The sequence below is a fragment of the Mustelus asterias genome, chromosome 8, assembly GCF_964213995.1.
Source record: "Mustelus asterias chromosome 8, sMusAst1.hap1.1, whole genome shotgun sequence".
In the NCBI taxonomy this organism is placed as follows: domain Eukaryota; kingdom Metazoa; phylum Chordata; class Chondrichthyes; order Carcharhiniformes; family Triakidae; genus Mustelus; species Mustelus asterias.
In genome coordinates this window covers 122,296,045-122,584,402 of record NC_135808.1, presented here as the reverse complement: position 1 = coordinate 122,584,402, position 288,358 = coordinate 122,296,045, and the positions used below count along the sequence as shown (strand labels likewise).

Here is a 288,358-nt window from a genome sequence, read left to right as displayed (position 1 = left end):
TGATAAATCCATATATACAAAAGTAGAAAATTTAGATGCTGCTTGACTTTGAAATGTTGCTTGGTTTTGAAAAGTGCAGTGTTATGCACGTGAGCAGAGTAGATGCTAAATGTGCAAAAAAGCTTTCAGGGAAAAGGAGTAAAGCAAGCAGAGAAAGGGATCTGGTCATTCTATTACAAATCTAAGTGCATGGAGTTTAGAATTCCTACAGTGCAGAAGGAGGTCATTCGGCCCATTGAGTCTGCACTTACTCTCTGACAGAGTGTCTTACCCAGGCCCTATCTCCTGCCCTATCCCTGTAACCCCGCACATTTACCATGGCTAATCCATCTAACCTACACACCGTGGGACACTAAGGGACAATTTAGCATGGCCAATCCAGTGGGAAGAAACCCAAGCACCTGAAAGAAACCCCACACAGACATGGGAAGAAAGTGGAAATTCCACATAGACAGTTACCCGAGGCTGGAATTGAACCTGGATCCCTGGCGCTGTGAGACAGCAGTGCTAACCGCTGTGCCACCGTGGCACCTTTTCCAGAGGTTGATGACAAATGCTATATTTTATAGCTAGAGTTTAGGGGGTACGTTTACAGCACAACAGGGTATGGTGACAATAATGATTATGTTACCAGACTAGTAATCCAGAGGCCTAGACTAACGATCTGGAGACATGAGTTCAAATCACACCATGATGGCTGGGGAATCTAAATTCAGTTAATTAATTAAATTTTGGGAGAAAAAACTAGTATCAGTAATAGTGACTATGAAACTCTTGGATTGTTGTAAAAATTTCATCTGTTCTCCTATTTACTCTGGCCCATATATGACTCCAGACCCAGATGTGTTGACTCTTAATGGTCCTCTGAAACTGCTTAGCAACCTACTTAGTTGTATCTTAAAGGCAATTAGGGATGGACAATAACTGCTTGTCTTGCCAGTGATGCCAACATCTTGTGAATGAATTTTTTAAAATACAAGATTTAAAAGCTGATTATTTTGTCCATGTAAATGACCTTAGGCTTCAGCTAGAATGCTGTGATTAGTTTTCTCTTCATATGGTGGGTGATATTGAGGCTTTGGAAATGGTGTATTGTGGTTAAATAGGCCTTTTACTATCATGATAAATTGTAGTAAATACATTAAAGTACATAAAGGCAGTAAGCACTTTAAAGTAAAACAGCAGTTCCCAGATTGAAGCCAGGAATTTGACAACATCGGCTTTCTCTGGGCAGAGGTAAACTGGAAGCAAAAAGAGGACATCAACTTTTAGGTTGCAGTAGCTCTTTGGACTGTAGAAGGTTGAGAGGAGGAAGATGTTGCTGCCTATCAGAGCTAGTAACTGAAACAGATTTGGAATGGAGACACAGTGGCACAGTGGTTAGCACTGTTGCCTTACAGCGCCAAGGACCTGGGGTTCAATTCCCGGCCTGGGTCACTGCCTGTGTGGAGTTTTGCACATTCTCCCCGTGTCTGCGTGGGTTTCCTCCAGGAGTTCCGGTTTCTTCCCACAGTCCAAAGATGTGCAGGTTAGGTGGATTGGCCATGCTAAATTGCCCTTAGTGTCAGGGGGACTAGCTAGGCTAAATGCATGAGGTTATGGGATAGGGCCTGGGTGGGATTGTGGTCGGTGCAGACTCGATGGGCTGTATGGCCTCCTTCTGCACTGTATGATTCTACTACAATGAGAGTGGAAAGAGGCAGTGGGACAAATGAAAAAATAGTGGATGCTGGAGCTGTGAAATGACACAAAACGTTGGGGGGGGCGGAAATTAGCAGGTCAAACAGCATCGGTGGAGAGAGAAGCAGTTAACATTTCAGATCAATTACCTTTTGTGATGTTTTGGCTGTTATGGTGTCGTCAATAGATTTCAGGCTTTGTTAAGAACAAAAGATATTTATTGATGATAGAACTTTATGCAGCACAAAGGCTGCCCTGAAGCAGAGCCCAATTCTACATGCATATTGGCTAAGATCAAGTGTAGTATCGACATGCTGTGCTTGGTTGAAGTCATTCGGTTACATTTTACCTTCATTTGAAGCAATTTTTAAAAGCGGCATCTCGGCCTTTTGGCTAAGATGCAAATGAGATCAAGCCTTGGAGGAGGAGCTATGCCTACTCCAATCAGCTTGGATCATGTAGATCAAGCTCAAGACAGGAGGTGAGAGCTCTGTCTTGTCAGCTTGGATCAGGAATGTCTCGACTTGTTGAGACTCTGAATTGGACTTGATTTATAGTTGTGTAGAGGTTTACAGCATGGAAACAGGCCCTTCGGCCCAACTTGTCTATGCCGCCCAGTTTTTCCCACTAAGCTAATCCCAATTGCCCGCATTTGGCCCATATCCCTCCATACCCATTTTACTCATGTCACTGTCTAAATGCTTTTTTAAAGACAAAATTGTACCCACCTCTACTACTGCCTCTGGCAGCTCATTTCCAGACACTCACCACCCTCTGAGTGGAATAAATTGCTCCTCTGGACCCTTTTGTATTTTTCTCCTCGCATCTCCAACCTATGTCCTTTAGTTTTAGACTCCCCTACCTTTGGGAAAAGATGTTGACTATCTACCTTATCTATGCCCCTCATAGTTTTATAGACTTCTATAAAATCACCCCTAAGCCTCCTACCCTCCAGGGAAAAAAGTCCCAGTCTATCCAGCCTCTCCTTATAACCCAAACCATAAGTCACAGTGGCATCCTAGTAAATCTTTTCTGCACTCTTTCTAGTTTAATAATATCCTTTCTATAATAGGGTGACCAGAACTGTACACAGTATTCCAAGTATGGCCTTACTATTAACTTCGACAGGACGTCCCAACTCCTGTATTCCATGTTCTGACCAATGAAACCAAGTATGCCAAATGCTTTCATTTGATTGAATTGGAATAAAAGCAAAAAAAAACATGGTTCAGAGTAAAATGTCTGCAGGAGGGACACTTTTCGTCAGAAGTTAGAGAGGTAACAGGTTTTAGAGCCATAGAGGTATACAGCACAGAAAAGGCCTTTTGGCCCACTTGCCTGGCTTTGTTACTTAAAATTAAGTCCTGGCTGCCCCCTCTCTTGTAGGACCTTCTACATTCTATCCTGGGGCACTTCTTAAGACTTCCGCTCCCTCTAAACCTTTCACATTATGGCTACTCCAGTTAATGTGGGGATGTTGAAATCCCCCAACATCACTACCCTATTACTTTTACACTTCTCTGAAATTTGCCTACATATCTGCTCTTCTATTTCTCTCGGACTGTTAGGGGGCCTACAGGACAATCCCAGCAATGTGATTGCTCATTTTTGGTTTTTACATTCTATCCATTTGATTTCATTTGAAGAGCCTTCTAAGATGTCATCCCTCCTTACTGCTGTAAGTGATTCCCTGATTAAAACAGTGCCAATGTCCCAGAAATCTACAGCCCTGCCTCCTGTACCATCTCTCCAGCCATGCACTCATTTGAACTAACCTCATATTTCTATACTCACTAGCATGTGGCACCAGAAGTAATCCAGACTACCATCGGCACCAGAAGTAATCCAGAGATTACTACCTTCTGGGTCCTGTTTATGAATCTACTTCCTAACTTCCTACATTCTGCTGGCAGGACCTCATCCTTTTTCTACCTTTATCATTGGTACTTATATGTGCCACAATATCTTATCTGTTTGCCCTCTCCCTTTAGAATGTCCTGTAGCCATTCAGTGACATCCCTGACCCTGGCACCAGGGAGGCAAAATACCATCCTGGAGTCTCTTGTGGCCCCAGAAATGCCTGTCTTTTTCCCTAACAATTGAGTCCCCTACCACTATAGCCCTCTTGTGCAGTGGACCCACCATGGTACCATGAAGTCGTCTGCCACTGCTTACCCTTGCTCAATCATCTCCCCCAACAGTATCCAAAACAATATATTTTGAACAAGTACAGAAGCGGAAAAAGGACAGCGAAGACAAGTACACAGGGGATGCCTGTGATAGGATGGAAAGCAGAAATGACTAAGTAACAAAAGGAAGGATGGTGCAAGGCAAAAGAATATGTTTAAATCACGAATAGATGGATTCCTGATCGGTAAGGGAATTAGGGGTTATAGGGATCAGGCGGGTAAGTGGAACTGATCCACTTCAGATCAGCCATGATCTTATTGAATTGCGGGGCAGGCTCGAGGGGCGAGATGGCCTACTCCTGCTCCTATTTCTTATGTTCTTATGTTCTAATCTGCATTTGGTCTCACCAGTTTACAGGAGACATTATTGTGAACAGCAAATACAGTAAACTTAATTGAAAGAAGTCTCACAGCACCAGGGTAAAGCCCAACAGGTTTATCTGGAATCATGAGCTTTTGGAGCACTGCTCCTTCATCAGGTGAGTCACCTGACGAAGGAGCAGCGTTCCAAAAGCTCATGATTCCGAACAAGCCTGTTGGATTTTAACCTGGTGTTGTGAGACTTCTTACTGTGCCTACCCAATCCAACGTCAGCATCTACATATCTTAATTGAAAGAAGTATAATAAATCACAATTTCACCTGGAAGGAGTGTCTAGGTTCCTGAATGGTAGGAGGGGAGGGAGTGAAAGGGACCATTGGAACAGGAGTAAGCTATTCAATCCCTGGAACCTGTTCTGTTATTCAATGAAATCAAGGCTGATCAATAACAACTTCATTCACCCAATTTTGCTACATCTTCCTGAGAACATAACATAAGAACTAGGAGCAGGAGTAGGCCATCTGGCCCTTCGAGCCTGCTCCGCCATTCAATAAGATAATGGCTGATCTTTTCGTGGACTCAGCTCCACTTACCTGCCCGCTCACCAAAACCCTTAATTCTTTTACTGTTCAAAAATTTATCTATCCTTGCCTTAAAAACACTCAATGAGGAAGCCTCAACTGCTTCACTGGGCAGGAAATTCCACAGATTCACAACCCTTTGTGTGAAGAAATTCTTCTTCAACTCAGCCATAAATCTGCTCCCCCTTATTTTGAGGCCATGCCCCCTAGTTCTAGTTTCACCTGCCAGTGGAAACAACTTCCCTGCTTCTATCTTATCTATTACCTTCATAATCTTATATATTTCTATAAGATCTCTCCTCATTCTTCTGAATTCCAATGAGTATAACCCCAGTCTACTCAGTCTCTCCTCATAAGCCAACCCTCTCAACTCCGGAATCAACCTAGTGAATCTCCTCTGCACCCCCTCCAGTGCCAGTATATCCTTTCTCAAGTAAGGAGACCCAAACTACACAGTACTCCAGGTATGGCCTCACCAGCACCCTGCATACAGCTGCAACATAACCTTGCTGTTTTTAAACTCCATCCCTCTAGCAATGAAGGACAAAATTCCATTTGCCTTCTTAATTATCTGCTGCACCTGCAAACCAACTCCTTGTGATTCTTGCACAAGGACACCCAGGTCCCTCTGCACAGCAGCGTGCTGCAATTTTTTACCATTTAAATAATAATCCATTTTGCTGTTATTCCTACCAAAATGGATGACTTCTCATTTACCAACATTGTACTCCAGCTGCCAGACCCTCACCCACTCACTTAGACTATCTATATCCCTTTGCAGACTTTCAGCGTCCTCTGCACATTTTGCTCTGCCACTCATCTGCAAATTTTGGCACACTACACTAGGTCCCCAATCCTTGGCTGGCAAAAGTCAATTGATCTCAGGTTTAAAATTATTACTGGTACTAACATCAATTGTTTTTTCTGGGAGAGAGATCAAATGTTCTATCTTTTGCATGAAGGAGTGTTTCCTAACTTCTCTCCTGAGTGGACTGGTTCTAATTTCAAGTCCTTGGTACCCCTGCCAGCAGAAAGAAAAATCTTCCAATTCTTTCAGTTCCTTTCAGAATTGTAAACACCTCAGTCAAATCACCCCTTCATCTTCTTTATTTCGAGGAATACAAGTCTATGGTTTACATCAGAAAGACGTGCTGGTTAGGTGCATTGGCCATGCTAAATTCTCCCTCAGTGTACCCGAGCAGGCACCGGAGTGTGGCGACTAAGAAATTTTCACAGTAACTTCATTGCAATGTTAATGTCAGCCTACTTGTGATACTAATAAATACATTTTAAAAACATAACCTGGCTTCATAATCTAACCCTTGGAGCCCTTATAACATTCTGGTGAATTTGTAGTGCAAATGTTGCATCTTCAGTATTGGTACAGAAAGGTGCCGGGGAAAAAGAAGCAAATGTTGGTTGGAAACAGAAAGAACAGTATGCTGAAATATTTGGGGAGGAGAAGATGTGTTTGGCAGTGGCATCACGTTGGAGAAGACAGTGATGATGGAGACCAATCCAATTCAGGAGACAAATATTCAGTAAAATATTTCAATTGTGGTCAAATCAGTGTTTTATAATGGCTCATCATAACTTCCATGCTTTTGTACTCTGTGGGCTGGCTTTAACAGTTTTTGGCAGGGTGAGGTAGGCAGAATGGAATGTGAGTGGTCCGCCTGCTCCTGCTCCACTGTTTTAGCACAACAAATCAAATGGATGACCAATTAACAACATGAAGGAGGGCTTTATTGCACCCAATAGAGTGCCTCGGGCAGGGCATCATGCGGTAGCGGGGTTATGCTGTGAACAGGAAATAGGTCAGATACAAATTTAAAGGGCCCCTGCTCTCTCAATCTCTCCTCATTTCTTATGGCAGGCACAAAACAGTTAATAAATGAAGTGAAAAAGACATACAAATGTTACCACCTTCATCAGCAGACTCTGGTGCTAGATGCAGCCATGGTCCTGTTGGAAGGCCTTTTCTTCCACTGTTATGCCACCTCCTCATACCTGGCATACCTGTATGGGCAAATATCCGTCATTATCACAAGCCACTACTAAGACTGCTAAAGGAGGACAGGCTGGTGCCACCCATAGCATTGACTCAAATCCAGCGGTGGACTTTATTACTGGATGCCTACAATTATCGATCGGACCACTGTCCAGGAGGCTGAGTAGCCAACGCAGATACCTTGAGTTGGCTACCGTTAGCAGACACATCATCAGTGGTACCCCCAATGGAACAGACAGTGATGACAATGAATATTTTCAAAACTGTCCCAGTGGCAGCAAATAATATTCAGCTGTGGACCCAAAAGACCCAGTTAGTACTGACCAGGGAAACAAAAAGGCCATTACAACCCACATTCTACCCATACTAAAGTTGGAGAGAGCAGCTGGAAGATGCATACTCTGGTGTTCCAGAGTGGTCATCCTGAGGTAGGGCCACTGTCTCATCCTGGCCGAACTTCACCATGGCCACCCAGGAGTGAAAAAAATGAAAATGCTCGCAAGGAGCTATGTCTGGTGACCAGACATGGATACGGACATAGTCGGACTCGTGGATCAGTGTTGGCATTGCCAACAAGGGCAGAAGCTATTACCAGCAGCTCCTCTGCACCCCTTGGGAACGGCCGGGAAGGCCATGAACTCGGCTACACATTGGCTATGCAGGTCCATTCATGGGTTCAATGTTCCTAGTAATGATAGATGCCCACTCAAAATGGATGCACGTACACAGGGTGAATTCATCAAACACAAGAACAGCAGTGGAGAAACCTCATTCCTGTTTCGTGACACACGGGACCCAGTTGTGCTGGTTTCTGACAATGGACTGTCCTTTACCAGCCAGGAATTCGCTGATTTTATGAAATCAAATGGTATTCAGCACATTAGGACAGCGCCATATCACCCATCATCTAACAGCCTGGCAGAAAGAGCAGTCCAAACATTAAAGGCAAGTTTAAAGAAACAGCTCGCAGCCTCCTTGGACTTCAAACTGTCCAAATTCCTCTTTGATTACTTGACAACCCCCTCCATGCAACTACTAGAATAGCCCCAGCCCAGTTGCTCATGGGCAGACCGCACCAGGTTGAGCCTGATCTTCCCGAACTTGGAGGCAGGGTGCAAAGGCATCAAGAAGCACAGTGCCGAGCCCAGAACAACACCAGCCGGGAGAGACTCCTTAAGGTGGGCAATCGAGTGTTATTAAAGAATCATGAAACTGGCCCTGCCTGGTTACAAAGCACATTCGACTCGAGGATAGGACCGGTTTCCTACAATGTCCGTGTGGAAGATACCATCTTACAAAAACACCTAGACCATTTAAAAGCCGTTAAGCCCCAGGCCATGCTGGAACAATCTAAACCCAGCACATTGGAAGCCTCGGAAGAAATTCTGGGACCCGCTGGTTCCCACTCTCCATCTCCAGTCATTGGAACCTCGGAGTCAGAACTAGACACGGTGGACTTAGCCACGTCAACTCTCTTGCCACCCAATGAAGAGAGTGAACCCATGCCTCAACACTCGAGACAAAAGAGGTGAGTTCCAATCCGTTACTACCCACCTACTTCTGACGTAGAGCTGGTTGAAACGCCGCAAAAGCCTCGCAAGGCAAATGACCCACTGAGGTTCCTTGGACCTGGAAGGGGAGGGATGTAATAACTTTAACAAGGTCCACGAGGTGGACCTGTTGGAATATGAGCCCCCTGATTGAGACAGTTAATGCTGCCTAATCCCAGAGTCCTGTAATGGTATATAATAACGGGGCAGCACGGTAGCACAGTGGTTAGCACTGCTGCTTCACAGCTCTAGGGACCTAGGTTCGATTCCCGGCTTGGATCACTGTCTGTGCAGAGTTTGCACATTCTCCTCGTGTCTGCATGGGTTTCCTCCGGGTGCTCCGGTTTCCTCCCACAGTCCAAAGATGTGTGGGTCAGGTTGATTGGCCATGCTCAAAATTGCCCTTAGTGTCCTGAGATGCGTAGGTTAGAGGGATTAGTGGGTAAATATGTAGGGATATGGGGGTAGGGCCTGGGTGGGATTGTGGTCGGTGCAGACTCGATGGGCCGAATGGCCTCTTTCTGTACTGTAGGGTTGCTATGATTTCTATGATAATGTGGAGTGTCCTGGTTACCGGCACTCAGGGTGTATACTGTGTACTGGGAAGTACCTGTCTAAGAATTACTAACTATTGTAAATAAATCTAGATTTGGTGAAGGGACACCGGCCTCGTGGGAGTTATTTCACAATGCATCTTGTATACACTGCTGCTACTGTTCACTGGTGTTGGAAGGAGTGAATATTTGTGGAAGCGGTGCCAATCAAGTGAGCTGCTTTGTCCTGGTTGGTGTCAAGTTTCGTGAGGGTTGTTGGAGCTGCACTCATCCAGCTGCACTTCTCTCATTTCCTGCAAATAAAAGGTATGGCTCTGGATACCTACATTGGCCCTTGTTATTCCTGTCTTTTTGTGGGGTATGTGGAACATTCCTTGTTTCAGTTCAATTCAAACCTCCTACCACAATTCTTTTTCAGGTACATTGATGAATGTATCGGTGCCACATCATGCTCTTACCTGGACCTGGAAAAATTTATCGATTTTCCTTCCAATTTCCACCCTGTCTCACTGATAGACTGTCTACCAATATTCATTACAAATCCACTGACTCTCGGCTACCTTGACTACCGTTCCTCCCACCCCACTTTCTGTAAGGACTCCATCTTATTCTCCCAGTTTCTCCACCTCCATTGTATCTGTTCCAATGATGCTACCTCACAAAATGGCACTCCTTTTTCCAGAACCGAGCCCCCCGCTCCTCCCCACTGTGGTAGACAACTTCATGGCTCAACTGTTCCAACCCATCTCCTGCACTCCTGCCCTCACCCCTTTCCCTCTCTCCCTATGATAGAGGCCCCCTTGTGCTCACTTTTCACCCCAGCAGCTGAATAATTTGTTAATTGCTTATTTCGAAATGAAGGGCGGGCTGCTGATTTCCATGCCGTCTCACCTTTCATAATATCAGAGACTGGCATGAAGACGTTATATTGCAGACCTGATATCATCATGCCTGTGACAAGCCTGTGACAAGTAGCCTGCCCAATTTGCGGCCATAAAATACAGCACAGACCTTCATCAATCTAAAATGATTCTTAGCTCCTGAGGGTTTATTCTTCTTCTTTATCTTTCTCAGCCTGGTAACTTGCAATCTTGTTCTTTCACAGTGAGATTTTCTTTTAGGACATTAGGGAAGTTGAAATCTACCAGTATTACTGTCATTTGCGTACATATGTTCTCTTCTATCTCCCTGACTGGTAGATTGTGTGATTAGTGTGATTGCTATTTTTTGTTCCTCAATTCAATACATATGGTCTTATTAATGATCATTCAAGCATATCATCTGTCCTCACAGCTGTGATTCTTTCTATAAATGGAACTGTGACCTGCCCACCTTTTCTATCCCCTCTATTCCGTCTGAAAACCCCGTAACCAAAAACTGTTGAACTGCCATTCCTCTCCCTCTTCAAGCCATGAAGCTATCTTTCTCGTTCATCCTTTCAAATGGATTTAGGAGCAGAAGCTGTCATCACAGCCAAGTTCCCTAACCATCCAATGGCCTGACAGAGACCAAGCGTAAATCCAGGATGTTGCCCTTAAATGTGAGTCAGAAGCAAGATGTTATGCTGTGCTCCGTGGTTTAGGGTTTCTGCAGTCACAGCCGGGGGCGGAGATTTTAAGGTGTCACTGGTCCTTTAGGTGGCCACATCAGCCAAGTCCAGTCTGTATTCTATTGAGAGTTCCCATGTGCCCCAGGGGAAATTGAAGCCTGGTAGTTGAGATGTTGGGTCAGAGAAAGTGACCTCCCCACCCGCCACGGGAATCGGAGCAGGCGAGGGGCGGACAATGGGAAGATTCATTGACCTTGGATGGGATTTTAAGGTTTCGGGATGAGCGAGACCATAAAATCCTGCCCAATGCGTTTATTTGGGAGGATGTTTCCTACCCCAGCTTTCCTCAAGATTTCATCAGTGTTGTGGAGTTGGAGATGTTTACTTCATGTCCAGAGTGGGTTTCATGGAGGTGATATGGGGGAGTCTTGAATGTCTCCACAGATGAGGAAATCCAAGTTGTTGCTGATACGAGTTATTTCTCTGTGTGTAACTGTGTCCCATCAAATAGAGGGACGATATTTGAGAAGACCACTGGACTGGAGTTGATCTCAGAATTCAAGAGATTATCTCATCACTGGGTGAAGTTGTGTGTTAGTGAGTTTGGTGTGATGTCTTGAGGCCCCTATAGGTACACAGTACTTAGCAGTCAAAAAAAACCAGAGCTATGACAGAAGCACAAGGGACTGTGGTTTTTGCACCGCAGCTTCTGCTGACATGTTTGTGAATGATGTTCACTCAGATCTTGGTGTTTCTGAGGTGGTGATAGTAAGTTAGGGACTGGTTAGCAATTACTCCAAAGTAGGTGGGAGTCAGGTCATGCCCACTTATTCTCCATGTAAAGTGACATTTACAGTGTTGTGTACCTTACGATTTTCAAGATGGAATGCAGAGACAATGGACTTGGCTGGGTTTGGTTGCAGTCTCTATTTGTAGAAATATTCAACCATTGTTTTGATAGGTTAGAGTTTATTGTGGCTTCCATATCCTGGAAAGATTTCGCCTGAGTTGTCAAGGCAATATTGTCAACGTAAATAAATTTTTATGATGATACGGTGGCCATGTTTCTTATGTAGATGTTAAAAAGTGTTGGTCATGGGACATGGCCCAGTGAGAGACAATTGTTGAGTGTTCCTGGAGTGCTGACCTTTTCATTCATTCATGGGATATGGGCGCTGTTCACCACTCTGCTGGGGCACGGGTCCTTGCCCTCCATCTCCATGCTGAGCTGGTCTTCATGGACAACACCGTGCTGCTGAACCTGTGGACCCTCCAGTATCACAGTCTTGGGTTAGTACTGCACCTGGGATTAGGGAGTACAGGGGTCTCCTTCCCTCTGGTGTCACACATCAGTGTCAGTCCCTCTGGTGCCAGACACCTGGACAGGCTGAGTGAGTGGGCATATGCATGGCACATGCAGTATGATGTGGATAAATGTGGATAGCAATAGTAAGAGGCAGATTATTATTTGAATGGGAGTAAATTGTGGGAGGTGGATATTCAGCAGGAACTTGGTGTCATAGAGGTTTACAGCGTGGAAACAGGCCCTTCAGCCCAACTTGTCCATGCTGCCCTTTTTTTAACCACTAAGCTAGTCCCAATTGCCTGTGTTTGGCCCATATCCCTCTCTCCCCATCTTACTCATGTAACTGTCGAAATGAATTTTAAAAGACAAAATTGTACTCGTCTCTACTACACCTCTGGCTTGTTCCAGACATTCACCACTCTCTGTATGAAAAAATTGCCCCTCTGGACCCTTTTGTATTTCTCCCCTCTCACCTTAAACCTATGCCCTCTTGTTTTAGACTCCCCTACCTTTGGGAAAAGATATTGACTAGCTGGTCTCTGGCCCTCGTCATTTTATAGACTTCTATAAGATCACCCCTAAGTCTCCTATGCTCCAGGGAAAAGAGTCCCAGTCTACCCAGCCTCTCCTTATACCTCAAACCATCAAGTCTCAGTAGCATTCTAGTAAATCTTTTCTGCACTCTTTCTAGTTTAATAATATCCTTTCTATAGTAGGGTGACCAAAACTGTGCACAGTATTCCAAGTGTGGCCTTACCAATATCTTATATAACTTTAACAAGATGTCCCAATGTCCTGACCAATGAAACCAAGCATGCCAAATGCCTTCTTCACCACTTTATCCACCTGTGACTCCACTTTCAAGGAACTATGAACCTGTACTCCTAGATCTCTTTGTTCTATAACTCTCGCCAACACTCTACCATTAACTGAGTAAGTCCTGCCCTGGTTCAATCTACCAAAATGCATCACCTTGCATTTATCTAAATTAAACTCCATGTGCCATTTATCAGCCCAATGGCCCAATTGATCAAGATCCCATTGCAATCCTAGATAACCTTCTTCACTGTCCACTATGCCACCAATCTTGGTGTCATCTGCAAACTTACTAACCATGCCTCCTAAATTCTCATCCAAATCATTAATATAAATGACAAATAACAGTGGAACCAACATCGATCCCTGAGGCACACCACTGGTCACAGGCCTCCAGTTTGAAAAACAACCCTCTTCAACCCCCTCTGTCTTCTGTCATCAAGCTTCATCCGCTTCATCCTGGACCACAATGTCTTCAGCTTCAACAACCAGTTCTTTATCCAGACACACGGAACAGCCATGGCGACCAAATTCGCACCTCAATATGCCAACATCTTCATGCACAGGTTCGAACAAGACTTCTTCACCGCACAGGACCTTCAACCGATGCTATACACTAGATACATCGATGACATTTTCTTCCTTTGGACTCATGGTGAACAATCACTGAAACAACTCTATGATGACATCAACAAGTTCCATCCCACCATCAGACTCACCATGGACTACTCTCCGGAATTGGTTGCATTCTTGGACACACGCATCTCCATTAAGGACGGTCACCTCAGCACCTCACTGTACCGCAAGCCCACGGATAATCTCACGATGCTCCACTTCTCCAGCTTCCACCCTAAACACGTTAAAGAAGCCATCCCCTACGGACAAGCCCTCCATATACACAGGATCTGCTTGGATGAAGAGGATCGCAACAGACACCTCCAGACGCTGAAAGATGCCCTCATAAGAACAGGATATGGCGCTCGACTCATCGATCGACAGTTCCGACACGCCACAGCGAAAATCCGCACCGACCTCCTCAGAAGACAAACACGGGACACGGTGGACAGAGTACCCTTCGTCGTCCAGTACTTCCCCAGAGCAGAGAAGCTACGGCATCTCCTCTGGAGCCTTCAACATGTCATTGATGAAGACAAACATCTCGCCAAGGCCATCCCCACACCCCCACTTCTTGCCTTCAAACAACCGCACAACCTCAAACAGACCATTGTCTGCAGCAAACTACCCAGCCTTCAGGAGAACAGTGACCACGACACCACACAACCCTGCCACAGCAACTTCTGCAAGACGTGCCGGATCATCGACACGGATGCCATCATCTCACATGAGAACACCATCTACCAGGTACACGGTACCTATTCTTGCAACTCGGCCAACATTGTCTACCTGATACGCTGCAGGAAAGGATGTCCCAAGGCATGGTACATTGGGGAAACCATGCAGACACTACGACAACGGATGAATGAACACCACTCAACAATCACCAGGCAAGACTGTTCTCTTCCTGTGGGGGAGCACTTCAGCGGTCACGGGCATTCAGCCTCTGATCTTCGGGTAAGCGTTCTCCAAGGCGGCCTTCACGACACACGACAGCGCAGAGTCGCTGAGCAGAAACTGATAGCCAAGTTCCGCACACATGAGGACGGCCTAAACCGGGATCTTGGGTTTACGTCACACTATCAGTAACCCCCACAGCTTACCTCCTGGACTTGCAGAATCTCACTGGCTGTCCTGTCTGGAGACAATACACATCTCTTTAGCCTGTGCTTAATGCTCCCTCCACTCACATTGTCTGTATCTTTAAGACCTGGTTGGCTGTAGAGATTCGCATTCTAATCAATATTCTGTAACTTGATTTTGTGTCTCTGTATGCCCTGTTTGAGAGCAGATATCCACTCCATCTGACGAAGGAGCAGCGCTCTGAAAGCTAATGACATTTGCTACCAAATAAACATGTTGGACTTTAACCTGGTGTTGTTAAAACTGTTATTCTGTCATCAAGCCAATTTTGTATCCATTTGACTACCTCACCCTGGATCCCCTGAGATTTAACCTTATGCAACAACCTATCTTGCAGCACCTTGTCAAAGGCCTTGCTAAAGTCCATGTAGGCAACATCCAACTGCATGGCCCTCATCTACCTACTTGGTTACCCTTTCAAAAAACTCAAATCAAATTTGTGAGACATGATTTTCCACTCACAATGCTGACTGTCCCTTATCAGTCCTTGCTTCTCTAAATGCTTGTAGATCCTGTCTCTCAAAATACCTTCCAACAACCTACCCACTACAGATATTAGGCTCACCAGCCTGTAGTTCCTATGCCTTTCCCTGCAGCCTTTCTTAAACAAAGACACAACATTTGCCACCCTACAATCTTCAGACACCTCACCTGTGGTTGTCAATGTTTCAAATATCTCTGCTAAGGGACCCGCAATTTCCTCCCTAGCCTCCCACAAAGTCCTGGGATACACTTCATCAGCACCCGGGGATTTATTTACCTTGATGCGCTTTAAGACTTCCAGCACCTCTTTCTCTATAATATGTACATTCCTCAAGACAGCACTATTTATTTCCCCAAGTTCCCTAACATCCGTCCTTGTGCATCAGTTGCTGTAAGTAAGCGCAGGCAATAAAGAAGACAAATGGTATGTTGGCCTTCATAGCAAGAGGATATGAGTATTGGAATAAGAATATTTTACTGCAATTGTACAGAGCATTGGTGAGGCCACACCTGGAGTATTGTTTGCAGTTTTGGTGTCCTTACCTGAGGAAGGATGTCCTTGCTATAAAGGGAGTGCATTAAAGCTGATTCCTGGGATGGCAGGTCTGTCATATGAGGAGAGACTAAGTCAGTTAGGATTATATTCATTGGAGTTTAGAAGAGTGAGAGGGGATCTCATAGAAACTTACAAAAGTCTAACAGGATTAGACAGGGTAGATTCAGAAAAAATATTTCCAATGGTGGGGAGTTCAGAATTGGTCATAGTTTGAGGATAAGGAGTAAACCTTTAGGACTGAGGTGTGGAGAAATTTCTTTACCCAGTGGGTAGTGAATCTGTGGAATTTACTACCACAGAAAGTAGCTGAGGCCAAAACGTTGGGTGATTTCAAGAATAAATTAGATATAGCTCTTGGGCTAAAGGGATGGGGGGAAGGGGGATATTGAATTTGATGATCAGCCATGATCAAAATGAATGGATTTTGTGGAATCACATGCAAAGGCCATTGCAAGGATGGAGTCTGTGACAGTCTGATAGTTAACAGATTCCAGGCAAACTAAGTTGCTGAGTCATTTAGGGAGCAGTGATCATTATATCAATCCCAATTCCAATTCTCCTCCCATACCTGGTGGTGCACTAAGGCAGACTTTTGTCTGTTTCCATAGCTAGTTATTCCTGGAAAATGTTACTAATCTGTCACCAGAGGCTTATAACTTGAGGGGCACCACTTCTCATCAAGCATGACTCACCAAGAGTCTCTCCCACTCTTACCCCCTGCCATTTGGCATGTTGGAATGATTTTGCAAGTTGACACTCAACGGGGACAATTCTCCCAGCCCGCTGCACTACTCGAGCAGCACTGCGGGCCGGGAGACATAAGCGGTGGCCGTTTTACAGGATTCACGCTGGGCGCCACGGCCTCCGTGTGTCTCCCAAAGTCAGTTTTTCAGTATCATCAGCTATACATTTTTTTGAGCATCATTTCTTCAAACCTATATAGGTCTTTAGTTAGGGTTTCCCAAACATTTTGTCTGTTTCCAGCTCCTTTTTCCATTGTGTCCAAATGTGGCACCCCTCCCTTGTTGCATTTCCTGCAGCATCCCCCACCGGTCTCAGTCTCTGTCGCTGTAAAAAGGAGAAGCCCTCCTTCTGCCCTGGTCACTTGCACTTCTTTTAACCACATCCCTTTTCTTCCAAATGTTGTAGTTCCAATATTGGACTGGTATACAATGTCCTGTATACTTTCAAGGCACAACAACAGGCCTCGACTGGATTTGCCACTTGCTGGATATCTTTCCCTGTCCAGCAGTTGCATTCACTGTGGCAATGCCCAATCTATGCAGGGAATGGATGTAAAACACAGAAATGACTGAATCTTGACATAGTGCCAGATCTGCAATTAGCAACATCAACTGCCATGCACTTGCAACACTGCTACTATGACAGGGCCATACTCGAGATTATGCCAGTGACATCACAGTATTTCAAGTAACCATGATGTCAGTACCATTAAATTGGAGGATGATGTTAAAGTGTTCAAAAAGGAAGCACTGAGACAAATGATACTCAACTTAAGGTTGACCATTCTCTACTGAGGTCCATTTGTTTGTTTTACAGGTTAAATTCAGTGATCCTGCACTCCCAGTATGGAACTGCACTCACAGGGAGCCGCAATTAGGCAACACCACTGGAGAGCTGATCCTCCAATTCATACTTCAGTTCAGTTGAGGATGACTTCCCATGAGAATGCCTAAATTAATTTTAAATATAGAGCACCCATGTAAGAAAGTAAACAAAGGATTATAATGCCTTATAACACAACATGAGTTGGTCCCATTTGGAAGGATCAAAAAAATTGCATATGAGATGGCCTTTGTCAACACTCATGTCAGCTGTGACATGCAGAAATAATAGTGGAAACAACAGCTAGATTGCAGTGTGGACGCGCAACTTCTGTGAGAATGAGGGAAGTGCTGTCCATTATTCCTTTTGGGATCATTAGACATTAAATTTGAAAATAAAAATACTCATTTTAATGTAGAATGTACCAGAGCATATTTGCTAAAAACTTATAGAGATATGTGCAGGATATTCTGGAGGGTCTGAAAATAGATAAATCCCCTGGTCCGGATGGGATTTATCCAAGGATTCTCTGGGAGGCAAGAGAAGTGATTGCAGAGCCTCTGGCTCTGATCTTCAGGTCGTCGTTGGCCTCTGGTATAGTACCAGAAGATTGGAGGTTAGCGAATGTTGTCCCATTGTTTAAGAAGGGGAACAGAGACTTCCCCGGGAATTATAGACCGGTGAGTCTCACTTCTGTTGTCGGCAAGATGTTGGAAAAAATTATAAGGGATAGGATTTATAGTTATTTGGAGAGTAATGAATTGATAGGTGATAGTCAGCATGGTTTTGTGGCAGGTAGGTCGTGCCTTACTAACCTTATTGAGTTTTTTGAGAAAGTGACCAAGGAGGTGGATGGGGGCAAGGCAGTGGACGTGGTATATATGGATTTTAGTAAGGCGTTTGATAAGGTTCACCATGGTAGGCTTCTGCAGAAAATGCAGATGTATGGGATTGGGGGTGATCTAGGAAATTGGATCAGGAATTGGCTAGCGGATAGGAAACAGAGGGTGGTGGTTGATAGTAAATATTCATCATGGAGTGCGGTTACAAGTGGTGTACCTCAGGGATCTGTTTTGGGGCCACTGCTGTTTGTAATATTTATTAATGATCTGGATGAGGGTATAGTTGGGTGGATTAGCAAATTTGCTGATGACACCAAAGTCGGTGGTGTGGTAGACAGTGAGGAAGGGTGTCGTAGTTTGCAGGAAGACTTAGACAGGTTGCAAAGTTGGGCCGAGAGGTGGCGGATGGAGTTTAATGCGGAGAAGTGTGAGGTAATTCACTTTGGTAGGAATAACAGATGTGTTGAGTATAGGGCTAACGGGAGGACTTTGAATAGTGTGGAGGAGCAGAGGGATCTAGGTGTATGTGTGCATAGATCCCTGAAAGTTGGGAATCAAGTAGATAAGGTTGTTAAGAAGGCATATGGTGTCTTGGCGTTTATTGGTAGGGGGATTGAATTTAGGAGTCGTAGCGTTATGTTGCAACTGTACACAACTCTGGTGCGGCCGCACTTGGAGTACTGTGTGCAGTTCTGGTCCCCACATTACAGGAAGGATGTGGAGGCTTTGGAGAGGGTGCAGAGGAGGTTTACCAGGATGTTGCCTGGTATGGAGGGGAGATCCTATGAGGAGAGGCTGAGGGATTTGGGATTGTTTTCGCTGGAAAGGCGGCGGCTAAGAGGGGATCTTATTGAAACATATAAGATGATTAGAGGTTTAGATAGGGTGGATAGTGATAGCCTTTTTCCTCTGATGGAGAAATCCAGCACGAGGGGGCATGGCTTTAAATTGAGGGGGGGTAGTTATAGAACCGATGTCAGGGGTAGGTTCTTTACCCAGAGGGTGGTGAGGGATTGGAATGCCCTGCCAGCATCAGTAGTAAATGCGCCTAGTTTGGGGGCGTTTAAGAGATCCGTAGATAGGTTCATGGACGAAAAGAAATTGGTTTAGGTTGGAGGGTCACAGTTTTTTTTTTAACTGGTCGGTGCAACATCGTGGGCCGAAGGGCCTGTTCTGCGCTGTAATGTTCTATGTTCTATGTTCTATATCGAGAAAAACCCTTATGTTCTTTTTGCTGTCTTCCCTCCCTCAGTAGTACAATCTGTGTATTGATGCCTAGCAACCATTTCCATGAGTAGACTTGGGAGGTTAGTGTGAGACTTTCTTTTATTTGACAAAATAAAATGATGGTTGAATTGCTTTAGCTGTAGTCATAATTAGAGAGTTAGTGAATGTGTTTCTCTAGAATAAACCAACCACAGGTTAGATTGCTACAGTCTTGGCTGAGAAAGAAATATGTTGGAGTGATGATAGACACGGGCTACACTTACGCAACATGTTAGTTAAAAGATAAAATGTAAAAGTGATTCAATGGCACTTGCTCAGAAAATCTACTAACCGCATTAACCACCATTCTGGAACAAATGAAACATTATCCCAACCTGATATATTTTTGGTATAAATAAAATAATTAATTGACTTCCTTAAATGAAAATCAACAACAATTTGCATTTATTATGATATTTTTAATGAGGGTGGCACAGTGGTTAGCATTCTGCCTCACAGTGCCAGGGACCCTGGTTCGATTCCTGGCTTGGGTCACTGTCTGTGTGGAGTTTGCACATTCTCCCCATGTCTGAATGGGTTTCCTCCAGGTCTTCCGGTTTCCTCCCACAGTCCAAAGATGTGCGGGTTAGGTTGATTGGCCTTGCTAAATTGCCCCTTAGTGTCAGGCAGATTAGCAGGATAAATATGTGGAGTTACGGGCTAGGGCGAGGGTGGGATTGTTGTCAGTGGAGGCTCGATGGGCTGAATGGCCTCCTTCTGCACTGTAGGGATACTATGTATTTCTATTCTATGTGGAAAACTTCCTGAAATGTTTCACAGATACTCAACCATTAGAGGTAGATGGTTTTTGTGTTGGATATAATAGGGAGTCATAAGCTCAGCTCAGAGACAAACGAGATGCCAGGTATGCTAACAATCTGCCTATATCCCCTGCCAATGATGTACCCCCCCCCCCCCCGCAACAAACCGTAACTATCGGATTGTTCTGTGCAGAAGTTGGTTGATTTTGCCTCGTGCAAAACTGACCAGATGGCAGTGGAGCACCTATTTACCATCCACAGCTTGCAATCCAGATAAGTCTCATAGTATGCCTGAGCCTGTTTCATCCAGTTAGTATTCAACCAATGTTTTATCCTAGTAAGATGCAATGAAGCATCAAATCTACTTATGAAAGCATATTTGATGCCTGGTTTGACAAACAACAAATATACTGCCTTCAGTGCTGTTATAGTGGGTACACTAAGCATATTCCTATTTGAATATGTATACTGATGTATGTAGTAAGAATAAGAATGCATGGGTGACATCATCAGGAGTATGGGCTTACTCGGGTGATTATTTTAATTCTGAGGGATCTGCAGAGCTGCCATGAGATTCTGTGTCCATGCTGTACTGTTCATTATATTTCTGTGAGTAAAGAAGATTAAGCATCAGAAAATGTTCATTTACCTTTGTCAAGTTACCGCATCATTTTGACGACACAAAGTTTTGCATAGTGAGTAGCAAGAGTCATAGAGGTTTACAGCATGGAAACAGGCCCTTCGGCCCAACTTGTCCATGCCGCCCTTTCTTTTTTAAAACCCCTAAACTAATCCCAATTGCCTGCATTTGGCCCATATCCCTCTATACCCATCGTACCCATGTAACTATCTAAATGCTTTTTAAAAGACAAAATTGTACCTGACTCTACTGCTACCTCTGACAGCTTGTTCCAGACACTCACCACCCTCTGTATGAAAAAATTGCCCCTCTGGACACTTTTGTATCTCTCCCCTCTCATCTTAAACCTATGCCCTCTAGTTTTAGACTCCCCTAACTTTGGGAAAAGATATTGACCATCTAGCTGATCTGTGCCCCTCATTATTTTATAGACCTCTATAAGATCACCCCTCAGCCTTCTACACTCCAGAGAAAAAAAGCCCAGTCTATCCAGCTTTTCCTTATAACTCAATCCATCATTCTAGTAAATATTTTCTGCACTCTTTCTAGTTTAATAATATCCTTTCTATAATAGGATGACCAGAATTGCACACAGTATTCCAAGTGTGGCCTTACCAATGTCTTGTACAACTTCAACAAGACATTCCAGCTCCCGTATTCAATGTTCTGACCGATGAAACCAAGCATGCTGAATGCCTTCTTCACCACTCTGTCCACCTGTGACTCCACTTTCAAGGAGCTATGAACATGTATCCCTAGATCTCTTTGTTCTGTAACTCTCCCCAACACCCTACCATTGACTGAGTAAGTCCTGCCGTGGTTCAATCTACCAAAATGCATCACCTCGCATTTGTCTAAATTAAACTCCATCTGCCATTCGTCAGCCCACTGGCCCAATTGATCAAGATCCCGTTGCAATTGGAGATAACTTTCTTCACTGTCCACTATGCCACCAATCTTAGTGTCATCTGCAAACTTACTAACCATGCCCCCTATATTCTCATCCAAATCATTAATATAAATGTTTGTCTTCATTGATGACATTTGACTCCCTTATTGATGTTCGGTCAGAACATTTACCTCTTTTTAGGTCGGTCAGAACATTGAATACAGGAGTTGGAATGTCTTGTTGAAGTTGTACAAGACATTGGTAAGGCCACATAACAGTGGACCCAACACTGATCCCTGAGGCACACCGCTGGTCACAGGCCTCCAGTTTGAAAAACAACCCTCTACAACCACGAGGCTAGTTTGCCTCGAGAGCAGTGGTTGAAGGCTCTGACCAGGGAGTTCATGAGTTTACTGACGAAAAAGAAGTTAGCAGCACCATGACAATATTCGGGACTATCAGTGAGTTTGTGGGAGAGAACGGGGACTGGACTGAATATGTGGAAAATTTGGAACATTCTTTCTTTGTGAATAAAATTGCAGAGGAGGCTGAAAAGCGCTCAATTCTCCTGAGTGTGCGTGGATCAAAGATTTACAAGCTCATGAGGAATGTAGCAACATCACAGAAACCGGGGGACACTTCATTCGCGGATTTAGTTGTACTTATTCAGAATCTCCACAATCCTAAGCCCTCAGTGATTGTGCAGTGGTTCAAGTTCCATAGCCATTTTCATAAGGCAGGACAGTCTGTAGCTAATTTTGTTTCTGAATTAAGATGTGGCGATGCCGGCGTTGGACTGGAGTGGGCACAGTAAGAAGTCTCACAACACCAGGTTAAAGTCCAATATGTTTATTTGGTATAATGAGCTTTTGGAGTGCTGCTCCTTCATCAGGTGAGTGGAGAGTTGGATTCTCAAACACTATATAAGTACATAGACAGAAACCCAATTGCAAGATAATGGTTGGAATGAAAGTCTTTACAAGTAATCAAATCTTCACAGGTACAGACAGTGCGAGTGGAGAGAGGGATAATCACAGATTAAAGAGGTGTGAATTGTCTCAAGCCAGGACAGTTAATAGGATTTTGCAAGCCCAGGCCAAATGGTAGGGGTTACACATAGTGTGACATGAACCCAAGATCCCAGTTGAGGCCATCCTCATGCATGCGGAACTGAGCTATCAGTTTCTTCTCGGCGATTCTGTGTTGTCGTGTGTCTTGAAGGCCACCTTGGAGAACACTTACCCAAAGATCGGAGACTGAATGCCCTTGACTGCTGAAGTGTTCCCTGACAGGAAAGGAACACTCCTGCCTGGTGATTGTCGCGTGGTGTCCATCTGTTGTCATAGCATCTGCATGGTCTCGCCAATGTACCATGCTCAGGACATCCTTTCTTGCAGCGTATGAGGTAGACAACATTGGCCGAGTTGCATGAGTATGTACCATGTAACTGGTGGGTGGTGTTCTCAGGTGTGATGGTGGCATACATGTCGATGATCTGGCACATCTTGCAGAGGTTGCTGTGGCAGGATTGTGTGGTGTCGTGGTCACTGTTCTCCGGAAGGCTAGGTAGTTTGCTGCGTACGATGGTCTGAGGTTGCGCGATTGTTTGAAGGCAAGTAGTGGAGGTGTGAGGATGGCCTTGGTGAGATGTTTGTCTTCATTGATGACATGTTGAAGGCTCCAAAGAAGATGTCGTAGTTTCTCCACTCCAGGGAAGTACTGGGCGACGAAGGGTACTCTGTTGGTCATGTCCCGTGTTTGTCTTCTGAGGAGGTCGTTGCGGTTTTTTACTGTGGTGCGTCGGAACTGTTGATCGATGAGTCGAGCACCATATCCTGTTCTTACGTCTTTCAGCGTCCATAGGTGTCTGTTGCATTCCTCCTCATCTGAGCAGATCCTGTGTATACGGGGGGCTTGTCCATTGGGGATGACTTCTTCAGTGTGTTTTGGGTGGAAGCTGGAGAAGTGGAGCATCGTGAGGTCATCCATGGGCTTGCGGTACAGTGAGGTGCTGAGGTGACAGCCCTTGATGGAGATGCGTATGTCCAAGAATGCAACCGATTCTGGAGAACAGTCCATGATGAGTCTGATGGTGGGATGGAACTTGTTGATGTCATCATGTACTTGTTTCAGTGATTCTTCGCCGTGAGTCCAAAGGAAGAAAATGTCATCAGTGTATCTAGTGTATAGCGTTGGTTGAAGGTCCTGTGCGGTGAAGAGGTCTTGGTTGAACTTGTGCATGAAGATGCTGGCGTATTGAGATGCGAATTTGGTCCCCATGGCTGTTCCATGTGTCTGGATAAAGAACTGGTTGTTGAAGGTGAAGACATTGTGGTCCAGGATGAAGCGAATGAGTTGTAGAATTGCATCTGGAGATTGGCAGTTGTCAGTGTTGAGTACTGAGGTCGTTGCAGCAATGCCACCATCATGGGAGATGCTGGTGTAGAGTGCTGAGATGTCCATTGTGATGAGGAGTGTTCCTGATTCAACTGATCCATGGGTGCTGAGTTCCTGTAAGAAGTGCGTAATGTCACGACAGGAGCTGGGGGTTCCTTGTACGATGAGTTTCAGGAGGCCCTCAACATAGTCAGAGAGATTCTCACACAGGGTCCCATTGCCTGATACAATGGGATGGTCTGGTTTGTTGGCCTTGTGTATCTTCGGGAGGCAGTAGAGATCTCCCAACGTGGCGAGTACATGGGATAAGAGCACAGAGGGTGCTCTGAAGGTCTGGATCAAAGGTCTTGATCAGCCTGTTAAGTTGGCAGGTGTATTCTTTGGTTGGATCTGCTGATAACTGTCTGGAGTGTTCCTGGTTGTTTAGTTGTCGGTACACTTCTTTGCAGTAATCCGTTCTGTTCAGTATGAACCTTTGCTGGTTTGATGACAATGTTGCGGATGGTCTTGTGAACGTGGATGGCGTTGCATTGTGCTTGGGTGACGTTCAGGGCTGTCTTGTGAGTGCAGCTGATGAACCTGGCATTGACGCATCTCCTGACGGCTGAGTATACATGTTGCGCATACATGTCAAGACGTATGACAACGGGTGAACGGACACCGCACGACAATCACCAGGCAGGAGTGTTCCCTTCCTATCGGGGAACACTTCAGCTGTCTAGGGCATTCAGCCTCCGATCATTGGGTAAGCATTCTCTAAGGCGGCCTTCAAGACACACGACAACGCAGAATTGCCGAGCAGAAATTGATAGCCAAGTTCCACACACATGAGGACGACCTCAACCGGGATCTTGGGTTCATGTCACACTATGTGTAACCTCCACCATTTGGCCTGGGCTTGCAAAATCCTACTAACAGTCCTGGCTTAAGACAATTCACACCTCTTTAACCTGTGATTATCCCTCTCTCCACTTGCATTGTCAGTACCTGTAAAGACTTGATTACCTGTTAAGACTTGCATTCCAACCATTATCTTGTAATTGAGTTTCTGTCTATGTACGCTACGTTTCTGAATTAAGACAACTCTCTGAACATCATGACTTTGGGATAGTGTTGAAGGCATTCTCTGGGACAGATTAGTCTGTGGTATTAATGAGGACAGCATACAGTGCTGCCTATTGGGAGACACCACATTGACTTTCAAGAAAGCTCTAAAAAATTCTTAGAGATTAGGAATGGATGCCAATAGTACAGAAGATATTCAAAAGATGGTGCACAGGTGGGCGCAGTGCTTCAAATGAGAAAAGAGGCAGCAAACAAAAAGGCAAAAGCAGTGGAGTGTTTCAGGTGTGCGGGGAGACACCACACAAATAATTGCAAATTCATGGACATCGTCTGTCACTGTTGCAACAAAAAAGAGCATATGACTAAAAAGTGCAGGGGTGCTAAGAGCAAGTCGAAGGCTGGGCTGGAAGATTCAAATTCAAAAAAGCCTCAGTCAGCTGCACATCACCTGGAAAGCGCAGAGCAGGTAGAGGAGTGCTCCTACAACATGTTCAATGTGAGTAAGGTGCCTACAGAGCCTATGAATGCTCCAGTGGGGTCGATGGAAGGGAAATTAAGATGGAAGTGGACATGGGAGCCTCTACATCTGTTATCAGTGAGGAGACCTACAGAAAGACTGAACAGATACCACCATTACTCAGGCAGGGATGAAATGACCGAAGTACACCAGAGAAACTATACCATTGCCTGGGGCATTAGAGGTGGATATTGCATAAAACAGCCAAGAAGCAAGAGCATGGCTCCTGGTGGTAAAAGGGAAAGGGCCTAGTCTACTAGGGTATGACTGGCTCAGTAAAATTCCGTTGAAATGGAGCAAGATAAAGCACACACAAGACACACAGGATGTCATTCAGAAATATCCTGAGGTTTTCAAAGATGAACTGGGTACATTGCATGGCAGTACAGTTAAGTTTTCTGTAGCTTCTCAGGTTACTCTTCACTTTTTCAAACCCAGGGTAGTGTCCTATGCCATGCAAGGCAAAGTGGAAGAGGAGTTGGAGCAGCTGCATGGCTCATCTGCAATTCCATTCAACATTGAGCCCATTCAGTTCTCACACTAAGAAGCTCCAATTGCTGTTGTTCTTAAAGGTGATGGTAGGGTGCGCATTTGTGGGGATTACAAACAACATCAATCAGGCCTCCAAGCTGCAGATGGAGGATCTGTTTTCAATGTTTGCAGGAGGCAAGATGTTGTCAAAACTTGACATGAGCCATGCCTACCAGCAGCTTTTATTAGAGGAGGATATAACACTCTCAAGAGTTTGTTCAAATTCAACTGTCTGCTTTTGGGGTGTCCTCCAGTCTGGCGATTTTTCAAAGGACAATGGATAATCTGCTGTAGGGGATTCCTCATGTAGCAGTTTACTTGGATGATATCTTAATCACAGGGAAAACTGAGGAGGCGCACCTCAGCAACCTGGATCAAATGTTGAAGAGATTTCTACCTAAAGCGTAGAAGTGCATCTTCCTGGCACAGAGTCTCGAATATCTGAGTCATAAAATCACAGAGTAGGGTCTATCCCCAGCAGAGGACAAAGTCAGAACACTCAAAGAATCTTCAAACCCCAGAAGTGTGTCCGAGCTCGTTTCTAGGCATGGTAAATTACACAGAAAGTCTCTGCCCGACCTTTCAACAGTGTTGGTGCCACTCTTCACAAAGAAACTCAATGGAAGTAGGGGCATGCACAGAAGAAAGCTACAGAAGAAAGTACAGACCACAGGACACTGATGAGCCTTTTTAGTGAAGCCAGGTGCATTCCTCTCAGCCTCGGTGAGAACACAGTGCTGGGCTCTCACATTGTCAGCCTACCAGTATAACATTGTGTACAGGGCAGAGAAGGACAATGCAAACAGATGTGCTGAGTCATCACCCTTTCCCGGACTTGCCCACCAAGAAATCTTTTCCTCCAGAGACAATTTTATTGCTTGAGAGGCTTTCAATTTCTGTGATAACACGAGCCCCACAGGGAGATCAGTCACTGATTCCCCATGGACCAAGTGGGGGTTATCACAAATGCCAAACATTAAGCAGTGGATGGACCGGGATCCTGTTGTATCCCAGGTGAGGATATTATTGCAGCGACAAGGGACTTGTGCATAGCTGCTGCCAGGTTATGTGTCCATGCTGTGCTATTCATTATATATTTTTGTAAGTAAAGAAGATTAAGCATCAAAACATGTCCATCTACTTTTGTCAAGTTACCATAAATGCAGTAAAATGTCTCAAGGCATTTCAAAGGAGAAATATAAAATGAAATATGACACTGAGCCAGATAAGCAGATACAAGTTCAGATTACTCAAAGCTTGCTCAAAGAGCCAGGTTTTATAGAGTGTCTTAAAGGATAACAGTGAGGTGGAATGGTGCAGAGAAGAAATTTCAGATCATTATGAAAATAAAATATAATAAAATATAAATAAAATAAACATTTCATTGATGTGTATCCAGTTTATTAATGTGTATTGCCTTAAAGGTATTTATTGCAACAGAAATAACATTTGTTATTAAATGCAATAGAAATAACATTTGGGGCGGCACGGTAGCACAGTGGTTAACACTGCTGCTTCACAGCTCCAGGGACCTGGGTTCGATTCCCGACTTGGGTCACTGTCTGTGTGGAGTTTGCACATTCTCCTCGTGTCTGCGTGGGTTTCCTCTGGGTGCTCCGGTTTCCTCCCACAGTCCAAAGATGTGCGTGTTAAGTTGATTGACCATGCTAAAATTGCCCCTTAGTGTCCTGAGATGCGTAGGTTAGAGGGATTAGCGGGTAAAATTAGTAGGTATATGGGGGTAGGGCCTGGGTGGGATTGTGGTTGGTGCTGACTCGATGGGCCGAATGGCCTCTTTCTACACTGTAGAGTTTCTATGATGATTTCTATGATTTGTAGTTCAATGGTAGTGCTGTCACCTCTCAGTCAAAGAAAATGGCCAGAACTCTACCACCTCGCCTGCCACGGAATTGGCACGGGCGAGGGTCCGACAATGGAAATCTCCGTTGACCTCGGGTAGGAATTTCTGGTCTCGCCCGAGCGAGACCATAACATCCCACCCAATGAATCAGGTCACACTTCTGACTGATAAATAGATCCAAGCCAGATCTACAAAATGTTCCAAACAAGACACATCATTTCCTTGATTCACAGGATGCAGCATTATAGATTTCTGCCTCCTAACTATCCATGATGTGGAGATGCCGGCATTGGACTGGGGTGAACACAGTAAGAAGTCTCACAACACCAGGTTAAAGTCCAACAGGTTTATTTGGTAGCAAATACCATAAGCTTTGGGAGCGCTGCTCCTTCGTCAGATGGAGTGGAAATGTGCTCTCAAACAGTGCGCAGAGACACAAAATCAAGTTACAGAATACTGATTAGAATGCGAATCCCTACAGCCAACCAGGTCTTAAAGGTACAGACAATGTGGGTGGAGGGAACATTAAACACAGGTTAAAGAGATGTGTATTGTCTCCAGACAGAACAACCAGTGAGATTCTGCAAGTCCAGGAGGAAGCTGTGGGGGTTACTGATAATGTGACATAAATCCAACATCCCGGTTTAGGCCGTCCTCATGTGTGCGGAACTTGGCTATCAGTTTCTGCTCAGCGACTCTCAGCTGTCGTGTGTCGTGAAGGCCGCCTTGGAGAACGCTTACCTGAAGATCCAAGGCTGAATGCCCGTGACCGCTGAAGTGCTCCCCTACAGGAAGAGAACAGTCTTGCCTGATGATTGTCGAGCGGTGTTCGTTCATCCGTTGTCGTAGCGTCTGCATGGTTTCCCCAATGTACCATGCCTCGGGACATCCTTTCCTGCAGCGTATCAGGTAGACGTGAGATGATGGCATCCGTGTCGATGATCCGGCACGTCTTGCAGAGGTTGCTGTGGCAGGGTTGTGTGGTGTCGTGGTCACTGTTCTCCTGAAGGCTGGGTAGTTTGCTGCGGACAATGGTCTGTTTGAGGTTGCATGGTTGTTTGTTCCATCCCACCATCAGACTCACCATGGACTACTCTCCGGAATTGGTTGCATTCTTGGACACACGCATCTCCATTAAGGACGGTCACCTCAGCACCTCACTGTACCGCAAGCCCACGGATAACCTCATGATGCTCCACTTCTCCAGCTTCAACACTAAACACGTTAAAGAAGCCATCCCCTATGGACAAGCCCTCCATATACACAGGATCTGCTTGGATGAAGAGGATCGCAACAGACACCTCCAGAAGCTGAAAGATGCCCTCATAAGAACAGGATATGGCGCTCGACTCATCGATCAACAGTTCCGACGCGCCACAGCGAAAAACCGCACCGACCTCCTCAGAAGGCAAACACGGAACACGGTGGACAGAGTACCCTTCATCGTCCAGTACTTCCCCGGAGCGGAGAAGCTACGACATCTCCGCCGGAGCCTTCAACATGTCATTGATGAAGACGAACATCTTGCCAAGGCCATCCCCACACCCCCACTTCTTCCCTTCAAACAACCACGCAGACGCTACGGGGAAACCATGCAGACACTACGACAACGGATGAATCACCAGGCAAGACTGTTCTTTTCCCGTGGGGGAGCACTTCAGCAGTCACGGGCATTCAGCCTTGCATCTTCAGGTAAGCGTTCTCCAAGGCGGCCTTCACGACACACGATAGCGCAGAGTCGCTGAGCAGAAACGGATAGCCAAGTTCCGCACACATGAGGACAGCCTAAACCGGGATGTTGGATTTATGTCACATTATCAGTAACCCCCACAGCTTCCTCCTGGACTTGCAGAATCTCACTAGCTGTTCTGTCTAGAGACAAGACACATCTCTTTAACCTGTGTTTAATGTTCCCTCCACCCACATTGTCTGTACCTTTAAGACCTGGCTGGTTGTAGGGATTCGCATTCTAATCAGTATTCTGTAACTTGATTTTGTGTCTCTTTGCACTGTTTGAGAGCAGATTTCCACTCCATCTGACGAAGGAGCAGCGCTCCGAAAGCTTCTGGTATTTGCTACCAAATAAACCTGTTGGACTTTAACCTGGTGTTGTGAGACTTCTTACTGTCCTAACTATCCACCCAGTTTCTCAGCAGACTCTAATTATATGTGCTCTCAGTCCTTATAATGCTCATCACACGAAGCTGCATCAGGCATACCTAAAAATAAGGCAGTCAGTCTGCAAAACAAGACTACTTGCAAGCCAAAGAGCAGACACAGCATACAATAGACATAGCTAAGTAATCCCACAACCAATGGATCAGAACTAAGATCTACTGTCCTCCCACATCCAGTAGTGAATCATAAAATCCCTACAGTGCAGAAGGAGGCCATTCGGCCCATCAAATCTGCAATGACTCTCAACAGAGCATCCACCCAGGCCTAATCCCTGTAACCCCGCTAATCCCCCTAACCTACACATTTTTGGACACTAAGGGGCAATTTAGCATGGCCAATCCTCCTAACCTGCATATCTTTGGACTGTGGGTGGAAACTGGAGCACCCAGAGGAAACCCACACAGACACGGGGAGAGTGTGCAAACTCCACACGGACAGTCATCCAAGGCCGGAATTGAACCTGGGTCCCTGGCGCTGTGAGGCAGCAGTGCTAGCCACTATGCCACCCTTGGTGGACAATTAACTCACTGGAGGAAGCGGATCCACAAATATCCCCATCCTCAATGATGGGGGAGGCCAGTACATCAGTGCAAAAGATAAGGCTGAAGCATTTGCAGCCACCTTCAGCCAGAAAGTGCCTTGTAAATGATCCATCTTAGCCTCCTGAGATCCCAAGCATCACAGATGCGAGTCTTCAGCCAATTAGATTCACTCCACGTGATATCAAGAAACAGTTGAAGGCACTGGATACTACAAAGGTTATGGACCGTGACAACAATCCGGAAATAGTACGAAAGACTTGTGCCCAAGAACGTGCCATGTTCCTCGCCAAGCTGTTCCAGCAAATGCTTCAGCCTTATCTTTTGCACTGATGTACTGGCACCTACCCGGAAATGTGGAAAATGATGTACTGGCACCTACCCGGAAATGTGGAAAATTGCCCAGGAATGTCCTGTACACCAGAAACAGGACAAATCCAACCCGGCCAAGTATCAGCCCATCAGTCTACTTTCAATCATCAACAAAATGATGGAAGGCATCGTCAACAGAGTGAGCAAGCAGCACTTATTCAGCAATAACTTGGTCACTGACACTTAGTTTAGGCCCCACAAGGGCCAGCTCCTGACCTCATTACAGCCTTGGTGCAAACATGGACAAAAGAGCTGAACTCAAGAGGTGAGGTGAGAGTGATTGCCCTTGATAAATAGCAAGTAACATTCACACCACACAAATCCAGGCACTGACCAGTTCCAACAAGACAAAATTCAACCATCCCCCACTAACATACAATGGCATAACCATTGCTGAATCCCCCTTGAATAACATGCTGGGGTTACCATTGCTTAGAAATTGAACTGGACCAGTCATTAAAATACTATGGCGACAACAGCAGGTAAAAGACTAGGGATTCTGCAGAGTGTAACTCACCTCCTGACTATCTAAATGCAGTCCACCTTCAACAAGGCACGAGTCAAGAGTGTGATGGAATACTCCACTTGCCTGGATGATTGTGACTCCAACAAAACTCAAGAAGTTTGACACCGCCAGAACAAGGCAACCCATTTGATTGGCACCCTACCAAGTTAAATATTCACTCCCTCCGCCACAGGGACAGCAATGTATTTCACCCACAAGATTCACCACAGCAACTCAAGGCTCATTCGGCAGCACCTTCCAAACTCATACTCCAACCACTTCGAAGGTCAAAGGCAGCAGATGGAAAGGAATACCACCACCTACAATTTCCCCTCCAAGCAATCCACCATCCTGACTTTGATTTGATTTGATTTATTATTGTCACATGTATTAGCATACAGTAAAAAGTATTGTTTTTTGTGCGCTATACAGACAAAGCATACCGTTCATGGAGAAGGAAATGAGAGAGTGCAGAATGTAGTGTTACAGTCATTGCTAGGGTGTAGAGAAAGATCAATTTAATGCAAGGGAGGTCCATTCAAAAGTCTGACAGCAGCAGGGAAGAAGCTGTTCTTGAGTCGGTTGGTACGTGACCTCAGACTTTTGTATCTTTTTCCCGACGCAAGAAGGTGAAAGAGAGAATGTCTGGGGTGCGTGGGGTCCTTAATTATGCTGGCTGCTTTGCCAAAGCGGGAAGTGTAGACAGAGTCAATGGATGGGCTGGGAGGCTGGTTTGCGTGATGGATGCCTACATTCACAAACTTGTAGTTTCTTGCAGTCTTGAGCAGAGCAGGAGACATACCAAGCTGTGATACAACCAGAAAGAATGCTTTCTATGGTACATCTGTAAAAGTTGGTGAGAGTCGTAGCTGACATGCCAAATTTCCTTAGTCGAGGCGTTGGTGGGCTTTCTTAACTATAGTGTCGGCATGGGGGGACCAGGGCAGGTTGTTGGTGATCTGGACACCTAAACCTTGAAGCTCTCGACCCTTTTTACTTCGTCCCCATTGATGTAGACAGGCATGTTCTCTTCTACGCTTCCTGAAGTCAATGACAATCTCCTTCATTTTGTTGACATTGAGGGAGAGATTATTGTTGCCGCACCAGTTCACCAGATTCTCTATCTCATTCCTGTACTCTGTCTCGTCATTGTTTGAGATCCGACCCACTACGGTGGTGTCGTCAGCAAACTTGAAAACTGAGTTGGAGGGGAATTTGGCCATAGTCAAAGGTGTATAAGGTGTACAGTAGGAGGCTGAGAACACAGCCTTGTGGGGCACCAGTTTTGAGGATAATTGTGGAGGAGGTGTTGTTGCCTATCTTTAATGATTGTGGTCTGTGGGTTAGGAAGTTCAGGATCCAGTCGCAGAGGGAGGAGCCAAGGCCCAGATCATAGAGTTTGGAGATGAGTTTCGTAGGAATAATGGGTGTTGAAGGCTGAGCTCCAGTCAATAAATAGGAGTCTGACACTTGGAACAATACCGCTGTTCCTTCATTGTCACTGGGTCAAAATCCTGGACCTCCCATCACTGTTGGTGTGCCTTCACCACACGGACTGCAGTGATTCATGAAGTTGGCTCACCACCACCATCTCAAGGGGCATTAGGTATAGGCAATAAATGCAGTTCTAACCAGCAATGCCCTCATCCCATGAAGAAATAAAAAAAATCCCTTGAGAGAATTTTTTAAAACTTGTGTACCTTTAGCAACATAATCAACCAACCATTAACAGATTCCCTTTCTTTAAACAAAATATTTATATCATACCAAAAAGCGATCAAATAAAAAAACTGAATTTCCATATTTCTTACAATTCATCAAAACACAAGACCTCTCATGGGGCCTCCTACTGTTTCTGGGAGCATGCATTTCTCTTTGTAGAACAGTCTGGTCATTGGTGATTTGCACCAATTGCATTTTATTTAAAAAATCTATTTTCTTGCCAACATTCTCTTTTATCTAGCAAGGTCAACCTTTTCTCAATGACACTCTGTTGAATGAACATCATCCCAAGAAGTAGTCATCCATGCAGCATTCAATGGGCAAGCTTTTCTCAAAATGCCCTTTGAAAAGGATTTCCTTCAGAATGTTAATTAATTATAATACCATATCTGTTGTGTTTATGCAGCTGAGTACTTTTTTCTTCACTTTTCAGGTCAGAGGACAACACTTTCCACTTTTCCCCACTAAGAAAATAATAAACCTAGCTGCATTCGAATATCCATCTGGAAGATTGGCATGGGAAGTATCATTAAAAAGAACTAATTTCATATTTTTTGGATCACCCAAGTCTGGAAATTTGAGTGTGTCATTCTCCGAAATTGATTTCTTTAATATTTTTGCATTCAAGTGCCCAGAAAAGGTGGAACTAATTGTAGCCCCTTCCAAGGGCAAAGGATGATCACAAGTCACAGAATGTATTTTTGGATTTCTCCCATAGACCAATGGATAGGCACTATAGCTCCCAACCATATGAAGCAAATTCTTTGCATGGGTTGTTCACACCAGCAAACGTTAGCTTACAATTTGGTTCGTCAGCTGAGATCTAATGGAGCATCTCATTAATCACCGTGTGATTTATTTCACAAAGCCAATTAATTACTGAAGGGGTTTTCAGCCACATTGTTCAGCATTACAATGTTCATATTTTCACACACGTCGCGAAGTTGGTCATTGGGCCCATTTCCCCCATTGTCAGTCAGGACCCCAGTTTGGTACTATCAATTTTTCCATGATTTTATCTACAATCACTCTTTTACCTTTACTATGTATTACTGCAGTCAGACTGAATCTTGTTGCAATGTCTATGAAATGTAAAATGAAAGGGTCGGATTTTCCCAAAAAAATTCTAAGTGCCGAATTCACATAAAAACTGAAGTAATTCCTGCTGGTTTTTTCAGCGGGATTTTCAAAATAAATCTCCCACAGTGTGCATCACAGAGAGCCCTAATGTGAATCTCATTAAAAAGCTGTGGGCAGGGCCTATTCCCGCTGGAGAGGTTGGCAGCATAACGCTGAGCGGGCCACTGTGCATGCACCAATCTGTCAGTGCCGAGATCGGTGCATGTGCAGTAGCCCCGCACTGCCAGACTTCCAACCGCTGGCCAGTTCAATTGCTAGACAGCCCCGTGACCCCACATTGCTGGCTGTGCAATCCTCTCTCCCCCTGGGCTGCCTCGATCCCCACTCACACCCAATATTCAGCCCCGATTGCTGGCCTCCCTCTGTCACCAAACCTGTGCAGAGTGGCAGCGGGACCCCCCATGCCCACTGATCTCTCTCCAGAGCCCCCCCCCCCCATTAGCCACTGTCCCTTCTGACTCCGCTGCCTTAGCACAGCCAAGCTGGCAAAGCCCAGGGGCACCTCACCCTTACCCCCGACCTCCTGGGGCAGCTTCCATGGCCCCTCTTCACTCCAGCGGGGTCAGGCCACCAACTCTGCACTAGTGGGGAGCTATTGTAAACCCCGCAGGAGTGAAACACTCCTGGCGGGGGGGAGGAGGGAAGGCTAGCTGGGCTGGAGATTTCAGTGCCTGGCCGCTAATGACATGTAAATGAACATTAGCATAATTTATACAGTTCGCGCCGATTTCTGGCGCAGAGCTGAAGACGCCAGAAATCCGGGGACCGGAGGCCATGGCGCCTGGCGGGAAGCCTGCTACACTGCCTCCATTTGAGGTTCCCAGCCTGCTGAGCTATAGAGCAGCGGGCTGGGAGAATTGTCCCCAAGACATTTCCGTCCTTGTCCAATGCCTTTAAATTCATAGCTGTTGCTTCATTAAAGCCTCGTGCTAATACAAGACATACAATAAGTCATGATGGTGTCCTTTGATACCTCTTTCATATATCACATTTTTCACTAATCTCTTCAATAAGTTTTGTGTACTCATTATCAACTGCCCCTGTATCCTTTAGTAGGATTTTTAATCTGTGACAAGAGGGATGAACAAATTGTCGATGCAATTTAAAGTCAATTTGCTTTTTTCTCTCAAATTCCTGTCACCTGATGTCATTAACACTTCTTTAACATTCTGATTAGGTGTTGTTAAAAGGATGCAATAATGTCCTAATTGGGAAAATTGCAAATCTACTGATTTAACAAAGACATTTGCTTTATCATGTTCCAAGTCAAATTTCATTTGTGTCTTTTTCATGGATGGTTTGCTCAGCAGCAAGGTTTCCTCACTAGATATTCCAGCTCTGCAAATAAAGTGACTTACCCCATTAGTCAACATGGAATCACCACTCTTTTCAGTGAGTTTAACATGTTGTCATCCTGAGTCTGAAGCAAGTAGAACTTTCATATTCCTTGACCTTACTTTGACCCTTACTGCTGAGTGAATTAAATAACATTTCCAACAATCTATTCCACATACTGTGGATGTGCAACCACTGTCCAATATGGTGTAATTAAATGAATCCATGACTATGACATTCTTTGCTGGACTGAAGGTTCTTATGACCAATATAATTCCCTCAATATCTTCTTCCACTTTCGACCCTTCCATATCATGCTTTTGCTCAAAAATCCTGTTGTTCCATTTTGGATAATTTGGTGCATAATGGTATTTCGAATCATATCTGAAACACCAGTTAATAATTCACTGAGAATTCCTGGGGTTCATTCTTCTGTTATTACTGCATTCCTGTTGTTTGCCAGATCTGCCAAAAAGGTTTCCACCCTCATGTGTTCATCTGTGATTCTTCTGTTGAATTGATGCTACACTCCCTATCTGAACAGTATTGAAATGTTGTGAACATTGCACCCTCCATGTCTTGTGACACTCCTGATTGTACTATTTGTGCAGGAAGACTACTGGAAATTATGGTTTTCCCTTTTAAAACCTCAAACATCAGACCCAAAAGCATGTCACTTTCTGGAAATCTCACTCCAGTTAAGACCTGGATCAACAATTTCGCACAATCCAACAGTTCGAAAGCAGGCACTGAATTGGGAATTTCCAGATAGGATTTCTACAATCTTGCATATAGTCTGTTAAACTCCATCATATGGTCCTCTTGAGAATAGACATCCATCTTTCTAAATTTATTAAAGTCCAACCTGGGGCTGCAGACGGACTTGAACAGGTTAGGAGAGTGGGCAAAGAAGTGGCAGATGGAATACAATGTGGAAAAGTGCGAGGTTATGCACTTTGGAAAGAGGAATGGTGGCATAGACTATTTTCTAAATGAGAAAATGCTTAGGAAATCAGAAACACAAAGGGATTTTGGAGTCATTGTTCAAGATTCTCTTAAGGTTAATGTGCAGGTTCAGTCGGCAGTTAGGAAGGCAAATGCAATGTTAGCATTCATGTCGAGAGGGCTAGAATACAAGAGCAGGGATGTACTTCTGAGGCTGTATAAGGCTCTGGTCAGACCCCATTTGGAGTATTGTGAGCAGCTTTGGGCTCCATTTCTAAGGAAGGATGTGCTGGCCTTGGAAAGGGTCCAGAGGAGGTTCACAAGCATGAGCTCTGGAATGAAGAGCTTGTTGTATGAGGAACAGTTGAGGACTCTGGGTCTGTACTCGTTGGAGTTTAGAAGGATGAGGGGAGATCTTATTGAAACTTACAGGATACTGCGAGGCCTGAATAGAGTGGACGTGGAGAGAATATTTCCACTGGTCAGAAAAACTAGAACCAGAGGGCACAACCTCAGGCTAAAGGGATAATCCTTTAAAACAGTGATGAGGAGGAATTTCTTCAGCTAGAGAGTGGTGAATCTGTGGAACGCTTTGCCGCAGAAGGCTGTGGAGACCAGTTCATTGAATGGCTTTAAGACAGAGATAGATAGGTTCTTGATTAATAAGGGGATCAGGGGTTATGGGGAAAAAGCAGGAGAATGGGGATGAGAAAAAAATCAGCCATGCTTGAATGGCGGAGCAGACTCGATGGGCCGAGTGGCCTAATTCTGCTCCCATATCTTATGGTCTTATGGTCTAACCTTGCCTTGTACGCATTTAATAGATCATCCCTCTTATAAATTTTATCCATAAATTTCAATAGGATATTAAAACTTTCCTTAGTGTCTAACTGACAGTTTCTAGCTCTAAAAATACATCGAAAAAAGCAAGTTACTCTGGATGCTGTATTCATAATCAACCAACCATTAACACTGAGCACATAATTCAGGCTGACACTTCAGTAGACTAGTAAGGGAGTGCTGCACTGTTGGAGTACCATTTCTCAAATAAGACATTAAACTAAGGCCTAGTCTGCCCTCTCAGGTGGATGCAAAATAACCCACAGTGATATTCACTGAAGAGCAGAGGAATTTTCTTTGTGACCTGATCAACATTTATTTCTCAACATTACCTGAAACAGGTGATCTGGACATTTATTTCATTACTGTTTGTCATAAAATCCCATTGAATCCCAACAATACAGAAGGAGGCCATTTGGCCCACCAAGTCTGCACCGACCCTCCGACAGAATATCTTACTCAGGCCCTATCTTGGGACACTAAGGGACAACTTAGCATGGCCAATCCACTTAACCTGCACACCTCCGGAATGTGGGTGGAAACTGGACCACCTGGAGGAAACCCATGCAGACACGAGGAGAATGTGCAAACTCCACACAGTCAGCCAAGACTAGCGTGGAACCCAGGTGCCTGGCAGGGTACTGCTGCCCCACCTGTGAGGCAGCAATGCTAACCACTGTGCCACCGTGCCACCCGTTTGTGGGATCTTCCTCTGCCCAGATTGGTTGCGGTGTTTCCTACATTATAATAGTGATGGTACTTCTAAAGTACTTCAAGGCGCACAGCTCTGGAATTTCCGAAGGTCATGAAGGCATTATATAAATGCAAGTCTTCTTTCTAATATGTTTTATCTATCCTCCTTTTCTGTTTCATGTGAAAAAAATGTTGTCTGCCTCATGCTTCATTTCTAGCAGGTTCCCTCACTGTGACTGTCTGAAAAGCCTTCAGTTGAATCTTCCTTGGTTGGTATAAGATAAAACTTCATTGGTTTGTCTTGTGTGGTCTACACAGTGACTGATAGCTACCCATCCATTAGTATATAATATGTCCTTGCAGCATCCCCATCCCCCACCCACATGAGATACAAGTGCCAGCGGCTATGAACCAACTTTTGTGTCTGTTGGGAGACCAATCCTGCAAGAACTCTGATCTTCCTGAATAAACTTTCTATAATGTCTACACAATCCAATCTCAAACAGGGTATGTACCAAAGAAAAGAAAAATTGGGAGGTTTGAAGTACAGCTGGGCAATCCGAGAGAACCAGTTTTTTGGTGTTGCTCTGCCAACAATTCTGCTCTTGATTGCCCTGTATTCTCTCATATTTCTCAATACCTAAATGATGCCTTACACAAGGGTGTGTTTTGTATCTGGGTTGGTGCTTTCTGTCGTGGGGTATAGTGACATGTAATGCTGCTATCCTGCTCTTCTGCAAAGAGTTGTGCACTGAATCTTTTTGTAAACGGAAATGGGCAGAGTATGAGCGGTGCAATTTTTTGCATAAGTGAGGTAACTTGTTTCACACAGAAAAGTGCAAATTTAAATCACTTTTGCAAGCAAAGGATACAGTTTGGTATCATAATAAGACTAACCAGCATTAGAGACAAGGCCTCCAACCTCTGTTTCACCACCCCCTCAATTAACCCAGTGCCAATATGTTCATAATGGTTTCTTCCTAAGGAATGAGAACATTGTCAACACTTGTCTTCCATTAATCAGCATTATCAAGGGTTAATTTTTATGGTTTATGTTAAGTAGTAATCATATATTTGGTGAAAGCAAATTTTAACAACTGTATTTTGTACTATATACTGTGAGGTGCGCAAGCATTTCTGATGTTCTGCAACCAAAGTAGAAAAAATGCATTATATAGCAATTTTCACATCCTCTGCACATTCCAAAGTGTTTCACATTTAAAATGTCACAGGCATTACCTAATAATCTAGAGAAAGCGATCAAATCCCACTATGGCAGGTTGAGAATTTGAATTCAGCTTAAGTAAAAAGCTAGTACCAATAAAAGCGATTACGGAGCTGTCAGATTGCTATAAAAGTCCTTTAATGGAAGAGAATCTACTGGTCTTGTCGGGCGGAATTTTGCAGCCGCTTTATGCCCCTTTTGTGGAGGGAAAATGCCATAAAATCGGGCGTAAAGCAGCTGGCGCGAATGGTGCCTGTTTTCACGCCTGTTGCGATTTTACGACGCGGATTTCCGGCACGGTCAGCCTCTCGCTGGAAATGGGCGACAGGCTGATTAATTTATTTGAATTTATGTGTTTGTTCATTTCAATGTGTTTAGCAAGGCCAGCGCTCAATCGTCCGGGCTCGCTCTGGCGAGGAAAACACCTACTCCCCATGAATGGGGAACAGTCGTGTTGGCCTGGCTGGTGGAACCAGAGGCCCCCCAGGGAGGCCATGTGCAAAGCGGGGTGCCCTTGGGCAGTGCCAGACTAGCACCTGGGCAATGCCTACCGGGCAGTGCCTGGGGCAGGGCCAATGGGGGGGGGGCAGGGGGATTTGACTGTGGAGGCAGTGCCGGGGGTGGGGCCAATCAGTCTGGGTGGCGGGACCACAATTGGTCTGGGCGGCGGGACTGAGATCAGTCTGGGCTGCAGGGCCACAATCAGTCTGGGTGGCGGGGGCTGTACCTCGGGCCGTGGGCCCCCGCAATTAGGAGGGATTGTTGCATGAGGCTGCCTGCAGTATCAGGGGCCTGACAGCTCTCTCTCTGTCAGACTCCTGCTACTGTTAATGCGCATGTGCAGCATCAGACGTCTGCCCATACGTAATACCTCCATCTACAGGCTGCCCCGCCCACAGCCTCTCTGGCTAGAAACTGACTAGCCCATCTTTTTAGAGACAGAGTGCATAAGATTGGGTGTGAAAACTCGCCCAAAAAACAGATCTAGAACTCTCCCATTTTCAGACTTGCTGGACACTTAGAAAAAACCTTGTAAATCTCCACCCATCAAGTATGGACTGTCGTTGTCATCAGCTGACCCTTGATTTAAGAATGATGTCTGCTCAGGGTCACAAGTTACTTCCATGGGTCTTCATTAACTGAACAAACCGACTCGTGACCTACAGATCTTTGGCCCATGGGGCAGGATGTCTTATGAGGTAGTGGGATCCAGAAAGCAGGATTTGTTTCTTTTCCTTTCCTGCGCTGCCATCACACTGCTTCATGGTTAAGATGGTGTGACTCAAAGCATGATGCAGCACGATGGACAAATTGCCACACTCTGAATGTTTAGTAGCAAGCTCCTCCCAGTCATTAAGGTCACTTCAAAGAGGCCTTCAGAGCGTCTGTGAAGCCTTTTTTGTCCTATCCTGGAACTCTGTCCATTTGAGAGTGGAGAAAGCAGGACCTTGCGGAGGAAATGGTTTTTGGCCATCCAGACACAATGTCCAGTCCACAGGCAGTTTTCCTGAATGCATGGGGAGCTAGCTTTGAGAGAGACATTAGTTTGTTTGATGGTCCACCAGTTGAATCTCCAGGATTTGTATCATAGAAATCATAGAAACCCTACAGTGCAGAAGGAGGCCATTCGGCCCATCGAGTCTGCACCGACCACAATCCCACCCAGGCCCTACCTCCTCATATTTACCCGCTAATCCCTCTAACCTACGCATTTTAGGATTCTAAGGGGCAATTTTTAACCTGGCCAATCAACCTAACCTGCACATCTTTGGACTGTGGGAGGAAACCGGAGCACCCGGAGGAAACTCACGCAGACACGAGGAGAACGGTGGCACAGTGGTTAGCGCTGCTGCCTAACAGCGCCAGAGACCCAGGTTCAATTCCTGGCTTGGATTATTGTCTGTGTGCAGTTTGCACATTCTCCCCGTGTCTGCATAAGTTTTCTCTGGGTGCTCCGGTTTCCTCCCACACTCCAAAGATGTGTGGGTTAGGTTGATTGGCCATGGTAAATTGTCCCTTAGTGTCTGGGGGTCTAGCTAGGGTAAATGCATGGGGTTATGGGGGTAGGGCCTGGGTGGGATTGTGGTCGGTGAAGACTCAATGGGCCGAATGGCCTCCTTCTGCACTGTTAGAGATTCTATGATTCTATGTGGTGGAAGCATTGCTGATGGAATTTCTCTAGTCCTCTTATGCAAAGTTGATACACAGTCCAAGTCTCAGTGCAGTACAGGTGTGGTGATGACAACTGTCCTGTACAATGGGACTTTTGTTGACTAGTGAAGGCCTTTGTTGTTAAATACGCGCAATGTAATTAGTAGAAGGTTGGACTGGGGCAGCTGATCCAGTGTTAGATCTCCTTGTCAATGGTGGCCTTGTGAGATAGGGACTGCTAAGGTAAGAGAATTGCTCCCTTTTGATGAATGAAGCCTTGCAGCACAGTTTGTCAGCACCCCTATCATATTTCACAAGCTGTGCAAAAGTCTTGGTTTTTGAAACCAGTGTTTCAAAAGGCAGCTTGTTCCTCACTCCCAGCATCAGGTTGAATCTGGGGTTGTCCCACTTGAGTCTCTGCCATTGTTCCAGAGAGGTCAACACTTTACCCACTTTGGCATAGAAGGAGCTGTTCCAACCCTCGAGCACAAATGTGTGCATAACAGAAACAGGAAGAGCCCTGGCACTTCCACTCCACACCCTGTTTCCCTGTCAGGTTTGATGTGTTGTTTTACTCTCTACAAATTTGATACAACTTGTTAGGCCACAGCAGATGGCAGTTAAGACTCAGCCATGTAGATGTGGGAAAGGAGTCACATATAGGCCATATGCTTTCTGCATAGAAGAAACTCGGCCTGTCCTTGAATGTTGTATCAACCTGCATCTGGTCAGACAAAATATTCCATTCCCCCATTGAACGAGAGACTCTGGAATATGTTTCCTTTGATATTCAGGCTGCTATCCAAGCACCAAATCAGGGACGCAGCAAAAGTGCACTCAGCCTAATCAGCTCTGCAAAGCCCTCCTCACTAAAATTTGGAGACCGGTGCCAACGTTGTGTGAGCTGCTCTGCAGACTGGTCAAACAACAACCTGACATACTGATAATCATGGAATCGTTCCTATCATCAAACATCCTAGGCTCTCCCATTACCATCCCTGCATAAATCCCACAGGTAGACCAGACAAGGCAACGATGGCAGATTTCCTTCTCTAAATGACATTAGTGGACCAGATGGGTTTTTACAACAATCCACAGTGGTCTCATAGTCATCAAATTCCAGATTTTTTATTGAATTTAAATTTCACCATCTACCATGGTCCAGGTTCCTAGAGGATTACCCTGGGTCTCTGGATTAATAGTCCAGTGACAATACCACTATGCCACCACCTCCCATACAATGTGGCATTGCATACAACACATTCCTTGGAGAGGCAATGTCCCACTGTGCCCCTGCTATGTGTCTGTTCATGCACAGGTTTGTAAATTCCCCTTAGCAACTAAGTCTTCTTCACATGTAAACTGGTACTTATTCTGGTGTATAATGTTGTGGTTGTTCTGAAGACTAAGGGCCGAATTTTAATGGCTCGCTCCGCCCATTGATGAGCAAGAACCGAGAAATCAGGATCACGCCCGATTTCTTGGTTCTCGTGATTTTACAAGACCCGGATTTGCGGCGCAGTCAGCTTCTCGCCGGAAAAGGGCGCGAGGCTGATTAATTTATTTAAATTTATTTAAATGCTGCTTAGCGAGCCCGCGCTTAATCGTCCAGGCTTGCTTGCCTTTACGGCCTTGCCGGGAGAGGTTCTCTCCGACAAGGAAATCACCTATTCCCCATGAATGGGGAACAGTTGTGTTGGCTTCGCCGTAGGGACCGGAGGCCATTGAGGCCCCCTGGGGAGGCTGAGGGTAAGGCGGAGGTGCCCCTTGGGCATTGTCAGACTGTCAGTGCCACCCTGGCACCTTGGCACTGCCAGCCTGGCACTTGGACAATGCCGATGGTGCACCTTGGCTCCGTCCACCGGGCAGTGCCAGGGGGCAGGGTCATTGGAGCAGTGCCAGGTGGTGGGGCCACTGGGAAGGGTTGGGGACTGTGGGGTTGGGACTAAGGAGGCAGGGCCAATGGGGGTAGGCCAATGTGGGCAGGGCCAGTGAAGGGCGACGAGGCCCGCAGCCACTCTGCCTATGATCGGTGAGGGAGGAAAGGGGTGCCCGCAGCCATTCTGCGTGCGATCAATGGGGGACAGAGTCCCCCATTGATCGCACGCAGAATGGCTGCGGGCACCCCTTTCCTGTCACTCTGTCTGGGCCCACTGTCACTCTGCCTGCGATCAGTGAGGGAGGGACCGGGCGACGCGATTGGTCTGGGCAGTGGAGATGTGGCAAAGACTGCATCTCAGGCCGCAGGCCCCTGCGATTGGTGGGGGTTGCTGGTTGATGCTGCCAGCAGTAGCAAGGCTGTCTGTCAGACCCCTGCTGGTGCATTTGCGCATGTGCAGCATCAGAGGTCTGCACATGTGCAATACCTCCCTCTACAGACTGGCTCACAAAGTAAGATGTGGAGAATGGCATATGTAATGGCATTACTACTTGAATTTACCCGAACAGGCGCCGGAGTGTGGCAACTGGGGGGATTTCACAGTAACTTCACAAGCCTTACTTGTGACTAATAATTTTTTTTTTACTTTTTCCTCGAGGGCCCATAAAAATGGATTACAATGTCACCTAGAATTTTCATGTTTTACTGTAACTCCAAATTTAAGAAGATCATCCAGCAGTGAAAATTTATTGTTTCTTTTGGCTTGCTCCCTTCCCCTTTGTGGTTCACCTGAGACCAAAAAAACTCACTACATATGTCTGAAATTACCACCAATCTTTTTCATTAATTCTTCCCACCTCATTAAATTAACTAGATCGTGATATATAAATCACACTGTACCAAATACAAGTGCCAAAGTAAACCACCAGTCCACAAGAAATGTGTTACACTTAGCGTGGATCAGCTTCTATTTTCAACTGTTAGAAATTTACATTCAATAAACAGCGTTAGATTTACAAATAGTTTATTTTCTCAACTAACTCAATGCCTCTCCTACAACTGAGAACTATTTCACCGAAATCAGATTTCAGTTATGTGCAGAAACATGAGAAGTTAGAACTGTCCTCCTTAGACCAGTGAAGTTTAAAGGGAGATTTACTAGAAGTGTTCAAAATTATGAGAGATTTTGATGGAGGAAGTAAGGAGTAACTGTTTCCATTAACATCCATGGTGGGAGAATGTCAGTGTATGTTGGAGATGGAGATTGAAACTGTATAAAATGTTAGTGTGCCAGTAAATTGACAAGAACTTGTTGACTTCTGCATCTTAAGTCGAGTGTGTTCGTGTGTGTATAGGAAACCTTTTTTGACACAGGCAGGTCTGCTTTAATGTATACTCAGAACCTTTAACCATGAATTCTGGCTTTAACTGTCAGTACACAGATTTCCCAGACATCAATAAGGTGCCACATAAAAGGTTAGTAAGCAAAGTTTTAGAGCACATGGAGTAAAGGGTAATATACATGCATAAATTGGTTAAAGGAGAGAAAACAGTAGGAATAAATGGGTCATTCTCAAGTTGGCAACTTGTGTCTAATGAGGTACCACAAGGATCTGTACTTGGGCCCCAGTTATTCACAATTTATGTTAATGATTTGGATTTGGGGACCAAATACCTTTTTGAATTTGCTTAAACACACAACAAGGTGGGAACATGAGTTGTGAGGAGCATGCAAAGAGACTTCAAGAGGATTTAGGCAGGATTAGTGAGTGGGCAGCAAGAACGTGGCAGATCATAGAATCATAGAATCCTACAGTGCAGAAGGAGGCCATTCGGCCCATTGAGTCTGCACCGACCATAATCCCACCCAGGCCCTAAGCCCATAACCCCACGCATTTACTCTAACTAGTCCCTCTGACACTAAGGGGCAATTTAGCATGGCCAATCCAACTAACCTGCACATCTTTGAACAGTAGGAAGAAACTGGGGCACCCAGAGGAAACCCACGCAGACACGGGGAGAATGTGTAAACTCCACATAAACAGCGACCCAAGCTGGGAATCGAACACGGGTCCCTGGCGCTGTGAGGCAGTGCTAACCACTGTGTCACCATGCCGCCCCGATGGATTATAATGTGGAGAAACATGAAGTCATCCACTTTGGTAGGAAAAACAGAAATGCAGACTATTTGTTAAATGCTAAGAGATTGGGAAATGTTGGTGTCCAAAGGAATCTGTGTACAAAATAGCAAGGGAAAGAAGACATTGGCACGAGTGTATAGACCCCAAAACAGTAGCCACACTGTAAGAAAGGCTATAAATCAGCAAATAATCGGAGCATGTAAAAAGAATAGAGCAATAATTATGGGCAACTTTCATCTTCATGTTGATTGGGTTAATCAAGTTGGGAAGTATAGCTACAACAACAAATTCAAAGAGTGTATTAGGGATAGTTTCCTAGAGCAATATATCATGGTGTCAACCATGGAACAGGCTATCTTGGATCTGGTATTGGGTAATGAGGCAGGTTTAATAAATGACCTCAGAGTAAAAGATCCCTTAGGAAATAGTGATCATAACTTGATAGAATTTAATATTCAGTTTGAGAGGGAGAAACTTGGGTCTGAAACAACTGTGTTTAACTTAAATAAAGAGAATTACAATGAAATGAGGATAGAGTTAGCTAAAGTGGATGAGGTGGATAGATTAGCAGGAAAGCAGGCATTTAAGGAGGTAATTCATGACTCACAGCAAAAATACATTCCAATAAGGAGGGGAGATTCTAAGAGAGATAAACCAACCATGGCTAACCAAGGAAGATAAGGGGAGTATTAAATTGAAAGAAAAAGCGTATAAATTGGCAACAGTCAGTGATAGCCCCAATGACTGAGATTAATTCAGAATCCAGCAAAGGAGGACTAGAAAGGTAATAAAGAGAGAGAAAATAGGCTACGAGGGCCAACTAGCGAGGAATATAAAAACAAACAGTAAGAACTTCTATAAATATATAAAAAGGAAGAGAGAGGTCAAAGTGAGCATAGGTCCCTTAGAAAATTAATCTGGGGTGATGGTTATAGGGAACAAGGAAATGGCAGAGGACTTAAACAGATATTTTGCATCAGTCTTTACGATGGAAGATACTTTGAACATCCCATTTATACTAAAGAAAATGGGGGCGGGATTAAGTGCCATCACCATCACTAGAGAAGTAGCATTAGACAAACAAATGGGGCTAAAGGCAGATAAGTTCCCTAGCCCTGATGGCTTACATCCTCGGCTCCTAAAAGATGTAGCTAGAGATAGTGGATGTATTGATTGTAATTTTCCAAAAATTCTTGGATTCTGGCAAAGCGCCAGAGGATTGGAAAGCTGCCAATGTGACACCCCTAATTATGAATGGAGAAATAGGAGGGGAATCTGTGAGGATTGTTCCATTTGGAAAGTCAAAATCTAATCAGGCAGAGTCAGCATAGCTTCATGAAAGGAAAGCTGTGTCTGAATATTTATTGGAGTTTTTCGAGGAGGTCTCAATCATACTGGATAGAGGAGAACCAGTAGGTGTGTTGTATTTGGACTTCCAGAAGGTGCTTGACAAGGTACCTCACAAAAGATTAAGTCATAAGATAAGAGCCCGTGGTTTTGGAAGTAGTATATCGACACGAATAGATAATTGGCTAATGGGCAGGAAACAGTGAGTGGGGATAAGGGTTTTTGTTCCCCAGGTTGGTGACCTGTAACCAGTGCGGTTCCACAGGGATCAGTGCTGGGACCATAACTGTTTACAATATATATTAATAACTTGGAGGAAGGAAGCGAATGTACTTAAGCCAAATTGCAGATGACACAAAAATAGGTGGAAAAGCATGTTACAAGAGGGATACAAACAGTTTAAAAAGGGATAAAAGAATATTTCTGCAAATGCTGGAATCTGAAACAAAAACAGAAATGCTGGGAAATCTCAGCAGGTCTGACAGCATCTGTGGAGAGAGAATAGAGCCAACGTTTCGAGTCTGGATGACCCTTCGTGAGAGCTGAAGACAATAGAAAATAGAATGAGATTTATATAGTTTTGGTAAGAGGGACAAAGATGTCATAGACAAAAGGACAAAAGGAATGTAAATGGTGGTGATCATGGCTAAGGAGGGTACAGATAGTGGCCATTAAGAAATCAGAATGTGTAAATGGCAGAACAAAGGTAAGCAGAGTGTCACAGGACAATCTGAAACAGGTAACAGATGGCCCTAGTGGGGTGGGGGAAGGGGAGACTGTGGTGGGAGAAAAAGGATGGAAAGCAAGATTTTAAAAAGTGGAATAATGAAATGACAGAATAAATAAATATGATAAAATAAAATAACCTCATCTCTAACTTCATTGGGGCATCCTTTAAAGGTGACTGGCTCTATCAGGCCCCGCCCCACCAGACTGATGGCCAAAACCCCACCCACTCATGGGGTGGGACGGTGGTACAGTGGCTAGCACTGCTGCCTCACAGCGCCAGGGACCCGGGTTCAATTCCCAGCTTGGGTCAGTGTCTGTGTGGAGTCTGCACGTTCTCCCCGTGTCTGTGTGAGTTTCCTCCTGTGGAGATGCTGGCATTGGACTGGGGTAAACACAGTAAGATGTTTAACAACACCAGGTTAAAATCCAACAGGTTTATTTGGTAGCAAATGCCACTAGCTTTCGGAACAGGCTGTCCCTTCATCAGGTGGAGTGGAGAAATGCTCACAAACAGGGCATACAGAGACACAAACTCAATTTACAGAATAATGAATGGAATGCAGTCTTTACAGATAATCAAGTTTTAAAGGTACAAACAATGTGAATCCCTCCATTCACATTGTTTGTACCTTTAAGACTTGATTATCTGTAAAGACTGCATTCCAATCATTATTCTGTAAATTGAGTTTGTGTCTCTGTATGCCCTGTTTGTGAGCATTTCTCCACTCCACCTGACGAAGGGACAGCCTGTTCCGAAAGCTAGTGGCATTTGCTACCAAATAAACCTGTTGGACTTTAACCTGGTGTTGTTAAACTTCTTACTGAGTTTCCTCCCACAGTCCAAAAAATGTGCTGGTTAGGTGCCTTGGCCGTGCTAAATTCTCCCTCAGTGTACCTGAACAAGCGCCGGAATGTGGCGACTAGGAGATTTTCACAGTATCTTCATTGCAGTGTTAATGTAAGCCTACTTGTGACACTAATAAATAAACTTTAACATTAACATTTTCTTCCCTGAGTGCCTGAAAATCTGGGCTAAAAAATCAGCAGTGAAGTTGGAGAGCTACACGCCGGATTCCAGTCAGAGCCTGACACTTTGAAAAATATGGTAAGTTTCCACCCACATGTTCCAATCTTGATCCAGCAGCTATTTATTGTGGCATTGATGAACAACTTAACCAAATGCCTTGGATCACCCCCTCACCACAAATTACCTGATTGACAGTACGGGAACACATAGAACATAGAAAAGCTACAGCACAAACAGGCCCTTTGGCCCACAAGTTGCGCCGAACATGTCCCTACCTACTAGGCTTACCTATAACCCTCTATCTTACTAACTTCCATGAACTTATCCAAAAGTCTCTTAAAAGACCCTATCGAATCTGCCTCCATCACCACTACCGGCAGCCGATTCCACGCACCCACCACCCTCTGAGTGAAAAACACCCCTAACTTCTCCTCTGTACCTACTCCCCAGCACCCTAAACCTGTGACCTCTTGTGGCAACCATTTCAGCCCTGGGTAAAAGCCTCTGAGAATCCACTCTATCAATACCCCTCAACATCTTATACACCTCTATCAGGTCACCTCTCATCCTTCACCTCTCCAAGGAGAAAAGACCTAGCTCTCTCAACCTATCCTCATAAGGCATGCCACCTAATCCAGGCAACATCCTTGTAAATCTCCTCTGCACCCTTTCTATGGCTTCCACATCCTTTCTGTAATGAGGCGACCAGAACTGGGCACAGTACTCCAGGTGGGGTCTGACCAGGGTCCTACACAGCTGCAGCATTATCTCCCGATTTCTAAACTCAATTCCTCTATTGATGAAGGCCAGTATTCCTTACGCCTTCTTAACCACAGCCTCTACCTGCGACGCTGCTTTGAGCATCCTATGAACCCGAACCCCAAGATCCTTCTGATCTTCCACTCTGCCAAGCGTCTTACCCTTAATATTATATTCTTCCATCCTATTCGACCTGCCAAAATGAACCACCACACACTTATCTGGGTTGATGTCCATCTGCCACTTCTCCGCCCAGTCTTGCATCTTATCTATGTCTCGTTACAACTGCTGACATCCCTCTACACTATCCACAACACCACCAACCTTTGTGTCATCAGCAAACTTGCCAACCCATCCTTCCACTTCCTCATCCAGGTCATTTATAAAAATCACAAAGAGCAAGGGTCCCAGAACAGATCCCTGGGCACCCCACTGGTGACCGACCTCCATGTTGAAAAGACCCATCTATAACCACTATTTGCCTTCTGTGGGCAAGCCAGTTCTGAATCCACAAAGCAATGTCCCCTTGTACCCCATGCCCTTTCACCTTCTCAATGAGCCTTGCATGGAGCACCTTATCAAACGCCTTGCTGAAATCCATATAAACTACATCTACCGCTCTTCCCTCGTCTATGTGTCTAGTTACATCTTCAAAAAATTCAATTAGGCTTGTAAGGCATGATCTGCCTTGGACAAAGCCGTGCTGGCTATTTCTGATCATACTATTCCTCTCTAGATGTTCATAAATCCTGCCTCTCAGGATCTTCTCCATCAACTTAACAACCACTGAGGTTAGCCTCACTGGTCTATAATTTCCTGGGCTATCTCTTCTCCCTTTCTTGAATAACGGAACCACATCTGCAATCCTCCAATCCTCCGGAACCTCTCCCGTCTCCATTGATGACGCAAAGATCATCGCCAGAGGCTCAGCAATCACTTCCCTCGCCTCCCACAGTAACCTGGGGTACATCCCATCCGGTCTCGGCGATTTATCTAACTTTATGCTTTTCAAAAGCTCCAACACATCCTCTTTCCTAATCTCCACATGCTCAATCTTCTCAGTCCACTGCAAGTCTGCACTGCAACTACCAAGATCCTTTTCCACTGTGAATACTGAAGCAAAGTATTCATTGAGTACCTCTGCCATTTCTACCTATTTCTACCATTTCTACATATTTGATATCTACGTATGTGTCAAACCTACTATGCTCTACCAGCTACTGTATTGTACTGTGTATCTGATAATCATCAACCGATCTGAGTCTGCCTTTACCCTATTACAATGTAACATAATCTGCTGATTTGGAAGATGGGATTCCAGAGGTCACATTGTGGCTGGTGTCCTTCAAGTATCACTAAACATTCCGCTTGCTCAGGGAGAAATGACAGGAATTCCATCAGCCCATCAGTTCATAGAAACATAGAAATTAAAAGCAGGAGGAGGCCATTCGAACCTGCTCTCCCATTCATTTTGATCATGGCTGATCATTGAATTTAATATCCCGATCCCCCCTTCCTCCCATATCCCTTGATCCCTTTAGTCCCGAGAGTGATATCTAATTTCTTCTTGAAATCAGACAATATGTTTTAGCCTCAACTACATTCTGTGGTAGTGAATTCCACACATTCACCATCCTCTGGGTGAAGAAATTTCTCCTCACCGCAGTTCTAAAATGTTTACCCCTTATCCTCAACTATCACCCCTAGCTCTGGACTCCACCACAATTGGGGGAGTGTTCAGTTCAGTATATCTGTTACTATTATTCTTGTCTCCAACTTAGATAACCTTATTTTCCTGTAAATTACAGCAATTTCTACAGAACTGCAAGTAATATGATATTCAGGTCAGTTGGTATGAAAAGTGGAATAGGAGAGCTTATTAATTCCCCAAGATGGGCATTGCTGCACCTGCATGGGACAAATCAAAAGATCAAATAAAGCAGCTTTGACAAAGAGTCATCCAGACTCGAAACGTTAGCTCTATTCTCTCTCCACAGATGCTGTTTCTCCAGCATTTTCTGTTTTTGTTGTGATCATATACTGTCTTGACAGAAACACTTTTAAGAGAGGTTGAAGTGTACAGTTATATAGTTACTTGCATCATCCTGTTACTTGATTTATCTATCATTATACATCACATTTTCCACGTGAAAAAATATTTTTTCCAACATTTTTTGTTTTTGTTGAAAACATATTTATTTCAGTCTGGGCAATGAGTACTTGCAAAATATTTGACACAATGCAGAAACAATTAAACTTGATCCAGTTCTCACCTGACATCCAACTTCCAACATTTCAAGAAGGGTAAGAAAGATGAGCAAGAACTTTTCACTGCCAGACTTGGCATTCTCAGGCCACTAGGGAATAAATCTCAAATCTTGTTAGAAGGCACAGCTCAGTGTCATAATAACTGATACCATTACTCACTCAGCCATCAGAGCAGCTTTGGCAAGTCATTTCAATATAGATTTAGGAAAAGTATTCCACTTATCATTTGTCAGATAGCACAACACTCCAGTATGTCGATGCAAAGCACAAATACAGGGAGGAGTGATGAGATGCAAAGTTCAATTCCCATGCCAGCGAGTTGCTGATCATAACTGCACTGCTCTGGGAATGGCAAATGAAGGGAATTTTTGCTAAAATTATCTTGTACAACTTCTGACAACCAGCTGTAAGATGGAGCCTTAAAAACAGAATGGCCGCATCTGGTGCCCACATTAGGGAGATGCAGAAGGCCTGAGGAATAGAAAGAACTGTATCCTCAGAAATGTTAGAATTAATCAACTGATTGTGCATATTCAGAAAGAAATAAAGACCTGCATTTCCATCATGCCTTTCATGGCCTCAGGGCATTCCAAAGTGCTGTTCCCCCAATCAATTACTTCTTTAAAGCGTAATCGCTGTTGCAATGTGAGAAGCGTGGAAGCCAATTTATGCACAACAAGCTCCCACAAACTGCAATGTGATAATGACCAGATAATCTGTATTTTTAAGTGGTGTTAACTAAGGGATAAATATTCGCCAGGAGACCAAGGATAACTCCTCTGCTTTTCATTGAAATAGTACCATAAGAATCTTTTCTGTCCATCTTAAAGGGCAGACAAGACATCTCAGTTGAAAGAGGGCATCTCCAGTTACACAGACTCTAATCCCGATTACATCTTCCTTCTTTTGCCTTATTTCTCTGTCTACAATCTCATCAAAGAAATACCTGCCATTTATTTTCTGTAATCTAATGCTACAGCACATGTGTTTAGATCATCTTTACACTTATTTTCCAGGTACATGTTGACACCAGGGAACCTCATTCGCTTCTGGCACATTTTGTATCAGAAAATCACAGGCATGCTGTTCGCAATTTACTGTCCATTAATCTCCTTGAAGGAAAATTGATAGCATTTTTTCTATAAGAGCTGGAGGCTGGTAAACACAGTAAGACGTCTCACAACACCAGGTTAAAGTCCAACAGGTTTATTTGGTAGCAAAAGCCATTAGCTTTTGGAGCGCTGCTCCTTCGTCAAGTAAGTTAGAGGTAACTTACCTGACGAAGGAGCAGCACTCCAAAAGCTAATGGCTTTTGCCACCAAATAAACCTGTTGGACTTTAACCTGGTGTTGTGAGACTTCTTAGGAAATTCCCTGCTGCCAGCCTCTGCTCAAAAAATGTAAACTCCAGTCTTACGAACGCATATAACTTGTAAATTAAAATGAAAGAAAAATAATTGCACAGGTTAATGATTTAATCCAGTCATTAAATTAAAATAATAATTAATAATTATTATTAATTATTATTAATTATTAGGGCAGCGCAGTCGCACAATGGTTAGCACTGCTGCCTCACAGTGCCAGGGGCCCAGGTTCAATTCCCGGCTTGGGTCACTGTCTGTGTGGAGTTTGTACATTCTGCCCGTGTATGCGTGGGTTTCCTACGGGTGCTCTGGTTTCCTTCCACAGTCCAAAGATGTACGGGTTAGGTGGATTGGCCATTTAGTGAGGGGGACTAGCTAGGGTAAATGCATGGGGTTATGGCCTGGGTGGGATTATGGTCAGTGTATACTCGATGGGCTGAATGGCCTCCTTCTGTACTGTAGGATTGTGTGAATTCTCTATGGGATTTAACGCTGACATTCAATCATTAATTAGCAAAATGGTTAAAATGAAAACATACGATCAAAATGATGTTAACCTTCAGCCTCTGACAATATGCTTTTGAGCATTCACAATTATTTTAAGTTGATCGTTGTGGAAGTGATTAGTTCCAAGACACATCAAGTAGAAAACAACTACACAAATAAAAATCTGATCAAATTACAAAAATATGCCCCAGGAAACCCAACTTCATCCACAATTCCAAACAACTGTGAAGGACTGCAAACATTCAGACATGCTACCACTGGGTCCTACAAATGATGTGATATTCCAATAGAAGCCAATACTTAACAACAGTACAAAGGCCAGTGCAGGCATGTTCAGGCAAGCTTTGAATTCTGAATGCAATGTCTCAGGTGCTGAAGAAAAAATGTAAATAATGGGTTATAGCAATCAAAAAACTGAATCTTTGGGATTTTAATGTAAATTGAGCATTAAGATCCATTTTAAAAATTCCTTGAATGACATTGAATTCCAATGAGCTTGTTCAACCTTTCCTTATCAAACAACCCTTCATCCCAGGAATCTATGTAGTGAATCTTCTCTGAACTATCTCGAATGCAAATTTATCTTTCCTTAAATAAGGAGACTAAAATTGTATGTAGTACTCTAGATTGGTCACACCAACGCCCAGTATAATTGTAGCAAGACAATTTTATACTCTATCCCTCTGATAATAAAGGCCAACATTCCATTTGTCTTCAACTTATTTGCTTACCTACAGGTCTGATTCATGTATGAGGACCATATCCCTCTGTACTACAGCATTCGGTACCCTCTCTCCATTTAAGTAATGTTCTATTTTTGATTTTTTAAATTCATTCGTGAGACATGGGTGTCACTGGCTGGTAAACATTTATTGCCCATCCCTAGTTGCCCTTGGATAAGGCCATTTCAGAGGCAGTTGAGAGTCAACCACATTGCTGTGGATCTGGAGTCACATGTTGGCCAGACCAGATAAGGATGGCAGATTTCCTTCCCTAAAGGACATTAGTGAACCAGATGGATTTTTCCGACAATTGACAATGGTTTCATGGTCATCAGTAGATTCTTAATTCCAGATTTTTTTTTATTGAATTCAAATTCCACCATATGTCGTGGCAGGATACAAACCCAGGACCCCATAACATTAGCTGAGTTTCTGGATTAAGAGTCTAGCGATAATACCAGTCGGCCATTGCCTACCTTCCACACAGAAGTTCTTCCCACCAAAGTGGACAACCTCGCATTTTCCCACATTTACTCGGTAAATGCTGAATTCTTCCTATAATATAAGATGAGTAATCATTAAGTTACATATGTCAAAGTGATGACATTAATTGAAAACTGGGTGGACTACATGAAGGTTGTCCTCTCCCACCCCAGGTTCTGGATCAAACAGAGATGAAATGCTGTGGGGGCCTGCTGTAAACACCTGGGTCACAGTGAATAGCGATGATGTTCTATGTAACCAGAAAGGGGAGCTTCAGTTAAGGGGAAAGGACCTGCCAATTGCTATCTAATTTTCGATTAAACCGAGGATGCCAGTGGAGACAGTCAAGATGAGATTGTGTACGGGAAGAGCTTTGTTTACAAAGGAATGGCCATTCTGGAAGCGGCACTCAGGATTTTTGGAACCACACAGAAATTCTGAAGGAACAGTTGAGGGAGATCATCAGTGTTCTTCCGATAAAGGAGATTAAGCCATTGAGCTTGCTGTTTTAGGGGAATGTAGTAGAGGGAAACAGTATTCATAGAAATCATAGAAACCCTACAGTCCAGAAAGAGGCCATTCGGCCCATCGAGTCTGCACCGACCACAATCCCACCCAGGCCCTACCCCCATATCCCTACATATTTTACCTGCTAATCCCTCTAATCTACGCATCCCAAGACACTAAGGGCAATTTTAGCATGGCCAATTAACCTAACCCGCACATCTTTGGACTGTGGGAGGAAACCGGAGCACCCGGAGGAAACCCACGCAGACACAAGGAGAATGTGCAAACTCCACACAGACAGTGACCCAAGCCGGGAATCGAACCCAGGTCCCTGGAGCTGTGAAGCAGCAGTGCTAACCACTGTGCTACCGTGGTTGCTACGATGGCTATAGCAGGTGAAACTTCAGTGTGTAACTTTAAAGTTGTTGGCATGTCTGTGGATTTCAGGCATGTAATAGTAACTTGTACTTTGTGAAGAGAAGGTTGGAAGAGATTTCATAATGTTCAAAATCAGGAGGGGCCTAGACAGAGTAGATAGGGAGAAACAGTTCCTGTTGACAGAAGGGTTGAGATCCAGAGGGCATTAATTTAAGATGATTGGCAAAAGAAGCAATGCTGAAAGAAGGAAAAATATTTGTTTGGCAGCACAGAACTTGAGTATTCCTGAACAATGAAACACGTTATCAAAGCTTTTCATCTTGCACTCATCAGGACAGCATAACCATGCAAGACAACCCGACTGTAAAGGGAACGCCAATTTATACTTCATAAGGAGAGTGCTGATTGGTTAGCAAGTGGACTCTGATTGGTAGAAGAGTTGCCACGGAGAACGCACCAGTTAACTGCCAAGCATTTTGACTCTGATTGGTCAAGGCGTTGCCGTGGAAAATGAATCAAAGAATGGAGGTCCCCAAGTTTTGATCAGTTCAAACAGGTAGGATCGTAGTGAGGCTCAATTACACATGCTGAGTGAAAATACTTACATGACTAGGCCAGTTCAGTTTTTGGTCAATGGTAACCCTCAGGATGTTGATAGTGGGGGATTCAGCAATGGTAATGCCATTGAATGTCAAGGAGCGATGGTTAGATCCTCTCTTATTGGAGATGATCATTGCCCGGCACTTGTGTGGCACAAATGTTATTTGCCACTTGTCAGCCCAAGCCTGGATATTGTCCAGGTCTTGCTGCATTTGGACATGGACTTGCTTCAATATCTGAGGAGTCGCGAATGGTGCTAAAAATTGTGTAATCATCAGCAAACATCCCCATTTCTGACCTTATGGTGGGAGGAAGATCATTGATGAAACAGTTGAAGATGGTTGGGCTCAGAACTTTACCCTGAGGAACTCAGGTTAATATTTCATTCTCTCAAATGATTTTGAAGATCTTTGTAGCCATCTTGCTTCACCTCAATTGATATTATCCTTTGTTATTGTGTTACGAAGATGAACTTTTTGAAGATACAGTTTCTACTTTTAATTTTTCTGGGTGGGTTTTAAAAGCATTGGGACTCTTCAGAAACAATGAGATTAAAACAAAAACTGCCCACACAGCTGCAGTACACACAATTTTGCATTCCACCACGTGGGACAAAGACACACTCAATCCCTCATGGAGCGTAAAATATTCCATCTTCTGTATATTTACAGAACCGAGACATTTCAAATGTTTCTGAGGTGAGACATCAAAATGCAATTACCTGTTCTGAAACAATAACTGCAGCAGTCATAACTAATAATTTTTTTCTGGAATACATAATCAGCAAAGTAGTGCAAGGGCCCCTACCAAGCAGGAGATGTAGAGAAAAAGAGACAATGCTGTGCTGAGCACAGACAGTATTTTCTCTCTGTCTCTCTCTTTTGGAAGTGCTGTGCCCAGTTTAGAAAGTGACCACGCTGAGATGAAAAACCAACTGCAGTTGGTAATGCCTAAATATTGCAAAGGTAGGTACATATATGTTCATTTCAAGGAGTGCATAGAATGGGCACTGTACTGGGTCCTGTAGCAATATTAGAGATAACTTAAAACAAATATTACTGTCACTGCTTCTTCTTCATGATTGCTGCAGAAACCCCAAATCCCTCCTCCCTCATGTTGTCACAGGCACCCCAACCCCCTCCTCCTGCAGGGTATCACAGGCACCCCAACCTCCTCCTCCTGCAGGGTATCACAGGCACCTCCAACCCCCTCAGGGTATCACAGGCACCCCAACCTCCTCCTCCTGCAGGGTATCACAGGCACCTCCAACCCCCTCAGGGTATCACAGGCACCCCGACCCTCTCCTCCCTCAGGGTATCACAAGCACCCCAACCTCCCTCCTCCTGCAGCGTATCATAGGCACCCCAACTACAGCCAAACTCGTTGCACCACGGTTGGATCTGCTGCAGAGGGGAGGGGTAAAAAGTGTGCCAGTGCAATAGTTACAGGGGATTCAATTGTAAGGGGAATAGACAGGTGTTTCTGTGGCCGCAAACGAGACTCCAGGATGGTATGTTGCTTCCCTGGTGCGAGAGTCAAGGATGTCTCGGAGCGGCTGCAGGACATTCTGAAGGGGGAGGGCGAACAACCGTTGGTTGTAGTACACGTTGGTACAAGCGACATAGGTAAAAAAAGGGATGAGGTCCTAAAAACAGAATACAGGGAGCTAGGAAGAAAGTTAAGAAATCGGACCTCAAAGGTAGTGATCTCAGGATCTCATAGCCACGTGCTAGTCAGAGTAGAAATGAGAGGATATATCGGATAAATACGTGGCTGAAGAGATGGTGTCAGGGGGAGGGTTTCAGATTCCTGGGGCATTGGGACCGGTTCTGGGGGAGGTAGGACCTGTACAAATTGGACGGGTTACACCTGAGCAGGACTGGGACTGATGTCCTGGGGGGAGTGTTTGCTAGAGCGGTTGGGGAGGGTTTAAACTAATATGCCAGGGGGAACCTATGTAAGGAGTCCGAGAAGGAGGGAGCAAGGACAAAATGTGGGGAGAAGATTCCAACTACATCAAAAATCAGGAAAAAAGTTAAACGGAAGGAGAACTCAGGAGATGTTATTAATGGAAGTATTAGAATTCAAAAAGAAGGTACAAAAACTAGCATAAGGGCACTTTATCTGAATGCTCGTAGCATTCGAAACAAGGTCAATGAGTTGACAGCAAAAATCATTGCGAATGAGTATGGTTTGGTGGCCATTACAGAGACATGGTTGCAGGATGGTCACGACTGGGAGTTGAATATCCAGAGTTATCAAACTGTTCGAAGGGACCAACAGGAAGGTAAGGGAGGTGGTGTAGCTCTGATATTTAAGGATGATATCAGGGTGGTAGTGAGAGATGATATAGGTTCTATGGAAAAAAGGGTTGAATCCATTTGAGTGGAAATTAGAAATAGTAAGGAGAAAAAGTCACTGATAGGCGTAGTCTATAGGCCACCAAATAATGACATCATGGTGAGACGAGAAATAAACAAAGAAATAACTGATGCATGTAAAAATGGTACAGCAATTATCATGAGGGATTTTAATCTACATATCAATTGGTCAAACCAGGTCGGTCAAGGCAGCCTTGAGGAGTTCATAGAATGTATCCACGATAGCTTCCGTGAACAGTATGTAATGGAACCGACAAGGGAGCAAGCTATCCTAGATTTGGTCCTGTGTAATGAGACAGGAATAATTAATGATCTTGCAGTTAAGGATCCTCTTGGAAGAAGCGATCACATTATGGTTGAATTTAAAATACAGATGGAGCATGAGAAGGTAAAATCCAATACCAGTGTCTTGTGCTTAAACAAAGGAGACTATAAAGGGATGAAGGAGAAGTTGGCTAAGGTAGACTGGGAGCAAAAGCTTTATGGTGGGACAATTGAGGAACAGTGGAGGACTTTCAAAGTGATCTTTCACAGTGCTCAGCAAAAGTATATACCAGTGATAAGGAAGGACTGTAGAAAAAGAGATAATCAGCCATGGATATCTGAGGAAATAAAGGAGGGTATCAAACTGAAAGAAAATGCATACAAAGTGGCAAAGATTAGTGGGAACCGAGAGGATTGGAAAATCTTTAAAGGTCAGCAGAAAGCCATGAAAAAAGCTATAAAGAAGGTAAGATGGATTATGAGAGTAAACGAGCTCAGAATATAAAAACAGATAGCAAAAGTTTTTAGAAATATATAAAATGAAAATGAGCGGCGAAAGTAAATATTGGTCCTTTAGAGGACAAGAAGGGGATGTAATAACTGGAAATGAGAAAATGGCTGAGGCATTGAACAGGTATTTTGTGTCGGTCTTCACAGTGGAAGACACAAATAACATGCCAAAAATTGATGACAGGAAGGCTATGGCAGGTGAGAACCTAGAAACTATGATTATCACGAAAGAGGTAGTGTTGAGCAAGTTAATGGGGCTAAAGGTAGACAAGTCTCCTGGTCCTGATGGAATGCATCCCAGGGTACTAAAAGAGATGGCGGGAGAAATAGCAAATGCACTAGTGGTAATTTACCAAAATTCGCTGGACTCTGGGGTGGTTCCTGCAGATTGGAAAACAGCAAATGTGACGCCACTGTTTAAAAAAGTAGGTAGACAAAAGGCAGGTAACTATAGGCCGGTTAGCTTAACTTCTGTAGTAGGGAAAATGCTTGAATCTATCATTAAGGAAAAAGTAACGAGACATCTGGATATAAATTGTCCCATTGGTAAGTCGCAGCATGGGTTCATGAAGGGCAGGTCATGTTTGACTAATTTGGTGGAATTCTTTGAGAACATTACATGTGCAGTGGGCAATTGGAAACCTGTGGATGTGGTGTATCTGGATTTCCAGAAGGCATTTGACAAGGTGCCGCACCAAAGACTGCTACATAAGATAAAGGTGCACAGTGTTACGGGTAATGTATTAGCATGGATAGAGGATTGGTTAACTAACAGAAAGCAAAGAGTGGGGGTAAATGGGTGTTTTTCTAGTTGGCGATCAGTGACTAGTGGTGTGCCTCAGGGATCAGTGTTGGGACCGCAATTGTTTACAATTTACATAGATGATTTGGAGTTGGGGACCAAGTGTAGTGTGTCAAAATTCACGAATGACACTAAGATGGGTGGAAGAGGAAAGGGTGCAGAGGACGCTGAAAGTCTGCAAAGGGATATAGATAATCTAAGTGAGTGGGCAAGGGTCTGGCAGATGGAGTACAATGTTGGTAAATGTGAGGTCATCCATTTTGGTAGGAATAACAGCAAAATGGACTATTATTTAAATGGTAAAAAAATTGCAGCATGCTGCTGTGCAGAGGGACCTGGGTGTCCATGTGCAGGAATCTCAAGGAGTTGGTTTGCAGGTGCAGCAGGTAATTAAGAAGGCAAATGGAATTTTGTCCTTCATTGCTCGAGAGATGGAGTTTAAAATCAGCGAGATTATGTTGCAGCTGTAAAGGTGCTGGTGAGGCCACACCTGGAGTACTGTGTACAGTTTTGGTCTCCTTATTTGAGAAAGGATATACTGGCACTGGAGGGGGTGCAGAGGAGATTCATTAGGTTGATTCCGGAGTTGAGCGGGTTGGCTTATGAGGAGAGACTGGGTAGACTGGGGCTATACTCATTGGAATTCAGAAGAATGAGGCAGATCTTATAGAAACATATAAGATTATGAAGGGAATAGATAAGATAGAAGCAGGGAAGTTGTTTCCACTGGCGGTGAAACTAGAACTAGGAGGCATAGCCTCAAAATAAGGGGAAGCAGATTTAGGACTGAGTTGAGGAGGAACTTCTTCACACAAGGGGTTGTGAATCTGTGGAATTCCCTGCCCAGTGAAGCAGTTGAGGCTACCTCATTGAATGTTTTTAAGGCAAAGATAGATACATTTTTGAACAGTAAAAGAATTAAGGGTTATGGTGAGTGGGCGGGTAAGTGGAGCTGAGTCCACGAAAAGATCAGCCACAATATTATTGAATGGCGGAGCAGGCTCCAGGGGCCAGATGGCCTGCTCCTGCTCCTAGTTCTTATGTTCAGCCCCCTCCTCCCAGAGGGTATCACAAGCACCCCAACCCCCCTCCTCCCTCAGGGTATCACAGACACCCCAACCCCCTCCTCCCTCAGGGTATCACAGGCACCCCAGCCCCCCTCCTCCTGCAGGGTATCATAGACACCCCAACCCCCCTCCTCCTGCAGGGTATCACAAGCACCCCAACCCCCCTCCTCCCTCAGGGTATCATAGGCACCCCAACCCCCCTCCTCCCTCAGGGTATCACAGGCACCCCAGCCCCCCTCCTCCCGCAGGGTATCATAGGCACCCCAGCCCCCCTCCTCCCGCAGGGTATCATAGGCACCCCAGCCCCCCTCCTCCCGCAGGGTATCATAGGCACCCCAACCCCCCTCCTCCTGCAGGGTATCACAGGCACCCCAGCCCCCCTCCTCCCGCAGGGTATCATAGGCACCCCAGCCCCCCTCCTCCCTCAGGGTATCACAGGCACCCCAGCCCCCCTCCTCCCTCAGGGTATCACAGGCACCCCAGCCCCCCTCCTCCTGCAGGGTATCACAGACACCCGCCCCTCCCCCTCTAATCCAGCCTCGCGCGCGGCGGGAAGGGCGACTCACGTGGAGCTCGCGCGGCGCCGGTCACGTGGCTCGCTCGCTCGAGCCGCGCTCCCTGAGGAGACAGGATCGTTGAGAAGGGCCGAACGGCGGCATGAAGTAGGCCCGGTGGAGAAGTTGCCAAATGTGAGGAGCACACGGCGTTTACACCTTCAATTCCCAGGGAAGAATTCAGCCGAATACCCCGGGAAGCGAGATTTCTGATCAACGGCCATTTATACCCAAACTGTGTGAAGGGAGGGATTGGAAATTTAGAGCCAGACTCTGGTTATCTCCAGAAATAAGGAGGGGCGGGGGGCAGAATGTTAGCTGCAATTTTCAGCAGCATCGAAATATGATCATTTAAAATCAATGAAGGTTGGTTAGGAGTTGCCGACGCTCCAGGATTGTCCTGCAGGAATTTAAAAACATCTTCTCGACACCTCTGTAAGCAACCCAGGAATAAAATAACAGGGGAAATTAAATACTGACCCCCCCATCCTATTCAACATTTTATTCATTTCGCCCCTTTTTATCAGTTGCAAAGATATCGAATGTGGTAAGTCCTCTGTTGGACAGAATCACCTGGGTCAGGTGAGATGTTAAAATGTACTCCGACCTGAATGGAATCTTTTTTTTAATCGAGGCACTTGGTTAAGCCACTCCCTTATGCATTTTCATGAAACTTTACATGCCTCAGGTTTTATCTCTGTCAGTTTGGCCACAGACCTGTCAGGTTAAACCCAACAGCTGGGGGGAGGTGAGGGTTGGTATTTTCCAGCACAGCTTTTGAGCCAGGAGAAACAGGAGTGTCTCATCTTAGATCCCCAGGGAAGCCCGTTTCCCTCTCCAAGTAATAGCAACCCCCCTCACGAACATTGATCATTTTCCTCCCTGCCACAGCACCCCTGCAAACAATCAGTGTCCTCCCCAACACCCCTCCCCTGCCCACTCCAACCTCCTAAGTCCACTCCTTGATCCTCCAAACCAACCTGTATCTACTGCTCTCTCATCCGGCACGGTGGCACAGCGGTTAGCACTGCTACCTCACAGCCCCAGGGACTCGGGTTCAATTCCTGGCTTGGATCATTGTCTGTGCGGAGTCTGCACGTTCTCCCCGTGTCTGCATGGGTTTCCTCCGGGTGCTCCAGTTTCCTCCCACAGTCCGAAAGACGTGCTAGTTAGGTGCTTTGGCCATGCTAAATTCACCCTTGGTGTATCCGGAGTGTGGCGACTAGGGAATTTTCACAGTAACTTCATTGCAGTGTTAATGTAAGCCTATTTGTGACACTGATAAATAAACTTTAAACTGTGTGATCTGTGCAGCAGAAAATGCTTTGGCCCTGGGCTTGCAGACTCTGTTGCAGCATTCCCACCTGACAAGGAGATGAGGCTGGCTTCCAGGTGATGAATCTGTTTCCTAACTACGCTCCACAGCATTTTGGAAAAATCTGGATTTTCAGATCTTATCCCCTCCCCAGCACCCCCTGGAAGTACTGGAGCCAAAAGTTTGTTCATTTTCCAATTGATGTGGGACATGATGTGCCATGACAATGGATGTGTCAGGTGCTCAATGAGCGTTGAGGATGGGATGGTAGAAGGCGAACGGTCATGTGATGAAACCAATGTGATTACATCCAAATAAAGTTATCAAACCTTGAATTCATGGGTTCTGGAATTTGTGTTCTGGCTGTGACATGCAGCCCAGTGTTCTATTATCATGAGACTCGAAGGCTGCTGGAGCTAATTGTAAAAATGCTTTGTGGGAAGTTGTATTGTTCCTGCAGCTTGTTTTTCATACTTGGTCTCAGAATATTGACAAGGCCACTTTCCTTGTTCATCGTGAGTTGCCTGAGAAGGTGGAATGATTTTATTTTCCACTTGAAAGGGCAACTTAAAACCACCGACTGTAGGTCAGACCAAATGGGGGTAACAAAATCACTTAACTGCAGCTTTAATTATATTTTTACCTGCAGATTTCTAGATTTCTTTGGAATTTAGATTCACAATATACTATGGTTTGATTCCATGGTTTGCTGGTTCGGTATCATGGTGACAACATTGCTGTACTCACATAGTGTGTTATAAATGCAATATTTAAGAAAAAAGACGGATTTTGCTGCCACAATAATATCTTCCCCACTATATTTTCTCAATAATCATAACATAGATGGAATGTGTTCCTTTGTTGTGAGGATCATAAAGTCCTGGTTTTAGATTGTTTCATCTGAACTATGTACTGCAAATGCAGGAAATATGAAATAAATAGAAATTGGGGCTGCACAGTGGTTAGCACTACTGCCTCACAGCGCCAAGGACCCGGGTTCAATTCCGGGTCACTATCTGTGTGGAGTTTGCACATTCTCCCCGTGTCTACATGGATTTCCTCCGGGTGCTTTGGTTTCCTCCCACAGTCCAAAGATGTGCAGGTTAGGTTGATTGGCCGTGCTAAATTGACCCTAGTGTCTGGGAGATTAGAAGGGTAAATATGTGGGGTTACGGGAATCTGGCCTGGGTGGGATTGTGGTTGGTGCAGACTTGATGGGCCAAATGGCCTCCTCCTGCAATGTAGGGATTTTATGATTCTGGAAATGCAGCCCCATCAACATTTGAAAATGGAAAGGACAGATTAATCATCAAGCAATTTCTCCTCTGTTGTGGAATTGCAGTATTTCTCTTTTTTACATGATTATTTAATTGAATATTGGTAACTCTTGCTTGTGTTGTTAGTTAAAGGAAAGTGGTCGCACTTGCAAGATGCTCGAGTTTGAAGAGGATTGTTTGCTACCCTTGGATGCTTTGTTTTTTGAAAAGCCTTCATCAGAGAAAGCGTATGTTATTCCATGTTTTACTATATAAAGGTGCTTTATCTTGGCATACACTGCCTATAGATCAAACCTGTCAAAAAAAAGATTCAAATTACTTTGAACTTGGCTTGCTTCAGTTGTTATGACATGTTCAGTTAAGTTTCTGTAGAAACAGAAAATACATGATAGCCTGTAGTGAAACTGAAAAATACTCCTGAAATTGACGTTGACCAGACAACTCAGAAAGCCAGTCAAATTAGCACTGTGAATGGAGATCACAACTGATCATATCTCTTTTCTGCCGACAGTGTATTCTACTCCTGGTGTTTTCAACTGACACACATTAATTTTAATGCCTATTTTTATAACTCAGGAAAATTTGAGTTGTGTTATGATGTAATCGAATGGAAGTGGGAAGTTATTAACCAAACTAGTTTCTGTTATTGGAAGGAGGCTGCTCCACATTTCTGTATGCCTCTATCATTGGAATGTATTCCACTAACCTTTAATATCTTTGCTTCATCTCCTGAATGTGTACCTTTCCCCCCACCCCAATCCTCTAACAGCTATTTGATCATTTTGTTATGCCATATTTGCTCACATAACCAACTTCATTCCAGTTCTAAATAATTCATGGTATATGAAGTACTTTGACATATTTCTGAGAGACTTGATCAAACACTATGTAAATGTAAGTTTTTCAACTACTGCGGAAAGCATTTTATTTTTCAGATAAATCTCTGTGCACAAATAGAGAAATATTGATTGACAATATCATATTTAATAGAAAGGAGGTCAGCAGGTCTATATTGATACTTTTGAGGCTGAATTAGTGGTCAAAAATGTACATTCATTGAAAATAATCATCAAAAAACATACAGAACCTTTTCCTAGATTGATTAACCTGCTAGGTCCAAGGTCTAAAATAATAAACACATATTTGTAAACTCACTTAATTTTCTACATATTTCTTCTGAGGTAAAATATAAAGCTGCTGCAGTAGATGAGATGAGGGTTGACTAGAAGAGAATAGGAGTGTTTTTTAATGGTGTGTGACAAATAGAATTTCTTGGAGACTTGCACCATTAAAATGTTGAATTTGAGGGTGCCGCACGGAAGTCCAAAGGAAATTGTGTCATCAGTTAGTCAGTTACTTATGTCACATATAATTTCCTAGGACTTTTGCACTGTTCTGCCGTTTCACCTCACCAAATTAGTGAACAGCTAATAATAGCTGCGGGTCATTAAAATCAATAATCGGTATATGCTGAAAATGCATTTATTGATTGCTGTTGCAGTGAGGTTCATTAAAAAATGGCATGAGTAGGCTCAGTACGGTGAAAAGGCAGATTGTGACAAACGAAGCATTTGAGGCAAACAGTTCACAGATGGGCTGATTAAGAATTGCCTGAAAACCTTCATTTTTTAAGACCCATCCCTAATATTCAGAGTACTAAAATTAAATCAGGTGGGACAAGTCTGTTTTGTCACTTTTGGCGCAACTTAATTTCCAGATGATGGTGCACTTCAGGAGCCTCGTTGTACTTATTCCTATCACATTAAGTTGAAACATGATCCCAGTGTGGCGAAGGACTGGCATTCAATAATAAATCTCTCCGGCTGCTTCAGACACTGCAATTGCTGCCGAGGCAAACACTTTTATGCTGATTAATCTTTACAGGCATTTTTTGTGAAAGAGTCGGGCAGAATTCCTTCCATAATAAACGTTGGATATTGCAGTACAATTGCTACCGCAGTGCATTGAAGTTAACTTAAAGCAGATTTTCAAAATACCTGGTAAATCAGAGCAATCTAAATAGAGATGTTTAAAAATGACACTTATTCAAATAAACTTCTGATCCAAACGTTCAGTTTCAATGCAGGACAGTCATTCACATTATACAGTATACCTAATTTTCTTATAACTATTGTACATGTATTAGTGTTTCAAGACTCAGCATACTGAAAAGCATGGGCAGTTTCATACATGGATTGCTTTCAAATAATCCCAGGGTATTCATATTGTTCAGTTGGCCTACAAATACAGGTAGGGAGGGTCTCTTTAACATCTTATCCACAGAAACTTCAACAATATAGCTCTCCTTTGTTTGCATAGTAAAAGGGCCTACTGGTTGAATCAGGCAGGCACTTTGGCAGTCCAATTGTAGACGCTTCCAAAGACATCATTGGCTAATGAAGCAATTGAGCCACGAGTAAGTCATTCCACACCATTGCACATTTGGTTTTTGGAACATGTAAGGAGATGGAATCGGGTCCGCCTGGTCCACTCTGAGCATTGACTTTGTAACTTTAAAAAAATGTTAAAAATCAGTGAAGTTTTGGCCAATACAATACTATCCATTGAGCCAGGTTGCAATTTGAATACAAGAATGTGTCATATAAGCATGCGTCAGTACTGAGATTTTTTTTGGCTGAAGCTGAGAATTCCAAGGTGAGATTTGACTGATCTAGATGAAAATATGATTTTTGGGAGAAATTTATGATTAGGTTGAGAATCAATTTCATAATCAAATTTGTTTTGAAGGAATTATCAATGGTAAAGGCTTGAGTCTCACCAAATCATGATGGCATCAGTGACTGTAAAAGTGGTGAAGGTGATAAACTATTTAATTCAGGAGTATGAAAATCAAAAGGTAGATGTATTAACTGAGAAAGGACTTTGTTACTGTAGCAGACTGGTAGATGGCTTGAAAATGAGAACAAAGTGGGAGAGTCAATAAGTGCTGAATGAGCCTTGCGCATGAGCAGTGAGAGAGAGCACATCCTGAGTAAGACACAGCCAGGGTAAGTGTGTGTTCTTTTGGGAATTGTGAGCACAATAGGAATTGGGTGTTGAGGGGAAAGAGGTGCTTTCTTTTGGCTTTCTAACTTGTAAAATTTCAGATAGTGGTCTTGCCCTCCCGGAGCAGTAGAGGCTACAAGAGAGAGAGCTGATTGAGAAGTAGTGGGTAAGGTCAGTCAGGTAAGTGTTTTTGTGATTTATAGTTTGTAAGGACTACGTTGTGTAGTAATGAAGACCAGGAAAGAAGGGCCCCAGAGTAAGGTGTGCTCCTTGTGCTCTATGTGGGAAGCTGGAAACATTTCCAGTGCCCAGAGCCAGCAAGTGTGCAGGTAGTGTCTCCAGCTGCAGCTCCTGGAAGTCTGGGTTTCAGAACTGGAGCGGCAACTGGGGATACTGTGGAGAGTATGTGAGACAGAGAGTAGCGTGGGTAGCACATTTGGAGAGGTGATCATACCACAGGCAGGAAGGGACTGGGTGACCACCAGGCAGAGAAAGAGGACTAGGCAAGCAGTGCAGAAAGCTCCTGCGGCTGTTTCCCTGCAAAACAGATACACTTTGGACACTGTTGAGGGGATTGGCTGCAGATGGAAGTAGCAAAAGCCAAATTCATTGTATCACGGTTGGCTCTGCTGCACGGGGGAGGAGTAAAAATTGTGGAAATGCAATAGTTATAGGGGATTCAATTGTAAGGGGAATTGATAGGCGTTTCTGCGGTTGCAAACAAGACTCCAGGATTGTATATTGCCTCTATGGTGCTAGGGTCAAGGATGTCTTGGAGCGGTTATAGGACAGAAAGGTGTTTTGATTTGTTTCCCTCTTTATAAGTGGCGACATATTTCCCAACTCTTTGTTTTTATTGTGATCCATTTTTCTATTCATAACCTCATATCAAACTTGAGATAGGGTGAACTCAAAGAGTTAGTTTATTTGCACACACCTGTTTCGAAACACAGGAGGAGGGTTTGCAGCATTGCCCCCACACTTACAACAAAGAATGGGATAGAGAAAAGAGCAATTTACAATACAGAGACCCATTTTAAAGGATTTTGTTCCATTTTAAATATTTTAGAAATAACAATCAGCATATCTATATGCTTATCTAAAGGGACCTTCACCCCTTTCTACTTTAACTTTTTGAAGATGTGTGCAATGAATGAAATAATTTTTAAAATGTAAGTATATATAGAGAGTCTTTATTGTAAGGAAATCTGTGTAGGTTTACAATTAACATTATTTAGGTGCCGAAAAGCTCTGGTACATGATGAGGCACTGCTGCCTCACAGTGCAAGGGGTCCGGGTTCGATTCCCGGCCTTGGTCACTGTGTGGAGTCTGCACGTTCTCCCCGTGTCTGCGTGGGTTTCCTCTGGGTGCTCCGGTTTCTCCCACGGTCTGAAAGACGTGCAGGTTAGGTGCATTGGCCATGCTAAATTTTCCTTCCATGTACCCGAACAGGCGCTGGAGTGTGGCGACTAGGGCATTTTCACAATAACTTCATTGCAGTGTTAATGTAAGCCTACTTGTGACACTAATAAATAAACTTTAAACTTTAAATCAAATAGAGTTCAAGAAATATTTAAGTGGCTACTACAATCATGGAACATAGAAAGCCACAGCACAAACAGGCCCTTCGGCCCACAAGTTGCGCTGATCATATCCCTACCTCTAGGCCTATCTATAGCCCTCAATCCCATTAAATCCCATGTACTCATCCAGAAGTCTCTTAAAAGACCCCAACGAGTTTGCCTCCACCACCACCGACGTCAGCCGATTCCACTCACCCACCACCCTCTGAGTGAAAAACTTACCCCTGACATCTCCTCTGTACCTACCCCCCAGCACCTTAAACCTGTGTCCTCTCGTAGCAACCATTTCAGCCCTTGGAAATAGCCTCTGAGAGTCTACCCTATCCAGACCTCTCAACATCTTGTAAACCTCTATCAGGTCACCTCTCATCCTTCGTCTCTCCAGGGAGAAGAGACCAAGCTCCCTCAACCTATCCTCATAAGGCATGCCCCCCAATCCAGGCAACATCCTTGTAAATCTCCTCTGCACCCTTTCAATGGCTTCAACATCTTTCCTGTAATGAGGTGACCAGAACTGCGCGCAGTACTCCAAGTGGGGTCTAACCAGGGTCCTATAAAGCTGCAGCATTATCTCCCGACTCCTAAACTCAATCCCTCGATTAATGAAGGCTAGTACGCCGTACGCCTTCTTGACCGCATCCTCCACCTGCGAGGCCGATTTAAGAGTCCTATGGACCCGGACCCCAAGGTCCTTCTGATCCTCTACACTGCTAAGAATGGTACCCTTCATATTATACTGCTGCTTCATCCCATTGGATCTGCCAAAATGGATCACTACACACTTATCCGGGTTGAAGTCCATCTGCCACTTCTCCGCCCAGTCTTGCATTCTATCTATGTCTCGCTGCAACTTAATCATATATGTTAATCTAATTTCTCTTTTATTTCTGGTAAAATAGATAGAGACAATATTTTATTTTTTGGAAAGTCACATATTTGACAGAAACTAAAAAACATATGTTCTGCTAATACTGTGACAGGAAACCTATCAATCAAGAAAAGACAAGTTGGCAGATTGGTCCAGCTCCACCAATTTCTGAAATACCAGCTGCTCAGGAATTGCAAAAAGAACTAGAAAGACTAAAATCTTCAGGTAGAATGTATTATTTTAACATTTCAAACCACCTTCATGTTTTTTACTTACATAAATAGAAATACAGTTTTTGTTAAGAAATGTTATACATTTTTTTCCTATTTCACTTATTAATATTTGAACATAGCTATTAACAAAAGGTCGTGAATGTAGCCCAATCCATCACGCAAACCAGCCTCCCATCCATTGACTCTGTCTACACTTCCCTTGGCAAAGCAGCCAACATAATTAAGGACCACACGCACCCCGGACATTCTCTCTTCCACCTTCTTCATTTGGGAAAAGGATACAAAAGTCTGAGGTCAGGAACCAACCGACTCAAGAACAGCTTCTTCTCTGCTGCTGTCAGACTTTTGAATGGACTTATCTTGCATTAAGTCGATCTTTCTCTACACCCTAGCTGTGACTGTAACACTACATTCTGCACTCTCTCGTTTCCTTCTCTATGAATGGTATGCTTTCTATAGCGCGCAAGAAACAATACTTTTCACTGTACGTTAATACATGTGACAATAATAAATCAAATCAAATCAAATAATCTCACAATCTTTGACCAATTTTGAACAGAAAGTGAATAAGTCGTGCATCCCAACAATTCAAATATCAGTTTGATTCTGGAGGGAGCTAACCCAACTTCCATGCACCAGAGAGAATGTTGGACTTGTAACAGGTTTCATCGCTGTGTGAGGAGAGATTGGGTCAACTGGGCCTGTATTCACTGGAATTTAGAAGAATAAGAGAGGATCTAATTGAAACATAAAATTCTGACAGAACTGGACAAACTGGATGCAGAGTTGTTGTTTCCTCTGCCTGTGGGGGGGAAAAAGGGTATCTAGAACAAGTGGTCACAATCTCAGGATATGGGGTCGGCCATCAAGGAAAGAGATGAAGAGAAATTTCTTAACTCAGAGGGGGGGCGAACCCGTGGAATTCTCTACCAGATATGGCTTTGGAGACCAGGTCACTGAATATATTTAAGAAGGAAATAGATTTCTTGATTCTAAAGATTTCGAGGGTTATGGGGAGAGTGTGAGAGTATGGTGTTGAGATAAAGATCAGTCATGATCATATTGAATGGCGGAGCAGGCTCGAAGAGCTGAATGGCCTACTCCTATTTTCCATGTTTCTAACTTCCACCCACCAATCATTCCTGTGCTCCCGTACTTACATCAACTCCCAATTAAATCTTGCCTAGATTTTAAAAGTCTCAATCTTGCTTTCAAATCCCTCTGTGGCCTCCCGCTTTCTAACTTTGTAACCACCCCCAACCGTACAATGCTCCAGGTTACCTGCGCTTCCCCGATTCTGGCCTCTTGCCTGTCCCTGATTTTTTTATTTCTCCATCATTGATGCCTATCCTCTCAACAGTCAGAACCCTAAGCCCTCTTCCTGAACTTCTACACGTCTGTAATGCACTTTCCTCCTTTATGATGCTTCGTTGAATCCACCTCTTTGACCAAGCTTTTGCTTATCTGCCCTAATGTCACTTAATGTGCCTCAGTGTCAGATTTTGTTTGATAGCATTTCTGTGAAGTGCCTTGGGATATTTTATTATGTTAAAGGAGCAATGTAAGCAGAAGTTGGTGTTGTGGATACATTGATAGATATTGAAGATTTGAAGTACAAATACAAGTGCAACATAAAGGAATGCTTTCATCTTTAAAGTATTTTCATTGTAAATGCTGCAAGTTGTTGACCTCTTTATCTTCTTGTTTGTAAAGATGCAATCAGATTGATATAACTTCAAAATCAGAACAGAAAATGTTATAAATATACATTAGGTCTGTCAGTGCATCAAAAAAAGTATTTAATGTTTCAGGTGAAGACATCGCATCAGAACATTCTGACAGTGTCTACTGAAGTGTTAGACTATCTTTTCTAATTTCTTTTTACAGATGCTGCCAAACCTCTTGTGCATTTTCAATGTTTACAGTTCTTATTTCAGATTTATATTTACTGTATTTTCCTTATATGGATTTCTATTTCTGTCTGATTTATCATTTTATTTTGACTTTAAACAGCGTCAGGAATCTCCCATCAGTTTCTCATTGCTAATATTACATTACTTGCATACATTTTTTCACAAATATGATCCAGGTCTTCTAAGTTTTCTACATTCATTTTCCAGTTAACAGAACTAATAGCGAGCTTGTTAAAATGAACTAAACTCTGCCCCTAGTTTTTAATGGCCCCAAGTAGCTAGAAAATCAGAGTAGGACTGCCTTTAGATACTTTTGCCTCTATTCTTGAAACAACACAAACCTCATATTTTATAATATTTGCGGTCAGCATAGACTACATTTTATTTCCTGCGGCTAAACTCTTAGAAGATCAATCACATTTGTGCTTTCTGGAGGAAACACAGCACTTTTCCTAGGTACGTTTTTCTAACCTTTTATAATGTTCTGTAGTGACAGCCTGTCACTTGATAGCCAAATCATGGCCTTAACGTTGTCAATCAGCCAAGGACTTTTCAAACAGCATGCAAAATTCATAGACTATGGCTTAATTATCATTTTAATCTATGGTTTCCCTGATTCTCAGACTCAATGACATGCATTGATAATTAGTTTATTATAATTCAACTGATGTTTCTGGGATCCTGTAAAATCGAAGAAAATTACAGAATGCTGGAATTAAGATGATATCAACTACCTCCGTTTTTAATATTCAAACACTTCCCAAAAGCTCCTTGTGAATGAGTAAAACATCTACATAGCAAACTGCTACGTGGAGTTGGAGTACCGTGGTTCTCACCAGTAATATGAGGGATGTGCTCATTGCTCAGCAAAGCAATCCTGACCCTTCATTTGCTTTTATGAGTAGCCACTTGTCCATATGGTAATGTAATCCATATGTAATGATGTGCTGCCACCTCTTTGAAAAATGGGTGTTATTGTGTTAGGTTTCTGTTTTTACTATTGCACACAGTGGTAAATTCAGGGAATGTAAATTTGTCCTGTATGTTGAATTTTTCCAGGCAAACAGATTTTCTTTCCTGTTCCAATTCATGGGTTAAAGTTCCATGGGTGACAGTATCTGTATGTGAGCCTCAATTTTTGCAATCCCAGCAAAATCTGTGCTGCAAATACCTGATTGCTTCATCAATCTTGCTTATAGCACATTGAAATGGCTGCCTAATTTTGCACGATCAGCTAATTTGAAAAATTGACATAAGCTTGCAGCATAGTTTTGGCTGTGCACTGGTAGCTTGCTGCAGGCCTGCATAACATCTGGCTAGTTGATTTAAGGGATGTGTGCATTTAAAGTAAGTGGTTGCTAGTTGGGAAATAATACTGTTTCAACCTTTATAGAATTTCTAAATGAAGTGAAACAAAATCCATTTGGGAAGAACAAACTGGATTGTGTGCTAAAATGTTGAAGTGGTTCAGCATTCGACTCTCTTGTTTAATGCCTGACAATGTGTACCTGTTATTTCATGGGGTGGTGCAAAGAAGGGTACCCTTTTTGCAACATAAAGACAATCTCTTCAGGGAACAGCAGTAGGCTTTGACATTCAAAAGATGGTGGGCAAGCTCAATTCTCTGCATGATTGATGTGTTTTATCTATGATACTCTCCAATCATTTTAGCACCGCGGGCCGGGAGAATCACGCTGGGGGGCGATTTGCAGGGTTCCCACGAGCGCTCGCGTCTCCCAGCGCTGGATTTCCGACGCGGTCTGCTCCATGCCGGAAATCGGCGGGGAGGCGGCATTAGCATTTAAATGTAACTTTAACTATTATTTAAATACTATGAGTGGGCCTGGGACTGAATTCTCCGGACTCGCTAGCCTCCCCCACCCCGCCAGAGTGTTTCACTCCAGCAAAGATTACAGTAGCTTCCCACTTTCAGGGAACTAGTGGCTTGACCCCATTAGAGTGAAGGGTTGGGGCAATCGGGGCCCCTCAGGGAGTTGGGCGGCTGGGTAGTTATGCCTCCTGGGCATGGGCACTCTGGCAGTGGCAGCCTATGCCCCATGGCACTGCCCTAGGGGCAAAGTACCCATGCCCAGTTGGCACCTTGGCATTGCCTGTCAGGCATCGGGCACTGCCGGGGGGGGGGGGGGGGGGGAGCGCAAGACATATTGGGGTGGGGCCTAGGGGAGTGGCCCAGGGGGCGATCAGTCAGGATGGGGCTCCCGCTGCCACTCTGCATTGGGATTTCTGGGGGCAGGAGGGAGGCCAGCTATGGGTGGGGGCCGGGAATGGTCGCTAGGAGCTGCGATCAAACCTTGGGGGGGTTCGGGGGCAGCACTGCAGTGGTCGCGGGGCTGGCCAGCGATCGAGCTGGGCAGCAAATGGGGGTTGATAGTTCAGGGCCACTGCGCATGCGCAAAGGCCTGCTGGTTTCAGCCTCCCGGGTGGGAATAGGTCCCACCCCCTGAAATTTAATGATATTCACACTGGTGACCTCTGCATTGCACAGAGTGTGGGAGATTCTAGTGTGAACTCCCACTGATAAAACCAGCGTGAATTACTCCAATTTTCCCATGAATTCAGCACTTAGAATTTTTTGGGGAGAATTCAGTCTCTGGAGTTTGGGAAATATTGTGTTCCTTATGGACCTAATGCCTGCTTTCCACAGGAAAAGTAATGAATCTATTTTGACCTAGGTCCTCTATTTAATGTATCAGTGGACAGCTGATTTACTAGTTTGATATCTAGTAAATATGGTTGATAGGTTGGAAGGATCCAAGAAGTTTACTACATACCCATGAGTACATTTCTCTGGTCCAAGTAGTCGTCACATTGACTTCCCAAAGAACAACATACATTTGTGAAGACCTATTTTGTGAAGTGAAGGTACCAAACAGGTCTCCTCTGACCTTACCAAGTAGCAGTGTCTGGGCCAATAAATACACATCCTGAGATCAGACAAATGTGTGCATGATGCCTAAATTACTGCGCACTTGCATTTCTTGTCCCTTCAAGAACTGCTTTTCCTCCTCCAAATTTAGGAGTACCTTTGGAAGTCCCAAAATAATTTCTAGCTCGTTCATTTTGGTTGTTTCAAGTAGCAACTGGAAAGATTATGCAAATACAAAACATCAAAGCCAAACAGCAACATCAATAACATTAGAAATAAAACTTTATAACTAATAATTACACAGGGATATTAACATTTTATAAGTTTACTCCAACAGGCCAGGCAGTGCACACACTATAGAACTTGCTCAAATGGACAAGTGTTTCAGCAAGTGAGAAAGTAGCTAGAAAATCAGAATTAATGAGGGACTTATTTGACTACTTTTAGGAGCCCTAGGAACTTTAGGAAGTTTATGCTGGCCACCATTGCAGATTGAAAAATGCTGGCTTTTTTCTTGACCAGGAAATTGCATCATGCTGTGAATAAGGCAAGCTAGTCTGCATACTCAGTATTGCAATCTATACCTATAGAATCTTTCCTGTAATACATAGGTATGATGAAAATGTAGAAGAAAATTCAGGAGTATAGCCTGACACACACCAGTTTTATTTTGCCAATGTACTTGTAAATCACTGTCTTTTCCTATTATGGTTTAACTTGTCTGTTCTTTCTATCATACCTTATTGCTATTCAATTTTGGAGTTATTTTCTACATATGTTCCACCTGCTTTACAGGTAAAATGTTTAAGTTCAAAATATATCAAGTTGATAAAGAAGGAAACAGTTAGAACATAGAACAATACAGCACAGAACAGGCCCTTCGGCCCACGATGTTGTGCCGAGCTTTATCTGAAACCAAGATCAAGCTATCCCACTCCCTATCATCCTGTGTACTCCATGTGCCTATCCAATAATCGCTTAAATGTTCTTAAAGTGTCTGACTCCACTATCACTGCAGGCAGTCCATTCCACACCCCAACCACTCTCTGCGTAAAGAACCTACCTCTGATATCCTTCCTATATCTCACACCATGAACCCTATAGTTATGCCCCCTTGTAATAGCTCCATCCACCCGAGGAAATAGTCTTTGAAAGTTCACTCTATCTATCCCCTTCATCATTTTATAAACCTCTATTAAGTCTACCCTCAGCCTCCTCCGCCCCAGAGAGAACAGCCCTAGCTCCCTCAACCTTTCCTCATAAGACCTACCCTCCAAATCAGGCAGCATCCTGGTAAATCTCCTCTGCACTCTTTCCAGCGCTTCCACATTCTTCTTATAGTGAGGTGACCAGAACTGCACACAATATTCCAAATGTGGTCGCACCAAGGTCCTGTACAGTTGCAGCATAACCCCATGGCTCTTAAACTCCAACCCCCTGTTAATAAAAGCTAACACACTATAGGCCTTCTTCACAGCTCTATCCACTTGAGTGGCAACCTTTAGAGAACTGTGGATATGGATCCCAAGATCTCTCTGTTCCTCCACAGTCTTCAGAACCCTACCTTTGACCCTGTAATCCACATTTAAATTAGTCCTACCAAAATGAATCACCTCACATTTATCAGGGTTAAACTCCATTTGCCATTTTTCAGCCCAGCTTTGCATCCTATCTATGTCTCTTTGCAGCCTACAACAGCCCTCCACCTCATCCACTACTCCACCAATCTTGGTGTCATCAGCAAATTTACTGATCCACCCTTCAGCCCCCTCCTCTAAGTCATTAATAAAAATCACAAAGAGCAGAGGACCAAGCACTGATCCCTGTGGCACTCCGCTAGCAACCTGCCTCCAGTCCGAAAATTTTCCATCCACCACCACCCTCTGTCTTCGATCAGACAGCCAGTTACCTATCCAATCGGCCAACTTTCCCTCTATCCCACACCTCCTTACTTTCATCATAAGCCAACCATGGGGGACCTTATCAAACGCCTTACTAAAATCCATGTATATGACATCAACTGCCCTACCTTCATCAACACACTTAGTGACAATGTTTACTTTTGGGAAAGACATTAAGGAATAAATCTAGTGTACTGAAGATGTTTTGTTTTAGAATTGAATCATTGTTAAAGACAGGTACTTTGTATGTTTCACAAAAAAAAGAGTTGCAGATTTTTACAATGTAGGAAAGGACCATCAGGCCTATGGAGCCTGCACCAGCTTTCTGAAAAAGCATTCCACTGAATGTCAATCCCCTGCCCTCTCATAACCCTGAAAAATTTAATTTTTCACATATCTAAAAGCTATTATGAACTCGACTTGTATTGCACTGAGAGAATGATAATTTGAGTTAACAGCTAAAGCTTGGACCTGAATCATAATAGTATATAGAAAGTGTCTGAACTGCTCACGCTTGTTTGTTGTTTAATCTTTTTGTATGGATTAAAGGCAACCTCATTGCACTGGCATCAAAACTGTGTGTATTCATCAAAATTTTTTTTTATCTTACTAAGAGCATTTTCTATTGTTTATTCAATAAAAGCTTGTTGATTCAGATTTCGTATTTACCATGTCAGACTGTACATGTTACTTTGTTTTTGTTTTATTTTTGCAGGCATCCATCAGTCACAGAAGAGATTTGTTCCTCCTTTAAAGAAGAAAACTGAAAATGAATGCCAGTCACAAATGGTTTTTGATTGCCAATATATGCATACCCCGATCAAACGTAAGACATTTGAAATAGGGTTAAATAACTCCCTAAAAGATCAATCTCAGCTTGGGTTCAGAAACGACAATTCTATTCCTTCAACTATCCTGTTAAATGACAACAGTAAAGGTCACTGCAGACATCAGCATGAAGCGACATTTGATAATTTGAATTGGCTTAGTACTTCACATCATAACGCTGAGGAGAAGGATGAAAGTGCTAACCCTTTGTTCAAGAAAAGGTAATCTTCTCCATTTTGTATTATGCAGAGCTAGCTCCTTGTGTTTTTCTGCAGCAAGACTTAACAATGATTGTGCAACTCTGCAATCAAATTAGCAAAATGTACATCAGTAGAGTCCTGACTTATTACTAGCAAGCTTAGTTTTGAGGAAATGCCCAAATAAATATTTTGGTCAGTCAAGGTGATAATTAAGAGATGAGGAAGTGATGTAATTTTAATGGAACCCAGATGACGAGGTCAGAGCAGCCGAGCAGTTTGTATCTCACCCTATTTTTTTCCTTTCCATTGACTTCAACGAACGGGTGGGAAATCCAATCTCTTCAGTTTCCTACAGGTCAGGTGCATTGGCCATGCTAAATTCTACCTCGGTGTACCTGAACAGGTGCAGGAGCGGTGATTAGGAGATTTTCACAGTCGCTTCATTGCAGTGTTAATGTAAGCCTACTTGTGACACTAATAAATAAACTTTGAATCTCCTTCATGTGGATCCCAGGTGTGTAAAGTAAGCTGACCTCAATTGGGCAGTGATATGAGCACTACAATTGATGTGAATGCCTCTGGGTTAGGTAGGGGAAAGCTCATTTTATTCCTGCTGATATTGTTCCCATATGCAACTGTGTTAAGAACAGAAACACGTGTGATGTTCCTACTGTTAAAATACCATGCCTCACTATGAAATCTTACTGTCAAAGTAAAATGACTACTTGGGCAACGTCCCAGAGTGCATTTGATCGCCACAAAACTCTATCCCATCAAGGAGCTTTCAATGAGAGGGAAAGAAACCAGCAATAAAATATTTAAAACAAGACTCAGTCCTTATGTCCCTGAAATGGAGAGTCTGTGGTTCCATTTATTACCAGGGAGTGGGGTTGGGAAACTCGATTCCATTTGGATGAGCGGTATGTGTGTGCGTGCATAGACATGGTGTTGCAGGATGGCAGGGGAAACAACAACTTTATATGAGAAGGGATTGGCAAGTGGATTCGGATTGGTAGAGGCATGACTAAGATCTGAAGTACATGACACGGATGAATTTTCTCTCTTCCTATAGATTATTTAAAATGCCAATGCCTGCCAAAGCAGCAAATAATTTAACAATTGTTAGCTGCCCACCTTTTCTCGAGAACTCCCTGTTACAAGAGGAAAAGTATGATTTTGGAAATGTTGTTGAGGAACACAGTGAATATGGAGAAACAGACCATACCAAACAGAAACAGCAGAAGGACACTCAGTCTCTGAAGAAAGCATACGTACTTCCAATGATGCCACAAGCACTTAATGTAAAAGGTAAGAGATATTATTATAGCAGCTATAATTGGACGAGTTTACTATCCTTTATGAATTATTGTGAGGACATCAACAAAAATGATGTAACGTCGGAGAAACATATAACTGTATTTAGAGGCTGAAATTCTGCCAGTCCTTCTTCATTTAACTAAATAGTGCATTAGATTAACCATTTCTCTTGAATTTAATATCTTTTAAACTTCATTTTGTTCTTTTTCATATTCCATTTTCAAGTCAAATGAGTCCAAGGCTGGATTTCCCTCTTCCACCGGATGATGGCAGCAGGATTCTGCCTGCTAACCTAGAACCCCCCCCCCCCCACCCCATCCCTTAGTCACACTGACAGTGATTAGTTTAGTGTGCAGAGTGGTCTCTGGGTTAGATTCTTGATGCTGCCCAACAAAATTCAATATTGTAATGTTACACCCATTGCAGTGCTTTACAGAGGATGAGAGATAATTCAAAGGACAACCTGCTTCAACGTTTCTTTGGCATATTTGGACAAGAGGTTATTATTAGACTTTGGGTCTTCTAGAAGCAAACAATTTGAAATATGCTCATTATTAGGCTTCCTCTCTTAAAACATTAGTACTAACAAGCTTGATGTCTCTGCCGCTGAGTATGCTAATCTACCTCTCCTGGTAGCCCCCTGGGGTCACCAAATAAGAAGATGGAGAAATTGTCTGCTTCCTTGGGTCTAGGGGAGGAGGAGGTCGGCGGGGGGGGGGGGGTGGTGTTGGCTGGTGGCTGGCAGATGTCTACAATTCCTGCTGGACATGAAGGAGGAAACATTTCCATGGGGATTCAGTGATGGACTGCCCCATTTTCCTTAAATTTTTGTTTTCACACTACCTCAATAGAATGTATGCAATTTTTAAACCTCAGTTTTTCCGGCCTTTTCATGTTTTGCCCCAGCCAGTTTTGTTTAATTTTGCTTGTTGCACTAGCAAGATGTGCTGTGGGGATAATTCCTTCTCAGTGACAATGCAAGGATAATCCTGTTGAGCAGTGCTTCCTGGCATTGAAAGAGCAGGACTAAGAGGAAATTCCATTCGTACTGGTGTGAAGTAGGAACAGAAGGAAATGTGATTTTAGCTTGTCGATGGAGGTGGAGGGGGTTCAAGACAAATACCAAGTGGCAGGACAGTTTGAAGTGATACGGGAAACTGAACTGACATTTGAGAGGTCAGTGAATTGTTTGAGGTAATGTTGCATCAACAGCTAATTCATTCCAAAAATATCAACATAAATCGCACTTAAACAACACAAAATGTTGTTTTGCAAAAGTTAATAAAGTATTCCATAATAATAGAGATTTACAGCATGGAAACGGGCCCTTCGGCCCAACTTGTCCATGCCGCCCTTTTTTTTTAAACCCTTAAGTTAGTCCCAATTGCCCGCACTTGGCCCATATCCCTCCATACCCATCTTACCCATGTAACTCTAAACGCTTTTGAAAAGACAAAATTGTACGCCTCTCCTACTACCTCTGGCAGCTTGTTCCAGACACTCACGACCCTCTGCGTGAAAAATTGCCCCTCTGGACCTTTTTGTATCTTTCCCCTCTCACCTTAAACCTATGCCCTCTAGTTTTAGACTCCCCTACATTTGGGAAAAGATATTGACTATCTAGCTGATCTGTGCCCCTCATTATTTTATAGACCTTTATAAGATCGCGCCTCAGCCTTCTACACTCCAGAAAAAAAAGTCCCAGTCTATCCAGCTCTCCTTATAACTCAAACCATCAAGTCCCAGTAACATCCTAGTAAATCTCTTCTGCACTCTTTCTAGTTTAATAATATCCATTCTATAATATAATATTTGCCAATAATGATTGGCAAATATCAGTATACAGTCTTTTTTACAACTGTTATTTCTGTACTTTGATCTTCCTAGTTATGTGCAAGATTAAAAATGGAGTTGGGTATTCATTACTTGTTCCAGCACTTGATTTATAACATAGCGCTTGATAGATGCACTATAATAAATATGAGTCAAACTAATAAAACCGTGAACATGCATTTATGTAATATCTTACTTTCTTGGGGCCTAAAGCACATCACATACAATGAATACCATTGAATTACATTCATAGTCATCATGTATATGAATTGATATATGATTGTGTTACATTGTGAGTGTATGCTTGATGCAATTGAAAATTTTAAAAATTTTGCAATTCATGAGTTATATAAAAAAATGAAGATGGAGTGAAATGTTCACTAGATTGATTCAAAGTTTGAAGGGGCTGTTGTATGAGGAGCGGTTGGGTCTTTTATTCGCTGGAGTACAGAAGAATGAGGAGGGGTTTTAATTGAGGTATATAAAATACTCAACGGGATTGATAAAGTAAATGCTAACCAAATGTTTCTCCTCCTCGAACAGTCTAGGACAAGAGGTCATAGTTGTAGAGTAAGAGGGGGGAGGTTCAAGACAGAGATAAGGAGAAGCGACTTCTCACAGAACGTTGTGAATCTATGGAACTCACTGCCCCAGAGAGCAGTGGATGCAGAATCAATCAATGGATTCAAGAAAGAGATGGATGAATATTTGATCGAAAGCGGGCTAAAGGGCTATGGAGAAAAGGCAGGGAAGTGGAGTTCGGATGAGATGGAGGTCAGCCTGGTCTGGATGGAAATCTTACCTGGTCTGACCTACGTGTGACTCCAGAGCCACAGCAATGTGGTTGACTCTCATCTACCCTCTGAACAAGGGGACCTCGGGATGGGCAATAAATGCTGGCCAGCCAGTGACGCCCATGTCCCACGAATTAATTTAAAAAAGCCATAATCTTATAGAATGACGGAACGGGCTCAAAGGGCTGAATTGCCTATTCTCGCTCCTAATTCCTATGTTCCTGTGTTAGGAATCATAGGTTAAATACCTGGAACTCCTTTCCGAATTAAACTGTTAAGTGTACCTAGACCAGATGGAATGCAGTGTTCAACAAGGTAGCTTACCACCACCTTCTTGAGGCGAAGATGAATAACAAATGCTGACCTTGCTACCAAATTCCACAGAAGGATATGAAATTATAGAGGTTTAATAACTTCTGGTATTTTCAATCAAGTCTTCTCTTCTTAGCAGTCCCTTGGAGTCAAGAATGACTTGCTTCCATGCTAAAAAAGGAGTCTAACGCACAATCTACAGTCTCTGTCACAGATAGGGGCAGACAATTGTTAGAGGAGCAGGTGGGTGGTGTGCCCAGGTTGCCATGCGCTCCTTTTGCTGTTGACGCTTGGCTTCAGCTTGCTCTCAGCTACGAAACCTGAGGTATTGAGCTCCTTTCCAGATGTTTTTCCTCCACTTCAGGCAGATTTGGGCAGGGAGTCCCAGGTGGAGATGGATGCTTTGAGGGTGTCCTTGAAGCATTTTCTCTGTCCGCTGGGCTCACTTGCCATGTCGAAGCTCTGAGTAGAGTGCTTGTTTCGGGACTCTAATGTCAGGCATTCAAATGATGTGTCCCGCCCAGCGGAGCTGATCGAAAGTGGCCAATGCTTTGTTGCCTATGATGTTGACTTGAAAGAGATCACTGATGGTTTTGCAGGATTTTACGGAGGCTGCATTGGTAATACTTTTCAGGGTTTTGAGGTGCCTGCTATACATAGTCCACATTTCTGTGCCATATAGAAAGCTGGCTATCACTACTGCTCTATGGATTGTGAGCTTGGTGCTGGGTCTGATGTTCTGGTCTTCAAACACATTATTCCTTCAACAATGGAAGGCTGTGCTGGCACACTGAATGCATTGTTGAACCTTGTTGTCAATGTCTGCCCTTGCACTTCCCAAGGTATGGAAAGTGGTCCAGGTTGTCCAAGGCCTCATCATGGATTTTAATAATGAGGGGCAGTGCTTTGTGGCAGGGTGGTAGAGGATCTTTGTCTTATAGATGTTTAGTATAAGGCTAATGCTCTCACGTGCTTCGGTGAAGATGTTGATGATGGCTTGGAGCTCAGCCTCCAAGTGTGCGCAGACCAAGCATTGTCTGCATGCTATAATCAATGATATGGAGATGCCGGCGTTGGACTGGGGTAAACACAGTAAGAGTTTTAACAACACCAGGTTAAAGCCCAACAGGTTTATTTGGTAGCAAATGCCATTAGCTTTCAGAGCGCTGCCCCTTCGTCAGATGGAGTGGATATCTGCTCTGCATACAGAGACACAAAATCAAGTTACAGAATACTGATTGAAAGGATGTCCCGAGGTATGGTACATTGGGGAAACCATGCAGACGCTACGACAACGGATGAATGAACACCGCTCGACAATCACCAGGCAAGACTGTTCTCTTCCTGTGGGGGAGCACTTCAGCAGTCACGGGCATTCAGCCTCTGATCTTCGGGTAAGCGTTCTCCAAGGCGGCCTTCACGACACACGACAGCGCAGAGTCGCTGAGCAGAAACTGATAGCCACGTTCCGCACACATGAGGACGGCCTAAACCGGGATCTTGGGTTTATGGCACACTATCAGTAACCCCCACAGCTTGCCTCCTGGACTTGCAGAATCTCACTGGCTGTCCTGTCTGGAGACAATACACATCTCTTTAACCTGTGCTTAATGCTCCCTCCACTCACATTGTCTGTATCTTTAAGACCTGGTTGGCTGTAGAGATTCGCATTCTAATCAGTATTCTGTAACTTGATTTTGTGTCTCTGTATGCCCTGTTTGAGAGCAGATATCCACTCCATCTGACGAAGGGGCAGCGCTCCGAAAGCTAATGGCATTTGCTACCAAATAAACCTGTTGGACTTTAACCTGGTGTTGTTAAAACTCTTGCTATAATCAATGGCAAAGGATGGCAGACCTTGGATCTGGCCTGCAGGTGGCAGAGGTTGAACTGATTCTCATTTGTTCATAATTTATCTCCACTCTAGCAGAGAGCAAGCTGAGGGTGAGATTTTGATTTGATTTATTATTGCTACATGTATTGGTATACAGTGAAAAGTATTGTTTCTTGCATGCTATACAGACAGAGCATAGCATTCATAGAGGACATAGGAGAGAAGGAAAAGAGAGGGTGCAGAATGTTATAGTCATAGCTAGGGTGTCGAGAAAGATCAAATTAATATAAGATAGGTCCATTCAAAAGTCTGATGGCAGCAGGGAAGAAGCTGTTCTTGAGTTGGTTGGTATGTGACCTCAGACTTTTATATATTTTTCCCGAGGGACAAACATGGAAGAGACTACGTCTGGGGTGCGTGGGGTCCTTGATTATGCTGGCTGCTTTTCCGAGGCAGCAGGTAGTGTAGACAGAGTCAATTGAGGGGAGGCTGGTTTGAGTGATGGGCTGGGCTTTATTGACGACCTCTGTTGTTTCTTACGGTCTTGGTCAGAGCAAGAGCCACACCAAGCTGTGATACATCCAGAAAAGATGCTTTCTATGGTCCACCTGGAGAAGTGGGTAAGAGTCGTAGCGGTCATGCCGAATTTCCTTAGCCTCCTGAGGAAGTAGAGGCGTTGGTGAGCTTTTTTAACTATAGCACCGACGTGGAGGGACCAGAACAGTTTGTTGGTGATCTGGACACCTAGAAACTTGAAGCTCTCAACCATTTCCACTTCATCCTCATTGATGTAGACAATGGCATATCCTCCACTACACTTCCTGAAGTCAATGACTATCTCTTTCATTTTACTGACATTGAGGGAGAGATTATTGTCGTCGCACCAGATTCTCTATCTCTTTCCTGTACTCTGTCTCATCATTGTTTGAGATCCGACCCACTATGGTGGTGTTATCAGCAGATTTGAAAATCGAATTGGAGGGGAATTTGGCCACACAGTCATAGGTGTATAAGGAGTATAGTAAGGACATCACTGAGAGTCATCAGGTTGGCAGGAGGCACTGGCTGAATAGGCCTCTGTTATCAGGATATTTGAATGCCTCAGCTTTAATTCTACTGCGGCATTGTTTCTGGTGCCATCAATGCTTTGTGGCTACATTGATGTTGATTACAGAGCAGATTAGATGATTTGTCAGTTCCTGATATGGTGCAGGTGATACCAATGTTCTTGCGGTCCCTCGTTCAGACGATGATGTAGTCAATCAGGTGCCCGTGCTTGGAGCGAGGTTGTTGCCATGAGGACTTGTCCTTTCACTGATGGATCAAAGTGTTGTTATGACAAGGCTATGTTCTAGGTGTTTTGTCAGGACCAGGGTACCATTGAACATAGAACATATAGAACATAAAACAGTACAGGCCCTTCGGCCCGCGATTGGATTTGGATTTCCCTACTCCCTTGCTATTTACTTCACTTTCACTAACTTCTTACTCCTAATTCAGGATCATGGGGAGTCAGAGCCTATCCCGACAGACACTGGGGGGTGGGGGTGGGGGGACAATGTTACCAAAAAAATTCTAAGTGCCAAACGAGCATGAAAACGGGAGAAATTCACGCTTTTTTTGGGCGACTTAAAAATCAAATCTTACCTAACTCTGTCAAAAAATGAAGCCAAATGTGCTGTCTGCCAGCAGGGGAAGGTGACAGGGCCTAAACTCACTGAAAGCTGGCAGATAGCAGCAGAGGGTGCAATTGCGCATGCTCAGATCTCTGTGTTTCTTGATTGCACACCATAGTACAGCTCTGACTAATGTTACAAGTGACATTCGAGTTGAATGTGACAAAGATAAATGATCCTTTGTTGCCCTTCTTGACCCACCACTGGTTCAGCTAGTAGGTTCTGGGGTTAAGTCCCAGTCCAGGACTTGAGTACCAAAATCAAGACTGAGGGAGTGCAGCACTGCTGAAGTCCCATTTGCCCTCTCATGTGTTCATAAAAGATCCCGTGGCACTATTTCAAAGAAAAGCAGGAGATTTATCCCCAGTATCAGCATCATAAAAACACACCTTATCTCATCCTTATTACACTGCTATATCTGGGAGCTTTGTGTGTGAAAATGGGCTGCCGCATTTCCCGTATTACAATAGTGATTGCACTTCAGAAGTACGTCGTTGGCTATAAAATGCTTTGTGGGCATCCAGTAGTTGTGGAAGACATTATTTAAAGCAAGCTATTTTTATCTTCTGCTTTTGGCATAGTTGACCTCAGAAGTCACCTCCAGAGCCTCTCCACAGTCATCCTCTGGATGCGACCGCACTTGCCTTGTCAATTCTTGCCTATCTAGTCACAGCCAGAAAATCACCTGCAGTGGCCTCTATTCCTATTTCTGCAGTTATCGTTGGTGTGCCTCACAGATCTATCCTTGGCGCCCTCCTATTTCCCAGCTACATACTGCTCCTCAGTGATGATTTGAAAATAGTTTCCACATGTACGCTGATGATGTCAAGCTCCACTTCACCACCACCTCTTTTGATCCCTCCACTGTCTTTAGATTATCATAAAAGCCTGTCCAACAGTGAGTTCTGGATGAATGAAATCTCCTCCAAATAAATATTGGGAAGACAGAGCCATTGTCTTGGTCCCCATCGCAAACCTCGTTTCCTTGGTACTGACTCCATCCTCCTTACTGGCCGCTGTCTGAGACTCACCCAGATATTCACAACGTTGGTTTTATATTTGACCCCATGAACTTCCAACCACATATCCACATTATCACTAAGATCGCCTATTTCCATTGTCTGACTCTGCCTGTAATTCAGTTTCTCTGTTGCTGAAACCCTCATTCATGCCTTTGTTACGTATATACTTGACTACTCTAATGCACTTCCGTTGTTCTCCAAGTTTTACTCTTCGCAACATTGACGGCCAGAATTCTCCCAAAAAGATTCTAAGTGTTGAATTCACGGGAAAACTGGAGTAATTCACACTGGGTTTTTTTCAGTGGGAGTTCAGAGAAGAATCTCCCACACTCTGTGCACTGCAGAGGCCACCAGCATGAATATCATTATATTTTAGGGGGTGGTGCCTATTCCCGCTAGAGAGGCTGAAATCAGTGCACTGAACGGGCCATTGTGCATGCGCCGATCTGTCACTGCCGAGATCGGCGCATGCTTGGTCGCTGGCCAGTCCTGTGAGCCCCGCAACACCAGCTCTCTGCCCCCCCGACAGCCCGAACATTGGCCCCCCCAACCATTCCTGGGCCCAGCCCTAAGGGGCCCAGGCTGGCACTGCCAGGGTGCCAATGCCCAGGGGGCACCCCGTCCCCTGCGCCCAACCCTCTGGGGACCCTGATTGCCTCCCCTTCACTCCAGCGGGGTCGGGCCGCTAGTTCCCCAAAAGTGGGGAGCTACTGTAAATCCCGCTCGAGTGAAATACTCCTAGTGGAGTGGGAGAGGCTAGCGGACCCAAAAACTTCAGTCCCAGGCCCTCTAATAGGATTTTTAAAAAATGGTAATATTAATTGTCATAATTTATGCACCTCTCCACCGATTTCCGGCATGGAGTTGAAGCACCGGAAATCCAGTACTGAGAGACGCTAGCGTATCGGGATGCCCAACACGGATCCTGAGCATCGGGCGCTGCTGGAATCTCCCAGGCCGCTGCACGAGAAAATTGGCATAGGAGGATGGAAGAATCGCCCCCGAGGTTATTCAAAACTCTGCCAAAGCCAGAAAGCTCCAGAATTCCCTCTAAAATTTATCTACCTCTCTTTTCTCCTTAAAACATATTTCATTGACCAAACCTTTGTCATCTGCCCAATGTAACTCAGGGGGCGATTCTCCCAAAAGCAATGAATTGGTGGGAAAGCTGTTCTGGACCCCGACTGTTCTGACAGTTCAGCTTCTCACCTGAATCTCCGCACTCTGTGCACTGCAGAGGTCCTAGTCGTGAATCTCATTAAAAACCCAGGGAGGCCTACTTGCGCTGGAGTCTGACAGCTCCGGAACTCTGCGAATGTGCAGTGGTCCTGATCTGTCAGACTCCCCGTTTGCTGGTCAGCTCGATTGCTGGCCAGCCTGGGACTCCCGCAGTGCTGCCTCTCTAGCCTCCCCCAAGGCCCGATCGCGGCCCCCACAACAATTCCCAGGCCAGCTCTGACCCTTCCCCCAGCCCCTGTCCCGGAGCACCCCAATGCACAGCCCACCTCCCCCCAGCAGTGGCGATCCCCACAGCCCCCTCACCCGGCAGACCCCCCCCTGCGCTAGCTCTACCCCGGGAGGCAGGTCCTCCCCGCCCCGGCAGACCGCATCCCCCCACTCCCACAGCCCGCCCCAATCTCTGCCCTCCCTCCATCCAAACCAATCCTGTCTGCAGAGTGGCAGCGGGACCCCCCACCCCTACTGATCGTCCCTGGGCCCCACCCACAATGGACCCCACCCCCTTAGCACTGCCCGATGGGCAGTAGTAAAGTGCCCCTGGACGCGGGCACTTTGCCCGTTGGGCAGTGCCGGGGGCACAGGCTGGCACTGCCAGGGTGCCCATGCCCAGGGGGCACCATCCCCCTGCCGCCCAACCCCCTGGGGGGCCCCGATTGCCCCCCGCTTCATTCCGGCGGGGTCTCCCGCTAGTTCCCCGAAGGTGGGGAGCTAGTCTGAACCCTGCCGGAATGAAGCACTCCTGGTGGGTGGGAGATGCTATCGGGACCTGAAAGGTCCCAATAATGAACTAATAAACATATTTAAAACATATTTTAAAAAGATTTAAATTACTTACCTGCCTTCCCACCAGTTACCATCGTGGTCTGACCGGCAACTGTTCGCCAGCTCTGGGAGATGCGCGCGCGTTCCCGACGCATGCACAAATCCTGTTCAAGGCCGGCGACGCACATCTCCCACTGCGACCCGACAGAAAAGTTGGGGGTCGCGATGGGAGAATCGCGGCCTCAATGTCAAATGTTTTGATTGATCATCCTTTCAAAGCACCCTGAGACATTTACTACATTAAAAGCATGATCAAAATACAAGGTGTTGTTTCATACATTTTTAATTTTCTTCTTTCTTGTAGATGCAACTGGCAGGAGTTCAGGAACTTTGAGGGCAGTTACTGAAATTCGTATCCTTTCAACCTCTGTGGGCTACATTTTTTACTGTTAATAAACCAAAAGAAATAATTAATTTGTGGAAACTAGACGATTTAACTCTGGATGAAGCCGAAATACTGTAAGCTTAGAATTGATTTTGTTTAGTTTGGGAACAGTATTTTGAAGGAATACATGTTTAACATCTGTATGAAGCCAAGCATTATATAATCATTGTAATTGCATTATTGTAATAGGATGAAAGACACATGAGTTGACTATTCCAAAAATGCATTAAAAGATCATAAACTGACAGAACAATACAAGGTAAAGGACAATACAAGCTTTCCAGTTTCTTGCAGAAAGTATTACCACTAGATGGCAAGAGCTGCACATGCTATAACATTATTTTATTTGCTACTGAAAACTGACTACGTTGAGATAGAACAGAAAGTGCACAGTTAAACTCTCTATTCAATTATTCAACTTTTAATGGATTTCTAGTTGCTAAATACTGTAATTGAAATGCTTTCGAATTTATCCTTAACAAGCTTGTACAAAGCTATACAATTTAGAAATGTTTTCAAAGAATTTCCTTACTTCAACTACATACAATCCAAAGCATTAGATGATGTATGTACTGTAATTAATAGCCTAATAATACTGCCTTTCTTCAAATTAAAGGCTTGTTAGAAAAATTATGACTGTGTGGGAGAAGCAAAAAATAAAGTGTAATACTAATAGCTAATTGAGTGTTGGATGGCATACTTTTCAAAATGTAACAACTTACTAACAATGATGCAAAAACACATAACTTAGAAATATGAGATTCCCAAGAAAGCAATTTCATTAATGGGGATGAAAAAAGCCATCAATAACAACACTCTGACAGATTATTTTTTAACACTTCTCAAGCAGCTAACAAATCACTTAACTGGTATAAATGTTGCAAAGCTTGTTAATCTAGCTGTGGAGTATGCAGTGTTTGTGAAAAATGGATCACAGCAATTTCAAACAGACAATTTTTACAATCTAAGTATTGGAGGCACTGATTACCACAGATATGGATGAGTTTGAATAACTGAGATGGTGGCACAGTAGTTAGCACTGCTGTCTCACAACGCCAGGGACCCAGGTGACTGTGTGGAGTTTGAACGTTCTGCCCATGTCTGTGTGGGTTTCCTCCGGGTGCTCCGGTTTCCTCTCTCACTCCAAAGATGTGCAGGATAGGCGGATTGGCTGTGATAAATTGACTCTAGTGCCAGGGGGATTAGCAGGGTAAATATGTGGGGTTACAGGGATAGGGCCTGTGTGGGATTGTGGTCGGTGCAGACTCGATGGGCCAAATGGCCTCCTTCTGCACTGTAGGGATTCTATGATTCCCAGACAAGGAGATAATAAACATGACAGGAAATCCCAGATAGAGTCAAGGTGCAGCCACACAAGACATCCATGGGCATGAAACAAAGTAGTTTGTTATTTAAGATGCCAAAGACACTACTAATGCAAAGAAATGTTAGCAAGGATGTAGCAAGTAATGCAGTAGAAGCAAAAATAACAGGATTGTGAACATCAGATTATGCATACCGATGTAGGAAAGGGAACGTATTGTAGGAATTAAGTCCTTGGGACAGTTTGCTTATTAGTTCATTCTCTGGTCAAAAGCATCGCTGACAAGGATAGTATTTATTATCAAGGCCTTGTTGACCTTGAGAAGGTAGTGGTGAGCTGAACTCATGCAGTCCGTGTGATGAATCTTGTAGAATCCCTCGGTATTGCTACAGTGCTGTTAGGAAGGAAGTTTCAGGATTTTGACTCCGCTACGATGAAGGTTCAGCGATTCATGTCCAAGACAGGATGGTGTGTGACTTGGAGGGGAGCTTGGAAGTGATGATATTTTCGTCTAGCAGCTGTCCTTGTCCTGCTAGATGGCAGAAGTTGCAAGTTTGAGATGTGTCATCGAAGATGGCTTGGTGGCCTACCAAAATTCGGTTTTACTAAGAAAGCCCACCAAGCCACGGTACACCAATGGTGGATGTTAAAAGTGATAAATGGATAATCAATCAGACTGAATGTTTTGACCTGGATAGTGTTATGTTTGAGTTTTGTTGCAGCTGTAGCCATCCAGCGAAATGTAGAGAGTTCCATCACACTCCTGACTTGTGCCTTGTAGGCATTGAAATGGCTTTGGGGAGTCAGACCACTTGCCACAGCTCCTGTGGTAGTCACAGCAGTTATGTGACTGGTCCAATTGAGTTTCTATTCAATGGCGAACCCAAGATGTTAATACAAAAACAGAAAAGGCTGGAAATACTCAGCGGGTTCGGGGGCAACATTAGAGAGAAAAATCGCGTTAATGTTTCAGGTTTGTGACCTTTCACCAAAAATCTGATATTGTTTGATAAAACTGATGTTGACTGTTTCCAGCACTTCGCTGATAATTGAGAGTAGGTTAATGGAATGGTAATTGGCCAGGTTGCAGTTGTCTTCATTTTTGTGACCATTTTCCACGTTGTCGGTTAGGTACCAGGTTTGTAGTTGTGCTGAAGCAGCTTGGCTAGTGGCACAGCTTGTTCTGAAAAATAGGTCTTCAGCATTATAGCTGAGACATTGTTTGGCACCTGTAACCTTTCTGTAGTGCATGTTGTAGATGGAATCTTGGCGATGATCAGAGTTTCACACATCAACCCAGCTGCATATATGAAGTGGAAGGCATATCATTCCCTGAATTTTCAGATAGTTCACAAATGTAAGTTTGTATATTAATGCCCAGAGGACAATTATTACATTTTTATTATGTACCAGTCCACAATACCTCTACTATTTGAAGAAAGAGAATGAACAGGTGACTATCAGGAGATGAGTGCTATCCTGTGGGTTTATGATCCCAGTTAAAAACCCAAAGCTCCAGCTCAGAGCAACCACAATGATAAACAAGTTACTGTTGGGTACATAATAGGCATTCTAAAGGATCTATTGTTTAAATTGCTTATTGAGGCTTGGTGGGTGTTTCTTTAACAGTCCAGCCAAACTCTCCAAAACTATCACTGTCAACCTCAGGCTCTTCCTCAGGTTTTGACATGCAATAATAACAAGCTGAGTGAGGAACTTGGAAGAGAATGAGAAAGAGAAGAAAAATAAGAATTTGCAGGACTATGGGAAAAAAGCAAGGGAGTGGAATTAATTGGATAGCTCTTTCTAAGTGTTTGTGCAGGCACAGTGGGCTGATTGGTGATATTCAATGCTGTATGACCCTATGATAAGGAGAATGACGGGAATAGATTGTACCAACATTTCATCTGTTTCCAGCAATCTGAACTTTTGCTAAGAAAGCCCATTTTTAAAACATGTTTCTGAATCTTTCTATATTAGTTGTAAAGATAAGACATCACATAAAAAGGCCCTTCAGCCCATTGCATCTGCGCTGGTCAAAGACAAACCATCTAACTATTCTAATCCCATTTTCCTGCACTTGGCCCATAGCCTTGTATGCCTTGGCATTTCAAGCGCACATCTAAATACTTCTTAAATGTTATGAGGGTCGCTGCATCCACCACCCTTTCAGGCAGTGAGTTCCAGACTCCCACCACACTTTGAATTAAAGTATTTTTCCTCACATCCCCTCTATACCTCCTGACCCTTACCTTAAATCTATGCTCCCTAATCATTGATCCCTCCATCAAGGGGAAAAGTTTCTTCCTGTCGATCTATGTCCTTCATAATTTTATACATCAGAATCATGTCTCCCCTCAGTCTCCTCTGCTCCAAGGAAAACAAACTCAGTCTATCCAATCTCTATTCAGATTGAAAACTCTCCAGCCCAGGCAACATTCTGATAAATCTCCTCTGCACCCTTTCCAGTGCCATCACATCCCTCCTATAATGTGGATTCCAGAACTACACACAATATTCTAGTTGTGGTCTAACCAACATTTTATAGAGTTCCAGCATAGCCTCCCATAAACTCTAAGCCTCAGCTAATAAAGGAAAGTATATCATATGCCTTCTTAATCACTTTATCCATCGGCCCTACTACCTTAAAGGACTGGTATACATGCACATATCCTCACTGCTTCCCAGGATCCTGCTGTTCATCATGTATTCCCTTGCCTTGTTTGTCCTGCCGAAATGCACCACCGCACATTTATCCGGATTGAATTCCATTTGCCCATCTGACCAGCCCGCCCATATCCTCCTGTAATCTAAGGCTCACTATTTATCACCCTGCCAATTTTCGTAGCAGCCGTGAACTTATTGATCAATTATTCAAGTCTGAATCATTCATATAAGGGCTCTGGCACAGTGGTTAGCACTGCTGCCTCATAGCGCTAGAGACCCAGTTTCAATTCCGGCCTCGGGTGACTGTGTGGAGTTTGCACGTTCTCCCCGTATCTGCATGGGTTTCCTCCGGGTGTTCTTGTTTCCTCCCACAGTCCAAAGATGTGTGGGTTAGATTGATTAGCCATGCTAAATTGCCCCTTATTGCCCCAAGATGTGTAGGTTAAGTTGACTAGCAGGGTAAATATGTGGGGTTACAGGTATAGGGGCTGGGTGGGATTATTGTCAGTGCAGGCTCGATGGGCCAAATGGCTCCTTCTGCACTGTAGGGATTCTCTGATCCCTGTGGGACCTCACTGGCTCTGGTCAGAAAAACACCCCTCGACTATCACCCTCTGCTTCCTGCCACTGAGCCAATTCTGGATCCAATTTACTGAATTACCTTGGATCCTATGGGCTCTTACCTTCGCTATCAGTCTCCCCTGTGGGACTCTATCAAAAGCCTTGCTGAAGTCCAAATAGACTCTGCCAAATGATTGCCGTTGGCCAGAATTTTCCAGCCATTCATGTCCTGCCGCCCCTGCAAGCAAGGATGGAAAATTTAGCGCTCAGCCAAATCTCCATTGATTGCAGTGGGACCAAAAAATCCTGTTGGCGTGAACAGCTAGAATATTCTGCCCGACATCTACACACCTGGTCACCTCTTCAAAAAATTCAATCAAGTTGGTCAGATATGACCTCCCCTAACTGTTTTCGATTAATCCCTGCCTATCCAAATGCAGATTAATTCTGTTTCTCAGAATAGTTTCCAATAGTTTCCCCATCCTGAAGTTAGACTTACTGACCTGTAGTTTCCTCATTTATCCCTTCCTCCTCTCTTGAATGGTGGATATTCATTCAAGTGAACCCATTCCCTTTCTCCTCGCAAGATTTGTGGAGAGCAGTTTTCTTCATTTATTTCAATTTAAGTTATTTTATCCATTTGGGATTCTTTTTATTTCATCTGCGATCTCTTATTCATTTATCCTGTACCCTTAATGTTATTTCTCCAAAGGCATTCCAGTTTTTCCTCTTGTAATACTGTTCATTGCGTTGAAATCTGAAGACAGATAAGTTGCAAAATCGAATGAGGGAAAATAAATTGTGGGGCCCCATTGTATATCCTGTCATCCTGTGGAACAATGTATTGGAATTTGATTCCTGGGCACCAAGCCACTTGATTAGTTAGGAAAGAAATGTGCTGACAGTGGGTGTATGCTACCAGATCTGTATGTGAATACAAAATATTGAGGTTGAGCAATATATTGTGAAAGTCAAATTGATTCTCACATTAGTCATTTTATCAATTAAATCGAAATGTTTATGGATTCTTTTTAGCTACTTTATACAGAGAAGAACTTTGTGATTTGTTCCCCAACTGGTTCCGGAAAGACTGTAATGTTTGAACTAGCCATAGTCAAATTACTGATGGAAGTTCCAAAGCCATGGTCTATTGTAAAGATTGTATACAGTAAGTTTAATAAGAATACTATTGATTCTTTTTTATCAAAGAATGAACATTTTGTTTTCTTATAGGGGCAGCACTGTGGCACACAGCAGATTAGTACTGCTGATAGCGAGTTGAGGAACAGGGAGAGAGTGCAGTTAAACATGTGGTTGCAGGGATGGTGTAGGAGGGAGGGTTTCAGATACATGGATAATTGGAACACATTCTGGGGAAGGTGGGACCTGTACAAACAGGACGGGGTGCACCTGAACCAGAGGGGCACCAATATCCTGGGAGGGAAATTTGATACGGCTCTTCAGGGGGGTTTAAACTAATTTGTCAGGGGAGTGGGAAAAGGAGTTGTAATCCAGAAGTCAGTGTTGAGGGTGGTGAGTTATTGGGGAAGGTATCAAGGTCAAGGGTGGGTACCGGTAGACAGGAAGGTGAGTTGAAGTGTGTCTACTTCAATGCAAGGAGCATCCGGAACAAGGTAGATGAACTTGGGACGTGGATTGGTACTTGGGACTACGATGTTGTGGCCATTACGGAGACGTGGGTAGAACAAGGACAGGAATGGTTGTTGGACGTTCCGGGGTATAGATGTTTCAGTAAGTGTAGGGAAGCTGGTAAAAGAGGTGGAGGAGTAGCATTGTTAATCAAGGATAGTTTTAACGGCTGCGGAAAGGCACTTCGAGGGGGATCTGCACACTGAGGTAATATAGGCTAAAGTTAGAAATAGGAAAGAAGCGGTCACGTTGTTAGGAGTTTACTATAGGCCCCCAAATAGTAATAGAGATGTGGAGGAAGAAATTGCTAAGCAGATTATGGATATGTGTGGGGGTCACAGGGTAGTTGTCATGGGGGTCTTTAACTTTCCAAATATTGATTGGAACCTTTGTAGGTCAAATAGTTCGGATGGGGCAGTTTTTGTGCAGTGTGTGCAGGAGGGTTTCCTGACACAATATGTGGATAGGCCGACAAGAGGTGAGGCCACATTGGATTTGGTACTGGGAAATGAACTGGGCCAAGTGTTAGATTTGGTTGTGGGAGAGCACTTTGGAGATAGTGACCACAATTCGGTGTCTTTTGTTATTGCAATGGAGAGGGATAGGGCCATACGGCAGGGCAAGGTTTACAATTGGGGGAGAGGTAATTATGATGCGATTAGGCAAGAATTAGGGGGCATAAGATGGGAACAGAAACTGTCAGGGAAAGGCACTAATGAAAAGTGGAATTTCTTCAAGGAACAAATACTGGGTGTCCTTGATAGGTATGTCCCTGTCAGGCAGGGAGGAAATGGCCGAGTGAGGGAACCATGGTTCACGAAAGAGGTGGAATGTCTTGTGAAAAGGAAGAGGGAAGCTTATGTAGGGATGAGGAAACAAGGTTCAGATGGCTCGATTGAGGGTTACAAGTTAGCAAGGAATGAGCTGAAAAAGGGGCTGAGGAGAGCTAGGAGGGTACATGAGAAGTCCTTGGTGGGTCGGATCAAGGAAAACCCCAAGGCTTTTTACTCTTATGTGAGGAATAAAAGAATGACCAGGGTGAGGTTAGGGCCGGTCAAGGACAGTAGTGGGAACTTGTGTATGGAGTCAGTAGAGATAGGCGAGGTGATGAATGAATACTTTTCTTCAGTGTTCACCAAGGAGAGGGGCCATGTTTTTGAGGAAGAGAAGGTGTTACAGGCTAATAGGCTGGAGGAAATAGATGTTCGGAGGGAGGATGTACTGGCAGTTTTGAATAAACTGCAGGTCGATAAGTCCCCTGGGCCTGATGAAATATATCCTAGGATACTTTGGGAGGCAAGGGATGAGATTGCAGAGCCTTTGGCTTTGATCTTTGGGTCCTCACTGTCCACGGGGATGGTGCCAGAGGACTGGAGACTGGCGAATGTTGTTCCTCTGTTTAAGAAAGGGAATAGAAATGACCCTGGTAATTATAGACCGGTTAGTCTTACTTCGGTGGTTGGTAAATTGATGGAAAAGGTCCTTAGGGATGGGATTTACGACCATTTAGAAAGATGCGGATTAATCCGGGATAGTCAGCACGGATTCGTGAAGGGCAAGTCGTGCCTCACAAATTTGATTGAATTTTTTGAGGAGGTAACTAAGTGTGTTGATGAAGGTAGGGCAGTTGATGTCATATACATGGATTTTAGTAAGGCGTTTGATAAGGTCCCCCATGGTCGGCTTATGATGAAAGTAAGGAGGTGTGGGATAGAGGGAAAGTTGGCCGATTGGATAGGTAACTGGCTATCTGATCGAAGACAGAGGGTGGTGGTGGATGGAAAATTTTCGGACTGGAGGCAGGTTGCTAGCGGAGTGCCACAGGGATCGGTGCTTGGTCCTCTGCTCTTTGTGATTTTTATTAATGACTTAGAGGAGGGGGCTGAAGGGTGGATCAGTAAATTTGCTGATGATACCAAGATTGATGGAGTAGTGGATGAGGTGGAGGGCTGTTGTAGGCTGCAAAGAGACATAGATAGGATGCAAAGCTGGGCTGAAAAATGGCAAATGGAGTTTAACCCTGATAAATGTGAGGTGATTCATTTTGGTAGGACTAATTTAAATGTGGATTACAGGGCCAAAGGTAGGGTTCTGAAGACTGTGGATCTTGCGGTCCATATCCACAGATCTCTAAAGGTTGCCACTCAAGTGGATAGAGCTGTGAAGAAGGCCTATAGTGTGTTAGCTTTTATTAACAGGGGGTTGGAGTTTAAGAGCCATGGGGTTATGCTGCAACTGTACAGGACCTTGGTGAGACCACATTTGGAATATTGTGTGCAGTTCTGGTCACCTCACTATAAGAAGGATGTGGAAGCGCTGGAAAGGGTGCAGAGGAGATTTACCAGGATGCTGCCTGGTTTGGAGGGTAGGTCTTATGAGGAAAGGTTGAGGGAGCTAGGGCTGTTCTCTCTGGAGCGGAGGAGGCTGAGGGGAGACTTAATAGAGGTTTATAAAATGATGAAGGGGATAGATAGAGTGAACGTTCAAAGACTATTTCCTCGGGTGGATGGAGCTATTACAAGGGGGCATGACTATAGGGTTCATGGGAGATACAGGAAGGATATCAGAGGTAGGTTCTTTACGCAGAGAGTGGTTGGGGTGTGGAATGGACTGCCTGCAGTGATAGTGGAGTCAGACACTTTAGGAACATTTAAGCGGTTATTGGATAGGCACATGGAGCACACCAGGATGATAGGGAGTGGGATAGCTTGATCTTGGTTTCAGATAAGGCTCGGCACAACATCGTGGGCCGAAGGGCCTGTTCTGTGCTGTACTGTTCTATGCCTCACAGCGCCAGGGACACGGGTTCGAGTCCCAGATTGGGGTCACTGTCTGTGTGGCATTTGCACATTCTCTCCCTGTCTGCATGGATTTCTTCCGGCTGCTCCGCTTTCCTCCCACAGTCCAAAAGACGTGCTGGTTCGGCGCATTGGCCGTGCTAAATTCTCCGTCAGTATACCGAACAGACGCCAGAGTGTGGCAACTAGGGGATTTTCACAGTAACTTCATTGCAGTGTTAATGTAAGCCTACTTGTGTGACACTAATAAATAAACTTTATTACTATTTTAGAAATTAGATAAAGTGTGATACTGTATTTTCAATTATTGATTATAAGTTCAGTTAACTTATTTATTGCTGAAACTCATACTGAAATCATTTATGTCACATGTAATTTGTACATACAAGGGATTGTAAATAAAACAGCATAATTAAACCCAACCACTATTAAAACTCTCTTTGAGAGAAGAATCATTTGTATTAGTAAAGTACATTATTTGACGTCTAAACTAGATCTCAAAGTTCATCACACTTGTTATTCTGAGGCATAGGGATTGTTTTGTAGGTTAATACAGTATCCATTTCGCACACCAGAAGTTCCCACAAATAGCAGTAGGCTGAATGACTAGTTAATCTGTTTTCACAAGTATTCATTGATAGAGAAATGCTGGCGAGAACAGAATAACATAAAGTCCCATGGGATCTTTAAAACCCACCTGAACTGTCAGATGGGTCTCAGATTAACATCACTGAAAGATGGCACCTTGAACAATGCATATCTCCTTTGGTACTGAACCGGCAAATCACTCTCAATTACGTGCTGAGATCCTGAAATGGATTGAACCCACAATCTTGTGGACAAGGATTTAAACTAACCACTACTACTATCAAAACAATAAATGGTTCTTTCCTGGAATTCATTTAACCATGAACAGAGATCCTCACTTACATTTATTCCATCACTGCAGGTTGCAGAAGAAATCAACTGTTGATACCGTTGAACTGTCAAAGGTTGATAAGGACAACACTGTTGATGTGCATGGATATTTAAAAAGGCATTTGATACAGTGCCATACAACAGACTTGTGAACAAAATTCTAGCTCAGGGAATAAAGGGGAAAGCAAACACTTGGATAAGAAATTGGTTGAGTGACAGGAAGATGACACAAGAAGGCACAGGTTCAAAGCAATTGGCAAAAGGAGTAAAAGTAATGTGAGAAAAACAAATTCCCCAGAGGGTGGCTGGAGACTGGAAAAACTTCCTGCAAGGGTGGTGGAAGCAGGTTTGATCGAGGTATTCAAAAGGGAATTGAATTGCTATCTGAAAAGAAAGAATGTGCAAGGTTACAGGGATATGGCAGGGGAGTGGGACTATGTAGAATGCTCTTTCAGTGAGACAATGCAGACTCGATGGGCCAAATGGCCTCATTCTGCCCTGTAAAGATGATGTGATTCTGTTTCTGATTTTGGTTATTTTTTAACTGAGTCTCCTGTAAAAGTAGTTGCTTTAAATATTGTTTTATATGTGCGGCACGGTAGCACAGTGGTTAGTGCTGCTGCTTCATAGCGGTAACGATTCCCGGCTTGAGTCACTGTCTGTGTGGAGTTTACACATTCTCCCCGTGTCTGCATGGGTTTCCTCGGGTGCTCTGGTTTCCTCCCACATTCTGAAAGACATGCTGGTTAGGTGCATTGACCCGAACAGGTGCCAGAGTGTGGCGACTAGGGGAATTTCACAATAACTTCATTGCAGTGTTAATGTAAACCTTACTTGTGACTGATAAATAAACTTTACTTAGATGTATGTGATACAGTTTCTGATTTTTGGTTATTTTTTAACTGAGTCTCTTGTAAAAGTAGTTGATTTAAATATTGTTTTATGTGTGCCTGGACATCTACGTGGGTAAAACGATTCTTGTTAACATGATGAAGGGTTTTACATTATCCTGTGCAATATTAGCATGCAAATGCTGATCGCATTTTTGCTCCGGTCTTCAAGATGCTATTTATAGGTGGCATTAAACCATTTATTCCCAACCGGGTAAAGCTGCAATTAAAATACAAGTTAATGTTATTTAAACTATTACTTGCATTTGTACACTGATGAGAAACAGCAGAGTTTCAAAGCCTGAATGCAGAGTTATATATTAATATGGATGTTATCTCAACAATGTGGATGTTAACTCAAAAGTTATTATAGTTTGGTAAAGAGCTTTAATTAAAATAATATACATTAAAGACTCAGTTAAGCTTGTTGAAAAATGCAGTCTGATGACTTTCATGTTTAATCCTTTGATCAGATTACAAGTCTAAGTTGCAAGCCACACTGAAATTGACGTCAAATTTGTAAGCTAGTTTTACTTGTATATATCATCACTCTCCATTCAAATTATTTACTTTCCCTCTCTGTGAGGTTCCATTACATGCTTCAAAAAGTGACTTGGTAACTTGCTTTAAGATTTTGTCAAATACGAGCTCTTCAACCAGCTGGCAAAAGAAGATTGCAAGGAGGCTAGGTTGAATCACCTGCCATTCTTAATAAATGTCCCTCCACCCTGCAAACATAGTTTTTATAAATCATTGCCCTTAAATTATGTGGCTGAAGTTAAGAACTTGTCTCTTTGACCTGAATCTATTGTTTCCTATTATGCCGTAACATATGACAATGGTACAATACACCAGTCTGAAGTAAATTTTTATATTCTATTAAACAAATGTTGAAATAGTTTTGTCCACATTTCTTGCAGTGAATACATTACCCTGACAGCTTATAACTTAGCCATTTTTATAACAGCATAAGTAATTAAAGTTGTTCCTTTTGGCACTTGTTAAGAGCAGGGTTAAGAAGACCATTTGTAAAAGTAAAGTTTATTTATTAGTCACAAGTAGGCTTACGTTCACATAGTAATGAAGTTACTGTGAAAATCACCCAGTCGCCACGGCGTCTTTTCGGGTACAGTGAGGGAGAACTTGACATGGCCAATGCACCTAACCTGCACATCTTTGGACTGTGAGAGGAAACCAGAGCACCCAGAGGAAACCCACGCAGACATGGGGAGAATTTGGAGAATAATACTGAGCTACAAAGTGGATACAGTAATGTACAGTGAGCAATAAGCTTATTGTTCTTCATCTGTTAATTTTAGAGGAAACTTAACCAATTTGCTTCCATGACTTTCCTTTAAGATAAGTGATGCTATCTTTCATTTCCTAAGTGGCTCCAATCAAAGCTTTATGTAATCAGCGACATGATGATTGGAAGGAAAAGTTTGGACCTATTGGACTGAACTGCAAAGAGCTCACTGGAGACACAGAGATGGATGACTATTTTGAGATTCAAGATGCCCACATTATCATAACTACTCCTGTAGGTATCTGCCCTGAACAATTCAGATTAAACAGTACAAACAGTAAAAAATATAAAAGTGTTGTGTACACTAAAGGAGGAGTATCAGCAACTGTTGGAATCAGCAACTGTTTTGAGAAAGTTTATTTTAGTGGAATGTTAAAATACCAGTTTATTTCTCAGCATTCATTACTGTTAAATAAAGAAAGAACTTGCATTTATGTAGTGCTTTTCATGGGATCAGGACATCTCAAAGCACATCACAGTTAATTAAGTGCTTTTGAAATGGTAATGAAATGGGACAATATCTGATAAAGAAAACACTCTCACTATTACCATTTTCACATTAAGAGGATTCTAGTTTGTATTTTGAAATATGGTTACAGCATTTCTGGACAAGAGAGTAATGTTGTTCATAGCAAATAACACTTACAGGAATCTCTAGAAATGCAAGAATGCCATTAATGAACCATTGAAATTTGCAGCATAGAAAGGAGTTGCTCAGCCCATTTGCTGACTCTCTATAGGAACCATCCACACACACCATTCACCAGACTTGCTCTGTACCTGTTTTTTTCCTTTCAAGTATTTATTTTTTTATATTTCATGCATCTACCATGGTTTCTGGTTGGACATTCCATATCCTAATAACTGAAACAAAACAAATCTTAACCTCCTCCATTTTTTGGTAATCTTAAGTATAGTTGCTGACCGGAAATAGTTTCTTCCAGATTACTTCTCCTAATTTGAAACTTTTATTAGATCTCCTCTTAACCTTCTTTACATAATGACAAGAGGCCCAGTTTCTCCAGTCTCCATAAGACAAAGCCTCTCATCCTTGGCAACATCATAGTGAATTCCTTCTGCACCCTTCCCATGCCCCTGGCATCTTTTGCAAATAAGGAGACCTGAAATTGGACACGATGGGGGGCATTCTCTGATCTAATCCATGGTGGGGCCCATTGTGAGCGAGAACGGAAAATTTGACGTTTCAGCCAAAACTCCATTCATTTTCAGCAGCACCGGAAAATCCCAGACACGAATGAAGACAGAAGATTTTAGCCAATATTTTAGCCAAAAGCTAATCAATGAGTTGTATCGGCTCAGCATTACTTCTTTATTTTTGTACTCTGTGCTGCCATTCATAAAACCTGGCATCCCACATATTTTTTCTTTGCAATTTTATCAACTTTAAAAGAATTGTATTTCTGTAGAACCAAGTCCAGATTACTTATATACATGTTTATATTGAGCAGAGCAATGGAGCCAATGCTGATCCCTGGTGAATAACAGTGTTTAGGCCCCCCAGTTTGAAAATGTCGATGGACCACATTCTTTCTTTGGTGTCCTTCAATCAAATGCTTATCCATTACGGCACATTTCCTTTCATTTTATCAACAAGTTTCCTGAATGACACCTTTTGAAACACCTTTGAAATATCTTCAATCTTTCCATTATGAATCCAATTTATCATTTTCTCAAAGAGATCTCTTAAATTTGTCCTTGATTAGCCTGTGTTTGGCGAGTATCAATTTTACTTCATATTATGGCAGCTGGAAGCATACCCTCTATCCACGTTAGATTAACTATAGTTACGTGCTTTATCCCATTCATACTTTACAAACAGAAGTGTAATATTGACAACCTTCCAGTCCTCTGGCACAACTCCAAGGATATTTGAAAGATTGTGGTCAGAGTTTCTGCTATTTGTTTGCTGACCTCCCACAGCAATCAGTGCCATTAAGGCCCATTGACCACACTGATTTTGACATCAGTATTTCATAAATCTCTGCTGTTTTTTATTCATTCGTGAGACATGGGTGTCGCTGACTGGGGCATTTATTGCCCATCCTTAGTTGCCCTTGGAGGGCAGCTGAAGGTCAACCACATTGCTGTGACTCTGGAGTCACATGTAGGTCAGATCAGGTAAGGATGGCAGATTTCCTTCCTTAAAGGACATTAATGAACCAGATGGATTTTTCTGACAATTGACAATGGTTTCATAGTTATCAGTAGATTCTTAATTCCAGATATTTTTTATCTAATTCAAATTCCACCACCTGCTGTGACGGAATTCAAACCTGGGTCCGAAAACATTAGCTGAGTTTCTGGATTAATAGTATAGCGATAATACCACTCGGCTATCGCCTCCCCATCACCTTGGCTCAGAACAAAATAGTACAACAGAACACCTGCAAGCAAATGTTTGTAAATTTAACTAAATTAGAAGTCTCGTGTTTCTTAATACAATTTATACATACTGTCAATGTCAATATGGTGTTTACATTTCCTAGTTGTAAAGTATATTTTGTTGAGGCATGGAATAATGAGAAAATGAAATACTGTGAATGCTGGAAATCTGAAATAAAAGCAGAAACTGTCGGAAATATTCAGCAGGTGTGGAAAGAGAAACGAGAGTTAATGGCTGGGGTTTTCTGAGCACAGCCACGAATGGGATCTTCTGGTGCTACATCCGTCACGGGGGAACCTGCTGCGATGGGGTTGGAAAATCCCGGCCAATGTTTTGGGTCAATAATCTTTTGTGAGAAACTGTTTGCAAACATTTGACAAAATTAATTGTACTCCAAGATGGTTATAACTGTTCTGATCAAAAGTTATAATATACTTTATATGGAATAATATTATTTTATATGGAAGGGTGCTCTTTGAGCTCACACCCTAAATATTTTTTTCTAAGGAAAAATGGGACACCATGACCAGAAAATGGAGAGATAACTCGTTGGTGCAGCTTGTAAGGCTTTTCCTCATCGATGAGGTAAAGATCTCTATCTCATCTAGTAGATTCTGTAGTTTTTATAAGTCGGTGGATTGTGACATAATTTGCTGTTTTTTGACTGGATTAGCAATGTTTTTACTTCTGAGGAATTGTGGACGTTCAGAATGCAAAGATGTTTGAAGAAAATGCATGTTATTTTGTTCCCATTGGATTTTCAGTGCTATCTTTTACAATTTGAAGTGACAATTACTTATTATTCTAGGTACATGTTGTGAAAGATGAATGTCGTGGTGCAACCCTTGAAGTTGTAGTTAGCAGAATGAAAACGGTTCAGTTAGCTGTTTCACGTGTGTCTAATCAACCTGATGATAAAACGTTGAGATTTGTAGCAGTTTCCGCAACAATTCCTAATGTTAAGGATGTAAGTGTATACACATCACACCAGATAAAATTAATGTGCCATAAATAAAGTTTTGCATGTTGTCCATGAACGTTTTACTATATTTGTGCATCTTTTGTTCTACTTCCTAAGATTGCAGAATGGTTATCTGATGGTAAAGGACCAGGAATTTCCATGAAAATAGATGAAAATTATCGACCAGTAAAGCTCCGCAAGGTTGTTCTTGGATTTCCTTGCTCCAATACTCAAACTGAATTCAAGTTTGACTTATCTCTTCATTACAGAATGGCTAGCGTTATACAGACATACTCTGAGCAGAAACCTGCTCTCGTGGTATTTATTATTCTAATTCTGATTCACTTTTTAGTTCTTTTACCAATAATTACTAATGTGTTATTTAACAGTTTAAAAATTACCTTTCAGTTTTGTGCTACAAGGAAAGGTGTGCAACAGGCTGCATCCATACTTGCAAAGGATGCCAAATTTGTCATGACCACGGAACATAAGCAAAGGTAATATTTTTCTCTTGAATCATTTTGAAATATAGGGCCCGATTTTACGCAAAAACTTGATAAAAGGCTGTGAGGCCATTAACATAATCCACGCCCGCGTCTGCATAGATGCCCACTTTACCAAGGCCTGAAAATGGCCGTGATCCGATTCGTGCCTGAAATGGGCGCAACGGCGATTTAAATGCATTTGCATGCATTTAAATTGAATTAATGGGCTGCCCGCCCAACTTTACCAACATTTCCACCTTTACCATCGCGTTCGCGTGCCCAGATTCGGCGCGAAACTGACCTACTCGGCAAAGATCTGTTTCGGGCGCTCCAGCTTCTGAAGAGGTAAGTTCAGAGCTTCCAACGGCTCTCTGACTCAGATCGGTGGTGGGGGGTAGGGAGGGAGGCGGGCCAGATCATTCTCTGGTGGGGAGGAGGGAGGCCCGATCGTTGCCTGGTTTGGTGGGGGGGGGAGGCTAGATCATTCTCTGTTGGTAGGGGGGAGGGGGAGGGAGGCCAGATCGTTGTCTGGTGGGGAGGGGGGAGACTAGATCATTGTCTGGTGGGGGGGAGGGAGGCCAGATCATTCTGGGGGGCAGGGAGGAGTTAATTCTATCCCATCACATTTCTAATTCTGATCATTCCTGTTATAAATGCTACTTAGATTATATTTCACTTGCTATGAATGTTGCTTTTTTCCCCTACACCAGCAAGTTCAGAAGAAATAGAAATGATCTTATTACCATTTCCCAATTATCTTCTAAACTTGGAAATGCAGCTCTTAGAATTTACTGCAAGTTGGCTGTTGCTAAACACAATTGTAAAGGTTGTTGAATCAAGCAACGGTTATTTGTACATGCACCTATATGTTTCATTACACAACTTCAATAAAGGCCTGGATATGTACCTCAGTGGATTTTGCAAGTACAGGCAGCAGAGAGAAGGGATTCCACAGCTATAATAATGCACATGCACTTAATTAATGAAACTGTCAAAGTACTCGGCTGTGAGTATGTGAAATATACTGGGAGGGAGGCCAGATGGATCTCTGGTGCGGGCCGGGGGGGGGTGGGGGGGGGCAGGGGCAGGGGGGTTCCGCTGCCACTCTGGGCAATCAGTAGGGGGGGAAAGGGGGCAGAGGGTCGCGATCGGTCTGGGTAGCGAGGGGTGTGGGTGGATAAGGGGGACAGTTATGTTGTGGGGGTGGGGCGATGTCTGTGGGGACCATCGCTCCTGGGCCGCTTTATCCGCTTTTTGCGGTCTGGAAGCGATATGGCAGGGGCGCATTTTTCAATTTTTTTCCCTCACTGCGCAGGCGCAGTTCAGGGCTTTGATCGTTTCGGGTGCGTTAAGCCCCGCCCACAGCGCAATTCAGACTCGTAATTTTTTTTTCAGGCTGCGTGCTAATGGGGGTGCCTGAGAGCAGATTTCCAAGTCGGATCTGAATTGCGCCCAGATTCAGCACTTAGAATGAAAATTGTAAAATCGGGCCCATAGACTTGAGTTTGGGTCCTGTGAACTTGCAAATTATTGAACTTGAAAGAAACCTCAAGCTGCAGTACAACAATGTGACGTATTTTGATGTGATAAAATAGCAAAGGCAAAGTTTGCATGAAGTCTCTTATCATTCTACGTTGTCCTTTGGGACTAGTTTAACAACACTAAAATGTTAGCTACTAAAAGAAACTGGCATGAAAAAACTTGAAGTAAAAAAAATACTTTTTGTCACACTAAATCCATTCATACATCTCATTTTGGCTGGATGTAAGATAGATAAAATATTGTGTGCTGAATGATTTGTGAAGCAACTTGTACAAGAAGCAATGTTTTTTAATGCTTGTGAGGATATATTTTATAAAAATAAGGTTTAAAAAAATGTAATGGAGTGAAGAAAATCTTACATAAACTCTGAAGGATAAAGCCACTGTGGGATTGGTGGATTGTTCAACTCCTATAAAAGGTAATGCAATGCTAAATATTCTATCTGAAATACTATCGACTAATATGACTCATGTGTTTTCTAATTACATTGTAACTTAGAGAATTGAAGATTTAATTATCCTGAATTTAAAAAAGACCTTTTTACTTGGTTTAAACAAATAATTTTCTGAATTTATTCATACATCTAACTTTTTTCAATTCATTAGGTTGCAAAAATACACAAACTCGATAAAGGATACAAAGCTCAGAGGTAAGATGTTTATATTTTGAATGGTTGAAGAGGAGAAATGTATGTATTTAATATTAAGTGAAATTTATACATGAATTTTAATAGATCTCTTAATTTATGGAGTTGGTTTTCATCATGCTGGTATGGATCTGTCCGATAGGAAAGCTACTGAAGCTGCTTTTACCGCAGGAGATGTACCAGTACTATGTAAGTCATATTTTGTATCATCTTTGGGATTGGGTGTTATTTTTCTTGTTCGGCTAGTTTTGTTTAAATTGATTTCATGTGGTTTTATATTGAATAGTTTCTTAGTTTCAAGAAAGGAATTCTCATGTTCCCCATGATCTGCACCTTTTCCTGCCCAATATATTGGCGAATGATAGCAAGACCCAGAGACTGCAACAGAGATCCTTACTCTGAGCACCACCTACTAGAAATTATCATCTACTGCCATGTGATTTTAGAATACCTACAGTGCAGAAAGAGATTTTCTTCTATTCAAAAACTGAATTGAATATAAGTTATCCAACCAATACTCAAGTTCTAAACCACTCACCATCCTGACCTGGAAATATATCGTCATTCGTTCGCAGTCGCTGGGTCAAAATCCTGGAATTCCCTTCCTAATGACATTGTGGATCAATCCACAGCACATGGACTACAGCAATTCAAGAAGGCAGCTCACCACCACCTTCTCAAGGGCAACTAGGGATGGGCAATAAATGCTGGCCAGCCAGTGATGCCCATGTCCCACGAATGAATTTTTTAAAAAAATGGTTTATACATAGATCAGGTAAATGAGCACTACACAGCGAGGTCCAATTTCGGATACCAATGTCCTGAACTTCAAGGACGCCTGAAAAATGTCCAACTCTAAATCGTGTTGGACTATTTTTAAGCTGTCTAAAAGAGGCATTACTTCCTTACTGCATATGCTAATGAAGGGTTGCTCAATTTTGGGCTTTACAGGGCAATTGGCTTCCCTTGATCAGAATAGGTGTTTTCTAGATGTGATATGGCTGGCCATTGATAGGTAAGTTTATTATAAATTGGAGCTGAAGGAAGCAGGAGTGGGCCACCCAAGCACAATCGACAGTTGCAGACAGTACCCCTCCAAGTCCCCCCTTAGCTGAGGGTTGCTGACTGTGACTCAGGCAGCCTGAAATTCGATTCTGCAGTCGGGCAAGCTGCTTGTGGAAATGATAGATGCTGGTGCAACACATGCTGGCAACACACCACAATTATTTACGTGAGATCCAAGGACCATCTAACGCCTTTAATTTTGATGGTTTGGTTCAGTATTGGACAGGATACTCTCAGGTCTGTGACTATATTTAATTTTGCTCCCCTGTATTCCAGTACTAGCTGTCAGGGACAGTTTGTGCCAAGAATGCTTTTATTGGTGCAGGCGATCAAAATTAGCTGCAGCTATGCCTGTCCTGCTCTGAGGCTGTCAGGAAAATCATACATACTAACTCCATCAAAACACTTTCTTCATTTATATCTTTAGTACTACCATTCAGGCAAAAAAACGAAAGATGTATTGATTTGATTTCATATGTCAACTATTTTTGAGGCAATGGCTAACATTTTTTTTGGTATCATTTTGTTACAGTTACTACTAGCACTCTAGCGATGGGAGTAAACTTGCCAGCCCACTTAGTGGTAATTAAATCCACAATGCATTATGCAGGAGGAATGTTTCAAGAATACTGTGAAACTGATATACTTCAAATGATGGGCCGAGCTGGTCGACCTCAGGTAGATTATATAAAATAATAGAAGTGATCTGACAAATGGTTCACCATGGATATGTACTGAGGTCTCAGCTTTTCACCATAGATCTAAATAAGCTGCATGAAAGAATAGACAATTATTTCTCCCAATTTGAGGATGACACTTAGTTGCATAGATGGGAAAAAAAATCTTATAAAGTGACATAGGCAGACTAAGGCACATGGAGTTCAATGAATTAAGTCATCTACTTTAAACCTGAGAAATAAATTATGTCATGTATTCTTAATAGGAGCGACTAGAAGCTGTGGTGGAGTCCATGTACACCATTTTTAAAAATTCATTCGTGGGACACGGGTGTTGCTGGCTGGCCAGCATTTACTGCCCATCCCTTGTACAGAGGGCACTTGAGAGTCAATCACATTGTTGTGGGTCTGGAGTCACCTGTAGGCCAGACCAGGTTAGGACGGCAGATTTCCTCCCCATAAGGAAATTAGTGAACCAGATGGGGTTTTCCAACAATCGACAATGGTTTCATGGTCATTAGTAGATTCTTAATTCCAGATTTTTTTATTGAACTCAAATTCCACTATGTGTCATGGTGGAATTCGAACCCGAGTCCCGAAAGCATGAGCTGAGTTTCTGGATTAATAGACTATCAATAATGCCATCGCCTCACCGAATCACTAAAAGCTAATGCACATGTACAAAATGCAATCAAAAAGGCTACTTGTGGCCTTTTTCTCAAGGAGGTTAGAATTCAAAATTGAGGAATTAATGTTGCAGTTATGCAGAACCTTAGTCATACCCCACCTGAAGTATTACATTTAGTTTTAGGCACCACACCTCATGAAGGAGGTATTGATTTTGGTGGTGGTGTAACGCAGATTTACCAGAATAATGCTGGTGTATAAAGTCTTAAATTATGAGGACAGGTTCCATCAACTTGGGGTAGGATTTTCCAGTCCTACTTGCTGCAGGAATCATTGTGGGTGGAACGGAAAATTGACAGACCGGCAAAAGGTCAGTTGACTTAGGGTGGGACCGGAAAATCCCACCCTTGGTTTACATTCCCTTGAGCTTCGAAGATTGACCTAATCAAGGTGTTTAAAATGATTTTGTGGTGTTTAACTGGGTCTTCGGGTAAGCGGTCTCCAAGGTGGCCTTCAGGACACATAACAACACAGGATCGCCAAGCAGAAACTGATAGCAGAGTGCCACATGCATGAGGGTGGCCTCAATCGGGATCTTAGGTTCATGTCACACTACATGTAACCCCACCATTTGGCCTGGGATTACAAAATCCTACTAACTGTCCTGGCTTGAGACAATTCATACCTCTTTAACCTGTGATTATCCCTCTCTCCACACGCATTGTCTGTACCTGTAAAGACTTGGTTACCTGAAAAGACTCGCATTCCAACCATTATCTTGCAATTGTGTCTTTGTCTGTATATGCCGTGATTGTGAAACCTACCTCTCCACTCACCTGATGAAGGAGCAGCGCTCCGAAAGCTCGTGATTCCAGATTAACCCATTGGAGTTGGTGTTGTGAGACTTAAGAACATAAGAAGTAGAAGTAGGAGCAGGAGTAGGCCATCTAGCCCCTCAAGCCTGCCCCGCCATTCAATAAGATCATGGCTGATCTGAAGTGGATCAGTTCCACTTACCTGCCTGATCCCTATAACCCCTAATTCCCTTACCGATCAGGAATCCATCTATCTGTGATTTAAACATATTCGACGAGGTAGCCTCCACCACTTCAGTGGGCAGAGAATTCCAGAGATTCACCACCCTCTGAGAGAAGAAGTTCCTCCTCAACTCTGTCCTAAACTGACCCCCCTTTATTTTGAGGCTGTGCCCTCTAGTTCTAGTTTCCTTTCTAAGTGGAAAGAATCTCTCCATCTCTACCCTATCCAGCCCCTTCATTATCTTATCGGTCTCTATAAGATCCCTCCTCAGCCTTCTAAATTCCAACGATTACAACCCCAATCTGCTCAGTCTCTCCTCATAATCAACACCCCTCATCTCTGGTATCAACCTGGTGAACCTTCTCTGCACTCTCTCCAAGGCTAATATGTCCTTCCGCAAATAAGGGGACCAATACTGCACACAGTATTCCAGCTGCGGCCTCACCAATGCCCTGTACAGATGCAGCAAGACATCTCTGCTTTTATATTCTATCCCCCTTGCGATATAGGCCAACATCCCATTTGCCTTCTTGATCACCTGTTGCACCTGCAGACTGGGTTTTTGCATCTCATGCACAAGGACCCCAGGTCCCTCTGCACAGCAGCATGTTGTAATTTCTTTCCATTTAGATAATAATCCAATTTGCTATTATTTCTTCCAAAGTGAATAACCTCGCATTTGTTAACATTATACTCCATCTGCCAGATCCTCGCCCACTCACTCAGCCTGTCCAAATCTCTCTGCAGACCTTCTACGCCCTGTCCCACCCCAGTCCAATGCCGGCATCTCTACATCATAGCGCAGATACAGATCAACCAGACCTTCTGGTGGAGGAATTCAAGAAAAAGGGAGAATAATCTTAAACTTAGAGCTAGGCCATATAGAAAGCATTTTTCACATAGTGCAATTAGAATCTGAAACACTTTACTGCAAAAGGTTGTGGATTTTGGGTAATTAAAATGTTCAAACCTGCGAACAATGTATCTTGTACAAAAACAGAACATGCTAGATAAACTCAGCAGTGCTGGCAGCACCTGTGAAGAGAGAAACAGAGTTAACACTTTGAGTCCATATGACTCTTCTACAGAAGTGAGCAATATATCTTGTTAGTTATGGGTATCAAAGGATATAGAATAAAAGCAGGTTTTTTCTTTGTTCTTTCCATGGGATATAAGTGTTGCTGACAAGGTCATCCCTGATTTCCCTTGAACTGGGCAGTTAATATTCAGCCACATTGCTGTGGACCTGGAATCACAGATCTGATAAGGCAACATAAATGACATGAACACATGGGTTTTCACAACAATCATGATCCCCGTTACTAAGACCAGCTTTATATTGCAGATTTATGAAATTAATTTAAATTCCACTAACTGCCATGGTAGGATATGAACCCATGTCCCTAGAACATTACCCTGGGCCTCTGGATTACGAGTCCAGTTGATATTTCCACTACACCACCAGCTCCTCAGGTAAATGGTAGTACAGTACAGAGCAGCCATAATTTAATGCAGAGTCTCCTAAATGTTTTTTTCCTGCATCCTCCTTTTGAGTTGCATGTCATATTTACGTTCCCCCTTTTTGCTCAAGTCTTCACATCTGCCCCAACCCCTTAAGAAGAAAATGTTGCTCTAATAAAACGGCTGTTTATGAATTCTTGAGGCCTGGGCTCCAAGAAATTCTTGCATAATCTTCTGATCCATTTAAATACAAATATCTAGCAAAATATAAGATAAAATAGGCCAGTACAGAGTTTTCACACTGCATGATCATGGGACCCCAGTTTGGAGGTGGTGGCATAGTGGTATTGTTATTGGACTGGTAATCCATTGTAATGCTCTGGGGACCCCAGTTCAAATCCCACCAAGGCAGATGGTGAAATTTGAATTCAATAAAAATCTAAAATTAAAAGTCTAAGGACAACCGTGAAACAATTCTCAATTGTTGTAGAGAGCCATCTGGTTCACTGATGTACTTGAGGGAAGGAAATCTGCCATCCTTACCTGGTCTGGCCTACAAGCAATGTGGGTGACTGTTGAATGTCTTTTGAAATTCTCCATTCATTAGGTAGAATTAAGGATGTTCTTGTGAAGGACCCTCTTAGGTCAAGTGATCACAATATGGTCGAATTTCTGATACAAATGGAAGAGGAGAAAGTAGGGTCCCATACCACTGTCCTCTGTTTGAACAGAGGGAAGTACGATAGGATGAGGGCTGAATTGGCTAAGGTGGACTGGGAGAGCAGACTGGTAGGTAGGACAGCTGAGGAACAGTGGAGGATTTTTAAGGAGACCCTTTTCAGTACTCAGCAACAATATATTCCAGTGATAAAGAAGGACTGTAAGAAAAGGGATAACCAGCCGTGGATAACAAAGGAAATTAAGGAGAGTATTAAATTAAAGACCGATGCGTACAGAGTGGCCAAAAATAGTGGAGAATCGGAAGATTGGGAAAACTTTAAGAAACAACAAAGAACGACTAAGAAAGCGATAAAGAAAGGAAAGATAGGTTATGAAGCTAGGCTAGCTCTAAATATAAAAAATGATAGTAAAAGCTTTTACAAATATATAAAAAGGAATAGAGTGGCAAGAGTGAATGTTGGACCCTTGGAGGACGAGAGGGGGGATTTAATAGTGGGAAATGAGGAAATGGCTGAAACTTTAAATAAGTTTTTTGTGTCGGTCTTCACAGTGGAAGACACCAATAGTTTACCGAATATTAACGATAGAGGGTTGGTAGGAGGAGAGGTACTCAATACAATTAATGTTACCAGGGAGGCAGTGCTTGGTAGACTAACGGGACTGAAGGTGGACAAGTCCCCGGGCCTGGATGGAATGCATCCCAGGGTACTGAAAGAAATGTCAGAGGTAATAGCGGATGCGTTAGTGGTTATTTATCAAAATTCGTTGGATTCTGGGGTAGTGCCGGCGGATTGGAAAACGGCTAATGTTACGCCGCTGTTTAAAAAAGGAAATAGACAAAAGGCGGATAACTACAGGCCGGTTAGCTTAACGTCTGTAGTTGGGAAAATGCTGGAATCCATCATTAAAGAAGAAATAGCAGGCCATCTGGATAAGAATGGTTCGATTAAGCAGACGCAGCATGGATTCATGAGGGGAAAGTCGTGCTTGACGAACTTGTTGGATTTTTATGAAGATGTGACTATTGCGGTTGACGGAGGGGAACCGGTGGATGCGGTGTTTTTAGATTTCCAAAAGGGCTTTGATAAGCTGCCTCACAAAAGGTTGCTGAAGAAGATTGGGTCACACGGAGTTGAGGGTAGGGTGTTAGCGTGGATTGGGGATTGGCTATCCGACAGGAAGCAGAGAGTTGGAATAAATGGGTGCTTTTCTGGTTGGCAGATGGTAACTAGTGGCGTGCCGCAGGGATCAGTACTGGGGCCTCAACTATTTACCATTTATATAGACGATCTGGAGGAGGGGACTGAGTGTAGGGTAACAAAGTTTGCAGACGACACAAAGATAAGTGGAAAAGTGAATCGTGTGGAGGGCGTAGAAGATCTGCAAAGAGATTTGGACAGGCTGAGTGAGTGGGCGAGGATCTGGCAGATGGAGTATAACGTTAACAAATGCGAGGTTATTCACTTTGGAAGAAATAATAGCAAATTGGATTATTATCTAAATGAAAAGAAATTACAACATGCTGCTGTGCAGAGGGACCTGGAGGTCCTTGTGCATGAGACGCAAAAACCCAGTCTGCAGGTGCAACAGGTGATCAAGAAGGCAAATGGGATGCTGGCCTATATCGCAAGGGGGATAGAATATAAAAGCAGAGATGTCTTGCTGCATCTGTACAGGGCATTGGTGAGGCCGCAGCTGGAATACTGTGTGCAGTATTGGTCCCCTTATTTGCGGAAGGACATATTGGCCTTGGAGGGAGTGCAGAGAAGGTTCACCAGGTTGATACCAGAGATGAGGGGTGTTGATTATGAGGAGAGACTGAGCAGATTGGGTTTGTATTCGTTGGAATTTAGAAGGCTGAGGGGGGATCTTATAGAGACCTATAAGATAATGAAGGGGCTGTATAGGGTAGAGACGGAGAGATTCTTTCCACTTAGAAAGGAAACTAGAACTAGAGGGCACAGCCTCAAAATAAAGGGGGGTCAGTTTAAGACAGAGTTGAGGAGGAACAACTTCTCTCAGAGGGTGGTGAATCTCTGGAATTCTCTGCCCACTGAAGTGGTGGAAGCTACCTCGTTGAATATGTTTAAATCACGGATAGATGGATTCCTGATCGGTAAGGGAATTAGGGGTTATAGGGATCAGGCGGGTAAGTGGAACTGATCCACTTCAGATCAGCCATGATCTTAATGAATGTTGGGGCAGGCTCGAGGGGCTAGATGGCCTACTCCTGCTCCTATTTCTTATGTTCTTATGTTCATGGGCAATTAGTGATGGGCAATAAATGCTGACCCAGCCAGTGACGCTCACATCCCATGAATGAATAAAAAAGAAGTTAATCCGCCACAGTCTAATGGAAGTCCTATCTGTCAAAACCAGTGTGTGAAAACTGTAGGTTACTAAAAGCTGGAGAGAGATTTCATTGTCACTGCTCCCCCATTACGTTCTCACTGATCAGATTTAGCTTAAATCATCTTTGGTTCTACTCATCTTGTCTTCCTGGCTGAGATTATAAAATTGTTGTGTTGGGAACTCTTGGGTGGTCCTAATTTTTTTGAAAGTATTTATGTAATGTGAAATTTATGTGCTTAATTTCAAAGTGATCTTGTGATAGTCTATTCATCTGAAGATATCCTGCACACAGATTCTTAGGAAATGGATCCCAGAGAATCTCTGTACAAGTTACCACTCTCAGTTATGAATGGCATTGAATGAAGTGAAAGCTAACATTGGGTATATTGCGGGAGGAGGGTAGAAGTGGGAAGGACTGGCTTGGGTTGCCAACACTCCAGATTAGCTAAGAATCTTCCGGAACTGATGTCGGTCTGTTCAGCATTTCTACTAGCAGTCTTGGATAAAAGTACTTTTGACTAGTGGTTCATAGCTGCATGTTGCTATAGGCCAGAGCTACATTCTGCACTTCTATTTATGGATAAAACTAAATCCCCCAATAGTTGCTCAAAAATCAACCCCCAAAACCTATTTCAAAAAGCTGAAGTCTATGAGTAAGAATAGGCAGCTGGCATTATGGGACAATATCTTACAGCAGCATGAAGTTTCAGTCATTAGGAAAAGAGAGAGGCATTCCAAGTCTTTATTTTTCATTCCTCACCTTCAGTCGCCTCGAACCCTATCCTTATCTTATCTGCTGAAGGACGATACTGATCTGATTTTGTAAAACAAATTATGGTTCTACTTGTGTTTTGCTATGATAGCAATCCAGTCTGATGCAAGAGGCTCTTGCTCTGTCTGTTGGGCAGTGCTGGTGGCTTGTATTAAGAAGTTAATTGTACTTCTTGGGGTAATTCAATTGCATTTATGCTTGTGAGGGATGAAATGATATTCATCAGTTGATATTCAGCACTGCTTATGGTAAGTTGTGGCATTTGGTAAAGTGATATTTCCTTGAATCAATGTGATGATCCTTGTATTGTAACATATTGATTCTTCCCAAGAATTGTTTTTAAGAAGTGTTTTTTGTTTTATGTACAGGGTTAATTAGTTTCATAAGGAACCTTCAAGGAGACAGTAGTGGGAAAGCAAACCTGTAGCTGTTTTTTGTAGTAAAATGTTAAACAAGTTTACAAAATCTTCTGCTATATTTCTCACAAAGTTCCAGGAAAGCTATGGAAGAGCAACAGTGCAAACATTTATTAAAGTACTAGTGTTGAAAGGAAAGAGTGACCAGAATTTGAGTAGTAAGTAGAGTTGTGAACCCTCCTGGAATGGCCAGGAATCTACTGGAATCAGCATCAATCTTCCATTGGCCAAATCAGTCCTATAATTTGTCATCAGCAGGCAGCCAAGAAGGAGAAGAAATGTCAGCTGCCATCATGAGGCATTGCCACACCGTGACGTAACATCCAGTGTAGCACCCACAATCAAATTCAAACCTTAAACCAAAACAAAAGGCAGGATTGGCTGGGATTTTAGTGGGATGCAATGGGATTGGTGGGGTTTGAATTTCACAAGGAATCAACATGAGCAATGAGCATTACTCCAAGTGCGATGCGGCGAGTCGGTATTCGAATCACTTCAGTTCATTAAAAATAGAGAAGGGGAGAGAAAAAAATTGTTCGCAATTTTAGCAGCTTTTAATATTCTAGCTTGAAACCATGGCTTCCGATCTTGACATTGAGCCCCTTAAGAGTGAGCAAAACCTTTTTTCCTCTAAACTTTAATCACTATTCATCCTCGCTGCAAATTCATCCCATTTGCCTAATTAAAGTTGGCTTATTTTCCTCTCTTGTGCTCTCTCAGAACCTGCCAACTTTCCATGACATCACTTCCACTGACTTCTCCTGGAATATGTCCAGCCAGGGTTGGCAACCCTGGTAGTAAGTTTTGTGCAGCCTGCAGAAGATTTTTAAATAATTTATCAATTCTAAAGAGGGTCATCCTGAAGATGGCCACGTGATCAAATATCCCATCACCAGTTGTCGCATGATCAAGATCACATAAGCAAACCTCCAGAAATACATCCAACAACATTTGCAAACCCTCAAGCTGGCAGGAATCTACCTGTGAGATATCCCAGGAGTTGGGCTGAGATCATAGCAGGGTCAAAACAGTGGATAGAAGAAATCTACTGTTATAAGATCAGGAAAATCCAGGTCATACAATATATTGCATGCATATGTATAAAAATATAAGAATGTTCTAAATTGCTGAATATTTCTGTAATTTCTTTCAGTTTGACACAACAGCCACGGTAGTTATCATGACAAGAACCCAAACAAAGGAGAAGTACACACAGATGTTAGATGGAACACATACCATAGAAAGCAGGTATTTTAATGAATATGATTAGTTTAAACCACAAATACAGAAACCATGCAAAAAATTATTTGAAAGGAGAAGTAATTTTAAATAAAATGCTACTCCAGGTTGAAACACATTAACTTTTGTACACACTTTTCTGTAGCCCACATGCAGAGACACTGGGCAGATGAATAATCAAAGCTTTTCATCATAGAATCCTACAGTGCAGAATGAGGCCATTTGGCCCATCGAGCCTGCACCGACAACAATCCCACCCAGGCCCTATCCCCACATATTTTCCTTAAGGGATGACACTAACACTAAGGGGCAATTTAGCCTGGCCAATCAACCTAATCCACACATCTTTGGAATGTGGGAGGAAACTGGAGCACCCGGAGGAAACCCACGCAGACACGGGAAGAATGTGCAACCTCCACACAGTCACCCGAGGCCGGAATCGAACCCAGGTCCCTGATGCTGTGAGGTAGCAGTGGTTGCCACCGTGCCACCCTATATTTTGGGTGGTTCAGTTTTTTGGGGCAAAGCCTTGCCAGGAGTTTGGACAAGAAATATATTAAGGATAGTAGGGAATGAAAAGCGGAAATATTCCTGAGTTGATTTAGAGTCTTCGAGTACTTATTTTTAGACAAGATTTCAGTTGGTGGTAATTGTGGTCAATGAGCTATTCATGATTTGTTTTCAGCTCCACTGAGTTTTAACTTAGTATCAACAACAAATTAAGCAAGCCAATCACCAGAAACAAATAATCAGAACTAAGCATCTGTGCAACATAACTAACTTTAACTATATGGTATGACGTTGACAGAACTGACAGGAAAATGATTCATTACATCAAAATAAATTTTTAAAAATCCCAGATTAACTGATTAGATAGTAGTCACGGTGATGGAACGAACATGGCCTAGAATGCCTCAATGCATCAAAATATTGTTTTGTGGTTATGTATACTCTCGTGAAATAAAATAACCTATATGAAACCTTATATAAAATATGTAAATGTTTTACTGAAGTCAAGGGGATCATAAAGATTGTATTCAACCATCAAACAAGGAGAGCAATATTAGGAGGTGAAATAGCTGAGTGAATCAGAATTAAAAATGGCAAAGATGTTGCAGATTCTGAGCCTTAAACCTCCTCGATGACCCTTTGTCAGCACTTCTGCCACACCAGTTTTTGAACCACACATTTATTTGTCCTATGCCAATTGCCTGATGAAGGGGCAATGCTCCGAAAGCTATTGCTACCCAATAAACCTGTTGGACTTTAACCTGGTGTTGCGAGACTTCTTACTGTGTTCACCCCAGTTCAATTTGCATGTGGTTCTGGGAATAATTCAGAAATTATTATCTTTGAGATCATACTTAATTTGCTGCCCAGCTCCTCAAATTGACTATGCAGAACCTCCTTCCTCATCCTGCCTACGTCATTGGTATCTACATAGACCACAATCACTGCACCCTCTACCTCCCACTACAAGTTCCTCTCCAGCCCTGAGCAAATATCCCGAACACTGGCATCGGGCAGGCTAGATAGATGCCTGGACACTCGCTCCTTGCTACAGAGAACAGATCTGACTGCCTCCTGATACAAAGTGCCCAGGTAACTGATGTGTCATTTGATTTGATTTATTATTGTCACGTGTTAACATACAGTGAAAAGTATTGTTCCTTGCGCGCTAAATAGACATAGCATACCATTCATAGAGAAGGAAATGAGACAATGCTGAATGTAGTGTTACAGTCATAGCTAGGGTGTAGAGAAAAATCAACTTAATGCGAGATAGGTCCATTGAAAAGTCTGACAGCAGCAGGGAAGAAGCTGTTTCTTCGGTTGGTACGTGACCTCAGACTTTTGTATCTTTTACCCGACGGAAGAAGGTGAAAGAGAGAACGCCTGGGGTGCGTAGGGTCCGTAATTATGCTGGCTGCTTTGCCGAGGCAGCAGGAAGTGTAGACAGAGTCAATGGATGGGAGGCTGGTTTGCATGATGCATTGGGCTACATTCACGACCTTTTGTAGTTCCTTGTGGTCTTGGGCAGAGCAGGAGCCATACCAAGCTGTGATACAACCAGAAAGAATGCTTTCTATGGTGCATCTGTAAAAGTTGGTGAGAGTCGTAGCTGACGTGCCAAATTTCCTTAGTCTTCTGAGAGGCATTGGTGGGCTTTCTTAACTACAGTGTCGGCATTGGGGGACCAGAACAGGGTTGTGTTGGTGATCTGGACACCTAAAAACTTGAAGCTCTCAACCCTTTCTACTTCGTCCCCATTGATGTAGACAGGGGCATGTTCTCCTTTACGCTTCCTGAAGTCGATGACAATCTCCTTCGTTTTGTTGACATTGAGGGAGAGATTATTGTTGCCGCACCAGTTCACCAGATTCTCTATCTCATTCCTGTACTCTGTCTCGTCATTGTTTGAGATCCGACCCACTACGGTGGTGTCGTCAGCAAACTTGAAAATCGAATTGGAGGGGAATTTGGCCACACAGTCATAGGTGTATAAGGAGTATAGTAGGGGGCTGAGAACACAGCCTTGTGGGCACTGATGTTGAGGATGATCGTGGAGGAGGTGTTGTTGCCTATCCTTACTGACTGTGGTCTGTGAGTTAGGAAGTTCAAGATCCAGTCGCAAAGGGAGGTGCTGAGGCCCAGGCCACGGAGTTTGGAGATGAGTTTCGTGGGATAAATAGTGTTGAAGGCTGAGCTGTAGTCAATAAATAGGAGTCTGACATAAGTGTCCTTGTTATTTAGGTGTTTCAGGGTTGAGTGCAGGGCCAGGGAGATGGCGTCTGCTGTGGACCTGTTGCAGCGGTAGGCAAACTGTAGTGGATCCAGGTAGTCCGGGAGGCTGGAATTGATTCGTGCCATGACTAGCCTTCTGAAGCACTTCATAATGATGGATGTCAGAGCCACTGGCCGATAGTCTCCTTATCTCAGCCTCCAGCTCAATGACTCTGAACTGAAGCTCCTCAAGCTGCAGACACTTACTGCAGACGTGCTCGCCCTGGATAACACTGATATTCATGAGCTCCCGCATACTGCAACCTTGACACATCGCCTGTCCATCTTTATGTGTTTTAATTATTACTTAATTATTTTATTCAATTATTTATTTTCTTTTATTAATCTTATCATAAATTCTTGTACTATTTCAGACCTTAGGAAGAGAACCAAGTTTAATCACTCACCTGATATTCACTAAACAGCTCACTCCTTCCAGCTTGGTGGCACAGTGGTTAGCACTGCTGTCTCACAGCGCTAGGGACCAGGGTTCAATTCCGGCCTAGGATGACTGCCTATGCAGAGTCTGCACATTCTCCCCGTGTCTGTGTGGGTTTCCTCTGGGTGCTCCAGTTTCCTCCCAAAATCCAAAGATGTGTGGGTTAGGTTGATTTGTCATGCTAAATTGTCCCTTAGTGTCCCAAGATATTTGGATCAAGGGAATTCACACGGTAAATATGTGGCATTACAAGGACAGGGCCTGATAAAGATGCTCTGTTGGAGAGTCGGTGCAGACTCGATGGGCCGAATGGCCTCCTTCTGCACAGTAGGGATTCTATGATTCCCCTGTAGTAGAGCAAGAACCAATTCCTACAGAGTGAAAATGTTAGAAAAAAAAGGAATAACTCTTTCCTCAGCTCACCAAACTCTCTCACTCTATTGAGGTCACACTCCAGTGCTGGTCACACTGAAAATGTCTGAATTTGTATGTTGTCAACAAAGAGACTAGCTGAGTCTAGATGCAGCAAAGATCAGTTCAAGCCAGTTTCTTTAATTAATTATTTCAGCTGCTGGCAGTGAATAGCTTCTACCTCCCTGCTTAGGCCTCTGGAATTTGCAGTTCTTGCAGTTACACAGCACTTGCAGTTAATCTACCAGCATCTAATTGTTTCGTAAACAAATCCAGGGGCAGAATTTTACTCTCCCCACGTCAAGACTCTCATACCTTGTTCCATCCTGACTCTAGGACTTAGAATTTGGGGACTGCGATAGAGCTAGCAATGGCCACTGTTCATGTTGACCCTGCTGGGATTACAGATCTGCCAGCCAATCAGTTTGGCCAGCAGCTGTCTGACATGGACTGTCTCCCATGAAAGAGAGCGAAGGGCTAATCTGCAGCCAATTAATGCTCCTTTGAGAGTTTTCAGGTGGGAACCAGGTGGGAACCTTGCCACCTGTAAAATTCTGATCAAGGGCTCTTCCTCTATGGCGAATTTTATGTCATGTATTGATCACTGAATTTTTTTCCTTACCATTTACCTACTTGAATTGTCTCCTAATTCCACTCCCATACTTTAATTTTAAGTTATATTCTGGATTAAACTTTTACTATCTTAATAAACTTCTATACCTCTATAAGGGGAATTTCACAGTAGCTTCATTGCAGCGTTAATGTAAGCTTTACTTGTGACTAATAAATAAATACATTTTAAGATCAGCTCTGTATTCCATGCTGAAAAACCCTAGCTTACCTGTCTTCCTTTTCAATTCAGACTTGGGTTAGTCATTTCCAATGATATATTGCCTCTAGCCTAAAACCTTCTTCACATATACCTCCATGTAATTATTCCTGGCTCATGCTCACTTCCTACCCACTAGATGGGAGAATAGTCCACACAGCTTTTCGTGTTGCTTCTCTGACTATAAGCAATGCCACCAAAACCTTTCTTATCTTATAAATGAGAAATAAATAAGGAGAAGAAATGCAATGTAATTGAGCAATGTGCTGTTGCAGTGTTTCACAAACCAGTGTTTGCCGTAGTGGAGTGATTTGTTAAAAGTGAAATCTTGTAGTTGCTAACTTCCAACTATTTCATTGTGCGAAAGAGCCGATGGAGACTAGGTACCTTAATGGAGGGATTGAACAAATAACAAAAGATAAATGGAAAGTGGACAGAAGACTAAGATACTGTTGGTGGTTGAATGTCACTTGCAAGTTTGTATATTTTGGTAACCCATTGTATATCTATCTTATGGTTTTAGATTTCCTGAATAAAACTAATAAAAAATATTTCCAGAGGTTTTGTCCGCAAGTGCTAGATAACAATGTGAATTTTTGAATTCTCACACTTGTTTCTGTTGGTAGTTTGCACAAGCATCTTGTTGAACATTTGAATGCAGAGATAATACTGAACACCATCACTGATGTCAATGTTGCTTTGGAGTGGATACGATCAACATTTCTTTACATAAGAGCTCTTAAAAATCCAAACCACTATGGTAAGAATGAATGCTTCCTAACAGTGGCACATTAGATTACAACACTTATTGGACTTGTGTATGTTTAAGTTTATTTATTAGTGTCACAAGTCGGCTTACATTAACACTGCAATGAAGTTACCGTGAAAATCCCCTAGTCGCCACACTCCAGCATCTGTTCAGGTACACTGAGGGAGAATTTAGCATGGTCAATGCACCTAACCAGCACGTCTTTCGGACTGTGGGAGAAAACTGGAGCACCCGGAGGAAACCCACACAGACACCGGGCAGACATGCAGACTCTGCACAGACAGTGACCCAAGCCGGGAATCGAACCTGGGTCCCTGGTGCTGAGAGGCAGCGGTGCTAACCACTGTGCCATGGTGCCACCCCAGATCATGAATCTGGATTAGGTGTTCATACCTAATCCAGATTCAAGAGATTAAATTTCTGTTTCTGCCTGTTGTCACGATCCAGTACACAATGGAAAATCTCAGCCTAATTTGTAATGGATATAAAGAAATTTCCCAGAATGCAGAAAGGCAATAGAAATGCTTGTTGCGAGAAATGGAAGAGATAATTTTGATAGAAAGGTGATATTATTCTGAAGTTGCAATTGATCTACTTTAAGATAATAAGCAGGAATCTTATTCTCATCCAGCCCATGGTATACTGGATCTGGGACTGTCAAGAGAGGATGCATGACATGGAAGAGTATTCCATATCACCATACTATTGACTCTGATCATGATGAGCACAAAAGAATTGTCCAAAATATAAATTATTCCTCATCTGTTGGCCCAATAAACATAATTTGGAATTTTTCACACTCTTGTCAAGCAATGGCTTTGTATACAGTGGAGTAGGGGCGATTCATATAACTAGAATCACAGTGAAGGCTGAATTCATAAAGAGGTGATATCATTTTATTTTTAATAATACATTAATATAATTGTTAAAGTAACAGATTAATAAATCTCAAATTAATACATTAAACTAATATATAACTAAGATTAATCCCAATAAATTTTAATGATGTTCTACTAGTTATTAACCCTGTTCCAGTTGGGATGATTCAAGATCTTCCTATACCCGTTGTGGAGCTGTGGATTGGACCTGCCTTCAGGCGGAGGACTAAAAAGTAGTTAATAACTGTGATACAGTAGTAGAGTAAGTGGAATGGCCGACCTTTTCTTCTTATGATCCATGATCCTATTCCTTATGACATACATAGAAAACTAATAAATAATATTTAAAATCATCAAGGAATGCAATGATTTTAAACATAACCTCTATTTTTTTTTGAGGTTTTGCTACTGGACTTGACAGAGCTGGAATTGAAGCAAAGTTGCAAGGTACTTATGTTATTTTTAATAAAAGCAAAAGACTGAGGATGCTGGAATCTGAAACAAAAACAGAAAATGTTGAAAAATCTCAGCAGGTCTGACAGCATCTGTGGAGAGAGAATAGCGGCAACGCTGAGTCCAGACAACCCTTCGTCAGAGCTGAGAGCAAAGAGAATCAGCAGAGATTTATACTATGAGGGTGGGGAAGGGAATGTAAATGAGGATACAGAAGGCTGAGAAGGTGCTAAAAGTGTCCATTAAGTGATCAGAGTGCCTGAATGGCAGAACAGAGGTACAGATTGTTAAAGGACGGCCTGAGGAATGGGGCAGTTGCCCTGAAGGGGGGGAGGGGACAAGAATGAGAGCTGGAATGGAAAGTGGAAAAATGGAGGTGAGAAAGAAGGATGATGAAATGGATGAATGAGATGAAACAAAATGAATTAAAATAAATGGAAATGGGGTGAAGGTGGAGGAGAGAGTTCATGCTCTGAAGTTGTTGAACTCAATGTTCAGTCCAGAAGGCTGTAACATGCCCAATCAGAAGATGAAGTGCTGTTCCCCCAGTTTGCGTTGGGGTTCGCTGGAACATTGCAAAAGGCCAAGGACGGACATGTGGACAGGAGAGCAGGTTGCTGTGTTGAAGTGGCAAGCCACAGGAAGGTCTGGGTCCTGCTTGCGGACGGATCGTTATGTAATTTTGATCCTTTTTAATTGAAACATGTGAAAGCAGTCTTTTTACCAACTTGGAATACTTGAAACAAATATCACTTGCAACTTAAGGGTGTAAAACTGACCAGATCGGATCAGCAGCCTGTTATACCTGCCCAATTTTCCTTTTCCTTTCCATTCAAGTCAGAGTTCTTTCCATAGATCTGTCATTCCTTAAATAACAATTAAGAAATGTATCTTGCTTTTCAGAAATTCTGTTATTTGACGTAATTTAGTGCTGACAGTTAATTAGTTGGCAGGAAATAAAGTTAGCCATTTTATATGTAAGTGATTTTTAAAAAAATAGATTCATGTTGTAATCTGTTGTGGTTGTTGTGGTTTGTTGATACATGTAGCAGCCTTGGCTCAATGGTAGCACTTGTGCCATTGAGTCAGAATATACATTCAAGTCCCACTCCAGAGATTTGAATACCTAACCTGGTTGACACTTCAGTGCAGTAGTGAGGAAGTTGTGCTTCCTACACTACAACAATGACTGTTATTTAAAGGTACTTCATTGGCTGTGAAGTGCTTTGGGACATCCTGAGGTCATGAAGGGAAGTATATAAAAGCAAGTCCTTTCTTAAATATCACAATAGCCAACCGTGTCATTTCCTGGCACTATGCAGGAGGCTAAAGTACACAACAACTTCTGTTTTTTCCATCATGAGAAGAGATTGGCCTAGATTTAAGCTTTGTATGCATCAGAAACACATATTGGAAAATTCCATAGTACCATGTGTTCGTTCATTCTGAAGCCATTTGGTGAAGCAGAAAACAAATCACCCAGTTTTTACCTAATACTAGATTTATTACAGAATGTAACATTACTGTAACCTAACCAATACCCAGTGCCTCAGAATTCCCTCTTTATATCAGTTCAAGGGGTTTATTCAATGAATACCGTTCTTAACATTAATATGTTAATATTTAACATTAATATCGATTCTCGGCTTGGGTCACTGTCTGTGTGGAGTTTGCACATTCTCCTCGTGTCTGCGTGGGTTTCCTCCGGGTGCTCCGGTTTCCTCCCACAGTCCAAAGATGTGCGGGTTAGGTTGATTGGCCATGCTAAAAATTGCCCTGAGATGCGTAGGTTGGTGGGATTAGTGGGTAGATATGAGGGTAGGGCCTGGGTGGGATTGTGGTCGGTGCAGACTCGATGGGCCGAATGGCCTCTTTCTGTACTGTAGGGTTTCTATGATTTCTATGATTACAGTAAATATACCATGAACAGCACCCCCATGATTTTCCAACCATTAGTCTTTTCAGACTAGTAACCATTTTCATCCTGTCAGCAAAATCCAGATCATGCACAAGAAAGCTCTCCCAACTCCACAGTGTCTCAATTAGCTTTGTTCCTGTGCCAAATCAGATGTGATTTCAGATAGAGGCTGCAATTACATTGTAGATGAAGTTTTCCTGGGTGTGCGCTTAGACAAACTGGATCACCTACCTACAGTAAATATTTCTTTCAGAAGCATGGTTCTGCAAATGGTACTGGCATGATAGGCTGATAAAATGTGATTTGAAAATTCTTTCACAGAGCAACTTTACCATAAGTACAAACCAATTTCACTTCAGATCAACTCCACAGTGATGTGGGAAAGCTTTCTTGGGTCTGTACTTCAGCACACTGGATTTCTTCAATTCGAATGAGATTTTAAAATCTTGTGTATGTTCCTCGAAAATAACCTTCACATTTTTCCTCCATTTAAATTAACAAATGGGAAATTCGGTGGATTCTTCTTCCAGGCTTGTGTGCTTAAGCCACACCTAATTTTCCAGTATTTGCTCTCCACATCTGTGTTTTAAATAAGTGACCTCTTGTTTTTAAACAGTGACCCATAGTTCTTGATTTTCCCACAAAAGGAAACATCCTCTCCACATCCACCCTGTCAAGACCCCTTAGGATATTAAGACCATGAGATATAACAGCAGAATTAGGCCATTCAGCCCATCGAGTCAGCTCCACCATTCAATCATGGTGGATAAGTTTCTCAACCCCATTCTCTCGCTTTTTCCTCGTAACTTTTGATCCCCTTACTAATCAAGAACCTATCTATCATCGTCGTAAATACACTCAATGACCTGGCCTCCACAGCCTTCTGCGACAATGAATTCCATAGATTCACCACCTTCTGTCTGAAGAAATTCTTCCTTATCTTGGTTCTAAAGAGTCGTCCTTTTACTCTGAAGCTGTGCCCTCGAATCCTAGTTTATTCTATTAATGGAAACAGAGGACATTGGACAATGTGGAGCAAAATTGATCTCAGGTGACTGATTCAAACACGGTGTGGGATCAAGACCTGCATTTGACGCTGGCATCAAAATCCCATCCCAAGAAACAAAAAATCCTGCCCACTATTTTCATAGTTCTGGGATTTGAACTCTCAACCTCTGGGTTGTTAATCTAGGACCATAACCATCGTACTGCTGTGCGTTCTTGTAGGAGTATTGAGGAGGTTCTCACAGAATTTGTAGAAGAGATCAATATTCCATTGGATACTATATCAAAAAGTTAATGGGACTATGCCCACGTATTTTAGGAGGTTTATCCCCATTTATACCTTTTCTGATATTTTCCCATAATTTCGTCCTAAAATTCACCGTGCCATAGCACTGTACACGTCTTCATATGTACAAATGTGTCTCAACTTGCCCGAATACCAGACTAATACTGTAATCAGCCTAGCTGAACATGCTCAAAGGATTATACTGAAGCCAAACCTGTTTTATGCTCGTTTGTGAGATTAACAATCCAAATAGTACAGTAAAGAGTATAATACAAGTAGAGGTTTCAATCAACTTGTCTCTTACTTTTCTAAACTCCAGTGAATACAAGCATAACATGTCAAACCGTTCCTCAAAAGACAACTTGCCCGACCGAGTCTCGTAAACCTTCTCTGAACTGCTTCCAATGCAATTGCATCCTTCCTCAAGTAAGGAAACCAATACTGTACACAGTACTCAGGATGTGGCCTCAACAATGCCCTGTATAGCTGAAGCATACCCTCTATACTTTTGTAATCAATTTTCCTTGCAATAAATGATAACATTCAATTAGCTTTCCTAATTACTTGCTGTACCTGTATATTAACCATATTTTTTATTAGTGTCACAAGTAGGCTTACATTAACACTGCAATGAAATTACTGTGAAAATCCCCTAGTTGCCACACTCCGGCACCTGTTCGGGTACACTGAGGGAGAATTTAACATGGCATATGCACCTAACCAACACGTCTTTCAGATGTGGGAGGAAACCCATGCAGACACAGGGAAAACTTGCAGACTCTGCACAGACAGTCACCCAAGCCAGGAATTGAATCTGGGTTCTTGGCGCTGTGAGGCAGCAGCGCTAAGGGGTGATTCACTCACTAGGACACCCAGATCCCTCTGCCTCTCAGAGCTTTGCAATTTCTCATCATTTAGATAATGTGATTCTTTTTTATCTCCCTGCCAAAATGGACAATTTCACATTATATTTCATTTTCCAGACATTCGCCTACTCACTGAACCTATCTCTATCCCTTTGCGACCTCCTTATGTCCTCTTCACAATTTACTTTCCTACCTATCTTTGTCATTAGCAAATTTAACTCAATGCCCCTCTATACACTGCCATTGCCTCCATAGCCCTGGTGCCAACCCATGACTCCCATAACACTTTGCTCCTATCTCCTCTATTCCAACTCACCCTAATATCCTTGAACAGTTCCTTAACAGCTTTGACACTTCCAGGATAATTTTTACACGTTTGACACTTCCAGGATAGCTCTGACAGCTGGACAACTCCTTACCATTTCCTTGACAGCTGGATACCTCACTTACAGTTTGATAATTCCAATGAATCTTTTGCATTAAAAATGCATAATCATATTCATTTTTAAACACTCCAAAGAGTGATTTACCTCTCCCAAAGGGATACCTTCCCTCTCCAATGGGCTGGGTTTCCATAAGGACCCACCAAGTTCAGACCTCCTGTTACCTGTTCTATCTGCACAATCTGGATTCCACACTCCTATTCTTCCAAAATCTGACTTCAATTGAGGCAGCTGGCGACTTAAATGGCTAGCTGCCTCCATGAATCGCCCATGCACAAACCCTGGTCCAACTCCAGTCCCGCCTCTGCAATTATGGGAAATGTCGGGTTTGGGGCCAGGCTTCAGAATTTTCAGCCATTTTTGGGATTTTCACAGTGACGGAGAGCCTTTCCGTCATGGCAAACATCCGGGCCTCTGTTGACATTAGGTGATGAACTTGAAGTGCAAATTTACAATGAGCTAATGCTACAGTTTTCCTTTATCTGTGTCTTCCATATGTGTTGATACAGTTCATAGTAGGGATACTGGAGTGTAATTGTCTGCCTTATAACTTCTCCTGTGTGTCATCCAAGGTGTGTTTACAGTAGAAGCTAACATCATGTGCGGACATTTCACTTCTGCCCTGAAACTAGAGTGAGTTTATGATTTGTTGTTTATGAATGCACTTTTACTGTGGAACTTGCTCACCAGAAGGACAAACATGACAGAAAAATTGTGCTGATTTCTACTCTAATTTTTAAGCTGTGGATGTGGAAATTAACGTGTGGAAAATCTTGGGTGGGGCAAGGCGGGTGGCATATGTCTTAATTCCAAAGATGTGTTCGGATTGGGCAGGGCTGTACCTGAGTGTGCTGATATGGTCAGTGGATTTCTGGGGCCACTATTTCAAAGATAGTTTTGAAAGCCGAGCTGAGATCCATTGTGAAAATAGTTCATTTATAAGGTGTTACAAGCCGATCATGTGTAATAAAAAGTCTTTATTACCAAACAGAATTATGCTTGAAGAATTTACACGCATTGTCTTCTATTGGTTTGATAAAAATGGATGAAGAGATCAATTTCAAGCCTACAGGTGAAAATATCTTTACATAAATTCTAATAAATCTTTCTGCTTTAAGTTACAAACGTTATAACAGTATTGACTATGTAGTATGTTAACTTTTTCCTTTATATTTAATAGAAACTGGGAGACTAATGGCTCGTTATTGCATTGCTTTCGATACAATGAAACTTTTCTACTTGGTGACTGGAACTGAGACTTTAGTTGAACTGGTAATTTGATAATCACTATAAGTCTTTGGGTAGGGTAGCACTGTGGTTGTGCCACTGGACTCGGAATCCAGAGGTTGAACTAATAATCCGGAGACAAGAGTTCAAGTCCCACCGTTGCACTTGGGAATTTAAATTCAGTGAGTTAAATAAATATGGAATAAAAAGCTAGTACCAGCAGTGGTGACCGTGAAACACCTGGAGTATCATAAAAACACAATTGGTTCATTAATGTTCTTTAGGAAGGAAACCTCTCATCCTTATACACGCTGTCCTATATGTGACTCTGAATCCATGGCAATGTGATTAACTCTTAACTGCTCTCTGAAATGGCCCAGCAAGTCTGGAAAAATAACTGACCCATTTTTTCATCTGTTAATATAAATGGAGGAAAATTGTGCTGCTTCCTTCATAGGTACATACTCCAGTTCACAAGATTTAAAAAACAGTATTTGTGTCTAGACAATCTAGCGCAAAATAAGGTGTTTCTTATCATCTTCAGCTGGAAGTGCTGAGGGGACGATCCATCTCGGCGGCCTCCTGAGGATCTTAGCATCACAGATGCCACTCTTCAGTCAATTTGATTCATTCCATGTGATATCAAGAAATTACCAGATACTCTATATAGCAAAGGCAATGGGCCCTGATAAGATTTTGAAGACTTGTGCTCCAGAACTAGCTATGCCCCCAGCCAAGCTGTTTTAACACAGCTACAACACTGGCATCTCGCCAGCAATGTTGAAAATTGCCCAGATATGTTCTGTCCACAAAAAGGCAGGACAAATCCAACCTGATTAATTATTGCCTCACCAGCCTACTGTCAGTCATCAGCAAAGTGATAGAACGTGTCATCAACAGGGCTATCAAGTGGCACTTAAAATTTAACAATAACCTGTTCACTGATGCCCAGTTTGGTTACACCAGGGCCACTCAGCTGCTGATCTCATTACAGCTTTGGTCCAAACATGAACAAAGGAGCTGAACTCAAGAGGCAAGATGAGGGTGACTGCACTTGGTGTCAAGCCACCATTTTACCAAGTGTGGCATCAAGGACTCCTAGTAAAACTGGAATTAATGGGAATTAGGGGCAAGCTCTCTGCTGGTTGGAGTCATACCAGGCAAAAAGTGGGTGACGGCCAGGAAGGGTAAGGCTAGGGTGGTTGAGAGCACCCCAGTGGATTTGCCCCTGCACAACAAGTACTCCTGCTTGAGTACTGCTGGGGGGGACAGCCCGCCTGGGGGAAGCAGCAGTGGCCGTGTCTCCGCAGTGGAGTCCAGCCCTGTAACTCAGAGGGCTAAGGAAAAGAGGAGGAAGGCGGTATTAATCGGGGACTCGATGGTGAAGGGGACAGACAGGCGTTTCTGCGGAGGTAGGCGGGATTCTCGCATGGTGGTCTGCCTCCCTGGGGCCGGGATCCAGGATGTCGCGAGTCGCGTCCCGGAAATCCTGAGGTGGGAGGGAGAGGAGCCTGAGGTAGCGGTACATATTGGTACCGCTGATGTGGGTAGGAAGGGAGAAGGGGTCATGAAAAGGGAGTACAGGGAATTAGGGAGACAGCTGAGAAAGAGGAAAGCAAAGGTAGTAATCTCAGGATTACTGCCTGTGCCACGGGAAGGTGAGGGCAGGAATGGAGTGAGGTGGAAGATGAATGTGTGGCTGAGGGACTGGTGCAGGGGGCAGGGATTCAGGTTCCTGGACCATTGGGACCTCTTTAGGGGCAGGGGTGATCTGTATACAAAAAACGGGTGGAACTTGAATCACACGGGGACCAATATCCTGGCCGGTAGGTTGGCTAAAGTTACTGGGGAGAATTTAAACTAGATAGGTTGGGGGGAGGGGAGCTAGAAGAGTTGACTAGGATCAAGGAACTAATTGATGGGGTGGAGGATGCAGGGGTAAGGGGAATTACAAAATTAATGGTAGAGGAGAGGGTGCAAGTGAATGAAGGCGGTAATTTAGATAAGGGAGTAGAGGGAGAGGGTGTTCGCGACTCATCAAAGCGGGTCCAGATAAAAGCTGGAATAAGGACACTTTGCCTGAATGCACGAAGCATTCGGAACAAGGTATATGAGTTGATGGTGCAAATCAGCACGAGTGGGTACGATCTAGTGGCCATTACAGAAACGTGGCTGAAAGGTGACCAGGACTAGGAGATGAATATCCAGGGGTATCAGGCGTTTAGGAAGAATAGACAGGAAGGAAAAGGTGGTGGGGTCGCGCTATTAATAAGAGATAATATCAGGGTAGTACTGAGGGATGACATAGGCTCTGAGGAACAAAACGTGGAATCGTTATGGGTAGAGATGAGGAATAGTAGAGGGAGAAAGACACTAGTAGGTGTGGTATATAGGCCCCCAAATAATAATGTTGAGGTGGGGAGGGCTATAAACAAGCAGATAAGGGATGCGTGTAAAAACGGAACGGCAATAATCATGGGGGACTTCAACATGCACATTGACTGGCAGACTCAAGTCGGTAAGGGTGGAATGGAGGAAGAGTTCTTAGAATGCTGTCGGGATAGTTTCCTTGAACAGCATGTTACGGAACCGACGAGGGAACGAGCTATTTTGGATCTGGTATTGTGTAACGAGGTAGGTAGAATTAAGGATCTTATTGTGAAGGACCCTCTTGGGTCTAGTGACCACAATATGGTCGAATTTCTGATTCAGATGGAAGAGGAGAAAGTTTGGTCCCAAACCAGTGTCCTCTGTTTGAACAGAGGGAAATTTGATAGGATGAGGGATGAATTGGCTAAGGTAGACTGGGAGAGCAGGCTGGCAGGTAGGATAGCTGAGGAACAGTGGAGGATTTTTAAGGAGATCCTTTTCAGTTCTCAGCAAAAATATATTCCAGCAAAAAACAAGGATTGTAAGAAAAGGGAGAACCAGCCGTGGATAACGAAGGAAATAAAGGAGAGTATTAAAATAAAAACAGCTGCGTACAGAGTGGCCAAAAATAGTGGAGAAACAAGTGATTGGGAAAAATTTAAGAAACAACAAAGAGAGACTAAGAAAGCGATAAAGAAAGGAAGGATAGACTATGAAGCTAGGCTAGCAATTAATATAAAAAATGATAGTAAAAGTTTTTATAAATATATAAAAAGGAATAGAGTGGCTAGAGTGAATGTTGGACCCTTGGAGGACGAGAGGGGGGAGTTAATAGTGGGAAATGAGGATATGGCTGAGTCTTTAAATAAGTTTTTTGTGTCGGTCTTCACGGTGGAGGACACAAATAGTTTGCCAAATATTAACGATAGAGGGTTGGCAGCAGGAGAAATACTTAATACAATTAATGTAACCAGAGAGGCAGTGCTGGGTAGACTAATGGGACTGAAGGTGGACAAGTCCCCGGGTCCGGATGGAATGCATCCCAGGGTATTGAAAGAAATGTCAGAGGTAATAGTGGATGCGTTAGTGATTATTTATCAAAACTCGTTGCATTCTGGGGTAGTGCCGGTTGATTGGAAAACGGCTAATGTTACGCCGCTGTTTAAAAAAGGAAGGAGACAAAAGGCGGGTAACTATAGGCCGGTCAGCTTAACGTCTGTAGTAGGGAAAATGCTGGAATCCATTATTAAAGAGGAGATAGCAGGGCATCTGGATAGAAATGGTTCGATCAATCAGACGCAGCATGGATTCATGAGGGGAAAGTCGTGCTTGACGAACATGTTGGATTTTTATGAAGATGTGACTAGGGCGGTTGATGGAGGAGAACCGGTGGATGCGGTGTTTTTGGATTTCCAAAAGGCGTTTGATAAGGTGCCCCATAAAAGGCTACTGAAGAAGATTAGGGCACACGGAGTTGGGGGTAGTGTGTTAAAGTGGATTGGGGACTGGCTATCCGACAGGAAGCAAAGAGTCGGAATAAATGGGTGTTTTTCCGGTTGGAGGAAGGTAACTAGTGGCGTGCCGCAGGGATCGGTACTCGGGCCGCAACTATTTACCATTTATATAGATGATCTGGAGGAGGGGACGGAGTGTAGGGTAACGAAGTTTGCAGACGACACAAAGATAAGTGGAAAAGTGAATCGTGTGGAGGACGGAGAAGATCTGCAGAGAGATTTGGACAGGCTGAGTGAGTGGGCGAGGATATGGCAAATGGAGTATAACGTTGATAAATGCGAGGTTATACACTTTGGAGGAAATAATAACAAATGGGATTACTATCTCAATGGAAACAAATTAAAACATGCTACCGTGCAAAGGGACCTGGGGGTCCTTGTGCATGAGACGCAAAAGCCCAGTCTGCAGGTACAACAGGTGATCAAGAAGGCAAATGGGATGTTGGCCTATATTGCGAAGGGGATAGAATATAAAAGCAGGGATGTCTTGATGCACCTGTACAGGGCATTGGTGAGGCCGCAGCTGGAATACTGTGTGCAGTATTGGTCCCCTTATATGAGGAAGGATATATTGGCATTGGAGGGAGTGCAGAGAAGGTTCACCAGGTTGATACCGGAGATGAGGGGTTTGGATTATGAGGAGAGGCTGAGGAGATTGGGTTTGTACTCGTTGGAGTTTAGAAGGATGAGGGGGGATCTTATGGAGACTTATAAGATAATGCGGGGGCTGGATAGGGTGGAGGCGGAAAGATTCTTTCCACTTAGTAAGGAAGTTAAAACTAGAGGACACAGCCTCAAAATAAAGGGGGGTCGGTTTAAGACAGAGTTGAGGAGGAACTTCTTCTCCCAGAGGGTGGTGAATCTCTGGAATTCTCTGCCCACTGAGGTGGTGGAGGCTACCTCGCTGAATATGTTTAAAGCGCGGATGGATGGATTCCTGATCGGTAAGGGAATTAAGGGTTATGGGGATCAGGCGGGTAAGTGGTACTGATCCACGTCAGATCAGCCATGATCTTATTGAATGGCGGGGCAGGCTCGAGGGGCTAGATGGCCTACTCCTGCTCCTATTTCTTATGTTCTTATGTTCTTCTTATGTATACAAAAAACGGGTGGAACTTGAATCACACGGGGACCAATATCCTGGCCGGTAGGTTGGCTAAGGCTACTGGGGAGAATTTAAACTAGATAGGTTGGGGGGAGGGGAGCTAGAAGAGTTGACTAGGATCAAGGAGCTAATTGATGGGGGGGAGGATGCAGGGGTAAGGGGAATTACAAAATTAATGGTAGAAGAGAGGGTGCAAGTGAATGAAGGCGGTAATTTAGATAAGGGAGTAGAGGGAGAGGGTGTTCGCGACTCATCAAAGCGGGTCCAGATAAAAGCTGGAATAAGGACACTTTGCCTGAATGCACGAAGCATTCGGAACAAGGTAAATGAGTTGATGGTGCAAATCAGCACAAGTGGGTACGATCTGGTGGCCATTACAGAAACGTGGCTGAAAGGTGACCAGGACTAGGAGATGAATATCCAGGGGTATCAGGCGTTTAGGAAGAATAGACAGGAAGGAAAAGGTGGTGGGGTCGCGCCATTAATAAGAGATAATATCAGGGTAGTACTGAGGGATGACATAGGCTCTGAGGAACAAAACGTGGAATCATTATGGGTAGAGATGAGGAATAGTAGAGGGAGAAAGACACTAGTAGGTGTGGTATATAGGCCCCCAAATAATAATGTTGAGGTAGGGAGGGCTATAAACAAGCAGATAAGGGATGCGTGTAAAAACGGAACGGCAATAATCATGGGGGACTTCAACATGCACATTGACTGGCAGACTCAAGTCGGTAAGGGTGGAATGGAGGAAGAGTTCTTAGAATGCTGTCGGGATAGTTTCCTTGAACAGCATGTTACGGAACCGACGAGGGAACGAGCTATTTTGGATCTGGTATTGTGTAACGAGGTAGGTAGAATTAAGGATCTTATTGTGAAGGACCCTCTTGGGTCTAGTGACCACAATATGGTCGAATTCCTGATTCAGATGGAAGAGGAGAAAGTTTGGTCCCAAACCAGTGTCCTCTGTTTGAACAGAGGGAAATATGATAGGATGAGGGATGAATTGGCTAAGGTAGACTGGGAGAGCAGGCTGGCAGGTAGGATAGCTGAGGAACAGTGGAGGATTTTTAAGGAGATCCTTTTCAGTTCTCAGCAAAAATATATTCCAGCAAAAAACAAGGATTGTAAGAAAAGGGAGAACCAGCCGTGGATAACGAAGGAAATAAAGGAGAGTATTAAAATAAAAACAGCTGCGTACAGAGTGGCCAAAAATAGTGGAGAAACAAGTGATTGGGAAAAATTTAAGAAACAACAAAGAGAGACTAAGAAAGCGATAAAGAAAGGAAGGATAGACTATGAAGCTAGGCTAGCAATTAATATAAAAAATGATAGTAAAAGTTTTTATAAATATATAAAAAGGAATAGAGTGGCTAGAGTGAATGTTGGACCCTTGGAGGACGAGAGGGGGGAGTTAATAGTGGGAAATGAGGATATGGCTGAGTCTTTAAATAAGTTTTTTGTGTCGGTCTTCACGGTGGAGGACACAAATAGTTTGCCAAATATTAACGATAGAGGGTTGGCAGCAGGAGAAATACTTAATACAATTAATGTTACCAGAGAGGCAGTGCTGGGTAGACTAATGGGACTGAAGGTGGACAAGTCCCCGGGTCCGGATGGAATGCATCCCAGGGTATTGAAAGAAATGTCAGAGGTAATAGTGGATGCGTTAGTGATTATTTATCAAAACTCGTTGCATTCTGGGGTAGTGCCGGTTGATTGGAAAACGGCTAATGTTACGCCGCTGTTTAAAAAAGGAAGGAGACAAAAGGCGGGTAACTATAGGCCGGTCAGCTTAACGTCTGTAGTAGGGAAAATGCTGGAATCCATTATTAAAGAGGAGATAGCAGGGCATCTGGATAGAAATGGTTCGATCAATCAGACGCAGCATGGATTCATGAGGGGAAAGTCGTGCTTGACGAACATGTTGGATTTTTATGAAGATGTGACTAGGGCGGTTGATGGAGGAGAACCGGTGGATGCGGTGTTTTTGGATTTCCAAAAGGCGTTTGATAAGATGCCCCATAAAAGGCTGCTGAAGAAGATTAGGGCACACGGAGTTGGGGGTAGTGTGTTAAAGTGGATTGGGGACTGGCTATCCGACAGGAAGCAAAGAGTCGGAATAAATGGGTGTTTTTCCGGTTGGAGGAAGGTAACTAGTGGCGTGCCGCAGGGATCGGTACTCGGGCCGCAACTGTTTACCATTTATATAGATGATCTGGAGGAGGGGACGGAGTGTAGGGTAACGAAGTTTGCAGACGACACAAAGATAAGTGGAAAAGTGAATCGTGTGGAGGACGGAGAAGATCTGCAGAGAGATTTGGACAGGCTGAGTGAGTGGGCGAGGATATGGCAAATGGAGTATAACGTTGATAAATGCGAGGTTATACACTTTGGAGGAAATAATAACAAATGGGATTATTATCTCAATGGAAACAAATTAAAACATGCTACCGTGCAAAGGGACCTGGGGGTCCTTGTGCATGAGACGCAAAAGCCCAGTCTGCAGGTACAACAGGTGATCAAGAAGGCAAATGGGATGTTGGCCTATATTGCGAAGGGGATAGAATATAAAAGCAGGGATGTCTTGATGCACCTGTACAGGGCATTGGTGAGGCCGCAGCTGGAATACTGTGTGCAGTATTGGTCTCCTTATATGAGGAAGGATATATTGGCATTGGAGGGAGTGCAGAGAAGGTTCACCAGGTTGATACCGGAGATGAGGGGTTTGGATTATGAGGAGAGGCTGAGGAGATTGGGTTTGTACTCGTTGGAGTTTAGAAGGATGAGGGGGGATCTTATGGAGACTTATAAGATAATGCGGGGGCTGGATAGGGTGGAGGCGGAGAGATTCTTTCCACTTAGTAAGGAAGATAAAACTAGAGGACACAGCCTCAAAATAAAGGGGGGTCGGTTTAAGACAGAGTTGAGGAGGAACTTCTTCTCCCAGAGGGTGGTGAATCTCTGGAATTCTCTGCCCACTGAGGTGGTGGAGGCTACCTCGCTGAATATGTTTAAAGCGCGGATGGATGGATTCCTGATCGGTAAGGGAATTAAGGGTTATGGGGATCAGGCGGGTAAGTGGATCCACGTCAGATCAGCCATGATCTTATTGAATGGCGGGGCAGGCTCGAGGGGCTAGATGGCCTACTCCTGCTCCTATTTCTTATGTTCTTAAAAAGGAAGATGGTTGTGATTGTTGAAAGCCAGTCATCTCAGTGCCAGACATCACTGCAGGAGTTCTCCAGGGTAGTGTCCTAAGCCCAACCATCTTCAGCCGCTTCATCAATGAACTTCCCTCCATCATAAGGTCAGAAGTGGGGATATTCGTTGATGATTGCACAATGTTCAGCATCACTCTTGACTCCTCAGATACTGGAGCAGTCTTTGTCCATATGCAGCAAGACCCGGACAACATTCAGGTTTGCGCTGATAAGATCCCAGCTAAAGTTACTACTGGACAAGTCAGATCCCATGGTGAAACCTGGCTTGTTAGATGCTAACTTTTATTTTTTGGTTTGAAATATAGAAAGCAGCTACTGAACAGAGTCATAGGAATCATAAACATTTATTAAACAACGAAAGAAGAATTTAAATACAGTTCTTCAACCCAGATATATACACTTTTATAAGGAAAACAATGTTCAGAGTAGGTACACAGTCCACGTAAACCAACAGGCAAAATGTATTCGGACACCCCACAGCTTTCTGTGGCATGAATTCCATAAATACACCACCCTCTGGCTGAAGAAATTCTACCTCATCCCGGTTCTAAAGGGTCGTCCCTTTACTCTGAGGCTGTGCCCTCGGATGCTAGTCTCTCCTACTAATGGAAACATCTTCAATGAGATCCCCCTCATCCTTCTAAACTCCATCGAGTACAGACTCAAAGTCCTCAAATGCTCCTCATACGTCAAGCTTTGCATTCCCAGGATCATTCTTGCTCCTTTGGAGCATCTCCAAGGCCAACACACACTTCCTTCGATATGGGGCCCAAAATTGCTCTCAATACTCCAAATGTGGTCTGACAGAGCCTTATAAATCCTCAGCAGTACATCCCTGCTTTTGTATTCTAGTTCTCTCAAAATGAATGCTAACATTGCATTTGCCAACTCAACCTGCAAATTAACCGCAGGAGAATCCTGAACTAGGATTCCCAAGTCCTTTTGCGCTTCTGATTTCTGAATTCTCTCTCCACTTAGAAAATAATCTACGCCTCTATTCTTCTTACCAAACTGCATAACCTCACACTTTCCCACATTGTATTCCATCTGCCACTTCTTTGTCCGCTGTCCAAGTCCATCTGCAGCCTCCTCAATACCACCATCCTCCACCTATCTTTATATCATCTGCAAACTTAGCCACAGTGCCCTCTGTCTTTCATCTAGATCATCTTGACCTGCTATTCAATAACACTATGGTTGATCTGTATTTAAACTCCATTTACCTGCATCTATATGGTGCATGTGAATATCACAAATTTAATTTGATGCAACTCTCTTTCAGTTATTGTTGTTAGTGTATTTTTTGAGCCAAACTGATTCCCATGGAATGAGCCATCTGTTAAAAATTAAATGTTTTCAGCTGCAATCAACATTTGGCTTGGATATATAATAAAAGTTTATTTCTGATTGTATTTAACATCTCACATTATACTTGGTACAATAGGTCACATTAATCAGCAACTGCAAAGAATTTACTGATATTCAACTAAGGGTAAATGAGAAGAAGATTCTTAACACATTGAACAAAGACAAGAATAGAATTACTATCAGGTAATGCTTGTCATGTTATTTGGAATTGCAATGTGTTTACAGATATGCTGCCAACTGTAAATGATATAAAAATTATTTTTAACACTAACTAGAGACGGAAATTACCACAAGGTGACGTTGGCCACGTTTTCTTGAAAGATATTTCAGAATGCATATTGCTTTTCCTTATGAAGCAATCTTTCACAACTCACAAAAATGTATTTTATGAGTTATTTATTCATAACTGCTTCATTAGTGTTTGTAGCTAAGCTAATCTTGTAATGTTTTGTTACAGTTTGCCACCTTAAATCTCAGATTTTCAGGTAACACAAAACTTGGAAGTGTAATGATGAGTGAGAATAGTGACAGATTTCAAGAGACCATAGACAGGCTGGGGAAATGGGTGGTCACATGGCACAAGATTGTGCTGGGGAGAATGTAGAGAGACCATTCAAATTAACTGAGGATCCAAGAGAGGGAGAGAGAGAGACCACTCTTTGAAAGTGGCAGAACAGGTTAACAAAGTAATTACAAAAGCATATGAAATGTGAGGCTTTATAAACAGGCATGGAGTACAAAAGCCAAAAGGTTGTACTGAACCTATATAAACACTAATTCAGCTGTAGCTGGAGTATTGTATCCAATTCTGACCATCTAATTTTAGCAAGGACTTGAAGGCTTTGATTCGAGCATGGAAAAGTTTCACTTAGAATGGTTCCAAAGATGGAGAATTATGTTTGCATAAATATTTGGAGAAGCTGGGGTTGTTCTTCGAACAGAGAAGACGAAGTGGAGATTTGATAGCAGTGTTTAAAATCATGAAGGATTTCGATAGAGTTTATTTAGAGAAATTTTTTCCAATGGTTGAAGGCTTAGTAACCAGAGGGGACAGACCTAAGGTGAGTGGCAAAAGAACCAGGGGTGACTTGAGGAAAAAAACTTCTTATGCAATGTCCACTTAAAAATGGGTGGGTACAAGTTCAGTAGTAGCTTTCAATAAGAAATTGGATTAATATTCAAAAAAGAAATCAAAGGATATGAGGAATAAGCAGGACTAACTGGATTACTCTTCTAAAGAGCAGACTCAGTGGACTGAAGAGCCTCTGTGCTGTTGTACTATTCTATGATTGTGTAAGGATGATTTTTCACAGGTGAGGTTTTAACAGATGATGTGAATGTGGACTACCTTCACAGCAGTTGGTTTTCATAATGTAGTTATATCTGGGAAAAATAATTCCTGATGCCCATTTTTCTGGCTTAGAGTTGAATCTCCAGGTGTAATTTGAAACAAAAACTATGTAATTAAGACTTTACAAGCTTTGGGAACATGCCATTTGGTACTTATTACAAACTCCTAAAAATTAATCTGACACATATTGCAAAGTTTGGAGCCTCTAAGTTCTTTGATATATGACTGAACCTTGGAAACAGAAAAATGTATAATCAGCTGCATATTGTGTTCAATATGAAATCATCTGAAGTCTGTTGCTGGCTACTTTGTTAAATGGTGTTTTGTAATTTTACCATAGCTTTCTATTATAAACTTAAAACTATAATGGAAACTGCTGCTAAGTGTGAAGAAAGTGGAAAGGGTTCTGTGATCTGGTGGAAGTGACATACTGAAAAAAAAAGTACTGATCACAATGTTGCCACAATGTACTAAACTTTATATTGTCAAAGCCAAAAAATTGATTCCTCAAAGTGTCAGGTTTGAACCCAGCAGCATATGCAATCTGCTGTGCTGAAACTGAAGGGCAAGAGAGCCACAAATATTGATCCTCCTGCATCACCAGGATACGATTGATATCCTATGGATGCCAATCGTGACCCAGGAGGCAGTACATCAGTCACGGAAGGTGACAATCAGCCCATTAGGATGCCAATGCCAGATGTACTAGTACAGCTGGTAGGGCTGGGGTTTGGGAAGAATTGGAAGGGTGGGAGGAGCAATAGCTGACGGCAGCCTGCAGTGTTAATATGGAGTCACAAGGAGGACCCCTACTGCACTAGCTCCACGTGCAAGTAAGTAATTTCCCTTTTTTGTTGGCTATGTCCAGTTATCACTTCAAAGTCCACTGGTTTTGCTGTTGTATGCCTTAGAAAAGTGTCTGCAGCATGCATGTCACATCAGTTGCAAACCTATTTTGGATATGGACCTGAAGTAGATGTTAGGCCAGCTATTGTCTCTTTCAGCTGGGCATGCTGGATTACTAAATATTGTCTGCTCTGGCACAGAAAGAATGAATACAGGATGATGAGAACCTGAAGAGTATTCGCCAGATAAACAAGCAATGGACAATCCACTTTTTAGAATATAATTAGAGGTTTTGACTATAAGATATTAGTAGACAAATCCTGTTTAACTAACTAGATTGAATTTTTTGATAAGGTAACAAAGTGGGTTGATGAAGTTGACTGAGTGACAGGAGACAGAGTAGTGGCGAGTGATTGTTTCTTCAGAATGAGGGAAGGTATTAGAGTGGGTTTTCAGTACGAGGAACCACTGCTTTTCTTGATATGTAATAATGATCCAAACTTGGGGTGAGAGGGTACAATTTTAAAATTTATAGGCAACACAAAACACAAAACGGTGAACTATGTGGAGATTATTGATAGCAGTAGACTTCAAGAAGACATAGGCTGATCGAATGGATGGACAGGTCACAAGTGCAATTCAATGTAGAGAAATATGAAGGGATACATTTTAGGAGGATGAAGAATAAGAGACAATATAATAAAGGATACAGTTCTACAGTGAGTGCAAGAACAAAGATCAAGGTGTATGTGTGCACGAATTGTTGAAAGTGGCATTGCAGGTTTAGGTAGTGATTTTAAATCGCATACGAGATCCCGGGCTTTTATAAATAGAGGCACAGAGTACAAAAAGAAGGGAGCTATGATGAACCTTTAGAAAACACTAGTTTGGTCTCAACTGAAGTATTGTATCAAGTTGTTTAAAAAGTTTAGTTGTTAGTGTCACAAGTAATCTTTAACACTACAAAGAAGTTACTGTGAAAATCCCCTGGTCGTCACACTCCAGCACCTGTTTGGGTACACTGAGGGAGAATTTAGCATGGCCAATACACCTAACGAGCACGTCTTTCAGACCGTGGGAGGGAACCGGAGCACCCGGAGGAAACCCACACAGACATGAGGAGAACGTGCAGACTCAGCACAGACAGTGACCTAAACCAGGAATCGAACTCAGGTCCCTGGCGCTGTGAGGCAGCAGTGCTAACCACTGTGCTGCCATGTCGCCCATGGGCACTGCACTTAAGGAAGGATGTTAAGGTTTTAGAGAGTGCAGTAAATGGTTCCAGAGGTGAGGGACTGCAGTTATGTGGATAGATTGCAGGAGCTGTGATTGTTCTCTTTCGTGAAGAGAAGGTTTAGAGCAGATTTGACAGCGATGCTTGTAATCATGAGGGGTCTGGACAGAACAGATGGGGAGAAACTGTTCCTGTTGGCAGAAGGGTTGAGAACTAGAGGACACCAATTTAAAGTTTTTGACAAAAGAAGCAAGAGCGAAATGAGAAAATGTTTTACCCAGAGTATGATTAGAAGCTAGAATCCAGTGTGAGTGTGGCGGAGGCAGATTCAATTATGGTTTTCAAAAGGCAATTGGATAAGCGGCTGATGAGAAAAGATTTGCAGGGCTACAGGGAAAGGCTCGGGAGTGGGTTCATTTGGCTAGCTCTTGCAGAGAGCTAGCGTGGACCTGATGTGCCAAGTGGTGGCATCCTCTGCTAACACCATTCTATGCTTCTATAACAGTATGCAGTCATATTTCCCCTATGATAGATTGACATTTTTATAACTTAAAAAACTGATTGTCCCATGATTGTATTGATCTTTCCTCTGATTCAATTAACACAGGTTCCCTATGGAAGGAAAGATTAAAACAAATGAAATGAAAGTGAATTGGTAAGAGAGTTTACAATCACAATGTTTATTTAACAAGCAACTTGGCTATATTGTTTAGATTTAGGTGGAGATAATTTGCCGAATCACTTGTATCTGATGGTAACAATGCATGGTTTACAATTTGAAAATGACCAGTTAAGACGTCAGCTCAGAGTTGTCAAATACGCAACATCAGATTTGTAACATAACTAGATCTTGTGTCATTCGAGATACATGTGGTGGATTTAATACATGGCAGTTTCCTGGTAAAATCATATTGGCAAGTTAATTTCCCCTCTGCCAGTGGCAGAATGAAACCTGGATGTAATGACCCACTAGATTAAGCAGATTCAATATTGAGTTACAATATTACTGAAAGCTGAACACACCACGAATGGGGCAGTTTGGTGCCTGCCTAATGGGCAGGCTAGTAATTATGCTGAAGGCTAGCCACTCTCCCAAAAAAACGGTTTTTGATGCCTTAACTGCAATGTTCATAAAGGTTACATGACAACAAGACACAATATTTTTCAAAATATTCAGAGGTCCAAATTCCAAATGCCGTTCTTTCCACTGGCTGAATGTAATATATAGGTCCTCTACCAGTCCTCTACTAGATTCTCAGCTGTATCTGTTCTGACACAACTATCTTTGTTTGGAATTGATTACTTTTCTCTCCAACCACGCCACTGCCTCCATTCCGACCCTTAATTTTTACCCCACCTCCACATTGTTAAAGCCACCTTGTTAACAAGCCAATTGACCCAGATAATACATTGTCCATGCCATAATATCATTGGCAAGCAGGAGGGAAGTAAAGGCCGTTACTATATTCTGGGGATGTCCTTTGCACATTGGGGGGCACCTCCCCAAAGATAGTACTTGTCCCTTCCTTCCTACTTGCCTCCTCTCCAAAACACAGCCTCTCACCCTATCACAGACACTCAGTTTGGGTTCTGCCAGGGTCACTCAATCCTGAATTTACAGCCTTGCTTCAAACATGGGCGAAAGAGCTGAATGGCAAATTGGAGGTGAAGGTGACTGCCCTTAGCATCAAGGCAGCATTTGACAGAATGTAGCATCAAGGAGCCCTAGCAAAACTGGAGTCAATGGGAATCAGGGAGAAAACCCTCCACTGGTTGGAGTCATGCCTGGCACAAAGAAGATGGTTGTGGTGATTGGAGGTCAATCATCCCCGCTCCAGGACACCACTGCACGAGTTCTTCAGGATAGTGTCCGAGGCCCAACCATCTTGAGCTGCTTCATCATGACCTTCCTTCTTTCGCAAATGATTGCACAATGTTCAGTACCATTCGCGACTCCTCAGATACTGAAGCAGTTCTTGTACAAATGCAGCAGGACTTGGACAATGTCCAGGCTTGGGTTAATAAGTGGCAAGTAACATTCATATCATACAGTTGCCAGGCAATTACCATCTCCAACAAAAGAAAATCTAACCATCACCCCTTGACATTCAATGGCAGTATCATCACGGAATTCCCCACTATCAACATCCTGTGGGTCACTACTGACCAGAAACTGAACTGGACTAGCCATATAAATACTGTGGCTACCAGAGTAGATCAAAGGCTAGGAATCCTGTGGTGAGTAACTCACTTCCTAACCCCTGCCAAAGCCTGTCCACCATCTACAAGGCACATGTCAGGAGTGTGATGGAACACTCTCCACTTGTCTGGATGTGTGCAGCTCCGACTACATTCCAGAAGCACAACACCATGCAGGACAAAATAGCTCACTTGATTGCTACCCCCTCCACAAACGTTCAGTCACAACACCATCGAAGTAGCTGTGTGTACCACCTACATGATGCACTGCAGGAATTCACCAAGATTCCTTAGGCAGCACCTTCCAAACCCACCACAGCCATTACCATGTAGAAGGACAAGAGCAGCAGATACCTGGGAACATCACCACCTGGAGATTCCTCTCCAAGTCATTCACTATCCTGACTTGGAAATATATTGCCATTTCTTCGCTGTTGCTGGATCAAAATCCTAGCAGCACTGTGGATGTACATACACCTTAGGGACTGCAGCAGTTCAAGAAGGCAGCTCACCACACCTGAAGAGCAACTAGGGATGGGCAATAAATGCTGGTCTAGCCAGCGATGTCCACATCCCATAAATGAATTAAATAAAACAAGTTGGCCAAACTTTCCCCGCCCAATATCACAGACATAATTCAATCCAAGATCCATGGGGCCTTCTTCTTGGAACTGGTTGCAGTACCGGCAGCGCCCACTAATGAACTCTTGGCACTGCTTGGACTGCCGGCCAGCAGCTGCTGAGGATGGGACTTTTCCCCAGTGATACACAGACGTCCCGCTTTAGCACACCTATGGCATGTTATTGCTGGGGATGGGCTTGCATGGAGCATTAATGCTATGATTGGTAATTTCTCCTTAGGGTAGCATTATAAATCAAATAAATTATGAATATACATAATCACTTTTTAAGTTCAAGAACTACGTACTACTGAATAAATGATTAAAATCTTCCATACAATCAACCGTGATTGTTGTAATTGCTTTACCTTCTCAAAACTTTATTTTTAAAATTTTACATTGATATAGAATTTGTTTCCTCTTTTACAGCCTAATTCAAGCCCAGTTCGGATGTATTCCAGTTCAAGAATTTACATTAACTCAAGATATAGCAAAGATATTTAAGTGTGGTGTGAGAGTCACTAAATGTAAGCACCGTTTAGTGTCTAGTGTTCTTTTCTAACCACTGATTCAATAGATATTGAACATATTATTGGATTTCCACCAGTATGAAGCATCAATACTAATCAGTAATACTGGCATCATATAATTAATTATAAATATGTACAAATTAGTGGCTTTAAAGAGCAATCTTTTAAATTAGGTAGTTTTTCACCACTGAGTTTACGTACTGGCTCTAAACTATTGAAAAATATAAGTGGAAATTAGATATTGAAAATTGATTTGTTTCCTACAGGGTTTCCCAAACTTTAAGTTATGGAACCCCTCAAGAGCATTGGGGAACTCCAAATGTTCTTAGCATGTCAATGGCACATTGTGGCCCCCTCACATGAATCCCCTTAAAATGCCCTCTCACATGAATACCCTTACAAAGCCCCCCAACCCCTCCCAAAGCCCCCACATGAATTTCCCGCCAAAGGCCCCATGAATCCCCTTCCAAAGCCCTTCATGGAGCCCCCACCAAAGCACCCACTGTGAAATCCCTCCCAGATCCCCCCATGGAGCCCTCCAAAGCCCCCCATGAATCCCTTCCTAAAGTCCCCCAATGAATCCCATCCCATAGGCCCTCCCTGAATGCCTTCCCAAAGCCCCCCCCCCCCCACCCATGAAACCCCTCTCAAAGCCCCCCTTACATAACGTTTACTTTATTTGTCCGGATTTACATTTTTTAAAAATGCGTTCTCAGGATGAGGGTGACATTGCCGAGATAAGAATTTCTATTACTAAGAGTATTTACCTCCGCTGCAGCCGCCACTCCTTCGTCATGTAGGCCGTTGCTCCACTCGCTCAGCCGCTTTTCTGCCCAGCAACATAAACAAACACGAAATCAAGTTGGTGACTCAGAACCCTGCCTGTGCGAGCATTGCAGAAGCCAATGCTCAGACAGCATGAGCTCCATCGATCAGTTTGATTTTTTTGCCCTTTGATTTGTGGCCACTGCCTTTCTTGAATCTTTACTTCTTCAGCTGACTGACAGGCGTGTTTTAATTGGTCAACAAATTCTTCATTTTTAAAAAAACCTGCCCTTTGTCATGTGGCCGCCAGAACCTCTGTGGACCCCCAGAGGCCTCTCACAGAACACTGGGATTTCGTGGACCCTAGTTTTGGAACCCCTAGTTTACTACATCTTTACTACAGCTAGAAGGAACGGTTGATGGAATTTTAGGTTTATAGCAAGAGAATTAAATATTCCCTGAGACTTTTAATTCAATATTTTATTAATAGGTCTTTCGGAATTACTTATGCAACAAGAAAAGAAGAACTTTTCAGCACTGTTAAATGCAGTGATTTTAGCCAAATGTTTTAGGGCTAAACTTTGGGCGAACTCTACATATGTCTCCAGACAACTTGAAAAAATTGGTAACTATATATCACTATTTGATTTGTTATTAGGAAGTTTACTATTCTTTTGCTTCTTTATGGCATGTATTTCATTGGGTGAGATGGTGGCAGAGTGGTAATATCACTGGACTGTAATCCAGAGACTCTGAGGACTTGGTTCAAATCCTACCATAGCAGCTGGTGGAACTTAATTAATGCATTCAATTAATTAATAATATTATTCAATATGGAATTGAAAGCTGGTCTCAGTAATGATGGACATGAAACAATCATCTATTGTTGTAAAAACCCATACTTCTTTACTAATGGTCTTCCAGAGAAGGAAATTTACAGTTCTGACCTGGTGTGGCCTACATGTGGCACCAAACCCAGAGCAATGTCAATGACTCTTAGCTGTCCTCTGAAACACCTAGGAAACCATTCCGTTGTACCAAACTGCTACGTCAAAAAAGGAATAAACCAGATGGACCATGTGGCATCGATCTATGTACGGGAAGTGAAAATAGCACATCCAGCCACGTCAACACTGCAAAGTCCTCCTCACTAACATCTGGGGGACTTATGCCAAAATTGAAAGAGCTGTTCCACAGACTAGTTAAACAACAGCCTGACAGAATCTTACCTTACAGACAATGTCCCAGATACCAACATCACCATCCCTGGGTACATTTTGTCCCAGCGATAGGACAAATCCACCAGAGGTGGTGGCGGCACACTGGTATGCAGTCGGGAGGGAGTTTCCTTGGGAGTCCTCAACATTAATTCCAGATCCCATGAAGACCTATTGCATCAGGTTAAACACGAGCAAGGAAATCTCCTGTTGCTGGAGGAGTACTGATTCTTCAGTACTCCTCCATGTTGAACACCACTTGGAAGAAGCGCTGAGGGTGGCAAGGGCAAAGAACGTATTCAGGGTAGGGGACTTCAATGTGTGACTGAGCTGCTTGAGTCCTGAAGGATATATCTGCCAGACTGTTCCTGTTACACATGATGTGGGAACCAATAAGAGGGAAAAATCAACTAGACCATACCCTCACGAATCTATTTGTTGCAGATGCATCTGTCCATGACATTACAGGCAGGAGTGACCACTGCTGAGTCCTTGTGAAGACGAAGGTCCATCTTCATACTGAGGATACCCTCCATAGTGTGTGACAGTGCAATTGTGCTAAATAGGATAGATTCAGAACAGATATTAGTAGTTCAAAACTGTGCATCTGTGTAGTCAACAATAGTCTGTAACCTCATGACCTGGCATATCACTCACTCTACCATCACCATCAAACCAGTGGATCAACCCTAATTCAGTGCAGTGGGGCATTCTAGGAGCAGCATCAGGCATACCTAAAAATGAAATGTCAATCCAGTGAAGTTGCAACACACGGACTACTTAAATGCCAAATGGCAGAAGCAGCATGTGGTAGAAAGAAGTCAGGTGATCTGACAACCAACAGGTCAAATCAAAACTCTGCAGTCTTGCCACATCCAATTGTGAATGGCGGCGGACATAACTCCTCAGATGCTATGCAGTCCACATCCATATGCAGCAAGACCTGGACAACATTCAGTTTGAGTTGATAAGTAGCAAGTAACATTTTTACCACATAAGTGCCAGGCAATGACCATCTGTATCATATACAAAATATGGTGCAGCAATTCAACAAGCTTCCTTAGACAGCATCTTCCAAACTCAATCTTTACCACCTAGATGGACAAGGGCAGCAGACCCATAAAAACACCACGTTGCGAGTTCCCTCCAAGCCACACATCATTCTTTCCTTGATGCTGGATCAAAATGACATTCAATGGCATTAGCATCGCTGAATTCCCCCATCATCTTCGGGGTTCCCGTTGACCAGAAACTGAACTAGACCAGCCGTATAAATACTGTGGCTACAAGAGCAAGGGCGGCATGGACAAGTTGGGCCGAACGGCCTGTTTCCAGGCTGTAAACCTCTATGACTCTAAGAGCAGGTCAGAGACTGGAGATTGTGGGGAAAGTAACTCACCTCCTGACTCTCTAAAGCCTATACACAACCTACAAGGCACAAGTCACTGGATGAGTGCAGCTCTAACACTCAAGAAGCTTGACACCATTCAGGATAAAGCAGCCGACTTGATCGGCACCCCATCCACTACTTCAAACTTTTATGCCCTCCACCATCAACACACAGTGACAATTGTGTGTACCATATACAAGATACACTGCAGCAACTTACCAAGCCTCCTTAGACTGCGCTTTCCAAACCCACTGGGGGCAAATTTCCAGCCTTGTTGCACTCGGCACAGATCACATTGGGGTAGCGCGGGGTTGGAGAATTGCAGGGGAGGGGACTAGCACCTTTGTCGCCAGCAAGAACTCCCTTTGGGATTCTCCCAGCCCCACACTCGGACGTAATCTAGCTCCTGCTCAGAGAGGGCGTGAAGGGGGCAGAACATGAAAGAAGGGCGTGAAGGGGGACCTATTGGGACAGCCCCAATGCCAGCGATATATGTTTGGGACGGCGGGGTGGGGGAGGATCAGGCCAGTGATTTGTGTTCATGTGGGGTGGGGGGAACATGCCTTCAATGAGTTGGGGGTCCTGATGTCCATGGAGGAAGGGGATCTTCAATTTCACTTTGAAATTGGGGCATCGTTTAAAAACAGCACCCAATCTCTGTGAAGCCGGGCTTGCCAGCATGTTGAGGCCCCTTGCCTCTCAGATCTAGTGCAAAACTCGCCCCGCTCCCAAAATGTGACTTAAGTGCCAGAAGATCGTGATCCAATTCATGCCCAACATGCTGGCAGGAATTGCATTGATTTTCTCACCCAAAATCATACTTTCTTGGGGAAATTCCCTCTGTAATCTCTACCACCTAAAACAACAAGGGCAACTGGCACATGGGAACACCACCACTTCAGGTTTTCCTCCATGCTGCACACCATCATACCTTAGAATTATATCACCTTCACTGTCACTTGATCAAAATACTGGAACTCCAGGTGTACCTGCATCAGGTAGACTGCAACAGTTCAAGAAGATGGCTCACAGCAACCTTCTTGAGGGCAATTCGGGATTAGCAACTAATGCTGACACCCAGATCCTTTGAAAGAATTTTAAAAATCATGAATTAATTAAAGTTACTGATTATACCTTTTCCATTGTCATACTTTTCTGAAGTACATTGAGTTATTAGAATCCACAGCACAGGACATTGGGTGAAATCTCATCAAAAATGGCAGAGTGTTGGTTCTGGCATGAAAAACAAGTGATTTCTGCTCATGATGCTGGCATGATTTTGGACTGAACCTCATGCTTCATTAGTAATAATTTTTGTGCCCACGAGAATCACATCGCTCCTGTGGCTTTTTATCTCTTGTTGCAGGGTGGGCAAATCACTTAACTGCTGCAATCACTGGGGAGCTCCATATAAACTGCTCCGCAGCACTTGTTCCAGAACGACTGCAGGGGATGGCAGCCATGAAGTCTGCACCTCACTTTTCAGAAGGTGCCCTGACCAGACTGCTGTATGGAATGGAGCAGAGGCAGGACACTCTACCCCAGCTCCAGGAGAAGGCCTTCCAGCGGGGTCACCAACCCTGTCAGGGATGCAGTGGTAGCCTTGGTCAGTACAAACACATTCCATAGGGGATTGGGACAGCAGTGTCGGATGAACTATCTTCTTCACTCAGGCAGGGTAAGTGAATCACCCCAGGTCTCCCTCTGGACCCCCTCGCACCCCCAATTCCATCTCTCACTAAGCTCCCTTGGGGTTGCCAAGCCGACACGAGGCCCTGCTTCCCCCTCCCACAATCACCATGTTCCCCCAGTAGCTGTTATGTTCCTCACACATCGAACTTCCTCAAGCCTGCCACACCTCATCACCATCTTCAATCTCATGGCTCCCATCTACACTCTTCCTATCTGTGTCATTGCCACAAGGACACAAAGTAAACCACAATAAACGTGAGCAGGTGCAGCCAGCTGGAATCATGCCTGAGGTCAGAACACTCATGCATTTCAAGGAGTGGGCCGGAGAGGAGGAAAACCACGCCTGCACTGCTGAAATGGGGGCAGCAGCTAGACATGGGAATCCTCAAGACACGGGACTAAATCTTACCAAAAATTGGCAGAGTTGTTTCTGGCAAGAAAACCAGCATTTTTCTCGCCAGGTCTTATGTCACTCTGCCAAAAGAAATCAAGGGGGGCATGTTTCATGCGGAGGGTCCTAAACACACAGGCAAAACCTGACTGTGTGGTTAGCCTGGGACTCTAGCTTGGTCCGGTACTGTCTCTTGGCATCTTTGATGGTTCTCCATAGATCATATCTGGATTTCTTGTATAGGTCAGGATCACCCGACTTGAATGCCTCAGACCTGTGGTGGAATTTTACGAGATTGATTCTAAGTGTCAGCTAGCATGAGAATGGGAGAGTCCCTGGTCCATTTTTGGGCGAGTTTTTATTGGGTCTCTGGATTGCTCGTCCAGTGATAATCCTTGGCAACATCTTTCTATACTTGATCAGAATGCATGGTGTAATGGATTATTTTTGTGAAAAGAGAAATCAGTAGTAAGAATTAGTAAATGCCTTCCATTTCAAATAACTCTCTTGTTCTCTACACAATGTTGAATCATCTGATTAAAATATACTCACAATTGGGGAGTGTCTTTGGTATTCTCAGGACAACTAAAAACATTACACATTAATTACTTCAAAGAAGTGTAATCACTGTTGTTACATTGGCAAATGCAGCAGCCAATTTAAATATTGTAGTGATGTGATAAGTAACCAGTTAATTTATTTTCCTGGAATTGGTTGAGGGATGAATGTTTACCAGGACACCAGAAGAACTTCCCTGGCTCCTCTTTAATTTTTTTTTACATCCACCGAATGGCAGGTGGTAGGGGACAGGGAGGTCAATTAAACATCTCAGCTAAAAGATGTTGCTTCTGACAATAGTAAGACTCTTAAGTACAGTACTAGAATGTCAACCTAATTAAATGGTTAAGTCTCAAGAGTGGGACTTCAACCCACAACTTCTGATTCAGAGGTTGGAATGCTACCATTGAATCAGGCTGATGTATACAGAGTTGCTGCCTGTGCTGGTGGAGAAAATCAGAACTTCTTTTGACAGTCCACTTGCCAATTCCAGCCAAAGCCAACGCCTACTATGCCACTTTAACAACCGAGAAGCAGCTTGGAAAGGACACAGCATAAATGTTAATTTCTTCAATTTACAGTCCCCACTGGAGCACTTTTGCAGAAGGTAATCGGTTCCCTCTGGTGGAGTTGGCAAATGTTCCGAGACCATTTAAGGCAGTGAATGGCAGATTTCCCAAGTAGCCCAGGAACTGCTCCAATTCCTCATCCCTGAGGTAGAAATTAACTGTCCAATCCTTGTGGAGCCACAGAATTTCAGAATTTAGGCTTCTATAAGTGGTGATATTTAAAAAGAAACTTCTCAAGAAGAATTTCAAGACAGTAAAAGATCTCAGGTTATTTAGTTTTCCCAGTGGACTGACAGGCAGTATTACATCCAAGTCTCATTTATTTCACATGTTGATGCAGTCATTTCACTGGATATTCTTAATATTTAGTTTTTAGGGTTATCATTACTACCACAGCAAACCTGAACCTAAGGTAGTCACAAGATACCTATATTGTGTTATAGACCGCACATTGGTTGCATTTTTATTTGTATTTAGGCAATTGGCTTAGACTAACATCATAGAGATGGTTGCAAATTTCACATCAACTCTGACAAATCCCAATAGGGGCCACAGTAGAAAGCAACTTTCGTTGGTGCTTTCCTTGGATGACCATAAGAAATAGCATTTTGATAGATTGTTCAACCATCCTTTAAAGATTACTGTTTCTCTCAAGAAACACTTGTAAATTACAGCAGAATACTAATCACAAAAAGGCTGTAAAATATGAATGCCCATGGTCACCTGACTTCTTTTGTGGATTAGAACCACTCTGCCATCTCAAGAGGGAACAAAAAGAACATTCCAGACTGACGTGAATTGACATCCTTTCCTGAAATCAATCAAAATGATACTACCTGATTTGAATGGTTCATTCCAAAACAAAGACTTTGACTATCTCAAACCCTCAGAGGTGTTAACCCACAACAAAGGATGTGTAATCAACATGATCACCACACCTTATTTGGAAAAAGGCATTGAACTTGAGAAAAGCCACATAAGATGGCCATGTTTTCTCTGTCTATTTAAAAAATCAGCTAGGAGCTATGTGCAGGCTGCTCCACCAAAGACAATGAACCATCACTTAAATCAGTCAGTGAACCAGATTTGAGGGGAAAAAAACCAAGACATCAGGCAGCCAGAGCACATAAACTGTTTCAGTTAAAGTTCACCTGAGAACCAACCAAGAAATTTAACTAAGGAAACTTCACAACCTGCTGTGAACCCTTTGCTTTACAAAACCTTCTTTTCAACTTTAATGTATCAAAACCACCCAATAAACTATAGGCCTGCCTGACAGGAGACTGGAGATCATATAGCAGAGGCTGAGCAAACTGTACTCTGTAAAATGTGCATGATTGCAATATGCAAATAATATTTGTGTAAGTGAGCATATGGTATGAAAATGGGTGTACCTGATGTTGTATTTCAGTTGGGTAAGTGTATAAGAATAAATAACTTATTTTTAAACTCACAAAAGCTTGCAGCTGTATTATTTAATTGGGATACACACTCAAACAGGGTAAGAAAATGCAACCCTCTTTCTATCAAAAACATACTGATCATGGAGAGCCCAAGACAACAAGTTGATGCTGCATAAGATATTTGTTGGGTGGACTACTCTCTGAAATCATCCCATCAGGTAGCATATCAACGAGGAGGCACTGCCACAGGCCAGAGGTGACCATTACTTGTGTCTGCCTTTGATAGTTCTCTGCTGCATGGTTGCTGGCATTGAGTGTTCTAAGAAACCTTCACTTAGCTCTGCCATCTGTCACCTGCACATTTTACAGTTATAATGCTCACCAACATATATAAACCTCTCCAATGATACAATAGTGCCAGCTCAGGTCAGGCACAATGAATGTAATTAGAAAGCAGCATTAGTATGCCAAGAGATACAGGTCTGACACATGTAATGGGACAAAGAGTTTACACTGTGGGGGTGATCTTGAGCCCAATCCCGCCATCTGCAGAAATGCCAATACAGGCTCAAGATCCAGAAGTTGCAGATCTTGCTGGTGAGATCGCGATTTCAGATCTTCCACACCCCTCGCCAGCGACATCACCAGGTTCATGCCCATAAGGTATATTTCAATACATTTTAATATTATCAACATGCCGTCTCTCTAGATATTGACCACCCCCTTGTATTTTCAAATCACATCAACATTTTATAAAATATATATGTATATCTATATCCTCATGGCTAATTTCTAAACTTTTAAATAGCACAATGACCTTTTAAAATGGCTTAATCCATGTCTGGCTGTGACCCTTGAACGATTAGAGCTATTGGGCAGTATCACAAAACTTGTGCCTCAAAATCTCTGATGAGATGCTAACGATCCGTGTGGGCTGCAGAGACCAAATTCAAAGGTCATTATACAAAGGCCATCTATATTTCATGAGCCAAGCCTGGCCAACCAGATTAAATTCTTCTCCTAGAATAAAAGATTCTGTGACCTCCCATTAAGACTTAATGGTTGAAACATTAACAATCTCAGGAATCTAGAAAAAGTGATGTACACCCTTTGTCAAAGTCAAAGTGGAGAGGTGGGAGCCATGTGACATATTATATTGCCTTATGGAGCTGCAAAGCTCAGTCTGCCATCTACCAAGCAGCAGCACAGGAAAGGGACTCTGTCCAGGTTTCAATGCCTGGGCTCATCTACACTTTCCACTGGAACTACCAGACCTTTGAGACTATCGCCTACAAGACTGATTAATCTCTGCCAGTCTATCTCATCATGGAAATCATCTCCACTGGAAAAGTGAATTAACCAGTTTTCAACCAGCTGACCTCTATGAAGGAATACATTGATGAACTTTTCATTCTGGACTCTGGATACGTGAAGCAATATTTTTTTTTCCTCTTTCTTTGTCCTGTAACTCTTTCTTTCTCAATTTCTCTTTACTGTATGGATGCACAGGGGGCTATGTAGCCCTTCTCCCCCCCCCCCCCCCCCCCCCCCCCACGATGTGTGTGTGTATATGTGAGTGTGTGCATGCGCGGAAATAAATTAACTCTTCATATTCATCCTATCATGAGTTTGTTGTGAAGTTATTAGTCAAAATTGGATCACACCAAAATTGAGAGGTTGGGAAATATAAAGGGGAAAATCAAAATTAAAACAGTTTTCTGTTTATGGATGGGTGATGAGAGGAGGTATCCGAGCTGTTTAAATTAAACCCCCTCCTGTCAGTAACACATGCAAAAGGGGATGTCAATCATGCTGTTGTTGGTTTGCTTTTCTGTTCTTTTCTGTGTGAACTGATACACAATACAAAAATTATCCCCTTTTGTGTCTGTTGCCAAAATGTTACCGTCTCGCCCACCCGAGGGTTGTAAGATCCCGCCCGAGGCCAATGGAGAATGTCGTATTGCGAGTCTCGCCCGCCCCAATTGCGGGACGGGCATGCCAGTACAATTCCGACCTGTAAATTTGCTTCTATTTTCTAACCTTTCTCACAACTTCTACCATTTCTTAAAAACATTTGTTTTCTGCAATGTAGTGAATTTTATGTCACAGTGCTGACAAAATCCCCAAACACAATACTCTCAATAACAGATGTTAACATAGAAACCCTACAGTGCAGAAGGAGGCCATTCGGCCCATCGAGTCTGCACCGACCACAATCCCACCCAGGCCCTACCCCCACATATTTTACCCGCTAATCCCTCTAACCTACGCATCCCAGAACTCTAAGGGGCAATTTTTTTAACCTAGCCAATCAACCTAACCCGCACATCTTTGGACTGCTCACATTATCAGCTCACATTATGTATTTTTAATTTAATATATGGCTATTTGTGATTTCACAAAAATATGTCAATGTAATGAAAGGTTTCATATCTGTAGCCATGTCATGACTGTCGTGACCATATATTTGAATGTTTTGATTAGTTAAACAAGTGTTTATTTTCCATTTTTAACTGGTTATTTTCTACATTCATTATTCACCAATCATTAGACTTCTCCTCTGAAACATTGTCTGTTCATTCAAATTGCAGCAAATTTATTTCGCTGAGATATAGCTGCCATGATGATTTCTCACCCATACTACCATATCTCCCTAAAAATATACACCCTTCACATAATTATACATGAATAATTCAAGTTTTCACAAATTTCATCAAAAACTTCCACAGTGCTGCCAGAAAGGGAGTTCCAGGTTTTTGATCCAGCAACGAATAATAAAGGAATGGCGATACATATCCAAGATGTGTGTGACTTGGAAGGGAATTTTTGAGGCAATGGTATTCCCATGTTGGTGCTGCAGACATTTCATCACATTCCTGACTTATGCATTATAGGAAATGGAAAAGCTTTGGGGAGTTGGAAGATGAGTCATTTGCTGCAGAATATCCAGCCTCTACTCTATGCTTACAGGCCATAGTATTTATGTGGCTGCTCCACTCAAGTTTCTGGTCAATGTTGACTCCCAGGAGTCAATGGTGGAAGATTGGATAAAGAATGTCAGTGGGAGCTCGTTTGGGTCTTGGAGATATTCATTGCCTGGCACTTATGTGGCACAAATGTTGCATGTCACTTATCAATCCAAGCCTGGAGGCTGTCCAGGTCTCTCTGAATGTGGACATGGACTGCATTGTTATCTAAAGAATTGTGAATAAAATTGAATACTGAAATCATCAATGAAAATTTCTAATTCTAACCTTATAATGGAACACAAGTTATTGATGAAGCAGCTAAAGATAATTGTGTCTTGGACAATGCCCTAATGGACTCCTGCAGCAACATCTTGAGATTGAGATGATTGGCCTCTAACAAACACAAGCACCTCCTTTGTGCTAGGTATGACTAAAGCCAGTAGAGAGTTTTTTCCTTGATCCTCATTGACTTAAATTTTACTCAGGTTCCTTGGCGCCACAGTCAATCATATGCTGTCTTGATGTCCAGGTAGTCACTCTCATTCTTAAATTCGGCGCTATTATCCATGTCCAGATCAAGGCTGTGATAAAGTCTGGAGCCAAAATTGAATATCAGTGAGCAGGCTATTGATGAGTGGGTGCCACTTGATAGCAAGTCAATGACACCTTCCATCACTTTGCTGATGACTGACAGAGTAGATTGATGGGACAATAATTGGCTGTTGCAAGTGCAGAGAGATACATACTGAGAACGAAAGACAAGATATGTAATGGATAAAATGATGAATGGAAAAATGTAGAAAGAAAGGATAACAGGCAGATTTTAAAAAGTGGCAAAAACATGGAGAAAAGGAGTCACAGATTAACAGAAACACAGAAGAAAACCCAAGAATAACAAAAAAAAAGAAACAGAGTGAAGAAGAAGCTTGTGAAAAGCAGTGCAGATAGATAGTAGAGCATTACAGCATCACTTCCAGGATTACTTCCCTTTTTCATACCAGAGACTCATAAGATGGACACAATGTGCAAACAACTGATTTCTTTTGACCGTAGAAGTTTGCTGCGAGAAACTGAAAGGTACACCACAAATACGACCAGCGCTCCCTTAGTCTCACACTCCCTAAGTAGTCTGGTTCTTACCCAACATATTAAATTAACAATTTCCTTTGGAGGACAATTCTAAGAAAGCAGCTCAGTGTAGGTAACAGGCAAGGAACACATATCGATGCTTCAAGCTATCTAAGAGCAACAAGCATATAAAATATTTCATTTTTTAATAATACAAATGCAAGACTTGAGGAATTAATTTTCTGTACATACTATTCTTCACTTATACTCATTCCTGTTCAAAATCTTGTATAGTGTACCCATTACTGAAATAGTTGCCAGCTTCCATATAAAATTTAAAGTCCAAAGCATTTCTAAAGTATTATGTAAATGAGATGAACAATGTAATTCCCATTGTTAATCTGTTTACAGGACCTACTCTGTCCAGTGCTATGGTTAATGCAGGCCTCACTACATTCCAGAAGATAGAAGACACAAATGCAAGAGAATTGGAGCTGGTATTCATTTTTTCATCAATTCTTTGCACCTATCAGTAGATATCCCTGGCATTCCTTAGAGTACAGTAAGAAGTCTCACAACACCAGGTTAAAGTCCAACAGGTTATTTGGTAGCACAAGCTTTCGGAGTTTCAGGCTCCTTCTTCAGGTGAGTGAGGACTTGTGTTCACAAACAGGGCACATAAAGACACAAACTCAATTTACAAGATAATGGTTGGAATGCGAGTCTTTACAGGTAATCAGGTCTTAAAGGTGCAGACAATGTGAGTGGAGAGAGGGGTAAGCACAGGTTAAAGAGATGTGTATTGTCTCCAGCCAGGACAGTTAGTGAGATTTTGCAAGCCCAGGCAAGTCGTGGGGGTTACAGATAGTGTGACATGAACCCAAGATCCCGGTTGAGGCTGTCCTCATGTGTGCGGAACTTGGCTATCAGTTTCTGCTCAGCGATTCTGCGTTGTCGTGAAGGCTGCCTTGGAGAACGTTCTCTTCTGGGATCTTGGGTTCACGTCTCACTATCTGTAACCCCCACGACTTGCCTGGGCTTGCAAAATCTCACTAACTGTCCTGGCTGGAGACAATACACACCTCTTTAACCTGCGCTTGGCCCTCTCTCCACTCACATTGTCTGTACCTTTAAGACTTGATTAGCTGTAAAGACGTGCATTCCAACCATTATCTTGTAAATTGAGTTTGTATCTGTATATGCCCTGTTTGTGAACCCAACTCCTCACTCACCTGAAGAAGGAGCCCAAGACTCTGAAAGTTTGTGCTGTCAAATAAACCTGTTGGACTTTAACCTGGTGTTGTGAGATTTCTTACTGTGCTTACCCCAGTCCAACGCCGGCATCTCCACATCATTTCTTAGAGTATCCCGTGCATCCTTTATCTTTGTCTCTCTTTCTCCTGTGTTCGTGACTAGTCTGTCTCACAGGTATTGCTTGATTACTTTAAGTTTAAAGAGGGATCATAAAATCTTGTGGGATGTGGCAGTACTGGTATGGTCACATTTATTACCTATTCCTAGTTGACCTGAGATCATATATTCAACTGGTTAGTGTGGACTGCAAACATGTGTAGGCAGAACAGGTAGGGGTCCTGATTCTCTTTTCCTGAACAATGTGAGAGAACCAGCTGGGTTACTTTAGTCCAATAGCTTCCCTTGTTACATTTTCCTTGAGCAGTAAGGGCCCATAAATTACCATATTACCCAAATTCAGTTTTTTAGTATGGGACTAGAATCCGTGGCCTTTGGGTGAAGAGTCTTTCAACACTCCGTGGTTTGTTCGTGTTTGACATCTTCCCCAGAGAGCAGTGGAGACTGGATTATTGAATATATTGAAGGCTGAGTTATTTTGACTGACAAGGAAGTCAAGAGTTATGGAGGGCAGGCAGTAAAGTGGCGTTGAGGCCACAATAAGATCAGCCACGATCTTGGTAAAAAAAGAGACATGCTATCAAAGCTTTTCACCTTGTACTCATCAGGACAGCTACGCAAGATATATATATATATATGTGACTTCTAGCATGCATGACTATGTGGCTGGAAGCCACATATATTCACACTCAGGATCTGCCATTTGCAGACTGAGGAGTATGTCCATGCACTACACCTTTTCAATCCAAACAAAAGCATATGGGAAAGCCATTTCCTGGTTCATTTCCCATGGCAATGCCTTGCTAAATTAGAGCTGAGCTGCCTAGTGTGAATTTTATTCAACAGCATGGCAGTTAACTACTCTCTGCTGCAGTCTGCATAACAATGCCTCTACCATTCAGAGTCCATTTGCCAACCAATCAGCATTCTCTTTTCATGCAATATAAATTGTTGTTCCCTTTACTGTTGTTTTATCTTGCATAGCCATCCTGATGAGTGCAAGACAAAAATCCTCAATAGCATGTCTCTTTTTTCAGCAAATTCAAGTTTTGTACTACCAAATGACTAGCCATGATCTTATTGAATGTCAGAACAGGCTCAAGGGGCCAAATGGCCTACTCCTCCAATTTCTTATGTTCTTATGTTCTTACAACTGCCACATTCTTCTATCGCAGCTTTCTCGTCATCCCAAACATAATATTCAACAAATATCTAATCTTGCATTGCAAGTTTTTAAAAACATTTGAATTCTGTAAATTCCAATGCATTGTTTGCTTTCTGACAAAAAGAAATAAAGATTATATTTGGTAGACAAGTTGTACCGCAATCAAGGTAAACTTTGATAAAAATTGGATTTAAAAACATTTCTTTCCATCAATCAACATTTCTTTTGATGTGTTAAAAATATTTTATAAAGTAAATATAAAGGGGTAGTTTTACTCATTTGCTACTGTTATGTACCTTGACACACAAGGAATGTATAATGAGAATTCTGCTTACCAGCATATTTACTGTTGAAATGACCCATTTTCCTCTCATATAACACTGATAAAGCAATCAAAAATGCATGTCATAGAAATTATAAATGTTAATGTAGTTAAATGTAGTAATAGTGATATATTATGTATGATATTGTTAACATTTTTACACATCGACATACATTGATCATTATGCAATAAAATGTATGAGTTCCACTAAAGGAGAATCATATAGTCATTATTATTTTTGTAGATTGTGAACAGACACCCTCCTTTTGGAAACCAGATAAGAGAATCTGTTATTCATCTCCCGAAATATGAGCTCAGTGTTGAACAGGTGATCTCGCCTTTGTAATTATTAGTGCTGTAGGATTTATTTTGCAATCAAATTGATGACCAATGATACTTGGAGTGGTTCCTGAATATTATTGCATGTTGCAAAAATTGTAATTATGTATCATTTAAATTCTTTATATTCGGGAAGATTTTGAGCATTTACTACTCACAGTGAAATCATTTATTCTTTGTGTTTATAATGTGTTGCAAATCGTAGAAAGTTTTCTCCCATTGAGATTTATTTAGCTGTGCTTGATTATTATAGAGTATCAAACGAATCCTTACTTCATTCATTTGGAATATTTTTCTTTTGAAGCTTGCAAGATACCATGATTCAGCGGCAGAAATCATTGTGACAATTACTTTAACAAATTATGAGCAGCTACGGAAAAAGAGAACAGCACCAGACAATCACCACACTTCACTAATCATAGGAGATGCAGACAATCAAGTTGTTTACAAACAAAAAGTCACGCAAGTATCTAAATTTATTAAGTTGCTAGTGCACCATCAGCTGAACACATGGAAATGGTGAATTTTTCAAGACGTGTTTTTCATGTTTAAAATCTCAATCCTGTGTCTGCATTCAATCAACATTAGGTATTAAAACCATCTATTGTTTGCCAAGAACCACTCATAAACCTTCTGATATATATGCAACACTCCCGTCAATTCCCATCCAAGCAACCTGTCTGGATTCCACATTGAATGTGCATTTTCTGTTTGAGTTTAAGTTTATTAACCCCTTGTATGGTGACATTAGCAATAAGGATTTAAATCTATTAACCTAATAAGGACAAAACTTGGTTTTTTAAATGACTGGCAACTCAGTATAGTACTTTCTCCAGAGCCTGAGGTTGCCTCCACAGGTTTATTAGGCGGCAGCAGACTGCAGTGAGAGTAAATATGCCACAAGAGGACTGTCAGTGTTGAAATTGTGGGAAAAGTCATTACAGTTACCGAGATAGCCTTGGAAAATAGCTTTGATCCATAGGTCATTTAAAGATAACTCATAGAATATTTTGATTACCTGCATTTATATTGACACTAGTATTGTTTCTCTGCCGATGGGTGATTACTGAACTGGATTGCCCAGTTTTGGTGTGAACATGAGTCTCATATTTATCTTCTTAGCTGGGGTACTTTGGGAGGAATCTCCTTGATGGTGACTGGAGTCTCACCTGCCATTTGAAGAGCCGGTGTGATTCTTTTCGGAAAGGCCTGCTGAACCACAAGCCAATCAGGCAGTGGCAAGGCCACAGGCGGGCCTTCCCCTGGAAATAAAGACCCTGGTTTTGGAAGTCTCACCAACCGAGAGCTGGCAGCCAAACAGTGGCTGACAGCTCTTGTCTTCAACAGCAAGACAGGGGAAACTGTGGTTGCTGCAGGAAAAACACTTACCAGAGTCTGAGGATCACAAAGCAACCCAGGCCAGTAATGTGGGGGCCGCAGAGACGGGTATAGGGGATTAAGCAGGAAGGGCAAAAGGGAGGGTGGGGTGGTGGCTCTCAGCACCCACACTGAACACTCCCCCCCCCAGCCCCCTCACCCCACATCCCTTCTCGATGGTGAGTCCCTTGATCGAGCACTGAGTAGCTTTGAATGAAGTATAACCGTCCCTCCATACCAGATGTAATAAGCTGGATGCATGGTTTTTCACCATGGGCTTACCCACCATGGTGGGAAGGTGACTGGAAAGCTAGCAGGGGCAAGAAGACAGCAAGGTTCCAATAGCCACCATCCCCCTAATCACATGCCCCACCCACCTCCAAGCTCACCACCAGCGAGAGCAAAAATTACCCATATATATGGTGCTGGAAGGGCTTAAAATGAGGAAGGGTAGTGAGAAATTACTTTAAAGAATAAAACCAAAATTATTTTGTTTGCATAGAGGCCCAGGTCTAATATCAGCTAAATCACAAACACCTTTATTTATTTAGTTTCTTTATTGTTCACAAGTAAGGCTTACATTAACGCTGCAATGAAGTTACTGTGAAAATCACCTGCAGTGATATATTGTTGGGGTACCTCCAACACAACCCAAACCAGAACCACAACCCAATATCCTAGGCTGGAAGTATTTAGTTTGCAGGTAAGGCTGCTAAATGGACTGCCGTCAAGCAATAGGCTGCCCTGCAGAACGGGAAATTCTGCCAGTACTGCAGTGCAATCAGAAGAGCTGGGAATGTTGCTGAAGTGGCAGAAGCATCCCCATATCATAACTGATGTGCTAATGAAGGCCTTGGAGAAGACTGGGGTTTTTGCCGCTAAATCCTACAGAGGGGTAGTGTGTAGAATCCCAGCAGATGCTCTATTTTTGAGCAATTACCACGACTACCCGGGGCCTGACCACCATATTCCTGGGGGTCCAGGCCCACGCTAAATGCGATTATATGCAGCCAGAAAGAACAGTCAGTGCAGTTCCAGGTCAGGAAAAGAGAAATATTACCTAGGCATTGAGGTACCAGTGGGCCTCACTGATTGGCCTAATATCCCTTCATTATCTGCTGCTGCCTTACTCAATTTCAAGTGGGATCACAGAGGAGAATCTAAAGTTCAAAATGAAACAAATAATCTTCCTGTTCTATATGCCTAAGTACCACACTGAGTCGTCCCTTACCAAGTGTCGGTCTTCACAGTGGAAGACACAATAACATGCCAAAAATGGTTGACAAGAAGGCTAGGGCAGTTGAGGACTTAGAAACAGTCATTATCATTAAAGAAATAGTGTTGGGCAAGCTAATGGGACTAAAGGTAGACAAGTCTCCTCACCCTGATGGAATGCATCCCAGGGTGCTAAAAGAGATGGTGGGGGAAATAGCGAATGCACTCGTGGTAACTTACCAAAATTCACTGGACTCTGGGCGGTTCCGGCAGATTGGAAAACAGCAAATGTGACGGCACTGTTTAAAAAAAGGAGGTAGACAAAAGGCGGGTAACTATAGGCTGGCCAGTGGGGAAAATACTTGAATCTATCAACAAGGAAGAAATAGCGAGACATCTAGATAGAAATTGTCCCATTGGGAAGACCGAGCATGAGTTCATGAAAGGCAGGTCATGTTTAACAGATTTACTGGAATTCTTTGAGGACATTACAGTGGACAATGGGAACCTTTGGATGTGGTATATCTGGATTACCAGAAGGTATTTGACAAGGTGCTGCACAAAAGGCTGCTGCAGAAGATAAAGGTGCACGGTGTAATGGATAATGTATTAGCATGGATAGAGGATTGGTTAACTAACAGAAAGCAAAGAATGGAGATAAATGGGTGTTTTTCTGGTTGGCGATCAGTGACTAGTGGTGTGCCTCAGGGATCAGTGTTACGACTGCAATTATTTACAATTTACATAGATGGCATGGAGTAGGGGAGCAAATGTAGTGTGTCAAAGTTCACAGATGACACTAAGATGAGTGGTAGAGCAAAGTGTGCAGAGGACACTGAAAGTCTGCAAAGGAATATAGATAGTTTAAGTGGGTGGGCAAGGGTCTGGCAGATGGAGCACAACGTTGGTAAATGTGAGATCATCCATTTTGGTAGGAATAACAGCCAAATGGACTATTATTTAAATGGTACAAAAATTGCAGCATGCTGCTGTGCAGAGGGACCTGGGTGTCCTTGTGCATGAATCGCAAAAAGTTGGTTTGCAGGTGGAGCAGGTAATTAAGAAGGCAAATGGAATTTTGTCCTTCATTGCTAGAGGGATGGAGTTTAAAAACAGGGAGGTTATGTTGCAGCTGTATAAGGTGCTGGAGTACTGTGTATAGTTTTGGTCTCCTAACTTGAGAAAGGATATATTGGTACAGGAAGGCATGCAGAGGAGATTCACTAGGTTGATCCCGGAATTGAGAGGGTTGGCTTATGAGACTAAGTAGACTGGGACTATACTCATTGGAATTTAGAAGAATGAGGAGGATCTTATAGAAACATATAAAATTATGAAGGGTATAGATAAGAGAGAAGCAGGGAGGTTGTTTCCACTGGCGGGTGAAACTAGAACTAGGGGGCATAAGGGGGAGCAGATTTAGGACTGAGTTGAGGAGGAACTTCTTCACCCAAAGGGTTGTGAATCTGTGGAATTCCCTGCCCAGTGAAGCAGTTGAGGCTACCTCATTGAATGTTTTTAAGGCAAAGATAGATAGAGTTTTGAACAGTAAAGGAATTAAGGATTATGGTGAGCGGGCGGGTAAGTGGCGCTGAGTCCACAAAAAGATCAGCCGTGATCTTATTGAATGGCGGAGCAGGCGCGAGGGGCCAGATGGCCTACTCCAGCTCCTAGTTCTTCAGTTCTTATGTTCTTAAGTAAGTTCAGTAAGAAGTTTAACAACACCAGGTTAAAGTCCAACAGGTTTATTTGGTAGCAAAAGCCATACAAGCTTTCGGAGCTCTGCTTTCGGAGCACGAGCTCCGAAAGCTTGTGTGGCTTTTGCTACCAAATAAACCTGTTGGACTTTAACCTGGTGTTGTTAAACTTGTTACTGTGTTTACCCCAGTCCAACGCCGGCATCTCCACATCTTAAGTAAGTTACCAGGGTGCTGATCCTGATTTTTTTTTAAATTAGGGATTCGGCTCTGCTGAAATCAGGAAGCTGGACAAAGAAAATTGAAGTTAAAAGAGCCTTTAAAGGTGAAGAGTTAAGTGTTAATCTTATCAGTTCTGAATATGGTAAGTCAGATTTATGTTGTAAAAGTGTAGTTTTCATTAATCCATATTTCAAGAAGGGCAATTTTGACAACTGGGGACACCAGACCCTTTAAGAGAGTTTTCAGCTGTTGTAATCTTTCTTCATCTGTTAAAAAGAGCTATTTTAAAATACAATACCCACCATTATGAATCATTATTTGGAGCAGAACTCTGGCATAGTACATCGCTACCTAGAGTAATTCATTTTGTTCAACTAATCTTCAGATCAATTATTCCTTTGTTTTGCTGTTTCAAATGGCTCTCACAGCATGGTTCCTTGCACCAGCTTTTTTTTTAATATACATTTTTGTTGACCGGAGAAGTTTTCAGTCTCTATTTCCAGAAACCTAAATTTATGAAAACCCCCATCAGCATCGAAGTGAATTCAGGATATAAAAGAAAAGGAACTTATATTTCTATAGAGCCTTTCACACCCTCAGGACATCCCTAAATACTTGCCAATTAAGCACTTTTCAACTGTAGTCACTGTTGTAATTGAGGAAATGCACATCGAGCTCCCACAAATACCATTATGATAATGACCAGGTAACAACCTTTTTGTCATGTTGATTGGGGATAAATATTGACCAAGACAAGGGACAACTTCCCTTCTTTTTTTTTGAAATAGTGCCAGGGGATCTCTAACATCCATCTGAGAATGCAGATCAGGCCTCAGTTTAAAGTCTCGTTTAAAATTACACGTGGTATCAAGAAACAGCTGATGGATATTGAAAAGAATACAGGCCTTGTGGTGGAGGTATTAATCGGAGTTATGCTTGCCACCTCATACACAATGCCACAGGGCTGCCAGGTGCGGAGGTGAGCTGTGCGAAAGGTCCACTGGGACTTCAGTTGTAAAAAAAATGCAGCAAAACCAAAAACGTCCCTCTAGCCCTCATGCCCCCTCATCCCCACATACTCCCAACATCCCTTCCATGCCATATCATGCCCTCCACCCATCTCCATGGCCATTCATATCCTCCATTTCAACCTGTCTCTCCTTCTAACCCCCCACAGTCCCTCACACCCTTCGTTGCAACTTATAGACTTCGCTCTACCTACCACCAATGGCCCTTTATAGACCTTATGCCAAATTGTCTCATGCCAACCCATGCCCCCCTCACTCACCATCCTTTGTCCTTACACGCTCCATGTTGACTAACCCAGTATCTACCATGATCAGACTGCAGGAGCCTTTCTGAGATTAAATAAAGTTCTGTGTTCATTGATAATTTCACCATTAAAAAACACTCTCATTGACTAAAAACCTATTTGATATATTTAAATTTATTCAAGTACTTAATCCCTTAATCAAATGCATATTTGTATTCATTGTTCTAAATCAAAGATTTGGGGCTGTCAGTCAAACTGAGAACTTACAGGCCCCACTCCTCCCTCCCCCGTCATCCACAGTGATAAGTTAAGTTGTGGAATCAGTCATAAAGCATTAATTTCATTTAAAGAGCTTGGGGATTTAAGTGCCTTGATTGCTTGAAAGTTCCAATGCAATTATCCACTTTTTAAAAAACACATCCATTTCTACTTTTAACATTCCCAAAGAGTACCCTACATCTCCAAATTACTCCAGCAGCTTTAGACCTTTTGCTCAAATGTCTAAAGCCCACATGTTGTGTTTCGCACATCCCACTAACGAAAATTAGATCTGTTTGAAGACCGCTGCAGTTTTATCTATTAAGTTGCCTCCGTGAATCATGGAGATGCAACTGCAACCCGCTGCACCTCCCCTGCCCCACACCATCCCCCTTGGCAAAAATACTGGGTGCCAGGTTTGGTGGTGGGACTTCCAGAATCAGGGCTCCAACGCCAATGTGGCTAAGTCTGAGACCCCTTCCATTCCAGTGAATTGTCAGGCCCCGGATTAATTGTTTTATTCAACAACATAATTATAAAGAAGCAAAGATAGAAGCAGGTATAAATAACAGTTTTTACTTCTCATTGATATGTTTTTTCATAATTGGAAATAACCCAGATCTCTCGAGATGATTTTTATGTAAGTGTATTCATTAGGCACAGAGGATCCTACCTTACTAATGTATTCATAAGAACCCTTGTGAACTAAACTCAAGAACTGGGGAAGGTTGGCATATCTCTCTTGATTCATAACATAATAAATAAGGTCAGGAATAGACTAAATGATCCCTCAAATTACTGTGTCATTCAATAAAATTGTGGCCAGTCTTCTACCTCAACTGTTCTTTCCCACCCTACATCCATATCTTGATTGTCTTAGTGTTAAAAATCTATCAATCTCAGTCTTTAATGCACCCAACAACTAAGCACTCACAGCCCTCTGGGGGAGAGAACTCCATAAATTCATAGCTCTCTGAGTGAAGAAGTTTCTCCTCATCTCAATCCTCAATGACAGACCCCTTATCCTGAGACGATAACCCCTAGTTCTAGACTTTCCAGCCAGAGGAAACAGCCCTGCCAAATCCTCTAATAGTTTTCTTCAGGGACTTTGCAATGGTGCCAGCAACATCAGGACAGCAGTGTGCGGCCTCTCGACCCACTGCCCCCTTATCACTGCTGGAAATACTAGATTTGATTCTCTCCCTCCGTTTTTAAAGTCTGTGCGAGGCACTTTGGAGACATGCTGGGACTGAAAAATCTGGCGCCTAGTATTTACACTGGGATTATGCCTTCTGGAGTTTTTCTTCAGTGGGAAGGTACCTGATTTACATGTATCAGTCAGGTGAAAACATCACCCCAGTTGAGAAGTCCAGCAATTGTCTTGCCTAATGAGAGGGGTGGGAAAGCATTTGCAGAGGCACCCTGTTCACCTGGCCTGAATTCCCCATTGTGCGAGGCACATTTAGAGGCTGCCATGTTTCAATTCATTGGGTTTAGCTGTTAGGTTTTGCTCATACACATTATTTATTTATTGAGCATATGCATAGTCAAAGAGCCAAGCAATTGCCTTGTCAGTGGCTAGATGGAGTTTTTTTTAAGCCACCTTCAACTTTAGCCAGCAGACACACGTTGATAATGTGAGTCATTATTTGGACTGCACCACAGCAGTAGCCTGGCAACACAACTGATTTTGGGTAGCTGTACAGACACTTTGGCCAGTCTGGAAATGGTTTAAAAGGGCCCACTGTCGCCACGGGAGCTCAGAGCCAGGTGGATGAGCAGTGGAATCTACAATGAGAGAATGATTCTGGTGGATGTTTTCCTGCTGCCAATCCACCTAGCACAGATCCTCAGCTGTTAGTCCTCAGCGTAGTGGGTTTAATCATATGGAGTGACATGAGGGAAGGCATAATGTTGATAGGTCAAGTAGGTAATTGAATAAGAGCAGACACATATTATTAACAAATTGCTACTTTTTTTTAACATTTTCCATCTAGTTGGGTTGGACATTCAGCAGAAGTATTCAGCCTTTTATTCAGGGCCAAAGAGGTTTGGAACTCACATTATTCATGAACAATCTAATGTACAGCACACACAATCAGCAAAGCAGAACAAGACAGAAAAATCATTGATGGTTCCCACTATCAATGCAATTAACGGTATGTTTTTGATTAATTTTTGGGGTCGGTCAGTGTAAAAAATGGTTTGAATCATGAATTTTTGTTACAGGGAAGATGTTTGAGTTGGGAGGGCTGAAAGCAAGACTTTTTTTGACAAGGGCATCTTCCAGGAAATTATTCCTTAAAGGCATATTAATTACAATTTTTTGAAACAGATAACCTGTCCTCCTATTTGGGGCGTTGGAGTTGTTTAATAGATTTCTTGTCAGGGACTTTCTTGTCTGCCCAGAGGAATCTGGAGCTGTGCCTATCAGAGTCCTGTTAAGACAGAAAGGAGGTAGATATTATCTGGCAGAGGGACAGCCTGCCTGTGTTGTGCTCACTTTTCACAAATCGTTCAAAACTGAATTCCTTTGGTGGTTCCATTCTATCCCCAAAAACAGCCTGCGGGTTTTTTCTTCCTATTGTTCTTATTCTCAAGAGTGAAATGGAGCCTCATAGGGGCTGATGATGTCTTCCCAGGTATCTCTATGATAAATTAGTGGGTACCAGGCATTCTATTACCTTGGGGCAGGTGTGTGCACATCAGGAACGCAGCCTGCGGATGTTTCCTTTGTTCCATTTATTGAGGTACGCATACATACTAGGGGAGAAGAATTTATTTATTTTGCACTGAGCAACTGAGTCTTATGAATGACCCAACTATTTAAAGCACACTGCATACTACTCTTAACATTCTCCTGGAGAAATGGCTATGTTAGGACACAATAACCCGTACCTTGCTGTGGTACACTGAGAATCGCCCAAATGCACTCACTAAGAATGAATTGAAAGTGAGGGATACCAGATGGACAAAAGTGACTAAATCAGCGCCATGCAACATTTGGTCAACCAGTTCTACTTCTTTCACAATATCTTCAGATTCCCTTCTTCATGCAGGAGCTCATTGTATTCCACAAGATCCATTGTAAGCCAATATTCCTCAAAATGAGCTCGAAGGCTTTACAAACCTCCTTTTCTTCCATACTTGCACCCACGATGATAAATTACATTGAAAGTCTGGAGTATAGGACAGCTAGACCTGGGCTACAGGTGATGAGAAATGTCAGAAAGGAAAGATTAAAGGCTCACTACCAAGACCTCCACCTGCAGTGAAATGAGAGTGAGCGAACTCAAATTCATTAACTGCAAATTTACACAATCTTATGAAAACACCACAAATTATTTCTAACTCTTTCTGCTGGAAGGGCACTGGTAAAGAGAGTACATTCCTGAATACTTTCTGTTTATGCCCCCAACTTCAGCTCCTCCAAAGATCGCAACTAAATTCGTGTCTCCACTTGCTGTGTTCCAGATTTAAAATAAACATGATGTCAATTATACTGCCTCAGCAGCAATAAATGATACCGACTACAGACATCACGGCTCCAATAAAATGCTCGGGCCTGTTTGAAACCTCCTGCAGAGAAACATGGTTAAAATACATTTCTTAAAGGCACAGTATTGTCACAGCATAGCCTATCCAACTAACCTGCATATATTTGGACTGTGGGAGGAAACTGGAGCATCTGGGGACAGCCAGGCAGATATGGGGAGAATGTGCAAACTCCACACAGACAGTCACCAAAGGTCAGAATTGAACCCGGATCCCTGGTGCTGTGAGGCAGCATGGCTAACAACTGTACCACCATGCCACCCAATCTCTCCTCATAGGACAATTCCACCATCACAGGAATTAGTCTGGTTAATCTCATTGCACTCCCTATTTACTGTGGCTAGTATATCCTTCCTTAGATAAGGAGAGCAAAGCCGCACACAATATTCCAGGTGAGGTCTCACCACGGCTCTATACAACTGCAGCAAGACTCCCTTACTCTTTTACTCAAATCCTCTTGCGAACCTTTTGCCTTCCTAATTGCTTGCTGCACCTGCATGTTAGCTATGGACAATAACACCCTTTGGGCACCAACACTTCCCAATCTCTCTCCATTTAAGAAATACTCGGCATTTATGTTTTTCCAACCAAGGATAACTTCACATTTTTCCCACATTATATTCCATCTGCCATGTTGTTGCCTGTCCAAATCCCTTTGAAGCCTCTTGGCATTCTCCTCACAACTCACATTTCCTCCAAGTTTTGAGTCATCAACAAACTTGTAAATATTACATTTGGTCTCCACATCCAAATCATTGATATAGATTGTGAATAGCTGGGGCCCAAGCACTGATCCATGTGGTACCCCACTAGTCACAGCCTACTAACCTGAGAATTATCTGTTTATCCCTGAACTCTGTTTTCTGTCCATTAACCAATCTTCAATCCATGCCAGTATATTACTCCCAATGCCATTATATTACTCCCAATGCCATATGCTCTAATTTTGCTTACTAACCCTGTAGAAAGCCACGTGAAGATCAAAATACACCACATCCACTGGTTCTTGCTTATCTATCCTGCTCGTAACATCCTCAAAAAACTCCAACAGGCTTGTCAAACATGATTTTCCTTGAAACAATCCATGTTGACTTTGCCCAATCCCACCATTTTTTAAAATATTCATGCGTGAGACATGGGCGTCGCTGGCTGGCCAGCCAGCATTTATTGCGGCTTTGCTCTCCTTATCTAAGGAAGGATATACTAGCCACAGTATATAGGGAGTGCAATGAGATTAACCAAATTGCCTGAGGGCAGTTGTGAGTCAATCACATTGCTGTGGTTCTGGAGTCACATCTAGGCCAGACCAAGGACGGCAGATTTCCTTCCCTGAAGGACATTAGTGAACCAAAAGGATTTGTCCGACAAATCGACAATGGTTTCATGGTCATCAGTAGATTTTTAATTCCAGATATTTTTTATTGAATTCAAATTTCACCATCTGCCGTGGTGGGATTTGAACTCAGATCCCCAGAAGATTAGCTGAGTTTCTGGATTAATAGCCTGACGATAGTACCACTAGGCCATCAAGTACCCAGTTATCACATCCTTTATAATAGATTCTAGCATTTCCCTATTGATGATGTAGTTTTCTCTCTCCCTTCTTTCTTAAATAGTGGGTTTACATTTGCTCCCTTCCAAATCCACAGGCTGAATGTATTCAGCACTCACTTTCTCTTAATGTATGTTTAAAAAGACGGTTGCTGCTAGGCCTTGTTAGTTAGGTGTTGGTGCACGCGAGACAAAACAGCTGGTATCAGACAGCCAGAGTCAAGGGGGCACATTCAGAGTTGTACATATTGACCTATTTTAATAGTGTCTCAGTCTAGCTGCTGAAACAAAAGACAAAGTTTTGTTCTGTTGTCCAGCCACTGCTCACTACATCATTAATTAGACCATGTGTTGAGCACAGACCAATCTGAGAGCTTAAAGGGTCTCTGCAATCATCTATACAACAAAACATTTTAATAGTAAAATGTCAGCACATTGCAAAATCATTTCAGGAAATAATCTTCAACATGTTACAGATATTCGCAAGAAACATTTTTTTAAATTCTTAGGTAAGCTTTTGACATTTGAAGCTAACTTCACGGGCGGCATGGTAGCACAGTGGTTAGCACTGCTGCTTCACAGCTCCAGGGTCCCTGGTTCGATTCCTGGCTCGGGTCACTGTCTGTGTGGAGTTTGCACATTCTCCTCGTGTCTGCGTGGGTTTCCTCCAGGTGCTCCGGTTTCCTCCCACAGTCCAAAGATGTGCGGGTTAGGTTGATTGGCCAGGTTAAAAATTGCCCCTTAGAGTCCTGAGTTGCGTAGATTAGTGGGTAAATATGTGGGGGTGGGGGTGGGATTGTGGTTGGTGCAGACTCGATGGGCCGAATGGCCTCCTTCTGCACTGTAGGGTTTCTATGATTTCTATGATTTCACACTAAGTTTCCTTGTCTCCATTGTATTCCACATTGTAAATACAGAATCTACCAGTGAACATAACTACACCGAACCTGGAAAAAGAGTCTGTAATCATTACTGCAAGAATAAAGACAAGTGTGGTCATGAATGTTGTAAGTACTAATAAATAGACGTTAATAACTGTTGAACATATACTTAGTTAAATATTTCAGCACATTTCCACTCCTAACGTAATTTAAAATGCTTGGGGGTATTTTTACTCTGCCTGCATGGGGTGAGGGGTTTCCTGCTAAAGGCCAACCTGATAGGAAGAAGAATTGTTGCCGAAAGAAGCCCAGAAAGGTAAGTCTTATAATGTTTTTCTCTGAGCCACTAACAGAGTTTCAGCTTCTCCTGGCTTTGGTTTCTTCCTCTTGCCCCACTGCTGCAAAGCTTCTCTACCCCACAACTTACCCGACTGTCATTCCTTTAGTTTCCAACCTCCTGTTGCCTGACATTGCACTCATGTCAGTCAGTGACCGCTTCCCATCAGTTTTGAGCAGAAGTTTGATTGAGGCCATATAGATGAGGCCCAGGAGCTAAAATCTGCCGGGTCTCATAAGACCAACATCAGGAGATATAGTTGCTACCTCAACATCTGTCTACCTAAGACCCATCTGACTTATTATCAGGACTGTAAATTCTAGGGCCTCCATCACCCTTAAGGGACCCTCTCGGGCCTTCAGAATATTGATACCCTTAAGCGTATTAATAGGCAAAGGGATCTGGGTGTACACAGGTCACTGAAAGTGACAATGCAGGTGGAGAAGGTAGTCAAGAAGGCATAAAGCATGCTTGCCTTCATCGGCCAGGGCACTGAGTTTAAAAATTGGCAAGTAATGTTGCAGCTTTATAGAACCTTAGTTCGGCCGCACTTGGAATATAGTGTTCAATTGTGTTTCGCCACATTACCAGAAGAATGTGGAGGCTTTAGAGAGGGTACAGAAAAGATTTACCAGGATGTTGCCTGGTATGGAGGGCATCAGCTATGAGGAGAGATTGGAGAAACTTGGTTTGTTCTCACTGGAGCGCCGGAGGTTGAGGGGCGACCTGATAGAAGTCTACAAGATTATGAGAGGGATGGACAGAGTGGATAGTCAGAAGCTTTTTCCCAGGGTGGAAGAGTCAATTACTAGGGGACACACGTTTAAGGTGCGAGGGGCAAGGTTTAAAGGAGATGTACGAGGCAGATGTTTTTACACAGAGGGTGATGGGTGCCTGGAACCCATTGCTGGGAGAGGTAGTGGAAGCGGATACGGTAATGACTTTTAAGGGGCGTCTTGACAAATACACAAATAGGATTGGAATAGAGGGATATGGTCCCCGGAAGGGTAGGGGGTTTAGTTAAGTTGGGCAGCGTGGTCGGTTCAGGCTTGGAGGGCCGAAGGGCCTGTTCCTGTGCTGTAATTTTCTTTGTTCTTTGTTCCATTCTTTCTTGCCCATTTTCCCCAGGATCTTCAATACATTTCACCAGATCCCATCAATTTGTCCTCCTTTAGTTTAACAGATTTCTGTTTTTCAGTGCACTTATGATTTATTTCCCCTAATGCATGGTATGTCTTTCTAGGTAAATCTGGTGTATCAGTAGGGCGGAACTGCGCTACATTGCAAGTAACAACACCAACAAATTTTTCTTCCTATCTCAGTGACCTTAAAAGCAGAAGTGAGACTTCATCTGCTCCATCAGTTAAACGACTAAAGGTAACGTTACAGTGTCATGGTAAAGTTTCAAAATGTTATTTTGTAAAGATCAAAAGAGTTAAACATTGCATTTTCTTTTTCTTGTAATAGGTACAGACAATAAATGAATTAGGGCCTGTAAATCTTCAACAGTTTGCTTACAGGGCAAAACCTCGATTGTCATCATTACCGAGGTAAAGCGATACTCATGGTCGGTGTAGACTCGATGGGCCGAATGGCCTCTTTCTACACTGTAGGGTTTCTATGATGATTCTCATACTGTCATACGTATAACGCAATTTATTGCATTTAGAATTAAACTTCATCACATTTTTAATGTTCAATCATTTTCAAGGTATTACGAAACAAAACATGGTGCAGCAGCTCAAGCTCAAAACCAGAATCATTTAGATATCAATGTAAGAAGTCGCCAACAACAACAGGCACCATATTATGATGAAGGTGAGTTAAGTTATGATCATTTTTTTTTGATGCCATCTCTGTCCCTGGTGCTATTTTGCCTGTTCAATAGTAGGATTTAAGTTTTGGTCTTGTAGTTAGCAATGTCGATGGTACTGCTTTCATATTGAGATGATCTCACTGACAGTAATCTACACAACTTCAGACAATGATATTGCAATTCTTATTTTAAGATGGCAGCAAGGAATCCTACAGCCATCTGGAATGTTCAGCACTTGATCTTGAAGCCCTTGTTTAGAACCAACTCATTTGTATGAAGGATCATTGTAAACTATTTTAACAAAGTAAGAAGTCTCACAACATCTAGTTAAAGTCCAACAGGTTTATTTGGACTTTAACTGGGTGTTGTGAGACTTCTTACTGTGCCTACCCCAGTCCAACGCCGGCATCCCCACATCATATTTTAACAAAGGCATTGGTCCGTTTATTTTTAAATGGGGTCATTAAAATAGGAGCCAAAAGTATTTCCAATGACTACATTCATTGTAAATATTCAAGGAACCCAATTTTAACAATGGGGTTTTACATTTAGAGTGAATTAAATAAGATAGAAACAGAAAATGCTGGAAATGCAGAGCAGATCATCCACCATTTGAAAAGAAAAAGATCCAAACAAATGTTTGGATAAAGACCCTTATTGGGAACTAAGGCTCTTTTGGTGTTGAGTTGGTGTTGGGTTAGTTTTCACTGGTGTGATATTTAGTAATTTGTAGCGTTATCTACATTGATTGAAATAGCTGGTTAAAGTTAAGGATATCATCATCATTGGACTATTTGGAAGGCCATTACTTTTTACTTTGATTATTCTTTACAATCATCTTTAGAATCATGATCTGTAATTTTAAAAGGAAATCCAGAATGTTATAAACTGTGGGCTAAGGACTTATAAAAAGTGGACTATAAAGAAGTGGTTCAAGAAGGCAACTCACCACTACAAAGGGCAATCAGGGATGGGCAATAGATGCTGGTCTAGCCGGCGACACTCATTTCCCGTGAAATAATTTTTAAAAAGGAGTTGCCCAGACATCTACATTTCTATGCAGCACCATTAAGTATGGGCACAGTGAATTGTGGACAACATTCCCAATACATAATTGGGGTATATTTTTGCCTACCAGTCCCCTGCCCTATCCCTGTAAACCCGCACATTTACCATGGCGAATCCTCCTAACCTACAGATCTTGGGACACTAAAGGGCAATTTAGCATGGTCAATCCACCTAACCTGCACACCTTTGGACTGTGGGAGGAAACCGAAGAACCTGGAGGAAAGCCCACGCAGACACGACTAAAACGTGCAAACTCCACACAGTCACCCAAGGCTGGAATTGAACCCACGTCCCTGGCATTGTGAGGCAGCAGTGCTAACCATTATGCCACCGTGTCACTCATATATTATAGAATTCACCTGATTTTTTGATTTGATTTATTATTGTCATATGTATTAACATAGTCAAAAGCATTGTTTCTTGCGCGCTCTACAGACAAAAACATACCATTCATAGAGAATGAAAGAAGAGAGTGCAGAACGTAATGTTACAGTCATAGCTAGGTTGTAGAGAAAGATCAACTTAATGCAAGGTAAGTCCATTCAAAAGTCTGATGGCAGCAGGGAAGAAGCTGTTCTTGAGTCGGTTGGTACGTGACCTCAGACTTTTGTATCTTTTTCCAGAAGGAAGAAGGTGGAAGAGAGAATGTCCGGGTGCGTGGGGTCCTTAATTATGGATTTTTATTCCATTGCTTTCTGTAGAATAAAACTCAGACTTGTTCTGTAATGGGCAGGTGATCCTCCATGATGAAGAAATATTAACTAATGGCTTTATTTTCTATTATGGTTCCATATTATAAAATCAGCTTTGCTTAATTTATATAAACATGGCTACGTTGATTGCTGGAATTATGGTGCATTGTGATGCCGCACTTCATTTGGCAAATTTGTACTTACCAGCTATTGAAATGAGCTCAAAGCACCAAGAAACTGCTGGGCATTTCAGCATAAAGATGGGAAGAATAACCCTCTCACACTTCCTTTGTAACAGAGAGCTCAAGGTCAACTGCAACATAAGTCCATAAGAAACTTCCAATTATCTTAGTTGGTGACTGCCACGTGGTGTGGAGGAGAGCCTTTAATGGAAAATATTTTGTCAAAAATCATTAAAAGTTTTGTTTAACAACTTTGTTATGGGAATATTCTGCAGCTTCAGCACAACAAAGTTCAACAGTGATTCCACCACACCAAACTATGGCAGAGTCTTATACCCACAACTCTACTGAAGCAGATGAGAGTGGCTATTGGTCACCAGAAGAGATCAATGTGAATTTTGACTTAGGAGATGACTTATGGAATGACTTTGATGATGAGAAGCTGATAAATGCTAGCAATTTTGTTAGTTCAGAGGAAATCAACATGAATTACCAAACAGGTAATAGTACTACTCTTTTTGGGATTTCCAGACCTCTAAACTGATAATTAATCTCTGTTTGGTGAATTGAAGTTTTTACTGATTATAAACAGAGGTTAATGAAATGTATTACACTGAAGAGGTTGCTACTAAATTTCAAAAATACTACGCTGTCCCAGTATTAATGGCGCAGATCTTCCGATCAATGGCGATGCTTGGGATATCGCCACTGACTGTGAAGATAACAATGATCTTACTTTTTTTTGCACCCTTATACTCAGGTATTCCTGTCCCAACTGCAAAAGCAATAATTGCACACAGCCATCCATGAAGAACATTGGCCAATAGGAACTTTTATTTAAAGTGGAGGTGGATAAATATTTGATATATCAAAAAAAATAGAGGGCTATGAGGGAATGGCACAGAAAAGGAACCCGAGGCTGGCATAGATCAGGCATGATTGTATTGAATGGTGGGGCAGGCTTCAAGGGCCTGCTGACCTACTCCTGCTCCTATTTCTTGCGTGTTCTTGTGTGATGTATAAACCTCAAATTTCTGAGTCTCCTGACTTTCACCTTGGGTGGTCACCACAAGAGCATTACTGATGTGGTTCTATTCTGAGAACAAAAATATATTTGTGCAATTCTTTTAATTTGTTAAAAAGAAAGAAAAAAGACTACCATTTATATGGTGCTTTTCATAACCACCAGTTGTCTCAAAGCATTTTACAACTCAAGTACGTTTGAAGTGTATTCACTGTTGTAATGTGGCAACCAATTTTGTGCACAGCAAACTCTCACAAATATCAATGCAATATTGACCACATTATCTGTTTCGTGATATTGATTGAAGGAAAAATATTGGCCAGGAAACTCCCCTGTTCTTCGAAATAGTGCCATGGGTTCTTTCACAACCACCCGAGCAGGCCAATGGGGCCTTGCTATTTAATGTCTCATCTGAAAGATAGCAGTTCCCTCAGTACTGCAACAGACTGTCAACCTTGGTTTTCTGCTCAGGCCCTTGAGTGAGACTTGAAGCTGGAACCTTGTGACTCAGAGGCAAGAGAGCTACCAACGACGCCACAACTGACAGTAGGAAATTCCTTGAAAATACCATGGGCGCGATCTTACCTGCCGTTCACACCACGCTCTCATTGCAGTGAAGTTGGAGAATTTGGTAGCCAGCTAAATCCCTGTTCACTGCGGCGGGATGGGAAAATCCGGCCGGCATGAACGGTGGTAAGATTCTGGCCCATATTTCAATATTCTCAATTTCATCCCATTTCAAATTAATACATGAATATGAAGAAAATTTTCAAACAAGTATTTCTTTCTCCACATAGTGGAGAAAGTGGATCCTAAAGTCCGCTTTAGTGTGCTTGGTTTCAAACAGTTATTTTTAAATGCTGTTGCATTGCTGAGTTCTCATGATGTACAACAATTCTTTAATTTCCATGAGACAACATTAAAATTTCAGCCGTTTTGCTGAGCGATAATTTTGGTGTGCTTAAGGTGTTAAGTGATAAAAAGTCAATTGAATCTAAAAATGTTCTAATATTTGTATTATTTAAATAGATCCTTCATTGAGCATATATGATAACTTAGAGTACAACCAATTGCCTGAAAATCCTTTGAAGACATTCCAGAACCAAATGACTAATGACAAACATGAAAGGTAAGTTTTACAACATGATTGCTTAGTGACATAATGGCAAGATTGGAAATAGCATTGGTCGGGGGGTGGGGGGGGGGGGGGGGGGGGGTGGTGGTGGTCACATGTGGGATGGGGGGGTCAGAGATCAGGAGTGGGGGATCAATGGTTGTGGGTAATGCATTTGGCGAGGGCAAACAAAGCAAAGGAATAAATACTCAATAAACTGTAAGATATTGAGAGGGGTTGAGGAAGTGAGAGACCTTGGAGTGCATGTCCACAGGTCCTTGAAAGTAGCAGAACAGGTAGACAAGGTGGTCAAGAAAGCATATGGAATGCTTTTCTTTATTGGATGAGGTATTGAATACAACAGCATGGAAGTAATACTGGAACTGTATAAAACACTGGAATTTTGTGTACAGTTCATGTCACCACATTACAGGAAGGACATAATTGCTCCGGAGAGAGTGCAGAAGAGATATACAAGAACATTCTTCATGGCTTCACTTCTCAAGCTCTGGCAGAGATTGCGTATGTTAGGGTTGTTTTCCTGAGCGCAGAGGAGACTAATCTAATTGACATGTACAAACTTATGAGGGGCCTAGACAGGGCAGACAAGAAAGACCTGTTTCCCTTAGCTGAGTGGTCAATAACCAGGGAGCATAGATTTAAGGTGATAGGTAGACTGATTAGAGGGGACATGATAAAAAAAAATCTCAGTCAGAGGGTGGAGGGCATCTGGAATTCACTAAAGTTGGTGTTTAAGCCTGACATGATCAACTTATTTAAAATTTACCTGGATCTGCATCTGAAAGAGAGGCTGGATAGACTGGGACTTTTTTCCCTGGAGTGTCGGAGGCTTACGGGTGATCTTATAGAGCTCTATAAAATAATGAGGGGCATAGATAAGGTAGATAGTCAACATCTTTTCCCAAAGGTACGGGAGTTTAAAACTAGAGGGCATAGGTTTAAGGTGAGAGGTGAGAAATACAAAAGTGTCCAGAGGGGCAATTCTTTCACTCAGAGTGGAGAGAGTCAGGAACCAGCTGCCAGAGGCAGTAGTAGAGGTGGGTACAATTTTGTCTTTAAAAAGCATTTAGGCAGTTACATGGGTATAGAGGGATCTGGGCAATTGGGACTAGCTTAGTGGCAAAAACTGGGCTGCATGGACAAGTTGGGCCAAAGGGCCTATTTCTACACTGTAACTTTTCTATAGTTCAATGCGGGGAGGGCTGGCGTCGGGTCCATGGGTATGAAAAATCTTTGGGGTGTCAGGGTGGTGAGGAAAACTGTGGGGGAGGGGCGGGAGCGAGGGCATGTAGTTGGGGTGTGTGACTCCCGTGCGGGGTTGGGGATGTCATATGGGGGGATAATTACCCAGCAGTTAGATGAGGTTTTAATTCTAACTTTTTCAGAGTAACTATTGATGTAACCTTGACGGAACCATTTAAATTGCATTTTCCAATGGTTTCCCAATGCAGCGCAGTTGCCCAGAGGAGGTTAGCACTTTCAAGCAATTGCCATGCAAACCCTTACTTGTAAGTTCCAAGAGGAATTTCCCAGCATACTTTTGGGATACTCCCCAAATTCAATGCCGGGTAACTCGGAAGTTACAGCCTTATATTGTGACATTATTTTGTGAACGCTTAATAAGTTTATATCGAGCTGCTTTTTCCTCTAAATGGGGTAGATTGCCATTCTAAGATTTTCAGGTTTGTTGTTTTTAGGCTGCCTGACAGATCATTGCAGCTGGCAATTGGTAGCCTGATCCATTTTAAGGGCTGTGTCTAAATTATGTAAGAATAGCAAGCTGCAGGAGGTAAAAAGAGTACCCTGGGGAGTTGGGCAATGTGTTGGTTCCAGGTCTCCGGCCCCTGAGCCAGGAAAAAGCTAGCTCAGAGAGGCGGTGGGGAAATCTGTTCTCAGTATGACCGAATGCAGCAGCAACCCAGGTTATATTTTGTGTACTCCTCCTGACTCCACAAAAATAAATAACTACTCATTTTTGGGCTTCTTTAAAGTACCAGTTTAAATACCTAAATTAGCTGTGCACTTGTTTCAAACAGCCATCTGGCAGCCTATTCTAAGTTTCTTATCAAAATACCAGCGTCCGCAGGGATTCGGGAATGGGGCGGTAAATTCTTACCCAAGATTTTTGGGGTGCTGCTGCCCCGTTTCCACCAACGAGATGTCTCAATCTCCCCAAATTTGTGTTTAGCACTCAAGATTTCAATAACCCCACTCCTGTAATGATATCTGCTACAGAATTTCAAGTGTTTGAAATAAATACATTAATGGCTCTTCTAAAATAGCAATGAGAAGAATTCGATGAGAATGGACCCGTATTCACCAAGTAGTACTGTGTAGATGTTCCATATCAGTCTCCTCCTGAGGTCCCAGGCATCACAGATGCCAGTCTGGGCTCACTAATAATAATATTAACTGCTGAATATTAAAATCAGCCTGCCGCCCGATTTTGCTGGCAGATCGGGGCCAGAAAGATCACGAGAGATGAGAAACCGGATGCGACCCGGCAGAACGGTGGCACAGTGGTTAGCACTGCTGCCTCACAGCACCAGGGACCCGGGTTCGATTCCGGCTTGGGTCACTGTCTGTGTGGAGTTTGCACATTCTCCCCGTGTCTGTGTGGGTTTCCTCTGGGTGCTCCAGTTTCCTCCCACAGACCAAAAGACGTGCTGGTTAGGTGCATTGGCCATGCTAAATTCTCCCTCAGTGTACCCGAACAGGCGCCAGAGTGTGGTGACTAAGGGATTTTCACAGTAATTTCATTGCAGTGTTAATGTAAGCCTACTTGTGACACTAATAAAAAAAATAAAGAACCCGATTTTGCGCCTCTTGCGTGATCTTACCAACTCGCCACACCGATCGACCAGCATGACAAACTAGTAAGATCGCCCCCCCCCCCTTCTTTGAGTTAGTATAGTAGCAGCAGCAGCAATGAGTCTGATGACTACAAACAAGATGTCAAAACTCCACTCCATTATTGAATATAGCAGGCCCTGACATGTTATAATTAAGAAGAACTTTATAGGTAAATACAATTTTAAAAATCTTTCTTGTGGTCCAACTTTTAAAAGATACAATATTCCTATAATTTGATACTTCTATTATGTGTGATGAGTAATTTCTGTTAAACATATTTTCAGTGATGTTCTTAGTGCTGGGCATCTGCCAAGATGGGAACAACTCAGCTCCTTGAATTCTACATCATCATTTAACTCAACAGTTCAAGAAACAGTAAGTTGTAACATAAAGAAATTTATCACATGTAACAGTCTGGTAATGTAGCAAGAAAATCATTCCCCTAAGAGTCCAAAGGTTGCAAGTCTTGGTCTCAAAACTGCCACTCAAATTAGCAAGAAAGAATCTGGTGCCATTATCAATTTTTGACAAGGCAACCTGCAGCATCTTTCAGGATTAATGCATTCCAGCTGGGAAAAGAAGGAAAAGTGTGCTTTTCTGCTAAATTTGGTGCTGAATTTGCACCAATGTCAGTACAAGTTCAACATAAAATTGATACTTTAAAAAAACATTATAGATACTGCAATAGAATGTGCTGCATCATGTGACATAATAAAATATCAGAATAGCATGTGTTATTAAATTTTTTTTTGATAGCACTATTTTAGTGAAGTTTTTAATCTGTTTAAAATTGATATTTTATTTCCCCTTTCTCTCTTTAAGATTTGAAAATAAAAACATACTGTGGTGAACCATAGATGGTTACCACTATGGGTACTTGTACATATGTTACTCTTGTTACTGTTGGGGTTAGGGTTGGGGTGTTCCACCTGTTAGCATTGTTCTGTGGTACACTCCGTTTGGCTCCGCCTTCTTACAGGAGTATAAAGGTCACTGCTACTTCCTAGTAGCCCTTAGTCTGGGATAGTATTGTTAAGCAGTATGCTCTATTCTTGTTGTGAATAAAAGCCTTTATTCCCGGGTACGTCCTAGCCTCCCGTGTGAATCAATCGCGCATCACATACATTCACAGAAAGATACATCCTTCCTTAATAATTTCTTCAAACTAGCCCCTCTTTGTAAAACAATCGGATAACTGATAGCCACTATCGACTCATTTCATTTTTGGTATTTTCCTTTTGTCCAGCATCTGCTTTAAGCTGGCTATGTTGATCCTCAACCTTTTCTCATTTACACTTTGTGGAGTGCACATTTTCCCACAGGGATTTATTGTCAATGTGACACTCAATGGGTACTTTACCCGAATCCCCTAACCAAAATTTCTGTTAATATCTGGCATATATAAAAGGCCATATCCACTGCCTCTACAAGGCTTAGTGTCTCTGCAGCCAGTGTGCTTTTAACCACTTTATTTTCTTTATTTCCCCACACAAGGGGGCAACATTTTCCCCCAAAAGGAATATTATAAAACCTCCTGCGCTTGAAACCCCATCACAAATTGGCATAGGATGCGTCACTGTAAACTATGAGTTTCAAGTGCCTAAGATCACCCAAGAACGGGAACCTCAAAACACACTCCTGCATTTTCAGTTTGGCCAACGTTTTGTTTGCTCTCATTAGGTCTTCCACTGTAGGATCATTCATTTTTTTACTCAACTCAAGGACATCAAAACTAACATCCAGTCTAATCTGTCTACCCAGCCAATTCAGCTGCCCAAACTTCGGAGTTCCTCTTTTTCCGTCTTTGAAACCATCACGTCCTTTTGTGAAGCCCGACCATGACTGATTGCTATTGGGTTGATACTCTCCAGATAAGATTGCTGGCATAAAGTGACACCTGACTCAGTCTGTCTGATTTCCAGCCCAATATATTTGAAAACTCCTGAAGCCTGACTTCCAACCTGGATTTCCTTCCTCAGCCCAGAGATTACTATAGCTTCGAAATTGCTACAACCATCCCACACAAAATCATCGATATGCATCATAAAAATACCAGAAGTTTTCTTTCACGTGCCAGTAAAACATCACAGGATGTGCTTTCAACTGGCAACAGCCTAACTTTAACAAAACCGACCTTACCAAAAAATATCAAACTCTAGACGCATCATTTAGCCCATATACACATTTATCTAACTTCCATAGTACCCCTTCTGTGTTGGCTGCCTCTTTGGGAGGACGGAGAAAAATGTCTCTCTGAAGTTGATGCCCGTGCAAAAACGCAGCTTTAATATCTATAGATTTGCATTCCCGTGCCTTTGTAGCTAACAGAGCCAAGATGATCTTTAAAATAACCTTTCCTGCCGTAGGTGAATCCACCCTTAAATGTTGGTCTTCTAGGTTTTCTTCAAATCCCCTTGCCACAAGCCTGGCCTTGCCTTAAGTTCCATCAGGTAGCACCTTTTCCGTGCAAATCCATCGGAGAGAGAGAGCTCTTTGTCCCCTATCTGGTACCTCCGTGTATACCCCAAATTCACTCCAACTGTGCTGTTCTTGATTTTTGGCATCTTTTATAACTTTTTCATCTAATTTATTGGAAGCCACCAAAATCTCACGAGCATGTGGGCTTCTACCCCTAGTAGCATTTGTAGTCTTACCCCTATTCCAATACCCTATCAAACTACACCCCCTATCCTGCCTGATATATTGTTCTGTGCTACCACTGCTGTGGGATGTTCTTTCAATAGTTCTCGATCTCTTCCTGTGATCACATTCACTATCGGACTCACTGTCTGAACTGGCGCTACGTTTCTGTGTCCTCCATTTTTGAACTTTGTGTTCCCAATCCATGGTCTTGACATCTTCCCCTGTATTCTGTACATTCAACCACTGTTTATACTTTCCAGTGGCCTTCCCTGCTCTACTAATGACAGTTGCATCCTTCCATTGACTGAACACTTCAAGCAAGTATGTCACCTTTGCACCAAGTTTTGGCAGCTGTCCTTTCGGAAAAATGGCCTGTTCTAGTTCATTAGATATATTGTGTTTCTGTACAGGTACCCTGTCTATTTCAGTTAACTGGTCCTCATAGTTCTGTAACACACAAGTATCGGATGACCCTGGTTCCTCATGTTCGTCTGCTCTTTCCAAAGTTGCAGTCTGTACCCATTAACCTTGATGAATGTTCCCTAACAGTCTGATTGCCATGTTGCAAAACAATTGTTTTGCTATCTATGCCTACAACCTTCCCTGGGCCTTGCCATTCATTAAAGTTGTCTCTTTTCTCTATACTACATCTCTCTGCTGAAAAACGGTATTTGATGGCCGTACATTGTGCCTTAAAGCTCTGCGAATTCTTTCAGAGACTTCTGCTTCCAGAAATGCACTTCTACTTATATGCAATGCATTTAAATGCTCAGCAAAGGCAGAGCTAATCGTACTCCCTTCCCAAGCTGGAGGCTGATCATTCAAAATGGACGGAATTTTAGGATTCCTACCAAATACTAATTGATAGGGACTATAGCCCCCAACCATCTGCAACGAATTCTTTGCATGTACCACCCATATTAAGGCTGAATTTAACTTGCAATTTGGTCTATCTGCCAAAATTTTCTGGAGCATGTCATCTATTACAGCATGGTTTCTCTCACACACCCCATGACTAACTGGGCTTTCCACAGCTGTATTCGTGACTATGATATTCATGTTTTCACACATATCCCTAAACACATCGTCAGCAAATTCCCCCCCATTGTCTGTAAGGAACTTTGCTGGTGGGCCCATTCCTTTCTCTATCCATTTTTCCATGATCTGATCCAGAATTACTCTCTTTTCTTTGCTACGTACAATGGTTGATTGTAGATTTAGTCAAAGTGCAAAATGGATATATTGTTTGCTTTATCCCAGATCTTAAGGTCCATGGCCACAATGTCATTTAAAATCTCAGGCCAAAGGTAGAGTTACTACCGGTTGTGATGGTGGTCCTTCTGTATTTCCTACAAATCACACCGATCACTGACCTGTTCTATAAGCTTAGTACAGTCTTCGTCTCTTACCCCTGCATCCTTTAATACATTTTTCAACCTCCGAAGAGATGGATGCGCAAATTGCCTGTGCAGCTTTAACACAATGAACTTTTTATCAGTTGAAGTCCCATTTCCAGCTGCTAATAACCCTTCCTTAGCCACTTGACCCAAAAAATTATTTTTCATTAACAGAATACAATAGTGTCCCAACTGTGTAAATTGTAAGTCCACCGTTTTTCCAAAAACTGTTGCCTCATCATTTTCCATGTCCATGTGTGCTTTCTTCATCAACGGTCTACTCAGAAGCAAAGGTACCTCACTTGACACAACATCTGTGCTAATGAAACGATTCACTCCGACAATATTACAAGAGATCACCACTCTTTTTAGTGACTTCAGGATATTATCATCCCCAAACCTGAAACTTGTGGAACTTTCGAATTCTTTAACCTTGTTCCGATTTTCAGCATTTAAAGAGTCCAGGTAACATTTTAACCAGTCAATTCCACACATGGTAGCTGTGCAGCCACTGTCTAATATGGCACAATTGAAGGACTCCGCAACTAAAACTCTCATTACAGGAGTAAAACTTCTTGTTAATTGGACAATGCCTTCTTTCTGATCACTATCTCGTTTGATTCTTCCATGTCATGTGTAGCTTCAAACACTATTAAATCTTTTCAGACAGTTGAAAACATAATGAAATTTAGTCACACCGAAAACACCGATTTATCACACCCTCGGCATTTCGGAGGTTCATTTTCTTGTTGCCATTCTCCATATCCTTCCTCCTGCTATAGGTATTAAAGGGGTTTCTGTCCTCATAATTTCTGGGTCCCAATCTTCTGCCATGCTCTCATAGCCTGCTTGTGCCCATACGATCTCGCCATCCTGTTAGTGGATCTTCCATATTCTGCTTCACCATAGACTGACCCATTTGTGTCATAAGAGCTGTAGGGATAGAATGTTTCCCTAAATTTTTTTTTTAAGGCTTCTGTCATTTGATCAAATCAGGTATTAACTGCAAACTTAACTCCTGTCAAAACCAGGAGCCTATCCATATTGGTCACTTTAGCACAGTCCAGTAACTGATATGCCAACACAGACTGTGGAAATTCCAGGCAGTGTTTTTGCAGTCTTTTATATAGTCTACTAAATTCCATCACATACTCTTCAATAGAAATATCCTCTGATTTCCAAAATCTATCAAAATCTGACCAGGCTTCATACACACTTAATAAGTCATCCTTTTGATAAATCTTATCCATGAAATTTAATAAATTATCCAGGCCTTCTTCCGAGTTCAAATGTTCCAACTCCAATTCGGAAAACACTTTGCATCTGATTTTACTTCAATAAGATAAAGAAAGAGCCAAGGCCATACCTTGTTTCCTTTTCCCCAAAGTAGTTACCATAGTCCACATAATGACTTCACTTCTCCATTGGTCATAAAGTTCAGTTTCTGAAAATAATGGTGGATAGTTATATCCTGACATTTTTATTCTGGATTCAGCCATTTTGTTGTCTCCTACTCACTCCTTCGTTGATTTGGAATTTGAGTGAAGTCTTCCTTTTTTTTCCAAAAAGTTGTAACTTGCAGCTCTTTACCTGGAACCAGCTACCGTCCTCTGCTGCCACTGTTTGAGCTTATCGGTTGCTGTAGGATAAAGGAGACACAAGTTCTGCTTCTTCATAAAATATCTTTATTTCTTTGATTCAACTTCACACACAATTCACCACCACCAAAATAGTGCCATCTGTGATTCCTTTATATATCAGTGATTTCTATTGAATAATGGACATCAAATTAGGACTTAATTGGAAGGTCTGTTAAACCGTTCCTAACGCTGCCAACAGGAGGGGCCAAAAAATCTCACCCTTAGTTTGCACAGATCAGAAACTCTGTTTAATTTTTCCATGCTGCCTGGATCAAAAGAGAAACCCCATCGAACTGTCTCTACACATCACTTCAGTCCCCAGTGGAACTGTGAAATGTGGTCCCTTGGAACACCTACACATAACTTCAGTCCCTAGTGGAACAATGGAATGTGCTTCCTTTGGAACACTTACACGTAAGTTCAATCTCTAGTGGAACTATAAAATGTGGCCCCTTGGAACACTTACACATTACACATTAGTTCCTAGCTTTTTACAAATAATGCAACATTTTTTAACGCTTCCGCTTCATAAAAATTCAATAAATTATTTTATTTAAAATTTTAATTGCGTACGCAACTTATTAGAATATAAAGAAAACGGTTCTTGGTGAATGTTTTGATGAATGTTAATTTTATATCGCAGCCTAAAATCCTTGGAACTATTCATCATGCAAGCCTTGTACAAGATTCCAAGGGAGGACTGAGTTCTGAATCTTCTGAACCAAATGTGATGAAATATTGCAAAAACAGCGGGCCATTAGATTGTTTCCACCCGTACAGTACAAACACCGAAAGACAGTCCAGGTGGGATTTCATTAGAATATGCTTTTTAGAATAGAAATTGGTAGCAAATGAACAGAGTTTCAGAATTTTACAACATGAAAATGTAAGTATCAGTACTTTACCATAAACCTGAACTTTAATGATTTATTTTGCTGTGTGTATTGCAGATTATTTTGTATTTGACTGAAATTTTGTCTATTTCAGATATGCTTCAGAGGAAGAGTGTGATGCTCTGCTTGGCATTTTTGATGGCATATTTTAGAATATCATTTGCTTTAAACTTGGAGAATTTGCAAAACTTCAACAAATTACACAGGCTCTCACTTTAACTGTTTGAGGCATGTGCCAACTAGAACATGATTTGGAAATGGTACCCAAGTGACAATTTTTGTATGAATTTAGTCACTATTTACGATAGAAATTGATGTTTTATTTGGTGCATGAAGCAAATCATTATATACCTGAACTGTAATGACTGACAACGTTGGATACTAGTGGAAAAAAGTTAAATCATCTGCCTGAAATTTCCCTTTGTTATTTGAGAAGAGGTGTTAATCGATCTAAATTTGATAGATTAGCACTTCCACTAAAATAGCAGAGAGGATTTTAGATGAGGGCACGTAGGGCACATTTAAATTTCAGAGCTAATGTAATTTGTTGTCAGAGTATATGATTATGTTTCTTTACAATAAGATGCTTCAGCTCTGGTTTATAAAAGATAAACTTTGAATAAATATATAAAAATCAGAAAATGCTGAAAATACTTAGCAGGGAAATATTTGACACGTTACACTCAATTAAATGTGCGGTGAATTTCAACCATATACTTAGTCAACAAAGACAAAAGGCTTCAGATTCTGGGAATCTGAAATAAGAACAGAAAATACTGGAAATACTCAGCAGATCAGGCAGCAACTATGTGAAAAGAGACAAAGTTGACGGTTCAGGTCATTGACTTTTCACAAGAACTGGAAAAAGTTACAGCCGTAACAGGTTTGAAGTACGGATGCTGGGTAAGGGCGAGGACACAGGTGGAGTAAAGAAAAGGGAAGGTGTATATATAGGGTGGAAGGCAAGGTTAAATCTCACCTACCTTCCACCCTATATATACACCTTCCCTTTTCTTTACTCCACCTGTGTCCTCGCCCTTACCCAGCATCCGTACTTCAAACCTGTTACGGCTGTAACTTTTTCCAGTTCTTGTGAAAAGTCAATGACCTGAACCGTCAACTTTGTCTCTTTTCACATAGTTGCTGCCTGATCTGCTGAGTATTTCCAGTATTTTCTGTTCTTATTTCAGATTCCCAGAATCTGAAGCCTTTTGTCTTTGTTGACTAAGTATATGGTTGAAATTCACCGCACATTTAATTGAGTGTAACGTGTCAAATATTTCCCTTAGTCCTCAAGCTCAGCCGCTGGCTAACTTAAGTGACATGTAGGAACATGTAATTTCTCATAGGGATTTGTCGAATTGCAGCACCCACTAATTACAAAGTAATTTAAACAGATGCTCGACACCTGCCAACCTTCTCAGCTGGAGAGTAATAATTGTGTTTGGCATGAATAAAGCAAAAATGAGGAGAAAATAGGCATATACATATAAAATAATAAACAATTACTTGTAAGCATAAATGTTAAGAGATAATTTGATGATTATAGTCAAGTTACTGTCAGTTTATTGTATTGTAACTAATTTGAATTGAATCTGAAAACAAATTCAGTGAAGGGGATTGTCTGCAAGAATAAAGTTATGTTCCTTCAAGACACCAGTATCTCGACCCAGTTTGTTTTATGCACCAATAGATAATGTAATTGATGGGAGAAATTATTAAGGTTAATGGTTTTTCCTCTTTATTGGCAATAGCAATTTGTTTGGAAATTGATTTTATTTTTGTCTACGCTCTTCATCTGTTCTGTTCTACTCCACTCCTGCGGCTACTAGTTGCAGAACTACTGGACACGCTTACAGGGTACTTTACTCAAGTGGCTGTTTTCCATGTATGAGTTTAGGCAGGAAATGCCAGCTAGCTATTTCACTGTTGGGAGCAACATCCAGCATTCACACACTTATTTCTAATGGGTGGGAGGGGTTCAGTGGAAACAGAGATTAGAAGCAAAAACCCTGATTATTGTATTTTCTCTCCCTAGGCCAGAGCCCTTGAGGCCAATTTTAGCAGTCATATTGTCTTCGCAGCTGAGGACAGCTAACTCAGCGCAAACTAGGGGATCAAATCCCCTTTTTATCTATATGACTCAGTTACATGCTGCATAAAATCATCATGGGTGTTTTACAGGAGCAGTTTGTGTTGTAAAGATTGTTACTCATATACTGCACATACAAATGCATAAAAAATCCACTTTATCTACAAACCCCTGCAGCAGTTTTATAGTCCTGTCATCACCCAGTTTCTCCTAGCTCTCGAGACCCATCTTCATTGACTCTGGGTTTCACCATACATTATTCCAATTTGTCCAAAATTCCACCACCTTCAATCTATCCCATGTCCAATCCTGCTTGCCCAACACGCTGTCCTCACTGGACTCCATTGTCTCCCTGTCCACGAATATGCTGAATTAAATAATGTCCTCATTTACATTTCCTGCTTTATAATTTATATAACTGTCACTCTTGTTGCTGGCTCTGTGGTTAGTGGCATAATACAGAGTCATGTCTTTGTTGGATGTGTGTTTGCTGAGGATTTACAAATCCTTCCATTACATTGCCCTACCCTATTACTTTAACCTCCTCCAGCCATATGGCCTCGCTAATCTCTTTCAGTTCTCCAACACTGTGCACACCACTTTCATCCATTCCACCTTGGCTCATTCCCATGTAAGAATCTTAATCATAGAAACCCCATACTGTAGAAGAAGGCCATTCAGCCCATTGAGTCTGCACCAGCAACAATCCCACCCAGGCCCCATCCCTGCTTAGTTATCCTGCTAATCCCTCTAACCTATCACATCCCAGGACACTAAGGGTTAATTCAGCATATCCAATCAACCCAAACTGCACATCTTTGAACCATGGGAGGAAACCCACACAGACATGGGGAGAATGTGCAAACTCCACACAGACAGTGACCCAATCGGGAATCAAACCCGGGTCCCTGGCACTGTGAAGCATCAGTGCTAACCTCTGTGCCACTGTGCCTCTGAATGGACCTCTAATCATGTAGGTTATTACTTCACCCTCTTGGCAGCCAGGTATTGATCAGCATGGCGAGAAGCTAGATTACAAGATGACCCTCTGTGTGAAGGAACAGTACATGGTGGAGCAGTAGTTTTCAGATCCCCAACCTTTGATTAATCACTTTTTGGAAAAAATGCTGCTGAAAAAGCAAGAAGAATTTTACTTAGATGCAAGTGTTAGAGGGGATTTCCATTAATCAATTTTTAACATGGTGGCAGCCATCCAAAACATTTATCCTGCATCCCTTCCAACTTTAGAATCTTTACCACTTTCGTTTAATATATAAAGAGACAATTTCCAAATGCTGTAAATCTGAAACAAAATAGCATTTGAAAGAGGAAGATAGGTTGATATATCGGGCGAAGTGCAATTCTGATGAAAGGTTGCACCCAAAACATCAACTTGATTTTTTTTCCCGATGCCAACTGGTTTTATTTGCATTTCCAGCTTTTTCTGTTTTTGTTGGCTCTGAACCTTGTTTTTGCACAATTGTACATCACTTTCAACATCATAGTTTCTATGTGGAAGGTTTGCAAAAGAGTGGTGAAGTTTTGATTACCCAAGAGGATAACCACAAGGAAGTTTATTTTACTTTTTTTCTAAAATAATATTGTTTTTGTAGTGAGCACAGCTGGAGTTGTGTTTTCATCAAGGCCCAACTCCAATTTTATAGTTGGGAAGGGTAAAATCCTTTTAACAATTTCCATTGGGTCAACATTGGGTGGGGTGTCCATTACCCATTTTTATTTATTAAGTGTTGTTGATAGTAGCCTTTCCCTCCAAAAAAAGAGGGAAATTGCAGCCCACAAATGCAAAGTGCTGGCCTAAGTGATAGCATTTACAGCATAAAAAGGAATTATTCAGCCGAACAGGCCCATGCTTGTGTCTATGCATCATACTAGCCTATTCCTAAGTAAAAACAGATAAATTCTGCAAATGTTCAACAGGTCAGGCAGCATCTATGGAGGGAAAAATAGGGCTGAGTATTCAGGTCACCAGATAAAAGGTCATCTGATGAAAGGTAACAGGCCTGAAATGTTAACTCTCTTTCTCTCTCCACGGATGTTGCCTGATCTGCTGAGTATTTCCATCATCTTGTGTTTTTATTTCAGATTTGCAGCATCCACTGTATTTTGCTTTTATATTAACCTATGCACACCCTTCATCTAATCCTGCCAACAAATCCTTTAATTCCTTTCAGCAATTGTGTTTATCTAGCTTCCTTTTAAATTCAGGCCTTGACCCCATTGGCTGCAGAGGTAGGTGTTCCTGTGGAACATGACCAATTAAGAGCCCACCTCCAAGATTGTGGTCCAATTATGTATGGTGGGCAGGGCTGGAGTGTGTGGGGTACTGAGGGGTTGGAGGGCCAATCAGGCACAGAAATACAAGAGAACCATATAGCCTTCACCACGGATGCAGTGGGAAAGCAACTACAGTGACTTGGACAGGGTTTTCCACTCCCATTCACATCAGGTGGGTTTGTGACATGCTGCCTTAACAGCACTAAACACAACTGGCTCCAAAAGGCGTGCACCTAGCAAGCACACCTCCAAGGGGAGCTCAGAGGTGAATGCAGCGCTCGTGGAGTGGCTCCGTGTATTGAGCAGTTGACTCAGGGATAATGGCTCTGACTCAAGGGTCACCAGCCTTTGACTCAGGAGACACCAGGCCTGACTTGAGAGTGACAAGGGTAACACTCGAGGAAAACCAGGGTACCACTAAAAAGATACCAGGAGTCATCCCCAGGGTACCTCGGGGTTGACTCCAAGGTACTGGATGGGCGGGGGGGGAGACTCCATGGTACCAGGGACTTAATTGGGGGAGACCACGGGGGAGGATTCCAAAGACCAGGGGATTAGTCGGGGGAGACCGGTGGGGGAAGGCTCGGGGTAGAAAGGGTGTCACGCACCATGGCCACTTGCTGTGCTCTGCACAACTTGATGTTGCAAACAGGGGCAGGAACTGCCTGAGGAGGAGATGAAGGAGTGTCACATTTCCTCCAATGAGGAGGAAGTCGAAAGGATAAGGTTGAGTGAGTCCTTGAGGGAGAGGATGTTGGCTATGAGGCAATGGCGATGACCAGACAAGGCAGACGAGCTCAGGATGGGCTCATTGAGACTAGATTCATGGAGAACGATAAGGAGATCCAGTGAGGACATCCTATTATCTTCACATGGTTTCTGTGAGCATTGCTTTCATGGCTGATGGCAGTGCATATTCTCTTTGGTAAGGCCTGGGGAGGGAGCAGTTGCCATAGACCCTGCATTGCAGGTGGATGAAGAAGACTTGCAGAGGGGATAATCCATAGATTCTCAGAGCTTCTGTGAATGACTGACTCCTGTCTGGTTGATGACAGCTCACTTGCTCTCAATGGCTAGTGTCATGGAAATCCAATGGGGAATTTTCCCGTGGGGAAAGTTTCGCCTCTCCTGATCCTGTGGCATCCTTAGTAAGTTTCAGTGTTACTGGAGGTTGAAGCAGATGGGATGAGCGAGGGGGATGGGTGGGGGCGGGGTGGGGGGAGCAGGGTTAGGGGCAGGCAGCTACAGCTCAAAGGTGGAGAGATCTCACATTGACAATGACTGGAATGAGTGGGACTCGCCCTGTACATTGTGGGAAACTTCCTCATTCCCTACGAGATACACGCATGACTGATGTTACTGTGAGGGGACACCATCAATGTGCTGGGAGCCTTGCACAAAGCATATGGAGGAAGCTCTGGACTGAGCACCGTGGCCTTTTCTTCTGCTGGAATCCAGTTTTCAGATTGGGATTACAGGAACACAGCTCATCAGAACAAAGTGCCAGAGGAAGGGTGCAATTGGTGGGAGTTTATTTACAGAGGTGAATGTTATGTACAAGTGCTTAGCACCCATGCCCACACTGAGCAATTACAACTTCCTAGCCTTTTTCGCCGTGCCGCTACAACTCAGTGCATCGCCAACATCCACAGCAAAGATGGAGGTAGCCTGTTGACCATTGCCTGTGACGATCTTGGAGGGCCGTCATCTGGGGGGCCCTGACCTACTTTTGGGGTCCTGCTGTGTGGCCTGCTACCCTCCTCGGCCTGTGGAGCTGGAGCTGAAGGGGTCACAGGAAGAGGAGATTCAGATGGGCGGGTCATTCCCAGAGTCACCTGGGTGGATGGTAGTCGGGTGTGCACAGCTGATACTCCTCCCTAGCTTTCTCCTTGGGGTAGAGGGGTTGCCGGAGTGAGCTGGAGGAGACCCACTATCCTCTGGTGTTGGCAACGATGGATCCCAGAAAGTGCATCATGAAATCTTGCACCAAAGTTTGCACAGTGGCCATCACCATGCTGACCTTGTTGCATTGTATTAGACATCCCTTCCTTATGAATCCCTACAGTGCAGAAGGAGGCCATTCGTCCTATTGAATCTGCGCCGACTTTCTGACAGAGCGTCTTACCCTGGTCTACCCCCTGCCCTATCCCTGTAACTCCACACATCTATCCCACTAATCCACCTAACTTACACATCTTGGAACACTAAGGGGCAATTTAGCATGGCCTAACCTGCACATCTTTGGATTGTGGGAGGAAACCGGGGCACCCGGAGGAAACCCACGCAGACACGGGGAGAACGCACAAACTCCACACAGACAGTCGCCCAAGGCTGGAATCAAGTTCAGGTCCCTGGTGCTGCGAGGCAGCAATGCTAACCACCGTGCCACCATGAAAGATGAAACGGCTTTGGGCAGTTTTATGAAAGAATGCCAGTGGCTGTTTTATGGTACATTGGTTAAACCACTCACTGTATCACGTGAGCTCTGGGTGGTAGAAATGCCACCTCCACACCCACAGTCAAATGCCGGCAGCTGGTTTTTCAGATGTTCCTGAGCATGCCATTGGAGCTCCAGAATCTGAGGCATGACCGAGTCCAGATGCATGACTCAAGAGTTGGTGAAGATAGGAGAGTTTTAGATTCTGGGACAACTGGGACCGTTTCTGGGGAAGTTGGGACATGTACAAACAAGCAGGTCTGCACCTGAACCACATTGGGGCCAACATCATTATGGGTAGGTTTGCTGGTGCTGTTGGGAGGAGTTTAAACTAGTTTGGCAGAGGAAGGGGTCATAGAACATTAATAAAGAAGAGACGCATCATGCTAGTAAAGGAAGCAAGTCAGAGTGAGTTCAGCTATGTTGAGTGTCAAGTGAGTAAGGCAAGGCTGGATGCCCTTCGCTTTAATGCTCAGAGTGTAATAGGTAAGACTGATGAGTTAAGGGCGTAGGTTGACACAAGAAAGTGTAATATTGTTGCCATCATGGAGATATGGTTAAAGGAAGGACAGGACTGGCAACACAACATTTCGGGGTATCTTTAGGCGAGACAGAGGAGGATGTCAAAAGGGAGGTGGTGTTGCATTATTAATTAAGGAGTCAGTTACTGCAATCAGGCGAGATGATATTTTGGAAGCGTCTTCAAGGGTAGAACTTAGGAATATAAAGGGGACAGATACATTACTGGGAGTTATTATAGGCTCCGAAAGAGCCAGTGGGAAATAGAGGAGCAGATATGTAGACAATCCACTGAGATGTATAAGAATAATAATTGGTTAATTATACTCAGGGATTTCAACTTCCCCAACTTAAATTGGGATAGCCATAGTGTAGAAAAGGGTTTAGAGGGGCTGTATTTCTTGAAATGTATTCAGGGGAGCCATTTTGTATTAATGTATAGAAGGCTCAACAAGGGATGGAGCATGGCTGGATCTGGTTCTGGGGAATGAAGCCAGACAAGTGTTCAATGTGGCAGTGGGCGAGCATTTTAGTGATAGCGACCACAACACGGTGTGGTTCAAGTTTGTTATGGACAAGGAGAAAGATGGCCTGCAACAGACGGCTTTTGATTGAGGGGAAGGCAGATTTTATTAAAGTAAGGCAGGATCTGGCCAAATTTGATTGGGAACAGCTCCTTGCTGGAAAGTCTACAGTGGAGCAGAGGGGGGCATTCAAAAAGGAAATGGGGAAAGTGCAGGTCCAACATGTTTCCTATGGGGGAAGTGTAGAAGCAATAAGTTCAGGGGACACTGGATGTCTTGGACAGATCAGGACTGGATGAGGAAGAAGAGAAAGGCTTTTAGCAAGTCCAAACGGAGCAATACAGTTGCGGCCCTAGAGGAATATAGGAAGTGTAAGAGGGAACTTAAGAAAGCAATTAGAAGAGCAAAAAGGAGGCATGAAAAAGGACTTGCGAACAAGATCAGGGAAAATCCTAAAATATTCTATAAATACATTAAAGGGAAGAGGTTAACCAGGGAAAGAGTTGGACCCATTAGAGACCAAGGGGGGTAATCTGTTAATGCTGCAAGACATTGGAACGCTTCTTATCGGTCTTCATTCAAAAGAAGGAAGACATAGGTACAGAATTCAGGAAAAGGGACTATGAGAACCTTGAGCAGTTTGACATCGGAAGTGAGGAAGTATTGAAGGCTTTGACGGGCTTAAAAACGGATAAATCACCAGGCTCGGATGAATTGCATCCCAGGCTACTGTGGGAGGCAAAGAAATTGCACAGGCTTTGACGGAAAGTTTTCATTCCTCTCTGGCCACAGAGGAAGTGCCAAGGGACTGGAGGACGGTGAATGTGGTTCCACTTTTCAAGGAGGGTGGTAGTGATGAACCAGGGAATTACAGACCGGTGAGTCTCACGCCAGAGGTAGGGAAACTATTGGAGAAAATTCTGAAGGAGAGAATTAATCTCCACTTGGAAAGGCATGGGTTGATTAGGGACAGTCAGCATTGTCAGAGGGAGGCCAACCACGTCTAACAAATTTGATAGAATTTTTTTGAAAAGTGATTGAGTGTGTGGATTACGGAAGTGCAGTTGATGTAGCCTATATGGATTATCAAAGAAGTATGCGGCCTCCTTATTCTTCCAACAGAATGTACCTCCTTACGCTTATTTACATTGAAGTTCATTTACAATTACACACCCATTCTGTAAGTATATCAGTGCCTTCCTGTACATTGTCACAGTCCTCCTCCATATTAACCACACACCTCCATTTAATGCTGTCCGTAAATTTTGAAATTGTAGCTCTGATCCTCAAGTCCCATTCTTTATGTAGTTGGTGAGCGACATTGATCCCAGCACTTATCCTTGGGACTGCACGGTGGCACAGTGGTTAGCACTGCTTCCTCACACGTCCAGGAACCCAGGTTCAATTCCGGCCTCGGGTGACTGTGCGCAGTCTGCACGTTCTCCCCGTGTCTGCATGGGTTTCCTCCGGATGCTCCAGTTTCCTCCCCACAGTCCAAAGACGTGCGGGTTAGGTTGATTGGTCATGCTAAATTGCCCCATAGTGTCAGGGGGATTAGAAGGGTAAATATGAGGGGTTTGGGGGATGGGACCTGGGTGGGATTGTTGCTGGTGCAGGTTCGATGGGCTAAGTGGCCTCCTTCTGCACTGCAGATTCCATGATTCTATGAACACAGTAATTGCCTTGCATCCCTACTCTCTGTTGTCTGTTTATTAGGGGAGATGGTGGCATTGTGGTAATATCATTGGCGTAGTCGTCCAGAGCCCGGAAAGATGGTCAGGAATAAAAAGCTGTTATCAGTAATGATAATCATGAAACGACCATTTTGCCGTAAAAGTACATCTAGTTCACTAATTCCCCTTTTGGGAAGGGAATTTTCCATCCTGATCTGATCTGACCTACGTGTGACTCCAATGTGATTGACTCTTAACTGCTCTCTGAAATAGCTGAGCAGAAAATTTGAGTAAGATTAAAGAGGATGGGACACAGACATCAGAAACTACAAAGGGGGGTATTTACCAAAATTGGGAGAGATGTACCAGAGACGAGGTAAGCAACATTCAAACCTAGTCATATTCACCAAATCACCCCTCACAGCCAATGTCCCAGACTCCTCCATCATTATTCCTGGGTGTGCTCTGTCTCACCGGCAGGACACACCCACCAGAGGTGGTGGCACACTGGTATATAGTCAGGAGGGAGTTGCAAAAGGGAGTCCTCAATATTGACTCTGGACTCCATGATGTCTCATGGCATCATGGACAAAGTAACCTCCTGTTGACCACCATCTATTGCACCCTTTTTCCACCACCCTCAGCTGATGAATCAGTACCCCTCCACATTGACACCACTTGAAAGGTGCACTAAGGGTAGCAATGGCACTAAATGTACTTTGGGTCGGGACTTCAATGTCCATCACCAAGACCAGGCGGCGGCACGGTAGCACAGTGGTTAGCACTGCTGAATCACAGCTCCAGGGTCGCGGGTTCGATTCCCGGCTCGGGTCACTGTCTGTGTGGAGTTTGCACATTCTCCTCGTGTCTGCGTGGGTTTCCTCCGGGTGCTCCGGTTTCCTCCCACAGTCCAAAGATGTGCGGGTTAGGTTGATTGGCCAGGTTAAAAATTGCCCCTTAGAGTCCTGGGATGCGTAGGTTAGAGGGATTAGTGGGTAAATATGTGGGAGTAGGGCCTGGGTGGGAATGTGGTCGGTGCAGACTCGATGGGCCGAATGGCCTCCTTCTGCACTGTAGGGTTTCTATGATTTCTATGACCAGCTCCGTAGTATCACTCCAGACTGAGTTGGCCAAGTCCTGAAGGACCTTATTTACCAGACTGACCCTGCAGTAGCTATGGGGAGAACCAATATAAGGGGGGAAACCAACACTCACCGACAACGTACGGGTGGCACAGTGGTTAGCACTGCTGCCTCATAGTTCCAGGGACCTGGGTTCGATTCCCGGCTTGGGTCACTGTCTGTGTGGAATTTGCATATTCTCCCCGTGTCTGTGTGGGTTTTCTCTGGGTGCTCTGGTTTCTCCCAAAGATGTGTGGGTTAGGTGCATTGGTCATGCTAAATTGCCCCTTAGTGTCCTGGGATGCGTAGATTAGAGGGATTAGCAGGGTAAATGTGTGGGGTTGCCTGGGGGTGGGGCCTAGGTGGGATTGTTGTTGGTGCAGACTCGATGGGCCAGGTGGCCTCCATCTGCACTGTAGCATTTCATCCCAGACAAGTGGAGAGAATTCCATCACACTCCTGACTTGCGCCTTGTAGATGATGGAGAGGCTTTGGGGAGTCAGAAGAGTTACTTCCACAGAATTTCCAACCTCTGACCTGCTCTTGTAGCCACAATATTTATATGGATTCTCCAATTAAATTTCTGCTTAAAGGTGAGCCCCATGTAGAACATAGAACATTACAACGCAGTACAGGCCCTTCAGCCCTCGATGTTGCGCCGACCAGTGGAACCAATCTAAAGCCCCTCTAATCTACACTATTCCAATATCATCCATATGTTTATCCAATAACCATTTGAATGCTCTTAATGTTGACGAGTCCACTACTGCTGCAGGCAGGGCACTCCACACCCTTACTACTCTCTGAGTAAAGAACCTACCTCTAACATCTGTCCTATATCTCTCACCCCTCAATTTAAAGCTATGTCCCCTCGTGCTAGCCATCACCATCCGAGGAAAAAGGCTCTCACTATCCACCCTATCTAATCCTCTGATCATCTTGTATGCCTCTATTAAGTCACCTCTTAACCTTCTCTCTAACGAAAACAACCTCAAGTCCCTCAGCCTTTCCTCATATGATTTTCCCACCATACCAGGCAACATCCTGGTAAATCCCCTCTGCACCCTTTCCAACACTTCCACATCTTTCCTATAATATGGCGACCAGAACTGTACGCAATACTCCAAGTGCGGCCGCACCAGAGTTTTGTACAGTTGCAGCATGACCTCCTGGCTCCGAAACTCAATCTCTCTACCAATAAAAACTAACACACCGTACGCCTTCTTAACAACCCTATCAACCTGGGTGCCAACTTTCAGGGATCTATGCACATGGACACCCAGATCCCTCTGTTCATCCACACTACCAAGTATCTTACCATTAGCCCAATACTCTATTCCTGTTACTCCTTCCAAAGTGAATCACCTCACACTTTTCCGCATTAAACTCCATTTGCCACCTCTCAGCCCAGCTCTGCAGCTTATCTATGTCCCTCTGTAACCTGCCACTTCCCTCCGCACTGTCTACAACTCCACCGACTTTAGTGTCATCTGCAAATTTACTAATCCATCCTTCCACGCCCTCATCCAGGTCATTAATAAAAATGACAAACAGCAGTGGCCCCAAAACAGATCCTTGCGGTACACCACTAGTAACTGAACTCCAGGATGAATATTTCCCATCGACCACCACCTTCTGTTTTCTTACAGCTAGCCAATTGCTGATCCAAACCACTAAATCACCCTCAATCCCATGTGTCCGTATTTTTTGCAAAAGCTTACCATGGAGAACCTTATCAAATGCTTTGCTGAAATCCATATACACCACATCAACCGCTTTACCCTCATCCACCTCTTTGGTCACCTTCTCAAAGAACTCAATAAGGTTTGTGAGGCACGACCTACCCTTCACAAAACCGTGCTGACTATCCCTAATCAAATTATTCCTTTCCAGGTGATTATAAATCCCAGCTCTTATAATCCTTTCCAATACTTTTCCCACAACAGAAGTAAGGCTCACCGGTCTATAATTACTAGGGTTGTCCCTACTACCCCTTCTTGAACAAGGGGACAACATTTTCTATCCTCCAGTCTTCTGGCACTGTTCCTGTAGACAATGACAACACAAAGATCAAAGCCAAAGGCTCTGCAATCTCCTCTCCAGCCTCCCAGAGAATCCTAGGATAAATCCCATCCGGCCCAGGGGACTTATCTATTTTTACCCTTTCCAGAATTGCTAACACCTCCTCCTTATGAACATAAGGGGGGATTCAGTGTGGCAAGACTGTTGAATATCAAGGAAAAATGCTTAGATTCTCTCTTGTTGAAGTGCAAAGGGACTTGGGAGTCCTAGTCCAGGATTCTCTAAAGGTAAACTTGCAGGTTGAGTCCGTAATTAAGAAAGCAAATGTAATGTTGTCATTTATCTCAAGAGGCTTGGAATACAAAAGCAGGGATGTACTTCTGAGGCTTTATAAAGCACTGGTTAGGCCCCATTTGGAGTACTGTGAGCAATTTTGGGCCCCACACCTCAGGAAGGACATACTGGCACTGGAGCGGGTCCAGCGGAGATTCACACGGATGATCCCAGGAATGGTAGGCCTGACATACGATGAACGTCTGAGGATCGTGGGATTATATTCATTGGAGTTTAGGAGGTTGAGGGGAGATCTGATAGAAACTTACAAGATAATGAACGGCTTAGATAGGATGGACGTAGGGAAGTTGTTTCCATTAACAGGGGAGACTAGGACGCGGGGGCACAGCCTTAGAATAAAAGGGAGTCACTTTAGAACAGAGATGAGGAGAAATTTCTTCAGCCAGAGAGTGGTGGGTCTGTGGAATTCATTGCCACAGAGGGCTGTGGAGGCCGAGACGTTGAGCGTCTTCAAGACAGAAATTGATAAATTCTTGATTTCTCGAGGAATTAAGGGCTATGGGGAGAGAGCGGGTAAATGGAGTTGAAATCAACCATGATTGAATGGTGGAGTGGACTCGATGGGCCGAATGGCCTTACTTCCGCTCCTATGTCTTATGGTCTTATGGTCTTATGGTCATTGCCTGGTACTTGTATGGTGTAAATGTTATTACAGTAAGAAGTCTAACAACACCAGGTTAAAGTCCAACAGGTTTATTTGGTAGCAAATGCCACTAGCTTTTGGAACAGGCTGTTCCTTCGTCAGGTGGGTAGGAGTTTTGATCACAAACAGGGCACAAAGACACAAACTCAATTTACATGAATAATGATTGGAATGTGAGTCTTTACAGCTAATCAAGTCTTAAAGGTACAGACAATGTGAGTGGAGGGAGCATTAAGCACAGGTTAAAGAGATGTGTATTGTCTCCAGACAGGACAGCTGGTGAGATTTTGCACATCCAGGCAAGTTGTGGGGGTTACAGGTAGTGTGACATGAACCCAATATCCCGGTTGAGGCTGTCCTCATGTGTTTGGAACCTGGCTATCAGTCTCTGCTCAGCGACTCTGCGCTGTCGTGTGTCGTGAAGGCCGCCTTGGAGAACGCTTACCCGGAGATCAGAGGCTGAATGCCCATGACCGCTGAAGTGCTCCCCAACAGGAAGAGAACAGTCTTGCCTGGTGATTGACGAGCGGTGTTCATTCATCCGTTGTCGTAGCATCTGCATGGTTTCCCCAATGTACCATGCCTCGGGACATCCTTTCCTGCAACATATCAGGTAGACAACATTGGCCGAGTTGCAAGAGTATGTACCGTGTACCTGGTGGATGGTGTTTTCGCGTGAGATCATGGCATCCGTGTCGATGATCCGGCACGTCTTGCAGAGGTTGCTGTGGCAGGGTTGTGTGGTGCCGTGGTCACTGTTCTCCTGAAGGCTGGGTAGTTTGCTGCGGACAATGGTCTGTTGTTTGAAGGCAAGAAGTGGGGGTGTGGGGATGGCCTTGGCGAGATGTTTGTCAACGGATGAATGAACACCTCTCGACAATCACCAGGCAAGAGTGTTCTCTTCCTGTGGGGAGCACTTCAGCGGTCACGGGCATTCAGCCTCTGATCTTCGGGTAAGCGTTCTCCAAGGCGGTCTTCACGACACACGACAGCGCAGAGTTGCTGAGCAGAAACTGATAGCCAAGTTCCGCACACATGAGGACGGCCTAAACCGGGATGTTGGGTTTATGTCACACGATCAGTAACCCCCACAGCTTGCCTCCTGGACTTGCAGAATCTCACTAGTTGTTCTGTCTGGAGACAATACACATCTCTTTAACCTGTGCTTAATGCTCCCTCCACTCACATTGGCTGTATCTTTAAGATATGGTTGGCGGTAGGGATTCACATTCTAATCAGTATTCTGTAACTTGATTTTGTGTCTCTGTATGCCCTGTTTGAGAGCAGATATCCACTCCATCTGACGAAGGAGCAGCACTCCAAAAGCTAATGGCATTTGCTACCAAATAAACCTGTTGGACTTTAACCTGGTGTTGTTAAAACTCTTACTGTGTTTACCCCAGTCCAACGTCGGCATCTCCACATCAGAGACTGATAGCCAGGTTCCGCACACATGAGGACGGCCTCAGCCAGGATATTGGGTTCATGTCACACTATCTGTAACCCCCACAACTTGCCTGGATGTGCAAAATCTCACCAGCTGTCCTGTCTGGAGACAATACACATCTCTTTAACCTGTGCTTAATGCTCCCTCCACTCACATTGTCTGTACCTTTAAGACTTGATTAGCTGTAAAGACTCACATTCCAATCATTATTCATGTAAATTGAGTTTGTGTCTTTGTGCCCTGTTTGTGATCAGAACTCCCACCCACCTGACGAAGGAACAGCCTGTTCCGAAAGCGAGTGGCTTTTGCTGCCAAATAAACCTGTTGGACTTTAACCTGGTGTTGTTAGACTTCTTACTGTGTTTACCCCAGTCCAACGCCGGCATCTCCACATCGTAAATGTTATTGGCAGAGAGGTTAATAACTGAAGGTATGATGGGAATAAAAGTAGTATTGCATCATGAACTTAAGCTGGGTTACTGTGTTCACCAGACAACACAAAGAAATATCTTGTGATTTGGTGTAAGTTTTTACTCAGCTCTGCTCAGATTTTTTACTTTGCCCAAGAGTAATATTTTTCTATCAAAGAAAAGTACTGTGTGCTCTGACAGACAAACAGTTTCATAAGGTCAGCATACATAACCACAATTACCTCTCCAGCTGGCAGAATGAATTGAACGTCTAATTGGCAGTGTATTCCATAAATTCCTAATAAGATCCTCCAACATTCCTGTTTGTATTATTTTTACAGAAGTTAATCCCTGTTAAAAAAACAGTGCATGGTGAAATATAGTACTCTACAATCAAGTTGAACATCCATGCACCAACTTCACTGATTGAAGTTCTCGCCAATGGAAGGATGAGATTCAATAGGTCAAATAGCTTTGACTCATACGTGGGTTTTTTTTAGGTCTCAATTGCCTTCATGGGTCAGGGTCGTTTCAGAGTTGCCTCTTTGTGGGAAATTTTACCTTTGGTTAACAACTTCCCTCAGGAAATGAAATGAATTAGGTTAAATTATAAAAACGGTTGTAAGCAGTGGGTTTTTCCTGTTTGATAATCCGTTTTATCCTTCCACTGCCTCGGAGGGGGCAAAAGCTTTAGTTTCCACTGTTTTTTCTTTGGATTTTTTTTTGTTTTGGGTGCCTGGGAGCAAGGCTTTGCGATATCAGAATTTTAACCAGAGATGGTACAATACAACGGTTATAATGGTTAGGCTGCGTGCAAGTTTTAATATTAACCCAAATATAATGAGCTTCTCAGATTCCTCAGTTCCACGACACTGTGAAACACAAGGTTTTAATTATTCATTTCCCTTGCTATTTATGGTAAGCACATATATGACTCACAACTGAATTGTTCGGACGTTCTACCTTAGATGCTAAAGTGGAAAATTGTCTCCGTTGTAAGCACTTTGTTCCTCTCACTGGACAGCTGCTGTTCATTTCACTCTACAGTGGGTTTCCAGCTCAACCAGAAAAATTAAGACATTTAAGTATTTAATAAGATCTTCTAAATTAATTTTGTATGTTTATCTTCCACGAGGAAGGATATACTTGTCTTAAACTGGGTGCAATGAAAGTTCAATAGATTTCCTGGATGGAAGGCTCGTCCGAAGAGGAGACTTTATTGATAATGGCTAATAGAGTTTAGGAGAATGAGAGGTGATCTCACTGAAATGCGCAGTGTTCTGCGCTGCCTGTGTTGAACCTCAACTCCCAAAAACAAAAGGGTTCAGGGTCACGCCAGAGGTTAAAACGCAAAAGATCTGGAACAGGAACCAAAGTCACCCATTTCTGCTTTTAATAGAGGCAGTGCAAAGAAAATGCAACTAATCCTCGCATGGGAAACGGGTTGGTCAGACTGATATCATAAAGAGGTCAGCTTCCTTCATTTTAACAGTGTTATAACCACAGGCCTCAAAAAACTTAGCTGAAAGGAGACAAGAAGAGTTGAATCCATGAAGCGAGTGCCTTTAGGAGAAACAGGAGTCTTTCTTCACTATGGTTTCATGTGGCTTCATATTGAGATCTGTCCAGCTTCTGAAAAGGGCAGTACGGTGGCACAGTGGCACTGCTGCCTCACAGCGCCAAGGACCCTGTTTCGATTCTAGCCTTGGGTGACTGTGTGGAGTTGCACGTTCTCCCTGTGTCTGCGTGGATTTCCACAGTCCAAAGATGTGCAGGTTAGGTAAACTGGCCTTGTCAAATGGGTGGGGTTACGGGGATCAGGGTGGAGGCGGGATGAGGTACATGTCTCTACAAAGTCCATGACTGAGCTGGCAATAGGTCTCCTACAAATGAGGTTCAGATGTTTGGACCGCTCAGGTGGGCATCTCCACTCTGCGTCTCCTGGATCATGATTGGCTTCTGTGCCCTGTACAACCTCATGTTACAAAAGGATGAGGCCCTGGCTGAGGGAGATATGGAGAACTGAGATGTCTCCACCGACTGTGATGACACTGAAGGGGGTGGTGATGACAAGGGCCAGGATGTTGCAGAATCACATGCCGAGACTATTGCAAGAGAATGAGGCTGTAGAGAATGAGGCTGAGGCTATCTCTTCTGATAGTGAAGAGATTCCCAGGCAGAGTTAGCTGCTGAGACATTTTCTTTACTATTTGGTTTTCTATGCTCTGTTGGCTGGAAGGCCCCATTTCCTTTTTGGTCACAGATATTATTATACTTTGCTCGAATGTACCTTGATTTATGATAGCTGAACTCAATTGCGCTGTTTAACATCTGCCCTGCTGGTGGTTTGATCCTTTGCATGCGCCACACTGTGCTGATACACAGGTTCTGGCACTAATTGTTGCATTAGAAACTGCTCAGTACTCCTTCACCAATGACCTCAGGCATCTGTAAGTAGAATTGAGATTTTTCCCGTGCCCTCACAAAGTCCGTCGGCATGACAACTTGGAAGCAACATGCAAGCTAACTTTGACAGCGATGCACAGTAGTTATCACTGCTGCCTCACAGCGTCAGGGACCTGGGTTCAATTCCAGCCTTGGGTAATTTGTGTGGAGTTTGTACGTCTCCCCATGTGTGTGCAGGTTTCCTCCGGGTGCTCCTGTTTCCTCCCACAATCCACAGAGTACAGGTTAGGTGGATTGACCATGCTAAAATTCAGGGTGGCGCAGTGGTTAGCACTGCTGCCTCACAGTGCTAGGGACCCGGGTTCAATTCCCGGCTTGGGTCACTATCTGTGCGGAGTCTGCACGTTCTCCCCGTGTCTGAGTGGATTTCCTCCGGGTGCTCTGGTTTCCTCCCACAGTCCGAAAGACGTGCTGGTTAGGTGAATTGGCCATGCTAAATTCTCCCTCAGTGTACCCGAACAGGCGCCGGAGTGTGGAAACTTCATTGCAGTGTTCATGTAAGCCTACTTGTGACACTAGTAAATAAACTTAAACTTAAAGATTGGCCATGGTAAATGAGTGGGGTTACACAGATAGGGCAAAAGGGCGGGCCTGAGTAAGGCGCTGAGTCCGTGCAGACTCGATGGGCAGAATGGCCTCCTTCTGCACTGTAGGAAACCTATGATTCTATGTCACCCTCAGTGACCTCTTTCAGGCTTAAGCAGGTAAGTGGGAGAGGAACAGCATGAGAACCCCATTTGCCCCCTCGAGATTGCTCCTCTATACAGATTGATCAGGGAAGATAATTTTCTGCCCCCCAATCACCACTTGCCGATAGTAAACCCATATCCCTTGACATCTTTATCATGCTGAAAGGCTACTTTGGAGTTCACTCACTGTCCAACAACCATTGGTTGTTGAGTAGCAACCACTCCGGACTCTCCAAATGCAGAGACTCTGACAAGTCTCACTCCTAGATGGCCTTAGTGTTAGTGCGAGACTGTGATCCATCAGTGTGGCCACTTAGTCAAAGTAAACCTTTTTCCTGCATGGACCCTGCTGTTAGTACTGCTGATGCTTCACATGGACAGCCTCACAATCCTTGGCCCTGTCCAATACACAGACTCATTCTACTCTCTCTCGCCACATGGACTCAGAACCCAGAGTTCCACAATGAGGTCCAATCCACTTTGATTATGCAAGGTGTACTTGCAACCCTTTATTAGGAGATGAGAAGGCCTGGCAAATCTCAATGTGAGGTCTGACACTGCTGCCTCACAGCGCCAGGGACCTGGGTTCGATTCCCGGCTTGGGACATTGTCTGTGCGGAGTCTGCACGTTCTCCCCGTGTCTGCATGGGTTTCCTCCGGGTGCTCCGGTTTCCTCCCACAGTCCGAAAGATATGCTGGTTAGGTACATTGGCCATGCTAAATTCTCCCTCAGTGTACCCAAACAGGCGCCGGAGTGTGGCGACTGGGGGATTTTCACAGTAACTTCATTGCAGTGTTAATGTAAACCTACTTGTGACACTAATAAATAAACTTAACTTTAATCCTACACTCCTGCAGTGAAGACTAATTTGTCTGTCTCTCCTTTACTGCAGCCTTCACCTGAATGATTGTTCAAAATGACAAAACACCAGGGAGTGCCAGCAATGATTGGACGTGCCCACCACAGCTTTCTCCAGACATAGAATCCCTACAGTGCAGAAGGAGGCCATTCAGCCCATCAGTTTGCACTGACCACAATCCCACCCAGGCCCTATCCCCTTTATCCCCCATAGTTACCCCGCTAATCCCTTTAACCTACACATCCCAGGACACTAAGGGGCAATTTAACATGGCCAATCCACCTAACCCGCACAACTTTGGACTATGGAAGGAAACCAAGGTACTCGGAGGAAACCCACACAGACACGCGGAGAACGTGCAAATTCCACACAGACAGTGACCCAAGCCGGGAATCGAACCTGGGTCCCTAGTGCTGTGAGACAGCAGTGCTGACCACTGTGCCATCGTGCCGCTCAAGTAGGGAGGTTTCCGTTTTTGTGTCTTAAGAAGATAGTGTAAAAGAGCTTTGTTCTTTTAACTCTGAAACTGCATCCCAGTCCTCCTTGCCACTCACACAGCATCTTTAACTCCCCTTGAGTGCTGCTTGCATCCACCCACATCTCATGTTAGGGAAGCAGGAGCAGGAGATGCAATGACCTCCCTGAACACTCTGCACAGACGTCATTTTCAGAGATTAGAACAAAGTGAGCTACAAGTCATGGTTTGTATGATGTGTCCAGGCTGCAAACTCACAAATGTTGGCCAGTGCTTTATCATTTACATGTGGAATAATGGAGAAATCACTATGTTAATAATATGAGAGAACCGATCTACAGGAGTTCATTATTGGACTCTGATGGGGGGGCTCACATTCCACACCCTTAAACCCGCAACCATTAAAGCCACGAGCAGCAAGATGGAATCCACAATGCTTCCCAACAGAACAAAGAACAAAGAACAGTACAGCACAGGAAACAGGCCCTTCGGCCCTCCAAGCCTGTGCCGCTCATTGGTCCAACTAGACCATTCATTTGTATCCCTCCATTCCCAGGCTGCTCATGTGACTATCCAGGTAAGTCTTAAACGATGCCAGCGTGTCTGCCTCCACCACCCTACTTGGCAGCGCATTCCAGGCCCCCACCTCGCTCTGTGTAAAAAATGTCCCTCTGATATCTGAGTTACACCCCACCCCTCTCACCTTGAGCCCGTGACCCCTCGTGATCGTCACCTCCAACCTGGGGAAAAGCTTCCCACGGTTCACCCTATCTATACCTTTCATAATTTTGTACACCTCTATTAGGTCTCCCCTCATTCTCCGTCTTTCCAGGGAGAACAAGCCCAGTTTACCCAATCTCTCCTCATAGCTAAGACCCTTCATACCAGGCAACATCCTGGTAAACTTTCTCTGCACTCTCTCTAAAGTCTCCACGTCCTTCTAGTAGTGTGGCGACCAGAACTGGACGCAGTACTCCAAATGTGGCCTAACCAGCGTTCTATACAGCTGCAACATCAGACTCCAGCTTTTATACTCTATACCCCGTCCTATAAAGGCAAGCATACCATATGCCTTCTTCACCACCTTCTCCACCTGTGCTGCCACCTTCAAGGATTTGTGGACTTGCACACCTAGGTCCCTCTGTGTTTCTATACTCTTGATGGCTCTGCCATTTATTGTCTAACTCCCCCCTACATTAGTTCTTCCAAAATGCATCACTTCGCATTTATCTGGATTAAATTCCATCTGCCATTTCTCCGCCCAATTTTCCAGCCTATCTATATCCTGCTGTACTGTCCGACAATGCTCATCGCTATCCGCAAGTCCAGTCATCTTCATGTCATCCGCAAACTTGCTGATAACACCAGTTACACCTTCTTCCAAATCATTTATATTTATCACAAATAGCAGAGGTCCCAGTACAAAGCCCTGCGAAACACCACTGGTCACAGATCTCCAGCCGGAAAAAGACCCTTCGACTGCTACCCTCTGTCTCCTGTGGCCAACACAGTAAGAGTTTTAACAACACCAGGTTAAAGTCCAACAGGTTTATTTGGTAGCAAATACCATTAGCTTTCGGAGCGCTCCTCCTTCGTCAGATGGAGTGGAAATCTGCACTCAAACAGGGCACTGTGCCCTGTTTGAGAGCAGATTTCCACTCCATCTGACGAAGGAGCAGCGCTCCGAAAGCTAATGGTATTTGCTACCAAATAAACCTGTTGGACTTTAACCTGGTGTTGTTAAAACTCTTACTGTGTTTACCCCAGTCCAACGCCGGCATCTCCACATCCTGTGGCCAAGCCAGTTTTCTACCCATCTAGCCACCTCTCCTTGTATCCCACGAGCCTTAACCTTCTTAACCAACCTGCCATGAGGGACTTTGTCAAATGCCTTACTGAAATCCATATAGACGACATCCACGGCCCTTCCTTCGTCAACCGTTTTTGTCACTTCCTCAAAAAACTCCACCAAATTTGTAAGGCACGACCTCCCTCTTACAAAACCATGCTGTCTGTCACTAATGAGATTGTTCTGTTCTAAATGCGCATACATCCTGTCTCTAAGAATCCTCTCCAACAACTTCCCTACCACGGACGTCACGCTCACTAGCCTATAATTACCCGGGTTATCCCTGCTACCCTTCTTAAATAACGGTACCACATTCGCTATCCTCCTGAACATATATTTATAAATGCCAAAAGTATTTACGATAGTTATACAACTCTAATCATAGAATCGTGACAATGCAGAAGGAGGTCATTTGGCCCACCAAGTCTGCACCAACCACAAGCCCACCCAGGCCCTATCCTCTTCACCCCATCTATTTACCCTAACACTAGGGGGCGATTTATCATGGCCAATCAACCTAACCTGCACATCTATGGGAGAAAACCAGAGGAAACCCACACAGACAGGGGAGAACGTGCAGACTCCACACGGACAGTGACCCGAGGCTGGAATTGAACCCAGGCCCCTGATGCTGTGAGGCAGCAGTGCTAACCATTGTGCCACCGTGCTGCTTGAATGATGCACTTTCAAAAACTTCATTAGTGAACAACAAGGGACTTATTAACAAGTCATGTAGAGCAGCAGCATGTTTGCAGCTAATTCTAAAATACCTCTGTCTAGGAGAACCCCTCCTCCTGAGGTGATTGCCCACCCTGTGTCCCGATTGGTCACCCAGGCCGGGTGACCCTTACTCTGCTGTGTTGCCCTTAAAGGGACAATCACCATATCCTTTCCCCTTTAACTCCTTTGTACAATCTTCAGTAACTAACTTACACTAAGTAACTAACTTTCTCTCGCAAGGGCATATGGTACTGATCTGGCCCTAAAGAACCAGGGAGTCCCCTCTGGATTAATGTAAATCTTAGCTTGTAGCTCTTTGATTTTACCTAATTTTTCATGGAAGACGTTGTCGTGTTTTCCTCACAGTTTGGGCAGTTCCCCTCTCTGCACTTGAAACATCTCACCCAATTCAATTTAATTTCTTTAAGCCAATCAGGCTTGGTCCTTCACCGTTGGCTATTGTCACGGGGAGCTGGGCAGAATGGCCAAGAAGGCTTGGTCCTTCACCGGTGGCCATTGTCACGGGGAGCTGGGCAGAATGGCCAAGAAGGCTTGGTCCTTCACCAGTGGCCATTGTCACGGGGAGCTGGGCAGAATGGCCAAGAAGGCTTGGTCCTTCACCAGTGGCCATTGTCACGGGGAGCTGGGCAGAATGGCCAAGAAGGCTTGGTCCTTCACCGGTGGCTATTGTCACGGGGAGCTGGGCAGAATGTTGTCTTCGGCTTACAGGTAGCATTGTGGTGCCTTTTATTTTTATTGCTTCTACCCTACAAGTCTTCAGCTTGGCAGAAGTGCTTGTGGTGAACCATCGTTGGTTCACCACTGGGGGTTGTTACTATGTTACTGTTGGGCTAGGGTGTTGTTACTGTGGGGGTTGTACAATGTTGTTGGGTTAGGGTGTTTACCTGTTATAAGAGTTATCATGGCACATTCCAGTGGGGTCCCGCCTCCGGTGGCGAGGTATAAGACCCCCTGCTCCGGCAGGACCCCTTCAGTCTGAACTGGTGTATTCGTGTTAGTAGTTCCATTGTTACTCTATTAAAGCCTTCAATACCGAAGCCTTGGTTCCACGTGCTTATTGTCGCGCATCAATTTAATAGAGTAACAGAAAACTCACAGCTGTACAACTAGAAGAAAAAAAACCAGAGAGTATGGAACAGATTCTAAAACCGGATCGTCTGACACTGGACCCACGTGCGGTCGGTGCAGCTAACACATTCGACCATTGGTGGAAGTGCTTTGAGGACTACCTGGCAGCCTCGGTAGCTATCACTACGGACAGTGATAAACTCCAGGTCCTCCACGCAAGGGTAAGCGACACGATTTACCTAGCCATTCGTGCAGCTCCCACTTACCTGGGTGCCGTCGAGCTCCTAAAAAAAAGATACACGATGCCACCCAACGAGATACACGCTCGTTACCTCCTCGCTACACGACGTCGGCAGTCGGGCGAAACCATGGAGGACTATGCCAATGAGCTCCTGCAGCTTGCCAGGGGTTGCGATTGTAAGGACGTATCAGCCGAACAGTATATGTACGACCTCGCCCGAGACGCGTTCGTAGCAGGTCCTCGTACATCAGGCTTAAATTGCTGGAAAAGGGGAAACTCGACTTGACCCAAGCAATGGAGATGGCCGTGATGCTGGAGGCGGCGTCGAAGAGCTTGGCGCTGTACCCCGAGGACCACGTGCAGTCAACGTGGTTGGAGCAAGCTCAGCTCCCTCCTCGCCCCGCTAACCCGCGCTCCCAGATCGATTCGACGACGGCGGCAGCTCCAGGTGGCCAGCGATGCTATTTTTGTGGTGGGGCCAAGCATCCACGGCAACAGTGTCCGGCAAGAACGGCAATCTGCAGCCAGTGCGGTAAAAAAGGCCACTACGGCAAAGTCTGCAGGTCCAAACCTAAAAACGGCAGTGCAGCTTGTAACCCTCCAGAACGGAGACAATCTCCTTCGGCGTCGCAGTACCCATGAGGTCCGACCACGTGCGATCCTAGGACGGCGCCATCGTGGCTGACAGAGGAGGAGGAAGACCACCAGGAGTCGCTGCGCTTGGCGCCCTCGCCCACGTGCGATTCATGGGGGCGGCCATCATGGTCCACGACGACTAGGAGCGACCAGCAGGGGTCCTCAGCATCCACATCGGCAGCATGCAGTGACGCCCAGGGGCCAACGGTGGCGTCGATCTCCCTGGATCAGACCAGGCACTACAGACTTGAACATTCTATGATGGATATAAAGGTTAGTGGTAGAACTGTGAATTGTCTGTTTGACAGTGGAAGCACCGAAAGTTTCATACACCCTGAAACTGCTAAAAGGTGTGGACTCTGGGTTCTCCCTGCCAAGCAGACAATTTCCATGGCATCACGGTCCCGGTCTGTACCGATCCAAGGACGATGTATGGTAACCCTTGAGGTACAGGGCACAATTTACGAGCAATACAGGCTCCTTGTGTTACCTCACCTTTGCGCGCCAATTCTCCTCGGACTAAACTTTATGGTCCACATGAAGAGTGTGATCCTACAGTACGGTGGGCCACTCCCTTCACTGGCAGTAGGGAATCAGCCGCAGCCTCCAAATTGCCCAAAGCGCCCCGCATGCAATCTATCCACCCTGAAAATCACTACACCATCCCTTTTTAAAAATCTGGTACCTGGCTGCAAGCCCATCGCTACTAAAAGTAGGCGTTACAGCGCTGAGGACCGGATCTTTATTAGATCTGAGGTTCAGCGGCTCCTCAAGGAAGGGATCATACAGGCCAGTGCTAGTCCGTGGAGAGCGCAGGTCGTGGTAGTCAAAAGCGGGAACAAACCTCGGATGGTCATCGACTATAGTCAGACCATTAATCGTTATACGCAGCTGGATGCGTATCCTCTCCCGCGCATTTCTGATATGGTCAATCAGATTGCGCAGTACCGAGTGTTTTCTACCATAGACCTTAAGTCCGCCTACCATCAACTCCCCATCCGCCCAGAGGACCGACAATATACGGCTTTTGAGGCGGATGGTCGTCTATACCAATTCCTCAGGGTTCCATTTGGTGTCACCAATGGGGTCTCGGTCTTCCAGTGTGCTATGGACCGAATGGTGGACCAGAACGGGTTGCGGGCTACCTTCCCGTACCTGGATAACGTCACCATCTGCGGCCATGACCAGCAGGACCACGACACGAATCTCCAACACTTTCTGCGCACTGCATCTCGCCTGAATCTGACCTATAACAGGGAGAAGTGCGTATTCCGTACGCGTAGGTTAGCCATCCTCGGATACGTGGTGGAAAACGGGGTCATTGGCCCTGATCCAGACCGTATGCGCCCACTCACTGAACTTCCCTTGCCCGCTAGCACGAAAGCACTGAGGAGATGCCTCGGGTTCTTTTCGTATTATGCACAGTGGGTCCCCAACTACGCGGACAAAGCTCGTCCGCTCATTAAGTCCACGACCTTCCCACTTACGCCGGAGGCCCAATTGGCCTTCAAGGTTTTGAAGAGCGACATCTCGAAAGCCACGATGCACGCGGTGGATGAATCCATTCCTTTCCAGGTGGAGAGTGATGCATCTGATTTCTTTTCCCGCACCCTTCAAGGCCCAGAAATTCGGCACTCAGCGGTGGAGAAGGAGGCTCAGGCCATTGTGGAGGCAGTCAGACACTGGCGCCATTACCTGGCAGGGAAGCGGTTCACCCTGATCACGGATCAACGATCCGTGGCGTTTATGTTCAGTAACACGCAGAGGGGCAAGATCAAGAACGATAAGATCTTGCGGTGGAGAATTGAGCTCTCCACCTATAATTACGATATTATGTATCGTCCAGGGAAGCTCAATGAGCCCTCGGATGCCCTCTCGCGCGGAACATGCACCATCATGCAGGAGGACCGCTTGAAGGCTCTCCACAATGATCTGTGTCATCCTGGAGTCACCAGACTCTACCACTTCGTCAAAGCCCTCAACCTGCCTTACTCGGTGGAGGATGTCAGGTCAGTGACTAGAAGCTGTCGGATTTGCGCAGAATGCAAACCACACTTTTATCGACCAGACCGGGCACAATTGGTCAAGGCCACTCGCCCTTTTGAGAGGCTGAGTGTGGATTTTAAGGGCCCCCTTCCCTCAACGGACCGGAATGTCTATTTCCTCAACATAATAGACGAGTATTCCCGGTTTCCGTTTGTTGTCCCCTGTGCGGACACGTCGACTACCACCGTCATCAAGGTTTTCAGTGAACTTTTTACCCTGTTCGGGTACCCCTGCTACATTCATAGCGACAGGGGCTCGTCGTTCATGAGCAACGACTTGAGGCAATTCCTGCTCTCATTCGGGATTGCCTCTAGTAGAACCACGAGCTACAACCCTAGGGGTAACGGACAGGTGGAAAGGGAGAATGCTACAGACTGGAAGGCTGTCCTACTGGCACTGAAATCCAGGGGCCTTCCAGTCTCCCGTTGGCAGGAGGTCCTTCCAAATGCGCTCCATTCTATCCGCTCCCTCCTGTGTACGGCAACCAATGCTACTCCCCACGAGAGGATGTTCTCATTCCCTCGGAAGTCGTCATCGGGAACCTCATTGCCAGCCTGGTTGACGTACCCAGGACCCATCCTTCTGCGGCGACATGTGAGGGCTCGCAAGTCCGACCCCTTGGTCGAACCGGTCCAACTCCTCCACGCCAACCCTCAGTATGCCTATGTGGCATATCCTGACGGGCGAGAGGACACTGTCTCCATTAGAGACCTGGCGCCCGCAGGGGACGTAGCAACTCCTGTTGCTCCTATTCCCCCAGTCACGAATCCACTACTCCTCATTGCTTCCCCAGACGTGGCGCGGTCAGCACCGGGACCAGTGCATAACACTTTTACTCCCATGTACAGCTTGCCTGAGACTCGGAGATCGGCGCCACCATCATCACCACCACCACTACCACCAAACGTTCCAGGATCCCCTGCACCATCGCCATCGCCTCACCAGGGCCGGCCGGCCCGGGAGTCCTTGAGGGGACAGCCAGACGTTGCTTTGGAAAGAGCGCCACCACAAGCACCTGCTCCGGTTTCGCAACCGGTGTTGAGGAGATCGCAGCGTCGGTGCGGTCCTCCAGACCGTCTGGACTTGTGAATCCTGTGATTTGTCTGTTTATATGACCTGTTTTTCGTGCACCCCGCCACCTTTTGTTCTTAAAGGAGGGGTGAATGTGGTGAACCATCGTTGGTTCACCACTGGGGGTTGTTACTATGTTACTGTTGGGCTAGGGTGTTGTTACTGTGGGGGTTGTACAATGTTGTTGGGTTAGGGTGTTTACCTGTTATAAGAGTTATCATGGCACATTCCAGTGGGGTCCCGCCTCCGGTGGCGAGGTATAAGACCCCCTGCTCCGGCAGGACCCCTTCAGTCTGAACTGGTGTATTCGTGTTAGTAGTTCCATTGTTACTCTATTAAAGCCTTCAATACCGAAGCCTTGGTTCCACGTGCTTATTGTCGCGCATCAGTGCTCTTCAGGTTCAATAGTTGGACTCCCTCTCTTAGGTACTAAAATGTATGCTCGGCCATCAGAGAGGCTGATGCCCCTGTATCCACTTCCATTTTTAAAGGCAGTTCGTCTATCACCGCAACCGGTCCACAGCAGACGCCATCTCCCTGGCCCTACACTCAACCCTGGAACACCTGGATAACAAAGACACCTATATCGGACTCCTATTTATTGACTCCAGCTCAGCTTTCAACACCATTATTCCCACGAAACTCATCTCCAAACTCCGTGGCCTGGGCCTTGGCTCCTCCTTCTGTGACTGGATTCTGAACTTCCTAACTCACAGACCGCAATCAGTAAAGATAGGCAACAACACCTCCTCCACGATCATCCTCTCTCCTTTCCTCCTCTATGAACGGTATGCTTTGTCTGTACAGCGCTCAAGAAACAATACTTTTCACTGCATGCTAATACATGTGACAATAATAAATCAAATCAAAAATCAATAAATCAAATCAAACAGGCTGGCCATTTAGCCAGAGCATGGCGGTAACAGGGGGTATGTTACCTGTTTTCAGGTTAAAATGAGAGTGAAAATGGGCGGCACGGTGGCGCAGTGGTTAGCACTGCTTCTTCACAGCTCCAGGGGCCTGGGTTCGGTTCCTGGCTTGGGTCACTGTCTGTGTGGAGTTTGCACATTCTCCTCGTGTCTGCGTGGGTTTCCTCTGGGTGCTCCAGTTTCCTCCCACAGTCCAAAGATGTGTGGGTTAGGTTGATTGGCCATACTAAAATTGCCCCTTAGTGTCCTGAGATGCGTGGATTAGCAGGTAAAATATGTAGGGATATGGGGGTAGGGCCTGGGTGGGATTGTGGTCGGTGCAGACTCAATGGGCCGAATGGCCTCTTTCTGCACTGTAGGGTTTCTATGATTCTCTCCTCATAGCTAATGCCCTCCATACCAGGCAACATCCTGGTAAATCTTTTCTGTACTCTCTCCAAAGCTTCCACATCCTTCTGGTAGTGTGGCGACCAGAATTGAACACTATATTCCAAGTGCGGCCTAACTAAGGTTCTACAAAGCTGCAACATGACTTGCTAATTTTTAAACTGAATGTCCCGGCCAATGAAGACAAGCATGCCGTATGCCTTCTTGACGACCTTCTCCACCTGCATTGCCACTTTCAGTGACCTGTGTATCTGTACACCCAAATCCCTTTGCCTATCAATACTCTTAAGGGTTCTGCCATTTACTGTATATTTCCTATCTGTCTTAGACCTTCCAAAATGCATTACCTCACATTTGTCCAGATTAAACTCCATCTGCCATCTCTCCGCCCAAGTCTCCAACTGATCTATATCCTGCTGTATCCTCTGATGGTCCTCATCGTTACCCGCAAATCCACCAACCTTTGTGTCGTCCGCAAACTTACTAATTAAACCACTTACATTTTCCTCCAAATCATTTATATATATTACAAACAGCAAAGGTCCCAGCACTGATCCCTGAGGAACACCACTTGTCACAGCTCTCCATTCAGAAACGCACCCTTCCACTGCTACCCTCTGTTTTCTTTGACCGAGCCAGTTTTGTATCCACCTTGCCAGCTCACCTCTGATCCCATGTGACTTCACCTTCTGCACCAGTCTGCCATGAGGGACCTTGTCAAAGGCCTTACTGAGGTCCATGTAGACAACATCCACTGCCCTACCCTCATCAATCATCTTCATCACTTCCTCGAAAAACTCGATCAAGTTCGTGAAACACGACCCCCCCTTCACAAAACCATGTTGCCTCTCACTAATATGTCCACTTATTTCCATGTGGGAATAAATCCTGTCTCGAAGAATTCTCTCCAATAATTTTCCTACCACTGATGTAAGGCTCACTGGCCTGTAATTACCTGGATTATTCTTGCTACCCTTCTTAAACAAAGGAACAACATTGGCTATTCTCCAATCCTCTGGGACCTCCCCTGTAGTCATGATGTGGAGATGCCGGCGTTGGACTGGGGTGAACACAGTAAGAAGTCTCACAACACCAGGTTAAAGTCCAACAGGTTTATTTGGTAGCAAATACCATAAGCTTTCGGAGCACTGCTCCTTCATCAGATGGAGTGGATATCTGACGAAGGAGCAGTGCTCCGAAAGCTTATGGTACTTGCTACCAAATAAACCTGTTGGACTTTAACCTGGTGTTGTGAGACTTCTTACTGTGACCTCCCCTGTAGCCAGTGAGGATACAAAGATTTCTCTCAAGGCCCCAGCAATTTCCTCCCTTGCCTCTCTCAGTATTCTGGGGTATATCCCATCAGGCCCTCGGGACTTGTCTACCTTAATGTTTCTCAAGAACCCCAATACCTCCTCCTTTTTGATCTCAACATGACTCAAACTATCTACACACCCTTTCCCAGACTCATCATCTACCAAGTCCTTCTCTTTGGTGAATACTGATGCAAAGTACTCATTTAATACCTCGCCCATTTCCTCTGGCTCCGCGCATAGATTCCCTCCTTTGTCCTTGAGTGGGCCAACCCTCTCCCTGGCTACCCTCTTGCTCTTTATATATGTATAAAAAGTCTTGGGATTTTCCTTAATCCTGCTGGCCAATGCTTTTTCGTGACCCCTTTTAGCTCTCCTTCGAAATCTTTTTTGATTTGATTTCATTTGATTTATTATTGTCACATATTAACATACAGTGAAAAGTATTGTTTTTTGCGCGCTATACAGACAAAGCATACCGTTCATAGAGAAGGAAATGAGAGATTTCACACAGTGGGCTGGATTTTATGGCCCCGTCACACAGACGGCAGCAGGGCTGGATAATGCGGCGAGCCATTCAAATGTCCACTGACTTCAGCAGGAGTGGAAAATCCCACCAGTGGAAAATCACACCCATGTTTGTAATGTATTTTCAATCTTTCATTAATTAGAGTTTAAAAAAAAACATAATTTATGGCAAATTATAGAAAATGATGAAAGTACTTTGTGTCGGCTAATTAAGTACATCCGGTGACCTGTGATGTAGAACCAAAGTTTGCTTCCAAAAAATTCTGATAATATTTTTTTATGAACAGTGTTAAAAGCCAAATGATCTTTTACCAGTTCTTGATAATTAGCTGCGCTGACCAGTAAACTTCCTGATTTGATTTTGTTTGGTTTCCAGCCCACTGATTAAACTTTAGATACACTAAATTTATATTGTACCAGCCCTCCCAGAACAAAGTGGCATATAACAACAAGATATGTGCACTCACTATAAAAACAATCGCAACAAAAATCTTTTTTGGAAAGTTGCACTTACTTGCACTGACGTCCATTTTTGGTGAAACCTTTGCCCAAATACCCCATGCAATCAACCATCCTGTAATGTCCTACCGATGTTAGGGGTTGTGGGTTTTAAACTAAAAAGAAAAAGACATGATTTGCACATATGGGGGGCAAACTTACCATGAAAATTCTAAGTGCTGAATGAGCGTGAAAATGAGAGAGAATCATTCCCATTTTTTGGACTAACTCCTAGAGGCTATGTTATGACATTTTGGGAAAAAAAACAAATGTGATTCTTGCCAGTAGGGGGAGTAGATGGAGCCCAATCACGCAAGGTAGCCAGCTGCTGTGCTGTAGGGGCACCATTGCACGTGCCCCGATCTCCCAGTGCACTGTATATAGGGATACACAGGGAGATCTGTCACATATACCCTTGATTGCCCCCCCAACATGCCTTCCCCAATTGCCCCCGACCCTGACATTGCCCTCCAGGGTTATCACCCTCCCCGATTGCTGCGCCAGGCCGACCTCCCCCATTGATTGCCACCCTGGTTACTCCCCGATGCAGCGTACCCGGCCCCTATGGAGCTCCCCTCACCCTGCTTCCCCATCATGGTCCTGCCCCATCATAGCCTTACCACTTCAGGCCCTATCCCCTGAAGGCCCCTCCCCTCCCTGTAGACTCTGCCTGCTTGGCAGTACCAGGGTGCCAGGCTGGCAGTGCCAGGGTGCCTGGTCGACAGTGCCAGTATGCCAGGCTGGCACTGTCCAAGGGGCACCGCTCCCCTGCCCCCGACTGCCTGGGAAGCCTTAATGGACTCCGGTCTCACCGGCAACTCCACCACATCAGGACCATATGTGATCCTCACCAATGAGGACCTCCACTGGCAAGGTCGTTAAGGCAAGTGAGCCCGGACGATTGCATCCAGGGCTCACTAATTATATTAAAATATAAAACCCGGTTTTTCGCCTCTCGCCTGATCTTACTAGCTTGCCATGCCGATCGACAGGTGGGACGAGCCAGTAAGATCGTCCCCATAGATTCAGGTTGATTGAAAGAGATGTACTGTGCACAGAACAGAAACTGAAACAGTACCCCAATGGATAGCATCAACCATGTGGCCGACTCTTAAAGCGATCATGCAACTACTTAAAAAAGTAATACACTCAAACAAGTGAAGTTGGGCAAGTGGAAAAGTTGTATGTGGGGAAAAATTTTGGTCGTAGAGACCATAGACAGGATTGGGTTGGGAACCTGAAATTTATCCAGCATCCGTGCCATGGCTTTGGGGTGTCAGTTATCCAGGTCCAGGGCAGAGGGAAGCGTCAGTCATTCAGGCTCCAGGGTGGGGGGGGGGGGGGCAGGGGGGAGGTGCCAGCTATCCATGGTCCAGAGCAGGGGTGGGAGGAGGTGTCATTTATCCAGGGTCTAGGGTGGGCATGTTGATTATCTACGGTCCAGGGCAACTGATCGGGGGCGGGGGGGGGGGGGGGCGGGTGGTGATGGCTGTAGGGTCTGGGGCAGGGGAGGTGTCAATTATCCAGTGTCTGGGGTGGGGTGGTGTCACTTATCCATGATTTGGGGCGGGGTGTCACTTATCCAGGTTCCCGTCGGGGGAGGGGGGAATGTGTCAATTATGCAGGGTCTGGGGTGGGGGAGGTGTCAGTTATCCAGGGTCTGGGGTGGGGTGTCAGTTATCCAGGGTCTGGGGTGGGGGGATGTGTCAATTATGCAGGGTCTGGGGTGGGGGGAGGTGTCAGTTATTCAGGGTCCAGGGCAGGGTGTCACTTATCCAGGGTCTGGGGTGGGGGATGTGTCAATTATGCAAGGTCTGGGGTGGGGGAGGTATCAGTTATCCAAGGTCCAGGGCGGGGTGTCAGTTATCCGTCGTCTGGGGTGGGGTGTCAGTTATCCAGGGTTTGGGGCGGCGTTTCAGTTATCCAGGGTCCAGGGTAGGGTGTCAGTTATGCAGGGTTTTGGGGGGGTTGAGATGCCAACTATCCACTGTCTGGGGCGGGGGAGGGGGAATGTGTCACACATTCAGGGTCCAGGGCGGGGGAGGTGCCAGCTGTCCATGGTCCAGGGCAGGGGGAGGGTCAAGGGTGGGGATGTCAGTTATCCTCAGTCCAGGGCGGGTGGGGGGAAGTGATAGCTATCCAGGTTCTGGGGTGGGGTGATGTGAGTATCCAGGGTTTGGGGCAGGGTGTCACTTATCCAGGGTCCAGGGCAGGGGAGGTATCAGTTATCCAGGGTCTGGGGTGGTGTAGATTATCCCGGGTCCGGGGCGGGGAAAAATGTCAGTTATCCTGGATCCGGGGTGGGATTAAATTATCCAGGGGCAGGGTTTAGATTGTCCAGGGTCCAGGGCAGGGCGTAGATTATCCAGGGACCGGGGTGGGTGTAGATTATCCAGGGTCCGGGGCAGGGTGTAGATTATCCAGGGCCCGGGGTGGGTGTAGATTATCCAGGGCCTGGGGTGGGTGTAGATTATCCAGGGCCCAGGGTGCATTTAGATTATCCAGGGTCCGGGGCGGGTGTAGATTATGGGGGGGGGGGGGGGGGGGGCAGGGGGTAGATTATGCAGGGTCCGGGGCGGGGTGTAGATTATCCAGTGTCCGGGGCAGGGTGTAGATTATCCAGGGTCCGGGGCGAGGGAGGTGTAGATTATCCAGGGTCCGGGGCGAGGTTGATGTCGGTAATCCAGGGTCCGGGGCGAGGTTGATGTCGGTAATCCAGGGTCCGGGGCGGGCCGGTTTTGGCGGGCATTTTGTCGGTGCTTTCTCTCCGGGCCTCTGAGCTGAGGTGAAGCCGGGTGTGGGCGGCTCGGGGCCGGCTGTCGGCGGGGACTTTGCTGCGGTAAGAGGCCGGGTTCCGGTGTGTCCCGGGCTGTGTGTGTGAGAGGATTTATCATTAATATCGGGGGGGGAGAATGAGGCTTGTGGCCTCCACCGACAATCCGCTTCACAAACAGCGGGGAGATTATTAAATAAACCCCAACATGGATTAAATAATCCAGGCGCAGAGAGCGGGCTTTCCGCGGGAATTGCCAGGGTTTATTATTAATAATGTTGGGGTGATTTAACCAGGTGAACACCCCCCCAATTCACTAACATTTCATCCCCTTGTCAATGGTTCACAATAACTGCGGGATCCCCCCCCCCCTGCCTGACATTAAAGTTTATTTTATTAGTGTCACAAGTCAGTTTACATTAACGCTGCAATGAAGTTATTGTGAAAATCCCCTAGTCGCCACACTCCGGCGCCTGTTCGGGTACACTGAGGGAGAATGGTCAATGCACCCTAACCAGCGCGTCTTTCACACTGTGGGAGGAAACCGGAGCACCCGGAGGAAACCCACGCAGACACGGGGAGAACGTACAGACTCCGCACAGACCGTGACCCAAGCCGGGAATCGAACCCAGGTCCCTGGTGCTGTGAGGCAGCAGGTGCGAACCGCCGGGCTGTTTGTTTTTGATAATGTGGGAAATATCCTGGACAATCACGTCCATTTGGATGCGGTGTTAAACTGAAGGACATTCTGCGCGCCCCCTCCTCCCATGGATCAAACCCCAGGAGCGGGGACTCGACTCGATGCCTCGGCCAACATTCCCACACCGACAAAACCAGATTATCTGGCTGTTTGCTAAAAGATGTGCATTTGTGTAGTGTCTTTCCCCACAACCGCCTGTCCCTCAACTGCTTTATGGCTAATTTGAGCACTTATTGAGGCTTAGTCTATGATTCTAATGTGGGAAACGTGAGGCGGCACAGTGGTTAGCACTGTTGCCTCACAGCGCCAGGGACCTGGGTTCAATTCCTGGCTTGGGTCACTGTCTGTGTGGAGTTTGCACATTCTCCCCGTGTCTGCGTGGGTTTCCTCCCACAGTTCGAAAGATGTGCTGGTTTGGTGAATTGGCCGTGCTAAATTCTCCCTCCAGTGTACCCGAACAGACGCTGGAGTGTGGCAACTAGGGGATTTTCACAATAACTTCATTACAGTGTTAATATAAACCTAGTTGTGACATTTAATAAATAAACTTTTAAAGTGCTTTGCTGCTAATTGAGCACTTTTTGAGGTTAAGCCATTGCTCTAATGTAGGAAACATGGCAGCCAATTTGCACACAGCAAGCATTGTGATAATGACGGATTAATCTATTTTACTGATGTTGGAGGAGGGATAACAACTATCCGGGAAACTGGGGACAACTCCTCTACTCATCTGTGAAACAATGCTATTGAATCTTTTCAATCTGCCAGTAAGGGCCTCAGTTTAACATCAAGGTGACAGCTCTGGCAGTGCGGCACTCCCTCAGTGGGTCTCCCTTTAAGAAGGGCGCTCTGGGCTTTCCGTATTGCAGGCTAGTTTTGTGCTAGCTTCTTGTGATTTGGTGGTTGCGCACAGTTATTTGAATGATCGGACAGCGTGACGTTTACATGCTGCCGCAATGGGTTAATTCTGTATTGTGATCCCTGTGCCCATTTTCTGGAGGTTATCGAAGTCTGTAAGCTTAACCAGAACAATTCTTAAATTTGTAGATGAGATTTAAATACTCCAGGTAAGCTAAGGTAGGTTGATTGTGCGTGTGTGTGCGCGTGTGTGTGCGTATGTGCGTGTGTGTGTGTTTCATTTTATGTGGTAGGTGAGAGGAACGTTGGAAAAGGAGTAGGCCATTCAGCCCATTGAACCTGCTCCACCACTCTCTTCATATCCCTGATGTCATTAGTCTCTGGAAATCTATTGATTTCTGTCTTGAACTTGCTCAATGATTGATCTTCCCCAGCCCCTTCGGATAGAGAATTCCAAAGATTCAGCACCCACAGAGGAGAAATACCTCCTCACCTCAGTCTTAAAGGGCCTACTGCTTATCCTGAGATTACTTCCCCTTGTTTTAGACTCAGCAGCCAAGGGAAATATCTTGTATACATCTACCCTGTCACGTCCTGTAAGAGTTTTGTAAGCTGCAATGAGATCATTTCTCGTTTTTCAACACTCCAGGAAATACAGACCCAGTCTCCTCAACCACTCCTCATTTAAAAAAAAAAATCCCACCATCACACGGATTAATCTGATGAACCTCCATTGCACTCCCTCTCTGGCAAGTATATCGCTGCACAGATAAGGGGATCAAAACTGCACACACTGCTCCAGGTGAGGTCTCACCAAGGCTCTATACAATTACAGCAAGACATCTTTACTCCTGTACTCAAATCCCCTTGCGACAAAGGCCAACATACCATTTGCCTTCCTAAATCCTTGCTGCACCTGCAAGCTAACTTTTAGTGACTCGTGAACAAGGACAACTAGGTCCCTTTGGACACCAACACTTTGTAACCTCATGCATTAAAGAGATAATCTGCCTTTCTGTTTTTTCTGCCAAATTGAATAGTTTCACACATGTTCACATTTATATTCCATCTGCCAAGTTCCATCAACAAGGAGAATAAGGAAAGTGATAGGCGGAGAAATCAACGGCCAGAGTCAGATAAGGACACAGTTTTAAAAAAATAGTAGGAATAGGACAAGGAGTGTTACAAGGATGAGCCTTAAGATTTTATTCCTGAACGATTGTAGCATTTCAAATAAAATGGATTAATTAGTTGCACCGATAGATGTAAAGGGGTATGATATAGTTGGGATTACTGGGACATGGCTCCAAGGTGGCCAAGGATAGGAACTAAACACTGAGGGCGATTCAGTGTTTAGGAAGGACAGACAGAAAATAAAAGGTGGTGGAGTTGCATTGTTAATTAATGAAGATATTGAGGAAAGATATCAGCACAGATGATGTGGAATCTGTATGGGTCGGGTTAAGAAACACCAAGAGGCAAAAACATTAATTGGGGTGGTATAAAGACCACCAAGCTGTAGTGGTGATGTTGGGAAAAGCATTAGACAGGAAGTCAGATATGCATGTGTTAAAGGAACATCTGTGATTATGGGCGACTTTAATCTGCATATAGATTGGGAGAGTCAAATTAGTCACAGGACAATAGAGGAGGAATTTCTGGAGTGCATATGGAATGGTTTTCTGGAGCAATGCATTGAGGAACCAATAAGACTATGTTGGGCAATGAGAGGATTAGTTGGCAATCTAGCTGTGAGAGAACCCTTGGGGACGAGTGACCACAATATGGTAGAATTCTTTGTCAAGGTGGATAATGATGTAGTTGATTCTGAAACCAGGGTCCTGAATCTCAATAAAGGTAACCGATGGTATGGGGCATGAGTTGACCGTGATGGACTGGGAAACGTTACTGAATGGAAGGACAGTGGACAGGCAATGGCAGGCATTCAAGGAACAAATCGGTGAACTCCAGAAGTTGTTTATTCCTATTTGGCGCAAGAATGAAAAGGAAACTGTGGCCAAACCATGGCTTATAAGGGAAATTGGAGATGATATTAGATTCAAAGAAGAAGCATACAAATTGCTAAGAAAAAGCAATGGACCTGAGGGTTTGAAGTAGTCTAAAATTCAGCAAAGGCAGACCAAGGGATTGATTAAGAAGGGAAAAAAAGAGTATGAAAGTTGGCTTTAGCTAGCAGGGACATACTAACTGACTGCAAAAGTTTCAATTGATATGTAAAGAAAGAAAGATTGACAAAAATGAATGTCAGTCCCTTGCAGTCAGAAATGGCTGAGGAACTAAATTCATACTTTGCTTCTGCCTTCACAAAGGAAGACCATGAATAATGTACCAGAAGTCCTGAGAAACATAAGTTTTAGTGAGAAGCTGAAGGAAAGCAAGACCATTAGAGAAATGGTTTTGGGGAAATTAATAGGATTGAAAGCGGATAATACTCCAGGGCCTGATAATCTTCTTCCCAGAGTATTTAAGGAAGTGGCCTTAGAAATATTAGATCCGTTGGTGGTCATTTTCCAAAATTCTTTGGACTCTGGAATAGTTCCTACAGATTGGAGGGTAGCTAATGTAAGCCCGCTGTTCAAAAAGGGAGATCGAGAGAAAACAGGGAACTATAGACCAGTGAGCCTAACGTCGGTACTGGAAGTAACTGGAGTCTATTATCAGGGATTTTATTGCACAGCGTTTGGAAAGCAATGGTCGCACGAAGTCAGCATGATTTACGAAAGGGAAGTCATACTTCACAAATCTACTGGAATTCTTTGAGGGTGCAACAAGTAGAGTTGACCAGGGAGAAACGGTGGATGTGGTTCGTTTAGATTTTCAGAAGCCTTTCAACAAAGTCTCGCATAGATTACTATGTAAAATTAAAGCACATGTAAAGTTAAAGTTTATTTATTAGTCACAAGTAAGGCTTACATTAACACTGCAATGAAGTTACTGTGAAATTCCCCTAGTCGCCACAGTCCGGCGCCTGTTCGGGTCCTGACCAGCACATCTTTCAGACTGAGAGACGAAACTGGAGCACCCGGAGGAAACCCACGCTAACATAGGGAGAACATGCAAACTGCACACAGACAGTGACCCAAGCCGGGAATCGAACCCGGGTCCCTGGCGCTGTGAGGCAGCAACCACCATGTCGCCCCTATGTTCCTGATGGTGGGATGTCCAGAACTATGGGTCATAGTTTGAGGATAAGAGGGTGAACCTTTGAGGAGGTGAGGAGAAATTTCTCCACCCAGTGTGTGGTGAATCTGTGGAATTCACTACCACAGAAAGCAGTTGAAACAAAAGCATTGTGTGATTTCAAGAAAGAAGTAGATACAGTCCTTGGAGCTTGCGGGATGGGGGAAGGAGGGATCAGGGTATTGAATTTGGTGATCCACCTGATTGTAATGAATGGTGAAGCAGGCTCGATGGGCGGAGTGGCCTACTCCTAATTTCTATCTTTCTATGTTCAGTTCTGGCCCATTCACCTAGATTGTCCAAGTCCTCTTGGAGCATCCTTGCATCTCCTCAAAACTTGCGTTGCCACCCAGTTTGGTGTCATCAGCAGATTTGGAAATATTACAAATGGTCCCCACGTCCAAATCATTTGTATAGAACTTCTGTGGCTTCAGCACTGATCCTTGCCGTACCCCATTAGTAACATCCTGCTATCCTGAGCATGACCCAGTTATTCCTTCTCTCTACTTTGTCTGTTAACCAATTATCAATCCATACTTGTATGTTTCTCCCAATCCCATGTGCTTTAATTTTAGTTTTTTTTATTATTCATTTACGGGATGTGGGCATTGCTGGCTGTGCCTGTATTTATTGCCCATCCCTAACTGCCCTCCATTTCGGAGCGTCAACCACATTGCTGTGGTATAGATGTCACGGTGGCTAAGTGGTTAGCACTGCTGCCTCATAGCTCCAGGGACCTGAGTTCAATTCTAGCCTTGAGTGACTGTGAAGTTTGCACGTTCTCCCCGTGTCTGCGTGGGCTTCCTCTGGGTGCTCTGGTTTCCTCCCACAGTCCAAAGATGTGCAGGTTCGATGGATTGACCATGCTAAATTGACCCTTCGTATCCCATTAGCCCTGGGAAATGTGTAGGGGTGGGGGAGATACTCTGTCAGAGAGTCGGTGCAGACTTGATGGGCCAACCTCTTCTGCACTGTAAGATTCTATGACTATCTATCTGGATTCACATTCAGAAACATAGAAAATAGGAGCAGGAGGAGGCTATTTGCTCTTCGAACCTGCTCTGCCATTCATTATGATCATGGCTGATCATCCAACTCAATAGCCTGATCCTGTCTTCCCCCCATATCCTTTGATCTCCTTCACCTCATATCTAATTCCTTGAAAACATACAGTGTTTTGGCCTCATCTGCTTTCTGTGGTAGTGAATTCCACAGGCTCACCACCCTCTGGGTGAAGAAATTTCTCCTCTTCTCAGTCCTTAAGGACTGTCCTATGGGCCCTGGTTCTGGACGTCCCCACCATCGGGAACATCCTTCCTGCATTTACCCTATGTATTCTTGTTGGAATTTTATAGTTTCTGTGAGACCCCCTTATTCTTCTGAGCTCTAGTGAATATAATCCTATCCGCCTCAATATCTCTTCATACATCAGTCACACCATCCCAGAAAACAGTCTGGTAAACTTTCGCTGCACTCTCTCCATAGCAAGAACATCCTTCCTCAGATAAGGAGTCCAAAACTGCACACACTATCACAGGTGTGGTCTCACCAAGGCCCTGCATAATTGCAGCAAGACAACCCCACTCCTGTACTTGAATCCTCTCACTATCAAGGCCAACATACCATTTGCCCTCATTACCACCTGCTGCACCTGCATGCTTACCTTCAGCGACTGATGTACAAGGATACCCAGGTCAGGATGCACATTTTGTCCACTTGTTGATCAGAAACTCTAAGCGCCAAGCACCTATTGATGGACAGTGGCAAGTCAGTGCCTTATGAGCCAGGGGGCTGCTCGATTTGAGGTGGATGGTGGCTGACCAGTGGGACACAATTATCCCTACCACTGTTGGAAACAGACTGTACCATCTGTTCTCGAGTAGAGTTGAGCTTATTGAATGTAACTACTGTCTCCCGTGTTGTTAATGCTCTTTTGATTTGATTTATTATTGTCACATGTATTAGTATACAGTGAAAAGTATTGTTTCTTGCGCGCTATACTGACAAAGCATACCGTTCATAGAGAAGGAAAGGAGATGATGCAGAATGTAGTGTTACAGACATAGCTAGGGTGTAGAGGAAGATCAACTTAATATAAGGTAGGTCCATCCAAAACCAAAAGAGAAAATGCTGGAAAATCTCAGCAGGTCTGGTAGCATCTGTAAGGAGAGAAATGAGCTGATGTTTCGAGTCCAGATGACCCAGCTTTGACAAAGGGTCATCTGGACTCAAAACATCAGCTCTTTTCTCTCCTTACAGATGCTGCCAGACCTGCTGAGATTTTCCAGCATTTTCTCTTTTGGCTTTGGATTCCATCATCCGCAGTAATTTGCTTTTATTAAGATCCATTCAAAAGCCTGGCAGCAGGGAAGAAGCTGTTCTTGAGTTGGTTGGTACGTGACCTCAGACAATACTGGAGTGTCCTCTTCAGGGATCCCCTCTCAACCTGTCTGGTTGAGTCCAATGGAATGCAAAGCACAACATTTGCTACCAGGAATTACTGGAAAGGTGACACAATCTGCCTTTGGACTCCACATTTTTGGTTAGGGTTTACTCCCTTAGCCTTCAACTCTCCCGAGGTATCTGCAGGACAGTGGAGCTATTTGACCTTAACTGAGTCACGACTGCCAGGAAGTGTCCACATGCCAGCAAGTCTGCACGCCACATGTCTAAGGGCTAAGCCTTTGCTGGCACATAGAGACAGGAAGAATGCTAACTCTTTTCACTTGCACGCTTGATGCATCACATTGACCCGTTCCGGTCGAGGTGTGCTGACTCGTGATTTGACTGCATTCATTTAAACTGTATAACATTGACAGAATAACCCGTGGTTTTGGAGAATAACGAATGAAGATGCAAACTAATGCAGTTCTTCTATGGACCCAATTTATGCCCATCTGATTCTCGCCTTCAGATTAAAGAATAAATTTCCTGTGATGCATTTTTAGGCTTTTCATTTTGTATTAACTCTGTGTAATGATTTAATAGAGGCATACAAGATGATCAGAGGATTAGATAGGGTGGATAGTGAGAGCCTTTTTCCTCGGATGGTGTTGGCTAGCACGAGGGGACATAGCTTTAAATTGAGGGGTGAGAGATATAGGACAGATGGTAGAGGTAGGTTCTTTACTCAGAGAGTAGTAAGGGCGTGGAATGCCCTGCCTGCAGCAGTGGTGGACTCGTCAACGTTGAGAGCGTTCAAGTGGTTATTGGAATAGTGTAGATTAGAGGGGCTTTAGATTGGTACCACTGGTCGGCACAACATCGAGGGCCGAAGGGCCTGTACTGCGCTGTAATGTTCTATGTTCTATGATTTGAGAAGGCCTCGCTCCCTTAACTAATGCCATTTAGAGGTGTGCAAAAGGTATGGTGGATTCTGAAAGATCAACTCCTCTTTGCATTACCCCCCTTGTTACTCTTTCCTTTTGCTGATGGATTAAAAGCTTCTGGGATAATGTGAGCTGAACCAGCGTTTCAACATTCTGAGCAAAAGCATGGAGAGGCATGCTATGCTGGTAGTGCCCTGTGTCGCTGCACTGCCACAAGGGGTTTCATTTAGTGTGTTTGATTGAAAACATCTTTAACAAAGAGTAGATGAAGACAAGTTTATTTTTTTTAATAACATGTTTAAGAAGTTCTTTTTTCTTTGGCCCACCTCCAAAGAAATTCCTTGCCAGTCAAAATGAAGAGATGGTAGAGGAAGACAAAAGTCACGTGTTGAGGTTGTGCAACATTTTTGTTTGTTTTTCTTTACTCTGATAGAAAACTTCTCATGGGTTTAGAGGCTTTGGGCTAGTGCCCAAGGTATGTGGAGGAAAGCTGTTACACTGCTGTCCCTTTTGAAGGCCATTTGGTTATTTTAGATCTTGGTTTGGTTTCACAACAAATACTTTGGTACTTTGAGGATATTTCAACCTTTGCAGCTGAAGAATATGGGATTGGTGTATCGTTTGGCCATTTATCCCTATATATTTGTGCAAATATTGGATTGGAGGACACAATGTATAAACAAAACAATGTATGCATTATATTGTAATGCTATGGGTGTTGAGTCAGTAGAAGCAAATATAACTCCTTTACAGTTGAGTCTCTGATGTATTTTTCATTGGTTCCCCATACACAGTTCTGTTTGCCAAGACTGTCAGAAGTAAGGGCCTCACCCAGTGCCTCTGCCAAGAGAGACAACATACAGCCTGTCTCTTTGTCATTGTTTGGAAGAAAGTCAGCTGCACTCTTTCTCACTTGGAGTATGTTTTCACGGAGTCATTGCAGCACACACAGAGGCCATTCAGCCCATTGAATCTATGACCAATTCAATCAGTCTCATTCCCCCTGTCTGTAGCCCTGTAAGTTTATTTCCCTGAAGTGCCCATCCAATTTTCTTTTGAAGGCACTCATTGTCTCTGTTTCCACTACTCTCCTAGGCAGTGGGGTCCAGGTCATTACCATTCACTTTGTAAAAACATTTTTGCTTGCATTCCTCCTGCATCTCTTGCCCAAAGCCCCCTCATCCTTATACCAACAATCAATGGATCAGGTTTTCTTTGTCTATCTTATCTAAACTTATAATCTTTATACACCTCTTATCCAATCTCCCCTCTTCAATGCCATCTTCAACCTAACCTTGTAGCTAAAATCCCCTCCCTATCCTTGGAATCATTCTGGCAAATCTCATCTGCACCTCTCGTGAACCCTCACATCCTTCCTGAAGTGCGGTGACCAGAACTGGACGAAATACTCGAGTTGTGGCCTAACCAGAGTTTTTTTATAGGTTCAATATAACTTTCCCGCTTTTGCATCCTCTCTGCTTATACTTTTATGAAGCCCGAGATCCGAAATGCTTTGCTAATTGCTCTCTCAATATGTCCTGCCACCATCAAAAATTAATGCACGTGAACCCCCAGTTCCCTTTGTCTCTGCACACTTTTTAGAACAATGTGATGTCTTTTTCTATCCCTTCTGCCAAATATGCATCACCATGAGGTCATGCACTTTGGTAGGAGGAATCAAAAGGCAGATTATTCTCTAAATGGAGAGAGACTGCAGGTGAGTGAAGTACAGAGGGATCTAGGTGTTCTAGTGCATGAATCACAAAAAGCTAGCAGGCCAGTTCAGCAAGTAGTTAAGAAGGCAAACAGCATTTTGGCCTTTATTGCAAAGGGGTTGGAGTTTAAAAATTAAGAAGGTTTTGTTGCAATTGTATCGGATGTTGGTGAGGCCTCACTTGGAATATTGCATACAGTTTTGGTTTCCTTACCTAAAAAAGCTATAGTAACACTGGGGATTGGCCAAAGGAGTTTCACCAGGCTAATTCCTGGGATGAGAGGGCTGCCCCATTGGGTGACAAAATAGTTTGGGTCTGTATTCCTTGGCTTTTAGAAGGGTGAGGGGTGACCTGATTTAAAAAATCTAAGATCTTGAGGTGGCTTGACCAGGTAGATGGTGAGATGTTTTTGCAAGTGGGAGAGTCTTAAAGAAGGGGATATAGCTACACGATAAAGGGCCGGTCATAGAGGTGCATATGAATTTTTTTCTGAGGGTGGTGAATCTCTGGAATTCTTTGCCCCAAAGGGTAGTGGAGGCTGGATCATTAAGATCGAGAAATGGCACAGAAAAGGAATTGAGGCCAGTGTAGATCAATCATGATTGTATTGAATGGGGGGGGGGGGGGTGGGGGTGGCGGGACAGGCTTCAAGGGCTTAGTGGCCTACTCCCTGCTTCTATTTGTATTTCTTGTCTGTGTTCTGTATTGAAACTCATCTGCTGCTTGTCTGACCATTCTGCTGGCCTATCTATGTCCTTTTGGAGTTGATTGGTACCATTCCCACTGTCAGTAATCCCCTCCAAGCTTGGAATCTTCAGCGAATTTTACTCTACTCCAATATTTGGATCATTTATATATGTCCAAACAATCAGTGGCCCTGTCTGCACGAGGGAGCACCACAGCCTGTTATCCTCCAGTCTGAAAATCAACCATTTACAATTGTTTACGATTTTTCTGTCCTTAAGCCAATTTTCTTTATCCAAGCTTACACTGATCCTTCAATTCCATGAGCCGTAGCTTTGTTAATCAGCCTTTTATGTGGTTCTTTATCAAATGTTTTCTTAAAATCTATTTAGACAGCAGCCATTTCTTTCCCTTTGTCAACCTTCTCTGTTACTTCATCAAAAAATTCAATTAAATTCGTCAAGCATGACCTGCCTTGCACAAATCCATGCTGGCTAGCCTCAAGTTAACTCAAACCTCTCCCAGTACGTGTTGATTTCTGCCCTCCCCTTGATTACATTGGCACCCTTTAATCAGGGTAAGGTGAAGGACATGCAGCAAATCTGTTGGGGTGGCTTAGTCTCAGATGGTGCACCTCTGCTGATGGACAACGAGATCAATCTCTCAGAGCAGGTTCTGCCATAACTGCTGCGTGTTATTGTTTCTAAACTCTTACCCACTTACTGATGTTAAACTGACCAGCCTGTAGTTACTAGAAATGTCTTTCCATCCTTTCTTGAATAATATTTGTCATTCTAATCCGCTGGCATCTCCCCAGTATCCAGGGAAATTGAGAGGATATGATGAACTCTGCTGCTGTCACCATCCCACTTCCTTGAGCAATCTGGGATTGCAAGACAGCTGGACCTGGACTTCTCCACTGCTAATCATAGCAGTCCAGCCTGCCTATCAGTTTTCACTCCGAGACATAGAGGTTTACAGCATGGAAACAGGCCCTTCAGCCCAACTTGTCCATGCCGCCCTTTTTTTAAAAACCTCTAAGCTAACCCCAATTGCCCGCATTTGGCCCATATCCCTCTATACCCATCGTACCCATGTAACTATCTAAATGCTTTTTAAAAGCCAAAATTGTACCCGCCTCTACTACTCCCTCTGGCAGCTTGTTCCAGACACTCGCCACACTGTGTGAAAAATTTGCCCCTCTGGACACTTTTGTATCTCTCCCTTCTCACCTTAAACCTATGCCCTCTAGTTTTAGACTCCCCTACCTTTGGGAAAAGATATTGACCATCTAGCTGATCTGTGCCCCTCATTATTTTATAGACCTCTATAAGATCACCCCTCAGCCTCCTACGCTCCAGAGAAAAAAGTCCCAGTCTATCCAGCCTCTCCTTATAACTCAATCTATCAAGTCCTGGTAGCATCCTAGGAAATCTTTTCTGCACTCTTTCTAGTTTAATAATATCCTTTCTATAATAGGGTGACCAGAACAGTACACAGTATTCCAAGTGTGGCCATACCAATGTTTTGTACAACTTCAACAAGCCATTCCAAATCCTGTATTCAATGTTCTGACCAATGAAACCAAGCATGCTGAATGCCTTCTTCACCACTCTGTCCACCTGTGACTCGATTTTCAAGGAGCTATGAACATGTACCCTTAGATCTCTTTGTTCTGTAACGCTCCCCAACACCCTACCATTGACTGAGTAAGTCCTGCCGTGGTTCAATCTACCAAAATGCATCACCTTGCATTTATCTAAATTAAACTCCATCTGCCATTCGTCAGCCCACTGGCCCAATTGATCAAGATCCCGTTGCAATTGGAGATAACTTTCTTCACTGTCCACTATGCCACCAACCTTGGTGTCATCTGCAAACTTACTAACCATGCCTCCTATATTCTCATCCAAATCATTAATATAAATGACAAATAACAGTGGACCCAGCACTGATCCCTGAGGCACACCGCTGGTCACAGGCCTCCAGTTTGAAAAACAACTCTCTACAAATTTTTTTCACTGGGCCGCACTTTTGGAATAAAAATTTGCTCGCGCCACACCGAATGTTTTATTGATAAGAAATACATTCAAAAACAAAAAAAAACAACTAGCAGTGCTTGATTCATAACATAGAACACAACTACTTTATAATATGATCATGGGACATCCAGAAAGTATAAAACAATGCTTGTTTAAACCATGTTTAAATGTTTCTTTGATTGTCCTTGAATCTTCCCGCCACACTTGCCATCCTCTCTTGCCGCACCAGTGTGGCGCGCCGCACCCTTTGGGAACCACTGCTCTACAACCACAGAAGCCAATTTTGCATCCATTTAGATACCTCATCCTGGATCCCGTGAGATTTAACCTTATGCAACAACCTACCGTGCGGTACCTTGTCAAAGGCCTTGCTAAAGTCCATGTAGACAACATCAACTGCACTGCCCTCATCTACCTTCTTGTTTACCCCTTCAAAAACCTCAATCAAACTTAAAACTCCATCCATTCCCTCCACCATTTCTGCTTCCTCTGATCTTCTGTTAGCATCCTCTTCCTTATGAAACACCAATACTTTCAATGGAGAGGATAGACAAAAATAATGCAAAACTAAAAGTATATCAGTCTGAAATATTAGTGATGGGGTGACTGTAGGTCAGTCTATGCCTGGGCTTGAATGCAGCTGAGGTGGGTGTGATTAAAGCCTTCACTTTCTTCGTCAGGATGTTGTCTTTAATTGGCAATTTCAATCCAAAAGTGCTGCTGGTGCTGGAAGAGAAATTCATTGAGTGGGGACGTGCTTTGTTTTTGAAGTTGGCATTGATATAGATTGAGGCAGCGGTGAGAGAGATTTACTCTGATTTTCATGCTTCATCTCCCCGTTTTGGTGTTTGATACTGATGCTTGATGGTAAAAGGCTCCAATTTAACCACATTATAGCTTTCACTTTGGGGCATTCCTGCTTCAATTAATTTCAGCCTCTCTAATGAGGTCTTAGAATAAACTGAGATTGAAATTGCCTGATAAATTGGCTTTGCCAGCCAATTATTTTTCCAGTTGAATACACTATTATTAGAACACATCAAACACTTAGATGCATTAACGTGTTATTTTGTTATCCCACTTCCTGGTTAAGTGCACCTGCTGTGTCTTTTAGAGAACTCTATTGATGTCACATTGACTGAACTTCAGCTGTACAATTTAAATTTTCCAGCTACTCTATTGGAAACTGTAACTAATAGGCTATCATATATTAGAACTTAAACTAGGTTATTCCAGAATACTACCTGTGTTTGAGGGCCTGTTTGGCCACCTATATCAGGGGAGGGAGAAATTGCATACGGAGGAATCACTTTCTGTATTGAATAGCTTTTGGATAGTCAAAAGATTTTTCCCAGGGTGAAAGAGTCAATTACTAGGGGGCACAGGTTTAAGGTGCGAGGGGCAAGGTTTAAAGGAGATGTACGAGACAGATTTTTTACACAAAGGGTGGTGGGTGCCTGGAACTCGCTGCCGGGGGAGGTAGTGGTAGCAGATATGGTAGTGGCTTTTAAGGGGCGTCTTGACAAATACATGAATAGGATGGGAATAAAGGGATATGGTCCCCGGAAAGGTAGGGGGTTTTAGTTAAGCCGGGCAGCATGGTCGGTGCAGACTTGGGGGGCCGAAGGGCCTGTTACTGTGCTGTAAGTTTCTTTGTCCTTTTGCTGGAGTCAGCTAGAATATGTACCATGAGTCTATCCCATGTGTTGAGTGGCAAATGAGTGTAGAATTTTATTTTTGGGATGATTTTTGGGCAAGTCACATAGTTATTTGCATTCCTTACTGGCAAAGCTGTAGAAATGGACATTCTCTTATACTATTGAGATATGTATTTGCCCGAACCCTCAAAGAAAGTTGAGTGGATTATATAGATGTGTGAAAGCCTCTTAGTTTTCTGGCAGGGCTAAATATTTTTGAAGAAATATTAGCATTCTTCTTTTACCTGGAAATCTCCTATCAAGTTTAGTTTGGGAAAGATCCATTCTGACAGCAAGGCAAATCTGGTGATAATGTACTAAACCAAGCTGAGAATGATCAGGAAAACCTTGAGTGCTGTAATAAGAGCAGCAAATTCTACACATGCACATCTGAAAAAAGGACGACGGCTGGATGTTGTAGACCATTATCAGAACTGGGTTACACCCGAAATGTTAACCGATCGTTGTCTTCCAGGTGTTAACTTACCTGTGTGTTTCCAGCCTTTCCCACTTTTGCAAGTGGTGTTGGTCGGCATCGAGCACTCAGTTTGGGTATAGCAGATAGAAAGCAAAGAATCCTCTACTTTGGGCAAAAGTATGCCTTGGCTCGAACACAGAAAGAATGACATTTTCCATTTCGGCCATCAGTTATCCTGTAGCTTCTCTTGAGTAAGATTGCCAAATTAGGAGTAGATTTGAGCTCTGGGTTTCTAATTAGTGAATTGAGATTAACCAATTACATTTCATCAGTGCAGGTCAGATCTGATTTTAGTTTTATTACCCCTTTCATCGCACCATGGGGAGGCGCACAGTTTTCATCACTAAGAAGGTGCGGGATTATTGGAATCTTTTTTGAATATATACTTACAGCAGGTAGTCGTGCTACCCAGCTGGAGTGCTTAACAGTCTGAAGAAACTCTTGGCCAAGTACTGATTGCAATTCACATTCATATGTGGTAGATGTTACACAAGTAATGAGCAACCTTGGGAGTTGACGTTGCAATGATCTGATAGGGAGGCAGATATTCCACTGTATCTGCCTTAAGCTGCTGGGTGATCATAGTACTAATGCCATTCAGTCGTGCATAATGTTTGCACCTTGTATAATTCCCCTTTCATTAAGGAAAGCTTCCCTGTGGAAGATTGAGGATGTTATACAAAGAATCAGAACGACTACAGTAAAATCAGCATAGTTTTATTAACTGGTTTAAATTTGGGCTTGCTGCTGTTTCCAGTCTCACTCTTTTAAAAAAAAACTTAATGAGTGAAGGGGAAAGGTAGCAGTTAATACCATGTTGAGCTTCCCCTGCTCTGTGAAACTTTCCTCTTGGGCACTGTAACAGAATTCTAGCTGTGTAAAATGTCCACATCATGCTGCAGAATAAATGACTTCCAGCCAGACTCTGCAAATTGTGCACCAAGGGCAAACTAAACCACCACGGAAAATCAGAATTATCCAGGGAAAGGTCTGGAGGTGGGGGGCAGGGAGGGGAGTGGATAAATTGAATTGTTTTTTCAGAGACCCAGGATATGTGTGTTGGGTCCAAAAGCCTCCTTGAATGATGTAAACTTGTAAGACTCTACTGGGCTTTGGAAGAGCATTTCTGCTGCCCTGTTTTAAAAATAAATGTTTGTGTTGTTCATATGCTGTGTTTTTTTTTTCAGGGAAATACCATGTCAATGGCTTTGGAAAACTTGTCAAAAGATGCTTTCAATTTGAATCAAAATAATCAAATGAAGAATGATTCTGGTAAAGAAAATGAGGGTGGTTACAAACTTTCAAGTAGGTAGAAGACATTTATTTTTCCATCCAAGATTTTCTGATGCTTTTAAATGCAATTAATTACACTAAAGCAAAATACGAGTGTAAGGGTTGTGCAGAACTTCGGAGCAACATTTAAAGCTAAAAGGGTTGCAGTAATTTCCTGTTGGATGTGCTCAGCTTTGTGCCGATCGCACCCAGAACAACTAAACAGACAAGAATGCTGACAGCCTGATGACTGTCATCAGTGGTCCTTGACAGCGATGGCTAAATTGTTACAGAATCAAATATCAGGACTCTCCGACTGAGTGCAGTAGCCTTCATCAATTGAATTATTCTATCTTGTAGCCAATCTGAGAAATGGTAAAAAGTTCCTTACAAACAACGTTGGGCTGGATTATCTCTTTAAATATGTGACAATCTGTTTTTGACCACTGTTACGAGTCTGCAATCTGCCAAAAAAAGGCAAAAAAAACTCACACTCCACTGTATATTTTGGCTTATTAGAGCTACATTCTGCCTGAGACAAAACATATGCTATTCATCTCTGATAAACTGTATACATGTTATTTCTTGCACTAGACTTTTGCTTTACATCAGTTTCGTTATTTCAGAAGTTCTTAAGCTTCTTCATATTTTGTCAAGGGTCGTGGTACTTGTACACAGATAACTACAGAGAGAGCACAAAGAATACTATAACTTGTACACTTGGAATTTGTATTGTGTTTATGTTTTAACATTGTTCTTTCTATAGACAGTGAATTTATGAATATATATAGGTAAAAGCTAAACTAATTATCTGAAAACTGGACAGGTTATGCAAAGAAAAACCTGAGAATCGTTCACAAGTATGTAATCTGTAAACTGTTCTTGGCAGTAAGTGTTGGTTTATGTTTGGGTAACCACACACGAGTGAGTTATTTATCTCGTATATCTAGAAGGACAAGAGCAGGCGACGCATAGAAAAACAACCACCTGCAAGTTCACCTCCAGGTCACTTGCCGTCCTGTCTTGGGATTATATTGCCATTATTCCTTCACTGTCAAACTTGGCCAAAGTCCTCAAATTCCCTCGTCAACAATACTGTGTCTATCTACACACACGGACTATGTGCAAGGATGCAGATGTTCAAGAAGCTCACCACCAACTTCTCAAGGGCAATTAGGGATGGCCAATAAATGGCCTTGCCAGAGGCACTCTCACCTTAAAAATGAATTAAAAATAGAATCACACTTTAACCTTGTGGACGTGATGGTCTGAAACAATTATTGGAGAAAATCATTTTAATTTTAATTCTCAAGTTAGCCACAGTGACAGTCACTTTCAAGCTGACAAATAGCACACCAGGTTGGTTTACACAATTATATAAACATTTAGAATAAAATAGTCTTAATTGAGCTGAAAAATAACTTTTTCAAATTTTGAAGAATTTTTATTGATAAGAAATGAACTCAGTGGGACCAATTATCGGTTCACTGATTCACCTTGGCTGTAAGCTAGGTTAAGCTAGCCAACAACTGGCAGCTTGCCTGAATTGACCTGAGCACATTTTGTGACCGGTCTACCGAAGAGCTGAGGCAGAATTAAAGGGGTGGGGAGTCTCTAAGGATTGTTGCTTAAGCCACTATGCCGTTGCAATTTGGCTGTGCATGCTCTGCCCATTGGTACAGAGGGAATTAGCATCTTAGAATCAGCTTAAGGCCTGACTTCAGTATTGACGAAGACTTTTAGCTGTTTTTGGCAGCAGTGCTGACTGTGATTCAAGGCCAGATCACAGTAGAGTTGGACTGCCAAAGAGTTGGAGATTTTAAAAAAAGTCTGCCAACTTACTCCATTTTAGGACAAGCAGTAAGCTACATAGCCCCATGAACCTGTTTCACTATTTTTCTGCAGCATGTAACATTATTCCTACAAAACCCATCTCCAAACTCTGTTTGAGCCCAGGGCTCAATTTCTCCCTCTGCGACTGTTTCCTAGGCTTCCTAACCCACAGACTGCAATCAGTAAGGATAGGCAACAGCACTTCCTCGACGATTATCCTTAACATCGGTGCCTCGCAAGGCTGTGTCCTCAGCCTCTTGCTATACTCCTTATACACTTCTGACTGTGTGGCCAAATTCCCCACCAATTCCATTTTCAAGTTTGCTGATGAACCACTGTAGTGGGTCGGATCTCAAACAATGAAGAGAGAGTACAGGAAAAAGATAGAGAATCTGGTGAAATGGTGTGACAACAATAATCTCTCCCTCAATGTCAGTAAAGCAAAGGAGCTGGTCATCGACTTCAGGAAGTGTAGTGGAGGATATGTTCCTGTCTACATCAATGGGGATGAAGTGGAAAGGGTCGAGAGCTTCAAGTTTTGAGGTGTCCAGATAAACAACCTGTCCTGGTCGCTTCATGCTCTCGTGGTAGTTAAGCCCACCGATGCCTCTTCTCAGGAGGCTAAGGAAATTGGGCATGTCTGCTACGACCGTCTCCAATTTTTAGAGGTGCACCATAGAAAGCACCCTTTCCAGATGTTATCACAGCTTGGTATGGCTCCTGCTCTGACCACGACCGCAAGAATCTAAAAAGGGTTGAACATAGCCCAGTCCATCACGCAAACCAGCCTCCCATCCATTGACTCAGTCGATACTTCCCGCTGCCTCAGGACAGCAGCCCGCATAATCAAGGACCCTGTGCATCCCGGACATTCTCTCTTCCACCTTCTTCTGTCGGGAAGAAAATACAGAAGTCTGAGGTCATGTACCAACCGACTCATGAACAGCTTCTTCCCTGCTGCCATCAGACTTTTGAATGGACTTGCCTTATATTAAGTTGATCTTTCTCCACACCCTGGCTATAACTGTAATTCTATATTCTGCACCCTCTCCTTTCCTTCTCCCCTATGTACTCTGCAAACAGTATGCTTTATCTGCACAGTGTGCAAGAAACAATACTTTTCACTGTATACCAATACATGTGACAATAATAAATCAAATCAAAAATCCTCCTTATTTCCCAAAGCTTGTCCACCGTCTACAAAGCACAAGTCAGGCATGTGATGGGATACCATTTGCTCGGACGAATGCTGCTCCAATTATACTTGAGCTTGATACCATGCAGATACCAGCATCTTACTTCATCAGCACCCCATCCTCCACCTTAAATATTCACTTCCATCACCACTGACGCATAATGGCAGCAGTGTGTCCCATCTACCAGATGCATTGCAGCAACTTGCCAAAGCTCCTTCAACTTTTTCCAAACTTGTGGTCTCTACCACCTAGAAGGACAAGGGCAGCAGATGCGTAGGAACACCACAACCTGCAAGTTCCCCTCCAGGTTGCATGCAATCCTGACTTGGAACTATATTGTTGTTTCTTCATTGTTGCTGCAATGGAACTCCCTCCCTAAAGGCAGTGTGGTGCATCTTCAACAGACTGAAGCTTTTCAGGAAGGCAACTTAGCACTTTCTCATTGACAATTGGGGATGAGTGATGAAATTTGGTCTTTCCTACTGATACTCTGATCCCACAAATTAATCTTTAAAGGTCCGCCTGTTCGAGCATGATTGGGGTGGTACTCAGATGAAAATTGCCACCATTATCTTTGTTGGATTCCAGCCGTAGATTCATGAGGTTGAACCTGTTCCTGAACAATGGTTTGATCTGGTATTGCATTGGATAATATTGGGGAACTCTGCGAGGTTACTAGATCAATCATTGTGATTGCCTTCTCTAGATAAATGTGGGAAATTACCCCACCTTTTATATTGACTGTGGAGTGAAGTTGACTGCTGTTGTGCAATCTGGAGTCTAGATTGCTTTACCTTTCTAACTGAAAGTTAACATGTCCTGATTTTGTGCTGTAATCATTCTATGATCATGCATATCTGAGGAACCTTGGAAGCAGTAAGTGCAGCGGTAGAAGTGAGCAGTCTTGTTGCACAAGTGATTGTTAGCCAAGGTGCGCAGTTTCTCGTCACGGTACTGCCTGTCCTATGCATTCATCCAGGGAAGTTGGCTGAATTTGGTCAGACTGCTGTACAGGATGTTACGCAAGATGAATGCATGGCTTTTATAACTGCACCCATCTTCCAATTTACCACACATTCGGTGACATTGATGTGTTTTATAGAACTGTCTTCAGGGCAGCTGGCCTTGCACTGCAATGTAATGGAAGACAATACAAAGAACAAAGAAAATTACAGCACAGGAACAGGCCCTTCGGCCCTCCAAGCCTGCACCGACCATGCTGCCCGACTGAACTAAAACCCCCTATCCTTCTGGGGACCATATCCCTGTATTCCCACCCTATTCATGTATTTGTCAAGATGCCCCTTAAAAGTCACTACCATATCCGCTTCCACTACCTCCCTCGGCAACGAGTTCCAAGCACCCACTACTCTGTAAAAAAACAAAATATCTGCCTCGTACATCTCCTTTAAACCTTGCCCCTCGCACTTTAAACCTGTGCTCCCTAGTAATTGACTCTTTCACCCTGGGAAAAAGCTTCTGACTATCCACTCTGTCCATGCCTCTCATAATCTTGTAGACTTCTATCAGGTTGCCCCTCAACCTCCGTCGTTCCAGTGAGAATAAACCAAGTTTCTCCAACCTCTCCTCATAGCTAATGCCCTCCATACCAGACAACATCCTGGTAAATCTTTTCTGTACCCTTTCCAAAGCCTCCACATCCTTCTGGTAGTGTGGCGACCAGAATTGAACACTATATTCCAAGTGCGGCCTAACTAAGGTTCTATAAAGCTGCAACATGACTTGCTAATTTTAAACTCAATGCCCCGGCCGATGAAGGCAAGCATGCCGTATGCCTTCTTGACTACCTTCTCCACCTGCATTGCCACTTTCAGTGACCTGTGTACCTGTACACCCAGATCCCTTTGCCTATCTATACTCTTAAGGATTCTGCCATTTACTGTATTTCCTATCTGTATTAGACCTTCCAAAATGCATTACCTCACATTTGTCCAGATTAAACTCCATCTGCCATCTCTCCGCCCAAGTCTCCAACTGATCTATATCCTGCTGTATCTTCTGATGGTCCTCATCGCTATCCGCAAATCCACCAACCTTTGTGTCGTCCACAAACTTACTAATCAATCCAGTTACATTTTCCTCCAAATCATTTAAATATATACAAGCAAAGGTCCCAGCACTGATCCATGAGGAACGCCACTTGTCACAGCCCTCCATTCAGAAACGCACCCTTCCACTGCTACCCTCTGTCTTCTTTGACCGATGGTAGTCATGATGTGGAGATGCTGGCGTTGGACTGGGGTAAGCACAGTAAGAAGTCTCACAACATCAGGTTAAAGTCCAACAGGTTTATTTGGTAGCAAATACCATAAGCTTTCGGAGCGCTGCCCCTTCGTCAGATGGAGTGAAAATCTGTTCTCCAACAGTGCACAGAGACACAACATCAAGTTACAGAATACTAATTAGAATGCAAATCTCTACAGCCAGCCAGGTCTTATTGTACAAAGAACCCCCAGCTTTTGTCGCGACACTACGGACTTCCTACAGAAACTCAACACACATGGAGCAGTTGAACCAGGAGCACTCTTCGTCACAATGGATGTCTCGGCACTCTACACCAGCATCCCCCACGAGGATGGCATTGCTGCAACGGCCTCAGTACTCAATGCCGTCAACTGCCAGTTTCCAGATGCAATTTTACAACTCATCCGCTTCATCCTGGACCACAATATCTTCACCTTCAACAACCAGTTCTTCATCCAGACACACGGAACAGCCATGGGGACAAAATACGCACCTCAATATGCCAACATCTTCATGCACAGGTTCAAACAAGACTTCTTCACCGCACAGGACCTTCAACCGATGCTATACACTAGATACATCGATGACATTTTCTTCCTTTGGAGTCATGGTGAGCAATCACTGAAACAACTATATGATGACATCAACAAGTTCCATCCCACCATCAGACTCACCATGGACTACTTTCCGGAATCGGTTGCATTCTTGGACACACGCATCTCCATTAAGGACGGTCACCTCAGCACCTTACTGTACCGCAAACCCACGGATAACCTCATGATGCGCCACTTCTCCAGCTTCCACCCTAAACACGTAAAAGAAGCCATCCCCTACGGACAAGCCCTCCGAATACACAGGATCTACTCGGATGAGGAGGATCGCAACAGACACCTCCAGACGCTGAAAGATGCCCTCATAAGAACAGGATATGGCGCTCGACTCATCGATCAACAGTTCCGACGCGCCACAGCGAAAAACCGCATCGGACCTCCTCAGAAGACAAACAAACACGGGACACGGTGGACAGAGTACCCTTCGTTGTCCAGTACTTCCCCGGAGCGGAGAAGCTACGGCATCTCCTCCGGAGCCTTCAACATGTCATTGATGAAGTCGAACATCTCGCCAAGGCCATCCCCACACCCCCACTTCTTGCCTTCAAACAACCACGCAACCTCAAACAGACCATTGTCTGCAGCAAACTACCCAGCCTTCAGGAGAACAGTGACCATGACACCACACAACCCTGCCACAGCAACCTCTGCAAGACGTGCCGGATCATCGACACGGATGCCATCATCTCACGTGAGAACACCATCTACCAGGTACACGGTACATACTCTTGCAACTCGGCCAACGTTGTCTACCTGATACGCTGCAGGAAAGGATGTCCCGAGGCATGGTACATTGGGGACACCATGCAGACGCTACGACAACGGATGAATGAACACCGCTCGACAATCACCAGGGAAGACTGTTCTCTTCCTGTGGGGGAGCACTTCAGCAGTCACGGGCATTCAGCCTTGGATCTTCAGGTAAGCGTTCTCCAAGGTGGCCTTCACGACACACGACAACGCAGAGTCGCTGAGCAGAAATTGATAGCCAAGTTCCGCACACATGAGGACGGCCTAAACCGGGATGTTGGATTTATGTCACATTATCAGTAACCCCCACAGCTTGCCTCCTGATCTTGCAGAATCTTACTAGCTGTTCTGTCTGGAGACAATACACATCTCTTTAACCTGTGTTTAATGTTCCCTCCACCCACATTATCTGTACCTTTAAGACCTGGCTGGCTGTAGAGATTTGCATTCTAATTAGTATTCTGTAACTTGATGTTGTGTCTCTGTGCACTGTTGGAGAACAGATTTTCACTCCATCTGACGAAGGGGCAGCGCTCCGAAAGCTTATGGTATTTGCTACCAAATAAACTTGTTGGACTTTAACCTGGTGTTGTGAAACTTCTTACTGTTCTTTGACCGAGCCAGATTTGTATCCACCTTGCCAGCTCACCTCTGATCCCATGCGACTTCACCTTCTGCACCAGCCTGCCATGAAGGACCTTGTCAAAGGCCTTACTGAAGTCCATGTAGACAACATCCACTGCCCTACCCTCATCAATCATCTTCGTCAGTTCCTCGAAAAACTCGATCAAGTTCGTGAGACACGACCTCCCCTTCACAAAATCATATCACCTCTCACTAATATGTCCACTTATTTCCAAATGGGAATAAATCCTGTCTCGAAAAATCCTCTCCTATAATTTCCCAACCACTGATGTAAGGCTCACTGGCCTGTAATTACCTGGATTATTCTTGCTACCCTTCTTAAACAAAGGAACAACATTGGCTATTCTCCAATCCTCTGGGTCCTCCAGATGTCTCTCAAGGCCCCAGCAATTTCCTCCCTTGCCTCTCTCAGTATTCGGGGTATATCCCATCAGGCCCTGGGGGCTTGTCCACCTTAATGTTTCTCAAGAATCCCAATACCTCCTCCTTTTTGATCTCGACATGACTCAAACTATCTCCACATCCTTTCCCAGACTCATCATCCACCAAGTCCTTCTCTTTGGTGAATATTGACGCAAAATACTCATTTAATTCCTCTCCCATTTCCTCTGCCTCCACGCATACATTCCCTCCCTTGTCCTTGAGTGGGCCAACCCTCTCCCTGGCTACCCTCTTGCTCTTTACGTATAATACTTTGTGTTAAGTCTGCGTATGGGCTTTTTAACCATTTAAGAAAAAGCTTCAGACTAACACATATTTAAATAAAAAATTGTGAAATGTTTAAATAGGCTGGTGTATTAAAGAATATTGCAATGACAATTTAATTGTTTTCTTTGTAGCGGAGATTAAAATGGATATTGACAGACTCTATGCAGTGGTACCTCAGCTATCCAAAATTTTTTTCATTGAGGATAAAATTGGTGAAGGTAAGTTAGACATTTTAATTGCAAATACTTATAAATAATAAACTCCCCCAAAATACTTATAAATAATAAACTCCCCCATTTTTTGATCTTGATCGTTATATCTTTTGATATTGCTCTTTGGCGTGCCACAATGAAAATACTCTGCCTGTTTAGCTCCTAACCAAGCCTTTTATGGGTACTGTTTCAGAGATCACTTGTGATGCAAGTCTACACCAGGAGTTTAGTTGAAGCAGCATGGGCTGATTTATTAGACTCTGGCAGGCATATTGAAAAACAGACCTGCGTCGTATGATTCTTTAATATATCATGTCATACTTTAGAATAGATAATTTAATAGAATTTCAACATGCAATTTTGGCAGTGTATCGTAAGCAGAGCAGATGCATTCATAGCTAATGAGATTTTTTTTTAGGCAATAAATCAGCAATTTTTAAAAAAAACTTGGAATCAACATCTAAATATACCAGTGCTTTCTTTTCCTCACCTCGATAATTGTCCCAGTAAAGCACATAGCAGTCAGGCAACAGCCTTCTATTGCAATGCTGCTGTTGTGCAGTGCGGGTGTATCATGTCCGGACTAATATTTTCTTTTAAACTTGTGTTGTAAACAGTTTTACAGTAGGTCACCCAAACTGCAGACTTCTACCCCAGAACATTGCTCAGTTAAGCTGTGGCCTTGCTCCTACCACTTTTGAAATCCTTAACATTGTCTTCGACTTATTTTACCATTCTTTATAACATATAGCTAGTCCAGGACTCTACGGTCCTCGTGCTTTCGCGCTGAAATGTTCTGTACATGATCTGTTTTGTTATCAACAACTCCAGTGGCTCCATGTGTCCCTGCAATTTCAAGATTCTTATCCTGGCTGTCAACTGTCTGGGTAACCTTATTCCTCCTTATCTGGTAACTCATCTTCAGGCCCACATCCTGCCACCTCAGTACAGATTGCTGCTTGCTTTCCACTTCCTTTGTTCAACTCTGGGAGGCCCACTAACTCTTCCTTTAACTGCTGAGCTTGTTATCTTCTGTTCTTATTTTCAAAGCCTTTTTCGCACCCTTCACAAAAGGAGTTCCTTCATTTCTTGTTCCTCTTCCTCTTAGAACACATGGACTGATGGTCATTGTGGATTCAGAGATTTTCTTGCATCTAAAATTCAGTTACAGAAATTTTTTTTTGTTATGGAAGAATGCCAAAATGTATTTTTAATTGCATTTTGTCTCTTTAGAAAAATAACAAAGCAGAAGAAATTTAAACTTTACTGATGTCACATTGGAATAAAAGTGTGGAAATGTTTGTGGTCTCTTGAGCTCCTGTCTTAATTTCTGAAATTCGAGGACTATTCAGTAATAAAAGTACAAAGCTGTTTTTGTTCTGTTTTGTGAGTGCATCGTAGTGTAGGCTACCTGGATTCATGTGGATAGAGCTGGAGGATTAATAAACCCCACAGATCCAAGAATGTGTAACCATCTTAAATGTCCTTCATAAAATAATTTGTTGGATTCAAAAGTGCCTTGGGATATTCTGAGGCATGATAGAAATCCAAGTTGCTTCATGTCTTATTTTTTTTCCTTTTCTTTATATTATAGAATCACAGTTTATCTGTTTATTATGGTTTTATGTTTTTTTTGGGGGGAGTTTTCCTTGGTGCCCAGGCCAATTTGCTGCCTTAACCAAGATGTTGTTTTTTAAAAAAAAGATTCCTGTCCTTTTATTGCATGCTCATTTTAGGACCTTGCTGTCTCCAGAATTGGCTGTCAGGTTTTATGCATTACAGACACTATATTTCAGAAATACTTTTTGTCCATAAAATGTTTAACGGTTCCTGAGGTTGTTTTTAAAAAATGCTACATAAATTTAAGTTCTTTCTTTGACCAATGGGATGCATATTGTCAGTCACCACTGTAAATTGTTTAAGTTAATTTATTGGTGTCACAAGTAGGCTCACGTTAATACTGCAATGAAGTTACTGTGAAAATCCCCTAGTCGCCACATTCGGGCGGCTGTTCGGGTACACTGAGGGAGAATTTAGCATGGCCAATGCACCTAACCAGCACGTCTCTCGGACTGTGGGAGGAAGCCAGAGCACCCGGAGGAAACCCACGCAGACACGGGGAGAAGGTGCAGACTCCGTACAGACAGTGACCCAAGCCGGGAATCGAACACTGGTCCCTGGTGCTGTGAGGCAGGAGCGCTAACCACTGTGCCACCGTGCCGGCCTTTTTTCTCCTTGTTTCTCAGCAGCTGCTGAGCTTTGCGTTTGAGGTCAACTATTATATGCTGAAAGGAGTTTATAAATTTGTTTTGTTTTCTTTAAGCTTGATTATGAGCCAGAATACGGTTTCTGATAAGTATCAGTTAACAACTGAAGTTTTACATAAAGAAAAATAGAATAGTCTTGCCCTGCTACTAGATATTTGATTTTTGTTGTTGCAGGAATGTTCCAGTTTTTAGTGTAAGCTCCCTGATCTGATTTGCACTAATGCACATTGATTGCTTTTATCAAAATCCACCTGCTTTTGCTATTCTGGAAGCTGAAACACAACCCGTTCATTTAGCTCCAAGCACTGTTTTAAGATCTCTTTTGTTTTTATGACATGCAGAATATGTGACCTGTTACTTCTATATATAATTCTGAATACTTTTTTATATTTAATTTGCAATGTTTCTACTATCGGCATCCGGCTACGCACTTGCAAAAATGGTGCCAGGGTAATTCAACAAGGTGCAGTTATTTCAGAAAAAGCCTTTTGGGTTTTAGTTTTTTGTTGAGATTTATTATTTCCGTCCTTTTCTCAGGTACATTCAGTTCTGTTTATTTGGCTACTGCTCAGCTGAAGTCCGGAATAGTGGAGAAGTTTGCACTTAAACATCTAATTCCCACAAGCCATCCAGTGCGAATTGCTGCTGAACTTCAATGTCTGACAGTCGCTGGGTCAGTATCAACACCGATATTTTACTGTTACTTTATCTGCCAGCTCTTATATGATGTGTAGAAGCTAGTGACAAAATTTCATTTGCCTGTCAGTTCTTTGAATAGCTACTTAACAAGTTCTCTGAGTGCCTAATTCTTTGCATCCAATTAGCAATAATATGCTGTTACAAGAATGTAAACAAAACACTAAGATGAAAAATGCAAAACCTCAGTTACATTTTAAACAAAGATATTTAAGGTTGCTTTTTGGTTCATTGAAAACATAATGACTGCATTTGAGCAACTCCTTTCTCTGCTTCCCAGTTGTGGAAATAGTGTTTTAACTACAGATTTGACTAATTATTGTTGAAACTCCATGCGTGTGGCTCAATTGCTGTGTTAGTTAAAAAATAATTGGAATGCAATGGAGTATATTACTATCTGATTTACATCCGCTATAAACAAGCAAACCTGATTCGTTCTGAATTTTCAAATATCTATTGTACATTTACTATGCCCGAACCCAAATTTTCCTCTTCATAAATATGCTATCGTGCCAACTGTTAGAAGAAGTTGAGACCGAGACTAGAAATAAGACTGAAAAATTATCACATTAGAAGATGAGACTAGGTTTTTCTTTTTCTCCTAATTTACCTCAATTTCCCTTGAAAGAGATGATTTATTCTTGAGTACAATTCCAATAACACTACTCTTGTCTGATTGGCCGTTCTTGATGTATCGCCTTGGACGGTGTATTCTGTGAGGGAATTTGACAATTGAAGCCAATTTCAGTATTTGGATAATGTATTTTCTGTAGTGTCTTTTCGTAAGAGCGATTGAATAGTAATCAAGACGACAGGCTCTTGGTTGTTGCCTCTTCCGCTCCATGTCCGTGGGATGATGAAATTAATTATACTGGCCAAACTGCTGCAGCACCGGCAAAGGGATTAATCCTGATGTCACCTTTGGTCTGCTGTTGAGTGCTGCATAATGTGCATTTACTCAGCAACCATGTGAACTGAATTTCTCTTTTTAAACCCAAAGTAAGTGTGGTTTTGGACACCACAGGATACATTGGACCTCCATTGTATTACTCCATAATGTAGCAAGGTGAGGGCTTGTCTACCGAGGCCATATGGGTGGAGCTGAGAAACAGGAACGGTATGACCACGTTAATGGGGGTATATTATAGACCACCCAATAGTCAGCGAGAATTGGAGGAGCAAATCTGCAGAGAGACAGCAGACAACTGCAGGAAACATAAAGTTGTGATAGTAGGGGATTTTAATTTTCCACATATAGATTGGGACTCCTGTTAAAGGTCTAGACGGGTTAGAGTTTGTAAAATGTGTTCAGGAAAATTTTCTAAATCAATATATAGAGGTACCAACTAGAGAGGACGCAATATTAGATCTCCTATTAGGAAACGAGTTAGGACAAGTGACGGAAGGGTGTGTAGGGGAACACTTTGGTTCCAGTGATCATAACGCCATTAGTTTCAACTTGATCATGGATAAAGATAGATCTGGTCCTCGGATTGAGGTTCTAAACTGGAAAAAGGCCAAATTTGAAGAAATGAGAAAGGATCTAAAAAGCATGGATTAGGATAGGCTGTTCTCTGGCAAGGATGTGATTGGTAAGTGGGAGGCCTTCAAAGGAGAAATTTTGAGAGTGCAGAGTTTGTATGTTCCTGTCAGGATAAAAGGCAAAGTGAATAAGAATAAGGTACCTTGGTTCTCGAGGGATATTGGAACTCTGATAAAGAAGAAGAGAGAGATGTATGACATGTATAGGCAACAGGGAGCAAATAAGATGCTTGAGGAGTATAAAAAGTGCAAGAAACTACTTAAGAAAGAAATCAGGAGGGCTAAAAGAAGACATGAGGTTGCTTTGGCAGACAAGGTGAAGGATAATCCTAAGAGGTTCTACAGGTATATTAAGAGCAAAAGGATAGTAAGGGATAAAATTGGTCCTCTTGAAGATCAGAGTGGTCGGCTATGTATGGAACCAAAAGAAATGGGGGAGATATTAAATGGGTTTTTTGCATCCGTATTTACTAAGGAAACTGGCATGGAGTCTATGGAAATGTGGCAAACAAGTAGGGAGGTCATGGAACCTATACAGATTAAAGGGGAGGAGGTGCTTGCTGCCTTGAGGCAAATCAGAGTAGATAAATCCCCAGGACCAGGCAGGGTATTCCCTTGGACCTTGAAGGAGACTAGTGTTGAAATTGGGGACTCTGGCACATGTCGGTATCCATGGGTGAGGTGCCGGATGATTGGAGGATAGTTCATGTTGTTCCGTTGTTTAAAAAAGGCTCAAAAAGTAATGCGGGAAATTATAGGCCGGTAAGTATGACGTCAGTGGTAGGTAAATTATTGGAAGGAGTACTAAGAGATAGGATCTACAAATATTTGGATAGACAGGGACTTATTAGGGAGAGTCAACATGGCTTTGTGCGTGGTAAGTCATGTTTAACTAATCTATTAGAGTTTTTCGAGGAGGTTACCAGGAAAGTGGATGAAGGGAAGGCAGTGGATATTGTCTACATGGACTTCAGTAAGGCCTTTGACAAGGTCCCGCATGGGAGGTTAGTTAGGAAGGTTCAGTCGCTAGGTATACATGGAGAGGTAGTAAATTGGATTAGACATTGGCTCAATGGAAGAACTGTTTACCTCAATGGAAGAAGCCAGAGCGTGATAGTGGAGGATTGCTTCACTGAGTGGAGGCCTGTGACTGGTGGTGTGGACACAGTAAGAAGTCTAACAACAGGTTAAAGTCCAACAGGTTTATTTGGTAGCAACAGGGGGTGGTGTTCCGAAAGCTCGTGGCTTTTGCTACCAAATAAACCTGTTGGACTTTAACCTGGTGTTGTTAGACTTCTTACTGTGTTTACCCCAGTCCAACGCCGGCATCTCCACATCATGACTAGTGGTGTGCCACAGGGATCAATGCTGGGTCCATTGTTGTTTGTCATCTGTATCAATGATCTGGATGATAATGTGGTAAATTGGATCAGCAAACTTGCTGATGATCAAAGATTGGAGGTGTAGTGAACAGTGAGGAAGGTTTTCAAAGCTTGCAGAGGGATGTGGACCAGCTAGAAAAATGGGCTGAAAAATGGCAGATGGAGTTTAATGCAGACAAGTGTGAGGTATTGCACTTTGGAAGGACTGACCAAGGTAGAACATACAAGGTAAATGGTAGGACACCTGAAGAGTGCAGTCGAACAGAGGGATCTGGGAATACAGATACATAATTCCCTAAAAGTGGCGTCACAGGTAGATAGGGTCGTAAAGAGTGCTTTTGGTACATTGGCCTTTATAAATCAAAGTATTGAGTATAAGAGTTGGAATGTTATGGTGAGGTTGTATAAGACATTGGTGAGCCGGAATTTAGAGTAATGTGTGCAGTTTTGGTCACCTAATTACAGGAAGGATATTAATAAGGTTGAAAGAGTGCAGAGAAGGTTTACAAGGATGTTGCCGGGACTTGAGAAACTGAGTTACAGAGAAAGGTTGAATAGGTTAGGACTTTATTCCCTGGAGCGTAGAAGAATGAGGGGAGATTTGATAGAGGTGCATAAAATTATGATGGGTATGGATAGAGTGAATGCAAGCAGGCTTTTTCCACTGAGGCTAGGGGAGAAAATAACTAGAGGACATGGGTTAAGGATGAAGGGGGAAAAGTTTAAAGGGAATATTAGGGGCGGGGGGGGGCTTCTTCCAACAGAGAGAGGTGGGAGTGTGGAATGAGCTGCCAGATGAAGTGGTGAATGCGGGCTCACTTTTAACATTTAAGAAAAACTTGGACAGGTACATGGATGAGAGGGGTGCGGAGGGATATGGTCCAGGTGCAGGTCAGTGGGACTAGGCGGAAAAATGGTTTGGCACAGACAAGAAGGGCCAAAAGGCCTGTTTCTGTGCTGTAATGTTCTTTGGTTCTATTGACAGCTACAGTCCCCTGACTCTAGAGAGCATTTAATCTCTTCTCAATGGATAATTTAATGTGGTCTAACCACTAAGTGATACTGACAAAGGCCTGCCAAATTGGTAATGATGTATCTTATAGGGCGAAAAGAGGGAGAGTGTAGAGAAAATTTTGGAGAGTGGCTTCAAATAGAATTATTCATTTGAAATGCTGTTGAAAGTCTTCAATCTGTCATTTTATAAGGAATCATGGTGTCGGTCAATAATTTAAAAAGATTTTATGATTTATAATTTACATGAATATAGATCACAGCCGGAAACTATATCTGTTTCTCTACACTTGTGTTACAAGGTCTGCTGAGTATTTCCTTCATTTTGTTTCTATTTCAGATTTCTAGCATCCACAATGTTTTGAATTGATCTTTGCGTTTTGATTTAAGTTTCATACCAGAGGTGGCCAGGGGAGGGCACCGTGCAATTGATCCTCTCGGATAAAGTGGGGCGGTTGTTAACCTGGGGGCGATTAATCTGGATCATTTTGAAGAATCGGGCAGGGTCCTAGCTGGGTGCAGCCTGATCTCTGTGATTCTGCAATGCAAAGGTCACCAACATCAAGCAGCATTTACTCAGCAATAACCTGCTCACCAACGCTCAGTCTGAGTTCGACCAGACCCACTTGGGGGGCAGAGGGGGGGAAACGGACAAATCTCCCTTCCATCATAAGGTCAGAAGTGGTAATGTTCGTTCAGCAAACAATGTTCAGCATCATTCGCGACGACTCAGATACTGAAGCCATCCATTTCCAAATGCAACAAAACCTGGACAATATCAATTCCAGGCTTGGGCTGACAAGTGGCAAGAAACATTCACGCCACACAATGACCATCTCCATCTCCAACAAGAGACAATCTAACCCTCTTCCCATAACATTTAATGGCATTACCATCATTGAATCTCTCATTAGCAATGTTCTGGGAGTTACCATTGACAGAACTCAACTGGACTCCATATAACTACTGTGGCTACAAGAGCAAGTCGGAGGCTAGGAATCCTGCGGCAAGTAACCTCACCACCTGACTCCCCAAAGTCTGCTCACAATTTACAAGGCACAAGCCAGGAGTGTGATGGAATACTTTCTCCTTGCCTGCATGAGTGCAGTTCTAACAACATTCAAGAAGCTCAACACTATTCAGAAGAAAGCAGCCACTTGATTGACGTCCCATCCATAAATATTCACTTCTTCCACATGGACTCTAGCAGCAATGTATACCATCTACAAGATGCACTGCAGGCACTTGTCAAGGCTTTTTAAACAGCATCTTCCAAACCCAAGACCACTTCTAGATGGATAAGGACAGCAGGTACATGGGAGCTCTGGCACCAGGAAGTTCCCCTCCAAGCCACTAACCATTTTGACTTGGAAATATAAACATGTTGAAAAAGTGGTTCCCATTCAGTGCCCCTTGTGGGATATAATAGTCCAAACCAGTGGTGGCATAACAAATTTGTTTCTGCTCAAAAATATTTTTAGCTGTTTATTGGTCACTTTTTAATACTTGGGAGGCACTGTAGTGTTGAGTACCTCAGTAGTGTTGCCGTGCAGTAGCCTACAATTAAGAGGCTGTACTGTTAATCTGGTTTAATATAACCCTATAGCTGCCCTTTGTCGCTCAGAGATGCCGCTGCAGACCCCAGTGATATCAAAGAATGCTTCTCTTTTTGTCAGAGTGTTATTTAATCAACTCTGTTGCTGTTGAAACACGTGTTGAAAGCAAGCGTGATTGAAAGATATGACTTGTCGAACTTCACTTAAACTGCCTGCCCTCCATTTGAAGAAAATCCACCAGACTGTCATGCGAACATTGCTGATTCAAATTTGTAATCAGTGGCTCATTTAGACAGAACATACGGGTTCTGTTGATAAGAATTTATCTCATGTCTGGAACAAAGTTGTCATTCTTAATGAGAAACCTTGAAGTGAGTTAGAGCAGATGTATTGCTGAGGTCGCCTTGATGTACTGAGGTAACCTATTTGAAAGGAGGAGGGCTGCTTTTCTATTTAGATTACATGACTATTTTATGCCACATTAAGTACTTTTCTATGAATATGGTATTATGATGGATGACTGTTTAGTTCTTTTATTATTATAATAGAACAAGTGCAAGTAATTTTATATTGTGTTCCCACAGAAATATTTTTCAATATTTAACACACTTTGAACCTTAACCATAACGACTGTTTTTTTTTTAGACTCTGTTGTAGTTCATTGTGAAGCCGACTTGTTCAGAATTAGTGTTTGATTTGATCCATTCAAACTTATCTGCCTCTAAATCAATTTGTGTTTACTCCAAGTGTTCTAAATCTTTTGTGGTAGCTTCATATCCTTGTTACTGTGTTTCTTGTAAGACGTTCTATCATTTTGAAGTCTTTAACTGGTGATATCTGGCGTGAAATGTTTTGTAAATGCAATGAACAGTTAGTGCTTGTGTGTTCTTGACGGTGTTAAAACAATTGTTTTACGTGGTTAATTTGTATTGAGCATCAGATTGCTGTTGAATCATAAGTATTGAGAGATTTTGGTCTTTTAAAATCAAAGTATTAGTGGATCTTTCTTTACCCTCAAAATACAAGTATGAATTATTGTATATTGCCAAATTTTGATATCCCACTGTTAAATAATAAACCAATGCAATAAATAAGTTATTGTCGAATATACTTTAATTTTATGGATAAAATAGACTTCCCTTTATATTTATCCCAGCGGTCAAGACAATGTAATGGGAGTAAAGTACTGCTTAAGGAAGGATGATCATGTGGTTATTGTCATGCCATATCTAGAACATGAGTCCTTTTTGGTGAGTTTGTTTTAATTCAATTACATTTGATACCACAATGCCCAGAATTAACTAAAAATGGAAAAACGTTCCGGGAATGGTTTTATTTTAGTCATTTCTTTTTCAGGATCTTCTGAGTTCTATGAAGTTGGAAGATGTACGGGAGTATATGTATAACTTGCTAAAAGCCTTGAGACGGATTCATCAGTTTGGCATCATTCATCGTGATATCAAGCCAAGCAACTTCCTGTACAATGGGCGTCTGAAAAAGTATGAATTTCTACATAATGCCTATGTTCTGATGTAATTGAAGCATATAGTCTGGCTAAAGAGAAGATCCACGTGGTATAATTTCATGCCAGTTGTATCTGTAAGGCAGTCTGTCCAAACCATGCTTCACTAGAAGTACGTTTTTGTTTGTTTTGACCCGAGAGCAATCCTGAAAAGCAAGTGAATGCTGTTCCATACTACAGGCTACTGCTGCCAAATAAGTATTATAAAGACAAGAACCCAAAACAGAAAATGCTGGAAAATCTCAGCAGGTCTGGCAGCATCTGTAAGGGGAGAAAAGAGCTGACGTTTCGAGTCCAGATGACCCAAGAGTCGTCTGGACTCCAAATGTCAGCTCTTTTCTCTCCTTACAGATGCTGCCAGACCTGCTGAGATTTTCCAGCATTTTCTCTTTTGGTTTCAGATTTCAGCATCCGCAGTAATTTGCTTTTATAAGACATAAAACCTTTCTTTTTTTTATAAAACGTCATGGTGCTTGTGGTTTTTATTTTAAATTAAAATGTTTGTGTCTTAATGATTAATGAAATTATTAAGCTTATTGCAGTTTTATATAATGTCATGGTAGCAACCTTTACATTCCTATTTTATCTGAAAGAATGAATGCTTATGAATGAAATTCTAGCTTCCTCAATAAGTTTGACATGCCATCACTTTGGACAAGAGGAGCGTTTTAGGTTATTTCCTGATCTATTGTCTAATCTCAGTTATTTTCATTATATTACAGGTATGCATTGGTGGACTTTGGCTTAGCCCAGGGTACACCTGACACTAAAATAGATCTCCTTAAAGTTGTAAAGACCGAGGACCAACAGGGAAGTTGCTCAAAGAATAAACTGATGACCAGTTCTGGAAATAAGCTTCCTAGTACCGTAACAATGAACAAATCCCTGGTTCAACACACAGCTGGCAAACAGCCCATTAAAAGGCCCTGGTGCCTCTCTCAAGCTAAACATGGAAAGGTTCTGTCTTGCCTTTCTTTCACATTTATCTTTGCAATAGGTTGCATTAAAAATTTGAACAAAAATAACAACACTGGCAGTTTCAATTATTGTGCAAAAATGTTTTCAGTCTTTTGTTTAAAGGATATTGCCAGCATGCTACTTTTAACACTGTTGGTAATCTAGTATAGGAATTTTGGGGGGGAGCTCATTAAGTGCAACTGTTTTCAGCCTTGAAGATAATTCAACTTGCAATCATAACTACGCAATTGAAAGATACATGCGGATGAGATGACCATTTGGCTTAGTACCGCCATGTAGGAACATCAGATCGTAATAGAAGATAAATAGGAGCAGGGATAGACCATACTCCCATCGAGTCCGCTTCGCCATTGCTAAGTGTCAGGGGGATTAGCAGGGTAAATGCTTGGGGTTACAGGGATAGAGCCTGGGTGGGATTGTTGTCGGTGCAGGCTTAATGGGCCGAATGGCCTCCTACACTGTAGGGATTCTATGTTACAACCAAGGCTGTTGTTTTGTCTCAGCTCCACTTTCCTGCCTGCTCTCCATATCCCTTGATTCCATGAGAGACCAAAACACAGGAGCTTGGTAATGTGCAGAACTGGGAAAGACCATGTGAATAATCCCATATTTAGGGCATAACAATTTTCCTCATACTTCTCTCTGTATAATTCACTAATCAGCCTCTATGGTCTTCCATTGATGCTCCATTCCCTGCATTCACCATTCTTAGTGTTAAGTGTTAGAATATCTTTTCATTTGGAGGACTGTGTGTTAATTTGGTCTCCTTGTTTAAGGACGGATACGCTTTCATTGGAAGCATTTAAGAGAAGGTTCACTCAACTAATTTCTGGAATGGAGGGGTTGTCTTATGACGTAAGATTGAGCAGGTTGGGCCTGTACTCACTGGAGTTTTGAAGAATGAGAGAGTACCTTATTTGAAATGTATATGACTCTGTGGGGGCTTGACAGGGTAAATGCTGGAAGGGTGTTTCGTCTCATGAGAGAATCTAGAACGAGGGGGCACAGTTTCAGAATAAGGGGTCTCCCATTTAAGTTGGTGAGGAAGAATCTCTTCCCTCAGAGGGTCGTTGATCGTTAGAATTCTCTTCCACGGAGATCAGTTGAGGCTGGAGCATTGAACATGTTCAAGGTTTAGTTAGATTTTTGATTGACAAAGGAGTTGAGGGCTATGGGGACGAGAAGGAAAGTGGTGATAAGGCTGCTGCAGTCCGATTAGCTAGGATCTTATCAAAATGTAGCGGAGGCTGAATGATCTACTCCTACTTCTTATTATGTTATGACCCTCTTCCACAAAGAGATGTAACCTTGAGTTTTGAACCTGTAAAGGTTAAATACATCGCGGCTTATCTTGTTGATGCATACCCTTTAGGATCTTGAATACTTGGAATGCCTGAATCTTCTCTTCAGGGTAAACAGTTACAGATTCTGCAGCCTCTCCTTGTTGCTTGGCTGTCTACAAAAAAGCTGCTATGATAGCATTTATAAATGCTGCCTTCACTTCCCTACCAGAACTTCAAATTTTAATCATTCCTTGCATGAAGGAAAAGTCCCTAACGTTGGACCTACATTAGACAATTTGAAGGTGACTGCTATTGGCTACTTTCATCACATAATGTGACATAGTGTTCAGTATTTATCCTTTCTATACTATTTGGTGAGTTACAAACCTCCATTTTGTCACAGTCTCCTTTCAGTCACCTTGTTTGAAGACTAGAATTCAGAGGTTCCTCAGGTTTTTTCTTGTAACTCATACATTGACCAGAAACTGAACTGGACTAGCCATATAAATACCATTGCTACAAGAGCAGGGAGAGTGAAGAGCTACAATGAGGATTAGTTCTCTTCCTCTTCACCCTACCTTTATCAACAATTATCACTCCCGCAAATGATTCAGATCATGTCATCATGATCGCTTTATGATTTCATTATTTAGTATTAGTTTACAACTAGATTTTAAATAGGTTTATTTTATTTATAGTAAAAAAGTGACAAGCATGCAACACTAAGAAGAGCGTTCAGAATTATAAGGGGTTTTGTTAAAGTAAATGAGAAGAAACTGCTTCTACTGGGAGGAGAGTTGATAATCAGAGGACTAATTCTCTTACAGAGCCTGCACGGATACAATGAGCTGCCTTTGCTGCTGTATAATTTCAGCCACAATAGGGTACTGTGAGCTGGCTTAACAGAACAAACAATTTAATGGCAGAAAATGCTGTTAAAGCTCAGCAGGTCTGGCAGCATGGGTGGCAAGAGGAAGCAAGGTTCATGTTCCAAGTCCGTATGACTCTTCAGAGCTCTAAATTTTTCCAGCAATTTCTGTTTTTATTTCAGATTTCCAGCAGGGGCAGTATTTTGCTTTTACGCAATTTACTGATACTAAAATGCTTTATTTTATTTTGAGCTATTAGTATTTTGATATGATTTGGTTTGTGTGTATATATATATACATATATATCATTTTACATATGTCATATCGGATAGAGCATGCAAATAGCTTTAAAAATTTTTATTGCAGGAAGATTCATCAGTTGCACGTTCTGTATTTGGGGAAAGAAGTTTGAATGTTCGCAATACTGAAGCTTCTGAAGGTACAAGTAGTAAGGTAAGAAGACCACAGCAAAGAGTTGATATTTACAGTTGTACACATCTTGTACACCATGCAGCAATTTCATTAACTGAGGCCACTTGTTTGCTTGTGATTTCAGTGATATAAATGTTTTATGTAGTTTTGTACCTGATTTCCTTCCCCCCCCCCCCCATATGACTTTCTTGCTCTCAAAAATGATACCAGACCGGTGGTAATACTTTTGGATTTAAATCTCATCTGATACATTTCTTTACGACTGCAGCCCGTTAACTCAACACAGCAACAAAAGGCTTCATCCATCTGGAACTGGTCACAATGCACTGTTGCCTGTAGCACTTTAAGTGTTGCTGTGACTGTTACAACAACTTGAAACTTTTTAGCTGTTACTGGCTTCATCTTCCATGGCGCTGCACAGGGGTAACCTGAAGTCTGGTGCATAGTGTTTATGCTTATCCATTTTAAGAATACTGCAGGAGTTTTCCCTTTAGATGAGTGGCCTAAATAGTCACATGCTTGAGTTAGGGAAAGGCTAATTGCGAAGGACAGAATTTTTTTTTGTATCTACCTTTCTCTGCCCTTGAGGATAAAGCCAGTAATAACTGGCTTTCTTTCCCTTTTTTTATATTTCTGACACTGACCCATACTTGACAGCAATATTTGTACATGTTGGCTTGAATTTTCCAGCCGTTTACACCAGTGGGATTCTCTGTTCCCGCTACAGTGCACGGAGATTTGGCTGAGCGCCAAATTCTCTATCCTCTCACTTGCAGCAGCAATGGGGCGTGAAAGGCCAGAAAATTCTTCCGTAAATTCAAATGAACTAAGTCACCACAATGACTCTCAGTGGTTTAGCTTTGTGCTTGTAATGTGGCTCCATGCACAGATCCGTGCATAGATCAGCCAGATAGTCAATATCTTTTCCCAAAGGTAGGGGAGTCTAAAACTAGAGGGCATAGGTTTAAGGTGAGAGGGGAGAGATACAAAAGTGTCTAGAGGGGCAATTGTTTCACACAGAGGGTGGTGAGTGTCTGGAACAAGCTGCCAGAGGTAGTAGTAGAGGTTCGTACAATTTTGTCTTTTAAAAAGCATTTAGACAGTTACATGGGTAAGATGGGTATAGAGGGATATGGGCCAAATGCGGGCAATTGGGACTAGCTTAGGGGTTTTTAAAAAAGGGCAGCATGGACAAGTTGGGCTGAAGGGCCTGTTTTCATGCTGTAAACCTCTGATTTTATGACTTTAAGATTCTATGAAATACCATAAAATAGTGGAATATGTTAGAAATTTGAAATAAGCTATCTTCAAACAGTTGCAGCTTACTGGATGTTTAAGATTGCACATCCATAAGATGACAACTTTTGTGCTAGTGTTAAAATAACCACTAGAACCAGATTTACCACAGCACTTTAAGCTGTTTTTGGGTTCGAGGATGACTTGTTCCAGTTCGATGAGTTCTGAGCTGACTGATATGTCGAGTGCTTGATCTGTGAACTCTGCCACATGCAGGGCAGGGCAGATGGTGCTTGAATAGCTAGGCTGATAAGGCATTTGGAGGCTTGTGTGTTCTCTCTGATGCCTCAGCTTTGCCCCTGCTTGCTCGCAGCAAAGTCTCTAGATGTGCTTGGAGCCTTCCCAAATAAACCTTCTCCATTTTGGTCAGTTACAAGCCAGGGACTCCCATGAGTCAGTGGAGGACATGTTTTGAGGACATCCCTAAAACTTCCCTTCTCAATCAGCACCTCACAGCCAACTTCTCAACCTCCGGCCATTAGGAGCTACAGGGTACCCATGCTGCTTGGTTCACCCTAAAGTCCACCATAACAAGCACCTGTGAAGAGGTCCTTGGTGTCTCTATCTGAAAACATTGTTACTGGTGATATAAACTGCCATGGGATACAGGACCTAATCAAACATTGAGGTAAAACCATTGCAGGCTGTAGCACGCGGACAGATTTGCCTGCTGTGTCTGATGTTCACTGGGGCGGCACGGTAGCATAGTGGTTAGCACTGCTGCTTCACAGCTCCAGGGACCTGGGTTCGATTCCCAGCTTGGGTCACTGTCTGTGTGGAGTTTGCACATTCTCCTCGTGTCTGCGTGGGTTTCCTCCGGGTGCTCCGGTTTCCTCCCACAGTCCAAAGATGTGTGGGTTAGGTTGATTGGCCATGCTAAAATTGCCCCTTAGTGTCCTGAGATGTGTAGGTTAGAGGGATTAGCGGGCAAATATGTAGGGATATGGGGATAGGGCCTGGGTGGGATTGTGGTCAGTGCAGACTCGATGGGCCAAATGACCTCTTTCTGCACTGTAGGGTTTCTATGATGTGTTGATTTAGATGTTTGTTGCAGCTACAAATGGGTCCCATTTTTTCTGAGGTTAGTTTTTTTTGTTTTGCAGCTGGTGAAACCTGCAAAGAATGCAGATTTAACGTCCAGAAAAATAATAGTGGCAAAACGTAAGATAACATCATCCAAGGGTACGACAAGTGGTTTAGGCCGGAGGCCTGCCATCTGTCCATCAGACCTGACTTGCAATTGTTACACGACAGATCGGATCTGCAGTGTTTGTCTCTCAAGGTACAGTGAACAATTTAAGAAACCAAACTTTGTGAAGAAATGTAAGATTACTAAATACATTATCTTATTAAAATTCTTCTGTTCATTTGCATTACAATTTAAAAATCAAAGTACTTTAATTGTACGATTATGCAGTAAGATTTACATGATTTGGAAGCATTGCATGATAGTGAAAGCTTCTGCCAAGTACTTGAATCAAATATTTTCAGCTCTGGTAAAGTTGGGGCTAAATTCAGATTAAGCTTTCCTCTACTTTTTATCAGTGTAATTTCATGCAAGTCTTTGATGCCTCTGGCACACCAGTGGGTTGTTTTCCCTGCTTTATGATCTCGCTCTGTATGACTGGCAGCTTGGTACTGATTCTGGGCAGTTTTGTGTTGAGTAGTCAACCACACATGAACTGGGTGGACACTGCTGGCTGTACCTCAGTTTTAAAACTCTCGTGCTTGTTCACAAATAGTTTCATGGCCTCACCCCCTCTATCTCTAGCATTCTTCAGACCTGCAACCCTCTTAAGATCTCTGTGCTCCTCCAAATCTAGTCTCTTTTGCAACCGCAAGTTTAATTGCTCCCCAATGATGGTTGTATCTAGACCTCAGACTCCGGAATTCAATGGGATGAAAGACACTAGTTTTGTGAGATGTAAGATTCTTGCATGGAACAAGCTGGGTTAAATCAGTCCAGAACCTATAAGGCAAAAGCTGCTTCTCAAACTGCACCTAATCAGCACTAAATTACCAACATCATTCAGGCCACAGATTGATTTGGGAATCGGATAATGCCATTGGTGCAGTTAATATTCTGAGGCACAGTTTGCATTTATCCTGTCTGTCCCTGGCTTTGGGTTGTTTATGTATTAACTGTGCCTGCCTGAAGTAGGGGAGAATTCTCTTCCCCAATACAAAATTTGTCAAAAGGTTGAATAAAAGTGCGAATGAAACTGCATTTGAATTAATACAAACAGCGTGTTATTGGAAGTTGTTGATGTAAGCCCAAAGGGGGCAGGGCTATGATTTATTTGTCACTAAGCTTCCATCCCTTCAGATATTCATTCAGCCATCCCTCTGCCCTAACTTTGAACTTGTAATGTTCTCTAGTTTCTCTCCTGACCACCCGCTCTCCCCTCACCCCATACCCTCTCCAAACTCAATTGCCTCTATGAGGCCCACTCCTATTCCCTCAACCCTATTCCCACTAAACTGCTGACAACCCAGCTTCCCCTCCTGGTCCCCATGTTACCTGATTTTGTTCATTCTCTTCAGATACTGTTCCTTGCCTGCAGATCTGCCATTGTCACCCCTTGACCCAGCTTAGGAAAATAATATCCCCATCTCCAAAGTCCTTGAATGTGTTGCCGCCTTCCAAATCCATGCCCATCTTCCCTAGAACTCTTGGCTTGAATCCCTCCAATCAAGTTTCCGCCCTTGCCACAGCTGTTATCAAAGTCACAAATGACATCCTGTGTCATTGTGACAAAAGGAAATGATTCCTTCTCACTCTTCTCACCTTGCCTGTAACTTTCGAAAAGGTTGACCACACCATCCTCTACCAATGCCTATCCACTGTTGTCCAGCGGTGCGGGACTGTGTTCACTTGCTTCCATTCTTACCCATGTAATCATAGCCAGAGAATCACCTACAAAATGGCTTCTCTTCATTTTCCCATGCCGTTATCTCTGGTGTCCCTTTGTGGAAAAGCCTGTGTTAGTTTTCACATGTATTCTGACAACACCAAGCTCTACCATACCACCATCTCTCTCAGCTCCTTCACTGTCTCTAGATTATCAGACTGCTTGTCTGATATCCAGAAGTAAATAAGCCCTAAATTTCCTGCAATTAAATATTGGGAAGGCCGAAGACATTGTCTTCTGGCCCTGCTGTAAACTCCATTTCCTACCTTCTGACTCCATCTCTCCCTGGTAACTGTCCGAGGCTGAATGTTCACAATTTTGGTCTTGTGTTTGACCCCCCACGCCATCACTAAGATTATCTATTTCCACCTCTGACATTGCCTGACTCCACCCCTACAACCGCTCATCTGCTGCTGAAACCCTCCTCCATGCTTTTTTTTGCTTCTTGACTTGACTATTCCAGCACACTGCAGCTGGTCTCCCACATTCGTAAACTTGAGGTCATCCAAAACTCTGCCCAAGTCCTAATTCATAAGAAGTCCTGTTCATTCATCGCTCCTGTGCTTGCTGTCCCACTGGTTAAGCAACATCTCGATTTTTAAAATTCTCATCCTTGTTTTCAAATCCCTTCATGACCTTGCCCCTCTCCCATCTCTGTAATCTTTAGCTTCGATCCACCGATATCTACATTTCTTTAATTCTAGCCTCTTGGTTGGTGGCTGTGCTTTCAGCTGCCAAGGCAAGTTCTGGAATTCTCTCCATAAACTCCACTGCCTCTTTTTCCACTTTTTAAAAGATGCTTCATGAATCCCACCTCTGACCAAGCTTGTGGTCATCTGCCCTAATATCTCCTTATGTGGTTCGGTCTGTTTTATTATGCTTACGCTGTTGTGTCAGTTGTTCATTGGTGCAGAATGGGTAAGGTAATGCAGCCTCGCATGTTTTCATCATCTGTTTGATTCTTAATAGAGCAAAGAGATGCCCTGTGATGGATCTGCACATGTAAATTCGGATCGACTTTGTGCAGGAACATTTTTACAGAGTAGTTTCAGTTATGCTATGACACAGACCAGTCCTGGAGTTAAATGCACATGCCATAGATGAACGCACTATTTACCTGAAAAATCATCTGAAATTCAAAGTCAGATTCCAAATATTTCATTAAATTGTAGCAACTCAATCATCTAAATCAAGATCAGATGCAAGAAAGTTCACCAATACTTTCAAAATATAAAAGAAAATCTAGCCCCAATAGGATAGGTGCTCCTGTTCTTCAAAGAGGTTTCCCTGTCATGTGAAGTTTTACAGATCGACAACAGCTAGTGTTATCCTACCAACAAGGAATGCAATATACCTGCTTACTCAGATTAAGGGATGAGTAGCAGTGTTCCTAATGCCAATCCTCAGGATTCATTGAAGCCCGAGTGAATGAATATTTCAGTCACCATGAGCTCTCATTTTCAATGTTTTGTGATGTTTTCTTGGTGTTGTCAATGTTTTATGGGCGGCACGGTGGCACAGTGGTTAGCACTGCTGCTTCACAGCGCCAGGGACCTGGGTTCGATTCCCGGCTTGGGTCACTGTCTGTGTGGAGTTTGCACATTCTCCTCGTGTCTGCGTGGGTTTCCTCCGGGTGCTCCGGTTTCCTCCCACAGTCCAAAGATTGTGCGGGTTAGGTTGATTGGCCATGCTAAAATTGCCCCTTTAGTGTCCTGAGATGCGTAGGTTAGAGGGATTAGCGGGTAAATATGTAGGGATATGGGGGTAGGGCCTGGGTGGGATTGTGGTCGGTGCAGACTCGATGGGCCGACTGGCCTCCTGCACTGTAGGATTCAATGAGCTATGGTCTATGTTGCTATATCTCTGCACCCATTTGTACTGTGCTCAGGCGATCTGTAACAAAGCTTCCAGTTTTGTGCAAGTCTTGCAGTGTCACATTGTGCTTCTTGTATTTACTATTATATATAAGAAATCCAGGTGAAAGGCTGCTGGCTGTAGTCCAGGATGCCTTTAGACTTTTAAAAAAATGTAAAGGAACATCTGTTAAACCAGGAATTAGTGCAGTTAAAGAAAATGAGAGTACAAACAAAACAGCCCGAGTAAAATAGCACAAGACATTTAAACAAAACAACAAATTTATAACACCAATTTGCTTCATATATTGAATGGAAATGATTGACAATATATTTTGTTTGCTTATATCTAATATAACTACTTTATTATTAGACGCCAGCAAGTTGCCCCAAGAGCAGGCACTCCAGGATTCAGAGCTCCAGAGGTCTTAATGAAGTGCCCACATCAGACTTCAGGTAGGGAAGGGTTAAAATTTGTCTGTGGAATAGAAACCAAACTTGTACAATGTTCTAGGGGTTGCTTGTTTGAAATTACCCTTTCTCTTAAAGCTTTCTTTATTTAAAAAAAGCTTTCTACGTCTCCTTGAGAAGGAATATTTACGTGTGTGCTGGTCATAAAGCAACCGTGGAGACCCAATAATCCACTGACTTGAATAGACCAATTTAGATGATTTATTGGGGGTTGTAACTTTGGCCAGGTGTTCAGCCAAACAAGGTTCAGCTTCCTCGTGTTTCTGGGTGTAATTGCTGGCACTCGGGTTCTCCTCAGAACTGACTGGGAGACATTCCCTGAAATCTGGATTTTGAATTCATGAACTGACCATCTGTGTACAAAGGCTCCATCTGTGTTGGAATATGTGACTACATTCTCTTGCTACATGTTTCTAATGAAGGCCCTAGACTCATTATAACCTTAATTAGTCATCTCCCAAAATGCCCCACACTAGGTAGAACATCAGAAAGGTTGGTTGGGCAACAGGTCTGAGGTGATACTTTTAAATGGGAATAGAAAATAGGCAGTGTCACCTCAGGCTAGCATCAACAGTGGATTGGTAAATTTCTGAGGAATAATTCGTGATGTGTTTTAATCCATCAGCTGTTTGTATTCAGTGTTTTATCTTGTTAGAGATAAATCGTTAGAGAAAATCTCCATTACAAGAGAGGAAGTGTTAAGTTTTTTAGGGAACATTAAAACTGACAAAGCCCCAGGGTCTGATGGCCTCTATCCTCGACTGCTCAGGGAGACGAGAGATGAAATTGCTGGGCCTCTGACGGAAATCTTTGTCGCTTCTTTGGACACGGGTGAGGTCCCTGAGGATTGGAGGATAGCGAATGTGGTCCCGTTGTTTAAGAAGGGTAGCAGGGATAACCCAGGAAATTATAGGCCGGTGAGCTTGATGTCCGTGGTAGGGAAGTTGTTGGAGAGGATTCTTAGAGACAGGATGTATGTGCATTTAGAACGGAACAATCTCATTAGTGACAGACAGCATGGTTTTGTAAGAGGGAGGTCGTGCCTTACAAATTTGGTGGAGTTTTTTGAGGAAGTGACAAAAACGGTTGATGAAGGAAGGGCCGTGGATGTCGTCTATATGGATTTCAGTAAGGCATTTGACAAAGTCCCACATGGCAGGTTGGTTAAGAAGGTTAAGGCTCATGGGATACAAGGAGAAGTGGCTAGATGGGTGGAGAACTGGCTTGGCCATAGGAGACAGAGGGTAGTGGTCGAAGGGTCTTTTTCCGGCTGGAGGTCTGACCAGTGGTGTTCCGCAGGGCTCTGTACTGGGACCTCTGCTATTTGTGATATATATAAATGATTTGGAAGAAGGTGTAACTGGTGTAATCAGCAAGTTTGCGGATGACACGAAGATGGCTGGACTTGCGGATAGCGAAGAGCATTGTCGGGCAATACAGCAGGATATAGATAGGCTGGAAAATTGGGCGAAGAGGTGGCAGATGGAGTTTAATCCGGATAAATGCAAAGTGATGCATTTTGGAAGAAATAATGTAGGGAGGAGTTATACAATAAATGGCAGAGTCATCAGGAGTATAGAAACACAGAGGGACCTAGGTGTGCAAGTCCACAAATCCTTGAAGGTGGCAACACAGGTGGAGAAGGTGGTGAAGAAGGCATATGGTATGCTTGCCTTTGTAGGACGGGGTATAGAGTATAAAAGCTGGAGTCTGATGATGCAGCTGTATAGAACGCTGGTTAGGCCACATTTGGAGTACTGCGTCGCCGCACTACCAGAAGGACGTGGAGGCGTTAGAGAGAGTGCAGAGAAGGTTTACCAGGATGTTGCCTGGTATGGAGGGTCTTAGCTATGAGGAGAGATTGGGTAAACTGGGGTTGTTCTCCCTGGAAAGACGGAGAATGAGGGGAGATCTAATAGAGGTGTACAAGATTATGAAGGGGATAGATAGGGTGAACGGTGGGAAGCTTTTTCCCAGATCAGAAGTGACGTTCATGAGGGGTCACGGGCTCAAGGTGAGAGGGGCGAAGTATAACTCAGATATTAGAGGGATGTTTTTTACACAGAGGGTGGTGGGGGCCTGGAACGCGCTGCCAAGTAGGGTGGTGGAGGCAGGCACGCTGACATCGTTTAAGACTTACCTGGATAGTCACATGAGCAGCCTGGGAATGGAGGGATACAAACGATTGGTCTAGTAGGACCAAAGAGCGGCACAGGCTTGGAGGGCCGAAGGGCCTGTTTCCTGTGCTGTACTGTTCTTTGTTCTTTGTATTAAGTTAAAAGGTATGGGGCTGGTTATTAAAATTAACAAAATAACTAATAAAGTAATTAATGATTATTGTACAGTGAAAAATAAAACAAATATATTAAAACATTGTTACGATTCTATAGAGACCAACAACGTTTAGAAAGAAATTTGAACTTCCAGTTAATAGTTAAAAAGATGTCACAAAATTATTTTACATTATAAGATTTTTGCTGTAACAAATGACAAAGCACTATTGACTAAACACTACATTTTGTAGCAACTTGTACCTGAAACGACAGAAAGGAATATTTCCTTTTATACTGAGCACACATTGCACTTTCCATGAATCATAGAATCATAGAAACCCTACAGTGCAGAAAGAGGCCATCTGGCCCATTGAGTCTGCACCGACCACAAGTTAGAGTCCTTATAGCAAACAGTCCATAGTTGCTCCCAGCTTCCAGTGCATTTGTGTTTACCATTCAGTGGAGTAGTAACTGCACTCAGTGCTTCCTTTAGTTTTAGGAGGGTTTCCTAAATTCACTGCAAGCAGTATTATCTGTCCCAATGATTCCTCACCTCTGGCCAGGATGATTCTTTCTGAATTTTTGGATGGCTGTGGGATGTGATTTTTCGACAAGACTGTCTCCCTCCTGCACCTGGCTTGGCTCGCAAAGCCAAGCTGCCTCTTCTCTCTCCTGACCCCACAAAAACTGGTGTCTGCCTGTGATTTGCAGGGAAGCCTGTAACCTGATCCCATCACCCCCCTGCCAATGTGAAACCCATTAGCCCTGCATCCAGATAGAAATGCTGATTAGTTATTCTTGACCCTAACTCTCTTTCATCTTGGAAGTAAAGATGACAGCATACCTGTTTACAACCCGATATTTCCAACACTTTTCTGGGACTTTGGGAGACTTAGGCTCTACCCATTGTGAGCTCGGAGACTGCTGTCAGTTGTGAACATCTTAACCCAGTGACACAATCTGGGCCTCCTTTTGTCTTTAACCACCTCAGGACTGTTATCAGGCGGACTTCAGAACACGTCATTTGATGCCCTTCATTTTGCCCAATATTTAAAAGTTCAGTTCCAAAACATCTTAAAACCTCATAATTGTGATAGTATTTATGTTTGTAATGTATTTTATTTTAACAAATACAATTTTAAATAAACTACCTTTCCTATCACATTAGACTGACGTGAGACAGACCATCATAACTTTTGTAAAGTTTTTTTTAAATGAGCTAATAAAATACATATTAGCCAGATCAAAAGCACACCAGTAATGGCAAAGTCCCACACAGGAAGTCTCTCACTCGGGGATATGTATTCATCAAATTGTGTACGCACATTCTTTCACACACCTCATTGTTAGAGCCACCAATTATTTTTGCACCAGGTGTTTTTTGTTTGCGAGCATTTTTGAACGTGACATTTTATAAATTTATCCAAAGTAGGCTAATGTGTCAAACTAGAAATGTTTTACGTTTGGCTTCAAATACATATGGGATTAATTTTTTGTGTTCTGAAATCCATTTCCTGTTACGGCTAATAAGCCCTGTTTACCGTTTGGTTGTACACTCCGGCGTGATACATGTTCAATGTTATCTGTGCTGTTAGAACTAAGCTGTGAGGATAATAATCAGTCATTTCTTTTTCTGACAGCATTACGTTGAGTTTTGTGTATTTTTGGTGGTGCATTTAATTAGTGGTAACCTAATTTCCAGAATATAAACTGGTGTAAAGGCACATTTTTCTGGATTATATCAGTGCATAACCCTAGATGCTGAATATGGGAACTGCATTCCACCATAGTATAGGGATGTTAAAGGATGGTCAGTATAATGTACCAACAAAATGCATTTGACTAGTCAACTTGGTGACTAGAAGTGGTACTTTGGATAGTCTGTGCTAATCTAATTTGCATTGTAGAAACATATTCGAGGAGGTGGTTAAGAAGGTGTATAGTGTGCTGGCCTTCATCAATCGAGGGATTGAGTTTAGGAGTCGGGAGATAATGATGCAGCTTTATAAGACCCTCGTCAGACCCCACTTACCGAGTACTGTGCTCAGTTCTGGTCGCCTCAATACAGGAGGGATGTGGAAATGATTGAGAGGGTGCAGAGAAGATTTACAAGGATGTTGCCTGGATTGGTTGGCATGCCCTATGAGGATAGGTTGAGGGAGCTCGGTCTTTTCTCCTTGGAGAGACGAAGGATGAGAGGTGACCTGATAGAGGTGTACAAGATGTTGAGAGGTATAGATCGGGTGGATTCTCGGAGGCTTTTTCCCAGGGCTGAAGTGGCTGCTACGAGAGGACACAGGTTTAAGGTGCTGGGAAGTAGGTACAGAGGAGATGGGTAAGTTTTTCACTCAGAGGGTGGTGGGTGAGTGGAACCGGCTGCCGTCAGTGGTGGCGGAGGCAAACTCGATAGGGTCTTTTAAGAGACTTCTGGATGAGTACATGGGACTTAATAGGATTGAGGGTTATAGGTAAGCCTATATATAAGCCTAGGTAGGTAGGGACATGACCGGTGCAACTTGTGGGCCGAAGGGCCTGTTTGTGCTGTATTTTTTCTATGTTCTATATTAAGTATTTATATTTTGGTGCAATGTCTACAGACCTTTAAGATCCATCCTTCCATTTACTTCCGGGTAAGTGGTACTGATCCACGTCAGATCAGCCATGATCTTATTGAATGGCGGGGCAGGCTCGAGGGGCTAGATGGCCTGCTCCTGCTCCTATTTCTTATGTTCTTATGTTCTTATCTGAAAGAGAGTGCCTGGTTTGGAGGGAACTTTCTCATGGTTATGAATGCAAACCAATTGGTTAAAGATTGATCCAGCTACACAGTTTCGTGTTTTCCTTTCAAAGCTGGGTAAAATATGTTTGCAAATGAGAGTAAATTAAATGAGTAGGCCGTTTGATCTTTGGACAGAAAATGAGGGACAGATTGAAGATTCAACATCAGTGTTCCTGATGTGGGTTATGGAGTCTGTTAAAAATTATTTATGTGTTAATGCTCAGCATATTCAGAAATATGCAGCTTTATATTATTCTGGAAACGTAAAATTCAGCCTCTGAAAGAGTTACTGATCTAAAAAAAGTTACTTCAGAAAATTTTGCAGAAAAAAGACTGATCTCTTCCATCCAATCTGTTGCAGTAGTTCTTTAAAAAAAACATAATAGCCATGTTTGGATGCGTATGAGAAATGAGATGTTTTTATTCTTGGCCTTTGTTCCAATACCCAAAATGTGCTTTGCTTTGCAGCCATTGACATGTGGTCCGCAGGCGTCGTCTTTCTCTCCTTGTTGAGTGCCCGATACCCATTTTTCAAAGCCAGCGATGATTTAACTGCATTGGCACAGATCATGGCTGTCCGTGGAACGAAGGAAACCGTTCAGGCTGCTAAATCATTTGGTATGGAATATATGAAGTCCTTTAAAAATCAATAAGTATGATTTGCCTCACCAATAATCTTCTTCTAGTTTATTAATACAGGCAACATTTTTTTAAAAAAACCATAACTTCTCCAGTTTACTTTGTTGAAGGCTATGTTCATGCATATTTGCACATGCTACAGATATTTTTAAAAATTCTTTGAATATCTTCCAGTGTGCGCACTGAACATTATTCTCTCCATCTTACTTAAATTGGGACATTGTAAAACCTTTCTATCAAAGTAATTTAAAGGTATTGCTCGCAGTCGCATACAATTGTCTTCCATTCCCATTTTTATGTTGTATACATTGTAATACCGCTTGTAAAACATAGATTGATCAGTAGAATATAGCAGCAAATAGCATTTTGACAAGCCAAGTTAATTACTGAAAGTGGTAATCTCACGTCCAGTTTCTAAACTGATATAAAGACATTTTTCTGGGATGATATCAGAGAATAATCCTGTACACAGAATGTGGGAATTGCGCATCACCATCACGATGTTTAATGAGGAATGAGTTGTAAAGATGCTGACTAATCAAGTCATGAAAATAATTTAGAGGAAGAGAAAAGAGAATTGAAATAATGTGGAGGAAAGGGAGAAGGCAGGGTAAGTTAATTAAACATTGGGGTTGGGGGGGAAGAGGAAAACAATCAAAAAATCAGAAGCCCATAGAAGGTACAAACATTAAAAATTAAAGAGAATGAATTGGAGGAGAGGGGCGGAAGGTGAAACAAATATGGAATAAAATAAAGAACTGGAAATAAAGTGTTAATATAATAAATACATCCAGCGACCTCTGTTTCGATAATGAGTAAATGTACTCTGCAGTATGGTACTGAATTGTACGTATTGCTCTTTGTAACACACATTTAAGGGTGTAAGTACATGATAAAGAAAGGAATGAAAGGATATGTTGATGTAGTGAGATGAAGTAAAGAGAATGGTAGGAGGCTCCCGTGGAGCATAAACGTAGGCTGAGTGGTTGGTTTCTGTGCTGTAAATTCTATATAATGTAGGAATGTCCCAGATTTGAACCCCTGGTCTCTGCTGAGTTAACCTATTTCAGCCAGGATGACTTTGAGAATGTTTGAGTCGATTGCAGCAAACTCTGACTTGAGGGAGAAATGACGTGGACAGAATTCCCGCTCACCCGAAGAAGGGGCTTAAGGCTCCGAAAGCTTGTGGCTTTTGCTACCAAACAAACCTGTTGGACTTTAACCTGTTGTTGTTAAACTTCTTATTGAGGGAAAAAGCCAGCGAGATTCATATAGCTGTTGCCTGACCTGTGGGTATGAGGCAAGGAGGACAGGGTCAAACCGAGCCTTGACGTCTCTGGGTTGAAAAGTTTGCCAACATTACTTTCTCGGCTTATGTACGAGAAATGGCCTCTTGGCTGAACTTCTGAGATTCAGTCCTTGTGAAGCACTATCCCTGGATGAGTCGCCATTTTCAAGGATGATTAGAGAGTGGAACAACATGGAAGAATTATAGGATTAATGTTCAGCCCAGAAAAATCAAGAATACAGTGACCTTGCAGGTTGAAGTTTCACACAGCGTCACAAAAATTGTGATGTGGGTTGTACTACATCACTGAAGGACAGATTGCAGCTGTGCTTCTAATGGGCATTGGCTGATTGGAGAAAGGAACTTCTCTAAAACACAGAGGGAAAGGAGACTTGGCATTGACCACGCTTGTATGTCTACCAGCAGCTCAATGCAAGGCAGCTGAGGTGGAGGGAGACCTGAAGAGTGAAGAAAATAATCTGGGGGAAAAAGAGCAAGTTACATCATTTGGAGAGAAACAATAACTGGTCTTTTCTTTTTAAAAGAAAGAGTATTTGAAGCCACACTAAACTTGATCTGTAATTTAAAAACCTAAATTGGACTTCTCGCGTTTATTTAGCAGTTCTGAAAGGTTTAATATGAATATGCAGAATTGGAAAAGCAAGTCCTAGACTGGAAAGTTTGGCTATCAGATGCTCTGCATCACAGCATTTAATATTGTAAAACTGACCAGACATATTTCTAATGTAGCCAAAAATCTTCATACTTGAACATGCAGGGGGTAGTTGTGTGAGACAGTGCATAATTGGCTGGAAAACTCAAAAATATGTTGTGCTTTAGCAACACAAAAATGTGTCTACTTTTTTATCCCTGAGTTCATGTAAAGGAAATGTCAGTGTGTGCCCTTTATATTTTAAATAATGACCATATGTGTTCCAAACATTTGAGATTATCGTGTACAAATGACCCAATTTGATGCTGGTTCATTTTATGCAATATGCTAAGTATACTTTTTTTTTTAAAATGCTTGTACAAGATATTTTTAATGCAGTTTTGCTATGTTTTTACTTCATGTAATATGGGATTCATTTAGGTTTTGTTGCAGACAAACATGTCTTTTCATTTAAAAAGTTCCAAGGAGTGTTTGGTCCTTGAGTTAGCACACTCCCTCTATGAAACCATGGTGGCACAGTGGTTAGCACTGCTGCTTCACAGTGCCAGGGACCCGGGTTCGATTCCCAGCTTGGGTCACTGTCTGTGTGGAGTTTGCATGTTCTCCCCGTGTCTGCGTGGGTTTCCTCCAGGTGCCCTGGTTTCCTCCCACATTCTGAAAGACGTGCAGGTTAGGTGCATTGACCTGAACAGGCGCCGGACTGTGGCGACAAGGGGAATTTCACAGTAACTTCATTGCCGTGTTAATGTAAGCCTTGTGACTAATAAATAAACTTTACTTTTACTTTACATACCGATGAGCTTTCTCATTGCCAGATGCAGTTGTCCTGGCTGAAATGGCTTTTGCCCAGTTTGACGCAGTTTCTCGTGGGTACATTGACGTGGTTTATTAATTATGCAATTGTAAGACTTTGCCAGTATACAAAGCACAGCGCCTATGGGCATTTTCATTGCCAGATGTACTAATTGAAAGGACGATTTAAAGTAGTTCCAAATGGTTTGAAACCTTGCAGTAGAATAGAATTAAAAAGCAGAGTTATGCTTATGTTAAAAGTACTTAAAAGGATAATATCAGACTTGAGCCGGTCAGTCTATCACTAAAGACTGAACAGGTTGGGCCCCTTTCTCTGGAAAAGCAAAAAGCTATGTGGTGAGTTGATGAAAGTCTTTAAAATTAAGAGCAGGAATTTGATAGGATAGGTGTAGAGCAAATGTTTCCATTTGTGGGGAGACAGATATAAGATAGCCACCATTAAATTCAGGTGAAATTTCTTCACTGAATAAGAAAGGGAGTTTGGAACTGTCTACTGTATGGAGTATTTGAGGCAAATGATGGGAATGCATTGAAGAGTCAGCTAAGGAAGAGTCACATAAAGGAAAGAATAGAAGGGCATACTGGATAACGGAGCAGAAATGGTTGAGCTGCGTTCACGTTTCTTCACAGGTCAGGTGTTCACTTAATGGGAGCTTAGGCTCAAGAGCAAGAGGCTTCAACATAAGGTCTTAGACACCTGCAGGGGCAGAATGCATAATCTTTCTGTGAAAGCATATCCATAGATCTCAAACAATGATCTACTTTGTTACCAAGCAGAAATAGGAGTCTCTTTTTGACTCCAGTGATACCTGTATGTCAACTGATTCCCTAGAAATGGGACGAAATCAGGCAATATGAGGAGAAACATCAGTCTCCTTAATGGTGAAGGTGTGGGACGGCTTTGTGATCCACGTGTATTCTCACCTGGCATATTGATATCCAGAGATTCTTGAGTAATTAATGTAATCTCTATTGAAAAGACTAGTGTAGGAGAGCCAGAGGCTCAATGGGCATTTGTGCTGGTTTCCTATAATTCTATTACGCTGAAAGAAAGACTTCACATTCCCATTTTAATTCATCAGTCGATGTGGCCACATTAGGGCTTCAAATTTAGTGATGTCCATCATGTTATTTTTGGCTGTTTTATGCCTTTAGCAAGATGAACTGTAGGGAGCATCCTGTGATTTATGACGTGCTTGGAAAGTGTAGTCTTTTGTTCAACAGGAATTTGAATAAACATATTTTGGATTATTTTAGCACAGAGTCTGCTTGTAAAGTGGCCTGTTGAAACTGTTCTCTCTCAGACCATCTGCAGACAGTGACCCAGAAAAGTATTCACCATTTTACCCTTGCATTTTTCCAGGCTGGTCTGAAGATGCAAGTCTTTCGCATCCGACCATGAATTTTTTGTGGTATAATCTATTCCCCAACGAATTGGTATGTTTGCATTGATCAAGATAGATAAATCCCCAGGACCTAATGAAGTGTATCCCAGGACATTGTGGGAGGCTAGGGAGGGAATTGTGGGTCCCCTAGCAGAGATATTTGAATTATCGATAGCCACTGGTGAGGTGCCTGAAGATTGGAGGGTGGCAAATGTTGTGCATTTCTTTAAAAAGGGCTGCAGGGAAAAGCCTGGGAACTACAGGCCAGTGAGCCTCACATCTGTGGTGGGTAAATAGTTGGAAGGTATTTTGAGAGACAGGATCTACAGGCATTTAGAGACTAAAGCACTGATTAGGGACAGTCAGCATGGCTTTGAGAGTGGAAAATCATGTCTCTCAAATTTGATTGGGTTTTTTGAAGGGATAACCAAGAAGGTAGATGAGGGCAGCGCAGTTAATGTTGTCTACATGGACTTTAGCAAGGCCTTTGACAAGGTACCGCATGGTAGGTTGTTGCATAAGGTTAAATCTCACGGGATCCAGGGTGAGGTAGCTAAATGGATACAAAATTGGCTTGATGATAGAAGACAGAGGTGGTTGTAGAGGGCTGTTTTTCAAACTGGAGGCCTGTGACCAGCGGTGTGTCTCAGGGATCAGTGCTGGATCCACTGTTATTTGTCATTTATATTAATGATTTGGATGAGAATATAGGAGGCATGGTTAGTAAGTTTGCAGATGACACCAAGGTTGGTGGCATAGTGGACAGTGTAGAAGGGTATCTCGGATTGCAACGGGATCTTGATCAATTGGGCCAGTGGGCTGATGAATGGCAGATGGAGTTTAATTTAGACAAATGCGAGCTGATGCATTTTGGTAGATTGAACCAGGGCAGGACTTACTCAGTTAATGGTAGGGCGTTAGGGAGAGTTACAGAACAAAGAGATCTAGGGGTGCATGTTCATAGCTCCTTGAAAGTGGAGTTACAGGTGGACAGAGTGGCGAAGAAGGCATTCAGCATGCTTGGTTTCATTGGTCAGAACATTGAATGCAGGAGTTGGAATGTCTTGTTGAAGTTGTACAAGACATTGATAAGGCCACACTTGGAATACTGTGTACAGTTCTGGTCACCCTATTACAGAAAGGATATTATTAAACTAGAAAGAGTACAGATGAGATTTACTAGGATGCTACCAGGACTTGATGGATTGAATTATAAGAAGAGGCTGGATAGACTGGGACCTTTTTCTCTGGAACGTAGGAGGCTGAGGGGTGATCTTATAAAGGTCTATAAAATAATGAGGGGCACAGATCAGCTCGATAGTCAATATCTTTTCCCAAAGGTAGGGGAATCTAAAACTAGAGGGCATAGGTTTAAGGTGAGCAGGGAGAGATACAAAAGGGTCCAGAAGGGCAATTTTTTCATGCAGAGGGTGGTGAGTGTCTGGAACAAGCTACCAGAGGTAGTAGTAGAGGCAGGTACAATTTTGTCCTTTAAAAAGCGTTTAGACAGTTACATGGGTGAGATGGGGAGAGGGATATGGGCTAAATACAGGCAATTAGGACCAGCTTAGGGGTTTAAAAAAAAAGGGCGGCATGGACAAGTTGGGCCAAAGGGCCTGTTTCCATGCTGTAAACCTCTATGACTCCATGTATAAGAGTTGAGGATTCTTCTTTCTCAGCTGCTATGGCTTAGAGATTTCTTTCCGTTTTAATGTTGGAAAGTTCCATGTTCAATTAGGCTTTAAATATAGAAGAATTGGGGGAAAATACCTGACCGTGCAGCATGATTTTCAGAGACTGCCCTCGACTTCTGCAATGGATGTAGTTCATACCCAGTGTTTAGAATGCATTTTACTTACGCCCATGGAAGTGAGCACAATAGTACTGGTGGGACAAGAAAATTGGATTTATGTGAAACTTTAAAGGGATATAGACAATTAAAAGAAATTTAACGCCAGTGTGGCAGAAAGCCGGCTCAAAAAGCTTCTCGATCTAGTAGCATCCAAAGACTGAAAGGGTACAAGGAATTAATGTGGTATGTCAAGAAGAGATGAAGGGGACTAAATTAAGGTGTGTGCATGCAAAGTAATAAGAGCAGCCCTGCACCGCCCCCCAACCACCACCAACTCACCCCTTTCTGTCTTCCAGTGGACCAACATGTGGTACTTCCAGGGTGGTTGTCTCTGTGCCACTCAACAGCACCATCCCCTAAACCAAAATATTGTAGTATTCCTGCAGGAAAGTGGAGCTAAATTTCAGCAGCAACAACTCTGTACTGTCACTGGATAAGCCAGCTCATTATTGTGTGGGTGCTGCAGGTGTCCTTGCAGGTGAAGGCATGGTTCAGTTTCCCTGTCGATACAGACACTAAGGACAGTTCCTTGACCTTTGTTAATCCAGTGTGGCAGAAGTGTGGACGTTTTGTGGCATCTTTACTATTGTGACTATTCTACGCTCAAGCATGTTTCTTTGCAGTTGCAACCACTGAAAGCATTGGGATACTTCGAAGGTTGCATCCACTATTATGCTTAGTCAGTCATTCACATGTCTTAGCTGTACCGTTGGACTTACTCCCTTTGGGGATAGCAGACTCTGCATCCACTAATCCTCTGCCAAAGACTACAGAACATTTTTGTTACATCCTTTTCTTCCTTTCTTCGCAAAAAACAGAGGGGAGGGGAATTCCCAATGGAAAACCCATTGTGTCCTGTGTGAAGGGGGGAAACTGACAACCTTAGCAATCCTGGATACCTGTTTTGTCTTGACTCAAGCAGCCAATAAAAAAAGTTAAGTAAAAAAAATTAAAGGTGCTTGATTGCCTCCCTGCTTCCTTGCATTGAACTGCTTAAAACAGGTAGGAGCTCGCTGCGGCCATCAGAGTTAATAGTGAAAAATAGGATGGGTGCAATAGTATGTGGAGATGTGTAAGGGATCTCCACACCTTTGCTGTTTGAAACATATAAATTAGAAGCAGGAGTATAGGCCCTTCGAGCCTGCTCCACCATTCATTTTGATCATGGCTGATCATCAAACTCAATATCCTAATCCTGCCTTCCTCCCCATATGCTTTGATCCCTTTAGCCCCAAGAGCTTTATCTAATTTCTTCTTGAAATCGCATAATGTTTAGCCTCAGCTACTTTCTGTGGTAGTGAACAGATTCATCACTCTCTGGGTGAAAAAATTTCTCCTCCCCTCAGTCCTAAAAGGTTTACCCCTTATCCTCAAACTATCACCCCTAGTTCTGAACTCCCCCCACCACTGGGAACGTTCCTTCTGAATTTACCCTGTCTAACTCTGTTAGAATTCTGAGATCCCCTCCTACTCTTCTAAACTCCAATGAATATAATTCTAACCAACTTAGTCTTTCTTCATGACAGACCTGCCATTCCAGTAATCAGCCTGGTAAACCTTCGCTGTACTCCCTCTATAGCAAGGACATCCTTCCTCAGATAAGGACACCAAAACTGCACACAATACTCCAGGTGTGGCCTCACCAATGCCCTATACAATTGTAGTAAAACATCCCTATCCCTGTACTCAAATAAAGTTTTGAAAGTTTATTTATCAGTCACAAGTAAGGCTTACATTAACACAGCAATGAAGTTACTGTGAAATTCCCCTAGTCGCCACACTCCGGCGCCTGTTTTGGTCAATGCCTAACCAGCGCGTCTTTCAGATTGTGGGAAGAAACCGGAGCACCTGGAGGAAACCCATACAGACACGGGGAGAATGTGCAAACTGCACAGCTAGTGACCCAATCCGGGAATTGAACCCAGGTCCCTGGTGCTGTGAGACAGCTGTGCTAATCACTTTGTCACCGTATCGCCCAATCCTCTCTCTCTCTGAAGGCCAACGTATCATTTGTCGTCTTTACTACCTGCTGTACCTGCGCGCTTACTCCAAAAGTTTATCAAAGTGTAAAATTTAGGCTACCAAGCCTGTAAATAATTTTCCTTTCTCCAACCTGCCATAGATCGGAAGCAGTAATCTGTTTGTATACGGTGTTTGAACATTATACAAACATTCAAGACCAGATATCAGAATGATCATTTGTATTTCCAGCACTGTCAACCCTCACCTTAAAACACCTTGTACCTTTTTAACTTGAATGTATTTTTAAATGTTGCAAAATCTATTATTATATTTTCATTGTGTACAATGTATGCTGTCTGTATGTTACAGATGTGAGTAAATTCCACTCATTTTATTTTTGTATTTTAGGTAAAGCTGTGTCATGCAGCAAGGAATGTCCAAAATTGGATTTGAGGACTTTGTGTGAAAGTCTCCGAGGAACAGATTGCTCAAGCAAAAGAAAACCAAACCAAAAGAGTGAGCCAAAGGAGTGTTCCCGTGTCGCTGGCAGTGTGTCAGATCCAGCTATGAAGGATGATGACGACAAGAAGGAACAGCAAGACACCTTGACATACAAGCAAGTGCCTCACAGCCAGCCAAGAAAGGTCAAGCAGGATATTCGGTGGGACTCTGACTTTAAAAGCACAGCGAAATCATCAGATACGAGAGGCTGGAATAGAGTTCCAGCCCTAGTGTATGACCTTCTAGACAGGCTTTTAGATTTGAACCCAGCAACTAGGATAACTGCGGAAAACGCTTTGAAGCATCCATTCTTTGAAGGCATATAACTCATTGGGATATTAAGTGATGTGTGTTGCATGTGTGGAATAAGCACAAAAGCACATGTTTTAATGGCGACAGGTGCTTATTTCAGCAGATTTTTGTTGACATCTATTTGGAATTTTGTACCAAAGCAGGTCAATCAGCCAGCCTCTTCTTTCAATCCAGCCACGGAATTTCTTTTTTGTTTCCACGTATTCTTGACCACTGCCGTCCCCTGGTTCCCTTTCCTCCAATCCATTGAATTGCCAAACTGCCTTTTTAAAGAAATGTGTGCATCTAGGGATTTTATTAAAAATAACTTGCCTGAGACTTCTGTGATGCATAGCAATCCACACATGCAAGCAGAGCAGGCCCATCTCAAACTACTTCTACTGCGTCGAGCCCAGCGCCTGGACTGATGGATCCTCCACAAGTCTGTGCGGCTGTGACTGAAGCCAACTTCGAGACCACTGTGAAATTCACCTCGTCAGTTATTTTAATGAGGAAGTCGATGTGACTTTTTATAAACAACTAGAGGAATCGCACTGTTTTGAACTTGTGTACTTTTTCACTTACCACGCACTGTGCCATTGCATTATCCAGCATTTGTTGCTTTTTTTTTAACGTTCTGTTTATGCCCTTTCAAACTAGTCGCTTCAAGCGAAATGATGTGGCAATCTTGCCTACCTCAATTACCATGGTATTTGTTGAGCACATTCCTTAGTCGCATCAGTTGTTGATTCCGAAAACATTTATTGAAAGCAGCAGCAGCAGCATAGTCGGATGCTGAATGAAGCGGATGTTTTGGTAACTTGGAGTAACAGAAGGAAGCATCCAAATAAAAATGCTCATTCATTTCTCTACCTTTTGGAGTTTGTCTTTAGCTCAGATTGTAGAATAATCCTAAAGGTGTTTGTGTAACTACACTGTACTTGTTGTGTCAATTGCATTTTGTATAATTTTTCGATTTTGGTCTGTAGTTTTGATGAAACTTTAGCTGCCACAACTGTTTTTATAATTTTATTCCAGACATCTGGTAAAACATTAAAATACACGAAAATGTTTCTTGCTTTTAGTCCTTTATTGCATATGTTTTCTAAACATGCTGTATGTGCAGTTTCTGGCACCAGTTTGATTTCTCAGCTGCAAATAAGAACAGAAACTCATTTCTGCCAACAACTGTTATTTTTTTTAATTATAAAAGGAACAGTTCTGTGGCTGGGACTTCAGGGAGGGCACACTCCAAAAAAAGCCCTAAAATTGACACGATAACCTTTGACGTTTTTGGTGGCTATCTTTCGTTTTGGTAACTGTACTTTAAATGTATGCTAATCTGTCTTATTTTGTAAATAAACCACTGACCCAAGTGTTAATTGCATCCCTCTCCCCCCACTCTACAGTTGGTGAAATGCTTTCATCCATCTCTGTTCCTCTATATGACACCTTTCTCCAATTCTCTGTTCTTTCATTCCTCCCATCCTGTTTATGAAAGTTCCAAAATTAAGTCGTACATCACCTTTTTACGTTCTGCCACTAAAGGCCATTTCCCTCAGTAAATCATAGAATCCCCCACAGTGCAGAAAGAGGCCATTCATCCCATCACCAACAACAATCCCACCCAGACACTATCCCCATAACCGCACGTATTTATCCTGCTAATCTTCCTGATGCAAAGGGGCAATTTATCATGGCCAATCAAACTAACCTGCACATCTTTGGACTGTAGGAGGAAACCCACGCAGACACGGGGAGAATGTGCAAACTCCACACAGTCACCCAAGGCCAGGATTGAACCCGGGTCCCTGGTGCTGAGGGGCGGCAGTGCTAACCGCTGTGCCACCGTGCTGCCCTGGATTGTTTTGTCTGCATTAAAGGGAGTATATAAATGCAAGATATTTCATATACAATCAGCAGTGAATGATGGGCACTAACTATCAATCTCGATCATTCTTAGTGTAACAACCACTTGATATTGACTATATTCGTCATTCATTATGGTTAGGGTCTCATACTTCCATAGTTCCAGTATTGAGGCTCAGTTATAGATGTCAAAACAATGTTGGAGTTCTAACAGTATGAGGTAGAGTGAAGGAAAGCCTCGCGTTTGGCAACAGAAGGTTCCTGGGTTTTATGCTGGAAGCCCGAGTATCATGAGATTGAAACTGACCACTTCTTAATGGGAAACCGATGTTGAGTTGATGCTATCTTGCGCTGAAATGATGAATTCGTAATAGGCATATGGCACCTTAAGCTGTTTGGAGTCTACAACTCCCCCCAAAAGATTCAGCAGCTGGAGTTTAAAATTAGCCTTTCATTAATGTTTTCTGAAATGGACCTCAAACCTACAGAGAACTGTATCAGATATTGCGTGCAATTCACTGTTGTAAAATCAATTTTAAAGTAACCACATCCTGGAAAACATTACGTCCTAACACATGATGCTGCATTTATTAAAAGCAGGCTAATAACTGATTGACCTTTCAGGAAAGCAAACCAACCCTGTTAATGCTTTCTGGGGCTGGCAATTAGCGAGCATTGCACTGTGAATGTATTTTACTCTCTTTCAAATCAAATTTTCATAAGCAACAGGTGTAGTCAAAATGCGTCCATTAGTTTTGCCTCATAGATTTGGACATGGTGCTGGTGACTGCACTTCTCACCTACCCAGAAATTTGCAAGACGTTTTCTGAGAAAATCAATGTTATTTCTGGGTATGACCTCCTTCCACCTGGGTTTTGCTCCAGGAAACGCATCTGTTTTGCTCCAAGATTCGCCAGTGAAAGCCAACTGGTCACCAGTGTTTTTGTATTTGCATTTGTGGTTATTTGACAATGAAATGGAAGCCAAGCAGAATCGGGAAAAATAGTTTGAAAAATAAAACAGCAGAGGTAGGAAATGTGTTTCTGGAAGGTGATACAGGCTGACTGAGCCCATATCCTGAACAATCAACATTGTCAAAGACTATTCTGTATTTAATCTTTTGTAAATGGACAGATGTAGTGTGTGAAGCATAAATAATAGGATCTAGGGTCCAGTGAACACATCATCAGTATATATGGTTGTGGAAAAAAATGAATTTTCAAAGAATGCACATAAAGGAATTGAAAATAAATTCTGGTTAGTTGGAGCACAGTAATGGTTGGGATATCTGCAGGAGGGTAGTATTGATGTGCGGATATTGAAGTTACAATCTAAATGAATTCCAGTTAAATTAACATTAATTAAAGAGCAATACATCAGTATGAACATGAGTAGGCAATTTGCACCCCACCCGCCCCGTTAAGCCTTTGACTATCTTTGACTATCAAAAATTTAAAAATCTGTCTGACTGAACCTTGAAAAAATTCAATGACCCAGCCTCCACTGCACTCTGAGGAAGAGAATTCCACAAACTAATGACCCTCGGAGAAAACAAATTCCCCTCATCTCCATCTCCCATTCATCTTAAAAGAGGAGGCTTCTTATTCTTAAACTGTCCCTCCCTAGCTCTTGTCTTCCTTCATAAGTCGAAACATCTGGTATCCACCCAATCAAGTCCCCTCAGGATCTTGTGTTTTAATAAGATCACTCCTCATTTTTTTCTAGACTCCCAAAGGGTATGGGCCCAACCTGTTCAACCTTCTAGGATAAGCCCTTCATCCCAGGAATGAGTAGAGTGAACCTTTTCTGTACTACTTCTATCACTATTATGGGGGCGATTTTTCCAGAACAAAAATGAACTGCCCAACAGACGGGAAAATGGGAGATTTTCCTGCCCATTTTCTTGGCTGTATAGTTGAATTTGAGGCACTCTGCTCCATAGAGTGTGCCGGTACGAGGGGGAGTGGGGTGGGCAGGGCCTAATCTCGCTCCAGAGACCGGCATCAGAGTGTTGAGTGGGCCACTGCATATGTGCCAATCTGTCAGTAGGGAAATTGGCGCACACGCATTGCCCACTTCCCCTACCCAAATCGCCAGCCTCCTGATCGCTGGCCTCCCAACACCCGATCCTTCAACCACCACCTCCCCCCGACCCGCCCCCGTTCACTGGCTTTCCCAGCAACCCCTACACCCCCACCAATTGCCGGCCAGCCCCGCTCACTCCCTCCCTCTCCCATCAATCCCTAATGCAGAAGGCAGCAGGTCACCCCCCATCATCACCACCAATCAGCCTCACTCCCTTGGCACTGCCTAGTGCCTGGTGGGCAGTGTCAGGGTGCCAGGCTGGTGGTGTCCAAGGGGCACCCCTCCTGCCCCCAATCTCCCGGGGCGACCTCAATGGCCTCTGTCCCCAGTCGCGGGGTAATCACGCTTGGTCCCCATCAACTGTAATCTCTGCTGGTGGGAACCTCTCCCAGTGGGAAAGGGAGGGGAAGCATTAAAGAGTCCAGATGATACCGTCCCGGGCTTTCAAATAAGTAGACCCAAACTGCACAGTATTCTAGCTGGCTAAGTAGATTTGCAGGACTTAATATTGGAGTTAAGTGGAAGATTTATGAAACATAAAACTTTTTGTCAATGTGGAGCAGATAGATTGTCATGGCCGGCAAGGGCAAGCTAATAACAAGTATACACAAGAATGCTTATTTATACAATACAAATATTGCTGAAGCACGTTGAGTAACAATAAAGGTGTTTCCAAAAGCATATGATGGAGCAAGAAAGCATTGGTTTACTTATAGTGATGATGTCGTGAACGAAGCCCAGTCCATCACTCAAACCAGCGTCCCATCCATTGACTCTGTCTACACTTCCTGATGCCTCGACAAAGCAGCCAGCATAATTAAGGACCCCACGCACCCGGACATTCTCTCTTCCACCTTCTTCCGTCAGGAAAAAGATACAAAATTCTGAGGTCACGTACTAACCGACTCTTCTTCCCTGCTGCCATCACACATTTGAATGGACCTACTTTGCACTAAGCTGATCTTTCTCTACACTCTAGCTATGGCTGTAACATTACATTCTGCACTCTTTCGTTTCCTTCTCTATGAATGATATGCTTTGTCTGTATAGTGAGCAAAAAACAATACTTTTCACTGTATACTAATACATGTGACAATAATAGATCAAATCAAATGTGGAGATGCCAGCATTGGACTGGAGTGGGCATAGTAAGAAATCTCACAACGCCAGGTTAAAGTCCAACAGGTTTATTTGGAATCAGGAGCTTTCGGAGCACTGCTCCTTCATCAGGTGAGTGGGAAGCGTTAAGACATTTCAAAATTAAACATTATTATATATTCATCTCAGAGCAAAAGGAGGGAAAGTTAACACCTCTAAGCAATATAAATGTGTTTCAAATAGACGTTTCTATTTCTAATGTGTGCTCTTCAGGTCTGCTCCAACAGTTTTATTGGAGTTACTTTTAAGATATGTGTAAGCAGATACATAAGTTTGGCGATTTTCTTTTCCCTTCCACAGAATTGGGTTAGTTGGTGTTGATTGTGTTTGACATTTTTCAGTACAAGATACATCCAGGCCACTAGCGAAATAAGAAAGTGACCAAACCAATTTTGAAAAGATCATTTGAGCGATCTCATCGCTTTTCCTTCTGGCTGGTTCGGCTGCTGTTTGCTGTCTGCTGATTCTTGGCTGATAGTTTTCGGATCTATACACTACATTTTTATTGACATGTTTCTTACCTATTCGACTGGACACTTTGAGTCACTCAGATGCAAGTGTGACATTTCTCAGGTCTGACATTCCCAGGTGTGGCAGGTGGATTTAGGTGCAAGACTTCTTGCGCTAACAGTCCTTTTCTGACATTGGTCACAATAAGTAATTGTGGGGGGTTGCTGGGTAAGATGCTCTTTCAGAGAGTTGGTGCAGACTCAGTGGGCCGAATAGCCTCCTCTGCACTGTAGGGAGTCTATATGGCTCCCAGGGGCTTGCTACCACTAGTTGGACAGCACTGGGTTGGGGTATGTGTACGTGAGGGAGGACAGCACTGGGTTGGGGTATGTGTACGTGAGGGAGGACAGCACTGGGCTGGGGTATGTGTATGTGAGGAAGGACAGCACTGGGCTGGGGTATGTGTATGTGAGGAAGGACAGCACTGGGCTGGGGTATGTGTATGTGAGGGAGGACAGCACTGGGATGGGGTACGTGTATGTGAGGAAGGACAGCACTGGGCTGGGGTATGTGTATGTGAGGGAGGACAGCACTGGGATGGGGTATGTGTATGTGAGGGAGGACAGCACTGGGCTGGGGTATGTGTATGTGAGGGAGGACAGCACTGGGATGGGGTATGTGTATGTGAGGAAGGACAGCATTGGGTTGGGGTATGTGTACGTGAGGGAGGACGGCACTGGGTTGGGGTATGTGTACGTGAGGGAGGACAGCACTGGGTTGGTGTATGTGTATGTGAGGAAGGACAGCATTGGGTTGGGGTATGTGTACGTGAGGGAGGACGGCACTGGGTTGGGGTATGTGTACGTGAGAGAGGAATGTATTGAGTGTTTGGGAGAACTGTGGGGATTGGATTCTTGGAATCTGGGAGCACTGGGGGGAAAGGTCTAGCAACAATGGGGATGGGTAGCAAAGATCTTAGGAGATAATGAGAACTAGCAATGGCAACTAGGCTTTGACCTCAA

At 43.4% G+C, this 288,358-nt stretch overlaps 2 protein-coding genes across 5 annotated transcripts; both read left to right on the top strand.

Moving 5' to 3' along the window:
• The first annotated feature begins 72,904 nt into the window (after positions 1-72,904).
• hfm1 (helicase for meiosis 1) lies at positions 72,905-189,097 on the top strand. Its single transcript, XM_078219215.1, has 37 exons — positions 72,905-72,938; positions 77,322-77,655; positions 78,707-78,942; positions 88,788-88,835; positions 89,363-89,433; positions 94,456-94,588; positions 101,065-101,216; positions 103,894-103,971; positions 104,195-104,353; positions 104,465-104,665; positions 104,756-104,844; positions 106,980-107,023; positions 107,108-107,209; positions 108,618-108,763; positions 117,263-117,357; positions 122,438-122,571; positions 123,858-123,905; positions 129,421-129,501; positions 129,610-129,701; positions 139,314-139,420; positions 143,276-143,323; positions 145,917-146,014; positions 147,273-147,407; positions 158,451-158,536; positions 161,142-161,225; positions 161,541-161,698; positions 165,786-165,889; positions 169,276-169,437; positions 171,250-171,263; positions 173,328-173,391; positions 174,846-174,979; positions 175,070-175,152; positions 175,314-175,420; positions 177,636-177,860; positions 177,953-178,120; positions 179,414-179,513; positions 189,040-189,097. Exons 1-37 carry the CDS (start codon positions 72,923-72,925, stop codon positions 189,095-189,097), a joined length of 4,194 nt encoding a protein of 1,397 aa, XP_078075341.1. The 5' UTR covers positions 72,905-72,922.
• Positions 189,098-222,933: 33,836 nt separating this feature from the next.
• On the top strand, positions 222,934-283,154 carry cdc7 (cell division cycle 7 homolog (S. cerevisiae)). Of its 4 annotated transcripts, none has more exons than XM_078218899.1 (13): positions 222,998-223,118; positions 224,800-224,829; positions 238,944-239,061; positions 247,168-247,254; positions 250,053-250,188; positions 256,859-256,952; positions 257,059-257,201; positions 257,947-258,181; positions 260,721-260,807; positions 263,186-263,364; positions 267,221-267,303; positions 272,839-272,988; positions 281,391-283,141. In XM_078218899.1, exons 3-13 carry the CDS (start codon positions 238,953-238,955, stop codon positions 281,807-281,809), a joined length of 1,722 nt encoding a protein of 573 aa, XP_078075025.1. In that variant the 5' UTR covers positions 222,998-223,118; positions 224,800-224,829; positions 238,944-238,952; the 3' UTR covers positions 281,810-283,141. The 4 variants fall into 4 exon arrangements, with proteins under 4 accessions (XP_078075023.1, XP_078075025.1, XP_078075026.1 ...); XM_078218900.1 differs by having other exon boundaries at positions 223,004-223,118; positions 224,800-224,819; XM_078218897.1 differs by lacking the exon at positions 224,800-224,829 and having other exon boundaries at positions 222,934-223,118; positions 281,391-283,154.
• The last annotated feature ends 5,204 nt before the right edge of the window (positions 283,155-288,358 follow it).

Coding starts and splice junctions, on each gene's coding strand:
- hfm1 (XM_078219215.1), top strand. Junction 123,906..129,420: donor AATTGAAGCAAAGTTGCAAG/GTACTTATGTTA, acceptor ATTACCAAACAG/AATTATGCTTGAAGAATTTA. Junction 147,408..158,450: donor CAGACAACTTGAAAAAATTG/GTAACTATATAT, acceptor ATCTGTTTACAG/GACCTACTCTGTCCAGTGCT.
- cdc7 (XM_078218897.1), top strand. CDS start 238,953: ATGTCAATGGCTTTGGAAAACTTGTCAAAAGATGCTTTCAATTTGAAT. Junction 239,062..247,167: donor GGGTGGTTACAAACTTTCAA/GTAGGTAGAAGA, acceptor TTTTCTTTGTAG/CGGAGATTAAAATGGATATT. Junction 258,182..260,720: donor CTCAAGCTAAACATGGAAAG/GTTCTGTCTTGC, acceptor TTTTTATTGCAG/GAAGATTCATCAGTTGCACG.